We start from the raw sequence: 265323 nt of genomic DNA, 5'->3' as shown, positions 1-265323 counted from the left end.
TCACCCATCTCATTGTAATACCGTCACATGTCTTCCATCCTCATCCTTATCTCTCTCACCCTTACCCTCTCATGAATAATGGAGTATAGCGTGTTCCTCCATGAGTCTTACAGCTGCGTGTGGCTGGTACAAAGAAGAGCCTAATGGCTTCACACGTCTGAAAGAGTTTATTCTGATCTGCACTCCTTCTTGCCCAGCATGGATGTTGTGCATTAGTAATGCAGTGAGCGGGATTAGACTTACCTTAATTGATTTGGAAAATAATAAAAAAATATCCAAGTACTAAAACCAGGGAAGTCTACGTAACAACCCTACACATGAAACCCACTGGGGGGATTTTATTCAGCATTTTGATGCAGTGTTTATCACATCACATAAATTAATATTGATCATTAAATGTTTTTATAATTAAATTAATCAGCTGGTGGTAAAATGTACAATTTAATGTTAGCATTATGCTCATAAGTAGATTAAATCATAGCTACAGTGTTATTGCACAGCCTAGTATCAGAATCATAAACAACCCCGTTGACACCCAGCAGTTCCACACTATAAAAATGAGTACGTTTTTTCATGCATTTTTATGATGTTATTATTTGTATTGAGTAGAGTTCCACTGCTCCAGTTCTCATTTTACGGCGTTCCAGTTCACTGCTGCAGGGGATTCCTCCACCCAGAGGACAGAGAGGGGTGTGAGATTCAGATCTGGTTAGACCTGCTTTCTGCTGATGGTGTGAAACAGTAACATCATCTCATGCCCAGCAGTAGGAATGTGTGTGTGTGTGTGTGTGTGTGTGTGTGTGTGTGTGTGTGTGTGTGTGTGTGTGTGTGTGTACACACAATACGGTATGCACCTAAATCCAGAGCTGTCCATATTGTACCTGATGTGCTATTGTCCATTGTCAGTTGCACAAGGAAACCTGTGAAAGTAAGAGTAGTTGCTGAAGGTGAGGCTGTGACGGCTTCACCCCCAGATGCTGAGGGCAAATACATCAAGTGTAAACAATTGTATTATCAACTACAGGACGGTATTCGGTTTGTCCTGCTGTGATTATTGTGGTGATTTTAGCAACGCCACCTTAATAAAATCTCTTAAATATGGCACTTGTAGTGATGACCTCTGTTGAATTTCTGTTTGACTAGGGACCAAGCGTACCAAAGTGACCTGTATGGGTCAGGCAAGGTACAGTGCAGACTGTAGATTGGTCAAACAAGGTAACACATTTAGCACAGGCACTTGGCCGTGGAAACAACCACTAAATGTGGTGTCATGGATCTGAAAATGTACCTTACCATAGGGTACATTGCAGTAAAAAAGGGGTAGAATACACACACACACACACATACACGCACACAGTTGGTTCAGATGAGCCCAAAATTTCACTGCATTTTTTCCCTTTCCTCTTTCTCCTCCTCTTCATCCCTGATGGTCTTACACAAACCGTGACTATCAGCTCTGAAACAGAGCACTGGTGGATTAGGACACAGCCGGAGAGTTCTGCAGTAAAGCACAGACACACACACACACACACACACACACGTATACACTGCCCTCTACTGGTGATTCACTAGGTTTATGTATTTTTTGATAAAGCAAGACAGCTCAACCATTCATCTTCTATAACCTCAACCATTCGTCTTCTAACCTTAACCATTCGTCTTCTAACCTTAACCATTCATATACAAATTCTCCCCTTTCATCTTCTATAAACTTACTTGTTCATCTTCTAACCTTAACCGTTCATATATAAACTCACCCATTCATCTTCTATGAACTCACCCATTCATCTTCTACAACCTCTGGAGCAGAGAGTGTTAAGGGCCTTGCTCATGGGCCCAACAGTGGCTACATGGCAGAGCTGAGATTCAAACTTCTTCTTCTGTTCTTCTGTTCTTCTGTAACCTCAACCGTTCATCTTCAGTAAACTCAACCGTTCATCTTCTATAAACTCATTTACTGGTAGACTTTTTGTGGTGCTGGATTTGTAGTAACTGTGGTAACTAATAGTGAGTCTCAGAATCAGATGTAAACATCATTAATAGTCTCATTCAGTACAGATATCATGAAGCACATTTTTGCTTTAGGAAGCATTAGCATAGCTAGAACATTTGTAGACTCAACTCAGACTGATGACACCCAACATGGTATGATGACCTTCTCTTACTTAAAGCTTGTAGCACTGCAGGGTTGCTGAAGGGGTATGACAAGGTGTCTAATTGGAATGCTAGAGGTTGTGTGTGTGTGTGTGTGTGTGTAACCCTGAGGTGCACTTGCAGATCATTAGTATTCAGTACCAATAGGATGATGCCAGATAGACAGCTAATCAAAGAGAAAGGGAAATTAGGGAGCAACTGGCATCACATTTCAGCCTGAAAGCAACTTTGCAGCATGTTTGGGCAGCACTGCACACTTTGAGAATAAGTCTTTGTTGTTTACAACACAGTTGCTGTCTTGGTATTTTTAGTTCAAATGTTGGGGCATCGTGGCAGGTTTAGACATTTCTTGTATTTATTTGCCTGATTTGCATCCTTGGCCCAAGTTGCACCATGCATGAGACAGAATGGTGTCTTCTCCAGGGTTTATTTCCTTATCGTGCCCTCCTCAATTTTAGTAAGGCCAAGATTTAATTACAGCAATTATGTAATCTAGAAGGACTAGTAATCAGATGGTCACTGGCCCGACCACTGCCAGGTTGCTGCTGTTGGGCCCCTGAGCAAGGCCCTTAACCCTCAATTGCTCAGACTATATACTGTAACTGTAATGTAAGTCGCTTTGGATAAAGGCGTCTGCTAAATGCTGAAAATGTAAATGTAAAAGTCTCATTAATTGTGAAAAAAGAATGCAGTGTAACATCTGGATTCTCTAAAACTTACTAACCCTGTTCACACAACATCACTCCAATATGTAATACTGTGCATTGAGCTAACAAGCTAACCCTTTTAGCATTTATTGGAAATGTAATTTGACATTTACTATATTTTGTGTGTGTGTGTAATGGGGTTGCACTTTTTTTGGATCTGAATTTCTTTGTCCAACACAGAACCTTAATTACATGTATTAGTACAGTGTTTCTCAACCTTTTTTCAGTCACGGCACCCTTTAAAAGTATTCAAAGCGGAATGGTATTACAGCCAATAAGAAGAACTAAGAACTGCACAGAAATATAAATATTAGGGCTGTCACGCGATTAAATTTTTTAATCGAGATTAATCGCTTAAAGAACAGAATTAATCACGATTAATCTAAATTAATCGCAAACTAATAATTAAGCAAAATTTGAACAGTTATGCACATTTTTATTGCAAGAACATGTTTCATTCATAAAATATGATACAATAATTAATTCTAAATTCATTTTAGAAAGCACATTATCTGCACATTAACCCTGACACTGAAAACAGGTGCACCAACCATAACCTCAACCCCGCCCCCCCTTCCCGTTATGCCCCTGTGCATCTCGTATAATGTCATGTAGGCCCACATCGTTAACTGTGTTAAAGTGTTTATACCACTGGTGTCCAAACTTTTTTCGAGGAGGGCCAGATTTGATAATGTGAAAGTGCCTGAGGGCCAGCAGTCCCTGATGACATTATTTTAATCAATAAAATATGCATGGCTACCTTTGGAGTATTTCCTGGCATACAGAACAATAAGACAAAAGAAAAAAAAAATCATATTAAACAATACTAAGTTTTCTGACTAACTCAGAAATCATGCTTTTCAAAATATTTGGATCTAATATTAGGCATCAATAAAGCATCAAACACAGATATGATTATTTCATAGATCTATTAAGAAAACCTTATAATACTGTAATGTGCAGAAAGAATACTGGGAAATACTGTTCTAAATAAATTACCATTTAAACATCTATAAATACCTGAAACAGTCAAGTTACCAGACATTATAAGTTATTGACTGTAGCTATAAAAAAATAGTTTTAATTAATACAGTCCATGTAAACGCTTAGTCCATATAAATATCAGATACGAATGTGTTTTTAAAAAACTACATCACAAATATAAATCATGTATATAACCATGTGATAGAATAAGCTGAATAAACTGTAGAGATGAAACATCACACAGAGTTTCACTTCTTACCGGAGGGGGAGGAGGCGGAGCTACACGGTTTTGATGGACAGCTCTAGCAGCCAATGGAGATACTCGTTACAGAGATCGCATGATTTCATTCATCTTTTCATCAACACGTAAAAAAAGTGAAAACCGCTACAAGTAGTTTTTCATCGGACAGCGACAATAATTGATGACTTTTTCTGTTTGAACAATGTAAGACAAAAGATGCGGGCCGTATAAAACCCGATCGCGGACCTGCCTGCTTTATACAGTATATTATGATCCATTTAACAGCAGTGTTTGTAAAGTTCCGTGTACAGTTCATGCGCTTTACATTCTAATTCATTTCAAATACAGTTAATTACCACAGAGACACATATGTATGTGGCACAAAAAGCCAAATAAAAATATTTAGATTAAAAATTTTGAGCAGGCTGAGCTCGAACCATTTGAGTTTAGGACTGTTAAAAACGTTCCCTTAACAACATTTGTCTTAATTTTTTTGATTCTTTCATTTACCTCATTGTAATGTCATTGTGTGATGTTTTTTGTAATAATTGTTATTGCTGCTGCGACACCACCATCAACCTTATGTTATTCAGGAAGTTTGTATCCTACAAGTAGCCCTTTGGCTTACTCAGTACCCTTAAAGTAGCCCTCTGTTTCAAAAAGGTTGGTGACCCCTGATTTAATATATGCCAATAGTTTATTTTTGAGGAATTTCTCATGTTTATCTACAGCTGAATGTTAATAAAAGTGCCTGTATAACATTTGGAACATGTAGCTTTGTCTCAGAAGTGTCTTTTTGTTATTACCGTATGGGATGAAAAAATATCGAGATATATATCGTATATCGCCATTCAGCTAAAAAATATCGAGATATTATTTTTGATCCATATCGCCCAGCCCTACTTTCAACTGATAGTTGAAAGCCCTACCCACTAGGCTACCACTGTCCCTAAAGCCTTGAAATGGAGATGCTGGGGCTTGAACCCAGGACCTCATACATGCCAAGCATGTGACGTGCTCTACCGCTGAGCTACAGTATATATACAGTGTATCACAAAAGTGAGTACACCCCTCACATTTCTGCAGATATTTAAGTATATCTTTTCATGGGACAACACTGACAAAAAGACACTTTGACACAATGAAAAGTAGTCTGTGTGCAGCTTATATAACAGTGTAAATTTATTCTTCCCTCAAAATAACTCAATATACAGCCATTAATGTCTAAACCACCGGCAACAAAAGTGAGTACACCCCTAAGAGACTACACCCCTAAATGTCCAAATTGAGCACTGCTTGTCATTTTCCCTCCAAAATGTCATGTGACTCGCTAGTGTTACTAGGTCTCGGGTGTGCATAGGGAGCAGGTGTGTTCAATTTAGTGGTACAGCTCTCACACTCTCTCATACTGGTCACTGAAAGTTCCAACATGGCACCTCATGGCAAAGAACTCTCTGAGGATCTTAAAAGACGAATTGTTGCGCTACATGAAGATGGCCAAGACTACAAGAAGATTGCCAACACCCTGAAAGTGAGCTGCAGCACAGTGGCCAAGATCATCCAGCGTTTTAAAAGAGCAGGGTCCACTCAGAACAGACCTCGCGTTGGTCGTCCAAAGAAGCTGAGTGCACGTGCTCAGCGTCACATCCAACTGCTGTCTTTGAAAGATAGGCGCAGGAGTGCTGTCAGCATTGCTGCAGAGATTGAAAAGGTGGGGGGTCAGCCTGTCAGTGCTCAGACCATACGCCGCACACTACATCAAATTGGTCTGCATGGCTGTCACCCCAGAAGGAAGCCTCTTCTGAAGTCTCTACACAAGAAAGCCCGCAAACAGTTTGCTGAAGACATGTCAACAAAGGACATGGATTACTGGAACCATGTCCTATGGTCTGATGAGACCAAGATTAATTTGTTTGGTTCAGATGGTCTCAAGCATGTGTGGCGGCAATCAGGTGAGGAGTACAAAGATAAGTGTGTCATGCCTACAGTCAAGCATGGTGGTGGGAATGCCATGGTCTGAGGCTGCATGAGTGCAGCAGGTGTTGGGGAGTTACATTTCATTGAGGGACACATGAACTCCAATATGTACTGTGAAATACTGAGCAGAGCATGATCCCCTCCCTCCGGAAACTGGGTCGCAGGGCAGTGTTCCAGCATGATAATGACCCCAAACACACCTCTAAGACGACCACTGCTTTATTGAAGAGGCTGAGGGTAAAGGTGATGGACTGGCCAAGCATGTCTCCAGACCTAAACCCAATAGAACATCTTTGGGGCATCCTCAAGCGGAAGGTGGAGGAGCGCAAAGTCTCGAATATCCGCCAGCTTCGTGATGTCGTCATGGAGGAGTGGAAAAGCATTCCAGTGGCAACCTGTGAAGCTCTGGTAAACTCCATGCCCAGGAGAGTTAAGGCAGTTCTGGGAAATAATGGTGGCCACACAAAATATTGACACTTCAGGAACTTTCACTTAGGGGTGTACTCACTTTTGTTGCCGGTGGTTTAGACATTAATGGCTGTATATTGAGTTATTTTGAGGGAAGAATAAATTTACACTGTTATATAAGCTGCACACAGACTACTTTTCATTGTGTCAAAGTGTCATTCTGTCAGTGTTGTCCCATGAAAAGATATACTTAAATATCTGCAGAAATGTGAGGGGTGTACTCACTTTTGTGATACACTGTATATATATATATATAGATAGATAGATAGATAGATAGATATAAATAAATTTATAAATATGTATATTTATATATATATATATATATATCATTAGCTGGATGTTTGGTTTCTATACTAATCCTCATATCAACAGAGAATCTTTCTATTATATTTGCACCCTCGAGAACAAAAACCTCGTGACCTTCAAGACGGTTCAGTCACCGCTGATTGAAACCCACTGTGCTCATGTTTGTTTTGGCTTTCTCTCTGAATATGGTAATAGAGTTGAAACCCAGCGTGCTGACACTCTTTCCTGACTTGACGGACATAAGATGGTCCACGCTGTTCGTCTCAGTCTCTTTAAAGAGGCCTCTCGCTAGGCGCACATTCTTTAAAAGCGGTTTGGAGCTACCGAGCCAGCTCGTTACATGCTGTTGGCAGAAAAGCAACACTCAGAGAATGATTTTTTCTCTCTCTACGTTCTTGGAAAGCAAACGATCCGATGATTTGTTTTGACTCTAATAGGCCTGCCTTGTATTACTGACGGCTTTTTGCTTTTGAATTGTTTTGATTCGTAGGTTTTAACACGGTTATGTAGCTAGTGATGAGCAAGCTCGCAGCAACAATGGGAGGCTTTGTTGCCTAGTGAGCAAACCCAGTTGGCTGAGAGGGACACAAGCTTGTATTTCATCATTTTCTTTTTGAATGCGTAATCTAGCTCATATGTTTTTTTTTAAACCATTTAAAGCTACGTAGACTTCAGTGTTCATTTTTCTACAAAATGTATCTCCATCCAAGTCATAATAATGGATGAATACTTTCTGCTTAAACTAATCACACACACATTATTATTGAATTGCATTGGCAAAACGTTTGCATTGGCATTGCATGGACTTTTTCAGCAGTGATACAGTAGTAATGATCAACTGATAACCAACAAAGAAGTCATTGTTCGATTAACACAGTCTAGTTAAATGCTATTTAAATTTATTTTTAGCAGCTGACAATTGATTTTTATGAGATTTAAGGCTTACCAATACGAGGTATGTGTACAAACTCATTTAGAAAAAGCCGCCTTTTTTATTTTAAAGTTTTTTAAAATACATTATTATTAATTATATCATGAATGATGGAACTATTGAACATTAAAACCACATACAATTGCTGTTTTTTGTACATGTGGATCTATCTGCTTGTTGCATTATAATTATTATAATTATTATTTTACAAAACATGGCGGCATTGTGGCTCGGTGGGTAGCACTGTCACCTCACAGCAAGAAGTTCCTGGGTTTGATTTCCATGTAAAGGGGTTTGTGTCCTTTCTGTGTTTGCATGCAAGTGAGGTGAATTGGAGACACATAATTGTCTATGACCGTGTTTGACATTAAAGACTTAAACTGATGAGTCTTGTGTAAAAAGTGGCTCTCTGTCCTGTCATCAATGCAGCCAAAGTGTGTAAAACATGACATTAAAATCCTAATAAATGAATAAATAAATACTTTGTAGCATCTTATATGCTGGTAAACTTCTCTACTGGCAAACGTTTCCATTGCTATTTGGTATGTACCAGCATGCCTCTGAACGTTGAGGGAACGTTTGGTGGGAAGGACGTTGAGGGAACGTGTGTGGGGGGGGGGGGGGGCGTTGAGGGAACGTTCGTGAAGGAACGTTGAGGGAACGTTTGTGGGGGAACGTTGGCGGAACATTCATGGGGGAACGTTGGATGAACATTCGTGGGGGAACGTTGGGGGAACATTCGGGGGGGAACGTTAAGGGAACGTTCGTGAAGGAACATTGAGGGAACGTTCGTGGGGGAACGTTGGAGGAACATTCATGGGGGAACGTGGGGGGAACAATGGGGGAACATTCGGGGGGGAACGGTAAGGGAACGTTCGTGGGGGAACGTTGGAGGAACATTCGTGGGGGAACGTTGGGGGAACATTCGGGGGGGAACTTTGGGGGAACGTCCGTGAAGGAACGTTGGGGGAACGCTCGTGGGGGAACGTCGAGGGAACGTTCGTGAAGGAACGTTGGGGGAATGTTCATGAAGGAACGTTGGGGGAACGTTCGTGGGGGAACGTTGGAGGAATGTTCGGAGGGAACGTTGGGGAAACGTTCGGGGGAACATTCAGGGGGACGTTTGGGAGGAACGTTGGAGGAATGTTCGTGGGGGAACGTTGAGGGAACATTCAGGGGGAACGTGTAGGGAGCGTTTGTGTGGAAACATTGAGGGAGCGTTCGTGTGGAAACGGGGGATTGTTTGGGGGAACGTTGAGGGAACGTAAGGGGGGAACGTTGAGGGAACGTTTGGGTAGATTGTTGGGAATGGTTGGGTGGATTGTTGAGAAAACGTTTGGGTGGATTGTTGAGAAAATGTTTGGGTAGATTGTTGAGAAAACGTTTGGGTAGATTGTTGAGGGAACGTTTGTGTGGATTGTTGAGAAAACGTTTGGGTGGATTGTTGAGAAAACGTTTGGGGGGGAGCGTTGAGGAAACGTTTGGGGGGAACGTTGAGGGAACGTTTGTGAAGGAACGTTGAGGGAACGTTTGTGGGGGAACGTTGGAGGAACATTCATGGGGGAACGTTGGGGGAACATTCGGGGGGGAACGTTGGGGGAACGTTCATGAAGGAACTTTGGAGGAACGTTCGGCGGGGAACATTCGGCGGGGAACGTTTGGGCAATGTTCGGGGGGAAACGTTGGGGGAACGTTCGTGAAGGAACGTTGAGGGAACGTTCGTGGGGGAACGTTGGGGGAATGTTCAGGGGGAACATTAAGGGAACGTTCGGAGGGAACGTTCAGGGGGGACGTTTGGGGGAATGTTCGTGGGGGAACGTTGAGGGAGCGTTTGTGTGGAAACGTTGGGGGAACGTTTGTGTGAAAACGTTGAGGGAGCGTTCGTGTGGAAACGTTAGAGGATTGTTTGGGGGGAACGTTGAGGGAACGTGAGGGGGGAACGTTAAGGGAACGTTTGGGTAGATGTTGGGAATGGTTGGGTGAATTGTTGAAAAAAAGTTTGGGTGGATTGTTGAGAAAACGTTTAGGTGGATTGTTGAGAAAACGTTTGGGTGGATTGTTGAGAAAACGTTTGGGTAGATTGTTGAGAAAACGTTTGGGTGGATCGTTGAGAAAACGTTTGGGTGGATTGTTAAGAAAATGTTTGGGTGGATTGTTGAGAAAACGTTTAGGTGGGTTGAGAAAACGTTTGGGTGGATTGTTGAGAAAACGTTTGGGTGTATTGTTGAGAAAACGTTTGGGTGTATTGTTGAGAAAACGTTTGGGTGTATTGTTGAGAAAACGTTTGGGTGGATTGTTGAGAAAACGTTTGGGTGCATTGTTGAGAAAACGTTTGGGTAGATTGTTGAGGGAACGTTTGGGTGTATTGTTGAGAAAACGTTTGGGTGGATTGTTCAGAAAACGTTTGGGTGGATTGTTGAGAAAACGTTTAGGTGGATTGTTGAGAAAACGTTTGGGTGGATTGTTGAGAAAACGTTTGGGTAGATTGTTGAGAAAACGTTTGGGTGGATTGTTGAGAAAACGTTTGGGTAGATTGTTGAGAAAACATTTGGGTAGATTGTTGAGAAAACGTTTGGGTGGATTGTTGAGAAAACGTTTGGGTGGATTGTTGAGAAAACGTTTGGGTGGATTGTTAAAGGAACGTTTGGGTGTATTGTTGAGAAAACGTTTGGGTGGATTGTTGAGAAAACGTTTGGGTAGATTGTTGAGAAAACGTTTGGGTAGATTGTTGAGAAAACATTTGGGTAGATTGTTGAGAAAACGTTTGGGTGGATTGTTAAAGGAACGTTTGGGTGTATTGTTGAGAAAACGTTTGGGTGGATTGTTGAGAAAACGTTTGGGTAGATTGTTGAGAAAATGTTTGGGTGGATCGTTGAGAAAACGTTTGGGTGGATTGTTGAGAAAACGTTTAGGTGGATTGTTGAGAAAACGTTTGGGGGGGAGCGTTGAGGAAACGTTTGGGGGGAACGTTGAGGGAACGTTTGTGAAGGAACGTTGAGGGAACGTTCGTGGTGGAACGTTGGGGGAACATTCGGGGGGGGGGGGAACGTTGGGGGAACGTTCGGCGGGGAACGTTGGGGCAATGTTCGGGGGAAACGTTGGGGGAACGTTCGTGAAGAAACGTTGAGGGAACGTTCGTGGGGGAACGTTGGGGGAATGTTCAGGGGGAACATTAAGGAAACGTTCGGAGGGAAAGTTCAGCGGGAACGTTTGGGGGAATGTTCGTGGGGGAACGTTGAGGGAGCGTTTGTGTGGAAACGTTGGGGGAGCGTTTGTGTGGAAACGTTGAGGGAGCGTTCGTGTGGAAACGTTAGGGGATTGTTTGGGGGGAACGTTGAGGGAACGTGAGGGGGGAACGTTAAGGGAACGTTTGGGTAGATTGTTGGGAATGGTTGGGTGGATTGTTGAGAAAACGTTTGGGTGGATTGTTGAGAAAACGTTTGGGTGTATTGTTGAGAAAACGTTTGGGTGTATTGTTGAGAAAACGTTTGGGTGTATTGTTGAGAAAACGTTTGGGTGTATTGTTGAGAAAACGTTTGGGTAGATTGTTGAGAAAACCTTTGGGTGGATTGTTGAGAAAACGTTTGGGTGTATTGTTGAGAAAACGTTTGTGTATTGTTGAGAAAACGTTTGGGTGGATTGTTGAAGAAAACGTTTGGGTGGATTGTTGAAGAAAACGTTTGGGTGTATTGTTGAGAAAACGTGTGGGTGGATTGTTGAGAAAACGTTTGGGTGTAATTGTTGAGAAAACGTTTGGGTGTATTGTTGAGAAAACGTTTGGGTGTATTGTTGAGAAAACGTTTGGGTGTATTGTTGAGAAAACGTTTGGGTGTATTGTTGAGAAAACGTTTGGGTGTAATTGTTGAGAAAACGTTTGGGTGTGTTGTTGAGAAAACAACGTTTGGGTGTGTTGTTGAGAAAACGTTTGGGTGTATTGTTGAGAAAACGTTTGGGTGTATTGTTGAGAAAACGTTAGGGTGTATTTTTGAGAAAACGTTTGTGTATTGTTGAAGAAAACGTTTGGGTGTATTGTTGAGAAAACGTTTGGGTGTATTGTTGAGAAAACGTTTGTGTATTGTTGAAGAAAACGTTTGGGTGGATTGTTGAGAAAACGTTTGTGTGGATTGTTTAGAAAACGTTTGGGTGGATTGTTGAGAAAACGTTTGGGTGTATTGTTGAGAAAACGTGTGGGTGGATTGTTGAGAAAACGTTTGGGTGTAATTGTTGAGAAAACGTTTGGGTGTATTGTTTAGAAAACGTTTGGGTGTATTGTTGAGAAAACGTTTGGGTGTATTGTTGAGAAAACGTTTGGGTGTATTGTTGAGAAAACGTTTGGGTGTAATTGTTGAGAAAACGTTTGGGTGTGTTGTTGAGAAAACAACGTTTGGGTGTGTTGTTGAGAAAACGTTTGGGTGTATTGTTGAGAAAACGTTTGGGTGTATTGTTGAGAAAACGTTTGGGTGTGTTGTTGAGAAAACAACGTTTGGGTGTGTTGTTGAGAAAACGTTTGGGTGTATTGTTGAGAAAACGTTTGGGTGTATTGTTGAGAAAACGTTAGGGTGTATTTTTGAGAAAACGTTTGTGTATTGTTGAAGAAAACGTTTGGGTGTATTGTTGAGAAAACGTTTGGGTGTATTGTTGAGAAAACGTTTGTGTATTGTTGAAGAAAACGTTTGGGTGGATTGTTGAGAAAACGTTTGTGTGGATTGTTTAGAAAACGTTTGGGTGTATTGTTGAGAAAACGTTTGGGTGTATTGTTGAGAAAACGTTTGGGTGGATTGTTGAGAAAACGTTTGGGTGTATTGTTGAGAAAACATTTGGGTGTATTGTTTAGAAAACGTTTGGGTGTATTGTTGAGAAAACGTTTGGGTGTATTGTTGAGAAAACGTTTGGGTGTATTGTTGAAGAAAACGTTTGGGTGGATTGTTTAGAAAACGTTTGGGTGTATTGTTGAGAAAACGTTTGGGTGGATTGTTGAAGAAAACGTTTGGGTGTATTGTTGAAGAAAACGTTTGGGTGTATTGTTGAGAAAACGTTTGGGTGGATTGTTTAGAAAACGTTTGGGTGTATTGTTGAGAAAACGTTTGGGTGTATTGTTGAGAAAACGTTTGGGTGTATTGTTGAAGAAAACGTTTGGGTGGATTGTTTAGAAAACGTTTGGGTGTATTGTTGAGAAAACGTTAGGGTGTATTGTTGAAGAAAACGTTTGGGTGGATTGTTTAGAAAACGTTTGGGTGTATTGTTGAGAAAACGTTTGGGTGGATTGTTGAAGAAAACGTTTGGGTGGATTGTTTAGAAAACGTTTGGGTGGATTGTTTAGAAAACGTTTGGGTGTATTGTTGAGAAAACGTTTGGGTGGATTGTTGAGAAAACGTTTGGGTGTATTGTTGAAGAAAACGTTTGGGTGGATTGTTTAGAAAACGTTTGGGTGTATTGTTGAGAAAACGTTAGGGTGTATTGTTGAAGAAAACGTTTGGGTGGATTGTTTAGAAAACGTTTGGGTGTATTGTTGAAGAAAACGTTTGGGTGTATTGTTGAGAAAACGTTTGGGTGGATTGTTTAGAAAACGTTTGGGTGTATTGTTGAGAAAACGTTTGGGTGTATTGTTGAGAAAACGTTTGGGTGTATTGTTGAAGAAAACGTTTGGGTGGATTGTTTAGAAAACGTTTGGGTGTATTGTTGAGAAAACGTTAGGGTGTATTGTTGAAGAAAACGTTTGGGTGGATTGTTTAGAAAACGTTTGGGTGTATTGTTGAGAAAACGTTTGGGTGGATTGTTGAAGAAAACGTTTGGGTGGATTGTTTAGAAAACGTTTGGGTGGATTGTTTAGAAAACGTTTGGGTGTATTGTTGAGAAAACGTTTGGGTGGATTGTTGAGAAAACGTTTGGGTGTATTGTTGAAGAAAACGTTTGGGTGGATTGTTTAGAAAACGTTTGGGTGTATTGTTGAGAAAACGTTAGGGTGGATTGTTGAGAAAACGTTTGGGTGGATTGTTGAGAAAACGTTTGGGTGTATTGTTGAGAAAACATTTGGGTGGATTGTTGAGAAAACGTTTGGGTGGATTGTTTAGAAAACGTTTGGGTGGATTGTTGAGAAAACGTTTGGGTGGATTGTTTAGAAAACGTTTGGGTGGATTGTTGAGAAAACGTTTGGGTAGATTGTTGAGAAAACATTTGGGTAGGTTGTTGAGAAAACGTTTGGGTGGATTGTTGAGAAAACGTTAGGGTGTATTGTTGAGAAAACGTTTGGGTGTATTGTTGAGAAAACATTTGGGTGGATTGTTGAGAAAACGTTTGGGTGGATTGTTTAGAAAACGTTTGGGTGGATTGTTGAGAAAACGTTTGGGTGAATTGTTGAGAAAACGTTTGGGTGGATTGTTGAGAAAACGTTTGGGTAGATTGTTGAGAAAACGTTTGGGTGGATTGTTGAGAAAACGTTTGGGTGTATTGTTGAGAAAACGTTTGGGTGTATTGTTGAGAAAACGTTTGGGTGTATTGTTGAGAAAACGTTTGGGTGTATTGTTGAAGAAAACGTTTGGGTGGATTGTTTAGAAAACGTTTGGGTGTATTGTTGAGAAAACGTTTGGGTGGATTGTTGAAGAAAACGTTTGGGTGTATTGTTGAAGAAAACGTTTGGGTGTATTGTTGAGAAAACGTTTGGGTGGATTGTTTAGAAAACGTTTGGGTGTATTGTTGAGAAAACGTTTGGGTGTATTGTTGAGAAAACGTTTGGGTGTATTGTTGAAGAAAACGTTTGGGTGGATTGTTTAGAAAACGTTTGGGTGTATTGTTGAGAAAACGTTAGGGTGTATTGTTGAAGAAAACGTTTGGGTGGATTGTTTAGAAAACGTTTGGGTGTATTGTTGAGAAAACGTTTGGGTGGATTGTTGAAGAAAACGTTTGGGTGGATTGTTTAGAAAACGTTTGGGTGGATTGTTTAGAAAACGTTTGGGTGTATTGTTGAGAAAACGTTTGGGTGGATTGTTGAGAAAACGTTTGGGTGTATTGTTGAAGAAAACGTTTGGGTGGATTGTTTAGAAAACGTTTGGGTGTATTGTTGAGAAAACGTTAGGGTGGATTGTTGAGAAAACGTTTGGGTGGATTGTTGAGAAAACGTTTGGGTGTATTGTTGAGAAAACATTTGGGTGGATTGTTGAGAAAACGTTTGGGTGGATTGTTTAGAAAACGTTTGGGTGGATTGTTGAGAAAACGTTTGGGTGAATTGTTGAGAAAACGTTTGGGTGGATTGTTGAGAAAACGTTTGGGTAGATTGTTGAGAAAACATTTGGGTAGATTGTTGAGAAAACGTTTGGGTGGATTGTTGAGAAAACGTTAGGGTGGATTGTTGAGAAAACGTTTGGGTGTATTGTTGAGAAAACGTTTGGGTGTATTGTTGAGAAAACATTTGGGTGGATTGTTGAGAAAACGTTTGGGTGGATTGTTTAGAAAACGTTTGGGTGGATTGTTGAGAAAACGTTTGGGTGAATTGTTGAGAAAACGTTTGGGTGGATTGTTGAGAAAACGTTTGGGTAGATTGTTGAGAAAACATTTGGGTAGATTGTTGAGAAAACGTTTGGGTGGATTGTTGAGAAAACGTTTGGGTGGATTGTTGAGAAAACGTTTGGGTGTATTGTTGAGAAAACGTTTGTGTGTTGTTGAAGAAAACGTTTGGGTGGATTGTTGAGAAAACGTTTGGGTGGATTGTTGAAGAAAACGTTTGGGTGGATTGTTGAAGAAAACGTTTGGGTGGATTGTTGAAGAAAACGTTTGTGTGTATTGTTGAGAAAACGTTTGTGTGTATTGTTGAGAAAACGTTTGGGTGTATTGTTGAGAAAACGTTTGGGTGTATTGTTGAGAAAACGTTTGGGTGGATTGTTGAGAAAACGTTTGGGTGTATTGTTGAGAAAACGTTTGTGTGTTGTTGAAGAAAACGTTTGGGTGGATTGTTGAGAAAACGTTTGGGTGGATTGTTGAGAAAACGTTTGGGTGGATTGTTGAGAAAACGTTTGGGTAGATCGTTGAGAAAACGTTTGGGTGGATTGTTGAGAAAACGTTTGGGTGGATTGTTGAGAAAACGTTTATGTGGATTGTTGAGAAAACGTTTGGGTGGATTGTTGAGAAAACGTTTTGGTGGATTGTTGAGAAAACGTTTTGGTGGATTGTTGAGAAAACGTTTTGGTGGATTGTTGAGAAAACGTTTGGGTGTATTGTTGAGAAAACGTTTGGGTGTATTGTTGAGAAAACGTTAGGGTTTATTGTTGAGAAAACGTTAGGGTGTATTGTTGAGAAAACGTTAGGGTGTATTGTTGAGAAAACGTTTGGGTGTATTGTTGAGAAAACGTTTGGGTGTATTGTTGAGAAAACGTTTGTGTATTGTTCAGAAAACGTTTGGGTGTATTGTGTAGAAAACGTTTGGGTGTATTGTTGAGAAAACGTTTGGGTGTATTGTTGAGAAAACGTTTGGGTGTTTTGTTGAGAAAACGTTTGGTTGTATTTTTGAGAAAACGTTTGAGTGTATTGTTGAAGAAAACGTTTGGGTGGATTGTTTAGAAAACGTTTGGGTGTATTGTTGAGAAAACGTTTGGGTGTATTGTTGAGAAAACGTTTGGGTGTATTGTTGAGAAAACGTTTGGGTGGATTGTTGAGAAAACGTTTGGGTGGATTGTTGAAGAAAACGTTTGGGTGGATTGTTGAAGAAAACGTTTGTGTGGATTGTTGAGAAAACGTTTGGGTGTATTGTTGAAGAAAACGTTTGTGTGGATTGTTGAGAAAACGTTTGGGTGTATTGTTGAGAAAACGTTTGGGTGGATTGTTGAGAAAACGTTTGGGTGGATTGTTGAAGAAAACGTTTGTGTGGATTGTTGAGAAAACGTTTGGGTGTATTGTTGAGAAAACGTTTGGGTGGATTGTTGAGAAAACGTTTGGGTGGATTGTTGAGAAAACGTTTGGGTGTTTTGTTGAGAAAACGTTTGGTTGTATTTTTGAGAAAACGTTTGAGTGTATTGTTGAGAAAACGTTTGGGTGTATTGTTGAGAAAACGTTTGGGTGGATTGTTGAAGAAAATGTTTGGGTGTATTGTTGTGTATTGGGTGTACGTTTGTGTATTGTTGAGAAAACGTTTGTGTGTATTGTTGTGTATTGGGTGTACGTTTGTGTATTGTTGAGAAAACGTTTGGGTGTATTGTTGAGAAAACGTTTGGGTGGATTGTTGAGAAAACGTTTGGGTGGATTGTTGAGAAAACGTTTGGGTGTATTGTTGAGAAAACGTTTGTGTGTTGTTGAAGAAAACGTTTGGGTGGATTGTTGAGAAAACGTTTGGGTGTATTGTTGAAGAAAACGTTTGGGTGGATTGTTGAGAAAACGTTTGGGTGTATTGTTGAGAAAACGTTTGGGTGTATTGTTGAAGAAAACGTTTGGGTGTATTGTTGAGAAAACGTTTGGGTGGATTGTTGAGAATACGTTTGGGTGGATTGTTGAGAATACGTTTGGGTGGATTGTTGAGAATACGTCTGGGTTTTCAACAATTCACCCAACCATTCCCTCAACAATCCACCCAAATGTTTTCTCAATAATTTATCCAACCAATGACCTAATTAACAATAACCAACCCAGCAATCACATCAATGCTGAATAACACTACTAGAAATAGACAACCAACCAGTCATGTCACTCAAAACCTTTTAAAATAATTACGGCATTAATAATTTAATAATTGCATCACAACCAACCAATCACATCACTTAACAACACCTATTCAACTAATCAGATCAATGTGATATCACTCAACAATAATCCACCATTACATCCCTAAAAATGTTAAACTAATCACTGTACCCAGCAATATCTCTATTCCAGTAACACAAAATCACCTTACACATCCTATCACATCACATTAACAGCTATTACAAATATAAACAATCTGTTCTCACATCAGGATCGAGTTCTTCAAGCTCATCCTCTAATCTCTTCTTCTTCACTGAGTTTCTGCAGAAGCTCATCCTCATCCACGTCCCGATACTTTTCCATCTCCTTACGGAAAGACATGATGAACAAGAGGTGGTGGAGGCAGGAACAGAAAAAAACAAGAGAGAAAGAAAAGAATGCCCCCCCAAAACCCTCGACACCTGGAGAAAAAGAAAAACATGATGTTATTAATATCAAAAAGATCTTACAAAAAGCCTTAGTACACACATAGGAACATGATATATTCTCCATATTCCTCACTGTTGCAGCAGTAAAGAGGTGAATTCCAATCCAGCACGTTAGACCCAAGCACCTGTACATTATGCTTTTAAGGCTTTTATAAATCATATTTACATTTACATTTCATTATTTAGCAGACACTTTTATCCAAAGCGACTTACACAATGATCTGAACACATCATAAATCATATGATGTGCCATTACAAACCAAGTGAGCTGCACTGGTTTATTCTGAGTGTAGGTCTACAATCCACTAGAAGGACCACAGTTGCTTACATCCACCCGCCCAGTGATTGAGAACCCCTGCAGTACTGGACTGATAATGAAAGATTCATTGTTTTAAAAATATTTTTGACACAAAGGCTTTGTGTCTCCAGTCTGTTTCTCATAACCTACATGCACCCCCCCTCCAGACACACACACACACACACAGACACAGCTGTTGAATTGCAGTAGCAAGCAATAACAGGTGTGAGGAGTCACTGTAAAAAATTTGGAACATGTAGCTTTGTCTCAGAAGTGTCTTTTTGTTATTACCTTATGGGATAAAAAAATATCGAGGTATATCGTATATCGCCGTTCAGCGAAAAAATATCGAGATATTATTTTTGATCCATATCGCCCAGCCCTAGCACACGGACTGTTAACAAGTATTTAACCAAGAAAACAAATGTGGTTAAGACGTGTTACAGCTCTGGTGAAAAAGCTGTAAGCATGTCTGGTTGTGTTCGTTTGATTGCCCCGAGTCTTCTGCCAGATGGAAGTGTTTAAAAAAAGGTGATGTCCAGGATGAGAGGGGTCTGCTGTAATTTTTGCCAGCACACTTTGATGTTCGAAAATGTTGAAAGAGAACATCCAATTAACAATTAACTGTAGAAAAAACTGCATGTTAATTAAATACACAGTTTTATTTACACTGATTGGTGATGTTATTTGTTAGAAGATACTGTATAGTGATATAGATTGATGGTATTGATGATTCTTCAGTTGCTGCTGGTTGATGGTGTTGAGCCACTGGTGAATGTACTGAGTCTCAACTGCATTCTTGATCTTGATCATCCATTGTGTGAATGGAAGTCTGGGTAGTTATGTGGACAGATGGATAAATGAATAGATGGATGGATCAGGATGGGTGGGCAGATTGATTGACGTATAGAGTTGAGGACTTGATTCACTGAAGAAGAGGTCATACTGCAAAAGAAAACAAAAGCCAAGTTCAGTGCAGTTTAACTCCAGCAGAACATCTAGACCCATTTAACCCTAATGTGAGGAGAGAAGAAAAACCTCCTGGATTAGAGTCTCTATGATCTGTTGTTGATCTGCCATGTGGCTCAGCATGATGTCCAGGTTTTCCTCAGAGGTACGAACCAGTGTGGGTCTGAAAACAATGGCAAGATTTTTTATGTCCATCTGACATGACAAAGAAAGTCATGGTGTCAAATAAAGTGACTAGTTACCAACATTCTACGTTAAGTTTAAAGATGCTGATTTTAAGACACTGTGTACCTTGTTCTTCTCTGAGTTCTGGGCCACTGTTTTAAGATGAGCTATAAGAAACTTTAGAGTTTCGAGATGATGTGCTGGCAACTCGAGGACCTAAAAAAAAATCTAATCTTTGGTTACGATTTTCATTAACAATTAAAGTTTGAAAACAGATTTATAGACGAGCTTCTCTTTTATCTCTTTTATCTAGCGTCTGTAGCAGGAGGATTTTCTGCTTTGATTAACAGGATGAAAAATAAACATGAATTTACCAGATTCTTCAGGGCATTTAGTCTCGCTACTGAATCTGTGGCTCTGTTGGCACTGATAAACTCACTGTATTTCTCTATAAAGTATGTACACACACACACACACACACACACACACACACACACACAGTGGAAGTTATTAATCTTTGTTGTAGATGCTAAATGTTTAGATATAATAATAAAGTTGCAGTTGTTTGGTTGGATTTCTTACTGTCAGTGAAAAGCGGATCAGTGAGACTCCTGAAGAAAAATTTCAGTAAACTACTGATCACGTTCAAGTCCTTTAATTAATCAGAAAAACAAAAACAACAGCATTAAATAAAAAAATAGTAAATATAGCATTGCTGTAATTAATTATAATTGGTGTGTTTAGTTGTTTGTTTGTTCATTAGGATTTTAACATCATGTTTTACACACTTTGGTTATATTCATGACAGACGTTACACAAGATTCCTTAGTTCACAAGTTTTAATGTCAAACACAGTCATGGACAATTTTGTATCTCCAATTCACCTCACTTGTATGTTTTTGAACTGTGGGAGGAAACCGGAGCTCCCGAAGTAAACCCATGGGGTGAACATGCAAACTCCACACAGAAAGGACCCGGACCGCCCCACCTGGGGATGGAACCCAGGACTTTCTTGCTGTGAGTCGCAGGGCTACCCACTGCACTGAGCCACCATGCCGCCCGTGTTTAGTTGTACTGATGTGCAGTTGTGTGTAGTTTTATAGTGTTGTATAATAGTATAGTTCTGTTTGTATATAGGTTGATAGTTGTGTGTAGCTGAGTGTAGTTGTATGGTTGTATAGTTGTGTATTTGTGTTAATTTAATACCTCGTTCTGAAGGCAGATCTCTGCTGCACTTTTGTTCATTTTTTCCTGCAGCTTGCTTACGGCTCTGCTGTTGCCTGGCACTCTGTAAATGCCAGTGTGATCAAGTCCTCTGTCCTCCGCCAGCTTACAGCAGCACTGTACAACTAGGGGTACCAATTATCAAACACACACACACACACACACACACACACAGAATGAGCAAGATGCCCAGACTTTCACCACACAGTATAGTTGGTGATCAGAAACCCAGCTGTAGTTTGTGATCTTACTGAGTTGTTGTGAGCGGGAGGACACTGGTCCAGTTTTACTCCAAATGAGTGGACTGCAGGAGCTCTCTTTCTCATTAATCCCTTCCTCGCCAAGTTCACCATCCTCCTCTTCTTTCCCTTCTCCTCATCTGAACCTGTGGTACCTTTGAGGATGGTTTGGCTCTGCTGCTGGATCTTCTGAGCAATCAGCTCCTCATCTATGTTGCTGTTCTGCTGAATGGCTCGGATCCAGGCGAGCGTATCATCCTTATTCTGAGCCTGGAACAGGTACTCGCCGTCTCGAGTCCCAAGCTTCAGGACGTTCTTCCTCTTTGTCTCTGTGTACGAGATGTCCACCAGACAGGTCTCTGTGCTGATTTTCAGACACCCCTTATCCAACTGGAGCTTTTGCCCCTCTTTCCTCTCCTTGTACAGGTGAAGGGTGGGGTCACAGAGTACAGCATACACCTGGCTACATCCCTGCTTGACTCCGACTACATTCTGTCAATCAAAAAAATATTAAGACAATAAAATTGGCTCAGTCTGCAAAAGTTCTGCAATATTAAGTATACTTGTTGAATCATTTCATAATGAATCACTTCTACTACTGAATGTTAGCAGGATTCACTGAATCATTTTAGATTGAATCACTGCAGTGACACATTACAAAAGCTCCTTAGGCCAAAATGTCAACATGATTGTTTCGAAAGATACAAATGCTGTGTGTTTTCATGTGTGTTACTTTATCTGAGCCTAGCCGGCGGTTTCCCTCAATGGTGGCATCACAAGATGCAACATCCAACAGGTTTCCAGTGGGGCCACTGACCACCTGTAACACAACAGATTCAGCAGCTTATTATTTACTCAACACATTACTTCAGTAACTTTAGAGTAAATCTGCTCTTGTTATTTATGTATAATTGTGTGTTATTTCAAGTGGTTTTTTGTGTGATGTGTTGCTCACCGTGCTGTTTCCTCTCATAGTCTCGAAGCTTTTATTATTGTCCTGTATAAGGACCTCATAAACGCCGTCATCGTTAAATCGTTAAGTAAATTTCACTTAAGAGCAATGTAGAGCAATGTTAACGCTACTGATGCAAAATCCAAACTGAGCTCCCTCTCCAACACTCAGGATAGGTTCCTCATCTCAGTACTGTGACATCACCAACTCAGACATCATCACATTCTGACAGGAGGTTTCAGCTGAATGAACACTGAATTACACTGTTGAGAATGGTCCACCACCCAAACATCAGCTACAGTCACACATCAAATCTTTAATTTTTATTACATTTTCCTTTCAGTCCTTTTTATATTACAAACGGTTAATAAGCACAACTCTTTAAGTTCATTCTTTGCAACATATACATGATTTATTTAGTATTTGTCTCTATTAAAAAGCTAGTACAGAAATTTGTAAAAGTGATCATGTCAGCAGATCTACAACAGATCAGAGATGATCAGAAGACATTTAGCAAACGGATTTGCTTGACTCATCAGAAGCTCATTTAAATCCAGACATTTGCAGCTATTGTTATAAATATTTACACACCAAATACGGAGAGATTTTACATTTAAGTCAGTTGTAAAGCTCCGACTGTTTTGCTAATTATTTTTTTATATTGGACAAAAACAAATCAAGAAAAAAGCTAAATAGATGCATTTTCACTCGACTTTTGGCCTCAAATTCTAGTTTGGTTTTAAAATTTCTAGGTAAAAATGATGTATCACATTTTACATGTTACAAACTTAAACCGACCATTTGTCTGACTAAGTTTAGTTCACAGTTAATATGTGTCATAACTTTTTGCAAGCCTACCACCACTCAGATCCTGGTTCGAATCTCAGCAGTGCTATCGGCCGGCCGAGCATCTGTGCAGACATGATTGGCTATTTCTGAGGAGGTTAATGGAAGAAGCCCTGTAACAGATTGGTGTTCTTTCTAAGGTTGTTCCTGTATCGTGCCCAGTGTTTCTTGGTGGACCTGCCATGACCCTGACCAGTATAAACTGATTAATAAAAATATATAAACTGATTGATGAAAATAAAGTGAAGTAAAGTTCTTAAGCAATTAATCAGATACTGTGTATGAAAATGTACAGAAGGGTGTGGTTATTTAGTTTTACTTAGTAAATTAACAAAGCATGGATGTGCATCAGCGGTCTAAAACACATTATCTGGTTCCATAATATACTTTAGTATAACGAGTAAAGAACATCATTAATAGATAAAGTGTAAATAAGATGAGGTTATTGTGTAGATTGCAGGTTTAGTGAGTGCCTCTCTCGGAGGGAGTTCTGGTCCATTAAACTGGCTTGTCCAAGACTGATGGTCACTCAAGTTTAATTTTTATTTTACAAAGCTGCAATAGAGAATCCGAGCCAGAAGAGGGAGACATATAATAATCCACTTCCTCTGAGTGGAGGCTCTTCGTGATCGAAAAGTTTTTTGGAGCTGAATTAAACATTTAATGCATGTGTAGATATAAATATTTAAAAAAAAATAGTTAGATAGACAGATGAATAGATGGATGGTAAATATTATATATAATAAAAATTATGCATCATACATACTGAACATCTTTCATTTTGGCTTAAAAGTGCAAAAAGATTTTTTTGTTCATATTATAGTTTTCATGTGGCAAGCAGCATGGATTAGAAGTTCTGTAAACCAGTGTTTCTCAACCAGGGGGCTGATTAGTGAGTGTAGAGGGGGTCCCAATGCACATGTTGATAGGATGGGAAAATCAATAGGCTATTAGCATATGGAAGTTTTTTGTAATGTCATATAGATCTGTTTTAAACTGCCTGTTGGCTATGTTGGGTCTTGGAGACCGGACATGCATTCAATTTGCCCACCAAAAAAGTGCAAAGGTCGAACGACTATGAAATATTATGGTTCAGTTTTCGATGCAGATCACAATACATTTTGTGGGCGGCTCGGTGGCTCAGTGGGTAGCACTGTCGCCTCACAGCAAGAAGGTCCTGGGTTTGATCCCCAGGTGAGGCGGTCCGGGTCGTTTCTGTGTGGAGTTTGCATGTTCTCCCCGTGTCTGTGTGGGTTTACTCCGGGAGCTCCGGTTTCCTCCCACAGTCCAAAGACATGCAAGAGAGGTGAATTGGAGATACAAAATTGTCCAGGACTGACGATATAACCTTGTGAACTGATGAATCTTGTGTAGTGAGTAACTACAGTGTCTGTCATGAGTGTAACCAAATTGTAAAACATGACATTAAAATCCCAATAAACAAACAACAACACGTTTTGTTGTCTTTGCTGAAAGCGTAAATAGAATAGTATAACCTGTGTCATGTGGTTCCCCCCTTTTTTTTTTAACACAAAAGTCTAAGAAGAAAAAAAGGTTGAGAACCGCTGATGTAACCGACAAACCATTCAGGTTTTTATTACAAGTCCAAAGCACAGTTTTATTGTTTATATTCGATCCGAATGGTCGTAAAAACAAGGTCACACTTCAGGTTTCTAAATATCCTTATAAAAATGTCTTGTGTTTTGGGTTGTTGTCCACATTTTAGGACAGACTGCATTTTGGGATTTCTTTACATTCCCTGTATCAAGAAAAAATAAACTAAAAACAAACATGGTTGTAAAATATTAAAATATAACTTTAATAAGAAGCTAAAGCTGACCGTCATGACTAGTTCTACCATAGAGGTTTTAAAGCCCTGATGAAATTAAAACCTCAAAGTACCACTTGAGGGTCATCATAGAGGAAAATGCAGGAGCACACAAGCGACACAGTTCCTTATATAAATGAAGTAGTGCAGTGAGCCTTTTTCATTTCAGCCAAAGGGGGATGAACTGTGTTGAACCCTTTTTTTTTTTTAAAGACAGCCATTCTCCTCATTCTCAACAGGTGTCCCTAGAGCCATTTATGTTCCAGTATGTTAATTCAGGCTAGGAAACGGTAAGCTGCATTGATTATTTGTACATTTACACATTGTTGATTTCTTAACAGTGTCTAATTCCATTTTTGTTGAACTGCTGCAGTAATAAATATACACCATATTGCTAAACAAATGTGGACACCAGTCTTTGAGCTTGTTGTACTGCCCATTTCAAACCATGAACATTTTATATAAAGTTGCCTTCCACTTTTCTGAGAGTGCTTTACACAAGCTTTTGGATTGTGTCTGTGAGTTTGTGATGTATTTGTAAGGTCAGGCATTAATGTTGAACAAGAAGACCTGTCTTGGAGTTGACATTCCTGTTAAATCCAAAGTTATTCAGTGGGTTTGAGGTCTGGGCTCTGTGCAGGCTACTGGTCAAACCATGTTTTTTTAATCATTTATTGTCTGGTCTACCACCACTTTATCCTTTTCAGGGTCGCCTTGAGTAGGAGTCACTGGGCAAAAGGTAGGAAACACAGGTTGCCAGTCCATCGCAGGGCAAACACACAGACACACACACACTCATACCTGGGGGGACTTTAGTATCTCCAATTAACCTGACTGCATGTCTTTGAACTGTGGGACAAAACCGGAGCTCCCGGAGGAAACCTACACAGACACGGGGAGAGCAAGCAAACTCCACACAGAAAGGACCCAGACCACTTCACCTGGGAGTCGAACCCAGGATCTTCTTGCACCATGCCAACGTGTTGCCCATGTTGTTGTTTTTTCTCGTGGGCCAGAGTCACGCTGAAAAAAAAAAAGAGCCATGAACACTATAATTAGGACAGATGTCCACATACTTTTGGCCATGTAGTGTATTATTTGATTTATTTATTAATTTATTTAATAATTATTTAATACTGTTTTACTGAGTTCGGATGAGTTCTGTTTTATTTTTGTATGTTCACTCGCACATTATAATGAACTCTGTGGTCTGAAGTTGATGAATGGAGTTGATTAATCAGTCTGGTACCAGGAGCAGAATTAACACCATCAGTTTTTAATTAACATTTATATATTAATAGTCACACCACCTTTTTTAATTCTCATTAATTTCAACTACACTGTATGGCCAAAAGTATGTGGACATGTAACCATGAGTTGTTGGACATCCCATTCTAAAACCATGGGCATAAGTGTAGTGTTGGCTTCCAATTTGTGGATGTCACAACCTACTCTATTGTGGCAAGGCTTTTCACTACATTTTGAAGTGTGTCTGTAGGAATTTGTACCCATGAGATAACATCTGTGAGGTCAGGCATTGATGCTGGACAAGAAAGTTGAGCAATTTTTATTGGTATTTTTATTTTTATAAATAACTTTATACACCAGTTAACAAGGAGTGTGGATGAAACTCCTAATGATTAAGAGGGGTGCTCACGTATATGTGGTGACCATATAGTGTAACTGCTTTATCTGGGTCAGGGTCACAGTAACCCAGTGCCTTCTGGAAACATGCTGTATAGAGGGCCAATCCGTTACACACTAATACAGTCACTCAGTTACACATGGGCCCAGTTTAGAGCAGCTATTCCACCTACTGAAGCATTTTTTGTAGGTGGGAGGATCTGGAGTACCCAAAGCGAACTCCCAGAGAAAACATGCACAACTTTTAACAGCTTGTCCTCAGGACCTATATGGCACCCACACTACAACCCGCACCACTGCCAGCTGCCCACACCAGCTTTTAGGCAGCAAAAATGTGCTAAATTCATTTGTACGTTTACTGGACTGATGATTGATTTTTCTAGCTGCTTAATCCTGGTCAGTGTCACAGTGGTTTGGTATCTCCTGGAAACACTGCAGGGCAATATTGCAGGGCATCGTCACACCCAGGATGATATAGGTGGAAGGAAACCATGATCACAACGAGAACTTTTCACAGAGAGCGAGAATTAACTTCAGGTCTCCAGGACCCATGTTGCTGTGCATCACCCACTCTACCAGCTGTGCCACCACGCCACCCTGGTTCATCTTCAGTAAGTGTTTCATTCTAATCAGAGTCATTATGACTTCAGCAAGAATGCTGTCTGATTATATTTAATTTGTTAATTAATTAAACTGGTTGTCTTGTAACATTCATCTTAATATTATGGTTCATCTCCTCTGTCTTTGCTTTTCTACTCTGGTTTATATGAAAGTTCATTTTAGTCTATAGCAGTGTTTCTCAGACTGTTGTTTGGTATCACTGGCGGTACTAAGTAAAAAAAAAATCAATGGACACTTTTATCTGTAATTTATCTGTAATTTACTAATATTTAGAAAATATTAGAATAACAGGGCGCTTGTAAGGTGGTGCAGTAGTCCACTATTGCAGGGATCCAGGTTTAAAATCCCCAGCAGCTGGTCAGGCGTCTACATACAGACATGAATGACCATGTCTGGAGGAAGAGATAGTGGCTGAGGCCCTGTGATGGCTTTGCATGTGAAAAGCCTTCTTGTGGTGGCTGTAATTATAACTAAAAGATCACACAAAGGTCTCTATTTTAACACCATTCATTTTTGAATTGGGATGTCCAACAAGCTCCTGGTCAGGTGTCCAAAAACTTTTGGCCATGTATTGTACATGTCAGAGACAAGTGTGTGTAAAGTTTTGACCTCATTTGTATATGATTGAGGTGCTTAGTGTGTGGTGCTGAATTAACACCAAACCTCAGAGCTGTAATGATTTAATACATTCCTCTTTTTATATTTAATACATTTTTCTATTCTAGTAGAAATGCTTTAATAATTTTTCATTTTTATAGTTGCACAAAAAAATCAATGCTCAATTTCATACTTTATTATTCCCTAATATTATCAAACTTTATAACCCAGACCTCCAGCAGTAAAACCGTATTACGTTATTTATCAGACCAATAAAAATAAAGCAGAATATATATAGAGAAAGAGGAAGGTTTGTTTCAAAAACCAATGATGGAGACACACCGTTAGTGCATCTGATGATTAGAATCTTTAAATCACTTCGCCCACAAATAAAGACAATTTCGAAGGCCAGGTGCACCCTATGGTGCAAACCACAGTTTTTCAATCATTTAACCAGCAGAACAGTATCAGTAATAAAATGAATCTATTTTGGTACTACTGAAAAGCTGTGCAGCACATTTGAGAAGGTGTCCACTTTCTGTTAAAGCAGATGATAAGATGACCTTGGGCAGGTGGATTTGATTGACCTATCAAATGCTGAATTCATACATTTGCAGTCAGTGGTCACCTTTTATAAGTCTACACACGGTAAATAGAGTTACCAACAGGTCCTTCAACTTCTGTATGTTGCAAGGTGGATCTCTGGGATGAATTGGAACGTTGGTTGTAAACCAGGCCTTCAGAGATGAAGTCAGGGCTGTGTGGAGGCCAAAGTCATCCTACCTAAAGCAGGTCTTTATTGACCTTGGTTTAAGCACAATGGCACAGTGATACCGGAACAGGAACTTTTCCACATAGGTCCACATACTTTTGGCCCTATATATATACATACACTGTAAGCCCGGATAAGTTCAATCTACTTAAAAAATTTGAGGAAACCGATTGCCTTAAAAAAGTTAAGTAATGTATAATGAAAACTTGAGTTAGCATAAGTTATTACACCTAAAAGGCAAGTTGATTAAACTTTATTTTTTTGTTATATCAACTGCTTTTCCCAATAGTTCCACTTATTATCTTGAGCTCAATGGACAAAAATATTGATTTCTTCTTAGTTTTCATGTTAATTACGTTTTAAATATCAATTAGAAATGTTTATAGAAAAACAGACAGAATAATAAAATTATTTTTCTTTATTTCACTTCAGAAGTATTTACTTAAAATACAATATGTCAAGAAAACATCTTAAAAACTGTACAAACTGTATATAAAGTTCTGATGAAACACAAACATCTCTTCACAGTAACCATGATCCTTACTCAGTTTCACACAGCGAGCTGATTTCTTAACATTTGGCTGCAGCTCTCTAAAACAAAATAAAGAAACGAAACAGAAGTATTAATATCAACATTAATACCATTCATTTAAGGATTAAAATAAAGCAAGCCAGCACACTCTTTGCTTCGTAAGAAGGCTAGCATGCTAGCATGTAGCCTAAACACGGCAAATAAAGCAGCGCTGTTTGATTATTTATTTAGTGTCAACATTAAGATAATTTATTTTAAACAAAATTGTTAAGTAAAGTACAACACTTACCAAAATTAGACGGAAGATGAAAAAGCCCCATCAGACTGGTGTACATGCTACTCAAAAATAGCATAATGAGGAAGAAAATGTTCGTCCATTTAATTTAACAAAGGTTCCACTTCACAAAAGACAAGTTTACTTTTGCAAAAAGTCTTAAATGAAAAGTAAAAAGTAATTTGCAACAACAGGTTACAAAAGTTAAAACAAACGGCTACCCGAACACAAGAAAATAATTTTTGCCTGATTCACCAACAGCCAGCTGAAAAAAGGCGACTTACATGTAAATGGTGGCGTTTTTCTGTTTAATTACCTTAACTTTTTTAAGTTAATCTGATAGAAAAGTATTTTTTCTTTTGTTTAGTAAACTTAAATCTTTTAGCACATTTAAATGTGTACTCAAATGAGTACAATGTACTCTGCATTTTATAGTAGAGCAAAAAAAACTTTTGTATGTTATGTAAAAATAATTTATGTATGTTGTACTAAAATGTTTGATTAGATATAAAGTCCGGGCTTACAGTGTGTGTGTGTATATATATATATATATATATATATATATATATACAGTATATGCACATGCGCGCGCACTCGCACACAGCTCCCTGCACACCTACTCACAGACGCATGTACATGCGCGCACACTAACGCACGCTCCGACCGTGCGCGCTCCCGCTCTTCCTCTCCGTCTCTCCATCTATCTGTCGTTCTCTTTCACGCGCACTCGCGCGCACGCGGCTCCTTATTAGCGCTGCTTTATGTGCGCTTCTTTTCTCCGTCGGGCTGCGGGAACCAGAGATGCGTTGAAAGGGTGTCGACTATCAAAAGAGGGGTACAGAGGAGGAACAGGAGGGGGTGCTTTTCGTTCCCTATTTTTTGGAGTGAAGGAGGCATACGGTGGAGGTGAAATACCGCGTGAAACAGACCGACTGATGGAATAAACGTCGCGAGCTCCAGGTGAAGAGCGACAAGCTGCATATTGGGTAAGAAATTTTAACAAAATCTTGACGTGTTTATTGTGTATACATACATGCGTGTGTGTGTGTGTGTGTGTGTGTGTGTGTGTGTGTGTGTGTGTGTGTATGGGATGTATGCACGATGCTTTACATGTATCGATCTCGTGCACCTTCACCATGCTCAATTTAGGATTGATCACGCACGAGCCGCTTCATTTGCATCCTAATATATGAGCGCGGTTAAACATATGGATGTTATCAGATCAAAGCCTTGTGAATTTATCAGATATACGTCTGATTGATATGCTTTCTGCCTGGCAACCCGGATGGCGTCCTGTTTTTTTGCACCTGATCCTAATGCTGCTGCTGCTACTGATGATGATGATGATGATGGTGGTAATAATAAGGGTGAAGGTGGTGGTGGATAGTGGTGGTGATGGTACCCAATTCACCTTCTTGTTGCACCTACATGCCTGGTACCATTTCAAGACTCGGTTCTAATGCACAAGGTGCCCCATTTGAGGACTGGGCATTGCCACATTCGACCACATACACACACACATGAGCACTGATGGATGCAGCAGAGGTGATGTGGCCTTCGCTTTGCCACCCACATTTACATGCCAGTCCGCTCTGGTTAGCCGGTGCTCCGTCAATGGCAGAATTCATGTTCACACAAGGCCAGCTCTGTTCAGCCTGCCACTCCAATACACACTCTAATGTAGTGCACAAATTATACTCCTCACATCACCACCACCATAGCCGCTATAGCAACACACTAGCAGCATCTATTTTAAAACCCCAACCTATCAGGTATTGATCCTACAGCTGACCAGTATTATCAGTATTGATGGGAGGACCCGTGCATCACATGTGGGGGCAGGTGTAGACACAGATGCTAGTTGGCGCACTAGATTGACAAGATGCAATTGACACCAAGATGAAAAGGATGTACGAGATTTAAAAATGTGTGTGTTTACCAAAACATGTAGAGATCGCTAATCCAAACATCTGAAGATACGTGCAAATCAGCTTCATTTGAGCCAATCTTGTGTGGGATCTAGAGTTTGATACAATGAAGCAATGAAAAAAATACAATCTGTAGCCTTTTCCCCAAAACAATCCATTAATTCATACATTTATTTATTATTACTAACCATTTAATCCTGGTCAGAGTCGTCTGTTAAACAGAAATATGACTAGTTGGCTTTTTAGCACCAATTTAGTCAGTGCCAATTCCCAATTGCTACCTGAAAGCAAACATGCTTCCTCCAAGGCAGGTAAACACCATCATTATGTGGGTGCTAACTGCCCCATACTGTGACACAAGTGTTCCTCTGATTGACAGAGGGCCCATCACAGAGCAAACACACACACATACACACACCTGGGGGAATTTGGCATCTCCAATTAGCCTGACTGCATGTCTTTGGACTGTCTTTCAGAGCACCCGACGGAAACCCACACGGACACAGGGAGAACATGCAAACTTCACAGAATAGAACCGCTCCACCTGGAAATCAAAACCAATACCTTTTTGCTGTGAGGCGACAGTGCTACCCACTGAGCCACCGTACTACCTGAAATGAAAGTTCTGTTTATATGATTTTTAAACCTTAGTCAGTGGGACTTAATTGTTGTAGAACATTAGAAATTAGCCAGCGGATGACTAGCCATGATACAAAAATCAACGAGGAAGTCTGGACGCCACTTGAAGTCACGTAAAGGTTCTTAAGCTGTGATGATCCATGCGCCCTACATTACATTCCTGCTAGGTTAGCATCAGGTTGTACAGGTGTATATTTAACACCTGCAGTCACGCCAGAAAAATGGGTCACACATTTTTCAATAATCCTGTCAAACGTGCCAGGTTCTTCCCAAAATGGCTCCTGCTTGGAGAATTAGAGATGGTGTATTGGGGTTTGATGTAAGATGGAGAAAAACAGAACTATCAGAGGCGACTGGCTTTAGATCAGATAAATAATGCAGAGCAGTGCGGTGTTAGCTTTGTGCTAAAATCCTACATGCATTTCCTGTGAGATGTGTGTGCGTGTGTTTGGTGAAGGATCCCTGTGTGTGTGTGTGTGTGTGTGTGTGTGTGTGTTAGGAAGCTCTAGCATGCAGCCTGATTAAAGTTTAAAACACTAAAAGTAACGCACAGGGACGAGTTCGGCTTTTGAAAGTTAGCATTCTGACTAGCATGTCTGCCATTTTAAAAATGTCACCAGAACACAAAGTTGTAACGAGTTTTCAATGTTGGAATTTCGCTCTGTGGAACTCATACTGTGTTGTTGTGTTGGTTTGAGGAATCTCTTGTATTATGGACTGCACTGTGGGTTTGTTTACATTAGCAAGACTTAGATGATGGTTCAATGGAATAGTTAGCATGAAATGCTAGCTACAGTTTCTGTAAGATATGCAACCCATGTCAAAAGTTCACACGTGTGGAGAACATACACCAACTAGGCATAACATTATGACCACTGACAGGTGAAGTGAATAACACTGATTATCTCTTCATCACTGCACCTGTTAGTGGGTGGGATATATTAGGCAGCAAGTGAACATTTTATCCTCAAAGTTGATGTGTTAGAAGCAGGAAAAATGGACGAGCGTGAGGATTTGAGCGAGTTTGACGAGGGCCAAATTGTGACGGATAGACGACTGGGTCAGAGCATATCCAAAACTGCAGCTCTTGTGGGGTGTTCCCGGTCTGCAGTGGTCAGTATCTATCAAAAGTGGTCCAAGGAAGAAACAGCGGTAAACCGGCGACAGGGTCATGGGCGGCCAAGGCTCATTGATGCACAGGGGAGCGAAGGCTGGTCCGTGTGGTCCAATTCAACAGACGAGCTACTGTAGCTCAAATTGCTGAAGAAGTTAATGCTGGTTCTGATAGAAAGGTATCAGAATACACAGTGCATCACAGTTGCAGGGCTGTTTTGGCAGCAAAAGGGGGACCAACACAATATTAGAAAGGTGGTCATAATGTTATGTCTGATCGGTGTATATGTCCTGGGATTCCAATGAGTTCTGTTCAAATTGGCTGTTTTTTTTCTGTGGCAAATGAATTTGATTTTGTCTGCAAGTTTACTGTGTTTTCAAAAAATCTGCTGGGTCAAAAATATAATACAGACAGCAAATAAAATATATTCCATATTACTCATTGTAAATAGCTAGTGACTTCTCTGTGTCTATATAAATTTGGTAACTTTGGAACCCCAAATTGCACATACAAATAATTACACTTAAACCCATACAGGAGAAGAAAACCTTTGTCATTTATACAGTGTACAGTACAATGAAATTCTTTTTCCGCGTATCCCAGCTTGTTTGGAAGCTGGGGTCAGAGCGCAGGGTCAGCCATTGTATGGCGCTTCTGGAGCAGACAGGGTTAAGGCTTGCTCAAGGGTCCAACAGTGGCTGCAAAGCAGAGCCTGGATTTGAACTGGCAATCTTCTGACTGATAGCCCAAAGCTCTATCCACTGGGCTACCACTGTCCCTAAACGAGAAATCCTACATTTGGTCCAGGGTATTCCTACCTTGCACCCAATGCGTTTTAACTGATGTTAATGAAATGAATTTTACTGATTCTGCAGTATATATGACTGAGTGACTGGAACATTACTATAAATATTTACTATACATGTTGTGAAAGTGTAATGCCAAAGTCCAGAAAGCCCCGAACCGATCCTCAAAAGCTGACCCTATGTTTCTGTGGATCATCACTTTGAGCAGTTCCTTAGCAAACCATTGTTCATGAGCACTACACTATATGGACCAAAGTATTGGGACACCCCTTCTAATTTTTGAATGTATGTGTTTCAGCCACAACCATTGCTAATGGGTGAAATAATTCAACCATACAACGGAAATGATATGCTTCCATTCCAACATTCAGCAAAAATTTAGGGAAGGCCCTTTCCTGTTCCAGCATGACTGTGCTCCTGTGCACAAAGCAACGTCTGTAAAGACGTTTAAGAGATTCCAGTGTCCTGCACAGAGCCCTGACCTCAGCCCCACTGAACAGCAGAATGAATGAACTGCAACCAACATCAGTTCCCAGCCGTACAAATGCTCTTTTTTGCTGAATGGACACAAATTTCCTTAGATATGCTACTTCAAAGCCTTCTCAGAAGAGTGGCTGTTGTTATAGCTGAAGAGATAATGCATTGCCCTTGAAAATAAAAAGAAAAGCCCCCTTTAGGTGTGTGTTTATCTCGATATTAACTTTTTTATTATGTGGGGGCGTATTCCAAAGTCAAAATGTCAAATAAACTGACATCAGTATGTTTTTTTTTTCTATCACATGGGCACAAATTTGAACAGACACATTATAAAATCTTGTGAAAGGCCTTTCCAGAATAAAAAAGGCTTGTTGTAGCTGCAAATAGAAGCAACACCACATTAATTTCCATGGTTTAAAACTAGCAATCCATAGGGTGTCCATATACTTTTGACCATATACAGGGGTTGGACAAAATAACTGAAACACCTGTCATTTTAGTGTGGTAGGTTTCATGGCTAAATTGGACCAGTCTGGTGGCCAATCTTCATTAATTGCACATTGCACCAGTAAGAGCAGAGTGTGAAGGTTCAATTAGCAGGGTAAGAGCACAGTTTTGCTCAAAATATTGCAATGCACACAACATTATGGGTGACATACCAGAGTTCAAAAGAGGACAAATTGTTGGTGCACGTCTTGCTGGCGCATCTGTGACCAAGACAGCAAGTCTTTGTGATGTATCAAGAGCCACGGTATCCAGGGTAATGTCAGCATACCACCAAGAAGGACAAACCACATCCAACAGGATTAACTGTGGACGCAAGAGGAAGCTGTCTGAAAGGGATGTTCGGGTGCTAACCCGGATTGTATCCAAAAAACATAAAACCACGGCTGCCCAAATCATGGCAGAATTAAATGTGCACCTCAACTCTCCTGTTTCCACCTTAACTGTCCGTCGGGAGCTCCACAGGGTCAATATACACGGCCGGGCTGCTATAGCCAAACCTTTGGTCACTCGTGCCAATGCCAAACGTCGGTTTCAATGGTGCAAGGAGCGCAAATCTTGGGCTGTGGACAATGTGAAACATGTATTGTTCTCTGATGAGTCCACCTTTACTGTTTTCCCCACATCCGGGAGAGTTACGGTGTGGAGAAGCCCCAAAGAAGCGTACCACCCAGACTGTTGCATGCCCAGAGTGAAGCATGGGGGTGGATCAGTGATGGTTTGGGCTGCCATATCATGGCATTCCCTTGGCCCAATACTTGTGCTAGATGGGCGCGTCACTGCCAAGGACTACCGAACCATTCTGGAGGACCATGTGCATCCAATGGCGGTGCCGTGTATCAGGATGACAATGCACCAATACACACAGCAAGACTGGTGAAAGATTGGTTTGATGAACATGAAAGTGAAGTTGAACATCTCCCATGGCCTGCACAGTCACCAGATCTAAATATTATTGAGCCACTTTGGGGTGTTTTGGAGAAGCGAGTCAGGAAACGTTTTCCTCCACCAGCTTAAAATCCCTCTGACCACTGTGCAGGACTTGTATATGTCATTTCCAAGACGAATTGACGCTGTATTGGCCGCAAAAGGAGGCCCTACACCATACTAATAAATAATTGTGGTCTAAAACCAGGTGTTTCAGTTATTTTGTCCAACCCCTGTAGTGTATAAGTACATTTTTATCTCTATCATGACTTATTTTAACCTACTAACTGTACTTGCTGCTTTTTTGTATAGGCTTTCCACTGGACTTTGGCCACTAAAGTACTGGCAAAGTTGCACAATGCAGTTGGCATTCTGTTTCATCCCAAAGGTGTACATTGCATTTATGGACCTTGCTTAGTGCACAGAGGCACAATCATGATGTAACAGGAAAGGGCCTTCCCAAAACTGTCAGCACAAATTTAGAATCCTGTAATTTATTTTAGGGGTTTGTGCTAGCTAGTCAAGATCTTTTACACCAAACCTACCTGAATAATTTATTTCGGAGTCTGCTTTGTACATGAATGCATTGCCATACTGAAACTGAGAATGGGCATTCCCTAAAGGATGTAATAGCAGGCTATAAAATTATGATTTCTCTTCATTTAAACTAAACTTACTTGTACTGTACAATGGTGGTGTGTTTTGTTTGTTTTTCCACCAATCCAGCCGATGCTTAGCATTGAGCATGGTGATCTTAGGCTTGTGTGCAGCTGCACAGCTATGGGAACTCAACTGATGAACAGTTTCTGTGCTGACGTTGCTTTTTCTTAGGCGTTGCATCTGAGATCAGACTATTTTAAGTGCTGCCTGTTTAAGAGAATGGATAATTGATTATCATGGCCAGTAATAACGCTGACCACTGCACAGTGCACTATGGAAATAGCCAGGCTCTTTTTTCCACATCTAAGGATGTCATTAGGAAACATTTCCTAATTTAATAGACACCAGTGCCAGCGCACCACTCTTTTAAACATATAATCTTATTCCCGTGCTGTACACTTTTAACTGACCACCACTCATTCCGGCTCTCCTCCAGTGCATTAGGTGATAAGATCAAATGAAATTACATTATTGATACAGATGCATTAGTGCCACTTAATGCACAGTAAAAAGGTAGATGATGATGCCAACATCTCAACATCTTCACTGTATCATTTCCTGTCAGGATTTAAGGCCTGACACCGACTCCGTCCACATTTGTAGCGATAAGTGTTCACATATTATATCAGACGGAAAGTTTATTCCATTTCATCGGTCAGTTATCAGAATTTTCCAGACAGTAAATCACTCCAGAGTGAAAAATACTGTTGGGACGGGCTACATTTTCCAGTCTTGTGTCTGCACAGTCATGTAATTAGAGGACTTTTTAATAATTATGCCTGATTTAGATGGCACAAGAGATCTCTGAATAAATTACACAGATGGAACTGTCTACACCAGCCAACTCGGTTGGCAGATCTGAAGGGTCAGCAGTATATATAGCTTTCAGGGCAGCTTTCATGCTTCCTGGAATGCTCTCATACACGACTGGTTTGTGATGGAATGTTGAAGCTTTTTCAAGAGAACGATCATTAGTTCTTTGAGGGATGGACAAAATCGAGACCTACTTCCTCAGTGGTTCACAACCTGTTGGTACTCATCCTCCTGCTTTGAACCTCATATTAGGGTCTTTTTTACACCTCCGCAATATTGCTGGCCTGCGCCCTGTACTCTCACACAAAGATGCTGAAATTCTGGTTCATGTGTTCATCTCGTCCTGTTGAGATTACTATTTTTCTTTTTATTACTAAAACCACCTCCTTGTTTCTACACTCACTGTCCAGTTTATCAGCATTGCTTCCCATATAGAAGCACTGTAGATCTACAATTACTGACTGTTGTCTATCTGTTTCTCTGCATACTTTTTAGCCTGCTTTCACCCTGTTCTTCAATGGTCAGGACCCCCACAGGACCACCACAGAACAGGTATTATTTAGGTAATGGATCATTCTCAGCACTGCAGTGACACTGACATGGTGGTGGTGTGTTAGTGTGTGTTGTGCTGGTATGAGTGGATCAGACACAGCAGCGCTGCTGGAGTTTTTAAATACCGTGTCCACTCACTGTCCACTCTATTAGACACTCCTACCTAGCTGGTTCACCGTGTAGATGTAAAGTCAGAGACGATCGCTCATCTATTGCTGCTGTTTGAGTCGGTCATCTTTGAGATCCTCATCAGTGGTCACAGGATGCTGCCTACGGGGCGCTGTTGGCTGGATATATTTTAGGTTGGTGGACTATTCTCAGTCCAACAGTGACACTGAGGTGTTTAACCCTTTGATGCACAACCTCGGTCAAAAGTGACCCAACTGAGTTTTTATTTTCTACATCTTTGCAATAAATTAATTTCGTCATTTAAGCTTCCATGAATTTTTCAATTAACTTGGACAGCAAATACAGCAAATACATGAATAACTGACAAATGTGCATATGAAAATATTCTTGAATGGATGAATATGGGTCATTTTAGAAGGGGTTTGCTTAGCTTGTGCATCAAAGGGTTAAAAACTCCAGAAGCATTGCTGTGTCTGATCCACTCATACCAGCACAACACACACTAACACACCACCACCATGTCAGTGTCACTGCAGTGCTGAGAATGATCCACCACCTAAATAATACCTGTTCTGTGGTGGTCCTGTGGGGGTCCTGACCATTGAAGAACAGCATGAAAGGGGGCACTACAAAGTGCTTCTATATGGTAATTGGAGCTGATAAAATAGACAGTGAGTGTAGAAACAAGGAGGTGGTTTTAATGTTATGGTTGATCAGTGTATATTTAAATATAAGAAGGTGAGAGATAATAAACACTTAGGACAAAGGAGGAAGGAAATACGGTGAGTAAAGTGACCTTGGGTATAAGAAAGGAGCTACATAAATACAAATTATTATTATTGAAACTTCATATAAAGCTTCAAGGGTGTGTAGATTCTGTGAGTCCGTTGATCCTGAAATATCAAATGATTTTATTAAGGGTATTGGATTACGGAAAATCATCAGGAAAGTAGGTTTGCACCACAGGGTGCACCTGTTTGTATAAGATTGTCTGACATGTTGGCAAAGTGATCAATTGACTTACAGATTTTCACCAGATGCTGCATGTGCCATTATGGATCCTCTATTGTACTGAATAGCTGCAGCAGACACTGTTGGGTTTTCATTGTTTTTGGCGGGAATTTCTCTCAAGATCAAAGAAAAACTGGCATAGTTGAGTCTTTTTTGCTCAGGGGTCTAAGTTTTGTGCTCTTTACACCATATTATGCACATTTGCACACAGGCCTTTCAGTGTGCTTTCCGTGATGGTCTCAAGCCCTGCTACAAATAGAAGGGCTGTGTCAGGAATGGCATCTGGTGTAAAAAACTATGCCAAGTCTGGCATGCAGACCAGATCCGCTGTAGCGACCCCTGAATACGGGAGCAGCCAAATTAAGACTGTTTTTTGTCACAAATGGAACATGCCAGAGATTGAAGGAATGAATTTTAGTGCTAACTCCACATTTAGAGTACTATACCAGTATAGAGTAATATAGAGAAACAGAGTGTGTATGTGCTGAGTGAAGTATGTGCTGTGGATCAGGCTGCACTTACTGGATACTGTACTGTGAATTACAACCAGCCGGCCTGCTACTAATGACGACTACAGATATTTAAAATGTATATAAATATACGGTAGCATTTTTAGCATGTGGGTAGCTGCTTGGTCATTTTGCTGCACATACAGACTTTTATGTGTTTAAAGCAGGATGGTCTCTGGGACAAATTCAAGGACGTTCGGATATTGGGTTTCATGTGAGGAATACTAATGTAACTAATGGATAAACTGCAGCTCTGACACCTCACACTACTATATTGCTGTCTCTGCCACTCAACAGTAGGAGATTGTAGCTTAACGAGGTGATTTCCCTTCCAGTCTCCCTCCCTCAGACATAGCCAGGACTTTCAGGACTCAGATTATAGAATCGGGGTTGTGCTAGTTTATTCGATTGCTGAACCAGCTGAGCCTTTAACAAGGAGACTTTTACACTAAAGTCCTTCAAGCAGTGAGAGTGATTTTTGCATCTTTTTGATTGTATGTAACGATACTTGTAAGGGTAAAATGTTTGTTCATTTAGTTGTTTGAGTAATCGAATTGTTAAAGTAACTAAATATTGAGATAATTTTTAAGTAAGTGTGCAGCAAAGCTTGCAAATATAAAAACCTCCAGACGATCAGGTAAACGTTTCTTTTTGCACCTTTTAGGAGCCACTCTCCCACTTTTTTTTTTATTGAGGCACCCCCTTATTTTCTCTTTTGGATACATAATAATAATAATAGGGACACTCAGTGATTTCGAATACATCGTATCGAATCTCAGCTCTGCCATCCGGTTAGGGACTCCTCATAACTGAGCGAATTATGACCTCTACTGGCAGGTTGCTGGCGTCTGCACAGAGTTGAGGAATAATTCTGATCAGGGTGTGACTCTCCGTGCACAAAGCTGATCGGCATATTAAATCGCCTCGTGCAGGTGAAGAGATGCATTCGGCTACTGCACACATGTCGGAGGGGGCGTGTGACAGTCTCGCTCTTCTCAATCGGTGCGGGGGTCGGCTCCAGTGGAGAGGAAGCATAACGCAATTGGGTAAAAATCGGACGTGCTAAAAAATAAAGAAAAGGGAGAAAATGCATATTAACAATATAATAATAATAATAGTAACAATAATAATGATGATGGTTGTGATGACAATGATAATAAAAGAACATTATAAAAGTTGTAGAGTTAGCTAAAATGCTTTAGTAGCACTAAAGGAAATGTTAAAACTGTTGCATTAAAACTGGTTATCTGGTTGGAAGCCAAGTTTAAACATGTAGTAAAATAATTAAGCTTAATAACAACATAATAAGATGTTTTGGGTGGTGCAGACATAGCTCTTTTCGACCAAAATGACTCTAAATCTTGAACTGGTTGCTTTCAGGCTTCTGAAAACCTTGGTCCTATTAAGAGAACTGGCCTATGTTTGCACCAGTTTTTATTGGAACCAAGGATGCGTCATCAATGGAGGGCGCTGCACAACAGAAGTAAACAGTAATAACAAACTGCCAGAGCACATAGATTACCTGTGAGCATTTGTGCTGTTGATACAGATGTTTGATTTTATTTTAAAAAAGCAAACATGGATCAACTATTGGTGATAAGCGGACGTTCTCTTTCCTCTATGACACGTGTCAATCTCAAGGCCCGCCACCTCATTTTATGTTGCCCGCTAGAGCTTAAAAGACGTATAATTGTCTTAAAATACACTGTGAAATCATACGTAAACTGCATAAATCTCCCACAATGAATTCTGATTTTGTGACCCACAAATTGACCGCATCCCTCCACTAGATGCCACAGTGTTTCCACATCTGCGTTTAACTGAGACGGTTTTCCAACAAGTGATGTTGAGAAATATCTACAAATAATCTCAAGATGTATAAGAAGAGAAAATTGTGCTTTACGAAGAAAAAACGGTACGTCTTTTGTGTTATGAGGCCGTGTCTGTGGAAAAGCAGTACAATATAAATGTAGATATACGTTATAAATATACAGTATACATTTGGCATTTTGACACCAAACACAGAATTTAGCCTCCAAGAAAAACAACAAATTGTCCAAGACTTCAAAGGCAGACTGCAATCACTGCAGGATATGTTACAATCGTACCATCATAATGTTGTTGTGGCCCTCGGTGAAAATGAGTTTGACACCCTGTTCTATGACCTGACACGCCCATGGATGTCATCACGATTTGTGCTGAAAAACGTTTTTTTGGTTTTGGTATTTTTTGGGTTTTAGCTGGGCACGAACATTACCAGCAAGAAATCTATATATTTTGGTGAAAATATGCCAAATGGTTTAAAATTAGGTTGCATATTGGTCAAAAAAAGCAAGCAGGGTTTCTTCTCTTGCAGTCTGGTTGAGGTGCTGGCATGAGTAGTGGACAAACACAGTATACAGACAGGTGGTAGCTCAGCGGTTCAAGTACTACACTAGTAATCCATATGTGGCTGGGTCAAGCCCTATCACTGCCAGGTTGTCACTGTTGGGCAATTGCTTTAATTATATTTTGTCAAATGCAAGTCATTCTGGATAAACGCGTGTGCTAACAGCTGAAAATGTTGTAAGAATCAACTGCTGAGAATCTGTCTCTTTTTTTGCTATATAGGAACATACCCAACACTTCCTGTTTATTCGCCAGCGCTGGCAACAGACTGGATTGGAAAAAGCTTTGCACATCTCTCTTCATACTGCCCTATATTGCCAGAATCATTTCATAACCTTCAAACCTTTCAAACTAGAAAATAACCTTCTCTTTGATTCATTTCTCCTACTGTCTGGTTGAGGGAACAGCACAAGTGGTGAAGAACACAGAGAGAGTAGCGGGATCCATCAAATCTGGTTGAATCCGCTGCTGGTTGGTGTAAAGACAGCGGCTCCACGTGTAACAGTCTGGGGTTCCCCTTAGCCAATAGGGGTGAGGTGCATGCAGCAAAGGAATTGCAATAGAGAGGGTGAAAGGACTACATTGGGCGAAAAAATCTAATAAGTCAATTAATTAATAAATGAAATGAATTCATATATGACATTATTGATTTATATGCAGTTTCTGGTGTTTTAATTACAATCAGTGCTAATTCTTCTGTTAGGCAGTGGGAGCTCAGTAATTGAGGTACTTGACTAGCAAACAGAGGGTTGCTGGTACAAGCCACACATTAAACAAGTTGGCATTGTTGGGCCCTTAAGCAAGGCCCTTAAAGCTCAGTTACTTGGATTGTACTCAGTCTCAGAATTTAAGACATTGAAATCATCATGCTGGAATGTCAAAATGTTCTGTGGTGCTAAAGCTAAATTGTTATAATGGAAATTGTTAGCTACTGTTGTTTAGCTCCACTATATGGCCAAAAGTATGTGGACACGACCATGTGCTTGCTGGACATTCTATTTTAAAAACGTGAGCATAACAAAACTGGTCTACTTCAGCAGTAGGTCAGTATTAGGTGGCAGTGGATCACTGATAGACATCAGTTGGTCAGTATTAGGCATCAGTAGATCACTGTTAGGCAGCAGTAGGTCAGTATTAGGCAGCAGTAGATGAGTTAGGCAGCAATAGATGAATATTAGACATCAGTAGATGAGTATTAGGCAGCAATAGATGAGTATTAGGCATTAGTAGATCACTGTAAGGCGTCAGTAGATCACTGTTAGGCAGCAGTAGGTCACTGTTAGGCAGCAGTAGGTCAGTATTAGGCAGCAATAGATCAGTTTTAGGCATCAGTGGATCACTGTTAGATAATAGTAGGTCAGTATTGAGTAGCAATACTGTAGATCAGTATTAGGCATCAGTAGATCACTGTTAGGCAGCAGTAGGCCAGTATTAGGTAGCAATAGATCAGTCTTAGGCATCAGTAGATCACTGTTAGGGCAGCAGTAGGTCAGGTTTAGGCAGCAATAGATCAGTATTAGGCATCAGTAGATCACTGTTAGGCAGCAGTAGGTCAGTATTAGGCAGCAATAGATCAGTATTAGACATCTGTAGATCACTGTTAGATCACAGTAGGTCAGTATTAGGCAGCAATAGATCAGTATTAGGCATCAGTAGATCATGTTAGGCAGCAGTAGGTCAGTATTAGTTTTTAAAATGTTGATGAAACGATGCGTGAAAGGATGTTTTGCTAGTATACACACACACACACACACACACACACACACACACTGCAGGTAATGAATCACCTGCTGAAGTTAACCGCTTTCTCACATCAAAAACAGCTCGTCAACATGCGGCTACAGAAACACCAGCCCCCAAACATGCCACGTTTCCATCTGCTAATGAGCTCCCTCAACTCCTGAGGAAGTCCCTCACACCCCTATCTGCCTCACACTGGGGTGTGTGAGCTACCCATGGATGCTGAGCAAATATGTTTTAGCCTGGCTCCAGTGAAGCACTAACACATGAGCCAAAAGACGTCCAGCAGAGGAGCCGTGTTCATATCGGCTTTAATCTTTCTGTACCAATGTTGTTCACAGCGCTGATTACTGGCACAACTCACACAGCTAATCAACTCACATTAACCACAGTTAGCCAACAGCCACTCGACTCTTGTAGATTAGATGTTGGTGATGGAGCCAGAGCAAAGCTCATGTTCTGAAATGTTCTTTAGCAATTTACTTACAATAACACATTAAATCCAGAGGAGGCGCTGATGTTCCTTTCAGCATCTTTAACGTTTCTGTTTAAAGCCTGGAAGGATCATTCTCATATCAAAAGATCAGTATTATGCAGCAACAGATTAGTATTAGACAGCACTAGATGAGTATTAGGCAGCAGTAGATCAGTATTAGCCACCAATAGACCTGTACTAGGCAGCAACAGATCAGTATTAGACAACAACAGATCTGTATTAGGCAGTGATAGATGAGTATTAGGCAGCAGTAAGGAAGTATCAGGCAGCAATAGATACATTTTAGACAACAACAGATCTGTAGTAGGCAGCAGTAGATTAGTATTAGACAGCAACAATTCAGTATTGGGCAGCATTGGATCAGTATTAGACAGCAATGGTTCAGTCGATTAGTATCAAACAGTAATAGATCTGTATTAGGCGGCAAACGATCATCATTAGGTGGCAAAGATGACTTTAGGCAGCAGTAGATCACTATAAGGCAGCAGTAGATCACTATTAGGCAGTAATAGATTAGCATTAGGCAGCAGTAGATCACTGTTAGGCATCAGTAGACCAGTATTACGCAGCAGTAGATCACTGTTAGGCAGCAGTAGGTCAGTTTTAGGCAGCATTAGATCACTATTAGGCAGCAATAGATGAGCATTTGGCAGCAGTAGATCACTGTTAGGCATCAGTAGACCAGTATTAGGCAGGCAGCAGTAGATCACTGTTAGGCAGCAGTAGGTCAGTATTCGGCAGCAGTAGATCACTAGGCAGCAACAGATTAGCATTAGGCAGCAGTAGATCACTGTTAGGCATCAGTAGGTCAGTATTAGACAGCAGTAGATCACTGTTAGGCATCAGTAGGTCAGTATTAGGCATCAGTAGATCACTATTAGGCAGCAGTAGATTAGCTATAGATTTGTATTAGGCAGTAGAAACCAGCTCTGTCCAGAAACCAGTGCATATTAACCTGTACAGTGTGATCATTACAGTGATATGATATTTAATATTGGCAGCTGTTTGATATGGATGTTCTGCCTCCTGATTCTGCATCAGTTATTGGTGAGCTGAAGATTTTAAAATGACATTGATGTAAAAGTTCAGTTTTCTTGTTTCTCCGTCAGGCTGGAGATGTGTGTTTACTCCCGGCGGCTCTGTGACGTTAATCACATCAATGAGTCGTTCCCTAATAAACCCTCACACTCCCCTTCATTACTCCCTCTGTTTACTCACTCGCTTATCCAGAGAGGCTCTACAAGTCCGAAAACCGCACCCTAATCACTATATAGTGCACTCCACTGGGAGGTTTGTATTTTTCTGTCATTTTGTAACTCTGGCTGAAGGCGTAGAGGAAAGAACATTTAGTGTGGTGTTGAAATCCTGCATGAGGCTGCAATAGTTCTCAGCAGAAGGAGTCCTGTCTGTAGGTTCTGAATTTAAAGCTGAAGTATCAAGTAATAAACTATATTATTCCCCTGTCCCACCTTTCTACAACTTCTTCTCTGCGTTTCCTCTTGCACCGTATCTTGCTTTCTCATTGGCTGTTCGATGTAGCACTTATTGCCAGATATTTGACAAGCTAGATATCTCTTTGGTCGGATCGAGTTGTTGAGTAGTTCACACATAGCGATCGAGAGCCGAGTGAACGCAGAGTTGCTCCCGATAAGTCGGCGAGCAAAAATCAGGGCAAAAATCGTGTAGTGTGAACTAGGCATTAGTGTGGAGTAAAACCAGTGAATATTTCTGATTATCTTCTCAAATCAATTTCTCAAGTGAAGCAGAACAAAGTTTCCATCTCTGATTCTATTGATTGAATAATAATTAGGAAAAATGATGGATTGGTAAACTAGCAGAGACCCTCAATCACCTCAACTTCAGAATGTCCAAGTGAATGCAGATCATCTGGTTTCCTCCGTTTCTACTTTGGGATTTGAAAGCTAAACCAGAAAAACGCTGCACAAAAGCTGAAGAAAGGCTGTTTTTATTTTATCTGTCAGGTTTTCTTCTTTCTTGAGAATTCTCAGAGAACCTTCAGAGATGAGCCCTGACCTTGATGCCTGACCTGCTTTCTTCTGTTTCTGTCATATTTTTTCCAGCTTAGTGAAGGCAAAGCTGACGGATAAGTCCAGTACCACAGGTATTTACTCGCTAGGTCTTTAAAATGTCTTCATAATTATTGACTTTTATTGGGTGCCTCCTTTTCAGTGTTGATTGGGGGGAGTTGAGACCAGAAACCTGTCAAAAAATATAGACATAGCAGCAGAAAGGCAGCGTTCATTTACTTGATCAGTTTGTTCTTCTGGTTTTTATATGAAGCCTTAGGAGACGAGCCCTGGCATCGCCGCCTGGCCTGCTTTCTTCTGCTTCTCTCGTTTGGGAAGCACTGCTGGAGAACCGGACGCCAGTGAAAGGGAAAAAAAAGATTGATAGTCAGTCGTGCTCATTTGCACAATATAATCATAAGCATGCCAGGTGAATATCAAAATATCTTTTTCACTAGAGGAAGAGACTTTTTACTAGTTTTATCCCTGCTTAGTGAGGTTCCTATGTACACTCTGGGTGTGTTCGAAAACCTAGGGAGCTGCCTTGCTGTCTTACTGTCTACATAGGCAGCTGCCTTAGTAGAGAGGATTCTAATGAGTCAATGACTTATAAGGCAGGTTATTAGAACGCACTACTTAGAAAGCGATTCCATCGGGTTTAGCATTTTGCGTTTAGCATCTTGCCATTAAAACCAATGGATGAGGTAGCACAGCACGCTAACGTCAATATAACATCTTCCTTCATGTACCGATAACGGTTAAATTTCCTGACAAGCCCAAACTTGCAAATAAAAACACTCGGTACAAGTTTATACAAGTTAAAAATCAGTAATATTTTATTTACGTTTGAAAATAACTCCATTTGTTTCTCCGCCCCGTCAGCCATGTTTATTTTTCTGTAAGAGACGAGCGCCCGACCCGCAATGAATTCTGGGATTGCCTTGATCACTAAGGCAGCGTCGGATGCTCACTCGTTCTTGAGCCAAAATAACATTGAAATATGAAGATACCTCAGAAGTGAGGATTTTAAGGCATCTAGGATTTCGAACAGCCTCCTTCTCGGGAGCGCACACAGGATGACGTAAAATGCTGTCTATGTAGACGGCTCCCTAGCTTTTCGAACATTAGAAAGCTCTACAGCCCTGCACTAGCATGTGTCTTGTCCTACACATGAGAAGCTACCTGTTGCATCTCAACACTGGCCAGTGGCAGAGTCTTTTAAAGAGCCTCAGGAATTATAGATGACCTTGGCACTTTGTAAAATAGTCTTTTGTTGCTGCCACAGAGACTTCCATGGTCCAATCAGCTGCCCCTCCGTTATGCCCCATTAGTGGCTTGAACCAGGGGCCTTTTAATCACTAGTCTATTACATAAACCTCTGAGCTAACACTGCTCATAAAATATTAATATAGAAACTAATACAAACCCCAGTTCCAGAAAAATTGGAACATTTTGTAAAAAGCAATAAAAACTAGAATTTTAGAAACTAGAATTAATTGTTAGTTCATTGGTGCAACACACTCATTGGCGCAAAAAGTTAGGACAGAGGAATATTTACCATGATATCAGCTTTGCTATAAATTACATTTAATCATTCCATTATTTAATCATTCGGGCACTGAGGATTCTAATTGTTGCAGTTTTGAAGTAAAAGACAGGTCTGGACTGCAGGCAGGCCAGTCAAGCACACACGCACACACACTGTGTTAATAAAGCCATACTGGTCTAGTGTGTGCTGATCAGTCCACCAGGCAGGAAACAACCCAAACGCTTACCAGAGAAACAGATAGAGGAATTGTAGCTGAAGAATACCAGTGGCATCTACAGGACCTGAAAGCCAACACTGTTTACCAACCAAGCTCACAGAAAACCAGAGCTTCAGACTGCTCGCAGTGGCACTAGCATGACACACAGGAAGTTAAGCAGATAGGCAAACAGCCAGGTAATTAAACAGAAGACTCACCCGAAAGCTGAGTCTCATGTATGCTTATGAAACATTGTCCTCGGGTGTAGTGAGTTTCATTTGATGAGGTGCAGGGAATGCTTTGAAGTGAAGTTCAAAGAGGACTCCCCTCCTGTAACCTAGGTCTACAGGAATGTTGAATATTTTAGTATAATTTTGATGGAATGACGTTTTAAAGCTCCGTGATTAGCAGGTCAGCTCCATTCTTGTCAAAAACACAGTCAGATAATACAAGCTGACTGTAAAGGAACGGAAACTGGAGGAACCTTGTCTTGGTGTTTGACCACAGCTGTAGCCCAGCAGTTAAGTTACTGGACAAGTAATCAAAAGGTTTCTGGTTGCCACTGTTGGGTCATTGAACAAGACCCTTAACCTTCAATTGCTTAGACAGTATAATGTCACAAAGCTTCTGCAAAATGCTGAAAATGTAATTGATTGAAATTTATGTGGGCAGTTGTAGCCTAGCGGTTAAGGTACTGGACTAGTAATTAAAAGGTCATTGGTTCAAGCCCCACCACTGCCGGGTTGTCACTGTTGCACCTTTGAGCAAGGCACTGACCCGATGACGTCCGGATCGGTCGGTCACGTCTAAATACAGCAAGAGTTTCAGTCCACAGAGGTTTAAAGCAGTGCTCTGTTTGCAACCATGTCATTTTAACAGCGCTGAAACACAACACGCTGGAGAAACAACACGCTGTCCGAGTGTTCCCTGTGGACCATGGTGTGCTGTTGTAAACGCTGTAGTGCACTCCGTTACACTGATCAGATTTAGGGTGAGAGAACTGATGCTACTGCACTGGTGCGTCTGATGACTTTGAGTAAATTCTCTTCTTTAAATGAAAAAATAAGCTAGATCATCATCCACAACAGAAGGGGAAGGCTTTTATTCTGGTTCAGCATTACTATTCTGGTGTCTGTATATGCAGGACAAAGTTTTAACCTAAACACAAATTTTACAAACCTAAGTCGATATCCTGTCCTAACTTTTTTGGAATGAGGATTCATAGAAACCAGCCAAAATCAAACACAAACATCTGAAGCCTTGCAAATTCCACCACTGATAACTGAAAGCAGAATTGTATTAGCTCTTGGAGCTTTCTTCTTGAGGTTCTGCTACAGAGCGAGAGATTTATGGGGGTATTATGGGATGGCCGCCCATCCTCCTCCTTCACCAATGGACAGTATTGATGTGTAATTACTTTAGAAGATGAATGTGAGCTCCATGTCAACCTGGACCTTTAGCTAAATCACAACCCTCGTTTCTGTGGGGTCGGCATGCTAACACGAGTGTATTAGCCATTCACTGACCCAACACACACACACACACACGCTCACACACACACTCAAACATTAGAGAGATCTATCAATGTCACACCACCATACTTACATCCTGATTAACTCGTGCTACGTTCAAACCAGGTCGAGCTCAACAAATTTATGAGCAGATTTCATCAGAACGTTTCGGCCTTGATCCTAAAAACGTTCATTATGTCGTCGTTGTTGTTTTCTAACAATCTCTGGGGTCAAACATGTATATTCAGCAACCTAATGATCAAATTAGTGGTGCACTATAATATTATATAATGTGAAACGGCCTCTCTAATGCCTCCCTAGTGATTACGATTGTGTGCAGCTGCTGACTTCTCTGTGCCCATATAAATAGTTAGTGAGAATCCACTTCTGACTGGTGAAAAGGAGCAGCTGGTGGCTACACACGTGTCACAGGAGGCGAGTGCTAGTCCGCAGTCCCTCCTCGGCTAGAGTGGGGTGGTGCCAGCAGCAGAGGATTTGTAGAGGAATCAGAAATGATTCATTGTTCGCACCTTATTGTTCCCACACCGGTTAGCATGGATGCTAACATTTACTTTTTTGGCAGAAGTTCTTCAACAGTAAACGTTTCCCTACTCTAGTTTAAGTAGACAACAGTCGGCCGCTCAGGTGGCGCAGCGGTAAAAACGCGCTAGCACACCAGAGCTGGGATCTCGAATACATTGTATAGAGTCTCGGCTCTGCCTGCCGGCTGGGCTGAGCAGCCACATGAATAACGATTGGCCTGTTATGAGACTCTCTCATGACTGATGCAACTACGACCTCTGCTGGCGCCTGCACAGAGACGGTGAAAGAGTTATTCGCAGCTGATCTCGTCTGGTGTAGATGACCAAATGCATACGGCTGTTGTCCACGTGTCGGAGGGGGCGTGGGTTAGCTTCGTTCTCTTCGATCAGAGCCGGGGCCGGCATTACTGGAGAGGAAGCATGACGCAATCGGGCAATTGGACGCACTAAAAGTCGGGAGAAAATGCATAAACAAAATATTAAAAACAAAGTAGACGACAGTCCAAGGATACGAACTTGCTTAAACCTTGTTAGAACAATCGTTCTCAGGTTAAGTGATTAGTAAAGAGTTGATGAAGGTTTTTAATCGTCTTTTGAAGACATTGAGAGACTTGGATGTTCGGACAGACAGAGGAAGTCCGTTCCACCACTTGGGTGCTAGTACAGAAAAGAGCCTTGATGCTCGTCTTCCCTGAGTTCTGGGTGGAGGATCAAGATGAGCGAGACTAGTGGCTCGGAGGTTGTGTGGTACAGAGCGGGGTGTGAGGAGTAAGATGAGTTCTCTAAGGTGAGGTGAGCATGAGTGTTTTAAACTGAATGTGGGCAGCTACAGAAAGCCAGTGAAGAGAACGCAGCAGTGTGGTGATGTGGCAGCGTTTAGGCAAGCAGCTGCATTTTGAATGAGTTGAATGGGTTTAATAGTGGATATGGGAGCACCTGCCAGGAGGGAGTTGCAGTAGTCCAGTCGAGAGATTACAAGTGACTGCACAAGAATCTGAGTGGCTTCTATAGAGAGAAATGGCCGAATCTTCTTGATGGTGGAAAGGAGGAACCGGCACGATCTTGTCATGTTGGCTACATGAGGAGAGAAGGATGATAAAACGTTCGTCTTTAAAGCTCTACTAGAGTTCATAAATACATACACCGATCAGCCCTAACATTAAAACCACCGCCTTGTTTCTACACTCACTGTCCATTTTATCAGCTCCACTTACCATATAGAAGCACTTTGTAGTTCTACAATTACTGACTGTAGTCCATCTGTTTCTCTACATACCTTTTTAACCTGCTTTCACCCTGTTCTTTAATGGTCAGGACCACTACAGAGCAGGTATAATTTAGGTGGTGGATCATTCTCAGCACTGCAGTGACACTGACATGGTGGTGGTGTGTTAGTGTGTGTTGTGCTGGTATGAGTGGATCAGACACAGCAGCGCTGCTGGAGTTTTTAAATACAGTGTCCACTTAGTGTCCACTCTATTAGACACTCCTACCTGGTCCACCTTGTAGGTGTAAAGTCATCCTGTGGTCACAGGATGCTGCCCATGGGGCGCTGTTGGCTGGATATATTTTAGGTTGGTGGACTATTCCCAGTTCAGCAGTGACCGTGAGGTGTTTAAAAACTCCAGCAGCACTGCTGTGTCTGATTCGCTCATACCAGCACAACACACACTAACACACCACCACCATGTCAGTGTCACTGCAGTGCTGAGAATGATCCACCACCCAAATAATACCTGCTCTGTGGTGGTCCTGTGGGGGTCCTGACCATTGAAGAACAGGGTGAAAGCAGGTTAAAAAGGTATGTAGAGAAACAGATGGACTACAGTCAGTAATTGTAGAACTACAAAGTGCTTCTATATGGTAAGTGGAGCTGATAAAATAGACACTGAGTGTAGAAACAAGGAGGTGGTTTTAATGTTATGGCTGATCGGTGTATACACACGTACAGTACAACAATTCTTTCTTCGCGTAACCCAGCTTGTTTGGAAGCTGGGGTCAATGCGCAGAGTCAGCCATCATATAGCGCCCCTGAAGCAGAGGGTTAAGGGCCTTGCTCCAGGGCCCAACAGTGGCTTCATGGCAGAGCCTGGATTTAATCTCTAAACCTTTCAGTTGATAGCCCAAAGCTCTACCCACTAGTTTTTCTTCTACTTTTAGTGTTTCCTGTTGTTGGTTATGTTTTCTGCTCTTGGTTTCATCTCATTATCATCTGAGAAATGAGGTAACATCTGGCACCTCAGTTTGAGACACCACCCCATTAGTATAAGTCAATGGGTATGTGCTAACAAGCTAAGTCATTCATCTTTGTTCACTTCTCACACCTATGGGGGAAATTTACACCAGTCAGCTTTTCCTCTGCAGTTTTGGAGGGTCATTACAGTGACAGGTGGTCAGATTCGAACCAGGTCCACAGGATCCTGAAGCTGGGTTTCAGCCACATTACCTGCTCCGACATTAGGGTACATCATTCAGGATATAAACCGCCGCTGAGCGACTCGACATCACGCCTTGATTCATTTGGTTACTTTGTAAGTGTGTCCGTATCAGATTAGTATTGATATCGACTTGATACCAGAAGCTCTGGATTTGAAATCAGACCGGAAGTGAAAAACTGAGACTTGGGACGTCCCTACTAATCATGCTAACCAAATGATTAGCCACAAAGGCATGCTAATGTTCCCTACAAACCCGTCAAATCGTATCGGATCATTGTGTTCACGTGTTAGTTCGGGTTTGCTCGCTCAAAATGAGCTCTGTCTGGAGGCACTGCAGATGGTACACACACACACACACACACACACACACACACATGCAGACTGTCCGTACTCTTACCCCTCTGTGCCTTTTTTTTTTAATAAACAGTAATTAGTGGACATCATCACCGCAGTGTACACTACATGGTCAAATGTATGTAGACACTTAACCATGAACTTGTTTAATACACACACATACACGCACTTTCTTCTTTGGGAAGGGTTTCCACAACATTTTGGAGTGTGTCTGCTGGAAGTTGGGTCTAATTAGTCAAAAGAGCATGGTGGCTCGGTGGATAGGTGAGTTGGAGATACAAAATTGTCCAGAGCTGTGTTTGACATTAAAAACTTGAACTGCCACTCAGGTGGCGCAGCGGTAAAACACGCTAGCACACCAGAGCTGGGATTTCGAACACATCGTTTTGAATCTCAGCTCTGCCATCTGGCTGGGCTCGGTGGCTACACGAACAACGATTGGCTGTTGTTCATACAGGGTGGGAAAACCGGACCAGGGTTCATCATAACTGACTGTTATGGAAGGCTGGATGAGGAATCTCTTTCTACTCACTGCAGCAGTCACTGTAATTGGTCAAGGGTCCATCACGAGTGCTGGAGGAAGACGGAGAGAGTAAAGTGCTCCACAGTACATCTCTGTACAAACCTGCTGCTGGTTGTATTAAAGTGCCCTGTGGCTTGTTAAAGGAGGCCAGCACTGGTGTTGTGTGAGCCGCAGGCGGCGCCAGAGTGCACTACGATTTGTATATATTTAAATGGACAAAAGGGATTTATAATACAGTAGAACCTTGATTTGATGGACCCGATTTAACAGATTTCAGATTTAACAAACAAAATCTGGAAAACCAAATATCTGTTCCGATTCTTTAAAATTCCCACGAGAACCATAGTTTAGAGAGACCAGTAGTTCAGTTATCGTCCACTAGCGGGCGCACGTCTCTATTTTCATGTCTTTATTTTGTCGGGAGGCTTGTTTTGTTCTCGCTGAAACTCAGCTCTGCCATCCGGCTGGGCTGGGCGTCTACATGAACAACGATTGGCTTGTTGTTCATACAGGGTGGGAAGCTGGAGAGGGACCTCATAACTGATACAATTTTACGACCTCTGATGGCTGATTGATCACGCTTGCACAGAGTCGAGGAATAATGCTGTTCAGGGTGTGGCTCTCAGTACACAAAGCTGATCCGCATATGAACTCGCCTAGTGCATGTGAAAAGATGTAGTCCGCTAGTGCACACGTGTCGGAGGGGTCGGGTGTGTGTTAGTTTCGCTCTCCTCAATCAGGGTGGGATCGGCATCAGTGTAGAAGAAGCATAATGCAATCGGGTAATTGGACGCACTAAAAGTTCAGAGAAAAAGTCATAATTAATGTCATAACATTAAAACCACCTCCTTGTTTCTTCAATCACTGTCCATTTTATTGGCTTCACTTACCATATAGAAGCATTTTGTAGTTCTACAATTACTGACTGTAGTCCATCTGTTTCTGTACATACCTTTTTAGCCTGCTTTCACCCTGTTCTTCAATGGTCAGGACCCCACAGGACCACCACAGAGCAGGTATTATTTGGGTGGTGGATCATTCTCAGCACTGCAGTGACAATGACATGGTGGTGGTGTGTTAGTGTGTGTTGTGCTGGTATGAGTGGATCAGACACAGCAGTGCTGCTGGAATTTTTTTTGTCGATCTTAGTGCTGTGTTTTTGTATATTTCCTCTTTGGGGAACCTTGCTGTTTTTGGACAATCGCATTTTACGGACCAGTGCTTCCCCTTTTAGTCTGTAAAATCGAGGTTCCACTGTATATATTTCTTTTTAATGAGTGTCAAATGTTATGAAACTGAAAACACACACCAAATTAGGAGCAGCATATTAATACTACATGTCTGTAACCCTTTAACCTCAGCTGTTCATGTCTGAGCAGAATAAAATCACGGTCACATAAAAACACAAACACCTGAATAAAGAAACCAAGCCATTTAAGCCGTGTGAAAGAAAGCAGGAAGAGTGCGAGTGTGAAAGATCCAGATATTAACCAGCCGTGAGAACAGAGAAAGGTGTGAAAAAATAACCAAAAATGCCCCTCATCAACACATTGCCATGGAGACTGTGCTGCTTTTAAACAATTAGGGGGACTACACACAAACACACACACGGTGTGAAATTCAACAAAAGCCAAGTACATTATTTCCTCCCTGTGTGAGTACGGCTCTGAAACCAGACTCAAGTTTAATGGGTTCCTCAGAATCTGATGGCTGTAACACACTCAAAAAAGTTGGGACAGATGGAACGAGGATGGCTCGTCTCTCACCACTTTGTGCCAAACCTCATAAGAGAATTGTCAGTCTGCAGTGTTCAATAAGAACATTTCTCAACACAAGTTCTCAAATATTTCAGCTCTTTTACCAACTACTGTACGTAATATTGTGACTGATTTACGGAAGCCAGAGAAATCTCAGTCCGTGCAGAGCGAGCCTGTAAACCACTGTTGAATGTTCATGACCTCTGAGCTCTCAGACGACACTGTGGGTCTGTCTGAACACCTAGTGATTTCTCGACATAGACGCATTTTACATCATCTTACGTGCTCCCGTGAAGACGATACCTTAAAATCTGCTTACTGAGGTGCCTTTGTTATAAGCAATAATCTGACTAAATAACAAGGGAGCATCCGATGCTTCCTTAGCAGTGGAGGCAATCCCAGCATTCAGTGCGGCACAACTTAAATAAATTCAGGTTGATTTTTAATTTGTATAAAGGTGTACAAGTGTGATTTATTTGCAAATTTGGGATTGTCAGTGACAGTTTAACCGTTTTCGGTACACAGAGGGAGATGTTAGCTGGCATGCCAGCAGGTTGGGCCGCCTCAGCTCATTAGGTTTAGGTTTGAACGCCTAAGGCTAACTGTGTTAGCTTAGTCAGCAAAAACTGTGACGTAATCACCACAATCGCTGTTTAAGTACTGCGTCCAAATAATCTGTCTTATGAGTTCGCTGTCTTATTAGAATCCTCTCTACTTATGCAGTTGCCTAGTTAGGCAGTAGGCAGCAAGGCAGCTCACTAGGTTTTCAGACAGACCCTGCATGAGAAACTGTCATGCTGCTCTAATAAATACAGTGAAATGGGCTCTGCAGTACTTTGCAAAACTGTTGTCACTATTGCTGTGTTTAGATGTGTCCATGTTGCAGCACATAACTCCATGGTATGGGCATGCATCAGTGCCCACTTGGGTGGCCTGCATATGTCTGAAAGTACTACTGCGCTGTAGGTGTATATTAGGATTTTAGAGACAGAAGCTGCTATTAAGACGCTCTGTTCTGCACATACTACAACAGTGTAGTTTGATAGCCACAAAGTGCAGGTGTTTGATTTGTCTTTTACACAGCAGTGACTGTTGAGTAGCTGAAGTCTCGTATCAATCAAGAATGGAAAAAAAAATTAGTGTCCTCAGTTCCCAAACTATTAAAGTCTCATGTATAGGAGAGGTGATGGAACGCAGTGCTAAACACACCTGTCTCAACATTTTTGAGTGGGTGAGCGATATGGCCTTTAAATAAAATCACGATATTTTGGGATATTCTTGCAATAACCATATTCACTCGCGATATATAAGAACACTTTTTTAAAAAGTTTACTTTAAAAACACTTTTGTTTTGCAGACAGTCAGGAAATCTAAGGTACAAATATTACTAAATGTACATTAAATTATATATAATAATATAATGTAAACTTTAAGTACAGTGGCAGGCCACCGCCTGTATTTGACCTTATATTGTTTATAAGTTCTCTTAAAAACACAAAACACTGTAGTTCTGTTAAATTCTGACAGTTACAGTGTTTATAGTTTGTATTATTACAGGCTGTATTTGTATTCATATTGACAATATTTATATTAAACAAACCAGCAGAATCTCACAATCACATTTATACTGTCCGTTTTACTTCAAATAAATGAGCATTGAAAAAAATATAATATTTGATCATGCTTTGCTATCATTCAAAATGAATATCTGTCAATTATACAGCAACCAATGAAAAGAAAGCTTGAAATTCCACCCAGAATCTGAATTCGAAGCTCTGATTGGTTTATACAACCGAATCTCTTGAACCGGAGTTGTTTTGCCCACAGAGTGCGCAAAACGAATGAATCTTTACCATAGATAGGAGCACAGTTTTCTGATTCGATTCCAATGAATAATTTGTCTGAAAAGAGTCGTTTCTGACTCGTTGACTGACACCGTTTGTGGCCTCACATCATTCTCGGACTCACGCGGGTGCTTTTGCTTTAGGTGCTGAAATAAAGTTGATGTGTTGCCACCTTTTGTCGTTACAGTATTTTTGCACGTTTTGTCCGACCTTCTGTATCCGAAAAACTTCCACAACTGTCCATTATTTCACTGTTACACGCTTGAGAGCGAGTGACGTGCGTTTGCTAACAATATCGCGATATGGCAAAAACCATATCGTATTTACAACTATACCGGTATTATCGTAAACGATATTATATCGCCCACCCCTAGTTGGAGGTATCAAATTCTGAATACAATGAAGTTGATCAGTGTAATCTCACAGATGAATTTACTACCAATTTACTACTAACTTAAAGTTCTGAATGAAAGTGTAAACACTGTAGTGTTATGCTATTCTTTTAACATTAATGTGTGTTTTTATCTATGTATTTGTGCTTTATGGTAGAGGGTTGAAGCAGGGGGTGCTTCACTTTCATATCACAAGTCCAAAAACATAAAGTCGGGCCAATTGGAGCTACATAAAATTGCCCAAAGTGTGAGTGTATGTGTGTCTGCCGACCTGTTCGAGGTGTTTCCTGCCTTTTGCCAAACGAATCAGACCCACCGCGACCCTGACCAGTATTAAGCAGTGATAAAACAGACAACGAATGAATGAATTAATATTTATGAAAGCCAATTACAGCCTGCAGGCGATGGCTGAGCCTTTAATTGTGTCTCATAAATATTCAAACAGCACCGCATTTCATCACGTGAACACAAACGCACATTACTGAAGTTCCTCTACATCACATCTCCACTTTACTCTCACGCCAGAATCATTTCACATTCATTGAACTCGTTTCTGTATGATCTAAAGCACCTGTGAGGGCGCCTGATATGATTCATTGCCGATGTAGCACATTAGCATGACGTGTCATGGCTGTTCATGCATGAATAAGTTCCCTTTCGTGGAACGAGAAAGAGCGCCACCAGAAACGTTTTACTGAAGCGGTTTATCAAAATGAGCAACATTGGGGCAGCAGACCATCGCGGACCTGAGTTTGAGATCGTGGTCGGACTCTTTACAGGCATAAGTGTGCATGTCTGAAAGAGAGAAGGCTGGATAGGGAATCGTTTATTTGCTTCTTTAACATAGACATCTAGTGAGGTGATCCAGACAGAAGCTGATGAGGACTGTCCAAACTTTACTATGTTCTGTTGTATGTCAAGTAAAAACATGAACACAATCTATTTTAGGAAACAACATTAAATAAAGCCACTCAATAGAGCCATCGACCTGGCCGTATTTGAGTGACGGAAGATTGGATGGGGCCTTATACTGCTGGTCTGGCCGGCTGCATGAGTGTGTGTGTGTGTGTGGGGGGGGGGGGACACCTACCTGAAGCTTAGTGTCTCTCTTTAATGCACAATTATTGCTTATTTCTGGATTTAACATATTGGAAAAAATAAATCACATTTTTTTCTTTCCTTTATCTCCCAATTTAGTCCACTTACCGATTGCTTGTGCAACCCTTGAGCCCACTTCTTCTCACCAGCCAGTGTTGGATTCCCACACTAAGCATCAGGTAACACCTCCCCCATTCATGCTGGCAGCCAGACCAAAAGAAAAAGACCCCATACAACCTTCCGTGGATGCCTGTCTAGGTCAATGGCTATGCAGAGCTTTCAGCTCACGACTTCCAACAATCCACAGTGGCGTTAGACCACTTCGCCATCCGAGCACATAAAAATACCAAAAGTCCAGAAACTTTTGTGCATTCCATGTTGTTTGTGTGTTTCCCTGCCATCATGTTAAATTCATTAATTTATTAGTAATTGTACTTTTTATTGGGGCGGCACGGTGGCTAAGTGGGTAGCACTGTCGCCTCACAGCAAGAAGGTCCTGGGTTCGATCCCTACGTGGGGAGGTCGGGGTCCTTTCTGTGTGGAGTTCGCATGTTCTCCCCGTGTCTGCATGGGTTTACTCCGGGAGCTCCGGTTTTCTCCCACAATCCAAAGACGTGCAAGTGAGGTAAATTGGAGATACAAAATTGTCCATGACTGTGTTTGATATAACCTTATGAACTGATGAATCTTGTGTAATGAGTAACTACAGTTTCTGTCATGAATGTAACCAAAAGTGTAAAACATGACGTTAAAATCCTAATAAACAAAAAAACATAGTTTTTATTGTGGATAATGTGCTCACATATCACAAGATATGGCATTTAACCCGGGGTGTTCAAACTTTTATGACTTTTAAGGCTGTAGTTTAGCTACTTACATTTTATCGTTTGCCCAACATTGAATTATCGTATCAGTATCACGAACAGGAACACTCATTTACACCAGTAATCATTTTTTGACTGGAAGCAAACAAGGACTAGAACTGTCCAGAAGTCCAGACTACGTTCTTCTTTGTGGTTCTTAATGGATGTGAAAGCTGGACAATAACAAAAGCAGGATCGATGCATTTAAACTTGCTGGTAAAGACTTGAGATTGATATTGAGATTGAGATTGGACGGCTAAAAAAGGCAAACAAATGGATCCTCGGCCAAATTAAATGAAACTTCATACTTGAAGCAAATATAACCAAACAGAAGCTCTGTTATTGTGGAAACATTACGAGAAGATTTCAGTTCATTGAAATCGACCGTTTGGAGGAGTTTAATGTAAAGGAGGAATTGATGTAATTGGAATGAACCGATAAAAAGCCTGAAGGACAAAACAGTAGACCGGATACTTTGGAGAAATACCATCCGTTGGTCACCAGGAGTCAGAATTGACTTGACACTACTAAAACTAATTCTAATAACATTAAAGTTTTTGTAATAAAGGTCATTAATGCACAAACCAGCCAATCAAACTTTCAGTTGTTTCCGTTTCTTTGTCTTATTACATTTACATTTTCAGCATTTAGCAGACGCTTTTATCCAAAGCGACTTACAGAACTGACAGTATATTATCTAAGCAATTAAAGGTTAAGAGCCTTGCTCAAGAGCCCAACAGTGGCGGCCTGGCAGTGGTAGGACTTGAACCAGCGACCTTTTGATTACTAGTCCAGCACCTAAACCGCTAGGCTACAACTGCCAAATTATTAGGATTTTATCGTCTTGTTTTACACTTTGGTTCCATTCATGACAGGACACGTAGTTACAGGTTACACAACATTCATCAGTCCAAGTTATGGGCAGTTTTATTTCTCTAATTTACTTTAATCAACTTTAATGTTTTTGGACTGTGGGAGGAAACCAGAGCTCACGGGAGAGACCCACGCAGACACAGAAAGAACAAGCAAGCTCTGTGGAGATTTCATAGGTTCTAATACAAAGGTTCTTCAAAAAGTTTCTGCACTTTTTAAACTCTATTTATTAAGAATTTTAAAAACAAATGACATGCCGCTCAGGTGGCGCAGTGGTAAAAGACACGCTGAACACTAGAGCTGGGATCTCGAATACATCGTATCGAATCTTAGCTCTGCCTGCCGGCTGGGCTGAGCAACCACATGAACAACGAGTGGCCTGTTGTTCAGATAGGGGTGGGATATTAAAAAGCTGGATAGGAACTAATGCAATTACGACCTCTGCTGGCTGATTGATTGCGCCTGCTCAGAGACGGGAAAAGAGTGCTCTCAGGGTGTGTCTCTCCGTACACAGTGCTGATCTGTACTGCACTCGTCAAAGTGTAGGTGATAAGATGTATACAGCTGCTGCCCACATGTCGGACGGGGCGTGGGTTAGCTTCGTTCTCCTCAGTCAGAGCGGGGATCGGCATTGGTGGAGAGGAAGCATGACGCAGTCGGGCAATTGGACACACTTGAAAAAAGGGACAAAAAGGAGAAAAACATGTAAAAAATAAAAACCAATGACATCACGTTTCTACATAATCACCTTCTGATGCATTTTTTCAGCAAAAACTGTTTTTGGTTGAGCGCGTAGCCACTGATGCACCGCTGCTTTCACATCATCATCACATGAAAATCTTCTTCCCCTTAAAGCTTCTTTGAGCGTCCAAAAAGTTGGACATCGAATGGCACTAAATCGGGACTATACGCTCTCTCTCAGTCTCTCAGACACGACCAAGTACTACTCCTCCCACCCTCACCGTTTCCACCAAAGTATAAAAGTGCGGAAACTTTTTGAAGATCCTTGTATAAAGTTCAGTACATTATGATTCTGAGTCTGTTGTGGGTGTTGCATTCAGGTTTTGAGTAACACAGCTCAGGTGGGTTTCAGAGCAGAGTGGGGCTGAGTAGATGATTCAGTGATGGAGGTTTGAGTGACTCAACACAACACTTCACTGACTAATGGAGGATTTAACAGGTGTAAAGATCTGCTAACTTTGGTGCACCCGTCCTAATATTTACAGTTTAACACCAGTGTGTGTGGAGTAGAAGTTTGGTGTTGATTAGGACTGAATGAATCAGGGTGTCTGTGTTTGATAATGTCTGATACCAAACTTATATGAATGTTTTTTTAATGCATTTTCTCCCCACTTTACTCGTACTTTAGCACACTCAATTTTGTCTTCCGCTGCTGAAAGATACCACATTGCATCCAAGGAGAGCACGTCACTGTACACGCCTCTTCCGACAAGTGTACAGCCCTCCTCTTCTCGCCCATGCATTCTGCACAGGCATCTCTTCTGCCAATCAGGGTCCTTACACAGCGTATGAAGACCCACCCACCCACACATAGTGAAAAAACATGAACACGTTCAATTTAAGGGAATAAAATAAAATATGACTTTTTTGCTCAATTTAGTGCACAATTATTTCTTATTTCTGGATTTTACATATTGGGAAAAAGAAATCATACATCGTTCTCTCCCAATTTAGTCATTTCCGATTCCTGATTGTGAATTCGCTGTTGCTTTATCCCGATCTGATCAAGGAGAGCCTGATCACTGCATGCCCCTTTCAACATGTTAAATCTGCAGCTGCTTCTTTTCACCAGCCAGTGTTTGATTCCCACACAGAGAACCACACTAAGCTTCCACTCTTGCTGGCGATCAGCGAGATGCATATCGCAGCAGAAATAGACCTCATACAACCTTTCGTCCCTCAAACACAGCCAATTGTGTCTGTGTGGATGCCTGGTCAAGTTAATGGCTCTACTGAGATCCCAACTTACAAATTCCAACACTCCATAGTGGTGTGCTAGTGCGTTAGATCACACATAGTCCAGTCCCCAGCCTGCAGATACGGTGGCCAATTAGTATCTGCTGCATGCATTGCCAGTTATGCCCAGCCGATCGTGGCAACACCGGGTTTTGAACCTCTGTGCTGGTGTGCTAGCGGAATATCCCGCTGCACCACCTGGGCGAATGTATGTTTTAAAAACTTATTCCTACATTAATATTCACAAAGTTCCTGTCTAACCTTGCATGTAACCATCAACACACACATACCAAATCCCAAATAAAGTCCTCTACACAACACAAGAGCACAGCTGTTCTCAACCTTATGGTCATCACACCAATATTTTCATGACTGCTCGTTCCTCTTTAACATTTTAGCCTCATACATGCGGGTCATCATCCGAATTAAACAAACGATTAAACATCTCCATTCAATATCACAAAACACGATGTGTCTCCCACAATTCCCTCCAGCCTAATGTCTCCACATGCTTGTAAATTTGCACCATCAGTTAGTTAGCGTGGTGTTCAGTAGGGTAGTTCTCACGCCTAAATGCCCCCAGTCTTCTGCTGAACGATTCACACGGCTGCTGCCAACTGGAGTGGAACTGAAAATCTGGAACAGCAGAAGACGAGTCTCCAGCCCTGTCGGTTCCACTCGGGGTAAAATGACCCAGTTCAGCGCAGAATCCGATGGTGCTAATCGTGAACAGTCATACGCATACGTTCGTTTCTTTAATAAGCTAATGTTTCTAAAACTGTGACAGCAAATGTGACAGATTGAAGGTAAATAAATGCATAAATATAAGGAGTGTTAATAATTAATTGCTTGCTGAAGGTTAAAAAGGCAGTGAAATTCATTTCTGACAGCTGACGCTTGATTTGAACTGAAAGCTGAGCTACAGAGTACAGGTGATTTAAGACCAGCTTCGATGCAAGCCGGCAGTTTTGTTTCCTGCTGTGGAAAGAGCACTAAAGTTTTAAATGTATACATTTATATGATTGAAACTATTACACGTTAAAATCACAAAGCTGTTTGTTATCTTTTTTTTTTTTTTATACAAAAACAGATGTGGATATTTTGCATCATGTCCCAGTATCTGTTTATAGTTTTATAATAACCACACTGTCACCAGGAAGAGCTTCAATAATCAAACCGCATTGTGATTTTCATTGCGATTTCTTCAGTCAGCGTTAGGTTTTTAATAAACTAAAAACGTAACAGAACTTTAATGAAAAAAACTCAACTCTGCATCAATTCTAATTGGTCCATCACGTTTGATTGACATCCACATCTTCCAATTATCTTATAAACTTTCTGAATGAGAAGCCTTAGAAACTAGGTATGTCTTTCAGGCGGAAAATGCACAAAAATAGGCTGGACAGCCAAGGGGTTGAACAAGCCAAAAATGCTGCTAAATGTTCTGTGTGTAAAAGTGAAAATAAAAACAGCAGTTTAGCATAAGTGTGATGTTGTAGGTACTGTATTTATTCCTTTAGAATATTTGTTTCACAGTCTGAGCATTGTTATTTAGATAACTGGTTTAACCATGGTGCGTTGAGACGTATTATTACTGCTTAGTAGTTTGAGAGGAGAAATGACGGTATCGGACTGGTATCAGTATCGGCAGATACTCAATTTGCAGTATCGGTATCGGACATAAAAAAGCGTTATCGAGCCAGCCCTAGTTATTTACATTAAGTGTTATTTACATTAAGTGTTATTTACATTAAGTGTTATTTACATTGTGTTATTTATAGTTATTTACATTAAGCAACAGTATCAGATCAGATTACACGTTTTTTTCCTTCCAATATCCGATCCAGTGATTTGGGCCGATATCAGACCGATACAGAGTATCGGATCGTTGACGGCCCTAGTTAGCAAGTTAACTAGACTTTGTATAAAATCTACATTCTGAATTCTGAACTGCCTCTTTTTTTACTTTTATCTTTCTTGTTTCACATTACTGCCATGTTCACTACACTACACTGTTTTATAATCAGGAAGTGTACAGACTTGTTTATATGAAAAGCTGTGGTGTGTTCAATATCTTGACAGGACGTATAATGCCTGTCACTCAAGAGTTAACAGTCGATTAATGACAGTCAGTTATTGGTTATGAGAAATCACAAAGTTTGCACATATATATACTGTATATACAGTGGGGCCAAAAGTATTTAGTCAGCCACTGATTGTGCAAGTTCTCCTACTTAGAAAGATGAGAGAGGTCTGTAATTTTCATCATAGGTACACTTCAACTATGAGAGACAAAATGAGAAAAAAAAATACAGGAAATCACATTGTAGGATTTTTAAAGAATTTATTTGTAAATTATGGTGGAAAATAAGTATTTGGTCACCCACAAACAAGCAAGATTTCTGGCTTTCACAGACCTGTAACTTATTCTTTAAGAAGCTCAAATTTCAAAATAATGCACTGCACTACCTGATCACGCTATATATATATATATATATAGCGTGATCAGGTAGTGCAGTGCATTATTTTGAAATTTGAGGTTGGATCTTAGCAGTAGTAGGTTAGCAGTGATATTGTCGTACAGCTGGGCGTCTAGACAGACATGATGGACCATGTCTTTGAGGAGGATGGCGAACCCCTGCGATGGATAGGCACCTTGTGGACAGTATTTCCCAGTGGAATTGGACCTGCCGTGACCCCGACTAGAATAAATCAGTGGATAAAGAGAAATGATGAATGTTTTTGCCTTATTTTATTTAACTATTTAAATAATACAGAGCTGCTTGTTTGTTTATAACCCTTCACATTTTTAATGCTAAGTTCCTCTGCATCTGTTTGGTGTAGAGACCTTAGTGACACATTGTTGGAAACCCCAGGCCTTAAATTCATCAGTGATTTTGGGTTCAAGTTTAATAGTTAAGGTCACCGGTCTGTGCCAAGGAGCCAAGGACAGCAAAACAGAGGTTACAGATTGTACCGTCTTTATTCGCTTGGGGTAACAAAGTATTCCCAAAATTCCAGAAGATATCTACTGCAGCTTAAAGCAGTTTTGTCTGGCCTTTAAGGGTCCTGGGTTTGGTCTTGTCTGGGTTTATACTGGTTTTGGTATAGTCTGGATTGGTTGTGGTTCTTTGTCTTGTCCTGGGTTTGGTCTTGTCTGTGTTTATACTGGTTTTGGTATAGTCTGGATTGGTTGTGGTTCTTTGTCTTGTCCTGGGTTTGGTCTTGTCTGGGTTTATACTGGTTTTGGTATAGTCTGGATTGGTTGTGGTTCTTTGTCTTGTCCTGGGTTTGGTCTTGTCTGTGTTTATACTGGTTTTGGTATAGTCTGGATTGGTTGTGGTTCTTTGTCTTGTCCTGGGTTTGGTCTTGTCTGGGTTTATACTGGTTTTGGTATAGTCTGGATTGGTTGTGGTTCTTTGTCTTGTCCTGGGTTTGGTCTTGTCTGGGTTTATACTGGTTTTGGTATAGTCTGGATTGGTTGTGGTTCTTTGTCTTGTCCTGGGTTTGGTCTTGTCTGGGTTTATACTGGTTTTGGTATAGTCTGGATTGGTCGTCATTCTTTGTCTTGTCCTGGGTTGGTCTTGTCTTGGTTTATACTGGTTTTGGTAAAGTCTGGATTGTTGTGGTCCTTTGTTTTGTCTCAGTCTTAGTTGGTTTGGTCTGCAATGTGTCCTAACCGTTTTCTTCATCCTTCATTGTTCTTTTTTCTTCCCTCCTTCCTGCAGCTCTGGGCTCATTTCATTAACAAAAACATTAAAAGGAGATGATTGAATTCATGATTTATGCATTTCTGCTTTTTTCTGTTCCCTGTTTACATTTATATTTTGGTGTAATTTGACATTTTTTAAGTTGTTCTGATAAATGATATTTAAATTCTTTTTTCTCTGCCTCTGTCTCTGCAGGAAGATGAGAAGGATCTTCGTGAGGGACGATGTTGGTGGTGCAGTAACGTCAGCATGAAGCTCTTCAGCGCTCTGCGTCAGGCTGTGCTCGTACTTTGCTAGACACACACTCTCTCTCTCTCTCTCTCTCACACGCACACACGCACACACACACACACGCACACACTTTCCCCCTCTTTTCCACCTCCCTTTATTTTAAATCCTTCTTTTCTCTCCCTGAAATCTTCCCTCTATTGAACATGTTCCTTACCAGTGAAAGTGGGCACCGGCGGGCTTGTTCGTACCCTCGCCGCAAACGGGAAACCTGTTTACTATGGTTGTTAGGACTGGCGTTACGGTTGACACTCTCCTCGTGCCAGCGCTCTGATTTCGGTGCCTCCAAACACCCGATCGTTTCCACCAGTTACGGAAAGATACGTGGAATTCGCAGGGACCTGAATAACGAGATCCTAGGCCCTGTGGAACAGTTCTTGGGTGTCCCCTACGCCACAGCGCCTGTCGGCGAGAGGCGCTTTCAACCGCCCGAGGCACCTGGGGCCTGGCATGACATAAGGAATGCCACCAAGTTTGCACCGGCCTGCCCGCAGAATGTACACGGAGCGCTACCTGAGATCATGATGCCAGTTTGGTTCACTGAGAACCTGGATGCTGCCGCCATGTACCTACAGGACCAGAGCGAGGACTGTCTGTATCTTAATATCTACGTACCTACTGAGGACGGTGAGAGCAACACACACACACACACACAATGCATGATAAATGTGGCAACAATTCTTTTTTTTTTGTTGCATTTTTCCCAATTGTCCTCCCAATTTAGTCATATCCAATTACCTGATTGCATTACGCTTCCTCTCTACCGATGCTCTCCACTTCTATTTGAGGAGAGCGAGATTGACACACGTCCCCTCCGACAACTGTGCAGTAGCCGACTGCATCTTTTCACCTGCACGAGGCGAGTTCATATGCGGATCAGCTTTGTGTACGCAGAGCCACACCCTGATCCTCATTATCCCATAACTCAATCACCCAGCAGAGGTCGTAATTGCATCAGTTATGAGGTCCCGGCTCTGGCTCCCCATCCTGTATGAACAACAAGCCAATCGTTGTTCATGTAGCTGACCAGCCCAGACGGATGGCAGAGCTGAGTTTCGAACTGACGAGTTCGAAATGTCAGCCGTGGTGTGCTAGCGTGTTTTACTGCTGCGCCACCTGCAACAATTCACTTCTGTCAGGATGTCATGGTTTGATTCCTTTGGCCTGTTTGATTCCTAATGATGCCAAAGCCATCAGTTGGCAGTAGTCATGACAGCATGAGTATTCGTCTTTTTGGCTATAAGTGATGGTCATCATCATCATCATCTGTTCCGCTTATCCATTCAGGGTCGCGGTGGCAACAGTGCAAGCAAAGAGTCCCAGGCATCTCTCTCCCCTGTCGCTTCTATCAGCTCCTCTGGTGGGATCCCCGGGCGTTCCCATGCCAGCTGGGAGATGTAATCCCTCCAGCGGGTCCTGGGTCGACCCCGGGGCCTCCTCCCAGTTGGCCGTGCCTGGTATACCTCCAAAGGAAGGCGTCCAGTAGGCATTCTTATCAGATGCCCGAACCACCTCAACTGGCTCCTCTCCACACGAAGGAGCAGCGGTGCTACTCCGAGCTTCTCCTGTATTGCTGAGCTCCTCACCAGATCACGGAGAGTATGCCCAGCAACCCGCCGGAGAACGCTCGTTTTGGCCGCTTGTATCCGCTTGTATCCCTCGCTCTTGACCATAGGTGAGGATAGGGACATAGATCGACCGGTAAGTTGAGAGCTTTGGTTTGCGGCTCAGTGATGCTGTTTATTGTTAATTCCTTGTTTAGGCATCTGAGGTCTCATATATGAGGTCTTTTTCTATCCTCTTCTATTTTTTTCTTCTTCTTTCTCTTTCTCTACTTCCTTTCTGTTCATCTTCTCCTTATTCTGTTCTTTTCCCCCATTTTCTGCTAATAATCCTATTTTTCTTGCTTTTCCTCAGTTCTCCTTGTTTTTGTCACTTTCTCTTTTTCCCCCACTGTTCTTTTTTATTCCCTCTATGCTTTCCTTTATTCTTTTTCCTCTTCGTCTTCCTTTGTTTCTCCCCCTTCTATTCATAAATTTTTTCTTTTGTTTATTTCCCTTTTGCTGTATTTTTCTAATTTCATTTCATTTCTCTTCCACTTTTTCTTCACAGACTTCAAAACATGTTGCTCTACAATTTCCTTTTATTTCTCCTCATATTTTTCTTTTTTTTCATCCATTTCTGCCTCATATTTTTACCCACTTCTTTTTTCCATCTGCTTCCTGTTTTCATTTGCATTCTAGTCACTTCACTGTTGTGAAAATGGCTACGTTTTTCTTCCTTTTTTCTCCTTCATGTTCTGCCTCTTCCTCGTCCTTTTTCTTTAATTAACACAGATTATTGTATCATCTTTCTTTTTTTATCCCCTGTATTGTTATTGCTCTCTATCTTCCTTCTTTAGTTAATTGTTTCTTTTTTATTCTTTGTATAACTTCATTTTCATTATACTGTAAATTTTTATTAGCATCTTTTTATTTTTCCTGATTTTGATCCCTGTTCTCTTTCTTTGTTTTCCACTTTGTTTTCTTTTTCCTCTTCACAAAAAGTGTCACTGTAAACTTTGGGAAATGTGTATCAAGTGTAGTCCAACTGCTTTTTCATGTACCTTTTACTGGGTAAAGTCAAACTAAGCCTTTTTGTATGGGCACAGAGAAGTCATCAGCTGTAGTGAATCATATTCAGCACTGCCAGAAATTTAATCACATTTTAAATTCACACCACCAGATTTAGACTGTCGCCTCACAGCAAGAAGGTCCTGGGTTCAATCCCCCGGTGGGGCGGTAAAAAGGATTTTCTGTGCGGAGTTTGCATGTTCTCCCCGTGTCTGCGTGGGTTTCCCCCGGGTGGTCCGGTTTCCTCCTACAGTCCAAAAACATGCAGTCAGGTTAACTGGAGACACTAAATTGCCCTATAGGTGAATGGGTGTGTGTATGTGTGTGTTTATGTGTGTGTGTCTGCCCTGCGATGGACTGGCGCCCCGTCCAGGGTGTTACTGTTTGCCTTGCGCCCATTGAAAAGCTGGGATAGGCTCCAGCACCCCCTCCGCGAAGTGAGTGAGATTTGGACTGTCGCCTCACAGCAAGAAGGTCCTGGGTTCGATCCCCAGGTGGGGCAGTAAACAGGATTTTCTGTGTGGAGTTGTCATTGTGTCATGTGTGTGTTTGACATTAAACCTGTGAACTGATGAATCTTGTGTAACCAGTAACTGCTGTTTCTGTCATGACTGTAACCAAAAATCCTAATAAACCATAAACAAACCACCAGATTTTGGAGAAAATTCTGTTGAAAACTATTTTTTATGAGCATTGATGTTCAGTCACAGAAAAAGAAGCGTTAACAGAAAAGATTTAAATCCAGATGTTGCTTTGACAATCATGTCACTTACAAGTGTGTGGAAACTTTAGGACATGAAAGGACCTGATGGTTGGAGACCAGCCAACAGGATTTAGGTACACAAGTATGTGGACCATGCGCATTAGTAACACCTTTAATTAGTAACACCTTTTACTGGGGACTGCTGTTTACGTGATTTTGGAGAACTGTAGTGAGAATTTGTGCCCTTTCGGTCAAAAGAGAATTTGTGAGGTCAGGCTTTGATGTTTGCCAAAAAAAGGTCTGGTTTGCAGTCAGTTTTTCAATTGATTCCATACTTGTTTTGTAGGGTTGAGGTCAAGGCTCTGGTCCTCTCATTGAGGAAAGGGCTTTCCCCAAACTGTTGCCACAAAGTTGGACAGCACACAGTTGGACTCTTTAAGATACTTTTAGCCGCATAGTATATCTACAGGTATCTGCATATCTGCTTTAAACTGTACCAGGTCCTTCTCCTCTCGTTCTTCATCCTCATCCTCCTCTCTGCAGTGCAGTCTTCCCTCAGAATGTAATCTCTCCTTTGAAGAGGGCATCTCCGGTGGGGACACACCCGCCGTGGTAAAGGAGAAGTTTTACTCTCTAACAGCTCTCTGGGCCGAACCTCAGAGTTGGCATAGCCGACTGTGTGTGTGTGTGTGTTGGAGAAGAATCAGTCACTGGATCTCTGGAGATAAGGCATAGGAGAGATGAATGGAATCTGCTGCCCAAAGATCTCTTAAACAAAGATTTTAAGCCTTTGTGTTCCAATCCCAGGCGGCGCTGTCGACCTGGCAGGACATGTAACAGATGTAAAAGGGTTTCACTGCCACTCTGTGATTGCACCCTCTGCCGGCTGCTCGAGGCACTTGTGAGGACCGATTTGCAGAGGGCTTACTTGCCTCTCCGTACGCTATATTGTCCTCAGTGAAACTCCCCCACTGGCAGGTGTAAAGATGCAGCCGACTGACTGTACGCATGTTGGAGGGGAAACGTGATAGTTTAAGCTCTCCTCGTCCAGAACAGAGGGTAGAACATACAGAAAGGAGTTGCCAGAAATGGGGAACTGGCTGTTAAGATATAAACTTACCCAACACACATTCCCTTTCATCTTGAACCTAACCCTAGGGGGCAGTTGTAGTCTAGCGGTTAAGGTGCTGGACTAGTAAGCAGAAAGTTGCTGGTTCAAACCCTTCCACTGCCAGGTTTCTACTGTTGGGCCATGAGCAAGGGTCCTAACCCTCAATTGCTTGGACTGTATACTGTAAGCCATAAATGTAAATATAATCATCCAAACATTGGTAAAAAGTGTGTCTAAGACTTCAGAACCACAATGAGAGCCTATTCTTTTTAAAATATAGTGAACTTGATAGAAACAACAATGATAAATAAATGTACCCAGAGGTGTCTGATCTGCTACAGTTTCTCCATGGGCTCAGTGACAACTACACAGTCACAAACCCTCGCCCTCTAGCTAAGGACATTACCCATAACTGCACAGTACCAAAGAGACTCAGCAATAATAGGATTCATGGGAAGGCTACAAAGAGGGAAACCTCTGAGAAACATCAGCGCTCTGACAGCTGACATTTGCAACAAAGCACCTGGATGATCTCCAAACCTTTTGAGAGGATTTTCTCTAGATAAAGAAAAAAAAACAATAAAAACTGGAATGTGGAATGTGTATGGCCAATCGTCTTAAGACACCTCTTTTAATTATTGAGATCAGCCACAAACATAAATTGTCTGCATATTTTTGAACCATTAGATTTAATTCTGTCATATTTTTGGGGAAAAGATGTTGCCGATTAGGTGGCAGAGCAGTCTGATAAGCTAGCCCACCACATGTTTGAGTCTCGGCAGTGCCAACGGCATGGACAGGCACATGGACAGTTGGCCGCACCTGAGTGGAGGAATCTGCTACTGTCCGATTGAGGTGCTGGCACTAGCAGTGGAAGGATACAGAGAGAGTAGCGTGGTTTGTACATACTGAGACTCTGGGTGTGTTTGAAAATCTAGTGAGCTCTCTACATAAACAGCATTTTACGTCAGTTACGCGCACTCCCGAAAAGTAGGCTGTTCAAAATCTTAGATGCCTTTAAATGCTCAATAGTTAGGCATCTTCAAATTTAAACGCTATTTTGACTCGAGAACGAGGGAGCATCCGATACTGCCTTAGCAATCCCAGCATTCAGTGCGGCACTTTTCTCACAGAAAAATAAAAAACATGCCGGGCGATGCGGAGAAACAAACAGAGTTATTTTCAAACGTAAATAATTTATTATTGATTTTTAATTGGTATAAACTTGCACAAGTGTTTTTATTTGTAAATTCGGGCTTGTCAGCGAATTTAACCATTTCCGGTACACGAAGGGAGATGTTAAGCGATGTTAAGTTTGAAAACCTAGTGAGCTGGCTTGCTGCCTTACTGCCTACATAGGCAGAGAGGATTCTAATAAGTCATCGACTTATAAGTCAGGTTATTCGAACGCACTACTTAGACAGTGATTCCATCAGTTTTCGCTTACTAAGCTAACACAGTTAGCCTCATGCCATTCAAACCAATGGAATGAGGTGGCACAATGAGCTAGCATGTCAACTAACATCTCTCTCTGTGTACCGAAAATGGTTAAATTTGCTGACAAGCTCGAATTTGCAAATAAAGGAAACTTGTGCAAGTTTATACCAATTAAAAAATAAAGCTATTTTATTTACATTTAAAAATAACTCTGTCCGCCATATTTGTATTTTTTTTTTCGCAATAAAAGTTGTGCCGCACTGAATGCTGGGATTGCATTCACCATTAAGGCAGCATCGAATGCTCCCTCGTTATTCTGTCAAAATTCTGTTTAAATTTAGCGTGCCTTACTAGGCAGCATTTGAAGGCATCTAAGAATTCGAACAGCCTTCTTCTCGGGAGCGCACGTAGGATGATGTAAAATGCGTCTGTGTAGAGAGCTCCCTAGGTTTTCGAACAGACCCACTTTTTTCCGTGAAATCCGGCAGCGGTGGGTGTAGAAATAAATGCAGTCGTCGGCTTCACTCCTGTCCCAGAAGATGCGTGCTAGCCAACCAGAGAGTGGTGCAGCCAGCAGAGGTCACCTAAGTGCACAGGGAAATTGAGCATATCCAAAACTGATTCAAAGCAGGAAAAAATAGCATTTTGCTTATTAAACCAAAGCAGTTATATAAATGCCCTTATATAAATAGAACAGCTTCCACTTCACATCCTTTTGTGACCCCATCTGGAGCTCACTGAGGCCCCCAATTATTAAAGTCAGGCGTGTGTAGCGTGTATGCCAAAATAAAAATTGAGATTTTTTTTCATGGTAACGTCGTCACCCAGTAGATCTGAAGTGGTGCATTTTACACCAAAGGTGATATTTTACTCCCTTTTTAGTCACATTGCAGTACAAATCTGCTTTAATTACATTTCAATTTATTTCATTCACATTTCCCTCTGCTTTCTTCCCGGCTGTGTTCCAAATGAATATTATTTTAAGCCAGTCAATACAGCATCAGTAAAACAAAGAGACTGAAGCTGTTCAATAGTCATTTAAATTTGGACAGTGCAATATAAATGTAGATTCGGCTGCTGATTGTGTGCATGTAGCGGTGAATATAAATAAAATATAGCCGTCGCTTGAGTCAGCAGATCTCCGGTCCACGATTTACCGTTTGATTCCAAGACATAATGTTATAATTTTTCTGCTTTTGATTTGCTGTAAATTGAATCAGGACGCTTGTTAAAGGAACAAGAAATTGACTCGTGTCACCGGTGTTGCTTAATTAGCATCGAGTCTTGTTGTTCTGGAACTCTGGTGCTGTCTGCAGGCGCTAAAAATCATGTCTAGTTAGTGGTGATGTGGGAACAACACCCATTTTAAACAAACACCAGAACCCAGAATCTGCACTCACGGTATGGTTTACATTTACGTCATTTAGCAGACACTTTTATCCAAAGCGACTTACAGTATACAGTCCAAGCAACTAAGGGTTAAGAGCCTTGCTCAAGGGCCCAACAGTGGCAGCCTGGCAGTGGTGGGGTTTGAACCAGCAACCATCTGCTTACTAGTTCAGTACCTTAACCGATAGGCTACAACTGCCCTGGTTTAATAGTCATTATTTTAATTTTGGTGTTGACATGATGCCACAAGCGTAGGTCAGGTCACTGATCAGCATCTACCAGAATCACTGGTAAAGAACTCTCATTCATTTATTTATTGTCTGTTTTACCACCGCTTTATCATATTCAGGTTTCTTCCTGTAATTTTAAGGGAGTGTTTCTTTGCCACTGTCGCCCTTGGCTTGCTCAACAGGGGATTTTGGTCTGTTGGTTCTGGATTCTGTGAGGTTTCTTTGAGATAATGTCTGTTGTAAAAAGCGCTATGCAAATAAATCTGTCTTGACACAATAAAGAACATTCTACCACTTAAGAAATTCAAGGGTTCACATACTTTTTCCAGCCTGGATTCTTTTTTTTATGCTTTTGGCTTTTTTTTCCCCTCCCAACTAGCCAATTAGCCAATTAGTCTGTCGGTGCTGGGGACCCCGAACACATCCAAGGATGGTATATTTGCCTGACACGCCCCTTCCGATGCATACACAGTCCTCTGACCCCTTCTTATTTGCCCATACTTTGTGCATGAGACTGGCCTCATGTGCGAATTCACCAGAGAGTTTTACTTCAACTGTACAGGCACTTCAGGCTACTAACCAGGGTCTTTGCATAGCATTGAAGACCCCACCCCTTTTTTTAATACGGTCTTTTCCCACCCAGAAGACTAGAGGCCAATTTTGGCTGCTGCAGGCACTGCTAATTGCGCCTGCTAGGGGGCGCCCAGCTGACTGGTAGCAGAGCTGAGATTTAAACTCAGTTGTAGTCTAGTGGTTAAGGTAATGGACTAGTAATCAAAAGGTCGCTGGTTCAAGCACCACTGTCAGTTTGTCACTGTTCTGAGCAAGGCCTTTAAACCTCAATTGCTTAGACTCTATACTGTCACATAAAAAGCGTCTGCTATATGCCAAAAATGTAAATGTAGTTCAAAATCCCAGCGCTGTTGTGCTAGCGGAATATCCCGCTGTGTCACCTGGGTGCCCCCAGCCTGGATTCTTAATCATTTCTCTGGATTAAAGGTTTTATTAAGGTAAAACTATTGTGGAGGTGGAGCTTAAATTAACAACAGAGACTGAAACTGGCATGCGTCCCAAAACTCACACTATACTGTCAGAAAACAAAGTACAAGTGAGGTCAAAGGTTTATGTACACCTATGAGGAACATGTATTTTATGGCATTTTTAGTGATTTCAATGATTTCTGCAACTCTACTTTTTCTGTGACTGAACAGCTGGACCGTGTACACTGTACTGCCAAAAGTATGTAAACACCAGACCATTAGCTTATTAGACATCACATTTCCAAACGATCAGCACCGATATGAAGTCGACTCCCTCCCTCTTTACCCCATTTTGCATTTTACTATCTTCACTTGTTTTTGAAGGCTTGACACAAGATTTTGGAGTGTGTCTGTGAGAGTTCAGCATTGACGTTGGACAAGAAAGCCTGACATAGAATTATAAAATTGACATTCCAGTTTATTGCAGAGGTGTTCAGTGGAACTGAGCCCAGATGCTATCAAACCATATTTTTAGGGACCTCGCTTTGTGCTGGAACAGGAAAGGGCCTTCCTCAAACTGTTGTCACAAAGTTGCAAGCATGTCATTTATTTCATACAATTGATTTTATCCACTTGTTAGGAATTGATGTGCATGAAACAACTGAACAGGCTTTATAGCCGAGTTAGAAATGGTGTCTACATACTTTTGGCCATGTAGAGTGTGTGAGTGTGTGTGTGTGAGTGAGTGAGAGAAAGAGAGAGAGAGACAGGGGGTCTTTAATAAGTGGACGGGGGTTAAATGTTTGTATATGTACAGAGTGAGAGTTTCCTGAGCCTAATTCCAGAAGGACTATCAGATAGCAGTTTTATCGACATGTTTGGATATCATGATACAGTCAAACACTGAAGCAGTACACACACACACACACACACCAGTTCCCTGCCCGATCTTGCCCTCATTCTTAATTTTTACTAGCGCTCGATCCATTTACTGGCCCCACACTTTATTAAAAGTCATATTTCAGCTAGTACGAGACGGGATGAGGATCATCACATGGGCTGGCAGGATGAATTTCGGGTCCCTTGACAGTTTAATGATCGCACTGGAGACGTTTCCTTCTCCTGGATTATTTTGCTTCCCGGGTGTGTCCTTGTCATCCCGTCTGCACAGGGTCTCGACTCATCGCTGCTGTCCCTTGTTTGATGATATTGGAGTACACTGTATGCTTCTAAGTTTGCAGCAACAGTTTAGGGAAGAACATTTCCTGACTGGGCCTCTGTGCACAAAGTAAGCTCAATGAAGACATAAAGAAACTCCAGTGGCCTGCACAGAGCCCTGACCTCAGACCCACTGAACAGATTTGGGATGAACTGAAACATCAATTGAGGCTTTCTTGATCAACATCAGTGGCAAGCCATATGCATGCTCTTTTGACTACATGGGCACAAATTCCCACAGACATGCTTAAGAGTGTTGTGAGAAGCCTCCTCAGAAGAGTGGCTGCTGTTATTGCTAAGAAGATCACATAGAGGTCACTCTATTCTAATACTATTTGTTTTTTATGGGATCTCCAACAAGCTCATGGTCAGGTGTCCAAACACTTTTGGTCATTTTTTTTTTATATTTTTTTTTTATGCATTTTCTCCCCTTTTTCTATTTTTTAGCACGTCCAATTGCGTCATGCTTTCTCTCCACCAATGCCAACCCCCGCTCTAATTGAGGAGAACAAAGCTAACCCACGCCCCCTCTGACACGTGGGCAGCAGCCGTATGCATCTTGTCACCTACACTTTGACAAGTGCAATGCGGATCAGCACTGTGTACGGAGAGACACACCCTGAGAGCACTCTTTTCCCATCTCTGTGCAGGCGCCATCAATCAGCCAGCAGAAGGTTAAATTTTATCACTGCCAAGCTGCCACTTTAGGGCCATTGAGCAAGGCCCTAATTAAATGATTGGTGATGGGGAAATCTAGAATATCATTTAATTTTGTGGTACGTTCTTCTAATTCTTCATTACTGATTACCTGGTGACTTCTCTGTGCCCATAGGAATAGTGCTAGTTGCACTGCACCTGACTGACAATGTCTTGCCATAGTCTGAGAGAAAACCCAGACTGTCACCTTATACTGAGCAGATATTTCTTTTTTTATGCATTTTCTCCCCTTTTTCTCCCGACTTTTAGCGTATCCAATTACCCAAATGCATTATGCTTCCTCTCTACTGATGCCGATCCCTACCCTGATTGAGGAGAGCGAGACTGCACGAGGCGAGTTCTTATGCGAATCAGCTTTGTGTACGGAGAGACACACCCTGATTGACGCATTATTTCTTGACCCTATCCGGCTTCCACCCTGTATGAACAACAGCCGGATGGCAGAGCTGAGTTTCGAACTGACGAGATCGAAATGTCAGCTCTGGTGTGATAGCGTGTTTTACCACTGTGCCACCTGAGTGCCGAGTAGATATTTCTCTTAATGGTATTAATCAAAAACAAAAAGTCTGGCATGAATTAGACTGTACTGGAACATGGATGGCAGTGTCCACAGCCAAGTGTGCTTGTAGGCTGTCATGCTAAAAGGAAAAAATGCCAATCCTATGGCCAAATTAATTGCAAAAAATGGGCATATTTCTTGCACAGCGTCCTTTAAACCCAATACAATGTTAAGCTTGCTTGATTGTCAGGATAGGATGCTATTTCTGTTACTCCCATAGGTTAAGATGACATCAGCTAGTCTGGACCATTTGTAAAATGAAGGTTACATAATAGCAAAGTAAGACTGGATTATGAATAGAGGATAATGAGACCCAACTTCTAGCTGTAGTGTGACAGAAAAACACAGATAGCTGCTGGAGAAGGTTTAGCTGAGGCCAAAGGCACCAAACAGAGTAGTCATATTGTTAATGGACTGACTTACAACAATGAATTTAGTCCCAGTATACCCAGTATAGCAGACTGGACTACACCAGTGCTCACCATGCTCTGTTCTCTCAGTGAGATCAGTTTCCATATAGTTCTTGATAGAGAACTCCATTTAAAGCAATTAAAGCACACCGTGAACCACTGCTAAAGTGCTGATGTGGTCAGCACTTAATCTACCCCTATCTATCTGCTCCTCACCCTCACATCGTGATAGCGTCTCGCCGGCTCCTCCTGAGACGTTTCCCGGAAGAGGTGTTCTAAGATGGTGAAATGCTCCAGCATTGATTGCTCACTGCTCTTAAAGTGCTGCTGGGAAAATGTGGATCTGTGTGCTGTGTGTACATGTGAGTGTGTTGTGCTGGTGGGCTTTCAGGTCTAAGAAAGTGTTCATGGTGTGTTACCTGAGATGCCAATTAGAAAAGGAAGTGATGGAGAGTGCAGGATGAGGGTTCAGGTTGAGGAAATCCAGACATAAAAAACTTTCTCATGTGAATTAGCTTAGTTAGAAAACTAGAGAGAAACAACAATACTGCACAGGTAACGAAGAGTGGAAACAGAAAGGATTCACACCCCTGACTTTTTGCAGACTTTATTGTGTTGTGGGTTTGATTTTGAATGGATATTATTATCATTTTTACTATCAATCAGAGATGTTCACAAGTCACAAAATACAAGTTCGAGTCAAGTCACGAGTCTTTAGGCTAGAGTCCGAGTCAATTCACGAGTCTTTAGGCTAGAGTCAAGTCATGAGTCAATATAATCTACACAAAACATCTATTGGAAATGTAGCGTAGAAATAAACAAGTAATATGTAAGTTCAGATAAACAGATTAGCAACTGTATTTAGCCGTTTTACTTAGTGCCTTTACTTTCCTAGTCATTGTGTAAATGAATGTAACTTCCGTAACAAGAAGGTACCAGTTAAAAGCTTAAACTGATACGTTTTGTGTTCACTGCACGATAAATCACGGCACAGCGGCCAAAATCCAAAACACAGCAAAAAAAAAAAAAAAATCATAACCACTGCTTACCTTAGCTTATGTTCTTCCAGATGCTATTAAATTTATAACCGTGTGTCCCCATTCCCATTAAAAAATATAATCCGTTATTTTGTAAATGTACTTGTAATTGAAAACCTCCAAACTTTAAAACATTAACTCGTTAGAAAGCCAATCAAGCGTTTCATTGACACATCATCTGTGTGACGCAAACTGAATAAATGCAAATAACAGCATTTCTTACTAAAAATTTATATCAGAAGGTCAGATTGGTTCAGAAAGCGCTCTTTCAACCATTAGCGCCAATTCTGTAGGAGCGTTCCATTCAACCCAGTTGTTCCTGTGAAGTGCACTACGTAGGGTATTCCACCATTTTAAGTGAGATTCCAATCCAAAGGTAACGAAAATGTTAAAATGAAGTGAACTTCAAAGTGTGTAGGGAGTAGGGAGCGACGCTTCTTCACTAGGCCGGAAGCTGGCTGTAACATTTACCCATTGCGTGCTTTGTGGGGATAAGACGGCCGGAGCGTTATTAGAAGAGAGTAGAATATTTATAATAATTATATATTATATATATATATATATATATATATATATATATATATATATATATATATATTTATATATATATATATATATATATATATATATATATAAAACTGTCACACGTAACTAATGTTAACACAAGCTGACACTAGCGACTCTTGTTGTTCACGAGTCCTTTTTTTTGCGAGTCATGAGTCAGAGTTATTTGAAACGAGTCCGAGTCGAGTCTGAAGTCGCTGTGTGTGCGACTTACGTGCGACTCGGACTCGAGTCCCCATCTCTGCAGTTGGAGTCACCGTCACCTGTTCCAAATTTAATGGATTTATTATGGTTTAAAAAAGGCTCACCTGGGTCTACAAGGGCACCCACTTTACACTCCAATGTCAGGACATAAAAAACAATCCATGAGGTCCAAGGAACTGTCAATGGATCATGGCATAGATCCATGGCAAGGATATAAAACAATATCTATGACTAGGTGTTCCCAGGACCACGGTGGCCTCAATGATTTAAATATATAAATTTTTTTCTATTTATTTATGCATTTTGTCCCTAATTTAGCGTAATCAATTTGTCTTCCACTGCTGGGGGACCCCTGATTGCAGTCGAGGTGGGTATATTGCTGCTCACGCCTCCTCCAACCCACGCGCAGCCCTTAGCGAAGCCCTTTTTCATCTTTGCACTCTGCACAGGTGCCTTTCTATCTGCCAATCAGGGTCCTTACACAGCATTTTATAGACCCCACCCACATAGTCCGGTCATCTCGCCCTAGCAGACACTGTGTCTGCTGCAGGCACTGTCAGTTATGCCCGCTAGATGGCGCCCAGCCGACCGGTGGCAATGCCAAGTTTCGAACTGAGGAGTTCAGAATCTTGGCACTGGTGTGCTAGCGGAATATCCCGCTGTGCCACCTGGGCACCTGCAATAATTTTTTAAATGACAGAAGCTTGGTACAACCTTGAACCCTTCTTAAGTTGCCAGTCTAGACAAATTGGGCATCTGGGCAAAAAAGTCTTAGGGGTAAGACAGAATCCAGCAGTCCCCCTTAAAACCTGAGTTTTTGAAGTCTCCAAGTTCGAATCTCAGCTCTGCTATCGGCTACTGGGCGCCCCCTATCAGGGACGATTACCCGTGTCTGCAGCGGATAGATTGGCTTATCGTCTGCTGGGTGGGAATAACCAGACAAGGGGGTGGGGAACGTTGAGATCATGGTGGTGGCAGAATCATACTGTGGGAGTGTTTCTTAGTGATATCTAAGAAAGGTTGGGCATCTTCTTATCTTCTTATCTTGGAATAAGGTGATTTAGGGTGTGACTGGCAACTCATTAGCTAATCATTTAATTGGCTTTTCATATTTTCTGGTAAAAACCAAGGTCATTGGTTGCGCTGTTCCATAGACCTTGTCACTCCAAGAGGAGAAATACAAAAGAATGCCATGCCCAAATCCTCAGACTGATGCTAGGTGATCATGACAGCAGTAGGGTAATGTGGCCTCAATGGGGTGATGTGGCAGCACAGAGGTGATGTTGCAGCACTGAGGTGATGTGCCAAAAGTGGAATAATGTGGCAGCAGTGGGGTGATGTGCCAACAATGAGATAATGTGGCAGCAGTTGGTGATGTGGCAGCAGTAGGAAAATGTGGCAGCAGTGGGGTGATGTGGCAGCACTGAGATGATGTGCCAAAAGTTAAATAATGTGGCAGCAGTGGGGTGATGTGCCAACAGTGAGATAATGTGGCAGCAGTGGCAGCAGTGAGGCGATGTGTGACCAATGGGATGATGTGGCAGCAGTTGGGTGGTGTGGCAGCAGTGTGGGACGTGGCAGCAGTAGGGTGATGCTGCAGCATTAGGGTGACGTGCCTTCAGTGGGGTGATGTGGCAGTAGTAGGGTATTGTGGCAGCAGTGGATTGATGTTGCAGCAGTGGGGTGACGTGGCAGCATTAGGGTGATGTGCCAGCAGTGGGGTGATGTGGCAGTAGTAGGGTATTGTGGCAGCAGTGGATTGATGTTGCATTAGTGGGGTGACGTGGCAGCATTAGGGTGATGTGCCAGCAGTGGGGTGATGTGGCAGTAGTAGGGTATTGTGGCAGCAGTGGATTGATGTTGCAGCAGTGGGGTGACATGGCAGCATTAGGGTGATATGCCAGCAGTGGGGTGATGTAGCTGCAGTAAGATGATGTGGCAGCAGTGGGGTGAGTGGCAGCAGTTGGGTGACGTGGCAGCAGTGGGGTGATTAAAGAACAGGGGTGCAGCTGCATATTAAATTAGTCGCAGAGGTCTAATGATAAACATGAGTAAACCCGCCAAATTGACAAGAGACCGGACAGCGAATCACCTTGATGTTTTAGAGGAAGAACTGATGTGATTGGTTCAGCTTAGCAACTCTCCGGGTTCTAATAACACCCAGTAATTTTGGTCGTGTTAAGTAATAAATAGTATCAAAACCTTGAGCAGAAATATGGAGCGTCCACTGTTCTAGAGGTTTGGTAGCAGAATTGTGGATCTGTGCCAGGCATTAGTCTGAGGGTTGGACATGCCATCATCCTTACTGCACTCAGACAGTGATGGAGGGCCAAGTACATGTGTGGTCAATGCCTGTCTGTGTGTGTGTGTGTTCCTTGCTGACAGGTAAACAGGGTAAATAATGAAGAGGATCCCTATCTCTTGTTTTACAGCGATACACACACACAGGTTGTGCTGATAGCACAGGCTAATAGCAGAAGCACTTAGCACTGAGTTAGTGACTGATACACACACTGCGACTGACGCACACTTCAGGTCTGACACACACTTTAGGACTGACGCACACTCCAGGATTAATACACTTCAAAACTGACACACCAGGACTGACACACACTCCAGAACCAACCCACTACAAAACTGACACACACTCCAGAACCAACACACTACAAAACTGACACACACACCAGAACCAACACACTACAAAACTGACACACACTCCAGAACCAACACACTACAAAACTGACACACACTGCAGAACCAACACACTACAAAACTGACACACACACCAGAACCAACACACTACAAAACTGACACACACCAGGACTGACACACACTCCAGAACCAACACACTACAAAACTGACACACACACTCCAGAACCAACATACTACAAAACTGACACACACACCAGGACTGACACACACTCCAGAACCAACACACTACAAAACTGACACACACACCAGGACTGACACACACTCCAGAACCAACATACTACAAAACTGACACACACACTCCAGAACCAACACACTACAAAACTGACACACACACCAGGACTGACACACACTCCAGAAGCAACACACTACAAAACTGACACACACACCAGGACTGACACACACTCCAGAACCAACATACTACAAAACTGACACACACACCAGGACTGACACACACTCCAGAACCAACACACTACAAAACTGACACACACACCAGGACTGACACACACTCCAGAAGCAACACACTACAAAACTGACACACACACCAGGACTGACACACACTCCAGAACCAACATACTACAAAACTGACACACACACTCCAGAACCAACACACTACAAAACTGACACACACACCAGGACTGACACACACTCCAGAACCAACATACTACAAAACTGACACACACACTCCAGAACCAACACACTACAAAACTGACACACACACCAGGACTGACACACACTCCAGAAGCAACACACTACAAAACTGACACACACCAGGACTGACACACACTCCAGAACCAACACACTACAAAACTGACACACACACTCCAGAACCAACACACACCAGGACTGACACACACTCCAGAACCAACACACTACAAAACTGACACACACACCAGAACTGACACACACTCCAGAACCAACACACTACAAAACTGACACACACACCAGGACTGACACACACTCCAGAACCAACACACTACAAAACTGACACACACACCAGGACTGACACACACTCCAGAACCAACACACTACAAAACTGACACACACACCAGGACTGACACACACTCCAGAACCAACATACTACAAAACTGACACACACACCAGGACTGACACACACTCCAGAACCAACATACTACAAAACTGACACACACACCAGAACTGACACACACTCCAGAACCAACACACTACAAAACTGACACACACACCAGGACTGACACACACTCCAGAACCAACACACTACAAAACTGACACACACACCAGAACTGACACACACTCCAGAACCAACATACTACAAAACTGACACACACACCAGAACTGACACACACTCCAGAACCAACACACTACAAAACTGACACACACACCAGGACTGACACACACTCCAGAACCAACACACTACAAAACTGACACACACACCAGGACTGACACACACTCCAGAACCAACACACTACAAAACTGACACACACACCAGGACTGACACACACTCCAGAACCAACACACTACAAAACTGACACACACACCAGGACTGACACACACTCCAGAACCAACACACTACAAAACTGACACACACACCAGAACCAACATACTACAAAACTGACACACACACCAGGACTGACACACACTCCAGAACCAACACACTACAAAACTGACACACACACCAGGACTGACACACACTCCAGAACCAACACACTACAAAACTGACACACACACCAGAACTGACACACACTCCAGAACCAACATACTACAAAACTGACACACACACCAGAACTGACACACACTCCAGAACCAACACACTACAAAACTGACACACACACCAGGACTGACACACACTCCAGAACCAACACACTACAAAACTGACACACACACCAGAACTGACACACACTCCAGAACCAACATACTACAAAACTGACACACACACCAGAACCAACATACTACAAAACTGACACACACACCAGAACTGACACACACTCCAGAACCAACACACTCCAGAACCAACACACTCCAGAACCAACATACTACAAAACTGACACACACTCCAGAACCAACACACTACAAAACTGACACACACACCAGAACTGACACACACTCCAGAACCAACATACTACAAAACTGACACACACACCATAACTGACACACACTCCAGAACCAACACACTACAAAACTGACACACACACCAGAACTGACACACACTCCAGAACCAACACACTCCAGAACCAACATACTACAAAACTGACACACACTCCAGAACCAACACACTACAAAACTGACACACACACCAGAACTGACACACACTCCAGAACCAACATACTACAAAACTGACACACACACCATAACTGACACACACTCCAGAACCAACACACTACAAAACTGACACACACACCAGGACTGACACACACTCCAGAACCAACACACTACAAAACTGACACACACACCAGGACTGACACACGCACCAGAACCAACACACTACAAAACTGACACACACACCAGGACTGACACACACTCCAGAACCAACACACTACAAAACTGACACACACACCAGAACTGACACACACTCCAGAACCAACATACTACAAAACTGACACACACACCAGAACTGACACACACTCCAGAACCAACACACTACAAAACTGACACACACACCAGGACTGACACACACTCCAGAACCAACACACTACAAAACTGACACACACACCAGAACTGACACACACTCCAGAACCAACATACTACAAAACTGACACACACACCAGAACCAACATACTACAAAACTGACACACACACCAGAACTGACACACACTCCAGAACCAACACACTACAAAACTGACACACACACCAGAACCAACATACTACAAAACTGACACACACCAGAACTGACACACACACCAGAACCAACATACTACAAAACTGACACACACCAGAACTGACACACACACCAGAACCAACATACTACAAAACTGACACACACACCAGAACCAACATACTACAAAACTGACACACACACCAGAACTGACACACACTCCAGAACCAACACACTGCAAAACTGACACACACACCAGAACCAACATACTACAAAACTGACACACACCAGAACTGACACACACACCAGAACCAACACACTACAAAACTGACACACACACCAGAACCAACACACTACAAAACTGACACACACACCAGAACTGACACACACTCCAGAACCAACATACTACACAACTGACACACACCAGAACTGACACACACACCAGAACCAACACACTACAAAACTGACACACACACCAGAACCAACACACTACAAAACTGACACACACACCAGAACTGACACACACTCCAGAACCAACACACTACAAAACTGACACACACACCAGAACTGACACACACTCTTAAGACAGACATGCGCTCTGAGATTGACACACACACTCATGAGTCAAATACACTGCCTGGCCAACAAAAAGGTCACACACTCTAATATTTCGTTGGACCGCCTTTAGCTTTGATTACAGCACGCATTCGCTGTGGCATCGTTTCCACAAGCTTCTGCAATGTCACAACATTTATTTCTGTCCAGAGTTGCATTCATTTTCCCCCAAGATCTTGTATTGATGATGGGAGATTTGGACCACTACGCAAAGTCTTCTCCAGCACATCCCAAAGATTCTCAATGGGGTTCAGGTCTGGACTCTGTGGTGTCCAATCCATGTGTGAAAATGATGTCTCATGCTCCCTGAACCACTCTTTCACAATTTGAGCCAGATGAATCCTGGCATTGTCATCTTGGAATATGCCCGTGCCATCAGGGAAGAAAAAATCCATTGATGGAATAACCTGGTGGTTCAGTATATTGTCTACATATAGTCTTGTCTGTATATTGTTTTGTTTGTAAATTGTAGAGAGCTAACAACAGCCGGAAACAAATTCCTTGTGTGTGTAAACATACTTGGCGAATAAAGCTGATTCTGATTCTGATCTGATTCTGATATTCAGGTAGTCAGCTGACCTCATTCTTTGGGCACATAACGTTGCTGAACCTAGACCTGACCAACTGCAGCAACCGCAGATCATAGCACTGCCGCCACAGGCTTGTACGGTAGGCACAGGGCATGATGGGTGCATCACTTCAGCCGTCTCTTCTTACCCTGATGCGCCCATCACTCTGGAACAGGGTAAATCTGGACTGATCAGACCACATGACCTTCTTCCATTGCTCCAGAGTCCAGTCTTTATGCTCCCTAGCAAATTGAAGCCGTTTTTGCCGGTTAGCCTCACTGACAAGTGGTTTTCTTAAGGCTACACAGCTGTTTAGTCCCAATCCCTTGAGTTCCGTTCACATTGTGCGTGTGGAAATGCTCTTACTCTCACTATTTAACATCTCCCTGAGTTCTACTGGAGTTTTTCTACCATTTGATTTCACCAAACGTTTAAGTGATCGCCGATCACCATCATTCAAGATTCTTTTCTGACCACATTCCTTCCTTGAGGATGATGTTTCCCCACTGTCCTTCCACTTTTTAATAATAGGCTGGACAGTTCTTAACCCGATTTTAGTAGTTTCAGCTTCTCCTTACATGTTTTCTCTGCTTTATTCATGCCAATAATTTGACCCTTCTGAAACAGATTAACATCTTTTCCACGACCACAGGATGTGTCTTTCCACATGGTTGTTTAACAAATGAGAAGCTACTCACTGCATCAGTTAGGGTTAAATAACTTGTTGCCAGCTGAAACATAATCACCCATGCAGTAATTATCCAATGGGAGGCTCTTACCTATTTGCTTAGTTAAATCCAGGTGGTGACCTTTTTTTTGGCCAGGCAGTGTATATTACAGGCTTATTTGAGTGATGAACAGTGGTTGCTCCTGGTGTCGTGGATTTTCATTGGCGTCTCCACGTCTGCTTACATGAGGTTTGGTAACCGTGTGTGCTTTGCACAAAAGGATGGAATGGATTAGGTCTTCATCTGGCTCATTTCTAGACATTCTGGTGTTTTAGGGACTGTGTTTTTCACTGACACACTGTTGTTTCCAGTGCCACATGTAAACCCACTACAAAAGAACCGGCTCTTGATCTAGATCAGTATGATGGAATATGACACAATTGTATGGAACCCTGATGCGACGGTAATGTATGGAACACATCTTTATATCCAGATTAGCTGAGTCTTCTTACAATAGGATAGCAACTTTTTGCTATCCTATTCTTTTCTTTTACCAGCCATGAACGTTTCAACCTTTTCTTCTTCACCTTTTAAATCCTCTGTTCTTTAGATAGAACGTTGCCACCATGATGCTGATGGGTTTTTGTGATTGATGAGGTGACATGTCGGTGTGAAGTGGCACTATAAAGTACACGTGGTATCACACAGTGTGTCATAAATAATCGGACAAGATCTTTTAAACTATCCTATATAATAAAAATCGATGAGCCCTGAAACTTAAACATGACGTGTGTGTGTGTGTAGACAGTACACAGAAGGAGATAAAAGATGCTGCACTATTCATGTCTTTTATTTTTCTTTGTTGTTATTGTTGAGTCTTTTTGTCTTTTGAACAAACACACACAGAGACATTTTCGTCCTTTATTGTTTTTTTCTTCTTTTTTACACATTGAGGCTCTTTTTGAATTTTGTCTTTTCTCTCCCCCCTGTGTGTTTTTGTCTCAGGTCCGCTTACTAAAAAACCTGACGAGTCTGCGATGAACAGGCCGAGGGACGAAGGTATTTTTCCTGCATGTCTTTTTTCGTCGTCTTTCTATCACACACATTTTTCGGGGGGCAAAATCGGTTCTGTTTTACACACTTTTATTCTTAATTCAGAACACGCGGACACATTTCACTCTGTTAAAGGAACAGTTCAGCAAAAAATGTAAATAAAAAGGTTTGTGCAGGTGCAAATGTCACCCAAAATTTCTTTTTTTTAAAATTTACCATCATGAAAGTCTGTAAATGGCCCTTCTAATAGGTAGCGTGCCTCAATTCCTAAAGTTATTCCTGCTAGATTTGCCAACGAGAAGCAACAACAGCTCGGGCATGAAGTTCAAAGAACAGGACATTAAGTGCATGTAGGTTGTTAACAAAACTGTCTCTGGAAGCATCGGGAGCTTTTGGGCGGCACGGTGGCTAAGTGGGTAGCACTGTCGCCTCACAGCAAGAAGGTCCTGGGTTCGCTCCCCAGGTGGGGCGGCCTGGGTCCTTTCCGTGTGAAGTTTGCATGTTCTCCCCATGTCCGTGTGGGTTTTCTTTCGGGAGCTCCGGTTTCCTCCCACAGTCCAAAGACATGCAAGTAAGGTGAATTAGAGACACAAAATTGTCCATGACTGTGTTCGAACCTTGTAACCTTGTGAACTGTTGAATCGTGTGTAATGAGTAACTACCGTTCCTGTCATGAATAATAAACAAACAAACAAACAAACATCAGGAGCTTTTAGTAAATCAGCTTTCCATGGCCGAGCAGCCACACACAAGCCTGAGATCACCACGAGCAATGCCAGGTGTTGGCTGAAGTAGTGTAAAGCACATTGTCAATGGACTCATGGATTATACATGGATTACTACTATCATACCAACTGTAAAGACATTAGTGACCAACCAAGCGACCAACCTCAGTGGCTACATCACAAGTCATAGATCACATCCAAAATAGCGTGGAAAAGGAGGCACCAACTCCATCATAATGTACACAAGTTCATATGTGAAGCTTAACACTCACATACTGATGTGACTTTTGGTGTCCACATGCAGATGAAGTCAAAAGTTTACATTTCAGTTTCATGGCTTCATGATAACAGTTTGGGGAAGGCCCTCTTCTGTTCCAGCATGACTGTTTCCATGTGAACAAGTGGAAGTCCATAATGAAAGGTTTGACCAGATTGATGTGAAGGAACTCCAGTGGAACATTGAGTCTCAACCATCTCATCCAACATTAATGCCTGTCCATACGAATGCTGTTTTGACTGAATGGACACGAATTCCCACGGACACTAGTTGTGCTGTCAATCATACTGATGCAGTGCAGGAAGTGGACGGAATAAAGTTTGTTTGTTTGTTTTTGGTAGAAAGCAGTCTATGTTCCAATCAGTGTTTACAGAGAAAGAACAGCAAACACTTCTGTTATGTATCCTACACAACAAACAATTGTGAACTGACCCAATACTTTTGGAACATTGTGTAGATTTAATTTATGCTGAATGATTCCTTTAACACACACACACACATACACACATGATTTACTTGATTGTGTATATGGCTGTTTTTTGAAAACCCTCTTGGACTTCACTTACTCACTCATCCACTCACTCACTGATTCTTTCACTCACTCACTCATCCACTCACTCACTGATTCTTTCACTCACTCACTCATCCACTCACTCACTGATTCTTTCACTCACTCACTCATCCACTCACTCACTGATTCTTTCACTCACTCATCCACTCACTCACTGATTCTTTCACTTATCCACTCACTCATTCACTCACTTACTCATTTACATTCTTATTCACTCTTTCACTTATCCACTTATCCACTCACTCATTTACTCACTTATTCATTTACTCACTCATTCACTCTTTTACTTATCCACTCATCCAGTCACTCATTCACTCACTCACTTATTTACTCACTCTTTTACTTATCTACTCATTCACTCACTTACTCATTTACATACGTATTCACTCTTTCACTTATCTACTTATCCACTCACTCATTTACTCACTTATTCATTTACTCACTTATTCACTCTTTCACTTATCCACTCATCCAGTCACTCATTCACTCACTTACTTATTTACTCTCTCTTTCACTTATCCACTCATCCAGTCACTCATTCACTCACTTACTTATTTACTTACTTATTCACTCTTTCACTTATCCGCTCACTCATTCACTCACTCACTCATTCGCTCTTTCACTCATTCACTCATTCACTTATCCACTTACTCTTTTACTTAATCATTTTTTCTCTCATTCATTTACTCACCCACTCACAAGCAGGAGCTTTTAGTAGTTTTTGTGTGCTTCAGAACCAGGTGCTGTGCATCAGTTACTGCATGGTTTTTTGAAGTCTTGACATCTTAAACCAGTCATGAATGAACGTACGTTTACACAAATAACCATTTTTCGCTTCACGACACTCAAATTGATTTCTGACCTTGACTTTACTGCAGGTAGCTTTGCTTTATGAACAGTGTTGCCAGATCAGCATGACAGTGAATATTTGCTGTTTCTGCTGTTGCTAAAATAATTAATGTTGTAGCTAACTGGCAACCCTGTTCACGATTTTTGCTTAGCTAGTGCCCCCCTGTTTTTATTTATGTGTTTTTTACTGTTTGTGTGATAGATGCGTGTACATAGAGATAGTTAGTACTTAGAGAAGTAATTACATCCACGTTGGTACTAATTATACACACTGGTTGCTGTGGTGACAGTTAGTATTTAGTATAAGGGTATTTACTATTATTGTATTTGGCATGATATTATTTGGTATGTTGGTTTTTATATTGGTTTTTAGTAGGATGACATTTTGTATGACATTTAGTTTACTGGCATTTTGTATGATTAATGTTAATAATGTTATTTAGTATGATGTGTTTTGTATGGTGGTATTTAGGGTTTTGGTATCTTGGATTGTGTATTTAGTGTAATGGTATTTTGGATGATCATGTATGTTGGCACTCAGTATAATGGCATTTTGTATTGTGATGTTTAGTATGATGGTGTTTAATGGTGGTATTTAGTATGATGATATTTTGAATTGTTTGTTTATTGGGTATTTTATTATGAAGGTATTTAGTATGACAGTATTTTCTATGGTAGTATTTATTATCATGATATTTAGTATGTCAGTGTATTGTATAGTGGTATTTATTATGATGGCATTTATTATGGTGGTATTAAGTACAACAGTTTTGTATGGTGGTCTTTATTTTGGTGGTATTTTGTATGGTGATATTTATTTTGGTGGTATTTAGCATGTCAGCATTTTGTATGGTGTTATTTATTATGGTGGTATTTAGTTTGACAGTATTTTGGTGGTATTTTGTATGTTGGTATTCTGTATGGTAGTATTTATCATGGTATTTGGTATGGTGGTATTTTTTATGATGATATTTAGCATGTTGGTATTTTTATGGTTTTATTTATCATCATATTGTGGTATTTATTATGGTGATATTTACTTTGGTGTTTTTTATTATGGTGGTATTTACTTTGGTGGTTTTTATTATGGTGGTATTTATTTTGGTGGTTTTTATTATGGTGGTATTTATTTTGGTGGTATTTATTATGATTGTATTTATTATGATTGTATTTTGTATGGTGGTAATTTTGTGATTGTATTTATTATGGTGGTATTTTGTATAGTGGTATTTATTATGGTGATATTTAGTATGACTGTATTTTGTATGTTGGTATTTATTTTGGTGGTATTAGTATGGTGATATGTAAGTGGATACAGCGTGATGGTTTTGGAGAACTACAGTCTGAGACAGACTGTTCCTGCACTAATCAGACTCCCTCAGATCAGTTCATCACTGTCACATGTTTATTTTTACACCACAGAACAGCTACTAGAACTGAAGGGGATTCTGTTTCACACTGGCAGAGAGAGAGAGCAAGTTCCTCTAGAATGAGCTTGAAACTGATTGGTTATTGCCGTGTCGTTTAGCTCCTCATTTGCATAAAGTCATTTTGCTGAGGTTTAAATAGACACATCTGGCAAGACCAGCTCTAGTTCTCAGAATAAAGATGATCATATAATTACATTCAGACGAGCACTGATGTTCCTCTCAGCTCCTGCAGTGTTTCTCTTTTAGGACAGAGGGATACAGAAACACTGAGAGAGACCAGGAGAGGTGTTCAGCATAAAAATGTGTGTGTGGGTGTATAGGTGTGTGTGGGTGTATAGGGTTGTGTGGGTTTATAGGTGTGTGTGTGTGTAGGTGTGTTAGAGTGTAAGTACAGTTGCAATCAAAATTATTCAACCCCCATTTCGTTAGTTTTTTTTTTTTTTTACTTTTAGCTCAACACAACTAATATAACCAGTAGTTTCTCCAAATTCAACACAAAATGCCACTTTTAATGACTAATACAGACTCAGAATTATTCAACCCTCTGAATCCATCATCATGGGCATCATTAGTTGCATCAGGTGTGCTTGAGATGAAACACAGCAAATACCTGGACTGTTGGAGCAGAACTTTTTGGGCCTGTGGATCAGCGCTATGTCCGGAGGAGGAAGAATGAAGCATACGCTGAAAAGAACACCCTGCCTACAGTGATTTTCTGCTTTCTTCTGGCACTGGAAACCTGCAGCCTATGGAGGAGAAGATGGGTTCAATCAAGTATCAGGAATTCCTAGGAGAAAATGTCATGCTTTCTGTGGAGAAGTTGAAGCTCAAGGTCATTGGACTTTCCAACAGGACAGTGATCCCGAGCATACCTCATAGTCCAACAAGGCTTGGGTTTAGAAGGCGTTCTGAAAGACTCTGGAGTGGCCGTTACAATGGCCTGACTTGAACCCCATAGAGATTCTTTTGTGGGATTTGAAGAATTAGTGAACTGGAGGCTCTTATCTATGAGGAATGGGCAAAGATTCATCAGGAACGCTGCCAGGAGCTGGTGTCTGGATATGCTTCTACGTTCTAATTACAGTGGTACCTTGAAACTTAACGTCAGTTGCTTCTGAGAGTGACATTGAGTTTAAAAAGTTGTTGAGTTTCAAGGTATTTTTTCCAATAAGGATGTTTGGAAAACCTGTTAATGCGTTCCATGGTCCCGTGGACTTGCATATATTTTAGGCTAATGTAAAATAATGGGTTATTTTTGACTCTTATACACTGAAAATAACACAAATATAAAATAAAAAAACACTGAAATACATCAATAAAAATACAATAAAACCTGAACTTTACTTCTTTGTTTTCGTATGCTTCCTAATTAGTGAAAAGAACAAATAAGCAGTAATAATTAAGAGAGGTTTAGTATTTCTATGTTGTTTTTTTAATACATTGTTACATTATTTTTTCTCTTGGAAAAGCTGATTCTCACCATTTCTCAGAACCTCGTATGTAACACAAGTTTAAAAGTGAAACAGGAGAAAAATTCAGCTGAACGCAGATACATGTGGAGCTTTCAAAGCTTTTCTCGAACCGGACTCTGAGCAAAGCAGCAATAACACACACGTTGAGTTTAAGGGAACCGATGAGTTTAAGGGTACAAAGTTCTCGACGAAGGGTGTTGAATTTCAATGATTTTGAGTCTAGGGGATGTTGAGTTACAAGGTACCACTGTACTAAACGCACTTGTCATGAATGGGTTGAATAATTCTGAGGCCGCTGTAGTCACTGTAGTCAGTGGTATTTTGTGTTGAAATTGGAAAACCCACTAATTATATTAGTTGTGTTGAGCTGTTTAAATTGTTTTTGTTTGATTGGTTTATTACAAACAGCAGAAAGTTGTTTCAATGTAATCAATTTAACAAATAAACCTAATGTGCACTGGGGGTTGAATAATTTGATTTTAACTGATGTGTGTGTGTGTGTGTGTGTATGTATGTGTGTGTGTGTTGTGTGTAGGTTTGTAGGTGTGTGTGCGTGATTGTGAGACTAATTTGTGTGTGTGGGTGTGTGTGTGTGTATGTGTGTGTAAGTTTGTAGGTGTGTGTGCGAGTTTGTGAGACTCATTTGTGTGTGTGGGTGTGTGTGTATGTGTGTGTGCGAGTTTGTGAGACTAATTTGTGTGTGTGGGTGTAGGTGTGTGTGTGTGTGTTTGTGTGTGTAGGTTTGTAGGTGTGTGCGAGTTTGTGAGACTCATTTGTGTGTGTGTTTGTGTGTGTGTAGGTTTGTAGGTGTGTGTGCGAGTTTGTGAGACTCATTTGTGTGTGTGTTTGTGTGTGTGTAGGTTTGTAGGTGTGTGTGCGTGTTTGTGAGACTTATTTGTGTGTGAGTTTGTGTGTGTGTAGGTTTGTAGGTGTGTGTGCGAGTTTGTGAGACTCATTTGTGTGTGTGGGTGTGTGTTTGTGAGTGTGTGGGTGTGTGTGTGTGTTTGTGTGTGTATAGGTTGGTAGGTGTGTGTGCGTGTTTGTGAGACTCATTTGTGTGTGTAGGTGTGTGTGGGTGTGTGTTTGTGTGTGTGTTTGTGTGTGTATAGGTTTGTAGGTGTGTGTGCGTGTTTGTGAGACTCATTTGTGTGTGTAGGTGTGGGTGTGTGTGTTTGTGTGTGTGTTTGTGTGTGTGGGTGTGTGTGTGTTTGTGTGTGTGGGTGTGTGTGTGTTTGTGTGTATATAGGTTTGTAGGTGTGTGTGCGTGTTTGTGAGACTCATTTGTGTGTGTAGGTGGGTGTTTGTGTGTGTGTGGGTGTGTGTGTGTGTGTTTGTGTGTGTAAAGGTTTGTAGGTGTGTGTGCGTGTTTGTGAGACTCATTTGTGTGGGTGTGTGTGTGTGTGTCTTTGTTGTGTGTAGGTTTGTAGGTGTGTGTGCGAGTTTGTGAGACTCATTTGTGTGTGTGGGTGTGTGTTTGTGTGTGTGTGGGTGTGTGTTTGTGTGTGTGTGTGGGTGTGTGTGTGTGTGTGTATAGGTTTGTAGGTGTGTGTGCGTGTTTGTGAGACTCATTTGTGTGTGTAGGTGGGTGTGTGTGTGTTTGTGAGTGTGTGTGTGTGTGTGTTTGTGTGTGTATAGGTTTGTAGGTTTGTAGGTGTGTGCGCCTGTTTGTGAGACTCATTTGTGTGTGTAGGTGGGTGTGTGTGTGTTTGTGAGTTTGTGGGTGTGTGTGTGTGTTTGTGTGTGTATAGGTTTGTAGGTGTGTGTGCGTGTTTGTGAGACTCATTTGTGGGTGTGTGTGTGTTTGTGAGTGTGTGTGTGTGTTTGTGTGTGTGTATAGGTTTGTAGGTGTGTGTGCGTGTTTGTGAGACTCATTTGTGGGTGTGTGTGTGTTTGTGTGTGTGTATAGGTTTGTAGGTGTGTGTGCGTGTTTGTGAGACTCATTTGTGTGTGTAGGTGTGTGTTTGTGCGTGCGCTGTTGGTGTTTGTGAGTTTGTGTGTTTGTGTGTGTATAGGTTTGTAGGTGTGTAGGTGTGTGTGTGGTTCAGGTGGCGATATGAAGACGTGTGTAGAATAGTTTCCATGGCAACAGGCCTGGGTGAGTCAGTGCTGTGGAATGGCTGATGAGCCTCCTGTTTCCATGGTGACGGGGCAATCACTGCTTTGTGCGTGTCTGTGTGTGTGTGTGCGTGTCTGTCTGTGGAGAAGAAGAGCCTTGGTTTGTCTGGTCAGTTCTACAGGCGCTGTGTGTGTTGCTGTTCTCAATTGGTTGGCATGTCATAGAAAAGCCTGACACACACACACACAGGGCTGTACCAGACTTTACCAGTAGGGTGCAGCAGTGCGAGGGTACTTTCAGTGTCGGTAAATAAATTCATGGATGGCCGAGGCCTCACAATGGATTGGTGTCCTGTCTGGGGTGTGTTACTTCATTGCACCCATGATTCATGGGAAACCATTGTCATATAATTTATTCATTGTCTGTTTTACCACCGCTTTATCCTGGTCGTGTTAAAGTGGGTTTGATTGACTAGCCGAAAAGACAGGAAACACCCCAGACAGGTTGTCAGTCTATCATGCCACAGACACACACACACACAATTCCAAGAATTTTAGTAATCTGCTTGACTGCATGTCTTTGGACTTGTGGGAGGAAACCCGAGGACCTGGAGGAAAACCATGCTGACACATTCAAACTCCACACAATAAAAGGACCCTGGTCGTGTGGCCTGGGAATTGAACCCAGGTCCTCATTGCTATGAAGCAACAGCACTGCCAACTGCGCCAACGTGCCGCTCTATTGTTATTTAATTATTAAGATAAATATTGTAGGATATAGTAAGTAATAATACTTAAATGATTTATGTTATATAAGAATATAATAATATGAATTCTTTAACTGGGTTTGGTGGGGACACTCAAGGAGACCTAGAGACTTGCACCAAAGTCATTTCAGTGTTGTTTTGGCTGTATGCTTTGGGTCAGTTTTGTTTTAAAACATGAACTGTCACCCCAGTCTGGGTTTGTGTGTACTCCAGGCAGACTGTCATTTTCCTTTTACTCAACAGTGGCTTAGATCTTGCCAATCTACCATCCTGTTGTCCATCCAACAGGTTTTCCCATCTCTGTACAGGTTTGTTAGAGCTCTTTTTGAGTTATTGGTGGGTTTATTCTTACCTACCTGATCAAAGCTCTTCTTGCCCGTATGCCAAATTTGGCCAGACAGCCAACTTTAGTAGGGTTCAAGGGTACACCAAGCTTCTTCCATTTTAAAAGGATTTGGCCACTGTGATCCTGGAAACACTTAAAACCTGAGATATTGTTTGATATCATTGACCTGGTTCAGGCCTCCTGACGGTGCAGCATAAATTGTGCACCGTCAAAGACCCAGGAGCGCTTTTTCAAACCCTGTTCAATTAATTCAGATTGCAACAGGTAACTCCAGTTGGGTTCTAGACACATCTCAGACATAATGAAAGAATGCTGGATGCACCTGAGCACAATTTGGTGTGCCACGGCGAAGGGTCTGAAAACTTTTAACTTCTCATTTGGGCCGTCGAATGAGACGCTTTGCAACAATATATATTGTTAAAATTTTTCATAAATATATTTCATTAAATTATTGTATCAATGTTTCTTTCTAAACTGCTGTAAATACTACAACTATTATTATTATTATGTATTCATTCATTCATTTTCATGAACGGGTTCCCCTTTGGTCAGCATGGTCCAAAACCAGATGAAAACACTGGGCACTGAGTTCATTGTTTTGTCAGTAAGGACAGGTCATCCAGGTCCAGAGGCAGCAAATTATTTTCACACCATAACATTTCACACCATAACTTCTGCACTGATCAGCCATAACATTAAAACCACCTCCCTGTTTCTACACTCACTGTCCATTTTATCAGCTCCACTGACCATATAGAAGCACTTTGTAGTTCTACAATTACTGACTGTAGTCCATCTACATGTTTCTCTACATACACAGTGGCCAACATGTACAGCACTTTGGTTGTAAATGTGCTTTATAAATAAATTACTTACTTACTTACTTATACCTTTTTAGCCTGCTTTCACCCTGTTCTTTAATGGTCAGGACCCCCACAGAGTAGGTATTATTTGGGTGGTGGATCATTCTCAGCACTGCAGTGACACTGACATGGTGGTGGTGTGTTAGTGTGTGTTGTGCTGTTATGAGTGGATCAGACACAGCAGTGCTCCTGGAGTTTTTAAATACCGTGTCCACTTACTGTTCACTCTATTAGACACTCCTACCTAGTTGGTCCACCTTGTAGATGTAAAGTCAGAGACGATCGCTCATGTATTGCTGCTGTTTGAGTTGGTCATCTTCTAGACCTTCATCAGTGGCCAGTGGGCTGGATGTTTTTGGTTGGTGGACTATTCTCATTCCAGCAGTGATAGTGAGGTGTTTAAAAACTCCATCAGTACTGCTGTGTCTTATCCACTCATACCAACACAACACACACTAACACACCACCACCATGTCAGTGTCACTGCAGTGCTGAGAATGATCCACCACCCAAATAATACCTGCTCTGTAGTGGTCCTGGGAGAGTCCTGACCATTGAAGAACAGCATGAAAGGGGGCTAACAAAGCATGCAGAGAAACAGATGGACTACAGTCAGTAATTGTAGAACTACAAAGTGCTTCTATATGGTAAGTGGAGGAGCTGATTAAATGAACAGTGAGTGTGGTTTTAATGTTATGGCTGGTCGGTGTATATGTTTACTAACAGTAGTAAAGAATCTAGTGCTACCTGAAAACACCTGATGAAGGCAGGAATACACCCTGCACCAATCCATTACAATGGATCATATACTGTATCCACTCATTCACTCACTTACTCATACCATGGGGCAATTTAGAGTTTTCAATCCACCTTTTACATGTGTTTAAAGGTGCAAATCTTAATTAGTGACAGTAGGTGGGGATCAAATCCAGGCCCCCAGAACCCTGGAGCTATGCAGCAACCACACCACCTTCTTAGATTACTACTGTGTATCCACTTTACTCTGTGACCCAAATACTGATCTGAATGGACTTATAAGGTAAAAGGGTGAACATTACTGAAAGAAAATCACTGTAATCAAGCAAGAAAAGTGGATAAGCAATACACACACACACACAGGGATCACCTGACATGTCAAAATGTCTTCATGCTTATGAGGAAAATGGTAAACAAGCAGAAAATTACTGTCAGGGCCGCTCTAAATAAAACCTCACGCTGAACGTCTTCTCCCATTATTTTCATCTGCATGTTTTGATGTCATTTTGGTGTCACCATTTTTCAGACACGTTTTGTGAAAAGCACATGATAGTAAGTGCTGTTCTGAAAGAGGGTTAAATAAAGCTGTGTTTCAAACTAAACTGGCTAACAAGTTACAGCTTAATGTTCTTTAGAACCTACAATCTGAATCAAAAAAAAAAAAAAAAGAAAGCAGCGGCCTTTCAAATGGACCAGAAAGAATGTTAAGATCTAAACCGATCAGCCATAACATTAAAACCACCTTCTTGTTTCTACACTCACTGTTCATTTTATCAGCTCCACTTACCATATAGAAGCACTTTGTAGTTATACAATTACTGACTGTAGTCCATCTGTTTCTCTTCATGCTTTGTTTGCCCCCTTTCATGCTGTTCTTCAATGGTCAGGACTCTCCCAGGACCACTACAGAGTATTATTTGGGTGGTGGATCATTCTCAGCACTGCAGTTACACTGACATGGTGGTGGTGTGTTAGTGTGTGTTGTGCTGGTATAAGTGGATCAGATACAGCAATGCTGATGGAGTTTTTAAACACCTCACTGTCACTGTTGGACTGAGAATAGTCCACCAACCAAAAACATCCAGCCAACAGCACCCCGTGGGCTGCGTCCTGTGACCACTGATGAAGATCTCAAAGATGACCAACTCAAACAGCAGCAATAGATGAGCGATCGTCTCTGACTTGGACCAACTAGGTAGGAGTGTCTAATAGAGTGGACAGTAAGTGGACACAGTATTTAAAAACTCCAGCAGCGCTGCTGTGTCTGATCTACTCATAACACACACTAACACACCACCACAATGTCAGTGTCACTGCAGTGCTGAGAATGATCCACCACCTAAATAATACCTGCTCTGTTGTGGTCCTGTGGGGGTCCTGACCATTGAAGAACAGGGTGAAAGCAGGTTTAAAAAGTATGTAGAGAAACAGATGGACTGCAGTCAGTAATTGTAGAACTACAAGGAGCTTCTATATGGTAAGTGAAGCTGATAAAATGGACAGTGAGTGTAGAAACCAGGAGGTGGTTTTAATGTTATGGCTGATCAGTATATAAGTACCATGCAATGGATTGCAATCTCATCCATGGACTTTGTGCTCATTGTTTCCAGAGGTTGTTGGAATGAACATACCAAAGAAGTACCAACCCACAAATGACCTCTCTGGCATGAAGAGACCCTAGCCATGAAGCAAAACATAAGACTTTATTTTCTCTTCCACATTTGTGTTGCTTTTATCCCTTTCACACAAACAAAACTTGAATTGACATCAAAACCGATGGTAGGAAGAAACTTCCTTCTCTGTTCCAAGCTGCGTTTGATGCCACTTATTCCAGGTCCTATCAGGTGGCTGACAGTTTTGCAGCTGTGCCATTCTTTTGGTAAAACCCGAAAATTACTTCCTTCCATCGGTTTTGATATCGGTTCAGGTTTTCTTTGTGTGAAAGGGATAAAAGCAACACAGATGTGGAAGAGAAAATAAAGTCTTATGTTCTGCTTCATGGCTGTGGTGTCTTGTCTAAATCTGAGCCGTATGTTCATCCTGTAGGTGGCCATGACATCATTACTTTGCAATGTTCTTGATTCTACAAGCGCGGCGTTGTTTATTTTGTAGCAAATCGAGCCATTTTGTAGTGTAGTGTAATACAGTGGTACCTTGTAACTCAACGTCACCTAAACTCAAAATATTTGAAACTGAACACCCTTCGTCGAGAAATTTGTACCCTTAAACTCAACATTTCCCTTAAACTCAACTTGTTCAGTTTGTTTTTAAAAAATGTATTTATTTAATTTCAAATTAACAATGAACAGTCTCTATGTTCAGCGCTCGACTTGAGCGTCATCAAAGTGCGCATATGAGACGAACGTGTATCTTTGTTTAGCTGGATTTTTCTCACTGTTTCACTTTTAAACTTGTGTTACAGCCCGGGGTTCTGAGAAATCGTAAGAATCAGCGTTTTATTCCAGTGTTTTTATATTATATTTGTGTATCCTTATGAAAAAAAAAAAACCTTGAAACTCAATGTCTTTTAAACTCAACGCCAGTCCCAGAACCAATTGACGTTGAGTTTTAAGGTACCACTGTATAACTAAATGGCTTAGTTACTCTGCTCTACTACTAATAATACTTGAATCAAATAGTTGTTTTGTAGCAGGATGTGAACAAGGTTGAATTGAAGATGCAAGGGTTATGCAAAGCTTCCCCTGCCTCAAACACCCTAGACTCAACTCAAGCATGACTCAATTTTTTACTTTATGAAGGATAAATTCCCCAGATGTTGAGAGGGTTAAGCTAGATATGAATCCTGTTGTGTTCCGGAATCACACTGATCTTGTGTGTTTTTGTATTTTCAGATATCCGAAATCGAAGGAAGAAGCCGGTCATGTTGTTCATCCACGGTGGTTCTTATATGGAAGGAGCAGGAAGCATGTTTGACGCCAGTGTACTTGCTGCCTATGGCAACGTCATCGTAGTCACCATGAACTACAGACTGGGAGTTCTGGGTAAGTGTGGCATCATCACCAAGCTGAACACATTGACAAAGCTGGAAATACTGTTTATCACTCCAACACTGTCCAAGAAACTTCACCTGACCCAAGGTGTTAGAACAGCCTGTTAGTGAATGTGAATGTTACAGCCACATCCAGCTATGCAGTCTCCAGTACAGGCTGTATCTTCAAGGGCCACAAATGTCCCACAGATTATATTTGAGAACTCTTGCTCTATATAGTCACAGTGTTCCCTGTCACCCCTGCTCACCACTAACAAGCTTTACTTTACTTTTTCTTTACATCAGAAGGTTAGGGGTGAGATGGGAATGAGCTAAAAATAGAACATACTGAGTTTTTTAAGATTAAACTCCATTTAAACAGATAATGTAGCAGAGAGCACACACACACTGTTCATCCATTCACGATACAGACTTTTTGGCTGGTTTATCCAACCATGATTTTATTTATTTTTCTCTCTGTCAATCTGCCAGCTTGGTGGGTATCACTGTCACCTCACAGCGATTCCTTTCTGTGTGGAGTTTGCATGTTCTCCCCATCTTTGCGTGGGTTTCATTCGGGTGCTCCGGTTTTCATCCCCCAGCCAGAGACATGCAGTCAGGCTAATTGAAGACGTGTATGTGTGTGTTATTGCCCTGTGATGGACTGACAACCAGTCCAGGGTACTTTCTAGCCTGAATAGGATGTGGTGGTAGAACAGATAGTAAATGAATGAATGAATCTCTGTCGGTCCGTCCATGCATCTGTCTGTCTGTCCTTTTATCTATAGGTTCATCCATCCATTACCAACCAATCCAAACATCTGTGTCTATCTATCTATCTATCTATCTATCTATCTATCTATCTATCTATCTATCTATCTGGCTGGCTGGCTGACTTTCTATCTATCTGTCTGTCTGACTGTTTACATATCTTTATCTGTCTGTCTGTCTGTCTGTCTGTTTACTTACACCAATCAGCCATAACATTAAAACCACCTCCTGGTTTCTACACACACTGTCCATTTTATCAGCTCCACTTACCATATAGAAGCACTTTGTAGTTATACAATTACTGACTGTAGTCCATCTATTTCTCTACATACTTTTTGTAGCCTGCTTTCACCCTGTTCTTCAATGGTCAGGACCACCACAGCACCACCACAGAGCAGGTATTATTTAGGTGGTGGATCATTCTCAGCACTGCAGTGACAATGACATGGTGGTGGTGTGTTAGTGTGTGTTGTGCTGGTAGGAGTGGATCAGACACAGCAGCGCTGCTGGAGTTATTAAATACTGTGTCCACTAACTGTCCACTGTCCAAATGGACAGTGAGTGTAGAAACAAGGAGGTGGTTTTAATGTTATGCCTGATCGGTCTATCTATCTATCTATCTATCTATCTATCTATCTATATATCTATCTATCTATCTATCTATCTATCTATCTATCTATCTATCTATCTATCTATCTATCTGTCTGTCTGTCTGTCTGTCTGTCTGTCTGTCTGTCTGTCTGTCTGTCTGTCTTTTCATCCATTTAACCATTTATTATAAACTATACAAACATCCATCCATTTGTCTATCCATACATTTATCTGTCTTCTTTGTATTTAAATAGCAATTCATCCATTCAATCATCCATCCATCCATAGTCCACACTTACCCTTCTCTCTCTCTCTCTCTCTCTCTCTCTCTCTCTCTCTCTCTCTCTCTCTCTGTCTCTCTCTCTCTCGCTCTCCCCCTACACAAGGCAGTGTTCAGATCAGTGAGCCACAGCATCTGTTCTCACTAATTAAGTCATTAACTCATTAATGGACTTGAGAGAGGATCAGGTCTGAGAGAGAGAATGTGTGAGTAATAGAGTGAGAGAGTGATAGAATGCGAGTGTGAGAGAGTTAATACTTGACATGTCTGTGTGACTTTCCTGATTTTGTGTTGTTGCTGTTTGGAAATGAGAAAAAATAAAACAAAAAATGACTGTGGGGTATTAGATGAGATGTAGTCATAACTACAGGAGAGAAACACACCCAGGCAGAACAGCTAAATGAAGGAGTGAGATCAGCACTAATTCATCCCTTCCAGCATTATTCACAAACAGCAGCAGCAGTTCTGTGAGTGACATTGTATATAAAGTGAAGGACAAAGAAAAAAGCTGTTATTTTAAAGGACGTTAATAACAAAGTTAAAGCGAAGCTACAGCATCAGTTGACAGTTGACATATGAAGAAAGTTTCTCCAACATTTCTAGTCAGTTGCATGCAAAAGAGCTAAGAGAATGAGCCAATCAGAAGAAGCCACCACAGCCAAGGCAGAGGACACACTGTGGCAACCCCACAGCCCCACCAGCACCAACACCTACCGCAGGAACACAGCGCTCCAGCAATTCCAGAACAGGCCAGGAACATTGACCTATGCCCAGGCCCTCATCAGAACAGCAAACCCAAACGCTTCTGAGTTCAGAGACATACAGCAGATGCTAAGCCACATTTGGTAAGGAGAAGAACAAGGCCTTTATTTCTGATATATACAGTGTATCACAAAAGTGAGTACACCCCTCACATTTCTGCAAATATTTTATTATATCTTTTCATGGGACAACACTATAGAAATAAAACTTGGATATAACTTAGAGTAGTCAGTGTACAACTTGTATAGCAGTGTAGATTTACTGTCTTCTGAAAATAACTCAACACACAGCCATTAATGTCTAAATGGCTGGCAACATAAGTGAGTACACCCCACAGTGAACATGTCCAAATTGTGCCCAAAGTGTCAATATTTTGTGTGACCACCATTATTATCCAGCACTGCCTTAACCCTCCTGGGCATGGAATTCACCAGAGCTGCACAGGTTGCTACTGGAATCCTCTTCCACTCCTCCATGATGACATCACGGAGCTGGTGGATGTTAGACACCTTGAACTCATTCACCTTCCACTTGAGGATGCGCCACAGGTGCTCAATTGGGTTTAGTCCATCACCTTTACCTTCAGCTTCCTCAGCAAGGCAGTTGTCATCTTGGAGGTTGTGTTTGGGGTCGTTATCCTGTTGGAAAACTGCCATGAGGCCCAGTTTTCGAAGGGAGGGGATCATGCTCTGTTTCAGAATGTCACAGTACATGTTGGAATTCATGTTTCCCTCAATGAACCGCAGCTCCCCAGTGCCAGCAACACTCATGCAGCCCAAGACCATGGTGCTACCACCACCATGCTTGACTGTAGGCAAGATACAGTTGTCTTGGTACTTCTCACCAGGGCGCCGCCACACATGCTGGACACCATCTGAGCCAAACAAGTTTATCTTGGTCTCGTCAGACCACAGGGCATTCCAGTAATCCATGTTCTTGGACTGCTTGTCTTCAGCAAACTGTTTGCTGGCTTTCTTGTGCGTCAGCTTCCTTCTGGGATGACGACCATGCAGACCGAGTTGATGCAGTGTGCGGCGTATGGTCTGAGCACTGACAGGCTGACCTCCCACGTCTTCAACCTCTGCAGCAATGCTGGCAGCACTCATGTGTCTATTTTTTAAAGCCAACCTCTGGATATGACGCCGAACACGTGGACTCAACTTCTTTGGTCGACCCTGGCGAAGCCTGTTCCGAGTGGAACCTGTCCTGGAAAACCGCTGTATGACCTTGGCCACCATGCTGTAGCTCAGTTTCAGGGTGTTAGCAATCTTCTTATAGCCCAGGCCATCTTTGTGGAGAGCAACAATTCTATTTCTCACATCCTCAGAGAGTTCTTTGCCATGAGGTGCCATGTTGAATATCCAGTGGCCAGTATGAGAGAATTGTACCCAAAACACCAAATTTAACAGCCCTGCTCCCCATTTACACCTGGGACCTTGACACATGACACCAGGGAGGGACAACGACACATTTGGGCACAATTTGGACATGTTCACTGTGGGGTGTACTCACTTATGTTGCCAGCTATTTAGACATTAATGGCTGTGTGTTGAGTTATTTTCAGAAGACAGTAAATCTACACTGCTATACAAGTTGTACACTGACTACTCTAAGTTATATCCAAGTTTCATGTCTATAGTGTTGTCCCATGAAAAGATATAATGAAATATTTGCAGAAATGTGAGGGGTGTACTCACTTTTGTGATACACTGTACATACACACATGTACAGCACAATACAATTCATTTTCTTAGTTTCTTATTTGGAATGCTGGGATCAGAGTGCAGGGTCAGCCATTGTACAGCGCCCCTGGAGCCAATACACTGGCAGAGCCAGAATTTGCACCCACAACCTTTTGAATGATAGTCCAAAGCCACCCACTAGGCTACCACTGTCCCCAGAGACACATTACAACAAAGGTAAAGAACATTAACAAACACTAGATTAAAAAAATGTTAAAGAAGAAAATTAATACAATGTATATAATTCACTTTATTTCTTGATTAAGATGAATAATTATAATTTTTAAATAGTTCATAATAATGCCCTGTGATGGACTGGCAACCTGTCCGGGGTGTTTCCTACCTTTCCTCGGTGAATCAGACACACCGCGATCCTAAAATAAGATAAAGCGGTGGTAAAAAAAAGACAATGAATTAATAATTTATAATAATGATTACTTTTTATTAGTAATAATAATTACAAAAAATGCGTCAGTTTGAAAGGAATTACATTATTTTGGATTTTTTTATGGAATATTCAAGGTTTAAGTTCCTCTTTATTTGGTCTAAAAAGTAAATAAAAATATTGACATATTAATTTTGCATGAGACCTGATGTAGAGGAGAAAAGCCCATTGCTTGCCCCTCAGGCTACAAGGGTAGCAGCTCCCTCTATTAAGTCAAAACTAGGGATACAGGGTATAAACTCAGGGGGGTTCTCATATAGATTAAATCATTGTGGTTAAAAATTAATAAGCAGTTAATTTCAACACACAATTTATTTGTATGTACAATATACATCTCCCAGCAGAATCCCCCTGTTTCAATGAAGAAACAAATGTAGAAAATGAAATAAGCCAATTCCAAACACAAGGCCGTGTAATTATCTGCTGGGACTTAAACGCTAGAACAGAAGACCAACCAAATGTTATCAGCACTCGAGGCGATCATTTCATAACAGAAAATAATGTTAATTTTCCATCTTACTCCCCCAGAAAAATGTAAACTATAAGTTTGTAAAAGTGTGTAAACACATGGGAAGAACCGACTGTAGCTCTGTCAAAGCCTCAGTCTGTACATTGTAAATGCAGGGGGACTCTTTCGGTCAGCTCAGCTACAGCTCAGTTCCTGGCAGCAGTACAGTAGACTATGCCATAACAGATCTGGACCATTCCTGAGAGCCTTCACAGTCAAGCTATAAACACCCCTATCTGACCACAACCAAATTACAATCTGAAGATAACAGTTACAAATTATGTTTGGCAAAAACCCAGACAAATGTACTCAAACAAGCTGTTAGGTGGCCTCAGGACAGCACTGAGATATACTGTATCTATTCTTTTAACAGCCAAGAATCCTTTCTATCAAACGCATGTTCTTGAAATAAAAAGGAAGTTAAAGTGGCGGTGGAAAACCTAATTAGTAATTTTGATCACTCAGCTCAATTATATATATATATATATATATATACCGATCAGCCATAACATTAAAACCACCTCCTTGTTTCTTCACTCAATGTCCATTTTATCAGCTTCACTTAACATATAGAAGCACTTTGTAGTTCTACAATTACTAACTGTAGTCCATTTGTTTCTCTGCATGCTTTGTTAGCCCCCTTTCATGCTGTTCTTCAATGGTCAGGACCACCACAGAGTAGGTATTATTTAGGTGGTGGATCATTCTCAGCAGTGACACTGACATGGTGGTGGTGTGTTAGGGTGTGTTGTGCTGGTATGAGTGGATCAGAACATCAATGCTGATGGAGTTTTTAAACACCTCTTTGTCACTGCTGGACTGAGAATAGTCCACCAACCAAAAATATATCCAGTTAACAGCGCCTTGTGGGCAGTGTCCTGTGACCACTGATGAAGGTCTAGAAGATGACCAACTCAAACAGCAGCAATAGATGAGCGATCATCTCTGACTTTACATCTACAAGGTGGACCAACTAGGTAGGAGTGTCTAATAGAGTGGACAGTAAGTGGACACTGTATTTAAAAACTCCAGCAGCGCTGCTGTGTCTTATCTACTCATAACACACACTAACATACCACCACCATGTCAGTGTCACTGCAGTGATAATGATCCCACACCTAAATAAAATAATAAATAATACTCTGTTGTGGTCCTGGGAGAGTCCTGAGCATTGAAGAACAGGGTGAAAGGGGGCTAACAAAGCATGCAGAGAAACAGATGGACTACAGTCAGTAATTGTAGAACTACAAAGTGCTTCTATATGTTAAGTGGAGCTGATAAAATGGACAGTAAGTGTAGAAACAAGGAGGTGGTTATGTTATGGCTGATCTGTGTAGATAGATAGGTAGGTAGGTAGGTAGGTAGGTAGGTAGGTAGGTAGGTAGGGTAGGTAGGTAGGTAGGTTTCTATTGTAATCTGTCATTGTTATATTATCTTTGTTTGTGTTTCCCATTTACTGCTTTGGCAACAATGTACCTTTTTACAGTCATGCCAATAAACACCATTAAACTAAACATGACTGAGTGAGAGAGAGATAGAGTGTGAAAGCTCTTAATACAGCCTGTACATAACTGATGATTTGAGACATGGTGAAACATTCATCATGCTTCAAAAAAACCTTTTTTTACTCACTAATCTAAAAAAGTCATTATGCGGTCATGCCTCATTTATACATCATTCCAGATGTTTGAGAAATAAACGCTCAAGTCATAATTAGTGCGTTCTCAGAACACAGCGGCGTTGGATAAATGTTTTTTTCTGGCCCACTCTGACATCATAGATCCTGATTCACTGGCTGTGAGAGTGAGTGAATGGGTGAGTGGGTGGGTGGGTGATTAAGTGAATGAGTGACTGAGTAAGTCGGTGAGGGGGGGGGGTGATTATGTGAATAAGTGAGTGTGTGGGTGAGGGAATGGGTGGGTGATTGAGTGAGTGAATGGGTGAGGGAGGGAGTGGGTGGGGGATTAAGTGAATGAGTGAAGGAATTGGTGGTTAAGCGAGTGAGTGTAGTATTGGGCGAGTGAGAGATTATGTGAAGCCATATAATAAATTTTGTATACCTAGTGTTTTCAGGTGGCACTTGACCCACTGTGACCCCGATCAGGATGAAATGGTTATTATAGATAAACAAATGAATAAATTAAAATCAGGTTTAAATGAAAAAGGGCATCCACAGCAGCAGTTTGATGAAGGTGCCAGACTAAGACAAAAGCATCATAAAGACCAGGGTTCAAACCTTGACTTCTGTCTTTCTATGGACTTGGACATGTTCTCCCATGGTCTGTATACGTTTTCTCTAATGAACAAGTTTCTAAAATAAACATGCAGAAGGTGGATTGTGCTCTAAATTTCTCCCAGTTGCTCTCCTGAGCTATATGAACAGCATGACTGTACCAGACATGGTCTGGTTTGATGAGTTCGGTGTTCAGAAACTCTAGTGGCCTGTACAGAGCCCTGACCTCAACCCAACTGAACATTTACAAGATGAATTGGAATGTCAACTGTGAGTCAGGCCTTCGAATTAAACATTAGTGCCAGACTAAATAGGCACAAAAATGTTAATTTTTGAAATGGGATGTCCAGCAAGTTTGTGATTGTGTCCACATACTTATGGCTCTATAGTGTGGGTGACCGTAGCCTAAACATGGATGTTTTTTCTTCCTCGTTATCCTTTCCTCTTGTTCCTCTCCATCTGTCTCTTTCACCGTTCCTCCGTTTTTCTCTCCATCTGTGTTAGCATCCCTCCGTCAGATCTGCTCTATTTGCAGAAACAGATTAGCCTAATTAGCTTCTTAATTCCATGTGAGACTTTTTATTTTTGCTCCTGATGCTACCAGCAAGCTCTAAATCCCCAAATTATGAATCTGCATCCTTCCATCCTTCTTCTGCAGCATGCTCACTTTGAGAAGCTTGTGTTTCAGCACAGTGTTCCTCACTTCTGATCTTGCCTCTAGTCGTCTCATTACCAAGTCTAATTTAGGATAAAACAATGAACTTTTTTAATGCTTCATGTTCCAACATGAGGGTTATTCGTTATTTTTCATTCACGTTTGCTGTTAGAACATAATTACCTTAATTTATTCCTTCCTATTTTTACTGTTTCGTCCTCGTTCGGCTGGGTCTGGTACCACCCAAAAACACAGCAAGCTGCAAGTTAGGACAGACACCCTAGACAGGGTGGCATTCCATTGCTGGCCAACACTGACCACATACTCTTTCTTTCATACTTCTTTCATTTTAGAGTAGCCAGTCCACCTACTGGCAAGTTTCTGGGAGAGATAAGAAAAACAAACAAGATTTATCCTGGACACAAGGCAGGGGTACACTGGACAGAGTGCCAGTCCATCTAAGAGCTTCAGCCATTCATGACATCATGTAGCGATGGAAGAAGGTCCCCTGATTGACCTGCAGAAGAGAAGGACTTGCTGGTAATGACCAGATACACCAGGACCTCCCTCAGATGTCTCGTCGAGTCTGAGCTATTTTGACAGCATTTTATTCAGGTGGTCCTAATGTTTTGGCTGATCCGTGTATGGTGCTCCTCTATATGGAGGAAAGACCTGAATAAAAACCTGACTTGGTGCCCTAAATAGGCTGTAGATGTCATTAAGTCAGACCTTAAGGTCTTAAAGGAGTAAAGAACTAAAACCCAAATTGCTTCATATTACTTTTTCCGCTCAATAAAAAGCAGTAGAGCTTTTATTTTATTTTCTATATAGTGTACTTTAACAGACCTGCAGTGTATCAGATCCTCTACCTATATAGAGGAAGACAAGCTGAATTTCAAATAGCATTATTTCTGTTTAAAGGCCAAATACATATGGAGTTGCATCTCAAAAAGCTTCCAGTAGGGCGCTCTGTTTCATCAGGTACAATATGAAGGCCGAGTACGGTGCATATAATGTGGAGGCCAAACATTTTTCTAGTACCAGGACATTACCAGGTCCTTCAGCTGCTGCATGTTGAGAGGTGAATCGTCCTACAGTGCAACCTGGTGCCATCTCTTCAGCGGGTACATGATCGTTCCCCACCACAGCATGATTTTGGAGAAAACAGAATTAGTCTGACCAGTCGACCTTCTTCCATTGCTCTGATGAGGGCGGCACGGTGGCTAAGTGGGTAGCACTGTCGCCTCACAGCAAGAAAGTCCTGGGTTCGATCCCCAGCTGGGGCGGTCCGGGTCCTTTCTGTGTGGAGTTTGCATGTTCTCCCGGTGTCTGCATTGGTTTCCTCCGGGTGCTCCGGTTTCCTCCCACAGTCCTAAGACATGCAAGTGAGGTGAACTGGAGATACAAAATTGTCCATGACTGTGTTCGATATAACCTTGTGAACTGAGGAACCCTGTGTGGTGAGTAATTACCGTTCCTGTCATGAATGTAACCAAAAGTGTAAAACGTGACGTTAAAATCCTAATAAACAAACAAACAAAACTTTATACACATTGCCATGATCTGCAATTTGATCCACAATAGATCTGTCGGCCCATACCAGATGCCACAACCTTCATGCCCTCAGGCTTTGATGAGTCTTAGTTGTCCAATGACCAGTCCGCCAGCCCTCCCCAGCCTGGACGCAATATATGTGCCGGAAACTGTAACGGCAATAGAGAATTTGATACATCCAAATGACTAACATTAGACATGAAGTGAAAAAATGACAGTGAAAAGACCTTTACATCACGCTCAGTATAATGTGCAGTTGCTGTATAACGAGTGTTAGCTATTATTTCTACTGAATGTGTAAGTAAGTAATTTGATTTATAAAGCACTCTTAAAACAACTTACGTTGACCAAAGTGCTGTACATCAAACAAGCATACATAACACAACATTATGTAAAAAAAAAAAAAGTAAGAACCAAATAAAAATACAGAGTAAGAGAGAAAATAAAAACAGATAAAAATAGACTAAACAATTATAATTACCACGGCTCCTCACTGTTCAAATGCCAGCTTATAAAGGTATGTTTTTAGGAGTGATTTTAAAACAGCGGCCGAAGGTGCTTGTCGAATATTAGGAGGTAGAGTGTTCCATAGCTTCGGAGCATAAACTGCAAATGCACGATCACCTTTTAGCTTCAAACGAGCCCTAGGAACAGTCAACAAGTTCTGAGTGGCTGATCTTAAAGAACGCTGTGTGGTTGCGGGAGAAAGCGTACCACTGAGATAAACCGGGGCAAGGACGGGTGTAATATGGTTTCTTTTCTTGGTATTAGTCAGTAACTTTGCTGCTGCATTCTGGACTACCTGTAAGCGCCGCAACAGAGACTGATTAATCCCAATATACAGAGAATTACAGTAGTCAATTCTTGCAGAAATGAATGCATGAATAACTTTTTCCAGGTCAGAATAGCAGAGAAAAGGCTGTTCTGTTAAAGAAAGTCAGAATTTTAAATGACTCCCTATTGGGCCTTTTGTGCACCATATAGCACGATGAAGCCTGGCATGCATCATTTATACACGAGTACAGAGCTGGATCCAGAATGGCATAAAGTGGCGCTACTTATTACACACTGATGTGGGTCATATACAAAGTAGTGTGATTGAATGACAAACAAGTTGTTCATGTGACGCAACAGAGAAGGAAGACACGCTTTAATTTACTCGTGTTGTTGACTTTTCTATGGAATGGGAAGCTGAATTCACCCATTAACCGTGCTGTATGCCACATGGCATGCTGGACCCCTGTGCTCTGCATATACAGTATATTGGTTATTTTGTGTACTGCATATGCAACACCTATCAAAAATCTGACATGAATTAGCATCTGCTGAAATACGAGTGACAAGCTGTTTACAGCCAAACAAGCTTTACCAGCTTTGTCCATGTGATCGGCAGCTAACTTTTAATTCAGTTTAAAAATTGCTTCCTCTAAGCCCATGCTTATATAGAGCTTGCTTGACTGTGGACAGTTATAACTGTGCAGCCACTCACTCACTTTCTAAACCGCTTATCCTAATCAGGGTTGCAGGGGGTGCTGGAGCCTATCCCAGCTCTTTCCCTGGATGGGGTGCCAGTCCATTGCAGGGCAACCTGTGTACAAGCAGCCTCTAATTTAAGGCAGATCTACACCGACTAGGCATAACATTATGACCACTGAGAGGTGAAGTGAATAACACTGATTATCTCTTCATCACATCACCTGTTAGTCGGTGGGATATATTAGGCAGCAAGTGAACACTGTGATGGCTAGACGACTGGGTCAGAGCATCTCCAAAACTGCAGCTCTTGTGGCGTGTATCTATCAAAAGTGATCCAAGGAAGAAACAATGGTAAACCGGTGACAGGGTCATGGGCGGCCAAGGCTCATTGATACACGCGGGGAGTGAAGGCTGGCCCATGTGGTCTGATCCAACAGACGAGCTACTGTAGCTCAAATTGCTAAAGAGGTTAATGCTGGTTCTGATAGAAAGGTGTCAGAATACACAGTGCATCACAGTTTGTTGCGTATGGGGCAGCAAAAGGGGGACCAACACAATATTAGGAAGGTGGTCATAATGTTATGCCTACCGGTGTATTTTTGCTGGTTCTTCATTATCTGGACAAATTTTCTTTCACTATAAGGAAATTAAAACATTTACTATTTTATTATCGATCTCTGCAAAAGACCGCTGTTCCATGTACTTTTAAGGTGCAGTCAAACTAGCCCTATTTAAATGACCGTTATTTTTTAGTGTGTACGGTGGACCTATGGGGGGAAAGAAGATGAATGCTAAATGGATTTCTGGTCACAGAGTGGTCATATAGTGCACAGCAGTAGATTTCTAAAGCAGGAATTATGGATTTCTTTCCAGCCACCCCCTCTCTCTTTCTCCTCTAATGTACCTCTGTCTCTCTCTCTATCCGTCACTGAAAGGAAGAAAGGATGACGGCTTACAGGTTCCTGGCCATTAAGTGAGGACACTATTGAATATTCATGAACCTCAGATTGCTCCTCTCAGCACTAATGTTTGTAAGAACTTCAACAACTCACCACCCTGGAAGTGAATCCAGAAAAACGTACAGACAGATATTGTAGATCAGGGCTTCCTGAACTGTGATAATCCGGGGCAGATGGACGCCTTTATTTATGTTTGTAAGCTGGGGTCAGAGCGCAGGAGCTGAGAAGGTTAGGGGCCTTTGTTTAAGGGCCCAACAGTGGCTGAAAAGCAGAGCCAGGATTCGAAAGCACAGCCCTCTGTTCGATAGTCCAAGGCTCTACCCACTAGTCTAGCACTATGGTACAAGTGCCATGGTTGGTACTAGAGCTCCTGCCCCAGTATTCAACTTTTGAAGTCACTTAGATCCCCACAGACCGGTTGCACCACAGACCGGTTTCATTTGAGATATAATTTCACGGACAGACAGGGGTGGGGGAATTTAAAATACAATAACAATACTACTCACAAATTATGGAAAATCAGTGGGAACCTTGAGCTTTTTTTGCTGCAATGAAATGCTCCCACCTAGGGGTGATGGGAGATAATAACACCTGAAGTGTGTTGGAAATGGAAGCAGTGTTTTCATTGCTTTTGTAGCGATCTCTAATTATTTATTCTTTCTGTGAGGCCCGGTAATAAATGATGCTCGGACCGCTACTGCACCGTGGCCCGGTGGTTGGGGACCACTGCCTCTTCCACTTGACAGTCAGACAAGCAGGCAGATAGATAGACAGTCAGACAAAAAGAGAGGCAGACATACAGACATATGCTGACTGACAGACAGGCAGAGACAGGTACACAGACAGACAGACACTGACAGACAGATACACAGACAGACGGAGAGAGTGGCAGACAGATATATGAGAGGTTAATATGTTTTTGGATGCTTCTGAGCATCTTAGGTCTAGAAGAACATATTGGCTGGTTGCCAGGCAACAACAGCAACAGCACCAAAGAAGGTTAATGTGATGGCAGTCGGATTGTTCATGTCTGTGTGTGTGTATGTGTGTCTGTTGGTGTATGTGTGTGTGTGTGTGTGTTTGCATTTATTAGTAGTTAAGCTCTTCTGTTCAAACTGTTAATCTTGTCTGAGTTCACCAATGTGAACAATTTCTCTCCTCAGTTATTAAAGCTTCTGAACTGAGTATCAAAATTCATTCTGTGTTACGTAGTGTGTAACTATACCATTAATGATGCACTAATCAGACTAGTATGCGATTTGAGCTCCACCATCAGAAGCAATGGATTGATTTAAACTAATTCCAGTCCCTCCCCGCCCTATTAAATTTCTCACAAGTTTCTGGAGATGCGAGAGCTTGTTAGAGATGACGGTCGGCCCCGCGAGGCTAGGTTTGTATAAGTGTAGTAATAGAAACAGCTCCTGCTTGTGCACTCAGATCTCAGATCTGACTGTAGGCGATTATTTTGATTGGAAATCAATGCTGCTTTAGATATGATGAACTGCTTCCTCAAATCATTATTTGTCAGTGCAGAAGAGCAAACCGAGCTGTTGTCGTGTTTCAGAAGCTGGTGAGCATGTCTTTTCTCCTGCTTTATTTATCATGTGTGCGGAGCCTCGAGGGATTCTACTGCCTTCACTCATATAACTAAAACATTCAGAAAAATGAGCAGCTTATTGTTTATATTCTGAACAGACGATTGCTTTTTGTTGTTTTTTAATTTACTGCCGCAGTTTTACTTCTCACACTTTAGAATATTTCTACATTTCTCCGAACTCCAATGTCTAATCTCCCACCTCCAATCTCTTACCTCAGATTTAATACCTTAGATCCCCTACCTCTAATCTCCTAACTGAAATCTATTACCTTAGATCCCCTACCTCTAATCTCCTAACTGAAATCTATTACCTTAGATCCCCTACCTCTAATCTCCTAACTGAAATCTATTATCTTAGATCCCCTACCTCTAATCTCCTAACTGAAATCTATTATCTTAGATCCCCTACCTCTAATCTCCTACCTGAAATCTATTACCTTAGATCCCCTACCTCTAATCTCCTACCTCAAATCTAATACCTCCAATCTTCCACCATTAATCTCCTACCTCAGATCTAATACCTCCAATCCCCTACCTCCAATCTCCCATCTTCAGGCTCTTACCTCAAATCTAATACATCAGATCTCCCACCATTAATCTTTTATATTAGATCCCCTACCTCTAATCTCCTACCTGAAATCTATTACCTTAGATCCCCTACCTCTAATCTCCTACCTGAAATCTATTACCTTAGATCCCCTACCTCTTATCTCCTACCTGAAATCTATTATCTTAGATCCCCTACCTCTAATCTCCTACCTGAAATCTATTACCTTAGATCCCCTACCTCTAATCTCCTACCTGAAATCTATTACCTTAGATCCCCTACCTCTAATCTCCTACCTGAAATCTATTACCTTAGATCCCCTACCTCTTATCTCCTACCTGAAATCTATTATCTTAGATCCCCTACCTCTAATCTCCTACCTGAAATCTATTACCTCAGATCCCCTACCTCTAATCTCCTACCTGAAATCTATTACCTCAGATCCCCTACCTCTAATCTCCTACCTGAAATCTATTACCTTAGATTCCCTACCTCTAATCTCCTACCTGAAATCTATTACCTTAGATCCCCTACCTCTAATCTCCTACCTGAAATCTATTATCTTATATCCCCTACCTCTAATCTCCTAACTGAAATCTATTACCTTAGATCCCCTACCTCTAATCTCCTACCTGAAATCTATTACCTTAGATCCCCTACCTCCAATCTCCCACCTCCAATCTTCTACCTCCAATCTCCCACCTCCAATCTCCTACCTCAAATCTATTACCTTAGATCCCCTACCACCAATCTCCCACCTCAAATCTATTACCTTAGATCCCCTACCTCCAATCTCCTACCTCAAACCTAACACCTCTTATCCACCACCTCCAATCCCCTACCTCAAATCTAATACCTCAGATCTCCCACCATTAATCTTTTACCTTACATCTAACAGCTCTGTTCTCCTACTTGCAATTTCCTACCTCCAATCTCCCACCTTCCCTCTCCTACCTCCAATCTCCCACATTCAGTCTCTTACCTCAAATCTAATACCTCTGAATCACCACCTTCAATCTCCTACTTCAAATCTTTTACCTTAAATCTATTAGCTCTTGATCTCCTACGTGCAATTTCCTGCCACCAATCTCCCACCTCCAATCCCCCACATAAAATTGCCTACCTTCAATCTCCTACCTCTAATTTTTCATCTCCAATCTCTTACCTCTATTTTCTCATCTCCAATCTCCTACCTCTTAATTTTCTACTTAATTCTCTATACATCCTATCTTCCACCTCCAGTCTCCTACCTCTAATCTTCTACCTATTTTTAGGTTCACTTTGTGAAATACCTCATAAACAACTGAAATTAGTTTGAGTATATTAGTATGATGTTCCTAATAAAGTGGCCAGGGAGTGTATGTGACCACGTACATGCATTTTTGGGGGAGTTCTGATGACCAGAAAATGTCACTTTGTGCAAGATGAGGAAAATGAAATAAGTGAAGTGTTTTAGTAACCAAGAAATGACAGAATGCACATTTTCATTTATCCACCCTTCCATTTGTACCTTAATAAAAATGGGAATATTTGTATGTTTCAAAAACAAACTTTCTCGCCCGGACTCTGTGAAGTGCATGCTGGGAGCTTTTAAGCTTTTAAGTCTATTTTTGCCTCTTTTTTTCCCATCACTTTCTTCCTCAATTTCGCTTTTCCGCTCTTTTCTGTCTTTCAGTGCTATAAAAGTCTGTCCCTTCCAAACAGACACAGCCTTTCATAGACAGAAATGACATTTGCATGAATATTTTTCTTCTAATTTTGTTTATTTGATATTGATTCAGACTGAAACCAGAGCGTGACTGGTTTTGATTTAATTTCAAGAAAAGTTGGGCCATAAAAAGAAATAATCTGTGGTTTGTTAATTCTTTTAAATCTTTATATAACTGGTAAAAGAAAAGATTTCCAGTAGTTTCACTGATCAACTTCTTTGTAATTCATAAATATGAACAAATTTAGAACCTGATGTCTGCAACACAATCCAAAAGTGTGGGGACAAGGGTGTGGTTACCGCTGTGTTTCATCACATCCCTATTAATGACACTTTTAATGGTTTGGAAACTGAAAACATTAATTGTTGCAGAGGAATTTTTGTCCATTCTTGTTTGCTATAAGACTTCAGCTTCTTAACTGTCAGTGGTCGCTGTTGTCTGATTCTCCTCATCACAATGCACCATACAATACAATAGGAGACACATCTGGACTGCAGGCAGACCAGTCAAGCACACACGTTCACACACTGATGTAGTTCTGAGTACAGAACGAGACATGGAATCGTCTTGTTGAGAGAATCATGAAAAAGACGTTGCCTTGATGGCAGGATGCATCTCTCTAAAACCTCAATATACAGTATGCCTCTGCTTCAGTGGTATCTTTACACGTATGCAAGTCATGCATGCCATGTGCACTGATGCACCCACATACCATGACAGATGTTGGCTTTTGCACCTTTCACTGATAACACTGTTTATTGTCCTTTTTATTTTTGGCACAGAGAACCCATGATTTGTTTTTTTCTTAATACATGCTGAACCGTGGACTCATCTGAGTGCAGCATACGTCTCCACAGTTTTTTAGATGCTAAGATGAGCTTAGATCCAGAGAACTCTGCAGCATTTCTGTATAAAATTGATGTATGGCCTTCTCCTTGTATAAAATAGTTTCAGGTTACAGCGACAGAGTTTGTTAAGTGACAATGGTTTTCTGAAGTATTCCCAAGCCCATGTGCCTATATTCATCACAGTAGCTTGATGATTCCTCATGTAGTGCCATCTGAAAGCTCAAAGGTCACACACATTCAGCAGTGGTTTCTGGCTTTGGTCTACACTGAACTACACTGACTGAGATCTCTTCAAATACGCTGAATGTTTTAACAATATTATGAATGGTAGATGGTGAAAGACTGACAAACAGAACTGATTGACAGTTTTCTTACAAAGTTTGGCACAACTCCTTTTACACCCAATCATGACTTCCTCACCTGTTACCAATTCACCTGCTTATTTTTGAACACTTTGACTTTAATACTCTACAAAGTTTTTGCTCTTATGTTGATCCGTTCCAGGTTTTTTGGAGTATGTTGCAAAGTCTGGTGCACAAGGCTGATCCTCATATGAACTCTCCTCGTGCAGGTGAAAAAAGGCAGTCGTTTCTGCGCATGTGTCGGAGGGGGCGTGTGTCAATTGCAAAGCTCCTCAGTCAGCAGTGGAGGGTTGTATTGGTAGAGGTAAAGCGTAACACAATCAGGGTAATTGGACATGACTAGATTAGGGGAGAAAATTGGGGGGAAATCGGAGAAAAAGAGGAGGGGGAAAAAAGAGCACGGATGTGACAGTGGGGCTGAGGTCAGTACTTTTTGCAGGTCATTGGAGTTCCTCCCCTCCAGACTTAACAAACTTTGCCTTCGTAGACCTCGCTTTGTGCACCCTGGCACACTCATGGTGGAACAAGAAAGAAAATTCTTCTAATTTAGTTTATATAACTGATTTTTTTATACCTGTTAGCATTGAGTGTGACTAAAACACCTGAACTGAATAAGTAGGAGTATGTGCTGGCAGATCAACCACGCTGCGATAGAGAACATTGTGTTTAATTTTTTTGCTGAACTTTTTAGTTTAATTATGTATTTTTGGGGCATTACTGGGCATTAGTGTGATAAATGATAAAGGGTTTCTGGTTGGGCACTCAGACTTTTAAACTGGATCACAGTTCTTACCAGCTTTAGCGCTAAGAGGAGCAGTTTGAGGCTCATGAATATTTTTTTAAAGACCAAAACCTGTGAGGTGTTATCTTTTCTTACTTTTAGCTGCATTCAGGAAGAGAGAGGACCACAAATTCATTTTCTATTTTTTAGTAATTGCTTTATCCTGGTCAAGTTTTTAAGCCACCTAGTAACACTGGGAGCAAGGCAGGAACACACCCTGGACAGGGCACCAGTGTATCGCAAAGCAATGGACATACATACACTTAGATACTAAATACCCCCCACTATCCCAGCCAATCATGTTTGTATGGAGACGCCTGATGGGCTGATAGCACTGCTGGGGATCCTGGATCCCAGAGATACTGGGCTAGCATGATTTACTCCTGTGCCACCTGAGCGTTTCTTTTTTCTATATTTAACATTATTTCTTTCCTTTCTCTGTCTTCTGGGAGCCTGTTAATACCCTCAAAATATACAACTAGTCTTTATTGCCATTAAAAGTGTGGTGGAGGTGGAGAGATTGAAGACATGGGGAAACATACACTGACCAGGCATAACATTATAACCACTGACAGGTGAAGTGAATAACACTGATACTGATGATGAATCTCTTCATCACGGCACCTGTTAGTGGGTGGGATATATTAGGCAGCAAGTGAACATTTTATCCTAAAAGTTGATGTGTTAGAAGCAGGAAAAATGTGCGAGCGTGAGGATTTGAGCGAGTTTGACAAGGACCAAATTGTAATGGCTAGATGACTGGGTCAGAGCATATCCAAAACTGCAGCTCTTGTGGGGTGTTCCCGGTCTGCAGTAGTCAGCATCTATCAAAAGTGGTCCAAGGAAGAAACAGCGGTAAACCGGCGACAGGGTCATGGGCGGCCAAGGCTCATTGATGCACAGGGGAGCGAAGGCTGGCCCGTGTGGTCCGATCCAACAGACGAGCTACTGTAGCTCGAATTGCTGAAGAAGTTAATGCTGATTCTGATAGAAAGGTATCAGAATACACAGTGCATCACAGTTGCAGGGCTGTTTTGGCAGCAAAAGGGGGACCAACACAATATTAGGAAGGTGGTCATAAAGTCATGTCTGATAGGTGTATGTCTCTTAATTGGGCAGGAAAATTGGAAAATGGAAATTAAGAACTGAGGAAACAAAGAAAGCAGGTCTTTATGGATCATCTGGATGTTTCTTCTTCTTCTGCAGGTTTTTTGAGTACAGGCGATCAGTCTGCTAAAGGAAACTACGGCCTGCTGGATCAGATTCAGGCTCTACGGTGGCTCAATGAAAACATCGGCCATTTTGGAGGCGACAGTGAAAGGATTACCATCTTCGGCTCGGGTGCAGGAGCATCCTGCGTCAACCTGCTCATTCTGTCCCATCATTCAGAAGGTGAGTTCTCATTCTGACCATCACCATCGTCATCACTTCAGTACATTCACTTAGCTGCTTATTTAAAAATACATTATTGGACATTAAAAATTCACACATGCTTTTACACTTCTCTCAGTCGCACACGTTGCATTGGGCAGAGCCATAGCATGGTTCTATGAGTTTGGTATGAAGCAATTCCAGTGGCTGGCACAGCGTTCTGACATCTTTGAGATGAATTGGTCATCTACGAGCCAGGCCTTGTCGTCCCGCATTAGTGCCTAACCTCACAAATCTTTAGCCAGAACAGGCCCATAATCTTAAAGACACACTGTAGCAAAAGCCTTCTCAGAAGAGTGGAGGCTGTTATAGTGGCAGCTCTGAAATTCAACGTCCACCAAGCTCAAGATCAGGTCCCCATGTACCATATATAGTGCAAGTTATGCACCATTTTATTCATTCATCTTAAATAAGACTTCATCCTAAAATTGTGATGGTAAAAAATACAGGGTATATTGTGGGGGAGTCTTTTTAAGGCTGCCAATCCACCTTCTGCATATGTGTCGTGTGTGTGACGGTGGTATCTTGAGGTCTTATAGGTAGTTGGGTTTGATTCAGGTTTATAAAGAGAAGTGTGTGATGAATTTGGATGGAGGGGAGACGTGGTCATAATGACGTTCATGTAAATATGAGTGGGCGTGTGTTTGTGTGTGTCTCCTGTGTGTGTGTGTGTGTGTGTGTGTGTTTGTACATGTGTGTGTGTACAGAGGATGATGGAGAAGCATTCAGCTGCATCTGAACTGACTCTTTAATTGATTTCACAGGGACAGGAAGTTGGTGGGGGGGGCAACACAGCGCTCTCTCTGTGTGTGTTTGTGTGTGTGTGTGTGTGTGTGTGTGTGTGTGTGTGTGTGTGTGTGTGTGTTTGAATATGTAGATGTAGATGTTGTACCATTAAAGCTCTTCTATGAATAATACCACCAGTGCCCCACAGGGCCACCACAGAGCAGGTATTATTTAGGTGGTGGATCATTCTCAGCACTGCAGTGACAATGACATGGTGGTGGTGTGTTAGTGTGTGTTGTGCTGGTATGAGTGGATCAGACACAGCAGCGCTGCTGGAGTTTTTAAATACAGAGTCCACTCACTGTCCACTCTATTATTCTGCTGTTTGAGTTGGTCATCTTCAAGACCTTAATCAGTGGCCACAGGACGCTGCCCATGGGGCGCCGTTGGCTGGATATTTTTGGTTGGTGGACTATTCTCAGTCCAGCAGTGACAGTGAGGTGTTTAAAAACTCCATCAGCATTGCTGTGTCTTATCCACTAATACCAGCACAACACACACTAACACACCACCACCATGTCAGTGTCACTACAGTGCTGAGAATCATCCACCACCCAGATAATACCTGCTCTGTAGTGGTCCTGTGAGAGCCCTGACCATTGAAGAACAGCATGAAACAAAGCATGCAGAGAAACAGATGGACTACAGTCAGTAATTGTAGAACTACAACGTGCTCCTACAGTGGGGCCAAAAAGTATTTAGTCAGCCACTGATTGTGCAAGTTCTCCTACTTAGAAAGATGAGAGAGGTCTGTAATTTTCATCATAGGTACACTTCAACTATGAGAGACAAAATGAGAAAAAAAATCCAGGAAATCACATTGTAGGATTTTTAAAGAATTTATTTGTAAATTATGGTGGAAAATAAGTATTTGGTCAATAACAAACAAGCACGATTTCTGGCTCTCACAGACCTGTAACTTCTTCTTTAAGAAGCTCTTCTGTCCTCCACTCGTTACCTGTATTAATGGCACCTGTTTGACCTCGTTATCTGTATAAAAGACACCTGTCCACAGCCTCAAACAGTCAACCATGGCCAAGACCAAAGAGCTGTCGAAGGACACCAGGAAGAAAACTGTAGACCTGCACCACGCTGGGAAGAGTGAATCTACAATAGGCAAGCAGGTTGGTGTGAATAAATCAACTGTGGGGGCAATTGTAAGAAAATGGAAGACATACAAGACCATTGATAATCTCCCTCGATCCCATGGGGTCAAAATGATCATGAGAACGGTGAGCAAAAATCCCAGAACTACACGGAGGGACCTGATGAATGACCTGCAGAGAGCTGGGACCAAAGTAACAAAGGCTACCATCAGTAACACACTACGCCGAGAGGGACTCAAATCCTGCAGTGCCAGGCGTGTCCCCCTGCTTAAGCCAGTACATGTCCAGGCCCGTCTGAAGTTTGCCAGAGAGCATATGGATGATCCAGAAGAGGATTGGGAGAATATCATGTGGTCAGATGAAACCAAAATGGAACTTTTTGGTAAAAACTCAACTCGTCGTGTTTGGAGGAAGAAGAAGAACCCAAGAACACCATACCTACTGTGAAGCATGGGGGTGGAAACATCATGCTTTGGGGCTGTTTTTCTGCAAAGGGGACAGGAGGACTGATCCGTGTTAAGGGAAGAATGAACGGGGCCATGTATCGTGAGATTTTAAGCCAAAACCTCCTTCCATCAGTGAGAGCATTGAAGATGGAACGTGGCTGGGTCTTCCAGCATGACAATGATCCTAAACACACCGCTCGGGCAACGAAGGAGTGGCTCCATAAAAAGCATTTCAAGGTCCTGGAGTGGCCTAGCCAGTCTCCAGACCTCAACCCCATAGAAAATTTGTGGAGTCCGTGTTGCCCAGCGACAGCCCCAAAACATCACTGCTCTAGAGGAGATCTGCATGGAGGAATGGGCCAAAATACCAGCTACAGTGTGTGCAAACCTGGTGAAGACTTACAGGAAACGTTTGACCTCTGTCATTGCCAACAAAGGTTATGTTACAAAGTATTGAGTTGAACTTTTGTTATTAACCAAATATTTATTTTCCACCATAATTTACAAATAAATTCTTTAAAAATCCTACAATGTGATTTCCTGGATCTTTTTTTCTCATTTTGTCTCTCATAGTTGAAGTGTACCTATGATGAAAATTACAGACCTCTCTCATCTTTCTAAGTAGGAGAACTTGCACAATCAGTGGCTGACTAAATACTTTTTGGCCCCACTGTATATGGTAGGTGGAGCTGATTAAATGAACAGTGAGTGTAGAAACAGTGAGGTGGTTTTAATGTTATGGCTGATCGGTGTAGTATTTATACCAGTTATTATAAAGTACATTGATGCCTGGGGAAGCATTTAGATTGGAAACAGAAGTGGTCCTATATCTGAACCCTGAGGAACCCCATGTGTTCATGTAACTGAGGGTAATTTATGTATCCCAATGGAGATAAAAAGCGATCTGATGCAGATGTAGGGGGTGAGCCAGAAAAGTGTCAGTCAAGTGATGTCTGTAGCAGAGAGCCAGGAGAAAAGTGTGCTGTGGCAAACATTCAGCATTTGTTCTGAGGTCAAGCAGGAGAAGCATGGTAATAAGAGCAAATCACTAAATGGAAGAAGGTCATTGACCACCCTAACCAGAGCTGTCTTAGTGCTATAGAGTGAGCAAAAATTAGAATGGAATATTTTAACAAGGTTCTTGTCGGCAAAGTGGTCTTTTAGCTGAGGTGCCACCACTTTCTCCATCACTTCATCCAGGAAGAGAGTTTAGGATTGTTGTTGCTCGTTGTTGACACTGTAATTGTGGCTCTGTGTTATGTTGTGCAAACCCAGAATATCAACAATCGCCTGTTGCTTTGATTCCATGAATGCAGGGTTATTTACAATTGAGATCAAAGTGGTTTTATTTACTCGGCTCTCAAACATGGCTGTTTCAGGTCTGTTTCAGAGAGCCATCGCACAGAGCGGCTCAGCCATCTCCAGCTGGTCCGTAAACTACGAGCCTCTTATGTACACCAAAATCTTGGCCAAGAAAGTGGGCTGTAGCTCAGGGGACACTGCCGACATGATCAACTGCCTGAGGAGGAAGAGCTACCGTGAGCTGGTGGATCAGGACATCCAGCCGGCACGCTACCACATCGCCTTTGGACCTGTGGTAGACGGAGACGTAGTGCCAGACCATCCTGAGATCCTCATGCAACAGGTTTGACAAAAAAATCAGACATGAACATTTAAAAAAAAAAACTTTGTTGTTATGTTGTTGTGTAAAAATGTTTATACGTTGTGTTTAGGGAGAGTTCCTGAACTATGACATCCTGCTGGGAGTGAATCAAGGTGAAGGGCTGAAGTTTGTGGATGATACAGAAGGAGAGGATGGAATCTCTGCTGCCACGTTTGATTACACCATATCCAACTTCGTGGACAACATCTATGGCTACCCAGATGGTGTGCAACCTTCACAGTCCTCACTATTTGATCAGAACCTTAAATCGTCCATCTTACATGTTTGTTTTATTTTTCTCCCCCTTAGGTAAAGACATCCTTCGCGAAACCATAAAGTTTATGTACACTGACTGGGCTGATCGGGATAATGGCGATATGCGGAGAAAAACTCTACTTGCGCTGTTCACCGATCACCAGTGGGTGGCGCCAGCAGTGGCCACAGCCAAGCTCCATGCAGAGTTCCAGTCTCCTGTTTACTTCTACACCTTCCACCATCACTGCCAGATGGAGGGGCGCCCCGAGTGGGCAGATGCTGCACATGGAGATGAGATTCCATATGTGTTTGGTGTGCCCATGGTGGGTGCCACTGACCTCTTTCCCTGCAATTTCTCCAAAAATGATGTGATGCTCAGCGCTGTGGTCATGACCTACTGGACCAATTTCGCCAAGTCTGGGTAGGTGTATGATGTCACAAAATCCATTACACGACTGTATAAGAGAAGGTTACAAGATCAATTGGCAAAAGGGTGATGCCCTTAAGACAAAGAACAATTTCCATACTTTTAAATGGCATGAGCAGTGGTACTGCCACTTTGGAAGTACCATGTGGTACTATTACATCCTAAGTTAGCGGGTACAATTCAGACAAGTTATGAAGTCTGGATTCAGAGCAGGGACAGAGAGAGTTATTGGAATAGGATCTTGGACAGAGCCACTAACTTGGACTTCATTAAGGCTTAGGACAGAGACAGACTGGGACTTTATTTGAGTCCATATGATTTGATACTGAATTAGGAACCCACACTGAACCTGGATCATGGTGTGACACAGATGCTGTAACTTAATTAGGGCCTAAGACAGGAACCCAGACTACATTAGGATCTTAAATATGGACTGGGACTAAAATATGGGCTGAGACAGGAACAAAGACTGTAACGAAGACCTTGGTCTATGCCAGGAACTGGTATTCAATCAGGAATTGAGACTGAAGTTGGAGGGGGACCAAAGCCAGAGACAATGACTGTCATTGATTATGGTTTAAGACAGAAACTGGAATTTATCAAGGATTAACACAAAGGGATGTGGGTCTTAGGCCACTATTTGATCAATTATCCAGTCTGAGACACTGGTACTTACTCTAATCAAAAAGTCACAGTAGCTGTGGGTTTTCAAACAAACCATGCAGGAACTTTACCTGATTCCAGTAGTAGTTTGATTCCAATAGTAGTCAAGAGCACCTGATTAGGTGAAATTAGGTGAATAGTTCACAAAAAAACTGCAGCCACTCACTGCACCCTGGTTTTAGACATAGATTGGAACTGGACAAAAGTGAACATAGGGACTGGGACTAGATGACTACATGATCATGTCTTGAAAATAATCTAGGAAAGCATTTGAAATCAAGGTATTAGCTGCCCCATACTGGATTATAAACAAAGACATGGACTGGATAAGGGTCTGAAGCCTTGACCTTGTAGAAAAAAATGTATCTATTATAGAACTAGTATATGACATCTATTTAGTAGCTTGCACTTCCTCTTCATCCTGTTTTATTACTGTTTTTGGTACCCGTTCTTCCAGAGATCCGAACATTCCAGTCCCCCAGGACACCAAGTTCATCCACACGAAGCCAAACCGCTTTGAAGAGGTCGTTTGGGCAAAATTCAGCTCGAAGGACAAGCAGTATCTTCATATTGGACTCAAGCCAAGGATTCGAGACAACTACCGTGCCAACAAGGTTGCCTTTTGGCTTGAGCTGGTGCCCAGTCTGCACACACTGCAAAAGGAAATTATAAGGTCAGTGACAATTTTTTAAAATAAATTTGGCAAGGCTTTTTAATGGTCAGAATTTAAATTGCTTTCTTTATTTTAGCGACTTTGTGTGCAGCTTTATATTAAAATTATAGAAACCTTTTATAGACAATTAACTTTTTTGAAAATACATGATACTCTATAAAACATGACTTTTTGGAATGTTTTTATTCTTATTAATAGCAACTCTGGCCTTGCCACCAGATCACCTCCACCCGCTGGTGTCCCCCACAGGCCTGGATGGAAAAATACAGGGCTGGGTCCCAATCTACCTGGTACGAGGCAACCCTCAATTTCCTCCACATACCCACCCGATACAGATATCGATCCTGAAGGTTCGGAGCGTCCACGTCAGTCTCCGTTCCCGGAGGTGGTTCGTGACTACTCAACTGAGCTGAGCGTGACTGTCGCGGTTGGCGCATCACTGCTCTTTCTTAACGTTTTGGCATTCGCTGCACTGTACTACAAACGTGACAAGCGGCATGAGATGATGCTCCTACAACAGCGGCGGCGCCATCGGCGGCTCTCACCCCAGCGCGGCACACCTGGTGCGCCAATTCCCTCAACAGCCATAGCTGTCGGCAACGATCTGGAAGAGGAGTTGATGTCATTGCGGATGAAGCAGCAGAGGGCTGAATTGGACCTGGAACCACTTCGATGCCCGCCAGATTACACATTGGCCCTGAGGAGGGCACCCGATGATGTACCACTTATGATGCCCAGCACCATCAGTGCCATGCATGCCTTCAATACATATCCCCCTGCTCCTGGGCACACCCCCAATCCAGGCCCCACTCCTGGCTCCACTTCTAGCTCTGCACATACCAACAATGCTCTGCCCCATCAGCATTCCACCACTCGTGTATAGTAGCTTGCCAACACACTAACAGACTTCCTGCGCTGAGAGTGGCGCGCTAAAGAAATTTACCATCCAACACATCAGTCCAGTGAAAAAGGGCACTCAATTCCAATCCTGGAACATCAGCAGTTAAGTATCATAGTCTAATGAAGTCCATGCTTAAAGTTACCCCTTTAAGCTGCAGTCAGGTGTGCCATAAAGTGAAAGGGAATAGAGAAAGTTCAAAGGTCAATGTACACCCAACTAGCTGACAGTCACATCTTCTTTATTGCTAGAGGAATTGTGTTATTGGTGAGATGATTTTACTGTATGTACACATTTTAATGCTTGTCCATTTTGGATCTGCTGTGCTCCAAATTAAAGGACCACTGGTAGTTGTAAACGGCCACCCAACAGATGTGTGTATGGTTAACCATTTACAAAATTCTATGTGTCTATGATGCAAATTCCACTTAAAAGCAGTCATTTTATTGGCTATGAACACCAAGTCTGTGCCAGTCTCATCCATAACTGAGGGTCCTAGATATTGTCCTGCTCTCTGTAAGCCAACGTTTCGGGCAATTGGCTCCCTTGGGCCGTCACAGTACAAAGACTGTTCAGCCAAATTATTTCAGCTGTTTAAGCTATAATGATACCACATGTTTTTGGAGATGTACCTGTACTGGTACTGTCATGGTCAAGAGATCCTTAAAGGTACCTTTATAGTGTCTTATTACATTAGGAGGTACATGAATGTCTCTCAAACTCATTAAAGGTACATAATACATCGTTGTACCTTATATTATTTACACTATATGGCCAAATATAAATGTGGACACTCCTCCTAATTACAGTTCAGGTGTTCAGATCAATTCATTATTTTAAAAATTCTTTTGTGCTGTAGTATGACCGTTCCCCTGAGCACAAAGTGAGATCCATAAAGCGCTGATTTAATGACTTTCTTGTGGAAAGCCTTCCCAGAGTCTGGTGGTTGTTCTGGCCACAAAGTGGAGCCAACTCCCATATTAATGCATATAGTATGGGAATGGGATGTCCAACAAGCTAATTGTCAGGTGGCCACAAACTTTTAGGCCGTATACCATATTTGTACCATTTTATGTTTATACATGTACACACTTAACAGGAACCTAGCTTTTGGAGCCTAGTCCTCAATGGCCAAGAGTCCAAATGAGCACATTTAGTCTTGCTTTGTAGGTAAAAAGGACTCATTTGAAGTTGTCATGGAGGAAGAAAGCGTTAACACTCGTAGATTGGTAGTTAATGTGAAGACTCAGCCAACTTGAGTGAAAATAAGGTAAACCTCACCCAGTAAAGGCAGCATGACTGGGACTTACAACTGCTATGAAATTAGGGATCTATAAACAGGAAAGTCACTAAACCGTACGAAACTGATACTTCCAGGACTGGAATTGAATACCCCTTGTCTAGTCAATTTAATGGTGTGAAGGACGATATCCAGTTCATAGAGATATCCAGTGTATTTCTATCTTTTTACCCTCACCAAACATCGTTTTCTTCTTTACTCTGTGTAGTCAGTTTTCTCAGTTGGGAAAGAGAAGTTTCACTGTAAGGAAGAAATAATCATCTTGCCTTGAACCTCCTTTTTGTCTTTTCTCCTGCTTTTTGTTTTTTTTTCCCCGCGCATGCAAATTTTTTCTGTTTCTACTTTTCATCCCTTTTTTGTCATCTCTGTGACCTTCTGCACCGAGTACGGTTAACACTTTGCGTACACTGAACACTTTTATAAACATATGTGAAAAATGTACTATTGAGACCTTGTAGAGACTTAAATAATATAAAAAAACTAAAAATATAAAAAAAAACAAAGAGATTCAAATATTTTGTTTTTACCAGCATTTATGTGCCAAGTACTGTGATTATCATTCAAACAGATGTTGGAAGATTTAAGACGGATCAGACTGAAGCACCCAAACCAGAGGAATTTAAACAGTCACTGAAAAAGTGCCAAAACTAACATTGTTTGCTTTTTTATTTCTTCTTCGGTTGCTTTTGTTTTGCTTTTGCTGTTAAACAGTTGATGTGTCTGGAAAGAGGATTATACGTATAAGACGGTTATTAATATTTAAGTCTAAATATAGAATTATGAAATTATATCTTGTTTACTCCCTGAAAAAATGCCTGATTTATTAATTAATGCCTGATTTATTTATAAGTCCGCGCACGAGCTTTGCGTTGTTATTTCTGTCCTGTTTTCTTTTTATTTTTTGCTCTTCACTCAGATTGTTTTCAAAATGTCTTGAGAATGAATACTGATTATGATCACAAAAAAGGATGTATAGATCTCTTATTTTTCCATTCATCACCAAACCTAAAGCCCAAAAGGACTTAAGAACCGTCCTGCATTTCCCCGTGTTCGTTTGTCTCTGTTTATACTGTATATTTCATATTTATCACAGCTTAAATCATTTACTTGCACAATTTAGAGTGAGTCTTCTGAGTCTTTGCTTTCATTATCTCATTTTTGCATTTCCACACCTTTCTACACTTGTTTTCAGTCAGGGTGCTAAGAAGGCCAGAATGGACACAGCATAATTTCCTAGACAGAGACTGGGACAGTCCTGATTTAATATGAACTAAAGGTTTATGACAGAAACCTGAGAGCAACATGTGCTTCAGTCTGAGAAATGACGCACCAATAGCCAAGACGTTGCAGACAAGGCCACCACTGTGGACGACTCATCAACTTGCGCCAACGTTCGTGCTCCAAAATGCATCCTCATCTTCTTGTCTTTTGGTTTCTGTCTCCTTCCTCAGTGGATGGATCAATGGACTACCGTCCCAAAGGAATCTACAACAAAACAAATACAAACTGTACATTCTTTTTAAGGTGTAAGAAATGACTTTGTAAATATTCTGTTTCTTTGTTTGGTTTACAGCTGAATGACTGAGTGTTTCCCTTTGTAAGAACAGGTGCAAGTCCAGTTTCTTGAGTCAAATATCTTGATTTATATAGCTTTTGGGCTGCAGTTATTATTCTGTCCCATTTTAAATGCAGACTTAAGGCAAATAACTCAGGGCTAGATGTACAGAGGTAACTGGGCACAATACAAAATGTGCCACAATGTCACTGCTATCTGTGCTTACATTGCATCTCACATTAGTGATTAATTTCCTGAAGCTGTAGCTTATCACTGAAATTGCTTCTGCTACCAGCTTTCAATGCCACACTGATTAAGGTACACACTTTTGATGGAAAGCTTAGTAGTATTCCACCAGTAATGCAGATCCCTCAACCAGACAGCAGAGGACGCAATTGTACAAGGGCACTGAGATCCAATCGACCTCCACTTGTTTGGATGCCCAACCAGGCCTGTGCTTTAAACTTGACACTGATACAGTATATTAATCCAGTAATAGAACAAATGTTAAAAATAGGATACAAAGAGAACGAATGGACACTTTACGTGGCTGCATGGCTTCGTGTTTTAATGTTAGTTTAATGTTATGTATTTAAAACACCCAGATCATCATGTAGGAGCAAAAGTAAATAATAATTAATCCACACCAACTGTTACAAAGTGATACATCTTGTTTTGTTTTGGTGAGGCAGAGAAAATTATCCCAAACTGGTCTCCGCCAACTGGTTTAACCTTCATTCTTAGAATGACGAAGGCCCTTTTTCATACAGCCTTCGCTCTTATTTAGATTTAGGTAAAAAGATGCAATTTTCATCATGTACAGGGTGAGTAAAGTTTTGGCTGATACAATAATTACATGAATAGCATGCAAGGTTCTTCACAAGCAATGTGGCTTTTGACACTAAAGCCTAGTACATCTAGCCCTCAGTATTAATATCTACTAATAATCTGTTATATTCATATATTGGGATTTTTAGTGGCACAATATTGTTTATTTGTAAACTTTAGGACAACATTACTACCCATTTAGAGGAGGCCACTGTGGAGGGCTGCATTTCTGGAGTGTATTTGTTCTCCCAGTATCCAAATTCTTATAAAGCTGTACATGACTGTTGCTTGTAGTTTGACTGCTGAGAGACAGAAAGGACAGTTTTAGCGCTTGATGTTGGTTGCATTACAGTATGTATACAGTATTTGTACAATATAGATGAATAACCTGGTGGATCAGGCTAGCTACCTACTTGCTGTAAGCAACTGGGGGTTGTACTCATATAGAGATGAATATTGGTGTGACGCTGCCCAATGAAGGGATTTGACTTTATCGTGAACATTGTGCCATGTGGATTAGTTAGCTGCATAAGGCACTCCGTCGGGCCATACAAAATATCAGCAATGTCTTGGTGATTTGTGTTGTATTTGTTAGTGTTGTGCATTATTTTTTACTATTGAAGCTGTTAGTTTATCAGTGTTTCTCATTAGTAAGATGATACTGTCAAACTATTTAATTTGTCATTCGTAAATAGTCAAATTATTTAACCAAATTAGTGAAGTAGCAACCATATCAGATTTTATTTTCTCAAAGACGCACGTCCTTACTATTACAAAACAATGTGAAAACATGAGTAGAGCTAAATGCATTTTGTTGGGAAATGTATGGAAGCAGCAGCATTGTATGCATAAAAAACAACACCTAGATGGAAGCATGGGTCCAGGTTTTGACTCTTTGTTGTGTTTGGATTTCTTATGACAGTTATGGATGTTGTTAACATGCACCTTTAACTTCCACTTAAAGTTGTGCATGAAATGGGTTTCTGTACTGATTGAGATGGTTGGAGGAGCTATGACTCGTGGTTACTTACTGAAGTTCTGACTGGACTGCTTTAGGTCTTTTTTTTAAGTAGAACCATCCAGTGCATCTGATCCATTTAAAAGCATGACACTTGCTACCATGCCTTGTGCCCTGGAGAAATGTGATGAATATGTTTGCAGTGTGGACTCATGAGTAGTGATGATATTTAAAAAAAACAATATTGTGGCTGTGAAAATCACAGTATATTATTATAATATAACAATTATTAAGACTTGCCTAGTCAGCATCATCTTTCTCATGTGTCACTGCGGCGTCATTCCACGTCAAAGCAGTTACAGTTTTGGTTTGTAAATTTAAACATACGTATTATATTTCCGAATAGAGAATATAAGCTTTCCATATTTTTCTAAACTCTACAGAGGGACCCGAGAGGCAGCAGCTAGACACACAAAGCACATTTTCACCAGATTCCATGGTGATCCCTTCGTCTGCTGCTGCCGCGTGTGTAGTACAAAGTGGGTATAAAATATAGATATATAAATATATATATAAAGACATTTACTAAAGCGCAACTGCTCCAATATTAATGCTGGGTTTGCAAAAATAAACTTGCACCTGTTGCTTTTCCTTTCATTTGAATCTGAGGTGATGAGAGTAATGGGTCTGGGGGGAAGGGCGTCCATATTTCTATTTCATATAAAGGCTATTACACGCTGTATGATGTGTACATGAACTGGAGAACATTAAAAGACGTTATTCAAAGAACGAGCATTTCTGGCTCTTTACTAAGTGTGGCACAAAACAAAAAGCAAAGGCCGCTTACTTTATGTTATGCTAATAATGTAAGATATCCTGTGTTGTTCTGAAATAATGCAAAACTAAATTCTGTTTCTCTAGTCTTGTTCAGAATGGATTGTCTTCGTTCTTCCAAATGTTTTAAACAGTCAATGTTTCTTTTGCATTGTCTGCATTGTTATTGTTTTAATGTCACGTTTGTGTTGGGCTCCACCCCCTGTTTGACAGACACGCCTCAGCACCAATCACAACCTGCACAACCTTGTGTCCAGTTTTTCTAGATGACATTGGACCTTCTATGACCCTGACCAGGCCAGTGTCAGAATGAGGTAAGTAAAAATGAACTCACTTTCTTAACCACTTATCCAATTATGGTCGTGAAGGAAGGGGGCGGGGGGGGGGGAGCACAAGGCACACAGTAACACCCTGGACGGGGTGCCAGTCCATCACAAGGCGCACACATTCACACCCAACACTCCACCTGGGAATTGAACCCAGGACCTTCTTGCTGTGAGGCGACAGTGCTACCCACTGAGACACCGTGCCGCCAAAAATGAACTAATGAGTGTATAGTTGTAAATTCTTGTTTATATAGGGAAGGCCCTTTCCTGTGCCAACATGACTGCCTCTTTGCACAAAGCAAGGATGAAGTTTGACAAATTTTATCTGTCGAGTCAGTGCCAGGCTTCACAAATGCTATTTTGACTCTTATTTTTGACTGAATGACAAATTCCTACACACACACACACTCTTGTGAAAAACTTTGTGGTTATATGTACAAATATGAGGGGAGGGATTTCAAGATCCAAGCTCATGGTTTTTGAATGGGATGTCCAACAAACTCATGGTCAGATAAATACATGTATTTTGTTGATTGAACGTGTTCGGTGTTGGAGGTTGGTGGGTCAGTTTGAAAAGGTAGTGGCGCCATCTAATGCAGAGGCATAAATGAGTCCAACCTCCTGACATCTTGGCTTTTACAATAACTTCATCCATTAGAGCTCAGTGTTTGACTTTATCTGTATGACAGATGCTCTAGCCATTATTCTGGCTCTCAAACACCAAGATTAAAAGGGAAGAGGAGAGGGTGCTGCTAGAATTCTCAGTCAGGAAGAGTATGTATGAAAGCATTGGAAGAAATAACAATAATAATCCCATGAAATATCTATGTAATGCATGAATTAGAAATCCAAAGAGCAATCTTTGGAGTTCAAAATTTATTTTTCCTGTCAATGTTCAAATTTAAGAAGGAGCAGCAGCTATGTCATGAGTGCACGCTGAATCCCATTTGTTTCTTATGTAGGTTTATCAATTCCTGCTCAGTTTCTTGGTATTGGGTTCAGATATTTTAGTGGTGTTGCTCATTGTCATGCGGTCTCACGATTTAAATGATGGTTGTGTGATTAATGAGGAATAATCTGTAAGATTTTTCTCAGAACATCTGTTGGAACATCTACTGTCAGGTCATAAAGACACCAGGTTTTTATGAAGCATCTTGAAGGTATCCAGACTTCTGATTAATTTGGCCGAGGTAATCATTTTATCTAACTGTAGGGGCGGCACGGTGGCTCAGTGGGTAACACTGTTGCATCACAGAAAGAAGGTCCTGGGTTTGATCCCCAGGCTGGGCTGTCCGGGTCCTTTCTGTGTGGAGTTTGCTTGTTCTCCCTGTGTCTGTGTGGGTTTCCTTCAGGAGCTCTGGTTTCCTCCCACAGTCCAAAAACATGCAGGTGAGGTGAAGCAGAGATACAAAATTGTGTTTGACATCAAAATTTGTGAACTGATAAACCTTGTGTAATGAGTAACTACCGTTTCTGTCATGAATGTAACCAAAGTGTGGAAAACATGACGTTAAAATCCTAAAAAATAAATGATCTGACTGTAACTTTTGAGGGTGAGGAAAGAATTAAAATTCTGAGCATGTTTGAAAGCAGAAATGATAATATAACTGGATGACAAAGATATTAAGCACAAATTTTATTTTATATAGAGTAAAGAACAGAAATACAGTTACATGACATATACTAAACATAATATTCATATTTATTCATTATAATTACCGTAGTCTGTTACATCTCTGCAGTGATTAATGGTACAAGTCAAAATGATTAATTATTTCTTTAATCATGTCTTTTTTGTCATCAGGGTCAATCTACCATAAACATTTCAATGTGTAAGAACCCAGACCTGGAGCTGAGTCCTGATGAAGATGAAGAACACCCAGATGTGAAGTAGATTGGTTCCTCCACAGTGATCATTATTTTTACAACTGGACAGACCGGACATCTGTTTATTTCTTATTATACCATACATGCTTGCCATTGTTTATAAATTAATGTTTTATAAATTTTGCTTCCTACAATTTCTGATTATCAATATAAAAATATATGTACTATATAAAACAAGAAGCATAACTGAGGAAACAGCATTATTTAGTTGACTAAAAAAGTATGTAGGTTCCCCAATGCAGCTCTACATCTTCCATTAATTCCTAACAATTTAAGTCTCTCCAGACAGAATAATTCTGATTTGATTTAGTTAAAATTGATTTCATCATGTTTTTACTTTAGTGGTATGGTTGCAAAATCTAAATGTGGATTCAGTGTTAATAAAGCGTCTTGTAATGACGTTTTGTAATCTTGTATTTAAATCTTATTTTAACCATCTCTGCTTTAATGCTGTCCTGTTATAAAGAAATCAAAGTACACATGCCAGCCATATTTTTCATAAGAACCCTACAATTATCGTAAAAATTTAAATTTCTTTTTAAAGGACACTGTGTAGAAAACCCCAGCCACAGAGAAATCCAGACACACAGCGACTCTCTTTAAATTATGCTATTAAGAGAGCTTGGCAGTGGTGACGGAGAAATGCAGTTATCATAGAAGATCTGAAGGTTCTGATCCACCTCCATCCTCTCTCTCAGGAAGTTCTCCAGGTCCTGCAGGGTGAGCTCATGCACTGAACTATCGCCTTTGACATTTTTAGCCAGGGCAGCTGGAAGAGAAATGATCATTAGAACTAAGACATGGGTTACTGGATGTTTGTATAGAAGGCCTTAAACCCAGCTGTGCAGAACGATAGTGCAGTAGGTAGTGTGGGTGCCGCAATACACCAGTGTCAGAGTCTTGGGTACATGGATTTAAACATTGCCTCTAAATGTGAAGAGTTTGGCACTTGATACTTCCAAAACATGCAGAGGGGGAATTGGCTGGTCTAAACTACCCCAGGTGTGATTAGGTAAATTAATGGGGGTGTGCTCTGCCCTATAATAGACTAATGCCCTGTGAGGGGTATTCCAACCTTGCGCCCACTTACATTTACATTTGTGGTATTTAGCAAAGATTTTTATCCAAAGTGACTTACAATAATGACTAAATACAATTTCAGCAATTGAGGGTTAAGGGCCTTGCTCAGGGGCCCAACAGTGGCAACCTGGTGGTGGTGAGGCTTAAACCAGTAATCTTCTAATTACTAGTCCAGTACCTTAACCACTGAGCTCCCACTGTCACCCAGTCTTTCTGGCTGCTATCAGACATGACACCCGGATCAGGATTAGGCGGCTACAAAAATTACGGCTACAGTAATTTTTGTCCACAATCAAGGTTAAAATACACATGTATGTAGTAGAACTCACCATGACTGGGGAATTGGACTCGTTCGTAGTGAGGAGCATTGCGGTCGTAGTCAGTGCAGCAGTAGGCAGACCACAAATCCTCTGGAATGGCCACACGGTCCTGATTGTTCCGGCGTATCATGTTGCCAGCTGTTGTCACTCCGGTGACAATGAATGCTGTCCCACGACAGTAGTTGTTAAGGCGCACTCGAATGAGCTCCTGGTACCTCTGCCACGGCCCGATGTTAAACTCACGGACCAGGGGGACCATGTTAGTGAGTGTGTAGGTGGCAGCCCGGTCATTCAGGTCCGACTGGTGCTGGTCTGGGTTCAGGTGGCCACGCTCATACAGCACTACATTTGAGTAGTCATCCAACACTGCCTGACTGTCTTCAAACTTCATGTGCAGGTAGCCGGTGGGAAACGGGAGCATGTTTCCATTCCCATCTGTCTCTGTAAGCTTTGGAAAAGGTAAGAAAATTATCATGTATTATTAAACCAGTCATACACGGGGGCAGTGCCAAGTTAATTTACACTACTCGACTTTCCAAGTGGTCAGGTCGCTGTACAGTTCACACTACACAACTGGATCTCTTGTAATCGGGAGTCTTTTAAGTCGGTGTGGCTTTCACACTACATGATCTATCACCAACTGGAATTGCAGGCGAGCTTCTCTGGTCTCCCAAACTACGTTTTGTCACGAAAACAAACGCGAGAAGTGACGAGGGGTTTAATGATACCACGTCCAAAAATGCACGTCAACAAATAGCGAGCGATCAAAGTTGTTTGTGCAGCGTAAAATCAAGGAGAAAAATAAATGAATCCAAGTGGATTTGGCAACGCGAATAAATATTTTTTGCAATGCATCGTGGGTATTATGGTTTGGCGTGGACGATAAGGTCACAAATACTGTAAAGCTTGTGTGTGCAGATGTACTCTGATAGAAACTATATTATGCCCCTGTCCCACGTTTTTAACTTCCCTCCCGGGTTTCCCCTCACCCCGTATCTTGCGTTCTCACTGGCTGTAGTTCGACGTCGCACTTGCTGCCACTTGCAACCTGCTGGCAACACCTTTCACACTACACGATTTTAAGTTGGCGACTGGTCCAGATATTTAACATGCTAGATGTTTTTTGTCAGTCACAGAGCGCTCGGCGAGCTGCTCAGATCGAGTTGTTGAACAGTTCACACGTAGCGATCGAGAGCCGATTTTTGAGCCCGGGCGAACGCCAAGCTGCCACATCTACAGGAGACCAGTCGGCTAGCAAAAATCAGGGCAAAAATCGTCTAGTGTTTACTAGGCATAAGAAGTATGGAAAATTTGACTTGATCAGTGCTGGTAACTGATTCAAACATTTTGAGAGAAGTCCAATTTTAATTTTGTAAGCAGTGTGTGTGAGGTAGGAGTGACTTTCAAATGGGAATTCTCTAAAGTGAATAGGAAAATCCTAAGGAACCTTAAACACATGGCTTTTAAAACTCAGTCTGACTGATGCGTCTAAATTTATATGACAGTTGTTGTTTTAACCTAAAAAATATGGACCCTAGACATACAACTCTAGTAATTTTCAATTCAGTGCAGCACATGAAAGCATCTCCACTCCACAGTGTACACAAACAGTAAAGATGAGGTTAAAATTTTAATGTAATGTAATGTAATTAAATGCTATAATAGCAACAATTAAATTGTAACCCACTTTCAGAAGCCTTGAGTACTTTCAAATCAGCAAAGGCCACTCAAGAGTGGAAAATGTGCATTTTACTTTTCCAATAGAAGTGGTAGTGTTTTAGCTTTAAGTGGTATTTTCTTTTTTGTAATTAATATCTACCAGTGCCCACTTACCAACTGATCCAATGCCTGAGCCAGTATTTGGCAGCATTAACCACCATAGACCAAAGACCAAGGTACGGGTGCTACACAGGCTAATAAATTTTGAATGAACTTGTTGGATATTTTTCATTAAACTTACCTCAGGTATTTTAAATGAGGCATTTTATTACTGTCCTGATTTTTAGACCTTTTTTTCTCTAACAACACAATGAAAATAAAACCTGACCTTGTGAAGTAAGATTTGCCAGTCATACCTGAGGTTCGTACATCCAGGGGAAGTCGACTCTGCTGTCGCCCTCAGTTTTCTTGAACGTGTAAGCGGAGTAAACAGGAATTCGTTTTCGGGTATCGTATAGGCTGACGAATCGTGGTTTATCTGCATAACGTTGGCAGATCTTTTTCAGATATGTGGTGATAATGCCCCGTGGTGGAGTGCCCATATATAACGAGTCTTTACATCTCTCCACATGGTTGAAATCTTCCACGACGGTCGCTGTGACGCTCTGGAACACAAGTAAGAGTGAACCGAAGCTCAAGATGGGATTCATGTTTCTGGGGAGCTGGTACAGAAACCTCCAGATGAAGTTTCACAATGTTGCTTCAGGCAATTAAGTATGGAGCCTCAGGCAGGGGTATTTGTCTGGATGGAGGTTATCTGATAAGCAAATAAGGTTTCCAGTGGTAAGAAGTGCAAACAGATCTTCTGATGTCAAGAGTCAAGATGGAGACTAAGTAAACCCAACATGTAAAATTATTTAAATGAAACATGACCTCCATGTCATCAATGTAAAATAAGCTTTGATAAAAGATGATGCCACTACATCTTTTCCCAAAAGGTTTATTGTGGGTTTTCTAAAAAATTAAAAAGCTGTACGACAGATAAACATACAGCAAGTTATTTTATTCATTTGATGGTCTAGAAAGTTCTGGAATGCTGTTTAACTTTGTCTCATGCATTATTGTGCTGATTTTAAAACAGGGACATTTCTTATTTTGTCTGTAAGCCAATGACGATGTAAAGCGGAAGAGTGAATTTTAGTCAGACTGTCCAAAACTGTCAAGCTACTTTAATAAATATAGGCACATGGACTCAGGAGTACTTTGAAAAACCACTGTCACACAGTCCACTGCTGCATCAAGAAAGGCAACATCAAAAGCATACATAATTCCATGCAGAAACAACACCAAGTTCTCTGGGCCCAAGCTCATCTCAGATGGACTGGAAGACAGTGAATGTGTGCAGTAGTCAGATTTCAGCTTGTTTTGGGGGAAAATGGATCTCAAGTTGTGTGTGCTAAAGATGAAAAGGACCATCCAGACTGATATCATCAAAAGGTCTGTCATGGTATGAAGAAGCATTAGTGAAGGCACCATTGATGCAGAGGCGTATATAGGGATTTAAGAGAGACATATGTTGCCTCAAGGTGACATGTTTTCCAGGGAAGTCTGTGGTTATTCCAGCAAGACAATGCCAGACTTTATTCTGCATTCACTAAAACAGTGTGTCTTTGTGGAAACATAAGGGTGCCTGCTTGACTGGCCTGCCTGCAGTCCAGATCTTTCTTCTATTGAAATAAATGGTGCATCATGAGGAGGAGAATTCAACAACAAATGTTTCTGAAATACAATGAATTTAATCAGTGACAACATTGGAAATCTTTGTACTTTTATCAGTCAAATAGAGACAACAAATTAAAATGTTTTGTTGTTATTGTATTTTTACACAGTGTCCCATTCAAAGTTTTTTTTCTCACACTGTTAGCATTTTACTACATGCAATATCCACCCGTTTGAGGTGTTGTTCCAAAACGTTTTGGCATTAATGTACTTTGTAATTCCTAGAATCAGAAAATTAATTCTCTTCCCTTTAATTCAGCGGCTCATGCTGATTTAAAGAATAAAATCTATTTTTATGTGCAAATAAAGTAAGTAGAACTGAACATTATATGATAAAAGAAATATTTAAATAAAGTACAAATATTTAAACATGCTTATGAACAGTAAAACAAATCTTTAAACTTTAAGCTTCATCCTTTTAGCTTTGAAACACTCATTGTATGATTACTTTTGACATGCATCATATTTATCATCCTTATAAATTAAGCTATGTGTTTCTGGTTATGTTCTGTGTCTATCGCTCCAGTGTTATCTGCAGGATGGTTTGCCATGTCATATAATGTAAAGTACCTGGTTAAACTGAAGTCCTTCTGAAAGCTGCAGAACAAAGAGGTCTCAGATCTGGACTGAGTAAAGAAGAGCAAACAGACACAGATAAACACTTCATGAGTTAAAGCCTAACCACGCTGACAAAGAAATGCAGATTAAATGAAAGGTGTAAAGAAGTGTCACTTGTACTGAGCAGGCAGGTTTTATTAAACAATTCCTACAAACTGTGATCAGAAACTCTGACATTATGACATAAATAAGCATCTGAACTTGCAGCATTTCATCATTAGAACATTGATAGATTATATATACAGCATGTACACTCACTGAGCACTTAATTAGGAACACATATCTGGTTCCATACCTATACAGATGAACTTTCCGGGTATACAATAAGTGACTTTACTTCATCTGTTTTGTTATCCCCCCATTTATCAATTGAAAATAACCTCTCAGTGACCAGATAACAATTTAAAGATTTAAAACTGTTAATTAAATTAATGAATTTATCTAACTTGATAAGATTAACAATCTTACACGTGTTGAATGAGGTGTGCTAGTCTGAAAACAAAAAAAAGGAGAAATACAGTTAAGATTCTACAGATTTGTACGTCATGAGAAATGTAATATTACTTTAATTATACAATATAAATTATGTTTGTTAGTTCATTATTTCTTTTTATTTCTATTTTATTTATGCATTTTTTTCCCCAATTTAGCGTAGTCAATTTGTCTTCCGCTGCTGGGGGATCCCTGATTGCAGTCGAGGTGGGTATATTGCTGCTCACGCCTCCTTCGACCCGCGCGCAGCCCTTAGCGGAACCCTTTTTCACCTATGCACTCTGCACAGGTGCCTCTCTATCTGCCAATCAGGGTCCTTACACAGCTTTTGAAGACCCCACCCATGTCTGCTGCAGGCACTGCCAATTATGTCCGCTAGACCGAGTTTCGAACCGAGGAGTTCAGAATCTCGGCGCTGGTGTGCTAGCGGAATATCCCGCTGCACCACCTGAGCAAAACTCTGTAATTCTGACTGAATTCATGTACAGTACACAAGAAAGACAAAACAATTAATTATTCAAATAAAATGCAATTATTTACATATAAATATGTATATACTTGGGTATAGAACATGTTATTACTCGTTGTTATTATTATTTAGATATTATTTATAGGGCAAGCCGTAGCCTAGTGGTTAAGGTACTGGAGTAATCAGTAGGTTGCTGGTTCAAGCCCCACCACTACCAGGTTGCTGCTGTTGGGCCCTTGAGCAAGGCCCTTAACCCTCAACTGCTTAGACTGTATACTGTAACAGTACTGTAAGTTGCTTTGAATAAAGGCGTCTGCTAAATACTGAAAATGTAAATGTAAACATTTGCGTGATAAATTTGCAAGCAAGAAATGTTTTTATAATAATAAAATAATAATGTTAATAATAATTATCATAAAATAATAATGTTAATAATGTTAATAATAATAATAATAATAATAATAATTAATTAATAATAATAATAATAATAATAATAATAAATGAAACGTTTTTTGATTTCGTTTTTTTTTTTTGGCAATATTATCACGCATTCTGGTCACAACTCAGCTATGCTGTGACCAAGTGTGTCTGCGTTTCAAATAGCTGCACAAAATGTACATAGCACACTACTTTACCCCTAAAACAAGTTACTTTAGAGTCGGAATAGTGCACTACGGTAGCAAGGACGGGGTTATTTGAGATGCGATCTCAAGTTTGAATGGAAGTCATCGCTGATTGGTCAGACGCTTCACGTGTTTAATGTTGAACAGCCATTTTTGTAAAACACAAACAAGACGGGAGAAACGACAGTGTGGATTTAATCAGAATATAATTTACAATTAACGATCGTACTGAAACAAACTACATGCAAATAAGACTTCCAACCAAATTCGGTTTGTTTGTTAGTGCGGCGCGTCTGCGTGCAGACGAATATAATCTTAAAAAGTCAGCGAACTTTTAAGAAGCTGGCTAGCGTGCTAACGCTGCTAGCTAACAGCTCCCAGCTAACAGCTCCCATTGTGTCCGCCACAACCAGGTAAACCTTGAAACTTTTTTGTGCAAAGTAACTGATGCATGTCTCATTTATCTGCACTTGTGATTGCATTGTATTAACACTTATAAGCCTAGTCTGATAATATCCAAAAGATTAAGAATACCATTCAAAGTCTCTTAGGCCTCGAATGGATCCCCGAGCTAGATTTTGGGGATCAGTCGGTGCAGAGTGGTGTTTTACTGTCTCTTTGTGTTTTCGGTCTCAGCTCTAACGTCGCTATTCACAAACAACTCTGTTCGCTTCTGTAAACGCTTGTGTAATTTTAGTTGTAAATGGTAAATTTTAAATTTAGTTTAAGTTTAAATGCATTCAGGATGTAAAGGACGCTTAAAGTTTACGTGATCTCATAATGTGCAGTTAAATGTAAAACTTCTGGCTAAGTGATACAGTTTGTTGTTTTTGAGAGATGTAAACAAAGCATCTGCAGCAAACGTAATTAAACAGTTCAAGAGAGGCTTTATTGTCATTTCATCTATATACAAGTACATGTTGAAACAAAACAACATTCCTCCAGGACCAGGGTGCAACACAGAACAAAAAGTGGAGAACAACACAATACACAGTGCAGATAAACAACAATACAATTAATACAATGAACATTTCTAATCCAAAAAATAATGAAAGAATACAAGACTAGATACAAGTGTAGTGATAGCCAGTACATGGTGCTGAGTAAATGATAGGTAAGGTAAAAAAAAAACATATTCTGATATACAGTTAACTCCAAAAACTAACTGTCGATTTATTTATTTATTTTTGCTTTAGGTTACTTTCCTGCAAGTGTTAATGCATAGATCTATGTTTTAAAGTTTAGTAGTAAAATAGTAATTGTGCAGTTTTGTAAGTTTTGACACTGAAATATTGGAGCTTTATGTTAGTTTTTACTATCTCATAGCTGCTGTATAGGCCGGTTTATAATGACCTAAACCTTGTGCTAACACTCAACAACCACAGGCTTCAATGAGCAGCTGACTTGTGGATGTGTGAATGAAGCTAATTGATACCTATACAAACCAGGGTGAGAACAAATGTAGCTTTTGTGTTGAGTAGTTTGGTGGGGGGGGGGGGGGGGGGGGGGTAATTGTGTATTAAAACTGGCAACAGATGGCAATTACAGAGCTGATCAATTCTATGACTTGAACATTGTGCTAACTCTCAACAACCATGTGAACATAAAGCCGAATGCTGCCAGAAGTCATGACAAGATTTTAAAAGATACAAAGGTCTTTCCAGTTTGCAATTTCTACTTTCTGAAATGTCAATAACAATTTAAAACATTATTTGTTGCTCTTTTGTATTATGCATTGGTTGATCACATCAGTGATGATGGTTGTTTTATGTAGTATTTATTTATTTATTTATTTATTTGTCTCTGCTTTAGATCACAGATGTAAAGGAATCTCATAAAATCAAGACTGAATAAAAGTCAGGGAGAAAAGTTGGAACCGGCCAGCAACAGTGTCAACACGACTGCCTTGAATCACTCGTTCATATCCATGATTCTTTATTTTTGAAATACAAGTTCACTGATTGTTTTTTATAGTCTTACATTTACTCTTACATAACTCATTTGATGTAAATTTGGCAGCTATTGATTCACTAATATAGAGCTTTGAGTAGCAGCACACCTCAGCAACCAGAAACACCACAATCAACAACACAATCGACCTACAGTTCCAGTACTGCTCCTCTACAGCCTGAAATTCAGGGACAAGGTAAGAAATCAGGGGATTTAAACATTTACAGATACACTAGTAACATCTTGTCACAAGTACAGAAGCTTCACAAATGTTAGTACTTACAAAAGGAAGTTTATTAGAGGGACAGTGCAGCTAGAATGTTTTTGGAGACAGTTTGAGCATGTGCAGAGCAGGGATGCGAGCTATGTCAAGAGTAGGGTGCTAAGGATGGAGCCACCAGGCCAAACAGGAGGTTTATAGATGCACTAAAGGAGGTGGTTGGTGTGATAGAGGAGGATGTTTGCGAAGGAAGGAGATTTTATTCACTTGGTTATGCTGTGTGATTAAATGTAGGTGATGGCAGAATGGTAGTTCTCTGTATTCAAAATTAAATCTGCTACACAATTATGCGTACAATAGCCAAGGGGTGTGAATACTTTCTAAATCCATTATACGTTTCAAGTTTCTGCAGTGGTTACAAATGGAGGAATTCAGTTCTGATGTTATTGGATATTATTTAAAAGGTTAAATGCTTGAACTTTGTGTGTAAATGATGCATCAGTTTCAATTGAACCTGTTTCGCGTTGACAGAACTTTCTGAGCCGTGAGGACAAGGAGAACATGACTGCTGAGACACTTAACTTCGGTCCAGAATGGTAATCATTTCTCTTTGTGTATTTCTGCACCACTTCCTCATCTCCTGGGAGGAAGCAGATGCTTCCTGAGGTTTAGTGGTTTGTTTTGAGTTTGTGTAGAGAAGTGATTTTTCACTGACCTACATAAGCTCAGCGGCTGTGCATAAAGCTGTAGAATATCCATCTGTACTGTAGATCAACCAAACCGCAGTCTGTTTACCTGAGAGGAAATCACCAGAAGCTGCTTGATCATGAATATTGTTGTCAGTTTTTGGTTCTTTCCTCCTGCTTTTTATCCACCGGTGCTCAAAACTTATCATTAATCCTGTACTCTGAGCACTTTTAATAACCAGTTTAACCCCTCTCTCCAGGCTCCGTGCACTATCCAGAGGAGGGAGCGTCACAACCCCTCCTCCTTCCCCCGCAATGCCAAAGTCCAAGCTGGCCGAGTACCGCTACGGCCGCGAGGAGATGCTAGCACTTTACGTCAAAGATGAGCAGGTAATAGGCTGTAGTGACTCACAGAAGCTGTGCTCCAGGCATCCGACATTGCTTGTGATTTATGTGGATTTTTCTGTGTTCATTGGTGTAGGTCCCAGATGACATGCAGGACCAGGAGTTTGCTGTCATCCTGCTGGAGGAGCCTGAGCAGCCCTTGGCCCTGGTACCTTTCACTGAGGAGGAGCAGGTAATATCCCAACCTTACTTAAGTAGCTTTTTAACTAGTAACCCAACTATTTATATGAAATGTTTCAAACACCAGACACCATTTAATCACAATTTATTGGTTCATGTTTTTCCTCCTCATTAACCAAGAAAATGTGCATTAACCCTAATAAATTACATACCCATTTATAGAGATATTGTTAGCACTACACTGTTCTCTGTGTTAAACTGGCAATCTAAAAGTGGTGGATGGCTTACTGAGCAGCGTAGTGTGCCTCTCCATACGTGATACGTCTCTCTCTGAGGCTATGAGGCATCTGGTGAATGGACGTGTGTAGTAACAGAGGAGAGATGTGGTTTTGGTTAGGACAGCATTCCTGTCTAACATTGCCCTCAGATTTTTCAAGGCTTGAGCTGTGGTGGAGCAAATACTTAAGACAAAACATTCACTTAAACACGTGACACCCCAAGATTTATCAGCCAACTAATAGTTCCTCACCCCTTGTTTTTTGCACAGAGGAACTATTCCATGTCTGTGAATAGCGTGGCCGTGCTGAGGCTGATGGGTAAAGGGGCCAGTGCCCCTCCGGTGGGCGTGTCCCGAGGCAGAGGGAGCGCTAAAGGAGGGCGAGGTGAGTGTCAAACATGCACACATGAACACATCAGTGGATGTAAATGATGAGCCATACTTCATGTTTTTTTACATTCTTTGGTATAGGCAGAGGAAGAGGAGAGGGCGGGTTCTACCAAAGAGGTGTGGATGATGAGGTGGGATTTGGACGCGGCCGAGAGATGCACCGCAGCCAAAGCTGGGATGACAGGTTAGTCTATGAAGTACAGTTTCATCCCATGATTCTTATTCCAGTCTATTTGGAGAAATGAACAAGGATTATGATTGCTTTCAGGTTTACAAAGCATTTTCTCTGTCGTACACCCCCCACACCCAATAACTGTTTTTCAGAGGTGAGCGGCGTTTTGAGAAGCCACCCCGGAGAGAAGGAGGACGTGGTGGGTTTGAGGATGGAGGGATGGGAAGAAAGGATTATAATCGCTCAGACAGCGACAACTGGCGCACACTCCGTGAGGAGGAGGAGGAGGAAGAGGGAGGAGAACCAGGTGGCAGCTGGAGGGTGGCCGGGGCTCGGCGCGATGGTAAACACACTCGCATTTCAAACACAAAACGAATCGCAGAATCAGTCTCAGATCAGGAGTTTAGCACTGCTTCTGTTTTTCAGATGGTGGTCCACGCTCGGCCGGCTGGAGAGACCACGCAGATGGACGCCGCCGGAAATTCGAATTTGATTTCCGGGAAGGTGACATGCCTCGGCGACGGGCAGGAAGTGAGGGAGAAGACGAGAGAGACGGACTGCCAGAGTGGTGCACGGATGAGGAGGAAGGCGAGATGGGCACTTTTGATTCATCAGGGGCATTTATGTGTGTAAAGGTGGGTCATGGCCAAATATTGTTTCTGAATCCATGTCAAGCACCCCAATGTAAGAACATAGCAGCTGGGAAAGCAGTAACTCCAAAATTACCACTTTGCCATGACTGCTACCGAAATTATTTAACCCCTATTGCAATCAATCCATAACAGTTTAAATAGTTCAACAACTGATATAACAAGTGGTTTCTTCAAATTTTTGATTGCAACTGTATAAATTGGGGTAATAGGCCTGGTGTTGCCCATAATATCAGGTACAATTGGTTGAACTACTGAGACTAACACCATTCTTAAATAGGGGCAGTGGTAGCTCAGTGGTTAGGGTTCTGTAGTAAACAAAAGGTCATTGGTTCAAACCAGCCACCACCAAGTCGGGACCCAGAATGTCCACATATGTATACATCACATCCAAACAGAACGTATATAGCTATTGTAGTTAATATAAATGCTTTATGCTCACTACATAAAACAATAATTAATCTCTAGAAGACATCAAGAGATGCGATCCCTGAGGACCAGGAGCTGGAGTTTGAAGCTCTAGAGGAAGAAGAGGAGATTTACTTGGAGATGAAGGATAGCTCAGCTGAGAAAGGTGGGATATTAATGTTAACCTATATTTGTGCTACACTTGTTTCATAAAGCGCATAGACAATATGGCCAAAGATATTTGGACACTTGACCATGAGCTTGTTCGACATCCTATTTCAAAAACAAATAGAGCGACCTCTATGTGATGATTATCCTATCCCCAAAATGCTTATCCTTACTTAAAACAAGTGAATTGTGAAGTGATTTGAACTCCACCCAAACACATAGCCAATCTCAATCAGATAACCTGAGACTAAAGCACAGGAAAAAGAAACACTGGATTGATTCTTCAGGCCTTGTAACGTCTCTTGTTTTCTTTTCACAGTGGAGGAGACTGAGGGTTCAGAATTATCTGAAGGAGCAGAGATCAAAGCCTGCTCTCCTTCGATGGTCTCAATGTCTGCACCTAACTATCCTTCAGAGCAGGACACGCATCTGCCCCATGACGCTCTCTACATGAAGCCGATCATCTCGTCCAGTGAAGGTATTAATGTCTTTATTATGGCAGTTTGGTGGAAATGTGAAGAACTGTGCTGATTGTGGTATGTGCTTTTCGGATGCAATTCCAGCAGGGGGCAGCACTCGGCAGAATCAGAGCTCTCCTCCTGCGTCCTTCTCTCCTCCGGCCTCTGTCTCTGACCTTCCAGTTCCCGGAGGTGACGCAGAGGAGGAGGATGGCATGAAGCACATGCAGCAGGTCAGTGCACCTCCAACAGAAATGCATATGTATTGATCATGGCTGCAGTTAGTTTTTGTGGCTAAACACCATCTCATTCCACTAGGCGTGTAGAATCATAACATTGTACGCAGGACACTTTTGGTGAATGACAGATTAATTTCAGATTCATTGTAACTGTCAGGTGACACTTTATTCTCTTGCAATCTAAACTGTGCTACTGTTGTGGCCTGATGAAATCACTTTCTTGCGATGGATACTCCCAGTTTCTAGCCATGTAGAGTACCGAGAGAACAGCATGTTCATCTATATGTGGTAAAACTCTCTATATGAATCCACTAATGGAAGGTGGCAGTCAGTGACTTCACATTTGTTGAATAAGGACTGTGCTTGTACATAACCCAGTGTAGTGGGGAAGTGTTAATCTTAATTCCTAGGTGTTGAATGATTGGAACATAAGGTAAGTGGGTAAAGGCAGGTAAGGAGGTAAGGGCAGCTGTAGCCTAGTGGTTAAGGTACTGGTCCAGTAACCAGAAGGTTGCCGGTTCAAGCCCCACCACTGCCAGGTTTCCACTGTTGGGCCCTTGAGCAAGGCCCTTAACCCTCAATTGCTTAGACAGTATACTGTGAACAGTGTAAGTCGCTCTGGATAAAAGCGTCTGCTAAATGCTGAAAATGTAAAATGTAAATGTAAGTGACATTTGTAATTAGGTTGTTGTAAATGATCTGAAAATACACATACCGCTTAGTTAAATGTCATCTAACTTCATGACATGATTTATGTTATGTTTGGCCTTGCCTCTACATGAAAACAACCTTCTAGGTTACTAAAAGACCAACGTTGAGATCCTGAAGTTCTAGTGTGCCTTATTTTTAAGTAGATGGGTAAAATAAACATTTTTGTAAAGGATGTCATTGCTGTTTTGAAAGTATGAACAATGCACCCAAACAGAATGACAAACAGCATAATAACTTGTTTTTAATTATTGTTAAAATAGGGTTTGGTTCCATCTCACAACACTCAGTACTACTTCCTCTTTTGAGCATTTTTTTCTTAATCTAATACTTCCTAAAATACTAAATACTTCCTTCTTAAAATTCCTCTTACATGTTCATTTCATTACATTTACATTTATGGCTTTTAGCAGACACTTATCCAAAGCAACTTGCAAATGTGAACGAATACAACTAGAGCAAATTGCGGTTAGGTGCCTTGCTCAGGGCCCAGCAATGGCATGAGTCCAGTACCTCAGCTGCTGAGCTACCACTGCTCTATTGCACTTACTGCTTGCACCACCTCTGTTCTGGCCGAGCAGAGTGGAGAAATTGGCATCATTTTCACAGTGTCTTGTTGCATCTGGAAAGCTATTACTTTCACTGTCATCATCTGTCACTAGTGCAAACACCTCAGCCAGACAACAGAGGTCACAGTAAAACCCTGTCTGCATCTTTCCCCCAAGTGCAACCAACTGTACCTACATGGATGCCCAGCCCAATGAAAATCTTAGCTGTGGTAGCCAAGTGTATAAACAACCGTGTGTTTATAATACCCATATTTTCGTGAACAGTGCCAAAGACACCCTCAAAATATTTGTTTTTTGTTTTTGTTGTCTGTGCTTTAGGAGGCAGAGAAGCTTGTAGCCTCTCTACAGGACACGTCTCTGGAGGAAGAACGTTTCACACAAACTCTACATGATGGTCGCAGTGCTGCCACTCATTCACACGCTCTTCCTAACACTCACACACACTCCCACCCAAACACACACACCCCGTCTCACTCTGCCAGCGCTCTCCCACTGACTCATGAGTCCGCCATGAAGTGGTTTTACAAAGATCCTCAAGGAGAGATCCAAGGTAGCCGCATGAACATCTACTTTTCTTTCAAGATTCATTATTTGGATCAATATGGATGTTTTAAGTCCTTCTTAAAACTCTTTTATCTCAGGCCCGTTTACTCCAGTGGAGATGTGCGAGTGGTTCCAGGCTGGTTACTTCAATATGACTCTTCTGGTAAAGAGAGGCTGCGATGAAGGATTTCAGCCCCTAGGAGAAGTTATTAAGATGTGGGGGCGTGTGCCTTTTTCTCCAGGACCCTCCCCACCTCCTCTATTGGTGAGACAGACACACAACCACACACACATATACACACACAGGAGTGTATATAAAACACTCATTTGATTTAAATAATGGTTTGTGTCCGTGCAGGGCAACATGGATCAGGAGCTGTTAAAAAAGCAGCTAGAGCAGGCTCTCTACCAACAGCTCCACATGAGGTACCAACACCTGAACAGGTATTCCTTCTTTCCTTTTTCTGTTAGATGAATACAATTTTACTGACCACTTTATTAGGAACACCTGTAGATCAGCTTTTTCAGGTGATTATCCAGCCAATGCTGTGGTACCAGAACAATGTACAAACTCTTCACACACGGGTCAAGAACTTTCAGCATGATGTTCACATCAAACATCAGAACGTATAAAATTGTTGCTGGCTGCTGAGATTTTCATACACAACAGTCTGTGGACTTTACCCAGAATGATGACTATAAAAACATCTATTGAGTGGCAGTTCTATCTGCATTCATTTGAGGGGATTTAACCCGGTTCTATTATGCTGTTCCTAATAAAGTGACCTGTGAGTTTATGTATACAAGCACAAAATCACACTCGGAGTTCTTCACAATCCTGTGTGTTTCAGGAGTGGCGAGGTGGGAATGCCTGCCTTGAACAGGTCTGTGTCAGAATCGTGGGATATGCATACCTCAACCTCACAGCCTCCAGGTAAACACTGTTTTACACACTCCCATACAGATGGACACACAATTAGAGCACTTAATTAGTTTAATTAATGAGCTCCGTTAGATAATGAAATCTTTCCTCTCGTCCTCAATCTGTCTCGTTTGCTCAGGCTTACTGACCCTGATAGTTTGTGTGTCAGTTCATTAACGTTATTAGGAAGGTGCCATCAAACGGACCAGATTTGGCTCCTTAATGTCCTCAATCTGTCTCCTGCAGGTGCCGAGGTCGGTCTGTGGGACTTAACTATGACTAATTCACCTCAGGGTCCAACGCTCGAGCAGCTGCAGAAAGTAAGATTTGCTTCTAAACAGTCTTTGTCCTTGTGTTGTCTCTGTCATGTTGTTGTAATTTGTTGTACCAAAAGCTGTGTAATATAGTGTTATAAAAAAGCTCAGTCATGTAATAGATCTTACTGTAACATAGGTGGTGCTGTCCAAAGTCAAACAAGCTTAACGTCCCATCGGGTTTAGAAGCCCTGCTATTAAATTGGCTTTTCTTTTTCATATCAAAGATTCTGGTGTTAAAAATATTACAGTTCTGACCTGAAGTTTCTCATTATCTCGGGAAAAAATTGGATTTGTTGCTCCAATGTCCATATCTGCTGCATTCAACAGTTGAACTACCATCAGCCCAACATTTCATAGATCCCTCACCCTCACATGCAATGTTTTGGCTTTTCAGTATACAAGTCCCTTGCAACTGTATGTAAATTTTTTACTTCAACTGCATGTGAATAATTATTGGTGCTTAAACTGAAGCTCCAGCAGGAGGAACTCAGGGTGAAGCGAGAGGAAGAGGAAAGAAAGAGGCGTGAAGAAAAGAGAAGGCAACAAGAGGAGCAGAAGAGGAGGGAGGAGGAGGAACTATACAGGCGCAAACGGGAACAGGTGAGATCAATTTGATTGGAGATTTGATTTGATTTTTCATGCTGTGAGCAGGTTTTGTCTAGAACTGATGTATGAATACAGGTGGGAAAGTAAATATAGAGTTTTAAATGACTCTAGTTCTTCTCTAGTTATTTCAGTACTGGGGTTAAAGTCTGAGTTAACCTATATTTACTTATATAGGGCCAAATTCTGGTGAGTTGTTGGTTGCAGAGTCTGAGCTACAGGGGTTTGAATCCTGGGCTGGGCTCACAAAAACAGAAGGTGCAAATTGTTATGGGGGAAACATATCAGTGAACCCCTAATGCAGGTCCCAAGTCCAGATAAATACGAAAGGCGCTTCAGCAAGGGCGTAAAAGTCATGCCAATTTAAATATGCAGTAGCTTGATCTGCTCTGGGGATGCCAAACTGGAGCGGCCAAAAGGAATCATTCATTTAATCGTGCAGGGACAAACGATAGTCTGGTCTCACCTTGAAGTGTTACTTCTGCCCTGCTTGTCATCCGACCGCCTTTCCAGCTTGCCATTACTGTAGTTCGTCTTACAGGCACAGCAACTTGTACTAGAATCCTATCCAGCACAAGCAGTGTCCTTGGCTCTTTTAACATTAGTTGTGGTATTTCATTAAGACTTGGGGCTCATAAATGATTAAGGACTTATTTTTAAATGAAGTAAAATCCAGTCAACATTTGGTACATATCATAATGGCGGTGCTGATGTTTTTAATAACTTTCTATGTGTTGTTGCAGGCCCGTCAGCAGGAGCTTTTAATGAAGCTAAGCCAGCAGCAGCAACAGGCGGTTCAGGGAGGCGCAGGTTGGAGCTCAGCCCAGGCTGGGTTACACTCTCTGGGTAAATCTCAGGGAAAGAACCTGAGTCTGCTGGAGCTGGAAGCTGAGAGACTACACAAACAGCAGCAGCAGAGAGTTCTGCAACAACAGAGGGTGCTTTTATTATTCTCAAATTATCAGTTGTGCTTAATTTACATTTATTTTTAATTACACTTCTGCGTATTTCCTACACAAAAGCCTGGCACGGAGCTGTAACTTTACTGACAGCAGCAGGCGACGCAGGCAGTAGTGCATGTCTCTAATTGACATTTTTGCCTTTTTATGCTAGTTCTAGATACAAAGCTTAGATCATTAGCTTGTTAAAACCTAACCCTTCTCGTGTGTGTACAACATGGCAGTCAGTCAGTCAGCTAGGCCAAATTCAGTGTGGTCTCAACTTGAGGATTTACTGCTGCTTTGCTTGTCTGCCAAATTCTCAGCGTGCCATTAGTTGGATTTGCCTTGCAGGGGCAGCAACTTGCACTAGAATTCTGACCAGGACAAGCAGTGTCCCTCATTGAACATTAAGCTTAAAATGTTATATTATATATTTGTTGCTTTTATTTTGTGCCGGCTATTACTTAAATATGTAAATTAGGCATGACGCGGAGAAGGGAAAGAAGTACGAATACCCTTTATCAAGTTTGTCCTGCTGTATGTAAATATTCAATTTAATCATAAGCATCACCTGGACAGCGGCTTCTGTAATGTGATGAAACAGTTGTTGGTTTTGGTAATTTTGCTTTGTCAGTATTATAATAAATACATAATGATAATTAATTAATGTTTCTCTTTAGATGGCAGTAGGACAGTGGAGTGATGGCTCTGTGGGAATGTGGACGGGAATAGAGGGTAAGATCGGCAGTGCCAGCACTGGCAGCATGGGAATTTGGGATGAGGTGGTTAAAAACCAAGCCAACCATCGCAACATGGGGATGAAGACCAGCCACAGTAACCCCTCACTCAGGTCAGTGCACATAATCACCCTCTTTCACATGGCCAGTAGTATAATGAGTTTACATAATTCAGCCACATTCATTGCTGATAGGTGTATAATACAAACTCCATTAAAAAGGTACTGACCTCAGGGTACTGAGACTTATAGAGTACTGAACAATTAATAGGTCTATAATCATGTGGAAGATAATGAAGTTTGATCTCACAGACTCATGGTGAACTGATTTTATTCTCTCTGTGTAGTGAATACATGGCGAATCGTCGGAAGCGGACGGAGGAGGAGGAGCGTCTGCTGAAGCTGTTACAGGGAATGAAACCTCAACAGGACGGGTTTACCACGTGGTGTGAGCAAATGCTGCACGCTCTCAACTCTTCTGTCAACAACTCTTCCTCATCACTGGATGGTAACGTTCTCAGCATGTATTACTTTCTTTCTCTGTTTTATGAGGACACGTAATATAGATCAATAATCTGATTTGCTTTCATCTTTGTCTTTAATTAATTTGTCTTTAATCATGTTCCAACAAAAGTGGAACGCACAGCCGTTATATATTGTGCTACGGTGAGATCTAAAGCTCTAATGTTTGAGTCTTAGCCGTTCTATTGGGGGCGGCACGGTGGCTCAGTGGGTAGCACTGGCGCCTCACAGAAAGAAAGTTCGGGGTTTGATTCCCAGGTGGAGAGGTCATTTTCTGTGTGCAGTTTGCATGTTTTTCTCGTGTCTGTGTGGGTTTCCTCCAGGAGCTCCGGTTTCTTCCCAAAGACATGCAGTCAGGGTAATTGGAGACACAAAATTGTCCATGACTGTTTGACATTAAAGATTTGAACTGTGCAATCTTGTTTAACCAGTAACTACCTGTCCTGTCATGAATGTAACCAAAGTGTGTAAAACATGATATTAAAATCCTAAACAATAAATAAATAGGTGTCCTGTTGACCTGCGCAATTGTCTAACAGGCTGCGTCTGAGAAGGCGAGGTCCTCATTGGGGGTTCTTTATTGCTGTTGCAAATGCGACCCCTGTCTTAGTTTGTGTTCCAGATTTACTCTTATGTGTTTGGAGAACACCCTTTAAGAAAATGTCTTCTGTGTTCAGTGGCAACCATCGTGGTGTATCTGAAGGAGGTGGAGTCGCCTTACGAGGTTCACGACTTCATCCGCCTTTACTTGGGGGACACAGTCGAAGCCAAAGAGTTTGCCAAGCAGTTCCTGGAGCGCCGTGCCAAGCAAAAAGCCAACCAGCAGAGACAGCAGCAGCAGGTGAGTGGACAGTGTCTTATTAAAAAATATGCATGTTTATAGTTGCATGCATCTTTATTTGTGGAAAGTGGGATGTAAAATGATTTGTGTGTGTTTGTGTGTGTGTATTTAATTCTCTTCATAGCTGTGTAAGGAGATGGCAGGGCTGAATATGAACTTCCCCTTGCAGGTAAGTGCTCCCTGTTTTCGTCATTTGACCTGTAAACAGCTTAAAAGTATTAAGATTTGTTTTAAAAGAAGGGATTTGTTTTGTTGTTTTCAGTCTATGTTTCAGACGGGCCACATGAATAAAGGTGGCAGCATGTATGACAACCAGGGAGGAAAGATGAAGAAGAAACCCAGCATGATGCTCCACACTGATCCTAGCATCCTCGGTGAGAAACACAGCTTGTGCCTTATAACAGCTTCCAAGGGCTAATGTTTTTTTTTTTTTTTCAAACATACGTGCACACCAAGGTCTTTAGACACCAGCTTTTTGGTGGTCAGGACTACACAGCCCTGAACACAGAAGGGTATGAGCCTCGTCACTTATCATACCAAAGCTGCCTGTAAGCATCCCTACGAGAAACTCTCATTCGCCCACATAGATCCCTCAACTTAACGTGCACATTGAGGTTCTAAGGTTTTGGCTCAATACTTCAGTTCTTTGTAGGTAAAAAGTAATACAGATCCATTTTGGGATGTTTCTATGACATTTGAACAATTGTAGGTTATCTTTAAGATGTTCTGATGCGTTAGCCAGTTGAATTCCTTATTGGTGCGTGTTGAAGCTCTCTGTAATCTGCTGCAGGCCGGTTATACGGCACACTCTGCGGCTTCATTCTTGTCGAAGCAGTGCTGTACTAGTTTGTGGTCTACCTCTGGAGGAAAGAGCAAAAGGGCATTCCAAATGACACAAAAAAAAATACAGCCCTGTTTAATTGTTAAATTTTTTTACACAGGTTACTCATTTCTGGGTTCAAGCGAGCGGATGATGCTGGGAGAGATGGAGACAGTGGAGGATTACTGATCCAGCAGAACAGTACTTGAGTCTACCAGAGGCCTTAAACCTGGAGCAAGCAAGCAGATGAATGTTCACTGCTTTTCCTCTCTCACAATCTTCCTCCATGTCTCTCGGCCAGTAGAGAGTGGATGGAGGGACGTGTGCAGAGGGAGCTCTCACACCTCTTTTATTAAGCACCTTAAATAAGCTATTGCACTTTATTACCAGTTTCAATATTTGAAATGGAAGTTTTTTTGTGTTTGTTTTTTGTGTTTGGGGGGGGGGGGGGGGGGGGGGTCTAATAGTGGTCAAAATTTTTTATGTTATTTTTTTTTATTACGATGCGAGATGTGTGAATATATCGTTGCCTATATTGTGTGTAGAAATATTTGTATATAGGCGCGCGGGTATGCACGCGTTCCTAAACTAGTTTGAAGGTCGGAGCGTAATAACTCACTCTGAAAACAAACACTGTCGTATTATTATTAATGTTATTATAATTATTTTTGATACGAAATCTAGAAAATTGAAAGAAAAAAAACTTGAAGATTTGCACTTGTTTAAGAAAAAAAGAGGAAAAAAGTTAAGGAATTTTGAGCGTGAACGTTTTGAATAAGTCTGCACAAAATTTACTACACGTGTGTATAAAGGAGATGCCATGTTTTTATTTTGTCAAGAGAATTTTTGTACTTCACCATGCATGTATACTAAATATGTGTGTGTGGAGTGTGAATGTGTGCAAGCTCAGTTGTACATAGGTTCTTATAGAAACGTAACAGATGGGGCAGTCGAATACAGCATGCCAGCATTTTCAAACTGTGTGTTTGTGTGTGTGTCTGTGTGTTTTTCTCCATGTGATTTGCTGGAGGTTGTGTGTATGTGCATGTATGGTGTTGTCCCATCAGTGGTGCTGTATTAGCTACATTTGCCTCGATTTTTGGAGGTAATTCGAGTGTTGGCCCTGTTCCAATACTGTTTTAATCTCTCTCTATCGACTTCCTCTCTGCCTGTGTTAAAAGTTAAGTTCTCTTCTAAGATTAAGTTCTCTGTCCCCACCCTGTACCTTTTATCTAAAAGCAGATCAGGCTTGTGTACGGATAGCCACACTCTGATCACATTATTCCTCAACTTTGTTCAGACGCCATCAATCAGCCAGCAGAGGTCATAATTGCATCAGTTATGAGGTCCCTATCCGGCTCCCTCCTTGTATGAACAAGCTAACCGTTGTTCATATAGCCGCCCAGCACAGCCGGATGGCAGAGCTGAGTTTCAAATGTCAGCTCTAGTGTGCTAGCGTGTTTTACCGCTGCGCCACCTGAGCGGCTATTTAAAAGATTTTTTTTGTGTCAGATGCTCTACTGGAACCAGTTTTCTTTCCCCTCTAAAATATACTTCTGGTGTTCACTTGATGTGAGCGGGCAGCTAGACCGCTCTGTGTAAAGATGCTTTGGAGTTTGGGAATTAAGTAATTTGATTGGCTGAACCAATTATGCCCAGAAGCCATCGTGGAAAACATAAACATTTTTGGTTTTTGATCTGCTCTAGCACTTTGTTTCCTCTCTGACTAGCAGACATGCTAGAAAGTGACAAGCCAGGTTTTGAAAAAGAAAATCAGTGACTAGATGGTCAGTGATGACAGATAATTTTCATGCTGGCAAGCTAGCAAGTGGATATGGTGATGTTTACAGTCCAATTACTTTTGGGTCAATAAATCAGTTTGGTTACATTTTGCTGGCTGCAAAAGTGGCTGGGGACGGTCGTGATGTTTAAAAGACGTCACAGTTTAGATTTTAAAGCAGTGGAGTCGATAAGGGTGTGTTTGAGGCAGTATTAAATTTGGGTTTGATAATTATAGTGTAGCTCTTCTGTTCTTATAAACACCATAAAACTGTGTACTATTATTTCTCCCGCTTTTGGAGGACCACGTGAACGAATTGCCTTTTTTATGTGTGTTGTTTAACGAGCTACTTTTCATTGCTGTTAAGAGAGAATGATTGATTTATTTTTCTATTGTTGCATACAAAGTATTTGAACCTCTCTGATTCGGAGCACTTTTCAAGGCTGCTACGTTATTGTATTTTTTTTTTTTTCATTTGTGTTGTTTTTGCAACCTCGTGAAGTTTATTTTACAAATGAATGTATTCCTGAAATGTGTAACAGAGCATCACAACAAAACCTTGTCTCTCCAAACTAGCGAGACAATTCTGACAGTGTTTGGGTTTTTTTCCCCAGCTGTTCTTTTAGAACTTTCTCAAGAAGCATATGTTGGTCTGATCAAATTTAAGGACTTTTGCAATGTAGCAGTCAATGTTTGTTTTTTAAGAAAAGAATTCAGTGATGTGTGTTTTTTTTTCTTTCTTATTTTTTTCCAAGTTGGCGCTAATCTTCTGAATAGAAAGACTTGAAGACCAGGGCTGCTGGTTGTTATTGGTACTTGATCTGGGGGGGGGGGAGTAAAAAGTATATTTTTTTGCAAGAAAAGAAAATATTTAAGAGCAGCAATAAGGCCATGAACGAGTGAGAGGACATTTTGACTTGAAAAAGACTGTACTTGAGTCTTGTACATGTCCCACAGAGGTGAATTCAAAATGGACTTGTTTTCTCCATGGTGCTGGAAAAATTGACTTTTTTATTTTTCGGTGGAGTTTGCATCTGTCCTGTCACCTGGAGAAGACTTGTTTCCTGCTACCTCTAGAAAACGTGTACTTGGAGATTCACACAGTCTTCTGTATTTCCAGAGCATTCAGAAGTGTAGGACTCAAGTGGACTGAAGGCTAGACTCTTGTACTGACTGTTTCCTACAAAGTGGACCCTGGTCTAGGGCAGCCTTCTTGAGAAGTGGACCCTGGTCATGTGCAGGCTCCTGGAGAATTAGACCCTGGTCATGTGCAGGCTCCTGGAGAATTAGACCCTTGTCATGTGCAGCCTCCTGGAGAAATGGACCCTGGTCATGTGCAGCCTCCTGGAGAAGTGGACCCTGGTCATGTGCAGCCTCCTGGAGAAGTGGACCCTGGTTTCCTACAGTCTCCTGGAGAATTTGACCCTTGTCTCAAGCAGCCTTCTGGAGAATTAGACCCTGGTCATGTTCAGGCTCTTGGAGAATTGGACCCTGGTCATGTTCAGGCTCTTGGAGAATTAGACCCTGGTCATGTTCAGGCTCTTGGAGAATTAGACCCTGGTCATGTGCAGCCTCCTGGAGAAATAGACCCTGGTCATGTGCAGCCTCCTGTAGAAGTGGACCTTGGTCATGTGCAGCCTCCTGTAGAAGTGGACCTTGGTCATGTGCAGCCTCCTGTAGAAGTGGACCTTGGTCATGTGCAACCTCCTGGAGAAGTGGACGTGGTCTCAGGCAGCCTCCTGGAGAAGTGGACCCTGGTCATGTGCAGCCTCCTGGAGAAATCGACCCTGGTCTCCTGCAGGGTCCTAAAGAAGTGGACTTAAAAAAGAGACTTGGATGCTTTTTGTCAAATGAAGGAATATCCTACATCATTCCTAAATGGTTTTACGTTTGGACTTGGATGGAGGAACTTTCAACATTTGTTTGTTCAGTAATCTTAAATTGCTGTAGTTCTTCACTGAGGAGGAGATCATCTCAGCAATAGAAACCATTGAGTCTCAAAATCACAGCTTGTACAGGTAATGAATCAGCTCCTGTCACATTAATATTAATAGTTACAACATTCAGATCTCATCTAAGCTATAAGTGTAAATCAAATAATGTTTAAATGTAGCAGGTAGGGATGCACTTGATACCTGATCATTAAGTACTGACTGATTCTAACTTCTTACCTGCCTATCAATTCTTGTAGCTATAAAAATATAACATCCTCTTTTAGTGCTGAATCTATATTTTATAATTATAATTCTTATTGTTTAATGGTACAAAAAAATACAGCAGATCGGGGTTTGTGCAAGGGGCTGGGGATTTGTATTGTATTGGGAATTGGAAAAGACTAGATTGGGGGGTAAATATAGGTGGATGGATGGATCAATCGATCACTTTTATTAATCTCAAAGGGAAGGTCAAGCATTACAGAAGCTCAAGGTACATTAGAAAAAATGATCAAGTAAAAGGCTCAAGGTACATTAGAAAAAAAATACTAAGGTAAGTATTACGGTACAATACTTGTAAAAAATATATAAAGGAGATGTAATATGTGGAGTAATAGACGATTATAAACGTGTCCTCTGCAGTAAATATTCTCAGATGTGCAATGTAGGTTTTGTAAATGGAGTGAAATAGTGAAGTGAAGTTTTGCAACCAAATAAATTTAATTATTGAAGGTGGGCATGTTGTATTATTGGCTACTCTTGATTTATCAAATATAAAGTGTTAGTAATTGGTACTCCTGTATGGGTATTGCAAGAGCTGAAAATTTGTTTTGATGCATTCTAAACCATTTTTTTATTTTTTCCCCCAGATTTTCGGTGGATTAAGTCTATTTGGCTCAGTGACGCCTTCTACTGGACGGAAGAGCTCGAGCTCAAGATCAAGGCCAGACTTGAAGACGTCCAAAAGACTGAACCCACAGCTTCTCAAAATCCTTGTAATTTTTTGCTCGATGTGTGCTGATAATCAGATAAACAATACATCATTATATTCAGTGTATAACAGCTGCCAGGCTTCTTATAGGCTATGACACAAGTTGAGGATTGAACCCAGGTGCTCAAGACCCATGTTTCTGTGTGGCACCCATGCTACCAGCTACAAAGTTGGGACACTCCATGTTTTGTCCAAGACTTTTTCCTATGCTTTTTGCTTTTGGCCTCTGTGCAGCAGTTCTGCACAGCAGGACTTTCGAAGACCCCTGGTTTTGTGGGCATCTGCAGGTCTGAGTGCAGAGTTTTAGTTGTTTAGTCAGTTTAGATGTTTAATTAGGCACTGGCATCTTCATTGTGAAACATTCAGTCATAAGAGCTACTGAGTTAATTTTTTGAGTTTTTTGCATAAAGATGTTTGTGTTGAACCAAACCAAAGCAGCACTCTTGTTTGTGCTCAATGCCTCATTGGTTCTGTACAGTACTCATTCACCTTCAACAAAGAGCTTATTGTGCAGTTTTTTCTTTTCTTTTAAATCTAGTCGTATCTCATGTCAAGTCTTCCTATCCTGACAGAGGAGAGTCACAGACTATCCGGCACACATGCAGTTGCCAGACACTTCTTTTCACCTGCCAGAGATGACAGTCTCACAAAGTGTAAAAATAATTAACAGTCTCTCATGTAGGCCGTGCCCTGCCAGATAATAGCACAGCTGAGATTTGTCCTTGACAGCTTCAGATCTCAGTGATAGTGGGCTAGTGTGTTAGACCTCTATAGCTCTCTGATTGTTTAGTTTTAGGATGCTGCACATCAGCATGTGTCCTGAGAACCTGGGTTCAATCCTAAACATTTGGCTGTTGTCAATAAGGAGTTGCTCAAAATGACCCCCAAGTGTGGGCAAATACATGATTGGTTGCTGCCCTGCCTGGTACCCGGCACACTGCAACCCTTATCAGAAGGAAGCAGTTACTGAAAGTGAATTGGTAGTTTGCCTGTTTGTATTGCTTTGGCCTGGGTAATTCGCTTGCTAGGCAGCTTAAGAAATTGTTACCAGTCTAAAATACCTGATGTAATAGTAAACGTCACCACAGTAAAACTTCACCACAGTTGAGCTAAACACTAAACACCAGTTTTAATTACACACTTAACAAAAGTTGACCCATTTTTTATTAGCAAGTCTGAGTTCAGCTTTTTAATATAATAAGTCGTCACCAGGTGTGACAAATGTAATTGTTGGCAGAATGTCACCTAGACTATCATTTGGATCCTGGTGCATAAACAAATAGTAGTCAGATTTTAGATTCACATATTAGATAAGTATAAATGACAATATAATCACCATGTTACAAATTGATTTCTGGACTTATTTTTACAGTAAAATTGAAAAGCATGACTAGCTAGTTTTAATCAGTATATGAACGAGTAATTGGTCATCGCACATGACTACCATTTTTAAATGACGTGCAGGATAAGCTGATAATAGCTAGTTTGGAAAATTGACTGGTTTTAATCATGCAACAAACATGGTTTTATCTTTACTACAGGATTAAGAATGAGTTAGCTTCTTGTTGTTGCCTACTGTTGGTTGTACCAAAAATAGATTCTGATTAAGTTTTTCTACCCCTAGCAGGCTTGATATTGTGATTCAGTTTATTAGCTGGCTTCCTAAATAAAGTATTCGGCTACAGGTTTTTACCCAATAGTAAACCTTTAGGTAGCTAGCAAACCTTGTTCCTGGATTTGAAGAGCTTGCTAATGATCCATGTGTAAACTGTTTTCTCAAAACTCGTTTACAATACTCATTGTGTATTAAACCGTTTATAATGCTAAGCAAGACTTCAGTCTAAAGCCATGGGAAGAACCTCTGGCAGCTTTGTGATTGGCTGATCACATGTATCCTAAGCCCTGCCCATTTAAACCACATTTTGAGTAGATCAGACTGCAGGGAGCTGTGACGTGTAAATAATGTAAATGATCTTTTTCTTCTCTTTGGTTGAATGTTCCTGTTTTCTCATGCTAATTCATTATTGCCAGATACCTAGGACCCCTCCCTTTCCTAAGACGTTTCCAATCAGACTCTTATACTGAATACTGATTTTCTTAATAACGCTGAACAGTTTGAAGGTAATGTGGAGTTAGAGATGTGTTTGCTCTTGCTCAGGGTTCACTTCCAGTGGATGAGTAACACTGAGGGTACAGGGCAGGGTGTAAACTTAATTTTGGGGGAGTAGTGTGTGTTTGAATTTTTTTTTTTAAAAGTGTGAAATGAAAAATAAAGTTTTTAAACTGTAAGTTGTCTAATGTGAATCATTTTAATACATCAAGGGGATTTACTATTCGCTTTCCCTCCCTCAGTCATGAATAACCTAATGTAGAACACTTGACTAGGAAGGTGACTAGTCCAAGACACGAGTCCGGGCCTTTCTGGCAATGGTGGGCCAGTTATTTTTAGGATGCTGCACATTAACATGTGTCCTGAGAACCTGGATTTAATCCAAAACCTTTGGCCATTTCTGTGAGGAGTTGCTTTAAATTACACACATTAATAAGTGTGAGCAAAGACATGATGGGTTGCTGCCTTGTCTGGTGTCTGGCACACCTCAACCCTGATCAGAAGGAAGCAGTTACTAAAAGTGAATTGTTGTAGTTTGTGTGGCCTGTTTTTATTGCTTTAGCCTGGGTAATTTGCTAGCTAGCCAGCTAAAACTGTTGTTACTAGTCTAAAATACATGACATAATAGTAAACATCACCACAGTGAAATGTCACCTTAGTTAAGCTAAACATTAAACTCCAAAACACTTGACTAGGCAGGTGACTAGTCCAAGACATGAGTCCGGGCCTTTCTGGCAATGCTGGACAATTGGACTAGACCTTTGAGCCAAAATGTAGTTTTATAGTCCAGTAGTTACAGCAGGTGGTAACAGTTTGGTTGTAGTTTTAATAATTCGACACAAGGCGGCGCTAGGATCTCAACATTTAAAATTCAGATTCGTCCCAAGTGTATTGGATTCAGTGGTGCAAAAAAATGGAGGAAAATCTGATATACTAAAATTATTTGTATCTAAAACTTATTATTTAAAGATCTGAAGCTGAACTGTATCTTTTCTTTCTAATGTTTTAATTAAAAGCGACTTACAATTGTGACTGAATATAATGCATGTGCCTGAGTGGTGGGGCTCTGCTTGGACCAGGAATGTACCAATCAGTGGTCCAGTACTTTAACCATGGAGTAACTGCCCTCATTTACGTTTATAATCTATGTTTAAGCTTTATTCTTCTACTGAACTTTATAGCTCAAAGGGTGGCACAGTGGCTCAGTGGGTAGCGCTGTCGCTTCACTGCAAGTTGGTCCTGGGTTCAAGCCCCAGGTGGGGAGGTCAGGGTCCTTTCTGTGTGGAGTTTGCATGTTCTTCCCGTGTCTGTGTGGGTTTTCTCCCACAGTCCAAAGACATTCAAGTGAGGTGAAGTGGAGATACAAAACTTCCCATACCTGTGTTTGACATTGTGAACTTGTGAACTGAGCAATCTTGTGTAACAAGTAACTACTGTTTCTGTCATGAATGTAACTAAAGTGTAAAGCATGATGTTAAAATCCAAATAAGTAAATAAATTTAGCCTAAAGTATGTGAACCCTTTAATTATTATTTTTGTCATTGAATATTAATTCATTAATCACTTCCTGATTAGAGTTGCGGTGGAACTGAGGCCACCCGGAAACATTGGGTGCAAGGTGGAGATATGCCATGGACAATTCTTGCAGTTTATTCTGGGGTATCATCCACTCGCCTTTACTCACACCATTGAGCCATTCAGAGCAGCCTGTCCACCTTCTGCATGGTCCTGCGAGGTGGGCGAGAACTGAGTGGTGGTTTAGCGTTTCAGGGTTCAGGCCCAAATATGGCCAGACAACCACTGTTAAGCTGCTTAGGATTGTTTACTTAATTGTAAACTTTAACGTTGATAAATGTTTGCCAAATGCACAAATGTAAACTGAGGAAACCCAAGTGGATGGGGTTGAACATATCAAACACTTGATTATTATTATCTGTTTTTATACATGTTTATTATGTGGGTGGCACACAGTACCAAGGTCCTGAGGACCTGTGTTTTAAATCTGGTCTCCAGACACTGTAAAGGATTATGGCTTCTTAAATGTGGGCGTGTGATGCCCTGATAGAGACTTTGGAACCACCATGACTAAATTAACATGCCACATGCCAAGAAGAAACACTGTTTCATTTAACTTGCTGTACACTATATTCTTCTTATACTGCATACGATTGCAGGGTTTGGATTTGACTCCGAGTCGAGTCACTTAAGAAGGTACCGATTCACAAATAGATTCGATGATGCGCGAGCCTCTCAGCTTCAGTAGTGCGCGAGCGCTGAGCGGGAACGCAGGGAGCAGCTCGAGCCGCCGTCATGGAGCTTCAGATTCCTCACAAATCAAAAAATACTTGAGAATTTTAACGTCGAATTTCTTACCTAAATGCGACTTTTTCGCTTTTTAAAAATTGACAGTAACGTCTGTTGCACCTCGTGGATATTTTACATTTTATTTATATCACATTAGTCCAGAAAAATCTGAGTTTTAGATCCGGATCTTCAAGAGAGAAAGTGAGCTGAGAAGAAATCTGACAGAACAGTTGAAGAACATCTTCCTCAAAACCTCACGGACCTGGACATCTTTAGTATATCTTCGTTTCTTGGACTTAAACTTTCTCATCAGGGGTCACTCCTCAACTGGTGAATGTCAGGCTTAGTAAATGAAGAAAAACCACAAGGTTTCTTTTGGACTAGTTTTGAACAACAGAGCTTTTGAGATCTTCTAATGTAATTAAACAATCCAGGTTAAATCTTGTTAAATTCTGAGGTACATTTAGAAGGTCAGACCTGGAGAATGAAGTCATGCCATCTTTGGACATACAGAAGGTCTCATGATGTTCAGCTTTCGATCTTAGAGCGAAAAATAAATATGTAGTGATGTGGGACGAGCAATTTCATGTTTATTCTACAGAAGAAGGGAAATTCAACCTCTCAAACACTGTCTTTCTCAGATGGACACTAATTTGGGCTCGATATTTATTTTGGACTGGGTGGATAGGAAACTTTGAGGTTTAACTTTTCATTTAGATAGAGCTTAGGGCTTAGAGCAAGGCCTCAGATACCATCCAAATGTGATACATATTTTTAGGTGGGATCTTTCGGAACATTTTGGCTGTAAAGAAACATCGGATGAAGCCCTACTTTATTTGTTTTACTAGATTTTACAGTATTTTTAGGAGCTCAGGTGTGGGTGGATATTGAAGTCACGTTATCTGTTCACCAACTGAAGGATCTCATGATGTTTTTAAAGAAATTAAGGAATTAAACGTTTAAAGGTTTCTCACAGAGGTCAGATTTTTTTCAAAGCTGCGCATTTAGAAGAACCCCTAACTTCACATCGTCTGGAAACTCATAAAGATTTCTATCCAGATTAATGCTTTGTAGGGTCCTCTAAAATGTTTGAAGAGTTTTATGAGTTTCATGTTCAACAAATGTCACATTTTTAAGATTCACAGTTTGAGGTCCTTATGAACTTCACATTTTTTGAAGGACTTCATAAATATTTCTTTTGGTGGATCCTTCAAATGGTGCATTTACACGCTTGAGAAGGCTCTCATGAACCTTACATTTTTGAAGAATCTCAGAAACTGCATTTTCTAAAGAGTCTTTTTGGCCATCATGGGTTTCTTTTGGAGGATGGAGATAGGCTGCAAACTTTTAAAATGGCCTCATGGATTTACAGTTCTATTCGTCATCCTGTTGGAGAGTTTAACGGTCAGGGCAGCCAACCTGGAGCCGATCTACTGGAACTCCCTTAATAGCAGGTACATGACTGACCCACGGTGATTTTTTATAGATTAAAATCTGTAGCTTCATTACTATACTTGTTTTTCCTGTACTTGCTTTTTCTAATTTAGAGCTATTTTTCTATCTAAGTGGGTGCACTTGAAACTGTTTTACTGATAAGGTTAAATGGTTGGTTTATTTAGCTGTCATCACCATGAGCATGTTGAGTCATGGCCATTGATTTTAATGGTACAGGTGCAACAAATAACGCCTGGTCATACTAGATTTTTGTATGCTAAATTCAGTGTGAAATCTACAGTCCATAACATTATAAAAAGATTCAGAAAATCAAAGTTTTTAAAAGCATCTGTTACTTGTTCAAAATCCAGCATGTGTCATGGCATGGGGGTGTGTTTGTGCCAATGCATGGATTACTTGGGTGTTACATGTTGGAGCAAATGACATCTTTAGATGTTCACGCTTGTTTTAGCAAGAACGCTTCAAGCCACATTCTGCATGTGATACAACAGTGTTGCTTTGTAGTCGGAGGGTTCAAGTGTTACACTGTGTCTCCTATTCAAAACATGTGGAGCAATGAAGATCCCAGGATGTTGGATTTAATTGTTTTATCTAACAAGAACAACTTTCACAACTACATGTGGTGTCCTCAGTTCCCGAATTAACATTGTTTAGGAGGGAAGGTATTGTAACACAATTGTAAAGTGTCCCTATCCCAACTTTATTGCAGCCAGTAAATTTTCAATGAGTAAATATATGATAAAACAGTAGATTTAAGTTGATTCTTTAAAATATTTGTTCTTTAAATTGGATTAATGGGAGGCTTACAAAACCTGAAAACACTTTTGAAGTGGTCATGGCAAAATTTCTGGCTAAAATAAAAAGTCTTAACCTGACATTGCCACTTTGTAAAGAAAAGCAAATGCAAACGTTTCTGGTATGAGACCATCATCTATAAACTTATGATTTATACTTCCATGACACCAAACGTCTGGAACGCTGCTTTGTATTAGGGGGCAGGGCAGCTTGAAAAAGGTTGCTCTCTAAATCAAAAATGCCTGCTGACACATTCCAAAAGTTTGTGGAAAGACATCCTACAAGAGTTAAGGTGTCTAAAGCCACAAACGGGAGAGGCAGTTTCTTGTTAATGCCCATGGTTTAAAATGCGATGTGTCCACTTATTTTTTTACTACATAGAGTATGTATCACTTTACCATCAGAATCCAAAAAATCTGATACTGTACAGTATGAGCCCCAAAACAGAAGCTTTAGATCACAAAGGGTAGAGATCCTTCACTCACCATGCGTCTGTTAGGAGATGATTTTTTGGTATTGCCATCTCTTTTTAAGTTTTTTAAGGAGCAGAATTGGAATGCAGGGACGGTAAAGGAGGTCAAACTAAGGCAGGATGGAAGGATAAAGACTCTCCCAGCACAAACACAGCAAGATGTTCCTCACGTTCCTGAAAAGGTCAACGTATTTACTCATGTCCCATCAACCACACACACACACACAGAAACAGGCTCTGCATTCTAATTCCGAGTCAGCGTTTACACATGCCCATGTTGAAAGGTAAAACACTGAAGGTACGAAAGACTAGTTTGGTGAAATACAAATGGAATACAAACTCTTCTAACTGGTTTTGGACAGCAGCTTAGATTGCCTCTAAAGGTCTCCGTATGCCCCCTCAGAAGTGTGCCTGAGAGCTGCCTGAAATAAAGATTGCAGAGCCTGGAGCTTTGATTGCTTATCAGAACAGACGGTGCTTTTTAGCCGTCCTTTAAACAGGATTGTAGAAATGCTGTGATAGTGTGTCAAAAATGCTCGTCTGTTATGTTCACACAGGTGTGGACACCTTTTCTAATTATTGAGTTCACTTGTTTCATCCAGGCTCACTGAAGAGCTAACAGGTGTTGAAAATTAATTATCTAAAATTAAATTATACACATCCAGCTTTGTGGCATCTGTTTGGAGAATGCATTTTCCTGTTTCAGCATGATGAGGTCCATAAAGACAAGGTCTGACCAGTTTTGGTGTGGAGGAGCTCCAGTGGACCACACAGAAACCTGACCTTCGGGTTGTATTGAACTTCAACTGAACTTTGATTGCAAGCCAGGCCCTCATGTCCAGCATCCCTGTCTGTTCTCACAAATGCTCTTTTTTTGCTGTGGGGATGAAAATAAAATAATTGAGCTAATAGCATAGCTGTGTCTCATAAACAGTCTGATTTTGGCAGCAGAGCTGGAGCTTCATCCTTTTACTATTCTTTAATTTTTAACATTTCCTGACAGAACCTGTGTTTGGTTGTGATCCATAGTGCTCATGTGATTTGTGACTAAGCTCTGATTTTCCACAGCACTGTAGATTAACTAGGCTTTGGCATTAATGGTTAGCATCCTCTTACTGTTGAAGTAGTTAACACTTGAATTTAACTGCCCTGGTACTGTTAACATTAGCCATGTCACTTGTTAGAAATTAGGATTTACAGGCTCATGTGGTGGAGCAGTCTAATATGCAAGCCAGTCACCACCAAGCCTCGACTCTTGGTGATGCCATCAGACTGGTTGGCCACTCAACAGACTCAATTGGGTGTTTCTAAAGAAGTGGAGGACAAATGCACAGAGAGTAGCAGAGAGAGTAGCGTGGTTCTTCATACGTGCTGAGACTCTTTCCATGAATCCACCACTGGTTGGTGTAAAGTGCAGCCAGCAGCTTCTCACATGTTGGGTAAGGAATGTGCAATCCTGTGTCCCTCCTTTTTCAAGGGCATCCTGAGGCAGGCAGAGGTTGCCAGAGTTCACAGTGAAATTGAGAATATCTCAACTGTGTGCGGAAAAAAGAAGAAAAAAATCATTTCACAGATAAGTGTATCTTTTGTAGAATTTAATGTACTGTTTGTTTGTTTAGTAGGATTTTAACGTCATGTTTTACACTCTGGTTACATTCATGACAGACACGGTAGTTACCCGTTACACAAGATTCATCAATACACAAGGTTATATCGAACACAGACATGGACAATTTTAGTGTCTCCAATTCACCTCACTTGCACGTCTTTGGACTGTGGGAGGAAACCAGAGCTCCCGGAGGAAACCCACACAGACATGGGGAGAACATGCAAACTCCACACAGAAAGGACCCAGACCGCCCGAACCCAGAACCCAGGACTTTCTTGCTGTGAGGCGACAGTGCTACCCACTTAGCCGTCCGTTTAATGTACTGAATTTAAATCATTTTGTCAGTTTTTGTTTCATTATAGTTAATGCTTTTTGTTGCATTTTATTTAACATAACTTTTGTTTGTAATATAACTCTTACTAGTGTAACATAACTCGTACTTGAATAGAATTTTCATGACACAGTTTGTGGTTTACAAAACAGCAGTTGCAGCCGTTGCCTTTTGGGTGCTTTTCGAAGAAAAAAAAGGTTTAAGAGAGGGATCCAAAAGAGGTTTATCCTAGTTGTGTATGAAGACATGAGTGTGTGTGTGTGTGTGTGTGTGTTTGTGCATGTGTGTGTATTAGCAGCAGGAGGAAGTTGTTGTACAACTCTACATATCAGCTGCACATTAATAATGAATCTTACAGCTTACTTAATATTTCATGACTCAGTGCTGATCGGGGGATAAAAGCTGGCCAAACTGGGTTAAGCGATTCAGATTAAAATATATCATGGGTAAATGGGTTCATGCCGATGGACGTGTGTTCTGTAGATACATGTGAGGAAGAGGGAAGGACTGCTATTGATTTAGATGTGAGTGTGTGTATTCGGTGGATTTTTTGCGAACGTAATTGCCATTTTACCACAAATTTATACAAATTTCCCTCTAATGACAATGCACATGGCAGCAAGATCAATATGTAAGGCTTCGAGTGTTCCCAGGACCACAGTGGCTTCAATCATTTTGAAATGGGAGAAGCCCGGCACAACCTTGAACCTTCTTAGAGCTGACCGCCTGGCCAAACTGGGCATTCAGGCAGGAAAGACCTTGTTTAGAGGGAACAATATAATCCAACTGTTACTTTAAAAGAGCTCCAAGTGTCCTGTTCAGAGATGGAGGAACCTGTTGGACAGACAACCATCTCTGCAGCCTTCATAAATCAGGTCTTTATGGCAAAAAGGCAAGACGGAGGCCAGTGTTAAGTAAAAGAAAGTAAAACATACGCAACTCATAAAGGAAAAGATTCTCTGGTCTGATAACATGAAAATTGAACTCTTTGCACTGAACTGCAAACACTGCATGTCTGGTGGAAAACAGGCAATGTTCATCACTTGGCTAATTCCATCCCTGCATGAAACATAATGGTGCACGCATCATGCTATCGGGGTGTTTCTAAATACCAGGGACAGGAAGAATTGAAGGCCAGATGAATGCAGCCAAATACAGGAGGATCCTTGAGGAAAACTTCCTCCACAGCTCATACAAACTCAGACTGGAGCGATACTTTAAACACTTTAAAAATCAAAGTTCAGACTTAAACTCCATGAAATATCTTCTGAGAGACTTAAAGACTCGCCATCAAGTCTGCCAAGAAGAAGTCCACACCTACAAATTTATGTGATCAGTTTCTGGCATTGAAAACCGCATACACAATGCACGCCATATATAGTCTTTCAAATTTGTTAATAATTTGGACCTTAGCAGCAGCTATCTGCCACCCTTGAAGGTGTGCTTATATTTTTGGCCCCTGATGTATAGTGTATTGTTCTTGCAGGGAGGTTTTGATAGCAGTGTAAAATGGATTGTACGACTTGACCCCAGATTAGTGGGGCAGGGGGTGTGTGTGTGAGGGGATAATCCGCCACCCTTCATCACTCCATTATCCTTTCATGTTCTTTCATATGGAGCCATCCATCATCGACAAATCTGTCTGTGTAGGGATTATCAACCACCCCCTTCTCCCTCACCCCCCAACACACCTCAAAGGTTACGCTTGCCCTCCGTCACTCGTCTCATTCCTCTTGTCATCGTTTCATTTTGTTGTCTTTTAACACTCTCACTTCATTTCAGTACTTTTTCTTTTCATATTTTCGGTGTTCCCTTTTGTTCAGAACCAGTAGTTGATCACTCCTGATAAACACACACAAGCATCTTGGGTAATGTGGTTCAAAGCTTTTGCCTTGCTGTTTGTTGCGAGTATTCAGATTCTTCAAACATTTATGGCATTTTTATGTCACTGTATACTCAAATAAAACAAAACCTGGCTTCTGAGACAGTGTTTACAAATATTGTTATTCATATATATTTAGTAGTTAGGTTGGCGCAGCAGGAAGTGTAGGTGGTGTACAGCTACTGTGGGTTCAGTCCCTGCCTTAGCATCTGTAAGCATGTTCCTGCTTTTCCATGTGGGTTTTCGTCAGGCATTCCTCTCACCTTCCAAAATATGCAGAAGGTGAACTTGCTACACTTTGCCCCCAAGTGAATGAATCAGTAAATGTGTGTGTGCTGCTCTGTTATGGATTGTTGACCATTGTATGGACACCTGACCATGAGTAAACCATGGGCATTAATATGAAGTGTTGCCAACCCCAGTTGTGACTATAACAGTATTGACTTCCCTAGGAAGGCTAGCAACTAGATCTTGGAGTGTTTGTGTGTGTGTGTGTGTGTGTGTGTGTGTGTGTGTGTGTGTGTGTCTGGTGGGGGGGTGGGGGGTAAAATCACAATTGCATTTTCTTTTTAAAATGCACTTCTATGTTTTTATATTTCTTCATTTTCGGGCTTGCACACTCTTTCACTGTTTCTATATTGTTTTTTGTACTTCCTTCATAAACAACACAAGGTCTGTATGTAGGCAATCGGCGAACTGAAAAAGACAAATTATGTATAATTTTCAAAATGACCTCACTTGTGAATAAACAGATTCAGATAAGTGCAAGGCTTTTCTATTCTATTTTTCAAATTATTTCCTTCCATCTCGCTATCTTCAGCGTTCATCGTCTAGACTCATGATAATAACTGTCCTTTTTGTCCAGCCATCCTCTCTCTGGCTATTTAGACATCTCTATTCTCATCTTTTTCTCTTTCTTTTTTCTTTCTTCACATCACATGGATTTTTATTTGTCATGACTGTATTATACAGAAATATCCAATGCAGTGCTTAAACTAAAAGTATTAATGAAACTTGGCAGGATTGGCAGTCGATTCACAGACAAAGGAATGATGCACAAAATTGAAAAAATCTAGTTAAAAGCCAAATTTTTTTCGTCATAAAGCATAAGAAGTTTAAATTTTGTGATTCAATGCAACATAAACTTGCTTTGGTTAAAGTCCTTATCTTAATCCCATCAAACATCTGTTACAAGACCAAACATAGGGAGGAACATAGGGCAAAATTCCTCTATCATATTACCAAGGGCAGTGATAGCTTAAACGTTAAGGAACTGAACTAGTGATTGCAAAGTCACTGACTGAACACACCACCACTACCAAATGGACTTTTTTTAAGAAGAAGATAGTAAACAGAAGTTCTGTGGGCGGCACATGAGTGAAACTTTGCTAACCCACTACCTTGGAGATCTATGGATTCAGAGTTTGAATCTCAGCGGTGCAATTGGCCTGTCAGGCGTCTGCACTAACATGATTGGCTAATGATCCGGGGATAAGAGTTTCAGCCATGTCCTTTGTCTCCCAAACTTAAGATATTTCAGATCTCCATTTTTTACATTTCAAAAATGTATGCACCTCTTCTTCTTTCTGCAACAAACTAACTGAAACACACGTTTTTGTCCTAAAAAAAATGCACCAATCTTCCATGGTGTTTATGTTCTGCACTGTGCAAACCACAGTTTTCCATTTACAGTGTCTATCAAAAAATAATGACATATCTCTACATCCCTTGCATGGAGTGAAAAATTGCAAGTAAACACATCTTGTCATACTGAAATCTGGGGTTTCCAGTGTTTTTCCATCTATCTACCATGATTTTGGATCAGTGGTGGTTATTATGCATCTCACATTCTCACATGTCCTGAGTAAATGGAAATGTCATGATCTCTTCTGGTCATTAATACATAATACAAAAGTAAACAGAGAGAGAGAGAAATTATGGAGTGATGTAGAAAGAGATGAAGGTGAGAGATGATGCAGGGAGAGATGGAGATAGCTATTACAGAGGTAAACCCTGATCTTCAGGAACCCACTCAGACTGGGGTGAAGCAGCCAGCATGAAGGAACAGTACAAATCTATCCTGCTGTTTGGGCCCTTACTATTAAATTTCATTCCCCATCAATCTGTACAACTGTCAGCATGTTTCTTTGCTCAAACTCAAAATTACCAACAGGATAAGATAATTGAAATCCTACACACAGATTTTTACTCATTTACACCACATTAACACACACGGTCATACGCTCGCCCTCTCACACACTGCAGCACTAAAGGGCACACGTGTTTTTGTTCGGGTAAAATGAAATTGCATTCAAAATAAAAGGGCATACAACCCACATCAGCAAATATCAGGCCGTCAGTCACGGTTTCTATGGTTACTCCCACTTTCTCACCTCCTTTTGTTCTTTATCAGTTGCTCTTTCATCTTGTATGCAAATGTTAGTGACTGCCAGGTACAGAGGCCGAGATTTAAGTAATATATATACACCAACCCCATTTTCAAAATTATTAGAAATGTTGTAAAATGCAATAAAAAGAAGATGGGATTTGTTACCCCATTTGTTAAAGTTTTTACTGATTAACTTCATTGTATTTTGTTAATATAAACAAATTTAGAAAACCTTGGGACAGCAGCCAAATAAAAGGTGGATCCACCAAAGGCTTAATCTCGGCAAGCAGAGATCGCACGTGGTTCACCATTTTGTGCCAAACATCAAAAGAAAACTGTCAATCAGTTCAAAAAGATAATTCCTAAATGGAATATTGCAAACAATGTAAGTCTCTTACCATCTACCATGCATGGCATAATAAAAAGATTCGTGGAATTTAGAGAAAATTTAGTCTATGTAGTGTAAGGCCAAAAACCACTGTTGAATGTGGTGACCTTTCAGCCCTCAGACAGCATTGTCTGATAAAACCATTGTGCTACTGTGATGAATATAGTCACATGGACTCGAAAGTACTTCAGAAAACCATTTTCACTTAACACATTCCAGTACTGCATCAATCAAATGCAAGCTAACACTGTATTACACAAAATACAGTTTCCTGGGAAGTTCATTATTATTTCAGCAGGACAATGCCAATCTTCATTTTGTATGCGCTACAACAGCGTGGCTTTGTAGACACAGAATGCGTGTGCTTGACTTTCCTGCCTGTGGTCCAGATCTGTCTCCTATTGAAATGTATAATGCATCATGAAGAGGAGAATCAGATTCTTGTTTTATTGCATTTTACAAAATGTCCCAACTTTTCTGGAAATAAAGTTTGTATTACTAATAAAGTATTTCTTTCTCTGCAGGTTTGGGGATGAGCGGGGCTATGTGATCTACCCTCAGATGGGGGACCGTTTGGACCTGGTGTGTCCTGCATCCTCATCTTTGCCACAGTATGAGTTCTATAAGCTGTACCTGGTGTCGGAGCGCGAGCAGGCCGACAAATGTGAGGTAAACGACGCCTCCAACTTGCTGCTCACATGCGACAAACCCAATGCTGACACCCGCTTCACCATCAAGTTCCAGGAGTTCTCGCCAAACCTGTGGGGTCACGAATTTAAGAACCTGCATGACTACTACATCCTAGGTAAGAGTGTGTGTGTTTGTGTGTGTATGTGTGTAGGTGTATATATCTTCTTTTGGGAAATCATTTTTAATGAACCTGTAGTGGCTTGGGTAATTTATGGAGTACGGCAGTAATAAGCTGGTGAATACTAATATACAGAAGAAATATGTTTGTATTGTGTGTGTGTGTGTGTGTGTGTGTGTGTGTGTGTAGCTGTACTATCTGGAGATCTAATTGGCTGTAATGGGTCTCTGAGGCTCAAAGTTGCTACACAGGAGGAAGTCTGTGTTTGTATGAGTGTGTGTGTGTGTGTGTGTGTGTGTGTACATGTAAGTGTGTGTTGCATTCTCAATCACTTAGAATTGGATTCTTTTACTTGGTACTAGATGAAGCAGTAAGGTTTGTTTCTATTTAGATGTTTCATTCGTTTGTTTTTATTCTACTAACTTCTTTATTCAGATCAGGGTCATGGTGGTTCCAGCACCACCTAGAAACACTGTTCACACCGTTACCACACTCACTGACACTTAGAGGCAATTTAGAGTAGCCAATCCACCTTATTCAGATACATAACACATAGGAGGAAACCAGAGCTTCTAAAGAACATGTGGACACAGACCAAACTTTTCACAGACAGTGACCGGTTGCAGGGTTTCAACCCAGGTCCCCAGGACCCATTTTGCTGTGCAGCGTCCACAGTTCACTTTCAGATCCAGAGTTTAAATTAATGTAAAAAAGAAATCAAAAGATTAGCAGGTCTTTCTTCTACAAACATGACATTCTAAGGCAGCTAAAACAGTTGAAGAAGCCAGTAGGTAGGTGTCTGAGTAGCACATGATTCAAACTTTGTTTGTATGTGCAAAGGATGGATTAATCCACAATCTGCTGCAAAAGGACAGGGAAGGATCTGCATTTGTTTGAGCAACATCTGGTAAAAATCACCACCGAGTGTTTAAAAACAAACAGAGCCAGGCACACCCTATGGTGCAAACTCCTTTGCCATTAATGTTTCATATTCCAGTATAACAATACCCTCATAGGAACTGCAAAAATAAATACATAGGGGTTTAATCACCAGATTTACAATCATTCACGCTCCATAGCTAGATCTGTGCAAACTGTAAAGTAGATTTACTTCCCCTATCCCTCCCAGAAATGTTTTTTTTCTTAATAAGATGCTCCAGCGTCCCACCACAGACCCTTACAAGCATGAAAAAGCATTCAGAGCAAGATTAGAAGACATTATAGTTATTTGTTTTTAATTAATCCAGTATGTGGCCGAAAGTAAGTGGACATCTATTATTGTTATTAGTTTCAGACACACCCATTGCTAACAAGTGTATAAAATCAATTATATAAATTAAATTATATGCTTCTCCCCTTTTTCTTTTCAGCATGACTGTGCTGCTGTGCACATAGCCAAGTACATAAAGACATGGTTTAGTTTGTTGTCTCTATTGGAAAGTTAATTGCAATCCAAGCCTTTTTGTCCTACATCAGTGTCTGACTTCACAAATTATCTTTTGGCTGAATGGGCACCAGTTCCCACAGACAGACTCCACAATCTTCCCAGAAGAGTAAAGGCTGTTATACTCACACAAGAGTAGTAATGAATATTTGGGGTTTGTTTAAACCACCTGAGTAGTACTTTGCTGAGAGCTTAGCCCTTTTCAGGTCCAGTATTTGATTGCTGAGCACCCAGTGTTCCCTAAAGGTTGCTTAAACCAAACACAGACACTCACACTGTGGTAAAAGGTCATTAATAATTGAAGATTATAATTGTGCTTGTTGGTTTATTTATCAAGGTTAAGCTGAAGTAACAGAAGAGATGAACTGTGTGTGTCTGCATCCTGTCTACACCGGTCAGCCAAAATATGTCCAACCCTTCAAAAAAGTACATGGTGTTTTTTATAGTACTGGTGGATGTGAGGGTGAGGGATCTATTGGAATTATGGTAGTTCCTCGTAGTTTACATGTCAAATGCAGCAGATCTGATCAGCATAAAGCCCTGAGTGACTTTGATAAGAACAAGATTGTTATGGCCAGACCACCGAGTTGAAGAATCTTCAGGATGCAAGCACAGTCAGCTGTGATGAGTACTGGCTGGTCGATGTAAGCAGAATTTATCACTCCAGAGTCCATTAGCAGTGTGTTTTAAACCTTTTGGCTATGCACATGGCTGTTAAAACCCAGCTCTTTATGCTCCTGATTTCTAGATACAGTTTAGATGCTTTATGCTATGCTACATGCTTCAGCATACAGGGTCTCATTCTGTGCTTGGCTTTATGGCTGAGCTGTGGTTTCAGTGTTTTGAGCTGCTCTATTGCGACTGCATGGATGTATGCTTGATTTTATGTGCTTTGAGTTGTCAACCATGTCAGCAGGAATGTGCGATATTAATAAAAAAAAACTGGTTGCAGTTTGAGGTGAGGGTGTAGGGGTGTATTTAAAAAAATGGGTGACATACACACCCATTACTTTGTTAACTAAATTGGCCTTTTAGCTCAAGTGCAAAGAGACAAATGTTGAACCAGCGTGTAGCGAATCCGTTGAGTGAGATTAAAACAAAATGACATGTCGCCTCCTGAACTAGGTCAGCCATCGGAGCGCTTTGCTACAGTACGGAGTATGAATGTGTGTATTCATGTGTGTGTGTGTGTGTGTATGTTTAGATTATTGTTCTCCCGAATAGCTCATTAGCAACAGCACAATAAAGAAAATCACAAAATAAAGCCAGAGACATTAAAAAGAGACAGAAAGATAAAAATAAATACAGCTGAGGTCAGAAGTTTACATACAGCAACCTTAGGCATTTCACATCTGCACTTGTCTCATACCCCAGTGAACATATGTGTGGAATTCAGCTCATGAGTATGTGTGCCATCAGGGCTGTTGATCTCTGGTCAGCTTAAAAAGAAGGGCTTAGGGGCTTGATTTAAGCAAGCTTGGTGCGAGTTTTAAATTTGGTTGGTGCATCAATCTATAAGCCCAGCAGATTCGGGTCTGGCTGATGTTTCCAGCCTGGTTGGTAGCTCACAAAACACTACCGGAGGTCTCTGATGGAGGGAAGGCTTGTTGCCTTGGCAACAGTGACTCCTACTGTCTGGTTGAGGCAGCGCCTGGAGGAATACAGAAACATCAGTGTGGTCCTAAATATATGCTCACACTTTTCATTAGGTGGTTTTCACATAATACTGAACAACAACAGTTTTGTAGGTTTATTCAGATAGAGTTTATATGAAATAGAACATTCTGCATCATCATTTGGAGACGCGAGAACATAAAAAAACAGCAAAAGAATAAAGTGACTTCATAAAACTTTGTTTCGTTAATCACGTTAAATATTATTAAAGAGCTACAAAGCCACAACAATTGGTTCCAGTATTAGTACTTATGGGATTGCTAGCTATAATGCATATACAGTGTTATCGTTTCACTCTCTAGTCTCTGTGCCATATTCATGTCATGCTAGATTTAATTAAACAGTTCTTTAATGTGGTGGCAGCTGTTTGAGAGGTGCTCCACGTTAGGAGTTGTGTCCATCTGCATGGCAGTTTTGGCAGGCAGAAAGGGCACGGAGGTGCCGCAGCATTAGTCTCTCTTTATGGAAAATCACCTCTGCCATATGTCCCTCTGTGCTGACTAGTTTGGCTGGAAGATGGGGCATGGAGGCTCATCTGCATGTGATCTGTCATTTTCTTCTTGACAGTCACCTATTTGAGCACAGATGCACTCCAGGTGGAAGCTTCCTATATATCCTGACTTCTCGCTTTTATTCTTGCCAGCTCCTTCAGCAGTTTCTTTACGCCCCCAGTCTTGCAGAGTTTTTGGGTCTTGCTATGGAGCCATACTGGGAGAGCAGATTGCCCCAGTGGCGGAGAGATGTCTCTTTTTCGGGGCTGAACCACCTGTAAAACCACTTCATATACAAGAGTTGCCAGTTGGTATAAGGGGTTCCGTACACCCACAGCCAAGCCGAGTATAATTTATGTATATCCAAACTGGAACGAAGCAAAAACTTAAAAACCCTTAACCACAGATTCAATAAAAAAAAACTGTAGTTGAGGGTTTTGAAACCCCTTAACACACTTGAAAAATCCCTCAACCAGTTTCAATAAAACACACCGACACACAAGAACTTTATAAAAATACTTTATACCTTTGTATTTAATTAAATATAAAAAGAACCACAAGTGCACACACACACACACACACTTACACAAACACACACAGCTGGTCCGTCATTACAGCAGAAGTGAAGAAGTTTTTAAATAGCTCCTGCTAAGTGCATCATTACTGCAGCATCCATTCATCGTGTTTCATGAGGAGTTTTAATAAATGATGAATGAGGAGAAAAATGGGCTGTTCAAGAGTCCAGAAGTCTGAGTGCACCTTCAACTTCTGTTTCAACTCCATCATTCATCAAACACCAACAGCAGGTGTGCCTATTGATCTGACTCAATATTTATGATCTGCCTGCACTGCTTTAAAACAGTGGGTAACTGTCAGAGCAGTAAATTAGTTTGGACAAATGTGTGCACAGGTAAGTACACTGTAGAAATAAAAGTATGTGGACGCCCGATCATGAGCGTATGGTATATTATATTTCAAAACCACGCAGATCAATACTTAATTGCCTCCACCTTGCTTTCACAACAGCCACCACTGGATGTTCCAATTCACCCCAAAGATGTTCCTAATTTTAGTGCACTAGATCCACCCACTCTTAATGACACATCTAAATGCACTCGTCATACTTTTATTTTTTGCTTTTGCATTCCCTGCAGCATGTGACCTTTGAGCTCCCAGACAGCATTGCATGAGAAGCAGTCATGCTACTGTGATAAATATAGCCATATAGGCTCTGGAATACTTTAGAAAACCATTGTCACTTAACACAGTCCAGCACTGTATCAAGAATGTGTGCTATGGTCAGATGAGTCCATGTTTCAGCTTGTTTTCATAAAAAAACGGACATTAAGTTCTCATTGCCAGAGATAAAAATGACCATCCAATCTGTTATCAGTGAAAGATGCAAAAGCCAACAACTGTCATGGTATGTGGGTGCATCAGTGCCCACGGCATGGGCGACTTGCATATGTATGAAGGTACATTGAGATTTTAGTGAGATACATGCTGCCATCAAGGTGACAACTTTTCCCGGGAAGTCCATGATTATTTCAGCAATACGATGCCAGGCCTGTATGCTCTACCACTGTAGACAGAGAATGCGTGTGCCTGACTGGCCTGCCTGCAGTTCAGATCTGTCTACTATTAAAAATATATGGCACAGCGTGAAGAGGGGGATCAGACAACGGCAACCATTCACTGTAGCTGAAGTATGCTGTGGAGCTGTATTAACTTGTCCCAACTTTTCTGGAAATAAGGTTGGTATATATGACAAAAAAGACATTTTATCTGCCCTAGATTATTATTATTTACTATCAAACTATCAAACCTCAATGAGCTGAAATTCCACAGGAGTGGTGTCAGAAGCCTGTTAGCACCAAAACTGCTTTTTAGAGGTTATCAAGACAAAAGGATGTTTCTTGATAGAAAGAGGGTTTAATATTTCTGATTGCAACTGTATCTGTGTGCGGTTGTGTGTGTGTGTGCGCCGATAGCACTGAGCTGACTCAAATGCCACACTGTGTTATTTCCACTCAGTGCTTCTTCATAATGTCCCTTTATTTTTTATGTTTTATAACACTGCTTACGTGTGTGTGTGTGTCTGTGTGTTTTTTGTAACTTCCTCACTTGCCATGCTCAGTTTTGCCTGATGGGTGGAGTAGGCGCAGTTGGACAGATATCGTGCTTTTCTTTAGCGCATACAATACACTAATATGATACACATCCCTGTGCCTGATCAGGTGCTGCACTTTGCACCTGGGGGCAGCGCTTTGGGAAGTGTGCCTAAGACTAAGCTCAGGGCTAAATCTGTTGACTATCTAGCTCTTTCCTTTTTCTTGCTCTCTTGCTAGCGTTTTTCAGCTCTGGTTTTTGGTTTTTGGTTTCGGAGTTGTTGCTGGCACGCTTCTTCTGTTTTGAATTTTCTTTGGTGGCATCTTGGGTTTTTGCTGTTTTTCTCTGGTAAGCATTGGGGTTGTAACTTGCTGGAGGATTGAGTAGCTGGTGGAGTTGTGTCCATGTGCTCTGTTGTTTCCTCCTGAGACCCTATTTTTGTGTACCATCTATTTGTGCCTTATTTGCCACTACTGGTTTAAAAATCATTGCCCTGAAAGGGTTGTACCTACTACCCCTACCTTTTCAAAGAACACTAAAGAAACTCCTTCTAGTGTTCTGTGTCTTTCTCTCTCATCCATCATATTTTTCTTTTTCTCTTAACAAAACCAAAAAAATCATGACCCAAAAAACCTCCAGCATTTTTTTTCTCTGCATCTCTTCACACTGTCTTAACATTTCTAAAGTTTTAAAACTTTTCCATTTCTTAATTTCTCTCGGCGTAGAACAATTTATTATTTATGTTTAGTACTTACGACTGCGTGCGAGAGGCTGTCGGGAGCAGGAAGAGTGGGTATGATTTATGCATGCTGGAGTTTTGAATTGGTTAAACTGGGGTTTAAATGCTGAGACACTCAAAGGACACTAGGACGTGCTAGCTGTTCCATTTCTGCTACTTTACTACCTACTTTCTTCATAGGGGCCTGTTACTGGTCAGCAATTTTATGTAATAAAGCAAATAGACTTTTGACTTTTGATTAACCCTTTTTTATCACAAACCCCATTATAACATATATATACTATATTCTCCACATGAAACCAGACGTTTTGTGTTTTCTTTGTGCCAAAAAATAAATGACAGGATTAACTGTAGGTTATTGTTACTGTGGGGAAACACATAAAGTCATTTTAAAAATTGTAAGATGGGAGGGTTACTAGTCTATTGAGTTACCTGTGAGGGACCCTGAACTAGCAGGATCTAATTTTCTAATCCAATTAACTTGAAGTGGAACAGTCATGTTTAGGACATTTTAATATTGATAAAGGCCATTTTAGAGGAAAAATCTGTACTGATTGATATGGTCTCTGTTAAAATACAAGCATAGTGAAGCATGTGTAGGAGTAAGAAATGTGATTGTGTTTAATCTACTTACTAGCTAACGTAATTTTTCGGTTCATCAAACTCTTTATCCTGACCATGGTCCCACCAAGTCAAACTGGGTGCAAGGCAGGAATACCCTAAACAGGGCACCAATCCATCACAGGTCTTCCATGATCCCTCCCTCAGACATAGCCAATCATGTCTGTCTAGATACCCAGCCAGCCAATAGCACCCATGAGATTCGAACAAGGATCTCAGTGTTGATGGACAAGCGTAATAGACCGCTGCATCACCTGAGCTCCTGCTAAGAGTTGTATTAAATGTAATTAATAACTTAACCTTTAGTGAGGTAGATGTTAGGTTACCGTAGCAAAGGTTTTCTTATTTGGTGCTTCTGTTCTTTCAGTCCATATAGTAACAGTTCACAGCATCATTGAGGGTATTTCATGTAGTATTTGCTGCCTGTCAGTGGTTAGAAAACACACTTCAGTGTCATTTTAAATTGCAAAAGTTTTATAAACAAATAAGAACCCTATGAAGTGAAAACATTTGAGTGTAGCTGTGTGTATTAATAGTTGTTGCACCAAGCGTCTCCACACTTGATGTTTTCTCATGAGGAAGAGCAGATGGATTGAGTGATGATGGAATTATATAATGAACAAACACACTGAGATCCTGATGGAGTGTGAATGCAGAGCTTCACTGAACACTGCTCTTCATTCTACTGCTCTTCCTCCCACTGTTCCTTCAATCTATCCATCCATCGATGCATGTCCGTCTATAAATAACATTAAAAGTTTTTTTTCACTTAATTTATTTTACTTTTTGTCTTTAAACTTTGCAGTTCAATAGTTCTACAAAACCTCTTTCCTCTGTCTCAAATGTTTTGAATGTATTACAGGCATCAAAATCTAAATGTGTTATATTCACAAAATACAATGAAGTTCTTATATTCTCAGCAACAAAGCAACAACTGAATAGCAAATGAATGGAAAAAATCTACAGAGCCACAGCAAACACCTTCAGCACCGCTGTCAGTACAACTGATTCCATCACCCACACAAACATAGTTTATGGATCCACAAATCTTGCTGAACAGTTGTTCCATAACAAAGCTCGTGCACTGAAAGAGAAGCACAGAGATGCAAGCATGTCTACATTTTCTTTACAAGCTTTTGCAAGCATTAAAAATGAGAGTAGTGTTCAGATCATCATCAGTTACTCAATCATCTCTCCATCCTATCATACTATCCTCTTTCTCCTAACAAGAAGGCTTCATCCTTTTTTCTCTTTCAGCCTCATTCCTGTCTTGAGTCACTCAACACCTCATCTCTGCATCTTACTGTTCCTACACCTCTTCTCGCACCCCTGCAGCTCCAAACACAGAGGAGAGAAAAGAGAAACAAAGCTCAACTTCATGCTAGTGTTTGTCAAGCCTTAAATAATCTTAAATAATTATAGTAATTATAGCAGTATTCATGGGGATCGGGGGTCATCTTATGTGATCAACAGAAACAAAAGGATTGCACCATAGGGTGCACCTGTTGCTGTAAAATTGCCTTATATTGTACGACCATGGAAATTTCTCAAGATACTCTTTGTAATATGATGGATTCTCCACTGTACCCAACAGCTGGCAAAAGACATTGTGGGTTTAATGCACAGAATTCTATCCGGATGTCAGACAAACAGAGCGCCTCTTACACTGAGGGATTTTTTTATTTTGTTTTGCCTAAAACTTAGTGATGATGAAAAAACGGTGATGTGAAGTTTGTGTGCTGAGTATTAAATTGCCTTCAGCATCCAGGGGTCATGATGATTTTTTGGAGCTCCAGGACTGTGCTTTAGTATATTTGTGTTTGATGGTATTTCCTTTTTGTGTATGTGGTCTAGCAATTCCTGCAAGGGTTGTCAGGTTTTGAAGTGAATCTCTAGGGCATGTGATGATAGTGAGGGACTGGTGGTGAGTGTTGTTTTTTCTGGTGAGTTTCAGTGTGTTTGCCGAAGCAGCATGACGAATTGAGCTGCAGGTAAATCGAAAATGTCTGATGCATTTTAGCTTCTGGATCCAAATCAAATAGATGCCCAGAAAGTGGTACATTTTCTTTTGTACCCGAAGCTCCATTACACTGTATTTGATTGAGGCCACAGACTATCATGTCTCCCCTTCCGACAGGAGTGCAGTCACCTACCACTTTTTTTCACCTGCCAGAACTGACAGAGTCTCACAGAGAGAAGTATCATTATAGTCACGCACTGATTTCTGTGAATCAACCATCTCTCATGCAGATGCCTTGGCCAGCCAGCAGAGGATGCAGTTTTAGCAGCATTGGGGAACCCATTCGACTGTTGCACCTTCATTCACAGGCAACTGTGCCTACTGGACAATCAGCCAGGTCTATAGAACAGCTGATATTTGATCTCAAAAGCTTAAGTGAAAAGAACCCGATGGCTTCATACATGTTGGAGAGTGTGGGTGCTAGTCTATGGTCCTTCTCGGTCAGCTTGCACATTTTATGTTGCTATGGTGCTGTTAGGAAATGATGAAAAGTAGTATGTGCACCCAGAATGTTTCTGACTAATCGAAACATGAGCCATCCAAATGTATGAGTGTGGTATGAGGTGTGTGTGTCTGTGAGAGAGAGAGTGTATTATGCTGCCTGCAAGGAGTGTGTGACCTGTTTTCTTTTGATCCTTGGTTACATCAGTAGTTCAATAAAACTACAAGTTGGATAAGGCTAAAACTCGAGCTGAAACACAACAGCAGTATATTTCCAGCAAAAATTTTCAGTCTCACAAATATACATGCATTATAACACTTTCTCTCTTTCATAGCTACATCAGACGGGTCAAGGCAGGGCATTGATGGCAGAAGAGGAGGGGTGTGTGCAACACGAGGGATGAAGGTGGTGCTCAAAGTAGGACAGAGTAAGTACCATCATCATCATCAATCAGAACCTCACCTTCAGAGTAGCACTGAAGTCAAACACACACACATCTTAAGTGTATCGGTGATGAATGAAATGTTAGTACTGGATGATCTCTATGATTATCTGGACCTGGGTTTAAATCCCACCTCCAGTCACTGTTTGTGCATTGTGCTTTAGTCCTGCTTTCCAACCTTAAAAAATATAATAAATGTAAGTGAGTGAAGTGAATGAATCTGCACCATAAACGTTTACGGTTGAAGAAAACACAGGAAAATTGGCTCTTTTCTTGCCTGGCAGCCTCTGAGCATGTCAGAATGTAAAGATTGCTTGACTGTGGACAATGCCTTCCACATTTCATCATGTTTTCTGGTGGGATCCAAATCATATCTGATCATTTAGACAATTTTCTTTTAAAGATAAGGTGCCAGCCTGGGTTGTTTTCTTTAACCTTTTCAAAAAGTCCACTGTTCATGTACTTCCTAATAGGTACAATAAAATTACCCATTTTTTTATGGGAACGGAAAAGACTCCAGCTGTAGTGAATCACTAATGAGAGCAAGTTAAATGACATTAAAATAAAACATTAAACTATTAAAAAAAACAGGCAATAAACAAATAAATGCCCCCTACATGATGTTTGACTGTTTTTTCTCTGACAGGTCCGTACGGACCCCTTCCAAAACCGAAGTTCGACCCTGATAGACCCAGCAACAGAATTCCAAGTACTAAAGAACATGGCCTGGACTCCTCTAACACCGCAAACGAAGACGAATCTGGTGAGATAGACAGAAATAACGGCACTGTTTCCTCATCTGTTACGGCGGTAATTTTGGGTGGAGTGGGCGGAGCTTTGTTTCTGCTCCTGATTGTTGTGGTGATCGTCGTAGTGTGTTACCGCCGAAGGAGGGCCAAACATTCGGAGACCCAGCGCCCGAGCCTTTCTCTCTCCTCCCTTGCGCCCAGAAGGGGCGGGGCCAACGGAGGGAACAATGCGGGAGTCATCGTCAGGAACAACATCGGTGGTGGCACAGAGCCTAGTGACATCATCATCCCACTACGGACGTCTGAGTCCGCCTACTGCCCCCATTACGATAAAGTTAGCGGAGATTACGGACATCCGGTCTACATCGTGCAAGAAATGGCAGCACAGAGCCCGGCTAACATCTACTATAAAGTATGAGGATGGACCTCTCTCACACACACACACACTGGGACCTCGTCTTTCCTAACAAACTGAGATGAACATCTCAAACCAAATGTATTTGATCAGCCAGGACTTTTTATTGTTTGAAGTTTCTTATGGTTTGCACTGAAACTAAGAGATGTTGCTAATAATGGAAACTTATGGCTATCAAGCAAACCCTGCTGAAGTTTCCTCACGCTCATTTCACAGCAGTGTTTCAGTAACCGTTTTAATATTGTTTGTAGATATGATTATATTAGAGATATTTATGTATTTGAGCATGTAATATTGGTGCTGCACAGCTCCAGTGTAATGGGTTCAATCGTGAGTTCAACTAACTGTTCGTTTGGAAAATTGGCTTGTTCTCTTAATGCTTTTAAAGCTGGACTGGCTACACTGAATTGCCCTTAGGTTGAAGCAAGTGAGTGAGTGAGTGAGTGAGAGGCACCATGTGATAAATTGGTGGCCTGTGTGTCCAGTGTTTCTGAGTGGTGTCAGACCCACAGTGGTACTGGTCCATGCTGAAGTGGTTAGTAATAATAAATGAAGGAATGGATGAGATTAGTATTATTGGGATACTGTATTAGTGCATTGAGGTGGTACTGTTTGAGCTGCACTGTCCAAGTTTGGTATGTTCTCTCAATTTCCATTTCCCAGGGGTACTGCTGTTTTTTCCCACCTCCAAAATTATGACAGTAAGTGGATCGGCTACTGTAAGGTTGACCAAGTGACTCATTGCCAACCGAGATGTTGGCACAGTGTGAACATTATTTTCTGCCAGTTGACTCTTCAGTTTATTGTGGCACTGAGAAATGAAGAACCAACCATGAAAAGGTAAAAATAGTTCTTTTAAGAACCATTTTTGGTATTTTTATTTACTTGTGTAATTTTGTTGATTGGATTGGTTCTTTAAAGCCTGTGTGTGTTTGTTAGAGCCAGTGAGTTAAAAATCTGAGAGCTTTGTACTAACCTGCAGTAGAGATTGGCACTGATGCCATCTATCGCTTCCTGTTTCTTACCACATGTAGTAAATGTTTGAACAACAGCACTGTGTGTGTTTGTGTGTGTGTGTGTGTGTATTTGATGTGCCTAATTTAAAAGTTGAAATTAAAGGTTATGTTTGATCATTGAACAAACTGCAAAATACGTTTTGTACAATTGATAATCAGTACTCCTCAGCAGACTTGACTCGACAGCCAACATATGCAGACAATGTGTTTTCATGGATCCAGAGTCCAGTGGCTATATGCTTTACACCACTCCAGTCAATGCAACCTGTAACCTCATCTATGAAGCTCCTGATGTGCAGTTGTGGTGCTGTCTGTAGGAATGTGATTGTAACTGAGGATCGATCATTGATATGCTCACCGTGCTTTCATGTGCTTTAGCGCTCAGCTTCTCATAATGTGATCTGTTGTTGCTCCCAGATGTTGTGTGAAAGACGACATGATTCATACTGATGACAGTTTTTATATTGAAAGTCACTGAGCTCTTCAGATGGATTTATTCTGCTGCACTGGTTTTTGTCCACATTGTCACGATATAGGTTTGCAGCATTGACTGACATTGTGTTAATTGTGTGACCCTGTCATCTTCACACACACACACACACACACACAGACTATCACTTCATTACTTTATTACACTTCGATATTCCCAAGCGTCTACTTGTCTCCATCAGCTCTGACAGGAATTCAGATGAAATCGCGGCAGAGCAAGGCCGGTGTGTGTTTGTGTCTGTCTGTGTGTATACATACACTATATAGACAAAAGTATTTGGACACCTTACCATGAGCTTACCACAAATGGTTTTAAATACAGTGACCTCTATGTGATGTTTTCAGCTATAACAAAAGACAAGACTTTAATGTATGTCTGTTGGTAATTTGTGCCCGATTCATTCAAAAGAGCATCTGTATGGCTGGGCACTCATGTCAGTAAAGAAAGCTTCCATTGAGGTTCCAGTTCATTCCAGAGCTCTTCAGTGGGTCTGCGGTCAGGAATCTGTGCAGACTACTGGAGTTTCTTTAATCCAAGCATTTCTTTATGTCTTTATAGACCTTGCTTTGTACACAGGGACACAGTCATAATGGAACAAGAAATGTATTTTCCTCAATTGTTAAAACCACTGGGACTCAATTACAAGCCTTCATTTGCTTCAGCTGTGATGTTTTATATAAACACCACCCAGAGATTCAAATGTTCAAGGTGTGCAAATCCACCTAGTGGCATGTTTTTGGGAGGTGAAAGAAAGACAGAGTCCTCAGAAGAAAAGCCAAAATGACATGAAAAGATCATGGAAAACTCCTTAAAACAGGGACTGTTGGACAATGGACAGTGATTGAACTCACTTCATAGTACCAAAAAAGTACTTCAAAGTACTTAATTACATGCCGTCTTTGCATTCTTAGAAATGTAATACTGCCTACAATGTTGGGCAAAAGTTTGCACCCCAGCAAACTTTTAATATAAAATAAAAGGTTATTTTATTTTAAGTGTACCATTTCTACATGCCACATAATGTTAGATTCAGTAACTGAACAGTAATAGTGCATAAATGTGGAGACATAATTTTGTTTTTACTGTGGACAATGTCTTCACCTGCTTTTACTAAAATCAACAAAATGTGGAAATTGAAGGGGGGCACAAACTTTTGCACAAGACTGTGATGTGCTGACTTATCATGAGCAGCAGCAGAAGCACTTTGGGAAAAGGTTAATTGGCCCTTAGTTCATTCGACCTAATTAAAAAAGATAATTAAGCTTGATTATAAAAGCATAATACGTGAAATATAAAACTGACTCCGAAACCACGAGATCAGATTCCTGAAGAAATTGGACAGAGTCGTTAAGAGGCTATAAAGGTTGTGGGATGCAAATGAACCTCAGCATGAGCTCTAATCTGATTCTCAATGCTGCGTGAACACACGAGAGAGCTGCCAACATTTCTCTAAGCATGCTGGGTAAAATCAAACTGCAAATCACAGAGGCTCATAAAAACCTGCAGGCTCTCCTCACTCAGTCTTCATCACTCCAAAGGCAGAAAAAAGGAGCCACGCGAGAAGAAACAAAAACCATTCAGATCCAAAAACACTCAGCTAATGTTCTCCAAGCAGCTTCTGGATCATTCCCATCACTGTAGGAGAACGTTCTGTAGATTTAGCCCAAAAGGGGAACGTACCAGTATGGGTACATGTGAAAAACATGCCACACATACACACACATGAATGTGTGAGTGAGTGAACGTGTGTGTGTGTGAGATTATAGATTCAAATCTTAAAATTTTTACTAAGTAATTAAAACACACACACACAAATCTGCGTAATGGCCTCCTGCCAAAAGTATGTGGACAGCCTGTTCAAACTAACATTTAAACATGTGCAATAATTTGGATTTGATTTCATTTCTAAACTTTCAGCTAGACTTTGGAACATAACTGTTGGGATTAGCCTTCATACAGAAGCATTAGTTAGATTGAGCAGTGTATTTTAAATCCATTTCTTCATAGCAGTGCCCTCTGTCCTGACCTCAATCCCAGACTACAAGCCAGGCCTATGTAATATAACTGCACAAAAGCACATCCCTGCAGTGATGTTCCAAAATCTTCCCAAAAAAAGATTAAAGTCTTTATTAGAGGAATTTTTTCACTCTTCAGCTCTGTAGATGTTAGATCATAGCAAGTGTTGGAATATAAACTCTGTTCTCTGTAGCGCTTTTACACTTTTGAACTCTATTGTAATATTGTTTCTGTCTAATTGTGTGTGTGTGTTTATTGCATTATAATAAACACAGCTATTTTCCGCATTAGCAGGAGGAGCAAATGGTGCGATGACACACTGATGAAATAAACATTTACTCAAAAGACAATCAGCAGAACACAGTTTATACACACGCGCACACACACACACCCCACGGCTTAATGCGAAAGTGTGTATCTGTGCCAGCCTCTATGTGGGTGTGTGTGCTCAGTGGCTGTGTGTGGTTTTTAAAGTATACAAATGGTGAATGCCAGCAGCACCTAATTTGTAGAAAAAGTGTGTGTATGTGTGTATGAGGAGCAGTATGGGTGTAGCAGTGTGTGTGTGTGTGAGGAGCAGTATGGGTGTAGCAGTGTGTGTGGGTGGTATTAGGAGTGTGTGCCATTGTGACTGTGGCCTATATTCCATGCTAACCTGGTTCATTCAGCTGGAACATTTCTTGCTCTGAAGCACCTCAGCAGAGTGAACCAAATTTACCCGAATCTACGTGACTCTCCCTAATCTGTGTCACACAGAGCTGTATGCACACACACACACACGCACACACACACACACACACACACACACAACATGGCTGCAGATCTTACATCTAAATTAGGTTAAAAGAGAATTCCTTATAGTGGCACGAACGACAGGAGCTTCAGACACGACATCTATATTCCTGACGCATATAGTAGGGACAGAGACTGAAGTGGACGTTGATAAGTGAACCAGTGTTAAGACCTATGGGAAAGACATAAGAAACTCATGATTAAGATTGTGTTTAAAATCAGAATCAGATGCTCCTGATCTTCAGTGATCTTTAGATCTGCTTTTATCTACATACAGAGTAGCACAGTACAGAAAGCCTTTATTACAAGCACTAATGCTAATCGACAGTTTGATGTTAAGGAGAGTTTCTTTGTCTGGGGGCCCACAAAGTGAATGATTATGTTATTTTCTAATAAATTCTACATTTATAGGGAATAAAATATGTTGTTTTCAGTTGGGTTGGTTGAATCAACTGATGAAGGAAACAATATGAACGTTTAACAATATGAACGTTTTTTATAGCAAAGACAGAAAGAAGCTCTCAGAGCACAAAGAAGCAGATTTTTCTGAAGCCTGAAAAAGAATGCTGGTTTGTTACGATGTGAAATACTCAGTGAAATAATGTCTGTCTTCTGTTTCTCCCCTTAAATGTACATGTTTCATTTTATTTTGTTTCATTTTCATGTTCTTACTATCATTTTATCCTAGTTGGGGTTATGGTGAGCCCAATTTCCTAGGAATCTCAAAGCGCAGTGCAGTAATACACCTTGGACATGATGCCAATCCCCCTCAGACCAGGCCAATCATCCCAGCAGTTGTGAACTAGTGTAATTTACCACTCTACTGATTGATGTGTTTATTGTGAATCACTAGTGAAGGTAAGAAAACATCTAAGTCCTGATTTTTTTTAAAGAAAAACATCTGAAGCACCAGCGCATCACACCACTGGAGCTTATGGTGTTTTTCATTTTCTCCCTGGTTAAGGTGGTGGTGTTCCGATAACAGCAGAAGTGTATAACGTCAGTGGTTGGTTTGCTTTGAAGAGTCGGAATCCAGTTCTCGCTATCAGCGGTGCTTTGTTTCTAACTTTAGAGCTGGAGTGGATGATCTAATGAACTAATCATAGTGACTCTTCTTTATCTGGACAGTTTGACCTTTAAAACAGGTCCCAGGTGCAAATCACTGAGTGTGGAGAGTTTTAATTAAAAACATAATAAGCTGGTTAAACAGTGACCTGTAGGAGTGAAGCTTCCAACTGAATATGAATCCTCCTGTAGCGTCACTACTCAGCAATGTTCAGTCAGGCTGATCCAGACTGACTCTTTAGATCGAATACCAGGATGTTAGTAGGATAGTATTACTAACAGACTGGTGAAATTAATAATATAAAAGTTTTTGTCACATTCCAGCATGATGATGCTTCTGTGCAAAAACATCTATAAAACACATGGCTTTTAAAAACCTGACCTCACAGATGCTCTTTCAACAAGAAGAATTCTTCACTCCAACTCGTGTTCTTGTCGAATAACTTGCCAAAGGAGCAAAGGCGTCATGTCTGCCCAAATAATAAGAAAGGAAATAAATGAATGATTTTATGTTGGAAGTTGAGTTTTTAGGTGCTCAGGCTGTTAATAGTAATGTTTACAAAGACAGTGAGTATCTTGTTTCCTGTCTGTGTTTCAAATGTTCACATTTTCCACACTTGTACAGGCATTTTTGATTATCCAAAAAAGTAAAAATGAACAATCTGGTACTTTTTTGAAACACTTATTTTGTATTTGCTTATTGGCTGGTCTGAAGTGGAAGGGGGGTGGCTGAGGCCACAGAAGAAATTGGTGTCCTTTGCAGGGTGTGTTACTGCATTGCATCAAGTGATTCTAGCGAAAATGGACCCAAACCCTGGCCAGGAAAAAGCATGAAACTGAATGTATGGTTTTGCTTTTCCATCCTTCTCTTACACCTTTGGCTGGAGGAAACATTAGCCTTGTTATAAATGTGAAGTCCTCTGAGGGGTTGAACTAAGTTTACTTCAGAGTAATCGTCCTCGGTGTCGACATCATTTAATTAGTTTAAAATCCAGAACAGAAAGCAAGTGGTTTGAAATGATTTATTATTTATTACAGACCAGACTTCCAGCAATTTCATGACATCAGTTTATTAGTGACTTTAATCATTGTTGCGAGAAGCACAAATCACTCAGGGTGGAGCTGAAGAATTCCGTTAAAACTCCTGCAGTGAGGAAAATGTCATCATCTCTCAGTGTCTGTACCACTGTCTACTCTTTTGTTCCAGTGGATAGATTCACGTCCCCGTCTTTACAAAAGACCACAGTAGAAGTGACCTGTGTGTGTACAGCAATAATGTAGAGAGCCTCTCACCTCTACACAGCAGGTTAAACAGACTGAAGGATATTAAAGAGTAACAAACGACAGGGTGTGTTTAATTTGGAGTCATTATTTAACTTTGAGTAAAAGGACAAAACTTTCCCATGACCTGAGAGCTGTGAGAATGGCTTACATTGGGTCTGTCTCAATATTGACAATTCAATTCAAAAAGCATGAACAGATCTTTCTCTTTCTTTTCTTCTTTCTTTCTTTGTCTGTCTGTCTGTCTGTCTGTCTGTCTGTCTGTCTTTCTATCTCAAAGATTAACACAAATCTACAATCCTTCTCTAAATGGTTCTAATAAGCATTATTGGCTAAGAATCAGCTAATGGGGAGAACATAAAAGAAACTTGACCTTATTATGGTGTTCCAAAAACCTCTCTAGAATAATTTTGGAAAGTATAGATAGGAACATTATTTTTAAAATATGGGAACATGATCAGGAAAGAGGGTTTCCACTCTACACAATTTCCTAACATTTGAAAGAAAATGCAAAGCAATCAGAGGACAAAATGATTTCCACCAGATGCTGCTGATACCAATATGGATCCACCCCTGCACCTAACAGCAACAGACATTTGTTTATAGTTTTGGCTGAGACTGGATCACAGAAGTGTTGTTTTTTATTCTGGCGGTATTTTTGGGACTGTGCTACCCTGTAAATTAGCATTAGTTCCCATCAGTGAGATTTCAACTGTGATCTCTGTTTCTCTTTGCCGATGCTGTTTGCCCATGTTTGATGTTCAGTGGCATGAATTTAGACTGTTTTTCTTACATTCAGCTGTAATTCAGGAACTGAAGTACAAAGAAGAGCCTTGCTGCTTGTCTTCCTTTAGCCCAGAGAGGTGGGTCGAATCAGCCAGGCTTGTAGTTTAAAGAATAGAAGGTACTGGTCCATTTTAGCTTAGCACATATGCACCATTGGTTTAAATTCACTGTGGGCATCTTCAGGAATCGAGTGGTGGAAACACAGAAGTGGCATAATGTTGCAGCACTTGAGTAGATTGAAGACCCAGTATGCAGCTGCATTTTAAATTAGTATCTGGGGGACATGCAAAGATCTACCAGGTCAATTTTATCTGCACCTTGATTTTAATTGGTTGATCTATAGTTTATAACTGGTACTTGCATTCTCTGATATTATTTTTAAAGCTGTGATGTAATGGTATCAGTGTAGCAGTGTTGTTGGGATTTTTAGGCTGGGATTTTTAGGCTGAAAAATATAAGGCCAAAAAACCAGTGTTCCATGATCAGAAAGTCCACTGATGAATGACTACAGGAAGATGAACACAAGTTGTGTCTCTGTCCACCTACAAGTAGCGCTAACAAGGAACGTGTTTCTAATAAATTCTAACAACACTGCTGCACTAATACCAAAACAACACACACTAGAATGTCATTACCATGTTAGTGTCTCTGCAGTGGTGAGAATGGTCCACCAGCCAAACATCACAGAGGATTCATACTAGTGTACAGAGCAAAAATTGGGCTACAGTCAGAAACTGTGTTCCGACAAAGTGTATCTGTGTGGTAGGTGCAGCGTATAGAACACACATATGTACATATGAATAATTTAGTTTTAATATTTTCTACAAATAATGTCTCAGATTATTTTCTTATTCTTGGATCTGTGTAATACGTTTCTAATATTTAAATGAGTTTCCTGAATGTAAAATCACTTTTTAATCGTTCAACATTTCTCATTATTGTGAGTGTGATGACAAATGCTTTTATTTTCTCTCCAGCTGAGCAAACTAAGTGTGAACATTGTTAACCCAGAATGCTTCTGTTTCTCTCTGTAAAGCCTCCTGTTCATTACTTTTATTGTGTAAGTACAGTATATAAACTCATCACACACACACGCACACACACACTGAATAAAGCCAAGACAAGTCATTGTTCTGCACCTGTATGAACTGAAACACTAAGCTAACAGCACACACATTACAGATGAAGTGTGAGAACAAATCCGGACTGCTAAACAAATTACAATTAGCTGCTCACCTTAACACACTGCTGACAGACACACACTTAACAAACCCACACTAATCACACATCACGCGTCCCCACATGCACGCACACACACAATCACACTAACTACCACATAGACAAACTAAACACACACAAACACAGATATATCACGAACACATACTCTCACATAAACACACACACACACACACACCTACACTGAAAGACTTTCACTCTGTTCATTTTGTTGCCTTGTTGCAGATAAACAGCAGATTAAGTGTACAACCGTTGTTATTGGAAGGTTTGTAGGCCTATATTACAATGCAAAATGTTCTTACAATATTTTAAATCGTTTTTTTGTTCTATCTATACAACAAATCAACAGGCAAAGTTATCTAATAAAGTAGAAATTCTTAATGTTTATTAATACTCATGTAGAGAACCAGCTACATCAGAGGCCAACTCCAGACACGAACCTGGGTCTTAGGAGTAGTGGGCTAGGATTGTTTACTGCTGCACCATCTGTGCGCCCCCTACTGTTAAATGAGGCACAATGTGCCAAAAAGGATGGATACTTTTCAAAGGTTTTGGTAAATCGTGTCCAAGGTCTGTAGGTTCCCTTGATGTTCACCACACATGTACTTATCTGACCAGGTTACTTTTTCTCCCCAGCATCTCTCAACTTACTCGTACCTGTTTTTCATCAACAAAGCTGGTGCTGATGCTGGTTTCTGCAAACTAGTAAACATTTTAAGAACAGACCTGCATTTACACTGGTTTGGATGTGGCCATTCCATCATCTTCCAAACAGAAATTGGCAGACACAGTGTAAACAACATATCTAACGTTCCAGAAGTAGACATTATTTATTAGCATCTGTGCACAAAGACAAAAAAAAGACAAAAAGCAAGTGCTGTGTTTGCTTGATCTGTTATGATTGTGTACAGTTATTATGCAGCCTGTTGCACAGACACTTTTTGTGATTTCTAGTAATGTGTTTGAGCATTTGATGTGTATTATGTGTGATCACACAGATCAAGTTATGTGGTTGAATAGTATATTTTGTATTGAGAATCATATCTCAATGCGTTTCAGCAGACCACTGATGATTCATTACTGCTGTTTTTGCTGTTCTCTTGCTTTTAGCTGTAAATGGCAGAAAGGTGGGTAATTAACAAAATTATTTTAGGATTTTTATACACCTCAGTGTCAATGCAGGGAAGAGAGTAGTGCTCCAACCGAAAAATATAAAGCCAAATATAAATGTGTCCTGAGATCAGAAAGTGTCCACTGATAAAAGAAAGCACATACTGAGTCTCTGAGTGTCCACCTACAAGTAGCACTAACAAGGTATGTGTTCCTAATAAATTCTAACAACACTGCTGCAATCACACAAGAACAACACACACTAGTATGCCATTACCATGTTAGTGCTGAGAATGGTCCACCAGCCAAACATCTCTGTAAATAACATATCTAACTGTCTAAAAGTAACTTTATTAGCATCTGTGCACAAAGACGAGGATAACAAAAAGAAGATTGAGAATGAGAATCATATCTCAAGTAATGTTTTTGTTTCTTCCACAGACCACTGATGATTCATTACTGCTGTTTTTGCTGCAGTTCTCTTTTTTCAGCTGTAAATAGCAGAAAAGAAGGTAAACAACGCATATCACCCGCTTGCATCACAGGTTTATTGGTTCCAGATCAGCAAAATTATAAGGCCAGTACGGCACCAATTATTCGAGCCAAGAACCTCTAATTTTTCAGTGTAAACGTGCCAAACTGTTCGGGATTTGAGCACCAGCTCCATGCTGGTGAAAAAGTGCTGTTGGATCTTTTCCTCCTATCATATTGATGTTAATGTATTGTAAAAGTGTGATGAAGAGAGATGTAGAGATGTTGTGTGGCCACAGGATTGGTGTAGATTTCAAATGTTTGCGTAGATTCAGACATTTCAGATGAGGAGACGTCAGTATATCCTGTTTCCAGCTTTTCTTCTCTCTCAGTGTCTTTCTCTATCTGAGCCGCTGGCAGGAAAGCAGCTGAGTGGTTTGTTTTGAAGAGCAGACCCTGAAACACAAAGCGCTGGTTCCTGGCCCATCTGAGAGATGAGATAGATGGATGAAATAAAAGGATGGAGGTTTGGAGATGACAATGAGAGATGAGAAAAGACTAGAAGACTGATGACTAGGGCAGCAAACACCTGCTCCCTTTCTCATTTTGAATATATTAAAATGTTGGGTGGAGGAGGGGGGGTCAGACGCTCCAGGAGTTGCTGTATCCACAAGCTTCACAATTAATCATACACAATATGAACAAAAGTATTGGGACAAGCATTCTGATTTTTTTAATTCATGTGTTTTAGTCACAACAATTGCTAACAGGTGTAAAAAATAAATTATATAAAGGAAATTAAATGCTACTAACTTTGCAGCATCAGTTCCATTATGACTGCGGCCCTGTGCACAAAGCCATGTATATAAAGACACGAAGAAAAGCTTGATTTAAAGAAACACAAGTGGACTGCACAGAGCCCTGACATCAGCCCCACTAAATACAATGATTTGGAATGAACTGGAACTCATAGTGTACAGCATTTTTAAGAACAGACACTGATGTTGAGTGAGAAGGCCCGGCTCACAATCAAATCCCAATACATCCCAAATGTGTTCTGTGCAGTTCCTTCACACCAAACTATTTATCTGATCTACATCTAATAATTAGTCCATAATGTCCACATACTTTTGGTCATCTACTGTAGAAACGAGACACATATTTCTTTATGCACCCAGTTACCATGTGAAAATTTTTTTCTTTACTCATACCACCTATTTGTGAATTTGCTCTTTCATTTCCTGCCCATTTGTAGTGGGAACAATAGTGCAATCAGTGATCAAATCAGCTGCTGTTCACAATCACAGCCTCATTTACGTACATTCAAAAAATGCTAATTATATTTGCTAGAAAAGTCTGAGTTTCATGCTGCCTTGAACATCAATCAGAAATAGCGTGAGCCGCCCCTGAAATAAGTTATGTATTAGAAACCAGTCAATAAATGTAATGTTATCGTACTGGACACTTTATTATAAAATCTGACCCCATTCACCTTTAGCATTGAGTTTTAATGCTGTACCAAGATTTTGGAGGTGGAATAAGATGCTTATTTTTGATTCCCTTCTAAACGTTCTTGATTTTTTTGTATATTATTGTTGATAATAGGCAGGAGCATTTTGTGTCTTTTTGGAGTCTGCTGCTTCATGCCTGGTATCTCAGTCAGAATCTGTAGTTGGCACATTAACATGGCACCTGGTTGTTTACAGATAAGGCTCGTGGGATGATGAGAGCATGTTGTGCACCACCCAAACCCTGATAGCACCAGGAACACTCATCCCCAAGTCTGACCTTCTAATAACAAAGACAAAAACTTTAGTGAAAATTAATTAATCCAACTGAAGCTGCCGAGCACAGTGAAAATTAAAAAGTCTCCTGATACCAGAGATAATCGGGTAGGGATGAGGGGGGTCACCAACCATAGTAGGAGAGAATGAGGAAGAATAAGGGAGAATATTTGTGAAAATGGGTACAAATTTCAACAGACATACTGCAGAAACTCGTGGAAGGTCCTCCCAGAATAGTGGGAATAGTGGGTCAACCCTGCATTCATTGTTTTGGAATGGAATGTTTTACAAGCATGTCCACATAATTTTGACCAAGTGGTGTAAAACAGGGGGGTAACTAACAGAAAGCTTGGCTTGTGGTGGGAATTCTTTTGCTCAAGCCAAGACATGTCTGGTGTTTATTTCTTTTTTTATAAGAATAATTTAGCTAGTGGAAAGCTGTCACTAACATCCTTTCTAACCAACACATACACAATTTTAGCATTATCCAGCCAGGGTAGTGCAATTTAGTATTAATTAATTAATTATTCACTCTCCCATTAAATACACGCTTGCACACACACAATTACCTGTCTGAGCAAAAGTATTTACGCCCCCACCAAATACATGCCTGCACACACAGCCTAGCACTCTAAATGGGAGATAAAAAGATGTGAGATGTTTTGTGAATATCTCATTTGGTTCTCTACTAGCTGTGGCCTACTTTTCTCTAATCACTCTGATCACCAGAGTACAAGAGTGTGTGTGTGTGTGTGTGAAGGGGATGGGGGGGGGATATGGACCATTAAGTTGAAATCAATTCAAACATTAGAAAAAACAGAGGGTGGAAAATAATAACACATTTATATTAGGAAGCCGGTCTTTACCTGCTGAACAGCTTTTATTTTTTTCTAGATTTGTTGCATGGATTGTTCTACTGCCATGAGAAAGGTAGCAAAGCCAATCTTCATGTCTAAAAAGGCTAAGAGGCTAAAAAGGCTTTTTTCTATTTATTTATGCATTTTCTCCCAATTTAGCGTAGTCAATTTGTCTTCCGCTGCTGGGGATCCCTGGTTGCATTTGAGGAGGGTATATTGCTGCTCACGCCTACTCTGACCCGTGAGCAGTCCTAGCAGACCCCTTCTTTTCGCCCATGCACTCTGCACCGGCGATTCTATCACCTAACCAGGTTCCTTACACAGCGGTTGAAGACCCCACCAACATAGTCCAGTCATCCCGCCCTAGCAGACAAGGTGGCCAATTAGTGTCTGCTGCAGACACTGCCAGTTATGCCCGCTATATGGCACCCAGCCGACCGGTGGCAACAAACCGAGGAGTTCAGAATCTCGGCATTAAAAAGTGCATTTCCTGAAGAAAATGCAGTGATCGCACAGCTTAAATGATTTCCAAGGGGTACTGAGGTTGCTAAGCTGTTGCTAGGCTGTGTGTGCAGGCATGTATTTGGTGGGCATAAATACTTTTGCTCAGACAGGTAATTGTGTGTGTGCAAGCGTGTATTTAATGGGAGAGTGAATAATTAATTAATTAATACTAAATTGCACTACCCTGGCTGGATAATGCTAAAATTGTGTGTGTGTTGGTTAGAAAGGATGTTAGTGACAGCTTTCCACTAGCTAAATTATTCTTATAAAAAAGAAATAAACACCAGACATGTCTTGGCTTGAGAAAATTCCCACCACAAGCCAAGCTTTTTGTTAATTAGCACGTATGTTCAGTTTAAACGGCCCCTTTTTAACCTTTAGCTAAAATGAAATGTTATAAAAATGACAGTAAAACAGTCAACAAGTTTGAAAGCTGATATATTAAAAGATCCTACACTTTCTGAAGAGCTCATTTACACTTTCCCATATGTTTACCATGATTAAAAGCCACGTCTGCAGATGAAAACACGTTCGGTGTGTCAGCTATCACTGTCAAGTTGCCAACTCTCTTCATTTACGATTCACAGTAAAACTCGATCTGCTTAACCAGCACTGCCGACAAGTTACATTTTTTAAATTTTTCTCCTTAATGCAGACCACAACTATTTGTTTGTTTGTTTTTCATTTTGCATAGATTTAAACGCACTACTGATAGCAACAGAGCAGCTAAGAATAAGTATAAAATATCAATCAAAGTTTATGTAGGCTAATATAGATTGTGTACATGTTTTTAATGTTTGTACTTTTTACTATGTATTGTTGCTGAGTTAGCTACGATGGTTTCCTGGTGAATATCTTCCAATTTCACACCAATTAGTACATGGGCCACATAAGACACAGATTTGGCATTTTAGATCTGGATGTATATGACAAGGGTATCCAAAATCCACAATAATCTAACCACAGGCTCTGGTTTACTTTGAGCATCATTGATTTTCCCGCATAGTAATAGTGTTTGAATAAAGGTAGGAAACTATACAAATGAAAACCATCACGTCTCCATTTATTTTTTCTATTGTATTTATGCATTTTCTCCCAATTTAGCGTAGTCAATTTGTCTTCCGCTGCTGGGGGATCCCTGATTGCAGTTGGTGTGTATATTGGTGGGTATATTGCTGCTCATGCCTCCTCCGACCTGCGAACAGCACTTGGCAGAACCCTTTTTCACCCATGCACTCTGCACAGGCGCCTCTCTATCTGCCAATCAGGGTCCTTACACAGCGTTTGTCATCCCGTCCTAGCAGAAACGTGTCTGCTGCAGGCAATGCCAATTATGGAGCCCAGCCGACCAGAGGCAACGGCAAGTTTCAAACCGAGGAGTTCAGAATCTCGGCGCTGGTGTGCTAGCGGATTATCCTGCTGTGCCACCTGGGCGCTCACACTAAATTCTAATTGCATCCCTATAGTTGAACTTGGCTGAATAAAATATTCCAGTTTCAGCCTGACCACACCCACTGTCAAACCTGTAAAAATTAGGAAACAGAAAACACACATGGATTTAACATTTTGCTAGCGGCTTAACATGCCAAGTGTACTCTTCTTCTAGTCCTACATAACACAACAGGATGGGTAAGCACCTACCTAGAGGGAAGGTAATGAGCAAGGGAAACTCTTGATTGCACTTTTCCACTTTAGCCAATTTTCTCCAATTCCCTTCAATTTTCACCCTAAATTTCTCCTAAACCACCACAGATAAGTCCTTTGTTTTGCCAGCGGCTCTCTCCTAATTTTCACGGAATCAGACTCACATCGTCCGTACTGCATTTCATCTGCATTTTGGGGTTTACATAAAGTTCATCATGGATTCTTTTGAAGAGCTTATTTTTTGGGGATCTCCCAATGTAGTCATTTTCAATTCCCAACTGTGAATCCGCTGACACTTACACAACCTGATCTGATCAAGTATACAAGTCTAACAAGCGTCCAGTGTATGGCCGTTTCTACCATCTGGCCGTCTACCAGTGTTGGGCTCCCACATGGAGGCAAATTGTGAACGCAAAGCCACACTAAGCTTCATGTGACTCCTTCCCTCCTCTTGCACGGACGCCCTGACCAGTCCCAAAGACTGCATATCGTGGTGGCAATGGGAGGAGATGCCATCCAACCCTCCCTCCCCACCTCAAACATGGCCAATTGTTTTTGTGTGTATGCCTGCCCAGGTCTGTGGCTCTGCTGAGATTCAAACTTGCAAGTACAAACACTCAGCAGTGGTGTGCTAGAGAGTAGCTGTGCTACCTGAGCGCCCTTAGTTTCCAAGACATTTGTTATCTACAGTGTCACAGAACAATCTCAATGGACTGAACAAAATCACTGTAAAGAATGTCATTTAATAATGAGACATTTGCCCAGGCGAAAATCTAGAGCGAGTCCATTGTTTATCTGGTTAATTGGCAATCCCGGCTGAGCGTTTTTATTTGCATATGCACTGTCATTTAATATTGTGTTGCATAAAACAGCTGAGTTCAGATGTTCTGATGTGTAAAATGTCATGTGGAGTGGTGTCAGGTGGCTAGTGTAAATAAGTATTTCTCTGTTTTGGGACTTTACTAAGAATAGCTGATTGGCACGATCTTGCCCTGTGTGTAACACTGGTCCAAAATAAATAAATAAATAAATAAAAACTGGTAATGATATGGGCTGAGTGTGAAATAAAAGTAGTTTGTGTGTTGTGTTTCTGCGAGGTGTGAAAACACTGATTTTTTAATAACACATTCAGCCCCGGAGTACCAGGCTTCTGAAACACTCCACATTCAGCCTGTACTGATGGAACACTCCATCCACAATCACTAACAGGCTTAAAGGTGTGTCTCATGTGGACCTCATAGAGATTGCAGTGCATTATGGGTACATTTTAAATCACATCCATGGTCTTTATTAATTAATCTATGCTTATATAGTAGAAGAGATGGATAAAATATTAAACAATGTGATGTAACACAAGACTGCACAACACACAGTGTATGTGATACAGCAAACACATCTGCACTCATCTGGAGAAACAACAGATAAGTAATGGGATAACAGAACACACGAATGGCCAAAAGTTTACATACACCTGTAAGGAACATTGTAAGATTTAAACAAAATTCCATGTCTCAATTAATCACAACAGCATAAAATAATCATGAATCTAAGTTATCAAAGTATGTGGGTTTTTAAAAATCCATAGGGTCAAAAATATACATACAGCAGCTTGTCAGTTAATGTCATATGCCTAATTCCTCATTACTGATTATGATTGACTACAGTTGGTGATTTTTTGCACCCATATAAACTAGGCTAGAAACTAAAACTGCAGTGGTCTGATACAAAGCTTAGAAAGGATGCCTGCTCCAAAATCAGCACCTTAAAGCTTAATTAAAGTTTTATGAGTTGGTGTTTTGATGGAAGAGTGTAAGTGGCCTTCAAAAAGTGCTTACATTAGATTCACTGGACACCTTAAACACATTTGGGATCAACTGGAACTTTGATTGTGAGCCAGGCCTTCTCATTAAACATTAATCCAATCATACGAAAGCTCTTTTGATTGAATGAGCACAAATCCCCACTCCAGAATCTTGAGTAAATCCTTCTCAAAAGAGTGAAGGCTGTTCTAGGTGCAAAAATGGATCCATGTTAATGCCCCTGGTTTTGTAAATGGGTGGTCCAACAAAGTCATACACAGGTGTCATTTTTAGCAGTCTTTACCAATTCAAACGCAGTGTTTTGAGACCTTTGACTCTTGTAACGACACAGTGGATGGAAACCGCTGTCACAGTTGTGCTCCAGCTTGATGTTAACTCAGTGTTTGGATTTTGTAGGTTTGAAAGTGGTTTTGTCAGCAGGATGTGTGAGCAGACTGAGATTAGCCTCCTCTGTCTCCATCCCAGCAGGTTTCATCTGAGTGCAGTGATGCTCCATAAAGAGAAAAAAAGTCACAACAAATCTGCTTCCCTGACTAGAATTTAATTAGAGAACATACGGTGCTGCAGTCGGACATTTCCCAATCAAAACCCACACCACATGTTTTTCACCGTCCCACAATGCAAATCAGACCTGAAGATCAAATTAATTTTCTGTTGATCTGTCTGTTCAACACAGCTTGGAAAGCAACTGATCCAGCATAATAGATGAGCTGCATTCATTTATTTATTCATTTTGGTCTGGCACCACTGAGAAAGACTGGACACAAAGCAGGAACGTGCCCCGGACAGGGCACCAATCCATCACAGAGCAGCTCACACTCACACATTTTTTCTACCTAAGAGCAACCTAGAGCAGCCAATCCAACTTCTGCATGTTTTTGAGAGGTCAGAGGAAACAAAAGTACCCAAGTAAACTTATGTTAAACAGGAAGAACATACAAAACATTTTACAGGCAGTGATTGTAGGCAAGGATCAAACTCAGGTCTCCAGGACTCTTAGCATTTGTGGACGCAGCGATGAAATGTGTCAAATGAGAAGCCTTTTCCTAGCTCCTGTGGTAATATTTATCACAGAAGCATGTTAGCTTTTAAAGCAGTGCCACTGGAGAGATCAAATGTGACAAGCATTTTATTTATGCATTTTCTTCCATTTTTTTCCCAATTTAGTGTAGTTAATTTGTCTTCCGCTGCTGGGGGATCCCTGATTGCAGTCGAGGTGGGTATATTGCTGCTCACGCATCCTCTGACCCGCACGCAGCCCTTAGTGGAACCCTTTGCCACCTATGCACTCTGCACAGGCGCCTCTTTATCTGCCAATCAGGGTCCTTACACAGTGTTAGAAGACCCCAACCCCATAGTCTGGTTATCCCGCCCTAGCAGAAACATGTCTGCTGCAGGCACTGCCAAATATACCCGCTAGATAGCACCCAGCCGACCGGTGGCAATGCCGATTTTCGAACAGAGGAGTTCAGAATCTCGGTGCTGGTGTGCTAGTGGAATATCCCGCTGTGCCACCTGGGCACCCAGTTGTTGTTTTTAAATTGTCTGTTATGCAGAGATTTTAATAATGTTATGACCTATAGATGGTGAAACTCATAGAGAAATGTTTGTAAACTGTTGCACTGTTAGCTCAGACAGCTTTGACCCATACAAACCATCAGACTTGATTTATTGCTCTATTTATACCTAATAATGACATTATCACGTCTTTTACATTTTTGGAACTTTTTGGAACGTCCAAATGTCCTAAACAAACACCAGAAATAATGTAAATAATCTCAAAAAACAAGAAAACACATTTTTGTGGATGCAGGGGATTTGTTATGATTAGGATATTTTTATTCAGTGTTGCAGTTTCTGCATGATTTTTGATGCTGTAGATACAGATAGTATTACGTGTGTGTGTGTGTGCATCTGCTTCTCGTTTTTTTTTGAAGGTCAGGAGCGTATCAGGATGCTGATGAGGTTTTCTCTTTTATTTCCTCTGGGGTTTCACTCTCCTTCACTGCCATGACAACAGCTCTCTCACCCATTCATTCTAAACACAAAAGTACTCACTCAGTCATCACTACTCACTTCATCATACCCACATGTGTGTTTTTGTATCTGCACGCGCATGTGACGTCCGTGGGAAGTTATGCCAACATTTGCACGTGGTGCAGGGATGTTTGACACTGTCTACATTTAGGCAAGCTTTACATTCCCAAAACTACTGCAGTGAGCAATGCCAATTACGAACAGTGGAATACATTATTAATTACAAAAAATAGAATAATTAAGACCACTTCGGTGGTCAAATCATACATTACAACTTTCATATTCAAATCTCAGCTGTGCTATCGACCTGCCGGGTCCTTTAAAAGACAATATTCATCCAGGGAAGGGAGGGCCGATGCAGGTGAACAGAAATGATCGGCTACTGCTCACTTGTCGGAAGGGCATGTTAGTCCTTGGTCAGGAGTAGAAGTCTGCAGCAGTAGAAGTGAAATTGGATAATTGGATAGAACTAGACTGTAAGTAATTTGGGAAATAAAAAATTATTCCTTCAACTATGTTGCAACTAGTTTCCTGTTTCAGCATGACTGTGCCCTCTGCTGTTTGGTCAAGGTGCCTGCACTAGTGGTGGATGATTTGAAGGGCTTAGCGTGTCTCTCCAGATGCACTGCATCTCTCTGTGAGCTCAAAGGTGGGTGAAAAGATGTGTATAATAAAACGGACGACGCGTTAGGCAGGGGATAAGATACTTGACTTGTAATCAAAAGATCGCTGGTACAGGCATTGCCGAGTTGCCACTGTTGGGCCCCTGAGCATTGCTTTAACCTCAATTGCTTGGACAGGCTGTATTCTGTCACAACATTAAGTCACTTGGATAAAAGTGTCCGCTAAATTCCACAAATAGAAATGTATTCACAAGCAGCAATAATAGCAATAATAAAATCGGGGGGTGGGGGTCATCTTTTTAATGAAAGATTAAAATCAAATCGTTTTTTATTTGCTGTGTGATGTTTTACATTATGTGATGCAATAGTTTTAAAACTCTTTATCCTCTTTGTAACCACAAGATGGCAGTGTGTGACTGCTGAATTCAGCTTCACTTTCCAGACGATCTCTTCATGAAGCTCTAACAGCCAGCTGGATATTTTCTCACTTCAGACAGTGCTGGACCATCTCAACCAATCATCAGATAGAGAAGCTTTGTTTTACAGTGACCACTAAAATACAATTAGTTACAGGGCAGTGATAGCTCAGTGGTTAAGGTACTGGATTAGTAATCAGAAGGTTGCTGGTTCAAGACCCACCACCACCAAGTTGCCACTGTTGGGCCCCTGAGCAAGGCCCTTAACCCTCAATTGCTTTAAATTACTCAATTATATTTGACCTCTACTGCTGCAAACCTCCACTCCTGACTAAAGAGTGCTGTAACTAACAAACAACTAGCACTGGTGGGCTAGCGTGTTTTATCACTGCGTCACCCGAGCGCCCTCAAATGCCCCTTTGAAAACATCTCTTATAAGCATGTCTGTTGAGGACATTTTTCATGTACCGTAAGTGTGCAACATTTTAGGTAAAATTTTCATTTGAATTCTGCATCCAAATTCCAGATGTGATAGGTTCTGCTCGATTAGACAACGGATAACAATCCCTCAAACTCATGCTTAAACGGTGGCAAAAAATAACGAGCAATCACAATCTTGTTTTTATTCTGAGTTTAACTCTCAGCGATGTAGCTCCAGATGGAATACACAGAGTAAGCTGATAAAATGATGCTGAATAGCTAAGACAAATGAGATATGCCATTTAGTCTATATTGACAGTTTGTGAAATTCTCCAGGGACCCAATCGAAATTACGATAGTTTGTGCCAGATGCTTGTTAATGGCTTGGGTCTCCAATCCTTCAGTGACAGGAAAGAAGCATTTGCAGAAATTATTAAAATCCAAAAATTTAATAAACTACATCTGGCTTTTGTAAACTTGTGGTCAAAAAGATTGGGATTACTAATAAAAATCTGACTATCTTACATTTTACTTAAATGTAATAGTGTTTTTTATTACAAATCATAAATTCAGCAGAACAATTTAAGTTATGGGGTTAAGGTGGTGCAGTGGTAAATTACACTAACACTGGGATCCAGGGTTCAAATCCTCAGTGATGCTATTGGCTGGTTGGGCGTCTACATACAGACATTACTGGCTATGTGTGTGTGCAAGGGTTTTGGACAGCAGAAGCTCTGCAATGCATTGGTATCCTGTCCGAGAACTGTTGCATCGCAGTAGTGATTCCAGGGAAACTGGAGCCATCGTGACCCTGACCAGAAGGTTAAAAATGGAAAGGAAATAAACTATGTGAGTGAAAAGTCGAAGTTGTACAAAGAAACTGATGTAGTCACTTGCTTTTCAGTAGTGACAAATACTAAGATGTAATTTTTTTAAAGATTGTAGTTTTCAGTCATATTGTTCTGCTGATTGTTATATGGTTTGTGATGAAAAACATCCTTTTATATTCTAGAAAAATTTAAAATAGAACCATAGAGTAGGAGTCTCAAACTTGACCCCCACTGACCAGATGAGTGCTCGGTATGTACAGTGTATCACAAAAGTGAGTACACCCCTCACATTTCTGCAAATATTTCATTATATCTTTTCATGGGACAACACTATAGACATGAAACTTGGATATAACTTAGAGTAGTCAGTGTACAGCTTGTATAGCAATGTAGATTTACTGTCTTCTGAAAATAACTCAACACACAGCCATTAATGTCTAAATAGCTGGCAACATAAGTGAGTACACCCCACAGTGAACATGTCCAAATTGTGCCCAAATGTGTTGTTGTCCCTCCCTGGTGTCATGTGTCAAGGTCCCAGGTGTAAATGGGGAGCAGGGCTGTTAAATTTGGTGTTTTGGGTACAATTCTCTCATACTGGCCACTGGATATTCAACATGGCACCTCATGGCAAAGAACTCTCTGAGGATGTGAGAAATAGAATTGTTGCTCTTCACAAAGATGGCCTGGGCTATAAGAAGATTGCTAACACCCTGAAACTGAGCTACAGCATGGTGGCCAAGGTCATACAGCGGTTTTCCAGGACAGGTTCCACTCGGAACAGGCTTCGCCAGGGTCGACCAAAGAAGTTGAGTCCACGTGTTCGGCGTCATATCCAGAGGTTGGCTTTAAAAAATAGACACATGAGTGCTGCCAGCATTGCTGCAGAGGTTGAAGACGTGGGAGGTCAGCCTGTCAGTGCTCAGACCATACGCCGCACACTGCATCAACTCGGTCTGCATGGTCGTCATCCCAGAAGGAAGCTGACGCACAAGAAAGCCAGCAAACAGTTTGCTGAAGACAAGCAGTCCAAGAACATGGATTACTGGAATGCCCTGTGGTCTGACAAGACCAAGATAAACTTGTTTGGCTCAGATGGTGTCCAGCATGTGTGGCAGCGCCCTGGTGAGAAGTACCAAGACAACTGTATCTTGCCTACAGTCAAGCATGGTGGTGGTAGCATCATGGTCTTGGGCTGCATGAGTGTTGCTGGCACTGGGGAGCTGCGGTTCATTGAGGGAAACATGAATTCCAACATGTACTGTGACATTCTGAAACAGAGCATGATCCCCTCCCTTCGAAAACTGGGCCTCATGGCAGTTTTCCAACAGGATAACGACCCCAAACACAACCTCCAAGATGACAACTGCCTTGCTGAGGAAGCTGAAGGTAAAGGTGATGGACTAAACCCAATTGAGCACCTGTGGCGCATCCTCAAGTGGAAGGTGGAGGAGGTCAAGGTGTCTAACATCCACCAGCTCCGTGATGTCATCATGGAGGAGTGGAAGAGGATTCCAGTAGCACCTGTGCAGCTCTGGTGAATTCCATGCCCAGGAGGGTTAAGGCAGTGCTGGATAATAATGGTGGTCACACAAAATATTGACACTTTGGGCACAATTTGGACATGTTCACTGTGGGGTGTACTCACTTATGTTGCCAGCTATTTAGACATTAATGGCTGTGTGTTGAGTTCTTTTCAGAAGACAGTAAATCTGCACTGCTATACAAGTTGTACACTGACTACTCTAAGTTATATTCCAAGTTTCATGTCTATAGTGTTGTCCCATGAAAAGATATAATGAAATATTTGCAGAAATGTGAGGGGTGTACTCACTTTTGTGATACACTGTATATACCAATTGGATTTTTGCTGAAACACAAACATTGTTGCACACACAACCACACACACTCACAATTGTTGTGTAATTTTAAAAAAAACAACACTCAGATATACAGATATACGTATATTAAATATAGACACTAAATGTTGACCAAGTATAACCATTCATCTGTGTGTGTTCCAAGTCTGTCTGATTGACTTCAGTGTGTTGTCTGTTTCCATAGCGATCATAAAACCCAGATCAGCAGGACAAGCATTCTGATTGGCTAAAATCTCATCATAGGGATATCCACTCATCCAACAGGGAGAGAGCAGTGCTGGTGCTGTTGCTATGGGCAGGGCAGCCGGCTGGTGAAATCTTTTTTGCACGCTTCACATGCTGTGTGTGTGTGTGTGTGTGTGTGTGTGTGTGTGTGAATTTTAGGAGGTACTAGTACTTCCAAGCCCCCACATTCCAGTCTAAGGAAGGTTCACACTGTATGTTAGGGAATAACAAGATAAATGTCACATTTCAAACCCATGTGTATAAATATCATGTCATTTATTTAAGCTACCACACTTTTCCACCAGATTTTGGAACATGACTGTGTGTATTCTCTTCCTTTTATCCATGCTTGAGGTTATTCCTTAACCACTCTATCCTGACTAGGGTCACGGTGGTTCTGGAGTCTACCCAGAAACTCTGGATCCAGGCAGAAATACGTCTGCATTAAGGCTTCAGTCTGTTGCAGGGTTTATATTGAGATTGTATGTTAAGACACATATTATGAATCGAATTTAACCTGGTAACTTAGAGCTGAATTTTACAAAATTCTCTCATTTAAAAAAAAGTAAATTGACTTTGAAATCACTTTAAAGTCAGAATTTTTTTTTAACCAAGTGTCTTTTTCTGCTGTTACACTTAAACATCAGATCAGACCAAATGGATTCAAATATTTTGCAACATAATGATTTTAATAGATGCCTTGTTTGTTTCAATGTTGTTTGTAAAATTCAAGGTAATTCCAAATAAAATTCATTTTAGATTAAAAAAGGTTTGGATATAATAAATAGTTATAAAAATCATGTCTTTGCGTCCATCAAAATATTACCTATTTGTAAACACTTCTCAGTTGTTCAAATCAAAACTAAGGACATCTGCATTTTTTAACACCCAGTGTGGCTTTACACCTACCTTGCAAACACCTACCATCTGCAGTAATACCTTGATTCCATGGTACAATCTGCAATTGTGAAATGTAGGACAATCAAATGCTCTATTTTCATTTTAAAACAGACATAGAGGAGACACTGTGGATTAACTCTCTACAACTACCATCAGTAGCAGCTACTCTGACATTGGCACCTGATTGAAGCTTCTTGCTAATCACATAGAAAAAGTCATCTGGAGAAAAGTTTTGTAGTCAGATGAAACAAAGATTGAGTGATTTGGCAACATTGAACTGTACTGTTTGGAGGAGGAAGGATTAGACATTCAAATCCGTCAACACAGTACCTATTGATGGTGGTAGTATTATGCTTTGGGCTGTTGTGCTGCCAGTAGAACTGAAGCATTGCAAAAGCTGCAGGAAAAAAGAAAGTAAATTAATAAGCCAGAAGACAGAACAAGCATTGGTTGAATGGCTAAACCTTTCTAACCCTAATCATATAAAGAATATGTAGGTTCTGCTGAGAAATAAGGCTGAAAAGAGAAAAATTGGAAACTCTGACAATCATGGCAGGTAGACTGGTCAAAGATTAAACCAGAGTTCTTTCGGAAGCTTGTTGTCATTGGACAGAGTGGTATGTGCTCCAATAATTCAGTGAAAACTTACATGTCACCTACAGGTGTAAGATCACTTTTAACCCTAACTGTATTTGAGAATCATTTTTATTGGCTGTATTGCATGTAAAATGTTTGCAGACAGGAGCTTGAATTTATTTCTGTATTTTAGAAAGCAGAGAGGTACCATCCAACAGCTGCCCTTTCTAAAATAATGCTTACCAACCTGTCCACTTTGTTTATAGCCCAAACAGCTGAAATTCCATTGTGTGGGCGGTGAAGAAACAAGGTCAGGCAGATGAAAAAAAATGATATAAAGAGAACCAGCTTTTTATAACCCTTGTTCAGCAGCAGCATGAAATAAACTGTACATTCTCAACCTCACCTCCAGATTCTGTCGGCTAGAAAATGGAGTCTTCTGCTTAAAGTCTAAAAATAGCTTGGTGTAGACTGGCCTTGTTCCAAAACACACACATGCACTACACACACTCACAGATCTAGTGCACTCCCATTAACTCGTCGTTGGCTGGGCTGTTCAGAGTGGTGCAGAACGTTGTGCAGGGATTGGCTGGGAGGTTTGATTGAAGGCCCATCCGGATGCACATGCGGGGGTCTGACGCCAAAGTCTGCATCAAAAAGGAGAGAAGAGAAACGGGGAAAAAGGAGGAGGAGGTGGAAGAGGAGGGAGGACGAGGAAAAGGAGAGAGGACAGGTTTAGGGAGCCAAGGATCAGAGGAGAAAAAGAAAGGTCGGAGAGGATAAAAGCGAGAGAACGTGGAGGGAAAAAGGTGGAGAACAAGAGAAGGTGGGAACCGGCAAACTGCTGTGTGGGTCTGCAGTGTGGAGACTTGCCGACCAGTGATGTGTGTGTGTGTTTGCATGCATGTGTGTGTGTGCATGCATGCATTTTAAATGCAAGTACATGCATGCATTTATTTGTGCACATTATATATACTGTTTATGTACCTTTGTGTGTGTAGGGTTGCATACCGTCTCAGCCGGCATCTACACTATATTGCCAAAAGTATTTGGACACCTGACCATGAGCTTGTTTGACATCCTATTTAAAAAACAAATGGAATTCAAATAGAGTGTCCCCATGTGATATTTTCAGCTATAACAGCCACTTATCACAAGACTTTTTCTGTGTGTCTGTGGGAATTAGAAACTCTGAAGTTTCTTTAAACCAAGCTTTTCTTTACTTCTTCATAGACCTTGCTTTGTGCAGGAGTCTTCCCTAAACTGTTGCTGCAAAGTTAGAGGCATACAAATTCCTGTTAGTAATTGTTGTGGCTGAAACACATGAATTTAAATATTAGAAGGCATGTCCCGATCATTTTATCATTTTGTCCATATAATGTTTACTTATCGACTGTGCAACACATTCTGGCAGAGATTTATATTGTATTTGGCTCCAAATTTAATATCAGTTGGTAGATCCATAAGCTTCAGTATTTATGATCAGCACTAGTGACATTCTTTGTGTGTGTGTACGTGTCTTTGTCCGTCGTCTGTGTTCTGTTTTCTGGTTTAATCTAAAGCTGCCGGCTAAACATTGACCCACATTTAATAGTTAATCACCACGCTAGGCTACACTCTTGTGCCATTCTACAATCACAAAATCCCTTTAAACACACACACACACACACACACACACACACACAGAAACACTCATCCAATGAATTGCACTGCAAAGCCATGAAAAGCAAAATGAATGTACACAACAAGCTTAGTTCTGCAACGATTTGCTGGTTTACTGGCACACTTGCCGTGGTAAAACATTTGTACGTTCATCTTCAGCAGCATAACTAATGATTGCGCTTTCCCACCGAAACAGTAACAATCATAAATCCTGTGTTCTTCCCTGGCTACAGGATCCTGCTTGCTTTAAGTAATGTCATATTTTTGGTTAAAAATCTTGTGCATTTTGCATATAGCATTTTGAGGACATGGGTGCAATTACCAGACCAAACTTAATGGCAACAAGTCTTTCACTAACATTAGCTATTAGCTGTGTTGTATCAGTTAGCTTTGCAAATGTGCATCCAAGCATCTTGATTATTCCATATTGATGCAATGTGATGCAGACATGAGCCAGCCAGGACTAGTCTTCACTTCCTAAAATCATTGTCTGTCATCTGTGTACACTCAGTGTCAGTGGAACCAGCCGGACCACAGTTGCTGTTTACATAGGCTTGCAAATTAGAGGTAGGTAATGTCAAGCTGAGCAAAAAGATTTTGGTCAGAAATGGTCTGCCTTGTGTCCCATTGAACAATTTAGAAATGGCTTATCATGTTGGCTATGACTAATTTGCGATTTCAAAGAGAATTTAAAAATGTATTTTACTTTCTAAAATTAATTTGGAGCAATAATGCATTGCTAAGTATCGTTTGTACACAGTGCATTTTTACACTGAGGGTTTGTTGGCATCGGCAACCATAAATAATAAAAACACATCCGATTTGTGGATTCAATCTACACAAACATTGTTACAACAGTTCACGTAATAATGCTTGTTCAAATGTTGAGTTTACTTTGGATGTATTTTTGGTGTGCAAGTTATTTTCTTAGCTGCTTAGCCATAGTGTCCAAGTGTTCTTTAACCTTAGCTATTGGTTATTTATTAGATTATCCTTGTCCATCCATATTTAACCCCTTCAACATGCTGTGTTTCTAACTTCACATGCCAAGAAAACAAACACACAAGACTGATTTAAATAAACCCACAGTTTAGATGCTAGCACTCATGCTGCGTCGGGTGTGTGTTTCTTTTTGGAAAACTGAGTACAATGTCCGTACCAAACCTCACCAAACCTGATGTACGTAAAATTCTGTGGCTTTATGTTTTGTATGCTTTACTCAGGTCTGGCTTATATAAACAAGGCTCGCCTGTGACCTTTAGTTACCTCACTGTACAGCATGCTCCATTACTAATGAGCTTTTACTTTGCAAATCCTTAATTCAAATTCCTTTAAAATTCCATTTTAAATTCATCATGCATTGAAAGCTAATATGCCATCATAGCTGATAATCAATTATACAAGATTTTGGCAGCAGGAACTCCTGGTTTCTGATAAGCTAAAAAATGTAACTTAATATATGGACGCCTGAAGTATAAATCCTAATTTCAGAAAAATTAGGACAGGAAATTAAATTAAACATTGAAATTGACATTTAAACAATATTCAAACCAAAACAGGACAAATACAAAATATTTCATGTTTTTATATATTGCTTAAAGGCAAAGAGTAGGAACACTGAGACATGTTAAAAAATCTTAAATAGGTCTGGCTAAACACTCATGTTACTGTGTCAAAGGCTCATCCAGGAAAATTCTAGTCCCTTACCTTGATGAGCCTAAACATTTGGATAACCTGCCTAATAGCTGTCAACACAGCTCTGACCCACCAAGACATCTGAAGTGTCCTGTGGTGTCTGATACCAAGACATTACCAGCAGGTCCTTCAATTTCTGTACGTTTTGAAGGAGATTGTTGTACAGTGCAACTTGATGCTTTCTACATGATCTTGGAGAAAACATGATTTGTTACACCAAACAGCCTTCTTCTATTACTCCGATGTCCAGTTCTGATGCTAGCATACCCATAGTCGGTGCTTTTGATGGTATACTGAAGTCAGCATGTGCACTTTGACTGGTGACTATGCAGCCCCGTACACAAAAGGGTTTGATGCACTATGTTGTGACACATTCACCTTGTCACCAGGATTACTATAATATACAATAGACTCAACAGATCACAGTCAATCTTCTGTTGGTCTGTACCAGATGGTCTTCATGTTTTCTGACATTGGTGAGATGCATGTGACACTTGCTGTTTTAGACATACTTCAACCCAGAAAGACTTTTTCTGGCCACTAGTCTCACATAAAAGTGAAGCCTGCTGAAAATCTTGTGGAGGAAGATGATGAGCAATTATTCAAGATGGCTTACATGAAAAAGGAGCTTCTGAATGAGGTTACTTTAGGCATGTAAAGAGGCACCCACATTACAACATTGAAGGCAATGTTATGACAGGACTTGTGGACTCATAAGATGGATTGGCCGTCACGACATGGGTTGCATTATCAAGGTTTGGTCTGCTACAAGTGACACTAGACAGAGGGCATTAAAGAAAGCTGACCCATTTGTGCAGCCAATCATCGCAAATCGATGATGCCATAGTGACATGAAGTAAATATCTTGATATACATCTTGTAAACACTGCTAGCTTTTTACATTTATGCCTTGAATACGGCTAAGCATACAATTGCTGCAAAACTAATCAGCTGTTGCAAAGCCAATGACCTCTTCAATGACCTCTTCAGTAACAGCTATCAATTGCTAATTGGCTACTCATGTTTGTGAGATACTAAGAAGCAGTGTGTAGTACTTGAGTACTGGGGGTTTTTTCAGTCACAGTTCTGATTATTTGGTTTGGTCACCAATGGCTTGAAGTTTGACTTGAGTTTATGAGACTAAGACAAACAGACGACTGGCTCAGGTAAAGTAAACCTGTACTTGTGATTGTAAATTCCCAGGGACTTGAAAAAACATCAATTTCTCAAATTGTTTTCATGAAGATTAAATGGCAGCAACCCCAAGCACCTGATGTGACCAGCTTTCAGTTCTTGTACTGCAGTAATGTGCTGTTGGAACCAAACCAATCTTGCTGTCTATAAACCAGCTGTTTTAAGGTGGAAAAGTGTTAAGGTTATCCAAATTAGAAGCAGCACTGGCTTTGTTTAGAAAGAAAGTGGGTAACAGCAATCAATATCAGTCAAGTATAGCTTTGCCTGTCTCAAAAAAAATCATTATATTAATATATTAAAAATACAAAGGTGGTGGGATAAAACACTTTTAGTCCTTGCAGTGTGCATGTGGTGTGTAGATATTATATATAGCGTGTGAACGTGCGCACACTGACAGAGTGCAATAAAAAGTTCATCCATCACTTGTACAGATGAGAAGTGCTGCAGTGCCCCCGCCCTCTGCAGTTTGTGAGTGTAAAATGGTGTACGTTTAAGTGTCTGTGCCAGGTGAGGCAGTACGACTAAATTCATCAGTGAGCCAAAAGTATCATCGGTTTCCTAGGAAACACATCCTGTACTTATAGTGTAAACACAGAAAGATGGAGACAGAGGGAACAACAACGAAAAGAAGTAAAAAACTGAATATAAAACAATGAGATAGGAAACAAAGAAAAACAAGAAGTAAATGGACACACACAGTAATGATGTTGAGGGACAGAGACAGACAGAGGAACCAGAAACAAGAGAGAAAGGCAAAAATACAAAGAAAGACAAGAGAAATAGTAAGAAAGAAAAATACAAAGTGAAGTAAGAGTGTTAATGCTAAATAATTATACAGAGAGAAAAAAGATGGCACATGAGGAGAGACAGATGAAAAACACAGACACTGAAAGAACAAGAAAGAACAAGTGAGACTGGTGGAAAAGAGATGGATACAGAGTGAATGGGAGAAAAAAAGACTTCAGCGCTCATTGGCTGGTCAAAAAAGGCGGAGCTTCTTTCTGTCGTCACACTTTCACACACACACACACATCTCTCTCTCTTTTCATCTCTCTCTCTTTCTCTCTCTCTCTGTCTGAGCCTTCCCTTTTCTTTGTCTATGTGCTGAAGGGCTGAAGGGGGAAAGCTGTGAGTGTGTATGTGCAAGACGGAGAGAGAGTGGGGGTGAGAGAATGGGAGAGGGGAGAGAAAAATGGACGTAAAAAAGAAAAAAGAAAGAATGGAGGAGCCGCACTCGTCTGTGTGACACATTACACACCGTTTGTCTGTCAGAGCTGAGTAAGTGCTTCCATAGTGTGTGTGTGTGTGTGTGTGTGTGCGTGAGAGAGAGAGAGAGAGAGAGAGAGAGAGAGAGAGAGAGAGGTGTTAAAGGGACTGAACTTGGATGCATTCATCAGGAAGTGTGTGTGGGCGAGTGGCTGGGGTTGGGAAGTGCACTGAGGTCCTTGTTGTGTGTATTTGTTGCACAAAGCAATATAAAAACCAAAATGTGTGTGTGCATGTGTGTGTCTTTTTTAAAATAGACTAAACTTAGCTGCAGCCGTCCGGAAGTGTGTGTCTGTCTGTGTGTGTGTGTGTGTTTGTGTATGTAGGTGAAGTGTCTATGTGTGTATTTGTTGCACAGCAATATGAAACTGCAAATACAGACAATTGCAAACATTGCTCTGTGTGTGTGTGTGGGTGTGTGTGCGTGTGTAACATGATAACAGAGCCATAGTGAATACAGGAAGTGAGGTCTGCTTATCACTGTCTCAGCCCTCACATAGAATAAAACACACACGATTTTGTGTGTGTGTGTGTGTGTGTGTGTGTGTGTGTGTGTGTGATTAAATATACCCCTATAGTGAAATATAGCCCCCTCCTCATTTCCATCAAAAAATAGTTGATCTGCTGAGAATCTTTGGTGTCTCATGTGAGTCTATATCCCTCAGAATTTACAATTAGATTCACCAAAATGTATGCCCCTGGATTGGCACCCTGTCCAGAGTGTTCCTGCTTTGCGCCCAGTGTTTCCCAGTGTTTGTTTTGAACAATCACAGCATAAAGGCTGTACTCATGTTTGGGGTTGTGTCCCAATCCACAGGTGTAAAAGTGTGTTTTACCAAATAGACGGTCAGTTCAGAATTGAACCAAAAAGCAAACATTTAGGTATAGTCAGGTGTTTCCTGCTGGTGGTACTGGGGGTTGGAGAACTGGGGGTGCCAGTGGGATGGGGCATGAGGTCTGAACACACTGACTTCTCAGCTTTCCAATCTTGCACACCTACTGACCTACACACACTGGCGCCTTAGCATTCCAATCATATGCACCTACTGACCTACACACACTGATGTCTCAGCATTCTAATCATACACACTTACACACACTGATGCTTCGGCATTTCAATCATACAAAACCACTTACACACACTGATGCTTCAGCATTCCAATCATACACCGCTACTGACCTAAACACACAGTCACCTCAGCATTTTAATCTTAAAGAACCACTGGCCTGAACACACTGACTTCTCAGCATTCCAGTCTTACACACCTACTGACCTACACACACTGAACCTCCGGGTTCCAATCATTTATCTTCATTGTGTATAATGTATAATTATTTGCTTTCTAATAACTTCTCAAATGATATTCTAGTGTAGTAAGTTCTGTCAGCACAGTTATGATGCTATTTACTTTTTGTACACATTTTATACTCTAAATACTGTCTAGGAACTTTGTCAGAATGAAACCTGATGCAAGTGTTTCTGCACATCAGAGATTGTTTTGATTGCTGAGTGAAAATCCTGAGGCTTAATCAGATTTTTACAAATGACTGAGAGTGCTGTTTGTATTGATTCGGGATCAGATTATTAATGCGCAGTGAAATGCACTCATTGTAGTTGGCATGTCACTCAGTCCCATTGGTACCTGTGGGTGGTACATGTGTATAATTGTTTGGATGTTGTTGAATGTGTTGCCAGATTCACATTCCATTTCTGGGGGTATATTTAGTTTATATCCACAATTAAATGTTAAACCAGGAATCTCTGAGTGTGATGCTTAGTAAGTCAAAACCTCTCCAACCTTTTGATTCATCCCCCTCTAATTATCTCTTCTTCCGGCTCTTTGATTCCCTTTAGTTTTCCACCCCTCCTTCTTCTTGATATCAGTTTTAGGAAATGGAGCTCTGCTGCTGATCTTTGTCTCTAGTCAGTCTGAACATGTGCAGTTTTCTCTTCGACTCAGAGTGGATTTAAATTGCACTAAACTATATATAGGCGAAAGCTGAGTGCTCGTTCTCATTGTTCAGGAAGCATCAAGCATACGGTTTACCCACTTGAGAGCATGCTATAAGCAGCAGCACTTGTTTCTCCTGTCTAAGCATGTAACTCACCAAGCCGTCATGATAACACAGCCAACTCCCACCTCTCAAAATCCGGCAGAAGTGAGATCTTCTTCTCCTTCCTTTTCTTTTTTCTTATTTCCCAAGGTGCATTGCGCTGAGTGTTTCCAGGTGACACCAAGCCGACCACAATGTTGGCCAGGATGAAGTGTTTTTAACATGCCCTTTTTAAAAAATCTATGTTGGATTCTTAGTTCCTCACTCTTCTTTGTTGGTGATTTCAGATTTTAAGATGGTTTTGTCTGGTCCTTTCACTTTCTGTTTGTAATGGTTAAAGCCGCTGTTTTGTAGAGTTCAATCCACATTACAGTCCACTAAACGGAAACCAGCATCCCCAGTTCTGGCATAATGACTTTTTAAAGTAAACGTTTATTGTAAAATTGTAACAGTGCAGTATTATTAATCATGGTGTATTATAAACTTATTCATTCATTCATTCTCACTAACTGTTGTTCATGATCGACACTTCGAAATACTGAGTGCAAGTACTGAGTGCTGAGTGTGCTTCACAGGGCACCAATCTATCGCAGGGCAACACACACACATCCAGTCACCCACAACTGGGGCAAATTGAATTAGCCAAAATACATCCTGCATGTTTTTGACATGTTTAGTTCTGTCAGTTATTAAACTTCTGTATCACTTTTGGATCAGAGATTATGTGTAATAAATGTCTTGCACATTTACGATGATATCTGATGCAAAAAATAGTCACGTTTCCACAGGAAGGTGAAGCCACTTCCTCTAACGGTTAATGTTTCCATACTGACTATAAAGTACATGCACAAACACACCTGATACCTGCAAACCCTGTCCGTTCCAGTAAAGCGCACATGTAATGGAACCTCTAACATCAAAGCAAATTGATAAAAAAGTGTAAATGTCAGTGTAAAGTGTAAAAAGGTGAACATACACACAAGTGAGCAGAACCAGCTCAGTATTCAAAATGTAGATTTTATATAGTGGATAGAATGGTGAAGAAGTGCATAAGATTTTCAGTTTGTCACAAACATTCAGACCATTTAATTAACCTGTACACACACACACACACACACACACACACACAGAGAGACAAATGATGTGGCCTTATTCCATTCATACCTCTCCTCCTGTTTGTCTCCTCTAGACACTGATATGAGGAGAGTCACTTACATTGATCTACACTTACACTGTACACACACGCTGCACACTGTATATGCACACTGTACCCGCACAGACAGATATAAGAAGAGCCATTACCTAATGCACACACACACACACACTGTACACTCACACATTCACACTGCAGACACAGTGCACATACACTATATTCATATACACACTGTACATGTAGACTGTACTCGCACAACAGATATAGGAAGATCCACTGGCATTCACACACATATTACCTAACACACACACTGTACACACACACTGCACACATCTGCACACTATACCCGCACAGACAGATATAAGAAGAGCCATTACCTAATGCACACACACACACACACACACACACACACACACACACACACACTGTACACTCACACTGCAGACACAATGCACATACACTGTATTCATATTGTAGCGTCAGTGGGAGGAGCCGTGGTATCCAGGCTTACCGTCAGCGTGTATCCCAGTGTGGGAGACTGGGTGGCTGCGGTGAGAGCTGGATAGGTAGCTTATATGTTTGTCTGTTGTATGAATGTATGTGTGTGTGAATGAGTGTACGTCCTAAACCACTGAGAGATCTGCCAAGGGCAGCTCACTCGAGGTCCCGACGCTCGCCTTCCTGCTCGCCGGCGCCACATTGGTGTCAGAAGTGGGATTGTGATGTCTGGGTGGCTTTGGTGGTTCGGTGGGCCAATATGCCCGATCTGTCTGAGTGCGCTGGCCCCGGGGTTGTTGCGAGGGCATGGAAAGCCAGGTGCAGCAGGGGTGTTGAAACAGCCGCTCGGCAGTGTAATGGGGTGAGGTCCGGACATGGAGCCACCCAGTGGTCGCTGGTGAGTAGGTCACCGGGACGGTTGACCTTTAGGGAGGGGGCTATGTAGCGTCAGTGGGAGGAGCCGTGGTATCCAGGCTTACCGTCAGCGTGTATCCCAGTGTGGGAGACTGGGTGGCTGCGGTGAGAGCTGGATAGGTAGCTTATATGTTTGTCTGTTGTATGAATGTATGTGTGTGTGAATGAGTGTACGTCCTAAACCACTGCGAGATCTGCCAAGGGCAGCTCACTCGAGGTCCCGACGCTCGCCTTCCTGCTCGCCGGCGCCACATTTACACACTGTACATGAACTGTACATGAACTGTAGACTGTATTCGCACAACAGATATAAGAAAGCCACTGGCATTCTCACACACACACACACACACACACACACACACACACACACACACACACACACACACACACACACTGCAGACACAATGCACACACACACAATGCACACACACAATGCACACACACAATGCACACACGTAATGCACACACTGTACACACACTGAACAATACATCACAAAGCACCACACACCTTGGTATTATTACACACACATCAAGGCGCAAACTGGAGCAATCAATACACTTACTTTTCCCAGTGCATAAAAACAAAAGTACTGGTAAGATACTCACATAAATGTGGAAAGAACATGCCAAACTCAGTAGTCTTTGGATATTTATAAGCCGTACAAACCGAGGAAAACTCGTAACCATGGTAACAGCACTGCATTAGCCACATGTGCTAAAATAACTTACAAAACACTAGCTACATTCAACACAATTAAAAAACAGGATAACTTTCTAACAGCGTGTTTAACAAATACCATCTCTTTTCTGGCAGTAAATGTGAATAAATAATATTAATAAACTAATTTACCCTCCCGTGCTTTTCTACATCCGGTACATGCAAGGCTGTGTTCCAAACTGCGTTCTAGCTACTACATAGTGTATAGTCATTCCATTGCACACTACTGCACTTACGGCTGGATATTATTTAGTAAACTAGTGTGAGATTCAGGACAGAGCATCCTGTAACTCATGTCGAGATAAAAAAAGAAAAAAAGAGTTGCAAAACTAAATGCTACTCGACAGCAAAAAGGTCTGGGTCCTTTCTGTGTGGAGTTTGCATGTTCTCCCCGTGCCTGCGTGGGTTTCCTCTGGGAGCTCCGGTTTCCTCCCACAGTCCAAAGACATGCAAGTGAGGTGAACTGGAGATACAAAATTGTCCATGACTGTGTTTGACATTTAACTTGTGAATTGATGAATCTTGTGTAACGAATACCTGACGTTTCTGTCATGAATGAAACATATGATAGCGTCCGCCACTGGGGGTCCAGAACGGGCTTTACCCAGAAAGCCTAGCGGCCGTGGTGTCCAGACTTACCGTAGCCGTGTAGCCCAGTGTTGTAGCTGTGGCTACAGTAAGGGCTGGATAAGCAGCTCTATGTTTGTCTGTCTGTTGTGTGAATGTTCATGTGTATGAATGGATGTCTAAAAGAACCATCTTGCGGCCCCGACGCCCCTCCCTCCATACTTGCTGGCGCCAACATGACGTTAAAATCCGAAAAAATAAGTAAATAAATAAATGCAAAACAAAACCTACTCGAACACTTGCTGCAGAATAATTTAAATGAGGACGCATACACAGTTTTCTCTGGAGTCACTGCAAAATGAACCTGCCCTATTTTCCAGGCCTTTAGGTACATCAGTACTTGACTGAGTAAATTGAACTGTTGAAAACACAAACTGTACAAGGCAATTCATTCTGAATGATACTGCCAGTATCTTTGTTTCAGTTCCATCTCTAATACGACACCCACTTGTAATTTGAACAATGGCTTACTGTTCAAGTCATTTGTTCTCTTTTGATTTCAGACTGGAAGTGAAATCAGTTGCTGTTGTGGTGGTGTCTCACATCTGCACTGGAGGAATTCCCAAACAGACGAGTGTGGTGAGTTTTCAGACTTCATTGGATGTTGTTGTCTTATCATCTGTAATCAGCCACAATAAGACTTTCTGAGTTTTGCTCAAGGCTGAATGTATCACACGGAGCAGCAGTACTCTGGACGGTTCACTTGGGACTCCTCTGGTAGCTCCAATAGGGCATTATGGGCTCCTGGCTCAAGCCGCCACTGGCCAACTCAGTCCAGGTGCTTTTTTTGATGCACACATTCTGAACTCTGTTGTTCCTGCACCTTATGATTAAATATTTATAAATCTTGCTTATATCTATCTGCAGGGTCAGTGGTGGAATGTACCAGTCACAGCATTCGTTCCTGACTCACACGTTAGGAAGAAACTATCACAAAGCTTATAACAACAGGTCAGTCCACAGGAAAACTCTTTTGTGTTATTTTATGAAGCTATAATGTTAGTGATACCTCAGACATGTAGAAGGGGTTGCAGAACAGTCACATTTGTCCACTGTATAATACCTCCATGAGCCACCAATTTAGGTTAAAAGGTAGAAGAAATTCTAATTATGTATTACATTTAAAATATGTACTACATCCTCTAGGTCCTCTAGATATTAAATACATACCATTGAAGCAACAACTGTTTGGACCAGCAGTAGCAGTTGTACCCTAAAAAGATTTAGAACTTAGTATCTATAGTATATATATACTTTTTTCTTGTGTTTAAGTGTTTAAGCAATCTAAATGCTAAATGCTTGTGTTGATGTTCCCAGACCTACAGAGTTCAGCAGGTCCAGAATCAATGTTCACCACAGAGAGAGAGAACCAAGTGGGAGAGATCGACTCGCACAATGGACTTGGGGTACTAACCAGCACCAGAACCCAGATGGCGGCACTCTTAATGGCTACAGCTCAGGGTGTGGAGGACGCATTTCCAATAATCAGTCTCCAAGGGTGAGGAAAAGTATTGATGAGATGGACAAAAATGTGAGTTGCACCTAGGGTGTTTGGGTTGGAAAACAATACTGAACTGATGACATTTCCTGTGTCTGAAAGAATAAATACAAAATGTGTCAAATATTGACTACATGCAAATCAGGAATACAAAGTGTGTGTTGTTTATGGTGTATGTGTATCTTATGGTCTTTTTTTCCTCAGCATGGATGCACTTACCAGCAGCAGCGCCCTCCACATGAAGACCGATGGAGTCCAGTGTCTCCATCCAGACCATTACAAAGTCTCTCTCTAAAACGGCCCGCCCACCGAAACACATCTCCATCGAGAGACGACTGTCCTAGCAAGAGGAGTAAAAATAGCAGCTTACATCAGGTTAGTGGTTCTGGCCTTTCTCTTCTGACTTAGCCATATATTTGTAAAGATATGGTGCTCCAGCTAAGCAGAACCATTCTGAAGATGATTTACCACCCATCACAAGGGGTTATTTTATGAAAATGCTCATGTATAATTTGCTCTGCAGGAGCTTCTTTTAAGAACAAAGCACCCTATGGACCATTCCCCTCTGTCCCATCTCCCTAAGAGCCCACCATACCACAGTGCTGCCCTCTGGAGTCAGTCAAACAAAAGAGGGTCTACTTCAGGATTTCAGATCAAACACCAAGTAAACAAAACTACTTCATTTTCTATTAAAGAAATGAGCCAAAACATTTGTACCATCCATCCAACATGCTGTCAAATGGCATTCGTCAATGGGCATTTACCATGCCAGCCTGTGACACCCGTTGTAGTTTTTGAGATACTTTAACACAGTCGATCCTGTTGCATTCAACAAGCGAACTACAAGGAACTAGAATCAACCCAATATAATAAATCCCTCACCCTCACATGTACAATTGTTATGTAATAGGCATTAATATTGCATTTTTGGTAGGGGTGGTTTTAATGTTTTGGCTTAGCATTGTATACATTTATATTATATAAAAACATGTTGTTTACTTATACAATGTCTTTATTAAGGAGTCCAATCAGTCCAAAGGCAGAGATCACTCATACAGGATCCACCCTGATCCCTTGTCTACCCTCGGCATCCCTGACCATGCCATCCACAGCTCAAAGTCTCTAAAACTGGGCCACCTCCGCCCTCACAATCACCAAACCCGTGATCACCCTGGCCCTCATGGAACTTTACCAGCAAACCTCACCAGAGTGCCTTATAGCTCCCAGCACCAGCCTCAAGAGGGCACATCCAGGCACCCAGTACCTCAAGCCAACAACAGCTCACCAACTCCAGTCTGGAAAACAGAAAGACAAAGCAGAGTAAGTAACTTTTGGATCCATGGCACTTATCCTGTAAAACACTGTTTCTCAAACTGTTTTGTGATGTATTTGTGTTGCTCTGCAGGAATTCAGGCATTCTAGTCCAGGGCTGGAGGAATCACAGAAACCGAAAGAGGGAAGGTGGCACTACAGCATCCCAAAACACAGTCAGCCCCCATGTAACTCTGAAGGCAGAAGCGTCCGACATATCAATGGCTCTGGTAGACCGATGTCTCCAAGCCCGGAACCTGGGTCCAGCTTTCAGAAGCTGGAAGAAAAAAAGAGAAAGCATTCTAGACACCGTAGTCCTTCAACCTACACCCAGCACAACTTCTCTAACCACGGCACCCAGGAGAACCCAATCCATCGAGTGGACCACAGCTTGCTAAAAAAACACATAAAAGCCAAGAAAAGACACAAAGAGCGAGAGAAAAGAAAAGAAAGAAAAGGGGAGGAGGGGGTGAGTGAACAGAAAGAGAGGATGAAGCGAAAACTTGAAGCAAAAAGAAAGAAAAAGGAGAGGGAGGAAAGAAAAGGCCATCGGGAAAGGAAAGGGGAACATAGAAAAGTTGAGATGGGGCTAGAAAAGGCTGGAAGAAAAGCGAAAGATGAGAGGAAAAGAGAAAGAAAAGCAGAGACGGATGGTCTCAAGAAAAAAAAGAAGGATTATTTAAGCAGAAAAATGTCCCCTCAGACTCCCTCTGACTCTATTTGTAAAAGTCCTGATTCAGCCTTCTTTGAGTCCTCATCGGCAGCTCTCTCAGACACATCACTGTGTATTTATGAATACACAAAGCATGGAGAAGACGAGAACAAGTGCACCTCAGATTTTTCACAGACCTTAGAGTCAATTCCACTCACTTCTTACCCCTTAGCCAATGAGAAACCTTTGCTTCAATCTCCAAATGAAATTGTTTGTGAAGCAACCTCAGAAAATAGCAAGCCTCTGCCATCCCCTGGGCTTGCAAGTCCAGTTACCACTTTTGAAACTCAAGACCAGCTTGACCAGGAGATCTTTATCCCCATCTCTCCTGCTAGCACTGAACAGGAGTTGTTGGATCCCTTCAGTGGTTTAGAAAAAAATGTTTCTCAGCTTGAAGAAAGGCAACATCTTGCTCCAAATCTTCTACCTGCACACAGCACCTGTATTGAGAACCACCTGCTACTGGATCCTTCAGCCAGCCCCCCTGTGCTGAGTTGGCAAGGCTCCCCTGTTTCAGACCTCAGTGAAGAAGAGGATGATGTGGCAGGTGCCAGCATACCTGGAGTAATGAGAAGGCCAGTGCTTCAGCCCAGTCCCACTCATTCCTCTCCAATCCAGGACCTAGAAGAAGCTTGGAAAGAACCAGATTTTTTACTGGATCTGGACAAATGTCACCATGAACTGTCCAAACCTGATCACATTGCTAAATCTTCTGATGTTGTCAAAGAGAATAAGGATGAAGAATTCAAGGAGGAGCAAGACAACAGTGGCACAGCAAGCTCTCAGGTATCCTGCCTGCATCAGTTTGATGACACCTCAGCCACAGACTCAGCAACGAATGCTCATAGGTACATCTATAGGGGTGGCCCCTTTGGTCAGCCACCACCCAACAAACTGGATGGGGTAAAATACTCTTCCTTAGTCTTTCTGGATTCAGAGATAGGCTCTGCAGAGGAGCACAGCCCAGATTTTACATCGTCAACTGATGTGACTACAATAGTCACTTCCTTGACTGACCTTCCATCATTGAGTACTACCTCAGATTTACCTTCAGATCAACGTGAGGGCAGTGAGAAGGCAAAAGAAGGTGAAGCAGATGACATTAATGCTCAGGAGAATGAAGACACAATTGAAAATGTAGATCTTTCTAAAGAACCTGTTTCTGTCACTTTTGAGAAGGATGAAGAGTTAAAGAAAACACCAGCAACCTTGTTGCCTGCTACTGTGCAGGCTAAATTGGCCCACAGCTGTGAAGTTCTGCTGAACCAAAGTTCCAGTACTGTCCTCTCATCAGATGTAAGAAACAAAAAGAAAACCAGAGGAGACCCTAAAACCAAGCTAGAGAGAAAGAAGAAAAAACAGGAGCAAGCTAGGAGCAGGAAGACAGAGAGACAAAAGAACCCAAAAAGAAAGCATGACTCAAAAAAGCAAAGCAAAGCCATATCAAAAGAACCAAACTCCAAAGAGCGAAGAAACCATAAAAATAAGAAAGTGAAGATGGAGAGTGGGACACAGCATTGCTCCTCATCTAGTGTCCATGCCGAGAAGAGCGGCAAGTTTAGGACCAAAATGGCGACAACAAACAGCAAAGAAGCTAACAGCATGATTGATAAGAAAAAGGAAAATGAAGATAAAGAGAGTGCCAATCCTAAAGAAGAGACCAAAAATAAGGGTGCAAAAAAAGCCAAAACACTAGCAAACTCCAAGACCTCCTCCAGCGCAGAAATCTCTATTACAGCTTCATCCTCACAGCAGAGCACTGCAGACCTAATAAAATTGCAAGCTCTGTCTCCTATACCTCTGAAAACACTGAAGATCCACCTGGTTAGGGTTGATGTCACTGGGAGGCAGATGTTCAGAGCCTCTGAGTTTGAGCTGAGGAGTATACCGCTCGAGGAAATCAGCATCACCAACACAGCAGCACAGATCATTAAAGCCTGCAAGTAGGTGTCCATGAATGTATGTAAAATACATCTCTTCATTCAGCTAAATGCATCTCGAATTGGAATAATGTTCTTACCTTACTAGAATGTCTCTCTTAAAAATAGCATTTTTAAATCCCATTGTATTTTTATTCATCATGATCAGTCATTATTAGCCAAAATATGTTCAGATTGCAATAATGCATAATTATTAAAACAATTTGATTAAATAAGTCCATTAGACGCCAGAGAAAACATCGAAAACAAAGGTTGTTCTTCGGCTGCTTATGCAGGCGCCTTGACTTAATACATGACATTTGAATTATCATTAATTCTTTAAATCTAAAGTATTATTTAGTCCTAAAGTAACCTCTAGTACATCACCCTTTTGGCTTTTGCATTGTTTATCGCAGACATGCTTCTGCATTAAGTGCTTTGGCCTTGGTGCTTTGGTCCTGGTTACAGTTCCACCTAGCGATCTCCCTCTGTAGCTTCAGAAAGTGTCTTGTTTTTGCTTTCATTTATTGAGTCGCCTCTCCACTCACTTGTTTCAGCGATTGAGTGCTTACTGAGCTGCCACATAGAAGTCTCCATTAAAAAAAACCTTTTTGTTTCTCATACTATTGAGTTTGCCTTCTTATTTTTGTTCTGATTCTGTTCCTCTGTGCCACTGCACTTGAGTCCAGAATCAGTTTGGTGATAAGTGTTCTGCCTCACCACCATGTTACAAACTGTAGCTGAATGAACAGCTACATGGAGTACAATGATAAGCTGAAATACCCCCTTTAACTATAGATAATTCTAGGTTTGACTAGCTTCTTTGGCTGGGAAAGAAACTTCAGTCATAATAGCATGTTTACGTGAACCTGCAGTACCATGTTTAACTGAACTCTTCCTCCCTTTCTAACAGAGAGACGGATATAAAGGGGAAATTCCACGAGTCCTACCTGTTGCCATCTCTCTCTGTAAAACCTGTATTAAACAAGGAGCCAATCCCCAGAGAGAAGCTTAACCCTCCAACACCCAGCATCTACGTATAAAAGTTATACTGGCTGATGTCTAAATATTTATGTCATGTGGTCAGTCTTTGACTAATGGTGTGTATGTGTGTGTGTTTAGCTTGAGAGTAAGAGAGATGCTTTTTCTCCAGTCTTGCTGCATTTCTGCACTGATCCCAAAAACCCAGTTACTGTGATTAGAGGCCTGGCAGGGTCACTAAGACTCAGTAAGTACACACTGTTATACAGATTTCCTACAAACAAATCACTGTAAGTTTATTTTCTTTGTGTATGCTTGTAAATAGAAATCAATGGTAAATAAAATTGTGGGATTTTTAAACTCTTGCAATAGCAACCTTGTGGAGACTTCCATTGGTGACCTACTTGCCATTCTGAACCTCAAAGAAACTTACCAAATATGGCGTATAATCATCCAGTTGTACCCAGACTGCTTTTTGTGCAACACTCCAGCAGATTGGAATTGGATGTGGATTGGGCTAATTTGTTAACTTAAAGAAATGATACAGCACAGCAGTGATGTTCAGGATCTGTATTGAGAACCAGCAGCAACTGGATTCTCAAGCCATCCCTCTTTGTGCATATTTTTCAAAGCTTCCCTGTTTCGGGCCTCAGTGAGAAAGAAACGTAAACCAAGCTGGATGTTAAGTAGTAGATGCAGGAGCAAGCCAAAGACAGGGGAACAGAGTTGTTATGAAATTCATTATGTTTGCAACATTACACCGGTATTCTAGGCCTCCATCTATGTTTCTCTTTGGTAGCTTCAGAGGTTGTGTTCTTATTGATTGGGCGTTGAGAAATTGTTTAACGTCAGAGCATTTCTCGATTTTTGAAAGGTTGTTCTTTATGGTTCTCCAGAACTGGATAAAAGAGAACAATGTGACATGATTAAAAACAACCATAGCTACATGATGTAATTGAGTCAATTTAATTCTTAGCACTGAGTTTGGTGTTAGTGGTGATTTTAAAAAAATGTTCTTGTACGAAGTGCATTACAAAGCCAAAAAACAAACATCTTGTTCTCCCTATCAGATCTGGGTTTGTTCTCCACTAAGTCTCTGGTGGAGGCAAATAGTGATCATGCAGTGGAGGTCAGGACTCAGGTGCAGCAGCCAGCTGATGAGAACTGGAACACCACTGGTTCAGCAAAAGCCTGGCCATGTGAGAGCAGCAGATCACACACCACCATTTCCAAATACGCTCAGTACCAGGCCTCCAGCTTTCAAGAGAGCTTGCAGGTACACGCACAAACACACACGCACACACACACGGGGGAGGTTCTGCCTGCAGTTTGACATTCTGCTGTAGCGAAGCTTTCAAAAATGGATGTTATATCCAGTTTGTGTAGAATGTTTTGGTGCACTTGCATTACAGTTAAATGTGACATATTTTGGATTTTAGTGCTCTTAATTAGCCGCCTGAGTCTCAGCTAATGTGGAGTGTGGATGCAACACTGTCAGAAATCTGGCAGCCTTTGTTATTTTAGGCCTTTTTGTACTTAATTGCCAGAATTGACTGTTTAAATAATACATCAAGAGGATATGTATTCCGTAAGTGTCAAAGAAGGCACGGGATAGCCTGCAGCCCGCCTAGGCCGTGTCGCATATAGTGCACAGGGAAATTAAATATATTCAAATAGATATGCAAAACAGAAAAAAGATCCTGTTGATCCTGTTTACTTTTCTACACCCCAATAGGAAGAGAAGGACAGTGAGGATGAAGATGAAGAAGAAAATAAAGAGACTTTATCCAGTAACCCATCCAGCTCAAACAGGTGTGGAGTTACCTAACTGATTTATATATCTCTAGCACACACACACACTTGTTCCTCTCTGAGTGTGTACACGTAGCTCATATTCTGTGTTCTGTGTTGTGAAGTGTGTAACAGTGCATGTGCTTTTTCTCGTTCAGCTCGGAGCAAAAACCCACCAGCAAAGCCATTAAATTTGGAACCAACATTGACCTTTCAGATCCAAAAAGGTAGGGCTGGCAGCATATCTTTTTAGTGTACAGCTAATTAAAACCATTATGTGTTAATGGTGTGTGTTTTATTAAATGTGTGTGTGTAGGTGGAAGTCTCAGCTACAGGAGTTGTTGAAGTTGCCAGTGTTCATGCGTGTTTCCTCCCCCGAGAACATGCTCAGTCATGTTGGCCACACCATCCTTGGCATGAACACTGTACAGTTGTACATGAAGGTCCCGGGCAGTCGTACACCAGGTCACACATACACATACATGCACATGTATATGACAAGAAATAGCTGTTATGCTGATTACTGCTTATGGTTTGCTATGGAACTGTTGTTCCTGCTGCTTGCATGTCATCCTGCAAGTCTTTTTCATCAATGTCTGACTTTGCAAAGCATTAAAACCTTAAGACACTTCAAGAACGAACCAAGAAGCTTAAAAATATTATAACAATTCAATACACAAACACTAAAATGTCACACACTGTGAAGATTTTTTTTTCTTCTCAGGCCACCAGGAGAACAACAACTTCTCCTCAGTAAACATAAACATTGGTCCTGGTGATTGTGAGTGGTTCGCTGTACATGAACATTACTGGCAGGCCATCAGTGAGTTCTGTGAGAAGTGAGTCAATGATTAATCTATACATTATTCATATTTATGTTTTAACACCGGACGAGGAATCACCCCTGAATCCACCCCTACCCTGCCCCCACCAGCCAATCACATCTGTATGTAGATGCCCAACTGTGATAACACCGCTGGGAATTTGAACTCTGGATCCCAGCAAAAAGGGGCTAGCGTGATTTACTGCTGCGCCACCAAAGCACCATATTTCCTCTTTAAACACTTTTTCCAAAACACGGAATTAGAAAGCACTTAAAGCTGTAAGGATCTGTACATAGTGCAACATTTAGGGCTTTAAAAGTCATTTAAAAGTCTGAGAGCACCACTGAGAAATGATTCTGTATTTTACACTTACAGTTAGTAATTGAATGAGCTGTGCTCTCCTTGTCCTGGTCTAAGTTGGCATGGCCCTCTATAACCTGTATGATCACAGTTCCCTATTCCCTTCATCTGGTCCTCTTATCCTATTCCCCATAGTATTTATCCCCTTATCATAATATCCATATCTTGTCTTCTTTTAGCCCTTTTCCTAGATGTTAAGAAGTGGTCAGCATAGCTTTGCTTTACTGATAACTTTAGCCTTAATCCAGTATTGGTTATGGTTCATGACTATGAAATATTCCATAGTGCGTTTGCCAATCTCTGCTATTTAGAAATGGAGTGGACTATCTGACGGGTTCCTGGTGGCCAGTTCTGGAAGATCTTTATAGCGCCAACATCCCGGTGTATCGTTTTATTCAGCGTCCTGGAGATTTAGTGTGGATTAATGCAGGCACTGTGCACTGGGTTCAGGCTGTTGGATGGTGCAACAACATTGCTTGGAATGTGGGACCAGTGAATTGTAAGTACTAGATGCTACAAAAATCATCCACATAATCTCTAACACAAATGTACATTTCACTGTTTTCTGAAGCCTGTTTAATTCTTAACACAAGTTTAGTAAAGTGTGTGTGTTCTTGGTTCCCTTCCAGCCTATCAGTATCAACTAGCTCTGGAACGTTTTGAGTGGAACGAGGTCAAAGGGGTCAAATCTATTGTTCCCATGATCCACGTCTCCTGGAACGTGGCCCGTACAATCAAAGTAGCCGACTCCAGCACTTACAAAATGATCAGGTTTGTTTATTATTCCAGCACAAACATGCATGAGTGTGTTTGTTTATGTACACTCAATAGCCAACCGTATGTTGACACACCTCCTAGTTATTGAGTTGAGGTGTCTCGGTTATATGTATTGCTAAAAGGTGTCTAAAATAAATGATAAAAAAAATAATTGTATGTCTTAAACCGGTTGAGGAAGACCTTTTGTGTTCTGTCTGTGCAGTATAAAAATATTATTTTATAAGTTTGGTGTGACAGAACCTGCAGGCCTGTACAGAGTCCTGACCTCTTACCTTATTAAATACCTTTGAGATGAACTGGAACATGGATTGTGTGTGTGTAAATTTGTGTATTGTACATGTGTGCATAACAAGTGTATAATAAGTTACGTAAAACTTGGAATGAATCAAATTTAAGATTGTGGTTAGTTTTCATTGTTCCAGTGTTCCTCACATTGAACACTTGGATAAAGGTGTATCCTGTGAAGGTTGTGTGTATTATGTTGTGTGTGTTAGAGTAGAAGAGAGCAGATATGGAGGTGTATATGTAACTGCTGGTCTGTTTCTTGTACAGGTATTGTCTTCTACAGTCCATAAAACACATCCAGATCCTGAGAGACCAACTAGTAGCCGAGGGAAAGAAGATTAGCTATCAGAGTCGAGTGAAGGATGAGCCAGCATACTACTGCAATGAATGTGACGTGAGTTACACACACACACACACCCATACACTACTCACATGTACACATACCCATACTTACAAACACACGTGTTCACAAACCCATACACATAAACATTTAGCATTAGCAAAAAGAAGCTCTGTGGGGGGAATGTAATACCTGGTGACCAGGTGAGGAAACACTGTGTGCTAATGTAACAAGTATGTAGTATGTAAAATTAGAAAAATGTATAATCAGAATCAGACTTTATTGGCCAAGTATGCTCACACATACAAGGAATTTGTTTTTGGTTACACGGATGCTCGCAGTGCACAAAAAATACAATAAAGACATTATCACACAACAACTCACTCTCTCATTCTAACACACACATTCACACATTCATACATATAAAAATAATTATAAAGTATAGAAGTAGCAATTTAATGGAATCATACAAAAATAATTATGTTTAGCTTATTTAATTTCAATGATCAACAGAGATTGTAAATTAATAAAACTACTCATACCTTCATTAAAATAAATAAAGGTAAAGATGACATTTCCAGCATACGGAGCCCCTTAGGGGTCACTAATAAAAAAAAAAATATGTGAAGAGCAAAATCCGTACCCTCAGTTTTGTAATCCGTACGCACGTTTTAGTAATCCATACCCTCTGTTTAGTAATCCGTACGCATGGTTTAGTAATCCGTACCCTCTGTTTAGTAATCCGTACCCTCGGTTTAGTAATCCGTACGCACGTTTTAGTAATCCGTACCCTCGGTTTAGTAATCCGTACCCTCGGTTTAGTAATCCGTACGCACGTTTTAGTAATCCGTACCCTCGGTTTAGTAATCCGTACGCATGGTTTAGTAATCCGTACCCTCGGTTTAGTAATCCGTACCCTCGGTTTAGTAATCCGTACGCACGTTTTAGTAATCCGTACCCTCGGTTTAGTAATCCGTACGCATGGTTTAGTAATCCGTACGCATGGTTTAGTAATCCGTACCCTCGGTTTAGTAATCCGTACCCACATTTTAGTAATCTGTACCCTCGGTTTAGTAATCTGTACGCATGGTTTACTAATCCGTACGCATGGTTTAGTAATCCGTACGCATGGTTTAGTAATCCGTACGCATGGTTTAGTAATCCGTACGCATGGTTTAGTAATCCGTACCCTCGGTTTAGTAATCCGTACGCACGTTTTAGTAATCCGTACCCTCGGTTTAGTAATCCGTACGCATGGTTTAGTAATCCGTACGCATGGTTTAGTAATCCGTACCCTCGGTTTAGTAATCCGTACCCACATTTTAGTAATCTGTACCCTCGGTTTAGTAATCTGTACCATGGTTTACTAATCCGTACGCATGGTTTAGTAATCCGTACCCTCGGTTTAGTAATCCGTACCCTCGGTTTAGTAATACGTACGCACGTTTTAGTAATCCGTACCCTCGGTTTAGTAATCCGTACCCTCGGTTTAGTAATCCGTACGCATGGTTTAGTAATCCGTACCCTCGGTTTAGTAATCCGTACGCACGTTTTAGTAATCTGTATCCTCGGTTTAGTAATCCGTACGCATGGTTTAGTAATCCGTACCCTCGGTTTAGTAATCCGTACGCATGGTTTAGTAATCCGTATGCACGGTTTAGTAATCTGTATGCACGGTTTAGTAATCCGTACGCATGGTTTAGTAATCCGTACCCTCGGTTTAGTAATCCGTACGCATGGTTTAGTAATCCGTACCCTCGGTTTAGTAATCCGTACGCACGTTTTAGTAATCCGTACCCTCGGTTTAGTAATCCGTACGCACGTTTTAGTAATCCGTACCCTCGGTTTAGTCATCCGTACGCATGGTTTAGTAATCCGTACCCTCGGTTTAGTAATCTGTACCCTCGGTTTAGTAATCCGTACCCTCGGTTTAGTAATCCGTACGCACGTTTTAGTAATCCGTACCCTCGGTTTAGTCATCCGTACGCATGGTTTAGTAATCCGTACCCTCGGTTTAGTAATCCGTACGCACGTTTTAGTAATCTGTACCCTCGGTTTAGTAATCCGTACGCATGGTTTAGTAATCCGTACCCTCGGTTTAGTAATCCGTACGCATAGTTTAGTAATTCGTATGCACGGTTTAATAATCTGTATGCACGGTTTAGTAATCCGTACCCACGGATTTGTAAACTGTACCCTTCAGTTTTAAAATCCGACCGCGGTCACGTTATCTGCACTAAAGGTTTTACTGTGTGTCTAAACCCTGTTTTACGGTAATACAGTTGCGAAGCATTGAAGAGAATAAAGCATCTTTTTACAGTTTAATATACAAAACCGAGCTCTGATGCATAAAAACGTACCAAAAAGAAAAGTTACAACCTATATGTAGATTTATTCTCTTCAATGCTTTGCACTTGTATTACCGTAAAACAGGGTTTAGACGCACAGTAAAACTTTTATTGCAGATAGCGTGATTTTAAAGCTGAGAGTACGGTTTACAAATCCGTGGGTACAGTTTTGCTAAACTGAGGGTACAGTTTACAAATCCGTGGGTACAGATTTACAAATCAGTGAGTACAGATTACTAAACCGTACGTACAGATTACCAAGCCGAGGGTACGGATTACTAAACCGTGCGTACAGAATAACAAACCGAGGGTACGGATTACTAAACCATGCGTACAGATTACTAAACCGAGGGTATGGATTACTAAACCGTGCATACAGATTACCAAACCGAGGGTACGGATTACTAAACCGTACGTAGATTACCAAATCGAGGGTACGGATTACTAAACCATGTGTACAGATTACCAAACCGAGGGTACGGATTACTAAACCGTGCGTACAGATTACCAAACCGAGGGTACGGATTACTACACCGTGCGTACAGATTAACAAACCGAGGGTACGGATTACTACACCGTGCGTACAGATTACCAAACCGAGGGTACGGATTACTAAACCGTGCGTACAGATTACCAAAACGAGGGTACGGATTACTAAACTGAGGGAACGGATTTTGCTCTTCACATATTTTTTTTCGGTTGTGACCCCTAAGGGGCTCCGTATCAACAAAACATTAACTATCTGAGGTAATTATTATTTTTTAAATAATAGGCATTTTGTAAATCTTGGCATTCTGAGTTATATAAAAGCAATTGTTAGCTAACATCAACATTGACAGTTAGGAGAAAATGCTGACTTTTCAAACTGAATTATCAACATTTTAGGTGAATAAAAGGAACTCTAGGCATTTCATGAAGGTCAGTGTAACATTTGATGTGATATAGGGTAATCATGACTTATATTAAATATGGTGCGTTTTAAGTAAATTTGACAAATTCTCAGGTAAAAAAGAGGTATATGTAACTACACTTGATAAATTATGTAAAAGGCTGTGCTAGCAGGCGTTAGCAGACACAAACATTAGCTCAATGACAAGAAAACAAGCGGGAAAAAACTGGAAGTCACCAGAAACCCGACTGTGGCCTGAAACTGTGGCGAGTCTGACCTCTGCTGGCCAGAAGAGGAATTACTGTATTAACGTTCTTGTGTTTTTCATCAATCATTCAATCCATGTATTTTAATCATTTCTTATTATTTGTGTTGGCCTGTTTCTGAGGCTTTGTGAAAATGATGAAACAGCCCTTTCTATAAGGGAGCAGTAAAATAATTTTGATGTAGATTTATAACATGTGTATGTGTGCAGGTGGAGGTGTTTAACCTGCTCTTCATCACCAGTGAGGGCAGCAGCAAGAAGATGTACGTGGTTCACTGTGAGAATTGTGCTCGTAAGCGCAGTCCCACCCTCAACGGAGTCGTTATACTTCAACAGTACAGAATGGATGAGCTGATGAACTTCTATGATAACTTCAGCCTGGTGAGTTACACGCACATGATGGTCCCAAGCCTGGATAAAAATAGAAGGGTTGTATCAGGAAGGGCATCTGGTGTAAAAAACTGTCAGATTAGCTGTGTGGACCAGAATGATCTGCTGTGGTGTTGTGGTTAAATCACTTTAGTTGTATGGGAATAAGGAAACATCTAGACATTGTCTTTGCACCATATGGTGCATCATAATTGTTGGCAAAGCAATTGCAATTTCTTGACCATGCTCTTATTTCCTTCTATTTCAGGCATCAGCGCCATGTTCAAAATGAATCTGAGATGTTTGATGTCACAGCCATAACCAAATCTCCTGCTTGCTCCTCAGCAGCAGTGCCAACTGTCAGTTCCTTCTGGATTTATATTAATTTCTTTTTCCAATTATTTTTATTTTTATTTTTTTATTTTTATAGAACCACTACTGTGGACTCTCTTATCAACAAGCTGTTTATAACACTGTTTACAGAATCTCATCAGCAGGTGCTTCATCCATTCACTCGTCTTCCCATTTACCAGCTACTGCAGTTATAGCACTATTACTACGCTGTTATTACAATGTTACTATGTTGTTATAGCGCTGATATGATGCTCAGAGGTCAGAATGGCAAAAGAAGTGCCAGACACACTGGTGCACACTGAACTTGAGGGCATAATGTGAACTGTGTTATTATTAAAATTCGACACACTGCTGTGATCGTTCACAATCGTTGAACGTGTCAATCATTCAGGTACTGTTCACGTTTACATTTATGCAAAAGTTTTCAACAGTAGAATTATTCGGCGTTTCTGGTGCTTTTATATAGACTTGACACACACACGCCACGGCATTACAAAATGATATTTACTACAACGCTAATCTTTCTAAATGCTGTTTGAATACAGATCTAGGTGCTATTGTGGGTGCTATTGTTTTAACTTTTCAATTTTTGTTCTTATTTTTCAAAGGTTTTCAAACTGAAAAAAAACTTTGTAAACACCGTTTTGGCCTTGACGTATTGACATACACCAAGGCAAGCTGCATTTATAATTAATAATCAACATAATCAGCATTTTTCTCAGAGCATTAAGGATTTTCAAAAATATACGGGTTGAAAATATTTGGTTGTATTCGTCCAGAAAACCTTGTGAGTGTTTTTGTATTATTCTACAGATTTAAAAACAAGCATTCCTAATCCAAGTTTTTTGTAATTTTTTCCTCTTTTGTCATTATTTCAGACTAGTTGTTTGTTGTACTATATTTTGCATTTGATTTTTGATTTGTGTTTTTGAATTGTGCTCCTATTTATTCAGCTTCAGGCATATTTATTAAACGTACATGGTGCTCCTGTTAACGAGTCCAGACTTTGTAAATGTTATCCTGATAATTAAACCTTTCAGACACAATTTACATTGCACAAGCAGTTGTTTAAAATTGTTTTTATTTATACAACTGCTAAACAAATTCTAATTTTTCTATGATTCAAAACACCTACATAATTTTTCTCAAAATCTGAGCTTCCATTGATTAGCCAGTATTGACCAATCAGTGCGTTGCATGTGTTAAAACACATGAATAAATGATACCACAGTCATTTCAGGGTCTGAAGGGGTTAATTGATTGTTTTGGTGCAGTGTCAATGTCGAGAATGGGGTGTTTATTTGAAATGGTGCTTGATCCCCCTCGGCTTGCCATCTGTTCCTTTGTGTATATGATCTAAAGAATTATGTATGAATATTAATATTATTAATCTCACAGCTTGGTGCTTTAGAAAGAAAGAAAAAAGTCTGTACAATCTGAATGTCTTTTTACTGTAATCAGATTAAAGAGTTGGTTTTTACTTTCCATGACATGAAATATGAAATATTGTGCTCCGTGTGGACTGTCATTATGTCGCTCTTCTGTCTTTTTGATGACTTTATCTCACAGATTTTGATGACTTGTTCATCCACATAGATTTTTCTCTTATTCAATGATTTTACTGTAAAAAAAGAAAAAAAGAAATGAGATCTGAGCCAGACCTGTCTTAAACACCCGTGTGATTTTGTGTCATAATTGATTTAATAAATATTAAAATAAATATTAACAGGTTTATGTTAATTATTTAATTATTTTAAGGTTTCATAACAGAAAAAATAAAATTTCCTTTTATTCATTTGTTACTGATTTGAGGTCATTTGTAAAGGTCACACGCACGAACCAGATAATAAATAAAGAATCATTTTATGGTGACACCTCATCGCCCTCTGCAGACGGATATCCTGGTTCCAAGGACAGGAAGTCAGGTTTTCCTTCTGCCTGACTCTCAGGATATCCCTCCTTAACGGCTGGGTTTTTTATATCCTGCATGCAATTTCAATAATTAATCATTCCCATCAGACACTTTTTGGCTGCTGAGGGGTGAAGGTGGGACTTGGTGGTGAATCAGTTAATCAGCACTATTTTGGACTGGTGCTCTGTCAAGGATGTATTGTAGCCTTCCAGGCATAGGTGTGGGTATGGATAGATACCAAGTCTAGCTTACCAAACTCTCTCAGTCTGATTTTATAGTCTCAGTTCAGTCTTAATTCTCAATCTTAAGTCTTAATTCACAGTTCTGTGCTGCATAAAAGACCAAATACAACAGCACAAAAACACAAGATCTAAGCTTGTTAAACTAACTGAAAGATTTCTAGACAGTTCTTATAAAACAGTCATGAACTTTAAATTTTTAATTGTTATATAATATTGTATTAAGGCAACAGTACAGAAAACTGTGAGTATATGATGGGTGAATAATGGTGTTTCATTGGTGATTCTTGGTGTTTTGTTGGTAAATGATTGGTTAGATGGTAAATGTTGGTGTTTCATTGTGAATGTTGGTGTTACACGGTAAATGTTGGTGTTTCATTGTGAATGTTGGTGTTACATGGTAAATATTGGTGTTTCATTGTGAATGTTGGTGTTACATGGTAAATGTTGGCTTTTCATTGTGAATGTTGGTGTTACATGGTAAATGTTGGCTTTTCATTGTGAATGTTGGTGTTACATGGTAAATGTTGGCTTTTCATTGTGAATGTTGGTGTTACATGGTAAATGTTGGCTTTTCATTGTGAATGTTGGTGTTACATGGTAAATGTTGGTGTTTCTTTGTGAATGTTGGTGTTACATGGTAAATGTTGGCTTTTCATTGTGAATGTTGGTGTTACATTGTGAATGTTGGTGTTACACGGTAAATGTTGGTGTTTCATTGTGAATGTTGGTGTTACATGGTAAATATTGGTGTTTCATTGTGAATGTTGGTGTTACATGGTAAATGTTGGCTTTTCATTGTGAATGTTGGTGTTACATGGTAAATGTTGGCTTTTCATTGGGAATGTTGGTGTTACATGGTACATGTTGGCTTTTCATTGTGAATGTTGGTGTTACATGGTAAATGTTGGGGGACATTCACATAATATGTGGCAAAACAGCTTTTGCGCTGACTGTGCCATTGTTTCTTTTGGAGTGCGGTGGTGCCACTTAGCTTGCTGCTGGGCTTCCCTAAGCGGTGCACACCGCACACATTTCACGCATTTGCACATTTGCTGCTGACTTTTTTTAGTGCACCTCCAATGAGACAAACTGTTTCACCGCCCAGTCTAGCGGTGAGTGAAGCACAAAACATTTCTCATTGTTGATGTTAGATGTTGAATGTTAGTGCTAGATGGTGAATGTTGGTGTAAATGGTGATTGCTGGTGTTACATAGTGAATGTTGCTTTTGTTGATGTTACACGTATGGTACACATGGTATTTGATTGTATTTGATTGGTATGTGCTGGCCTTAGCTGAATTGTTTATTGTACTAGAACTTCTTGTTTATCATACAAGCCTTCAGTAAAATTGTCTGATTGTGTTCATCTCACTTTTTTTTACCTTAATACATGGATTTGACTGTTGTAGCTCATGTTTCTCATCATCTCCCCTCCCACATTCTTCAGAGATACCTTATCTTCTTTACTACTCCCTGCAATAAGTTCTCCGAGCAAGAATGTGATGGCCATGTTGTGAGAATGGCTTGACATACTAACCAGATCTTGTGTTTTAGCCAGACTGGTACTGACAGAACAAGAAATAATAAAATACAGTGTTTGAGTCTAGAGAGAAACCATCTGGCCAAATTCCATGTTTACCATTTTTAAACCAAAGCCCCAAAGAGAGAGAGAGAGTGAAAGAGAGAGAGGAGGAGGAGGATACCTTCACCAAAGGAAGGAAGGAATGAAGCAGGAAGGGGGATGGAGAGAGAAGGAAAGCAGACTCTTCCATCAGAGAGAGTTCAGATTCAGACAGATGCAGTCACTGGCACTGCTTGAGCACCAAACTTTGATGACAGATTTAACCTAAAAAACCAGGACAAGAAACCAAAACAAAAGACATTTACTACAGTTTCAAGCTGAGAAGATAAATTAAGGATAATCCTCAACCAAAGCAATATTTGGCTGCTTCTGGATCTCGGAGGGAAAACAGACGTCTTTAGCATCATTACAAAGTGAGTATAAAACAAAAGCAAAGTAAATAACACAAAATGTTTACAAATTTATTATAAACAGTGAGAAATAGTATCATATTATCATGGCTCACCAGCATGGAATGTGTTCAAGCTTTTAGATAAATGGATTTATCATAAATTGTTTTTCCACATCTGTTTTCTAATTGTGTAATTAATAGCTAAAGAATAAATATTTGTACCTCTGCGAACAGCCAGTGGTAATGCCTGACTTTATCCAGATTGTTATTTGATGTTGTTGTTGGCAATGATGTTACCAGCATTGTGGCTCTGACGTTACACCACACCAGCTCACTTATATATCTGTATTTAAATTTTAGGCGCATAGTTTATTTTAAAGTGACTTTAACGCTGTATCGTGATTAATAAACTGGAATAAGTGCAAAGTATTTTGCAGTGCAGTCATTTTTATGCTCTGAATTTTCCTATTGTAGTTGAATTGATTGAATCTAATATTTACCAGGTTTTGGTTCCTGTAGAGCTGTGACCATAATTTAACCACTAACCAGACCATACCAGACCAGTCAGTGCTTAACTAGGTCCCAGTGCTCAGTAGATGAGGATGGAGACATTGGTGAGGAATATGTTTTTCATTCAAGACCTAGATAATATCACGCTATTGTTGGCAGGATGATGTGCACAAGAATGATTAGATTGGATCCAAGCCCAAATTACTGAAGGACAAAAAGAAACATTATTCCTAAGCATAAATATTACTGTGCTCTAGGTCAGAAGATTAAAAGGTGACAGATCTGACCAAGCCAGAGTAGTTGTAGATGTCACTGAAACATTTCAGATGATTAATAGTTATGTACATTTTTACAATGGAATCTAAAATTGTGTATACGCATTTCCGAAAAGTGAAGTCATTACTAACACCCTGCTAAAAGGTCATGGCCGGGCAGTGTTGGGTGGGTACCTGAAATTATTTGTGCCTGTATGCAGGAAGTCGAGTGTTTGAGGAGATGTCCTGCTCTGAGAGATATTCCTAGTTGGTTCAGAACACATGCTTTCCTCTGTGCTCTGTTCCTGCCTCATTGTTTTGTGTTTTTAAGCTATCCTGAACTTCCTGTTTCCTCCTGTTCACAGTTACTTATTATCTGTGTTTATTTTCCATGCTGTTCCTCTACATTCTAAGAAAATGAACAAGGATTTTGGAAAAGGTTACATAAGGTGAAATGTTCTCATGTTCTTTGCTGTTATTTGAGCAACTAGGTGAATTGGTAGGTGTTACTGACAGCGGTCCATTAGTTACTCCGCACTATAAATAAACTGTCCTGCATTAGATCTTCAAAAGTGAGAGACCACCATACGACCATCACTGACAAATATTACTTGGGTGGTAAAATATTCTCAGCACAGCAGGGACACTGATGCTACTGTGTGTATCGTCACACAGTGTTTTGTACAGGTATGAGTGTATTATGGTAGTGAATGTGGTGTTGGTATGAGTGTATTATAGTAATGAATGTGATGCTGGTATAGGTGTATTATAGTAATGAATGTGATGCTGGTATAGGTGTATTATAGTAATGCATGTGGTGTTGGTATACGTGTATTATGGTACAGAATGTGGTGTTGGTATGAGTGTATTATGGTAGTGGATGTGATGCTGGAATAAGCGTATTATGGTAATGAATGTCATGCTGGTATAGGTGTTTTATAGTAGTGGATGTGGTGTGGGTATGAGAGTATTATGGTAGTGAATGTGATGCTGGTATAGGTGTATTATAGTAATGAATGTGGTGTTGGTATGAGTGTATTATAGTAGTGAATGTGATGCTGGTATAGGTGTATTATAGTAATGAATGTGGTGTTGGTATGAGTGTATTATAGTAATGAATGTGGTGTTGGTATGAGTGTATTATAGTAATGAATGTGATGTTGATATGAGTGTATTATAGTAATGAATGTGATGCTGGTATAGGTGTATTATAGTAATGAATGTGGTGTTGGTATGAGTGTATTATAGTAACGAATGTGATGTTGATATGAGTGTATTATAGTAATGAATGTGATGCTGGTATAGGTGTTTTACAGTAATGGATGTGATGCTGGTATGAGTGTATTATGGTAATAAATGTGATGCTGGTATAGGTGTATTACAGTAATGGATGTGATGCTGGTATGAGTGTATTATGGTAGTGAATGTGGTGTTGGTATGAGTGTATTATAGTAATGAATGTTGTGTTGGTTTAAGTGTATTATGGTAGTGAATGTGGTGTTGGTATGAGTGTATTATGGTAGTAAATGTGGTGTCATCTTTAGATAAGTGAAGAAGACAAACCTAATCTATGTTGTTATGATGGTAAATAATGTGTTAAAAATATTAGTGAACTCATTCCTTTCTTTCGGATGCAGGAGTGACAGAATGAGTTTATCTCGTAACGGGACTTTAGAGAAGTCGGCACTCAAGGACTTTAACAGTGATGCAGGTGACTTCGAGTCGACCCGTCTCCACCATAGAAACTCCAGCTTATCTGCGGTTGTTGACCCTGTGACCCCGGCATCAGCAGTGGTGGTCCCTCCTCCATACTCGTCTTCTAATGCTTCAGTGGAGCCGCTTGAGCTCAGAGCCTCTCTGGACTGCTGGGCGTGTTCGGTTCTTGTCACGATGCAGAATCTGGTCATTGCTGCAGTGAATGCAGGGCTGGCTAGCATCATATTCGGCGTAATCCTCGCTCCATCACTCGTCATGGTCGTGTTTGGCTTCCTCTGCCATTCGAAGGTACGAGACCTTTCACATACATTCATTTAGTGCTGCCAATTTCTAATGGTATCAAAAAGCAAGGATCAAACCCAGGCGCCAAGTAGCTGTGTTGCACAACACTCACACTTCCGGTGCATGGATTTTGGTGTAAAATTACAAAACAGATCAGCTGACTTAAAAGATTGAAGTGGCCAGTTGCTGATTGCTTTTTTGAGAAAACATTTTGATTATGGTTTTAACACTGTGGCAGCAGTTTGGGGAAGGCCCTTTGCTGTTCCAGAATTACTGTACCATAAAGTCTTGACCAAACTGAAGACCTTTGGGATGAACTGAATAGTCAGTTGCGAGCAGGTCTTCTCATCCTACATCGTCTGACCTTACAAATGCTCTTTTTTTTATTTGGGAGGCTTTATAAAGGGGGCAACTTCATATTTTTGGCCATGGTTTTGAAATAGGATGTCCAACAACCTCATGGTCAGGTGTCCACATACTTTTGACCATACAAAGTGTTTTGAAACTGATTGTGTTTCTATTCAGTGCCACAGAAATAGTAATTCTGTTTATTTTCTCTTTTTGTGTAGGTGCAACCCTATGGTTCCTCTGTGTACTGTTCGAACCTGCTGAACGATGCCTCCTGTGTTGCTCTGCTGGCGGTCGGGTTCTTGTTACTGGTTCCTCTGCTGGTATTAGCTCTGGCAGCTTACTGTAGACTGGCACGCCACCTACAGCTTGGCCTCTGCTTCATCCCGTACAGCCGAGCCGTCTATAAAAACATGCCTGTCTCACAGCACCCAGGTCTGAGAGGCTGCTGCGGCCAGCAGGGGGCGCCGGAGAGAGATGCCAAATCCAGCGTGTGGGTGTGAGGAGAGCTGCGGTTCACTTATACATAACATTCATACCGTCTACAATGCATGATCATTCACCACACATTCTGAATCAAGACCTTGGGAATATCAGGGCAGTGGGAGCTTAGTGGTTAAGGTACTGAACTAGTGATCAGAAGGTTGCTGGAACAAGCCTCACTTAGGCTGCCATTGTTGGGCCCCTGAGCAAGGCTCTTAACCCTTAATTGCTTGCATTGTATCAGTCACCACTGTAAGCTGCTTTGAGGAAAAAAAGCATTTGCTTATTGCTGTAAATGTAAATCAGCAATAAGGAACGTGAACCAAATCTAGAAAATGCTCATCTGAAACCCAACACTCAGCACTGTTTCTTCATTGTATTTTGTAGGTTAATTTGAAGAAGTGAACAGCTCATTGTATTGTTTGACCCCTCTGTGTTCATAAATGTTTTTATACTTCTGAATCTACAGTGAATTTGGATGTTACTGTGATGCTTCTATTTTTTTAATGTTTAATAAAAGTAATTTTTGATGACGTTTAACCTTTTGCATGTTTTAACATTTTCAAAATATTTTTGGACCTTAAAGTTAATGTACAATGTTTAAAAGTTACATAAACTGTAAACTAAAATAAATAATGTTGATAATAATCTTTTGAGATTTTTTGGATAGTGTTTATGAATGAGTATCATTAGGTGAGTGCACAATCTCCACCCTGCAAAACTGGAGTTGATTCCTCTTACTTATTTGAACTAATTCATGCTGATAACACATGATCCCCCCTTTCAATTGCATATTTAATGACATATTTGAATAAAGGCTCTGTTTGATCCTTTGATCCATACATTCATTGATTATTGTATAAGCTACACATTCTATACAGAAAAACTTTGAGGTTATACAACTACTGACTGTAGCCCTTCTGTCACTTTGTCACCACACTGTTCCCAATTTATCAATACCAAGGGACACCCTTTGACCCCACAGCACTGCAATGACACTAACATTAAAATTACATGGTTCTTTGTATTGTACTGGTTTGAGTGTATTAGGTGCAGCAGTGTTGTTGGGATTCAGTCCCCCCTCAAGGCTCTACAATGGATTGGCATCCTCAAAGGAAAGTGGACTCCAGGAAACCCTGTCCAGTAAAACGCTTTAAATCAGAGATTAAGTTCTGGTTTAGTTGTAGTTAGGTAACCGTTGTGACACTTTACATTGCTACTTCACAATGGCACTTTTAAATGGCTAAAATGAATATTGCAGACTGTTACATTTGTTTGATGAATGCTGGCACTGAGGTGTCCACAACACCAGGACACATGTTTAAACATTTCCTGAGCACTATCAGGACCATGTCACATGCAAACCTAAATAAAGAGCCAGCGGTGAGACATAGTGAGATATAAGACCTTTATTTATGGACATCATAAATTACAAATATACTGTATGACATCTTTTTGTTTATAAAGTGAATGAAGTTATAGGTTATCAAGTTATACTTTGCAGTGTGATACAGTAACTTCAGCCTTATTTTGTGACACACCAGATTGAAATGAACCGTAATTTGACCGGATTAAGTAAAGTAAAAGTGGCCAAGAAATCTAGAAAGACTGAAATATCAAATGTTTAAAGATTTCCTGAAAATAACAGAATAACCAAATGTATGTGTCCAGGCTTTTGACTGGTGGTGTATAGCTGCTCCATATTTAATTCAAAATACAGAATGTTTTACTCACTTACTGTGTTCCAGTACATTATATTCACGCCCTGTCCACCAACTGCAAGCACATATCAACTACATCACATAGTCATGCACTTTGCATTGTAATGTCGCCATGACTTGTGGGTAAACTGTGCTTACAAATGCTATAACTACACTGTCATTCGAAAACAGATGCATTGTTGTCACTGCTGGGATTTCAGTATTAATGTCCTGATTCTTAAATGACAAGGAAAAGTCAACAAGAGTGTGTGAGTGCTGGAACACAGGATGACACAACCTGATTATACAGTACCAAAAAATAGAAGACATTGTTTCAGAATCGCTCAGGCTGCAGATCCATCATGCTTTTACTGATCTCATATGTCATGTTGTCTGTAGACTATGAGATCAGCATGGCTGGTTGTTGAGGCTGGTCAGGATTTTGTGATGAGGAGCTTTGTAGGCAGCAGTGAAGCTTCCAGGAACCAAAATGCCACGCCCATCTTCATCCACCTGACCCATCAGAATGAAGTTTTGACCTGAATAGAGAAAAGGAAACAGTTAAAAAACATGTTTATGTCAGCCTTAAATGAATGATCTACAAAATTCTGTTTATTCTTCAAGTGTTTGAGTGGGATTTAGAAGCAGAACCTCGTCTGATTATTGGACACGTCCTGCAGTGGAGCAGCAGTTTAACAGACATGTTCTCTCCGATCTGAGTGATGGTTAGTCTTCCAGCTTTATATGTTTTAATGATGGAGACGGTGGCAACAAGTCGCCCCTGCGGTGCCGGAGACATAGCTGTCACACTGCCTGTAATCACTAATAAACACACAAAGAAAACACACATCACTTGTTAAACACTCACACACACACATATATACCTCTCTGTATGAGTATCTGTTGAAATAAATGTACCTACCAAATTCACTGCTGCAGAAACTTGCCTTTATACTGCCATCTCTCTTACACGTTTTGGGACACAGATGGTTTGGAGCTGTGAATTATACCATATGTAAAATTATGACAAAATAAAGGATTTTAACTGATATATACTTGCAGGTGCCACAACAGTAAATTGGGCTAGCCCAAAACTGCTGGGATCCAGACTTCAAATACACAGCTATTGGCCAGTCGTGCGTTTACATGTAAAATTTTTTGTTACAAACTTATTTTGATGGTACCTCAAATCCTCACCTCTCACCCTTGGATTAGCTGGGTTGGTCTGACCTGGTTCTGGTCTGCGATTTGAGGGTCTGTTCGGATTGGCTGGTACACGTCTAGGTGGGGCTGTAGTGGTGGTGGTTGTTGTGACTGGAGCTTTAGTGGTCGTTGTGGTGACAGGTTTGTTAGGTCGTGCTGGTGCAACCCGTGGAACTGTGGGTAATGTATGTATGTGGGATCCTGAGGCACCAGACTTTTCTCCTGGGATGCTGGAGTATGAAACCATGAATCCATCAGAGGTCACGCTCTGATCAGACACAAACTGCACCAAGAGAACGTTATTGCTGGTTATGATGGTCCTGGAAAAAGAAGGAGAAATGATGGAAGAATGATGGAGCCATCATTGTTTCTAGTTATATCTTTAGTTTCTAATTTTTATGTCAACTGATCTAGTTAGTTAACTTAGTTCTAAATACTAAACAACTTTTCTGGACTTGGGTTCATTTCACTGTCTCCCAAACAATCTGGAGCCTTAGTTAGAGGTATCCACCAACATAATATCATTAACTTATGGGCAGTAATGGTAGGTCAATGGTTAAAGTATGGAATTAGTAATCAGAAGTTCAAGCAAGCCACACCACTGCTAGGTATTCACTGGTAGGACCCTGATGGCCCTTAATTCTTAAATGCTTGTAATGTATGTGGCCACAATTGTAAGTTGCTTTGGATAAAATCATCTAATGCTGTAAATATATTTTATTGAAAAACATAAATGTATTTAATTAAAACATTATCACTGTAAAGTAGATAACATTCTGTAGAAGACGAACTGATTTACAGTACTGTAGCCCACAGGGTGAGTGTTGGGGTTGTGGTGTTGAGCTGTTTTGCCTGTGAAGGACTGGCGTCCGGGGTGTTTCCTATCTTTCACCCAGTGAATTAAACCCAATATGACCCTGACAAGGTTAAAGCGGTGAATAACTGTTCTGTTTGTCATTGGCCACAAAGATTAAAAGCACTGGTAACCTGGGTGAGCTTTGAGCCATTGATTGGAGGTTGTGAGTTTGAATCCCAGCTCTGCCATGCAGTTTCGGTTAAGCTATCTGCTTTTTGACCCCAGCCATTAAACAAGCTGGGATTTGTGGACAAAATGCTTCATTACACTGTACTGTATATGTATCTATTAGGGATGCATCGATACCATTTTTTCCCAACCGAGTACAAGTACAAGTACATGTATTTTTGTACTTGCCGATACCGATACCGATACCAATACCTATTTAGAATACCATTTTTTTTTAAACAAAAACACACGTGAGAAGTGACGAGGAGTTTAATGATACCACGTCCAAAAATGCACGTCAACAAGTAGCGAGTGATCAAAGTGTTTGTGCGCTGACGTGATGAAATCAAGGAGGAAAAAAAATTAATCTGAGTGGATTTGGCAACACGAATAGCATGGATTGTTCTGTAGTGAGCTGGAGGTTAATAAATATTTTTGCAATGTTGGTGTTTTGTTGTTATGTTTTGTAGAGAACGATCAGGTCAGAAATACTGTAAAACGTGTGTGTGTGCTGGTGTATTCTGATATAAACTATATTATCCCCCTGTCCCACCTGTTTACACTCCTCTCCTGCGTTTCCCCTCACACCGTATCCTGCATTCTCATTGGCTGTTCGACATGTAACTCATTCCCAGTCGCACATCTGAGATCAGATATCTGACGCAGAGCCGTAGATTCTCTCTACCGCTCTGATCTGACGTGCTAGAAAACTCGAGCGCTCGGTGAGCCGGTCGGATCGAGTTATTGGATAGTTCACACTTAGCGATCGAGAGCCGAGTTTTGATCGCCAAGTGAATGCCGGGTTGCTCCCGAGCCGGCAAGTCTAGCGCCGACCAGTCGCGGAGCGAAAATCAGGGCAAAAATCGTGTAGTGTGAACTAGGCATAACACAGCAACGTGCACTAGGCACACGGTATCGGATGTTTAGTATCAGAGCCTCGTTTGCGAGTACGAGTACAAGTTAATGAGCGCGGTATCGGGCAAATACCCGATACCAGTATAGGGTACTCATGCATCTCTAGTATATATGACAAGGACATTCCACCTGCCCTAGATTATAGCTATTATTCTAAAATAGCATAGTTTTTTTTTTTTTTTTTTTGGGGGGGGGGGGGGGGGGGGGTGGGTGGCTGGTTGTTCTTATATTCAGAGTACAGAAGAGTGTACATAAAAAATTGTATGTACTCACTCAGGTGCTTTATCTCCACAGTATTTTCCGATACGTCTTGAGTCGTCCCTCTCCCCTCCGTTATAAAAGGCCACGTAATCAAAGCGGCAGTATGTGTCCTGCTCCACATCAAATTTACCAAACTTCACCTCGATCACCTGAAACATCAGCATTTACACATTAGTTCACTAGTGGACTAGCAACAACTGATCGTACTTTAGCTGTAACCAAAAACAACCAACATGTTTCATCTAGCAATTAATATGTATTACTGTAACACTGTAACAGTTACAGCAAGGAACGTCCAAAAAGTGTGCTACAGGTGCTCAACGGAAAAAAATATTTTGGTAACCCACATTGGCCTTGCTCAAATGTTTTTTTTTTTTTTTTTTTTTTACCTTGTCTGGATCAACAGTGATAAGCCATGAACAGCTGATGCCTGATGGGTATTTTTTATCTGGCCAGTTGGGAGTTTTGATGGTTCCATGTGGTTTAGTCATCTTTCCTCCACATAACTGCTCTTCTGAAATGCAAACAAAAATATTGATTATTTACGAAGTTAAAGAAACTCTCCAAAAACAACTTATCAAGAAACTTCTAACAGGCCAAACAACCAGTGATTGGAATCATTTTCTCTTCTATTTCAAACATATTAAAAGAAAACCTTGTTACTGACTGTAAGAAGTTTGATGTGTTCCCCCAGCAGGGTGCTTCTGTTTTCTCCCAAGAACATTCATAAGGTGAATTGGCTGCTCTAAACTAAGTGATGGAATCTGTAAATGTATATAGTAAATATATGGTAATGGATTGTAACTCCTCTTCTGCATGCACCATTCCACTTCTTTTCACCTACCAGAGGTAAATACTCCTATGCTCTACCGAGAATCAACCACCTCAACGATACAGCAAAGGTGAGGAATCCAGTAATCTCACTCATTCAGGCACTGTCATGTTTGCCTGTCAGACACCCAGCATGGTTGGTAGCACTTTCAGAGCTTAAAATCTCAGTGGTGGTGGGCTAGCACATAAGATCGCTGCACCACCTGAGCGCCCTGCTTCCAGTGTTTATAGGTGGAGCAAATCTGACATTAGAGTTGAAAAGTCATTTAAGTAATAGAATGAATACCGTCCACATGTGGTTTTGCTCCAGTAAAGTAGGCAAGGAAGCCCCGTCCACCGGTGCCTGAGTCCGACTCCATCTGCAGCATCATCGTGTTGGATGTAGAAATCAGCATGCCCGGCCTGAACGTCCCACAAAAACGTCCCAACTTCTGTCCCATGTTCGTGTGACCATTGTATATGTCCACAAAGTCATATCTGCACAGGGCGTCAGCCTCGAGATCAAAAATCCTTAAGGACAGCGTCACCACGTTACCTTCTGGAACCTGAGACAGATGGAAAAAACCTTTTTTAACATTGACTGACACAACATTGAGGTTATTTTCACTCAGAAAATGGGTTTTGACCGGGGGTGTTCAAACTTTTGCATTGTCGATTAAGCCTCGTTCACATATGTGCAGTACAGAAAGAGAATAACAATAGACGCTCCACCTCATTTTATTGTACTTCATTATAGTTAACACAAAAATTCTAAATGAAGCAAAAGGTTCTTGTGAAGTCTATAACTTTAGAATGTAGTAATTTGTGAAATGATGTTGGACTTACAGTGATGTACCATGTACATTTGCTGTTTGGTTTGTAGAATGATGGAAATCCCTCACTGGCCACAAAGCCAGAATCTCCCTCCACTTTCCCTCCACAGTTAAAAACTGGCCTGACAACAAAACAAAGACAGAAAAATCATATTTAATTTAACAGTAGATTTAACCAGTTTTTCTTTTTAGTGCATGTTACTAAATGTCCCAACTTTTTCTAAAAATACAGTTTGTAGATCATACAAAAATTCAGATAATTGATGTGACCTCCAAGCCTAAGAACTCGAAGAACGTTTCCAGCTTGTTTGCCAACAACGTGATTGCTCAATTTGGATAAGAAAACAAGTCTTGGGAAAAGAAAATACATACACACACACACACACACACACACAGAGCCAGTAAATGAGAAAGCATGTAGATTTATAAGCAACGCGGTTGCGCAGCAGATAGTGTGGTGCTGCACAGCTACAAAATCCTGGAGGGTTTGATCCTTGCCACTGTCTCTATCTGTGGCTGGCTATCCCTAGGGTAATGGGTTTTCTTTCAACCTTCCAAAAACATAAAACTGGTTGCTTTCAGTCATCTGAGTGAATGTAATTGTGTGTTGCCATGTGATTAATTTGTATCCTGTAACCCAGTGTTTCTTGCTGGAGCTGGACCCACGCGAGCCTGATCAGAATAAAGCAATTAGTGAAAAAGACTATAATAATGTAGGTTTGGAATTTAGGGAGATTTTATTTGGCATAATGGATTTTAAGATTTGTGAGCTTATGCTCAGTACGTTTGGGTTTCCAGATGTGTAATGTGAATTCAGCAAGTAAAGGAATGCACTGGAGTCCATGTGTTTTCTACACCACACACACACACACACACTTTTAATAAATAAAGTCGCATATTTTGTTGGTTTGGGTTGCCAGATTTCACATCACGTAACTACACCATCATTGCGATGGTTGCCTGCACAGATGGGTCTGCTTTCTCAAATGCCTTTTATTTCATGTCTTTTGTAGCTGGTTAGCCCCTGATAATGCAATCCATGCCATGATGCTTTCAATCTAGCTTATTTTGGTTTGCTTTCAATGTTGTCATGTGGGTACCTCATTACATTCATAAAGTAACGTAACTTGCAGGATATCATGTGGTTTAGTAGTTCATTTTCTGTTCTGGCCATCTTGTAAACCTGCTCAGTGGTTATCATCTTCCTCCGTGAGATTTTAAGCAGTTTTCTGATGCATTATATATATTGCATCAGACCAGACCAACGCTTACATCAGTTTTAGAAAACTGCCATGCAGTTAGAGTTTGGTTACACAATGGATGTACACCGAGCTTTTTTACACCGAGTAAAAAAGTTATATATGTTTTACAAGACACTGTTTCTGGCACATACAATCTTGGGTTGCCAGATTTAAAATAGTTGAAATACATTAAAATATTACTGGCGAAAATTACACAGTTTTGCACATGTATGCACACTTCCAGACATCCAGTAAATGAACTGTGTGCACTCTAGGTTTGACCAAAAAAGGCTAAATAGATCCAAAGCTCAACAGCTGAGTTTACAATAGAAATCAAATATATTTATAAACAACTTATGAACAATATATGTAAAGAAAATGGTAGGTAGAAAAGTCCACATATTTCCTCATTGTTAACAAAAGTAGTATGGGATGCAGACAACACACACACACACACACACTACCTGGTGTAGTTATTCTGGCTGTGCACCCATCCAAAATAAAGCAGCAGAAGAATCCCTGAAATGGACATGGTCCTGGTCGAATGCTCCATATTACCTCAACAGCAGCCCACGACTGAGACAGAATAGGGGAAGGAGTGTCTTCAGTAGAGGTGGAGCGTAAAAATAAAGAAGTGTGAGCACATATAATGACGAGACGGGGGATTAAAACGAGGGGGATGGAGTTCGGTTCTAATTAGCTCCATATGCCGAGCTGGATCCAAGCCCTTTTGGACGTTGACCCGAACAAAGAATCACAATAGTTGTTGTTGAATCTGGAATCTGGAATCTGGAATCTTGAGAGAGAGAGAGAGAAACCCAGAAAAACATAGAATGTTCTGGATGTTTCCAATGTGCACTGTCTGGCATGTGTCTGACTCATCTGTTTCACATATGTGGTTTGGATGGGACTCATGCCAGTAGGATTTTGTGCAGATTCTCCACTTTATTGTGTACATTTGGTTGCCAGTTCCCCCATTTCTGACGGTCACTGGCTGTGTAGTGATGTGTCACAAAGTGCACAAGGCCTTTTGATCTTTATGAGATGTAGTGAACACGTCTGGCTTCAGAAAGACCTTTCTTGTTCTTTATGAAGGTTATGTAGGATTTTTGGTTGCCAGATTTTAGATTTATGGTCCTCTGAGGCTTGTAAAGTCAGGCAGTTGGGAGTAGATGTTTAGATTTAGAAGACATCATGAATACCATGACTTCTAAGAAACAGCCATACAGTTCCTGTGTTTAATTCACATTATTCTCTGTGTTGCCAGATTGTACATTTTATGTCTGATTAGGGTGTGTAAAATGATGTGAAATACACATGTGCTCAGCTGTCCACCACATGATCAAGGAGAAAACAGGATTCGTCAGACCTGTCAACCTTCTTCCATTGCTCCAATGTTTACTTTCGATGCCTGCATATCTATTGTAGGTGCTTTTTATGCTGAAGAGGATTAAGCATTGACACTTTGACTGGTCTTTGGCTATGCAGCCATGTACACAGATAGTGTGTGTTAAAATCATCTGCAGTTTCAGTCCATTAAATCTTTTGTTGGTCTGTACCAGATACCATAGCCTTGATGTCCTCTGGTATTAATGAGTGTTCGCCACCCACCAAGTGTGACACCTCCTACTGTTTTGGAGATACTTAAAACCCAGTCCTCTGGTCATAATGATTCTCTATGCTGATCAGATCTACTGCATTCCACACATGAACTAAAAGCCCATCAGCCCAATGTTTAATAGATCCCTCACAGTCGTTATTAAATCGCCATGTATTTTAGTTTCGGGAGACATTTGTATTCTCCATGTAGCTGGGTTGCCAGATTTTTTGTTGGTTGTTGTGTCAGGATGAAAGGATTCGTTTTAGACCTGTTGTACTTTTATGAGATGTAATAAACATCTCCCGTTTTAGAGAGACAGATTTACTGCCCTTTTACCCTGAACTCATGATTCTAACCACATGCACATGGAAAGCTATGCTATACGGCCAAAAAGATGTAGACACCCCTTCTAGTTATTGATTTTATGTCTTTCAGCTACACTCATTGCAAACAGATGTATAAAATCAATTATGTAACATAAATTACATGCTTCCAAATTTGAAATGTTAATGGGACATAAGTCCCTCTTCTGCTTGTCTTTATTATGGCATATTTGTAAACTAAAAGTTGATGCCAGTTCAGCAACTTTTTACTGACCAGCTTGTGTTCTCACAAGTAGCCCTAACAAGTCTGGAGGAACAAGCTATGCAATCTATATTCCTCCACTGCTCCTGGCAGTGCCTGAACCAGACATGAGTCGCTGTTGAAGCAGCATCCACATTTGACCTTCTTCCCATTAGACGCATCCAGTATTTGTAGTGTGTCTGATCACAACAGTGACAACGTTTAGACCTGTTGTACTGCCATAAATGTCAAAGGTGCAGCAGTGAGACCCAGATCTTAATGCTGGAGGGACAGTAGTGCCCCATACAAAACAATAAACCCAACAGCAACGCTGTACCTAATACACCCATACCAGTACACCACTTATTACCATGTTAGTGTAACTGCAGTTCTAAGAATGCTTCAGCACCTAAAACAGCATATGGTCAGTGTGAGGCAGTCAGTAACTGTACACACACAGCACAGAATGCACCTATATGGCAAGTGTAGCTTATAATGACCCATCAGTGTAGGTACAAAATAGATGCACCTAATATATTGGTCCGTGAGAACATCTATTCCCAAACTCTCTGTAACTGCTCATGTGTTTCGTCAGATTTTTGGCTGAGTCATGTGGCTGAGATAAGGTTTAACAGGAAACTCAGTGGAATGTGATGATGTGGGAATGCTGCTGGGGGTGGATGGAGGAGTCATGCTAAGTATTTGGGGGGCAGGGAGGAGAAATGGGGTAAAAACAGCCACGCTGCTTAAAATGAGTGTGTAATATACTGCTGCAATGCATTCACTCCTTATATGTTATAAAGCAGAATAAATCAACACCGCATGTGAAGCAAGACGGACCAGGCACCGAGCAACACTGGATTGTGTAACAGTGAGTGTTCACACATATACTTTATGGCCAAAGCTGTGTTTTGCAATGGATATCCTATTCCTAAACAGTGGACATTAATATGGAGTCCTCCCCTCCTTGCAGCTACAAAAGCTTTTATTTTATTGGGAAGATTTTTGGAGTGTGTCTGTTGGATTTATGCCCATTCAGTCAGTAAAACATTTGTCTGGTCAGGCACTGATGTAGGTCCGGCTTGTAATCTGCCTTCTAATACATTCCAAAGGGCTCTGTGAAGGCTACTGGAGTTACTGCACGTCAAACCCTTCTGCATCTCACACTGTTCATGGGGTCACAGAGAACCCTGCTTTATATAATTAATTTTGTGACTGTTAGCAATAGGTGTGGCTGAAATACCTGAATAAAGTGGGTTGTCCACATACTTTTGGTCATATAACGCAAGTCTTAATGCCAGTGCAAAAATCATTTTAAGCTTAGTATTTGGGATGGAACCTTCTGGCTGCTGTTTAACAACCAGTTCCAACCAGAAGTCAATAACTCAAACTCCTGCCTTGATTCCATGATCTTCTACCTAGAACATCTGCTTATTACAACAAACCCTGCAAGAAACCTAATAAATCTTGCTTATGTGTTGTGAGATGTACCAGCCACAGAGCAAGTCCTAGATCTAAATCTTAATCACATAAATCATTGTACATCAGAAATGAACATTTCAAATGCTGGAGACTAAAATATTTAGTGAATCCTTAGGTTGCTCCATGGCATCAACTAGAATTTTTTTGAGGTTGGCAGGTCAGTGAAAAATTTAACTGGTTTCTCTCACTGTAATGAGTCCACCTGAGGCAGAGATCAGTGCCATTGTACGCCCCTGGGAGAGTTAGAGCCCTTGCTCAAGGCCCAACAGTGACTGCATTGCAGGGCCGGAATTTAAACCCACAACCTTCCAATTGGTGGCACAGTCCCCACCTGTGAGCTCTGTTCTTTATTACAGACTGATCAAAGATTAGAAGACTGTATAAAACAGAACAGAACACAAATACAGAACAGATTGACTCTTGCTGGAGGGGCGGGAAAGGATTATGAATACCCTATACGAATGCTGTTCGTTTCTTGGAATTGGTGTGAGGTGTTTTGTTACTGTGAATTTTTTATTTCTTGTTCATTTTGTTTTACTTACTTTTTGTGATTTTGTGATGCAAACATGATGTAAAATCACTCAAAATTATTTTTATGCAACGTTTCTTTTACCCTACAAGTTTTTTTTAATTGTCTGAAGTTTCCTTTTTGGGGTGAAATGGTATTGAAGCTGGTGGAATGGTGAGTTTTATTTCCAGTTACAGTAACTGTCTGTAAAGAGTTCGGGGTTTGGGTTTCGACCCGCTTCTAAAAAAAATGACAGAAAGTGAGTTTAGAGTTTCCAAGACAAAGCTGTAAGTGAAATGAGTTAATGAATGAATTTGCTTCTTTGTTTTGCCCTAAAGATGCTGTGAGGATAATCTGTATATTAATGAACTGTAGTCTGTACAGTAGCACTCTGCTGAAGGTGAGTGAGCAAGTGAGTTCTGAACAAGTAAACATAAAAAAACTTAATATATGTTCTAATATATAAACTCACTCACTCACTGTCTTAACCACTTATCCAATTAGAGCCTATCCCAGCTTTTCAATGGGCACAAGGCACACAGTAACACCCTAGAGGGGGGCCAGTCCATTGCAGGGCAGGTACACACACACACACACACACACACACCCATTCACCTACAGGGCAATTCAGTGTCTCCAATTAACTTGACTGCATGTTTTTGGGCTGTGGGAGGAAACCGGAGCTCCCAGAGGAAACCCACGCAGACACGGGGAGAACATGCAAACTCCGCACAGAAAGGACCTGGACCACCCTGCCTGGGGATTGAACCCAGGACCTTCTTGCTGTGAGGCTACAGTGCTACCCACTGAGCCATCGTACTGCCCAATATATAAACATATATACATATATACAGTGGGGCCAAAAAGTATTTAGTCAGCCACTGATTGTGCAAGTTCTCCTACTTAGAAAGATGAGAGAGGTCTGTAATTTTCATCATAGCTACACTTCAACTATGAGAGACAAAATGAGAAAAAAAATCCAGGAAATCACATTGTAGGATTTTTAAAGAATTTATTTGTAAATTATGGTGGAAAATAAGTATTTGGTCAATAACAAAAGTTCAACTCAATACTTTGTAACATAACCTTTGTTGGCAATGACAGAGGTCAAACGTTTCCTGTAAGTCTTCACCAGGTTTGCACACACTGTAGCTGGTATTTTGGCCCATTCCTCCATGCAGATCTCCTCTAGAGCAGTGATGTTTTGGGGCTGTCGCTGGGCAACACGGACTCCACAAATTGTCTATGGGGTTGAGGTCTGTAGACTGGCTAGGCCACTCCAGGACCTTGAAATGCTTTTTACGGAGCCACTCCTTCGTTGCCCGAGCGGTGTGTTTGGGATCATTGTCATGCTGGAAGACCCAGCCACGTTCCATCTTCAATGCTCTCACTGATGGAAGGAGGTTTTGGCTTAAAATCTCACGATACATGGCCCCGTTCATTCTTCCCTTAACACGGATCAGTCGCCCTGTCCCCTCTGCAGAAAAACAGCCCCAAAGCATGATGTTTCCACCCCCATGCTTCACAGTAGGTATGGTGTTCTTGGGTTCTTCTTCTTCCTCCAAACACGACGAGTTAAGTTTTTACCAAAAAGTTCCATTTTGGTTTCATCTGACCACATGATATTCTCCCAATCCTCTTCTGGATCATCCATATGCTCTCTGGCAAACTTCAGACGGGCCTGGACATGTACTGGCTTAAGCAGGGGGACATGCCTGGCACTGCAGGATTTGAGTCCCTCGCGGCGTAGTGTGTATACTGATGGTAGTCTTTGTTACTTTGGTCCCAGCTCTCTGCAGGTCATTCATCAGTTCCCTCCAGTTCTGGGATTTTTGCTCACCGTTCTAATGATCATTTTGACCCCACGGGATGAGATCTTGACCCCAAGGGAGATTATCAATGGTCTTGTATGTCTTCCATTTTCTTACAATTGTTCCCACAGTTGATTTATTCACACCAACCTGCTTGCCTATTGTAGATTCACTCTTCCCAGCCTGGTGCAGGTCTACAATTTTCTTCCTGGTGTCCTTCGACAGCTCTTTGGTCTTGGCCATGGTTGAGTTTGGAGTCTAACTGTTTGAGGCTGTGGACAGGTGTCTTTTATACAGATAACGAGGTCAAACAGGTGCCATTAATACAGGTAACGAGTGGAGGACAGAAGAGCTTCTTAAAGAAGAAGTTACAGGTCTGTGAGAGCCAGAAATCTTGCTTGTTTGTTATTGACCAAATACTTATTTTCCACCATAATTTACGAATAAATTCTTTAAAAATCCTACAATGTGATTTCCTGGATTTTTTTTTTCATCATCTTTCTAAGTAGGAGAACTTGCACAATCAGTGGCTGACTAAATACTTTTTGACCCCACTGTATATATATATATATATACATACAGTACATGTAAACTAGTAAAGGCAGTTATTTCCAGAAACGGCTGCCATGTTCCTGAATAAATATATTTATTTCAGTAAATAAATTTCCTCATTTAGTCTTTTCACTTATTATTATTATTATGAATATTGTTAATAATACTAGACGTGAGCTATTCTAAAATGAGCGATTCTGAGAAACATGATTTTAACATTGCTTGTCTATTGAGCTGCTTTTCGGGGATTTATCTGGCAACCCTGATCATACTGCAACCCTGGCAACCCTGATCATACAGGCTTCCTACTGGACAGAAGTGAAAAGAAGCAAATTTATTCTTGCATTAGCAACGTCAGTTTATTTGTTTAAATTTACTTTTGCATGAAAAGTACCACACATTACTCTAGTGCCAGACTGTACAAATAAACGTCGGACACCAAACGTTTTGGCTCATTTGAAATGAAGGACTGTGGTCGTGGTTTTAATAAAGATTTTTCTAGATTGTTTAGTTCTGACTAGGGATTATTTCTTGCTTCATAAGTCGTGTTTTCCTGCTTTCTCTCTCCAGGATTCGCTAATGGAACTCAAAACAATTGTTGACGGTTTCTAAACTAAACAGAGTCCGACTTCTTTCAAATAATAGAATAAAGAAAGAACTTAAGAAAGAAACACTTTTAGATAATACACGGACACCTGTTACACAGAAAGACCTCAAGTAAAACATTTGTTTAATAAATTTGAAGCAAAACGTTATCCAACACCCATATCAAGCCCTGTGATGGATTGGCAGCCTCTCAGTGTTTAGCCTTGTGCTCAGTGTTTCCACGTGGAACAGGACCCACCACAAACCTGACCACAATGTCGGTTGATGAAAATGAAATGGAAAGAAAATTTCCTAAACAAATCAAACCTGTAGTTAAATTAGATAATATGACTTACCTTTCAATTTGATGAACTCCTTATAAGACTCATTTTAAGACGATATATTTTTAAAACTAATTTAAAGACACAAACGGTCAAAAAGAATGAATTTAAGATCCCATGTTTATTCACAGTTTATTTTTCAGCACTGGAGGGACATCTAGTGGAATAGTTGTGTAATTGCATTAAGCTGTGGTCTACTCTGCTGAGGGTAAGTGAGCAAGTGAGTTCTGAACAAGTAAACATAAAAAAAAACATTAATATATTGTAGCGTCGGCAAAGGCTTTACCCAGAAAGCCTTGCGGCAGTGGTGTCTAAGCTCACCGTAGCCGTGTATCCCGTTGTTGGGAGTGGGGTGGCTGCGGTGAGGGTTGGGTAAGTAGCTTATATGTTTGTCTGTTGTATGAATGAATGTGTGTATGAATGAGTGTATGTCCTAAACCACTGAGTGAACTACCAAAGACAGCTCACTCGCAGCCCTGACGCTCGCCTTCCTACTCGCTGGTGCCACATTGGTGTCAGAAGTGGGATCGTGGTGTTTGGGTGGCTCTGATGGTTTGGTGGGCCAATTTGCCCGATCTGCCCGATTGCGCTAGCCCAGGTGTTGCTGCGGGGGCATGTATTACTGGCGGCTGAGAGGATGGTGTTTGTCTTCTTGTGCCCTGCCCACTGATCGGGTCAGTGCGGTGTTCCAGTAGGCCAGGTGCAGCAGTGTAATGGGGTGCGGTCCGGACATGGAACCACCCAGTGGATGCTGGTGAGTGGGTCACCGGGACGGTTGACCATTAGGGAACGGGCAGTGTAGCGTCGGCAAAGGCTTTACCCAGAAAGCCTTGCGGCAGTGGTGTCTAAGCTCACCGTAGCCGTGTATCCCGTTGTTGGGAGTGGGCTGGCTGCGGTGAGGGTTGGGTAAGTAGCTTATATGTTTGTCTGTTGTATGAATGAATGTGTGTATGAATGAGTGTATGTCCTAAACCACTGAGTGAACTGCCAAGGGCAGCTCACTCGCGGCCCTGACGCTCTCCTTCCTGCTCGCCGGCGCCACAATATGTTATAATATATAAACTCACTCACTGTCTTAACCGCTTATCCAATTAGGGTCGCGCGGTGCTGGAGCCTATCCCAACTTTTCAATGGGCGCGAGGCACACAGTAACACCCTGGACCGGGCGCCAGTCCATAGCAGGGCAGACACAGACACACACACACACACACACACACCCACCCATTCAGCTACAGGGCAATTTAGTGTCTCCAATTAACTTGGCTACATCTAGTGAAATAGTTGTGTAATTGCCTTAAGCAGCACGTTTTGACCTCAAGTTGGGAACTAAATAAAAAAAAACACCATTAGTTCCTCTTTATGCCCCCCCACACTCCCTATTTAGGGGGCTCTACAGGAAAGGGCCAAAGGTATGTGAACACTTGACAATGACCTTGTCTGGCATCTCATTCCAAAACAATGGGCATTAATATGAACTGAAACATCTAAAAGTTATAATTATGTGGATATAAAATCAATTAATATAATTTTTATACAGAAAACATATATGGTCAAAAGTCTACATACACTTACTATTACTAATACTTTTTTCTCATTGACTAAATGGAAAAATTGAAGTACTGTAAGTGTGTGGCCTAAACTAACTAAGTTCATGGCTCAAATGAAAAAGGAAATTTAAGTACATACACAGTCACTCACGATAAATTAAATATAAATATATTTAAATCTTTATATAAAATATTCTGCTATATTAATGAAGGTCGAGAGCTCATGTACTTTGTACATAAAGTTCTGCTGGTTCTAGCTAGTTTCTCCTGGTGACGCCCAGGTTGTGTGTATTTTCTTCTGTGTATTTGTTCTTTTGTGTTGCTCTCATTCCTCTCATACAATATCAGACAATGCAGGTCCTGTGTACCATACCCATCAGCTGCCTTGTGTTTTGCACCATCACATCCATTACACCTGGAGTCAAAATCTTGTACCACACAGATGTAGATACCTGACCATGAGCTTTTGTTGCACATCCCATTCCAAAGCCTCTACACTTATTAGAGAATTGGACCTTCTTTGTGGCGTAACAGCCTCCACTCTTCTAAGAAGGCTTTCCACAAGATTACAGATTGTGTTAATTTACATTCCAAGTGTATTTACTGGTGTTGAGGTCTGGGTTCTGTACAGGCCAGTGGAGTTCCTTTACATTAAATTTGACAAACCGTGTCTTTATTGACCTCACTTTGTACACATTCATTCTGCAACAGAAACAGCCTTTCCCAGATCATTCTGGTCCGCAAGCCTGAGTTGGCACTGCCTGACGCAAGATTCCCTTCCTGACACCTGTTTAGACACCCAGCTGGCATATTGCACTGCTGACATTCAAACCTCGGATCTCAGCGGTAGTAGTATAGCATGAGCCTGAGTGCCTTTAAAATTGAGAAAAATTAAATCATAGAAAAAGTATCAGACTAGAGCAGTGGTCCCCAGCCACCGGGCCGCAGACCGGTACCTGTCCGTGGGTCATTTATTACCGGGCCACACAGAAAGAATAAAAAATTAGAGATTGCTACAAGAACAATTAAATTTCCAAAACTCTTTGGGTGTTACTGTCTCCTATCACCACTAGGTGGGAGCAGTGTCTCGTTGCAAGAAAAAACCTTAGGATTCACACTGATTTTTCATTCTACTGATATTCTATTTTAAATCCTCCCGCCCCCGCCGGTCCGTGAAATTATATCTTATATGAAACCGGTCCGTGCTGAAAAAAAGGTTGGGGACCGCTGGACTAGAGCAAGCAAAGAAAAAAAAAACTGCACATAAAATGTCAAAACATGAAAGACCACAAACACTTTTTTTGATATATTTAATTTCTGTTTAACATTGTCATTGTTTTTACACACACACACACACACACACACACACACATTTTAATGTCTAACTCGGAACAATAAACACAGGTCATCATAACTGACATTTTTCCCCAATATATATGAATATTTATATTATATATATATAATCCCATAATGTTCATCAGTAGAATTAGACATTGACAGATTTACTCTACAACTGTTTCTGTGTATGATTTCCTGTTACATTTGACTTCAAGTTTAATATTTAAAAATGTTGTAAAATGAAATCGAACTAAAACAGCTAAGTGATAAATAAATAAAATAGTAAAAATGTAGACTGTATTACCCGTGTTCTTCTGACCTGGTCCCTCCGAAAAGCCCAGATGAGCAGGGGTAATACACATCCACCTCCCTTTATATAATAATATTCAGTAAATAAAAGAAATTGAATGCAAAACATTTTAGCATCTTGGCTTTCAGTTCAGTGTCTCGTAATAGCAAGTTCAGAAGATGGAACAGTGTTTCTCTAGGGAATCAGGCAGGCCAGTTGCTAGTTTTATCTAGGTTCAGAGCTGTATTTGTAATGGAAGTGGATGCTAATAATAACTACAGATGAATGCATGCTAGCTTAGACAGCAACAGCTACAGGGATGTAGTAGCTAGACAAGATGATGTCTTAACTAGCTAATTAATTCAGAACAGTGTCATTGGAGTTTGTATAGAAGTTTATTGTTGGTACATAATCAGACTGTACTTGCAGGGAAGCTTAAAATTGAGCTTAGCTATCTCAACGTGTTAAGGGCTCAGAGAGCTAGTTATGATTAGCTTTAAAGTGTATGATTTGTGTGTGGAGTGTGAGTATTATTAGTGTAATAAATGATGGTAGCTAGAAAATGTACATCCAGTGAATAGATATGCAAGTTCATCTAGCGTAGTGAATTTTAATGTAGTCTTTATACAGTAGTTTATCAGCTCAGCTTACATTGCAAATCAACATTTTTGCTAGCTAATGGACACAATACTGATGGTGGAGTTTTTAAGGATAGTGGCATTTAAACCTTTTTTCTTAAGTTACTAGAAAGTCCAGGACTGGCATATTGGCCAATGTTATGATCCCACAGTTCAGCCACTTTGGATTGCTAATACGAGACATTTAACATAAATCGCATCACAGACATATTACCTTCCACTCCAATGCTAATATAACTTAAAGCTCCCAAATAATTTATCTCTCCACTTAAATAAAAGAATCAAAATAACAATTCAAATGATGCACTGTGCCCTAAAGTGCCATCTAAATTAAACTGGCTTAAAATAAAACAGAGAAAATATTTCAAAATGAGATCCTAACCTAACATGGGTGATGCTGTGACTTAAATTAAGTGTCACACGTCTCATTTTATTTCCCTCCGACGATGAAGACACACAAGTCAACCGGATTAGCATTGCTAAATTCCCAGCGCCTGTTTCCTTTCCTTCACTTGCACACTTTTCAATTAAAACAAAATTGCAACACAGAGAAACATCTGTTTTCAACTGTGCACTTTCACATGGGAAACAGAATTCACACATACATACAACATCCGGGTTTATTAGAATCTGTGCTGCTGATTTCTTCATGATTTGTCCTTTGATCACAAGTCCTACCCCAATACCTGGTAAATTTATGACAATCTGCAACTAATCAGCCAAATTTCAATTTTTTTGCATACCTGAATAAATAGGACCCCTGTCCCCCAGATTTACCCCACAGTACAACACCGAACACTAAAGGTTTTTGTATATTTTCTATATTTTTTACAGCTACAAATAAATTAGCATCTCAAGGGCAGAAATAAGAGTTGTGCTATTAGAGTTTCTTTAAAATCACCAGACACCTTCATGTTATGGAGAAACACCTTGAAGTAAGTCCATTTCCAGATTTGATGCTAATTCTGTTAAACAAAGCGGCCTAAACAAGCCAGATTTGAACCAGAGATTGGACAGAATATAGGAAAACGCTTTATCCCTGAACCTGTTTTTGATGGCAGTTGGCAGTATTAGCGAAACACCGTCTTTGGTCGGTTTAAACTGTTTTTGCTTGAACAAGTGATCATAAAAAAATAAATAAAGTAGTTTTTGATGACATCAAAGATGGTTCTTCACAAGTACTTGATTATGGAAGTCCAACAAGGCCTTTCATTATTTTTCATTGTCAGTTTTTTAAGTAGTTTTAAAACTAATGTGAGCCAGTTTCTAGCTATAAATGGAGAAAAAGGTGTTCATTTGAATTTATTTGCTATCGTTAATTAAACATAAGCACATTAACAAGCTTGCTTTTAATTTGGGTAGTTTATTTACAGAGCTTTTCTACTGCTGGGTGAAATTACTAGAAGTAATTTTGTAATCTATATAATTTCAGAATCCTACAGGCAGATTAAACTGTTCTGGCACTACGTAAGGTTTTAGATGTGACATTAGCTCGCTTTATTGTCTCTTCCAAAAGTTTTAGGTAGATTATTTCAAGATGTTTGCAAGAGACAACAGAAACTTTTTCATAATTTATGGTTCTTATTTTCTGAGAATAATTGACATTTTTTGCTTAAATATCCAGTTCTTACTAAAAAACCTTATGAACAGCCTCTTTAAAATCTGGTTCCATTCTTTTCTTGAGCAGAATTCCTGAAAACTAACCAGATTCTGCTCTATGGTCTGTGCCGACAGCATACATGTAGTTCAGCTACACAAAACGCTGACCACACAAACACAAAAACACACCTTTCAAAATTCTTTACAGGCTTTTTGGGACTAATTACTCACTGTTAATGCTAACAAAATTGCAAGTCTCTCCTAGCCACTTGGTTGTCGGATCTCATTCCTTTAAGAATACCAGGCGACACCTGATGAGAATGTAAAGTCTAATCAGGATGAAGTAAGATAACATGGACAGTAAGCCAGATGAGCTAACTGTACATATGGGTGTGGGGGATGGGAGATCTGTGGAGATGGGAGGTGGGTGGAGGTGGAAGTTTGCTGTGTGGTTGAACCCATCATCACTGGTTCATTTCATGCTGACAGATTGACGCTACGTGACTAGAGCGTGATGCGAGTGTGGTGATTAT

General features: G+C 40.9%; 7 protein-coding genes and 3 long non-coding RNA genes across 17 annotated transcripts; 6 read left to right on the top strand and 4 right to left on the bottom strand.

The window, feature by feature from the left end:
- Positions 1 to 18893: 18893 nt before the first annotated feature.
- On the bottom strand, positions 18894 to 19997 carry LOC134332095 (uncharacterized). Its single transcript, XR_010015211.1, has 5 exons — positions 19934 to 19997; positions 19726 to 19799; positions 19478 to 19567; positions 19256 to 19349; positions 18894 to 19162 (listed from the first exon to the last, which is right to left on the bottom strand). It is a non-coding gene; the product is annotated as an uncharacterized LOC134332095 (long non-coding RNA).
- A 45664-nt stretch (positions 19998 to 65661) lies between these two features.
- On the top strand, positions 65662 to 126622 carry nlgn2b (neuroligin 2b). The gene is made up of 9 exons (XM_063013860.1): positions 65662 to 66142; positions 87044 to 87097; positions 100055 to 100204; positions 119218 to 119403; positions 123160 to 123425; positions 123514 to 123667; positions 123753 to 124119; positions 125246 to 125461; positions 125660 to 126622. Exons 1-9 carry the CDS (start codon positions 65662 to 65664, stop codon positions 126342 to 126344), a joined length of 2559 nt encoding a protein of 852 aa, XP_062869930.1. The 3' UTR covers positions 126345 to 126622.
- Positions 126623 to 134646: 8024 nt separating this feature from the next.
- LOC134332886 (endonuclease domain-containing 1 protein-like) lies at positions 134647 to 138045 on the bottom strand. Its single transcript, XM_063014719.1, has 4 exons — positions 138040 to 138045; positions 137523 to 137771; positions 135457 to 135895; positions 134647 to 134816 (listed from the first exon to the last, which is right to left on the bottom strand). The coding sequence occupies exons 1-4, from the start codon at positions 138043 to 138045 to the stop codon at positions 134647 to 134649; spliced, it is 864 nt and encodes a 287-aa protein (XP_062870789.1).
- A 3218-nt stretch (positions 138046 to 141263) lies between these two features.
- gigyf1b (GRB10 interacting GYF protein 1b) lies at positions 141264 to 155135 on the top strand. 2 transcript variants are annotated; one of them, XM_063013681.1, is made up of 25 exons: positions 141264 to 141500; positions 142900 to 143233; positions 143789 to 143853; positions 144204 to 144333; positions 144425 to 144520; positions 145016 to 145130; positions 145217 to 145319; positions 145460 to 145650; positions 145734 to 145942; positions 146426 to 146531; positions 146853 to 147011; positions 147097 to 147224; positions 148826 to 149057; positions 149149 to 149315; positions 149409 to 149494; positions 149902 to 149984; positions 150219 to 150292; positions 150761 to 150889; positions 151636 to 151830; positions 152514 to 152683; positions 152917 to 153077; positions 153769 to 153932; positions 154057 to 154101; positions 154195 to 154306; positions 154874 to 155135. In XM_063013681.1, the coding sequence occupies exons 3-25, from the start codon at positions 143819 to 143821 to the stop codon at positions 154939 to 154941; spliced, it is 2958 nt and encodes a 985-aa protein (XP_062869751.1). In that variant the 5' UTR covers positions 141264 to 141500; positions 142900 to 143233; positions 143789 to 143818; the 3' UTR covers positions 154942 to 155135. The 2 variants fall into 2 exon arrangements, with proteins under 2 accessions (XP_062869751.1, XP_062869750.1); XM_063013680.1 differs by having other exon boundaries at positions 154057 to 154306.
- Positions 155136 to 157427: 2292 nt separating this feature from the next.
- On the top strand, positions 157428 to 161746 carry LOC134332660 (uncharacterized). Its single transcript, XR_010015273.1, has 2 exons — positions 157428 to 158550; positions 159336 to 161746. It is a non-coding gene; the product is annotated as an uncharacterized LOC134332660 (long non-coding RNA).
- Positions 161747 to 165090: 3344 nt separating this feature from the next.
- Positions 165091 to 186238, top strand: efnb3a (ephrin-B3a). The gene is made up of 4 exons (XM_063014635.1): positions 165091 to 165325; positions 173717 to 173997; positions 183875 to 183967; positions 184629 to 186238. The coding sequence occupies exons 1-4, from the start codon at positions 165180 to 165182 to the stop codon at positions 185147 to 185149; spliced, it is 1041 nt and encodes a 346-aa protein (XP_062870705.1). The 5' UTR covers positions 165091 to 165179; the 3' UTR covers positions 185150 to 186238.
- A 17578-nt stretch (positions 186239 to 203816) lies between these two features.
- Positions 203817 to 210307, bottom strand: LOC134332821 (uncharacterized). Its single transcript, XR_010015318.1, has 3 exons — positions 210173 to 210307; positions 209680 to 209746; positions 203817 to 204056 (listed from the first exon to the last, which is right to left on the bottom strand). It is a non-coding gene; the product is annotated as an uncharacterized LOC134332821 (long non-coding RNA).
- A 351-nt stretch (positions 210308 to 210658) lies between these two features.
- On the top strand, positions 210659 to 238025 carry kdm6bb (lysine (K)-specific demethylase 6B, b). 6 transcript variants are annotated; one of them, XM_063014630.1, is made up of 21 exons: positions 210659 to 210751; positions 221711 to 221786; positions 221868 to 221985; positions 222075 to 222158; positions 222525 to 222738; positions 222910 to 223080; positions 223229 to 223369; positions 223726 to 224025; positions 224111 to 226671; positions 227561 to 227684; positions 227770 to 227875; positions 228699 to 228904; positions 229364 to 229440; positions 229578 to 229646; positions 229736 to 229884; positions 230144 to 230258; positions 230915 to 231102; positions 231233 to 231374; positions 231933 to 232059; positions 235718 to 235888; positions 236145 to 238025. In XM_063014630.1, the coding sequence occupies exons 3-21, from the start codon at positions 221873 to 221875 to the stop codon at positions 236166 to 236168; spliced, it is 5082 nt and encodes a 1693-aa protein (XP_062870700.1). In that variant the 5' UTR covers positions 210659 to 210751; positions 221711 to 221786; positions 221868 to 221872; the 3' UTR covers positions 236169 to 238025. The 6 variants fall into 6 exon arrangements, with proteins under 6 accessions (XP_062870700.1, XP_062870702.1, XP_062870699.1 ...); XM_063014632.1 differs by lacking the exon at positions 210659 to 210751 and adding an exon at positions 215589 to 215754 and having other exon boundaries at positions 222525 to 222705; XM_063014629.1 differs by lacking the exon at positions 210659 to 210751 and adding an exon at positions 215589 to 215754.
- A 2162-nt stretch (positions 238026 to 240187) lies between these two features.
- On the top strand, positions 240188 to 244521 carry tmem88a (transmembrane protein 88 a). Of its 2 annotated transcripts, XM_063014342.1 has the most exons (3): positions 240188 to 240378; positions 242758 to 243124; positions 243688 to 244521. In XM_063014342.1, exons 2-3 carry the CDS (start codon positions 242768 to 242770, stop codon positions 243967 to 243969), a joined length of 639 nt encoding a protein of 212 aa, XP_062870412.1. In that variant the 5' UTR covers positions 240188 to 240378; positions 242758 to 242767; the 3' UTR covers positions 243970 to 244521. The 2 variants fall into 2 exon arrangements, with proteins under 2 accessions (XP_062870412.1, XP_062870411.1); XM_063014341.1 differs by lacking the exon at positions 240188 to 240378 and having other exon boundaries at positions 242335 to 243124.
- An 822-nt stretch (positions 244522 to 245343) lies between these two features.
- pcolcea (procollagen C-endopeptidase enhancer a) lies at positions 245344 to 252502 on the bottom strand. Its single transcript, XM_063013954.1, has 9 exons — positions 252401 to 252502; positions 250709 to 250817; positions 250170 to 250428; positions 249442 to 249566; positions 249065 to 249201; positions 246847 to 247172; positions 246572 to 246646; positions 246301 to 246471; positions 245344 to 246188 (listed from the first exon to the last, which is right to left on the bottom strand). The coding sequence occupies exons 1-9, from the start codon at positions 252487 to 252489 to the stop codon at positions 246058 to 246060; spliced, it is 1422 nt and encodes a 473-aa protein (XP_062870024.1). The 5' UTR covers positions 252490 to 252502; the 3' UTR covers positions 245344 to 246057.
- Positions 252503 to 265323: the final 12821 nt, after the last annotated feature.

The sequence above is a fragment of the Trichomycterus rosablanca genome, chromosome 18, assembly GCF_030014385.1.
Source record: "Trichomycterus rosablanca isolate fTriRos1 chromosome 18, fTriRos1.hap1, whole genome shotgun sequence".
Lineage (NCBI taxonomy): Eukaryota > Metazoa > Chordata > Actinopteri > Siluriformes > Trichomycteridae > Trichomycterus > Trichomycterus rosablanca.
Note: the sequence above shows the minus strand (reverse complement) of the source record. Positions and strands in the feature narration are given on the sequence as shown.

What these genes read in the sequence shown, in the direction of transcription:
- nlgn2b (XM_063013860.1), top strand. Translation starts at nt 65,662, where the DNA reads ATGTTCCTTACCAGTGAAAGTGGGCACCGGCGGGCTTGTTCGTACCCT. An exon ending in GAACAGGCCGAGGGACGAAG is followed by an intron (nt 87,098 to 100,054) that starts GTATTTTTCCTG and finishes TTGTATTTTCAG; the next exon opens with ATATCCGAAATCGAAGGAAG. An exon ending in TCTGTCCCATCATTCAGAAG is followed by an intron (nt 119,404 to 123,159) that starts GTGAGTTCTCAT and finishes TGGCTGTTTCAG; the next exon opens with GTCTGTTTCAGAGAGCCATC.
- LOC134332886 (XM_063014719.1), bottom strand. An exon ending in CCTGGATGTACGAACCTCAG is followed by an intron (nt 135,896 to 137,522) that starts GTATGACTGGCA and finishes CCTTTTCCAAAG; the next exon opens with CTTACAGAGACAGATGGGAA. An exon ending in AGTCCAATTCCCCAGTCATG is followed by an intron (nt 134,817 to 135,456) that starts GTGAGTTCTACT and finishes TTTCTCTTCCAG; the next exon opens with CTGCCCTGGCTAAAAATGTC.
- gigyf1b (XM_063013680.1), top strand. Translation starts at nt 143,819, where the DNA reads ATGACTGCTGAGACACTTAACTTCGGTCCAGAATG. An exon ending in CTTTCACTGAGGAGGAGCAG is followed by an intron (nt 144,521 to 145,015) that starts GTAATATCCCAA and finishes TTTTTTGCACAG; the next exon opens with AGGAACTATTCCATGTCTGT. An exon ending in CTCTTCCTCATCACTGGATG is followed by an intron (nt 153,078 to 153,768) that starts GTAACGTTCTCA and finishes TTCTGTGTTCAG; the next exon opens with TGGCAACCATCGTGGTGTAT.
- efnb3a (XM_063014635.1), top strand. Translation starts at nt 165,180, where the DNA reads ATGGGTTTCTTTTGGAGGATGGAGATAGGCTGCAAACTTTTAAAATGG. An exon ending in TGGAACTCCCTTAATAGCAG is followed by an intron (nt 165,326 to 173,716) that starts GTACATGACTGA and finishes CTTTCTCTGCAG; the next exon opens with GTTTGGGGATGAGCGGGGCT. An exon ending in GGTGCTCAAAGTAGGACAGA is followed by an intron (nt 183,968 to 184,628) that starts GTAAGTACCATC and finishes TTTCTCTGACAG; the next exon opens with GTCCGTACGGACCCCTTCCA.
- kdm6bb (XM_063014630.1), top strand. Translation starts at nt 221,873, where the DNA reads ATGTATCACACGGAGCAGCAGTACTCTGGACGGTTCACTTGGGACTCC. An exon ending in GATTTCAGATCAAACACCAA is followed by an intron (nt 223,370 to 223,725) that starts GTAAACAAAACT and finishes GTCTTTATTAAG; the next exon opens with GAGTCCAATCAGTCCAAAGG. An exon ending in AAACAGAAAGACAAAGCAGA is followed by an intron (nt 224,026 to 224,110) that starts GTAAGTAACTTT and finishes GTTGCTCTGCAG; the next exon opens with GAATTCAGGCATTCTAGTCC.
- tmem88a (XM_063014341.1), top strand. Translation starts at nt 242,699, where the DNA reads ATGATGGTAAATAATGTGTTAAAAATATTAGTGAACTCATTCCTTTCT. An exon ending in GCTTCCTCTGCCATTCGAAG is followed by an intron (nt 243,125 to 243,687) that starts GTACGAGACCTT and finishes CTTTTTGTGTAG; the next exon opens with GTGCAACCCTATGGTTCCTC.
- pcolcea (XM_063013954.1), bottom strand. Translation starts at nt 252,489, where the DNA reads ATGGAGCATTCGACCAGGACCATGTCCATTTCAGGGATTCTTCTGCTG. An exon ending in TGTGGAGATAAAGCACCTGA is followed by an intron (nt 247,173 to 249,064) that starts GTGAGTACATAC and finishes TTCTTTTTCCAG; the next exon opens with GACCATCATAACCAGCAATA. An exon ending in TTTCTGCAGCAGTGAATTTG is followed by an intron (nt 246,472 to 246,571) that starts GTAGGTACATTT and finishes TGTGTTTATTAG; the next exon opens with TGATTACAGGCAGTGTGACA.